This window comes from Leptonotus elevatus, chromosome 9 (assembly GCF_054856555.1).
Source record: "Leptonotus elevatus isolate MCC_2025b chromosome 9, RoL_Lele_1.0, whole genome shotgun sequence".
NCBI classification, from domain to species: domain Eukaryota; kingdom Metazoa; phylum Chordata; class Actinopteri; order Syngnathiformes; family Syngnathidae; genus Leptonotus; species Leptonotus elevatus.
The window spans coordinates 13,861,407-14,137,486 of NC_141247.1; the positions used below are offsets into that span (position 1 = coordinate 13,861,407).

The 276,080-nt window shown below is 40.5% G+C and overlaps 10 protein-coding genes and 2 pseudogenes across 40 annotated transcripts in view; all 12 read right to left on the reverse strand.

Moving 5' to 3' along the window:
• LOC147168452 (protocadherin gamma-A11-like) overlaps positions 1-1,778 on the reverse strand; it is a 284,949-nt gene extending 283,171 nt beyond the window's left edge. For both annotated transcript variants that reach the window (XM_086084344.1, XM_086084323.1), the window contains exon 1: positions 1-1,778. This exon is cut by the window's left edge and continues 738 nt beyond it. In XM_086084344.1, coding sequence (XP_085940470.1) covers positions 1-1,647 — 1,647 coding nt within the window. In that variant the 5' untranslated portion in view covers positions 1,648-1,778.
• A 4,713-nt stretch (positions 1,779-6,491) lies between these two features.
• Positions 6,492-162,799, reverse strand: LOC147168462 (protocadherin alpha-C2-like). Of its 24 annotated transcripts, none has more exons than XM_086085335.1 (4): positions 160,291-162,799; positions 18,787-18,851; positions 15,794-15,879; positions 6,492-9,363 (listed from the first exon to the last, which is right to left on the reverse strand). In XM_086085335.1, the coding sequence occupies exons 1-4, from the start codon at positions 162,628-162,630 to the stop codon at positions 9,059-9,061; spliced, it is 2,796 nt and encodes a 931-aa protein (XP_085941461.1). In that variant the 5' UTR covers positions 162,631-162,799; the 3' UTR covers positions 6,492-9,058. The 24 variants fall into 24 exon arrangements, with proteins under 24 accessions (XP_085941461.1, XP_085941463.1, XP_085941462.1 ...); XM_086085337.1 differs by lacking the exon at positions 160,291-162,799 and adding an exon at positions 145,730-148,182; XM_086085336.1 differs by lacking the exon at positions 160,291-162,799 and adding an exon at positions 141,911-144,392.
• On the reverse strand, positions 130,376-136,742 carry LOC147168463 (protocadherin beta-15-like). Its single transcript, XM_086085338.1, has 2 exons — positions 133,607-136,742; positions 130,376-130,654 (listed from the first exon to the last, which is right to left on the reverse strand). The coding sequence occupies exons 1-2, from the start codon at positions 135,947-135,949 to the stop codon at positions 130,517-130,519; spliced, it is 2,481 nt and encodes an 826-aa protein (XP_085941464.1). The 5' UTR covers positions 135,950-136,742; the 3' UTR covers positions 130,376-130,516.
• On the reverse strand, positions 149,459-155,698 carry LOC147168464 (protocadherin alpha-7-like). Its single transcript, XM_086085494.1, has 4 exons — positions 153,212-155,698; positions 151,683-151,832; positions 149,556-150,332; positions 149,459-149,467 (listed from the first exon to the last, which is right to left on the reverse strand). The coding sequence occupies exons 1-4, from the start codon at positions 155,549-155,551 to the stop codon at positions 149,459-149,461; spliced, it is 3,276 nt and encodes a 1,091-aa protein (XP_085941620.1). The 5' UTR covers positions 155,552-155,698.
• Positions 155,843-159,286, reverse strand: LOC147168465 (protocadherin alpha-7 pseudogene; annotated as a pseudogene).
• An 833-nt stretch (positions 162,800-163,632) lies between the features above and the next one.
• Positions 163,633-166,332, reverse strand: LOC147168466 (protocadherin alpha-7 pseudogene; annotated as a pseudogene).
• Positions 166,333-167,617: 1,285 nt separating this feature from the next.
• On the reverse strand, positions 167,618-173,993 carry LOC147168467 (protocadherin alpha-8-like). Its single transcript, XM_086085562.1, has 3 exons — positions 171,507-173,993; positions 167,690-168,466; positions 167,618-167,629 (listed from the first exon to the last, which is right to left on the reverse strand). Exons 1-3 carry the CDS (start codon positions 173,982-173,984, stop codon positions 167,618-167,620), a joined length of 3,267 nt encoding a protein of 1,088 aa, XP_085941688.1. The 5' UTR covers positions 173,985-173,993.
• Positions 173,994-174,812: 819 nt separating this feature from the next.
• On the reverse strand, positions 174,813-177,834 carry LOC147168468 (protocadherin alpha-8-like). The gene is made up of 2 exons (XM_086085563.1): positions 175,341-177,834; positions 174,813-174,818 (listed from the first exon to the last, which is right to left on the reverse strand). Exons 1-2 carry the CDS (start codon positions 177,696-177,698, stop codon positions 174,813-174,815), a joined length of 2,364 nt encoding a protein of 787 aa, XP_085941689.1. The 5' UTR covers positions 177,699-177,834.
• Positions 177,835-182,409: 4,575 nt separating this feature from the next.
• LOC147168469 (protocadherin alpha-C2-like) lies at positions 182,410-219,647 on the reverse strand. 6 transcript variants are annotated; one of them, XM_086085647.1, is made up of 3 exons: positions 217,079-219,647; positions 185,614-185,650; positions 182,410-184,447 (listed from the first exon to the last, which is right to left on the reverse strand). In XM_086085647.1, exons 1-2 carry the CDS (start codon positions 219,479-219,481, stop codon positions 185,639-185,641), a joined length of 2,415 nt encoding a protein of 804 aa, XP_085941773.1. In that variant the 5' UTR covers positions 219,482-219,647; the 3' UTR covers positions 182,410-184,447; positions 185,614-185,638. The 6 variants fall into 6 exon arrangements, with proteins under 6 accessions (XP_085941773.1, XP_085941770.1, XP_085941775.1 ...); XM_086085644.1 differs by lacking the exon at positions 217,079-219,647 and adding an exon at positions 199,486-202,402; XM_086085649.1 differs by lacking the exon at positions 217,079-219,647 and adding an exon at positions 195,494-197,862.
• On the reverse strand, positions 205,471-208,308 carry LOC147168470 (protocadherin alpha-C2-like). Its single transcript, XM_086085012.1, has one exon. The coding sequence runs from the start codon at positions 208,094-208,096 to the stop codon at positions 205,670-205,672; it is 2,427 nt and encodes an 808-aa protein (XP_085941138.1). The 5' UTR covers positions 208,097-208,308; the 3' UTR covers positions 205,471-205,669.
• Positions 210,736-215,640, reverse strand: LOC147168471 (protocadherin beta-17-like). Its single transcript, XM_086085650.1, has 3 exons — positions 215,267-215,640; positions 212,899-213,764; positions 210,736-210,898 (listed from the first exon to the last, which is right to left on the reverse strand). Exons 2-3 carry the CDS (start codon positions 213,721-213,723, stop codon positions 210,875-210,877), a joined length of 849 nt encoding a protein of 282 aa, XP_085941776.1. The 5' UTR covers positions 213,724-213,764; positions 215,267-215,640; the 3' UTR covers positions 210,736-210,874.
• A 5,398-nt stretch (positions 219,648-225,045) lies between the features above and the next one.
• LOC147168472 (protocadherin alpha-C2) lies at positions 225,046-232,611 on the reverse strand. 2 transcript variants are annotated; one of them, XM_086085919.1, is made up of 4 exons: positions 229,827-232,611; positions 226,306-226,364; positions 226,103-226,230; positions 225,046-225,828 (listed from the first exon to the last, which is right to left on the reverse strand). In XM_086085919.1, exons 1-4 carry the CDS (start codon positions 232,335-232,337, stop codon positions 225,470-225,472), a joined length of 3,057 nt encoding a protein of 1,018 aa, XP_085942045.1. In that variant the 5' UTR covers positions 232,338-232,611; the 3' UTR covers positions 225,046-225,469. The 2 variants fall into 2 exon arrangements, with proteins under 2 accessions (XP_085942045.1, XP_085942044.1); XM_086085918.1 differs by having other exon boundaries at positions 226,082-226,230.
• Between the last annotated feature and the right edge of the window lie 43,469 nt (positions 232,612-276,080).

Below are 276,080 nucleotides of genomic sequence, written 5' to 3' on the forward strand. Positions count from 1 at the left end.
CACGTCCGATATGTACACACTGACGCTCACGTTGCTGCTCAGCGGAGGAGAACCGTTGTCTCTGGCCATCACGTGGACTTGAAAACTCCTCAAGTGTTCATAATCAAACGACCTGACGGCGTGGATCACCCCTGTGTCTCCGTTAACAGACACATAGGAGGACACCGGTGCACCATTCACCTCAGCAGGTAAGAGAGAGTAAATTACTGTGCCATTCTGTCTCCAGTCGGGGTCTCGAGCACTCACTGAGCATAAAGTGGAGCCAGCTTTGTTATTTTCACTCACATATGCGCTGTAGAATTGTTCCTCAAACACAGGTGGGTTGTCGTTGATGTCTCCTACAGACAAGTGAACACTTTTAAAGGAGGACAGAGGAGGAGAGCCCTCGTCAATGGCACTGATTGTAATGTTGTAATCAGACACTAGTTCACGGTCAAGTTGTTCCGTAGTCACCAACGAATAATAATTTTTAATAGAAGGAACTAACGTAAAAGGAACATTGTGTTGAATGGAGCAGAGCACCTGTCCATTTTTCCCAGAGTCTCTGTCTTGCACATTAATGATGCCCACCTCTGTGCCAGGTGGCACATTCTCTGCTACAGGATTAGACAGTGACTTCAAATTAATCACAGGGGCATTGTCATTTACATCAGTAACATCTATTATAACTTTAGTGTACGATGTCAGCCCTAAACCATCTTTAGCTTCTACTCTCATTTCATACAAGTTTTTTTCTTCAAAATCAGTCACACCTGTTACTTTAATTTCTCCTGTCGAGGGATCAATAACAAATACATTAACATTATTGCCAGATACATGTCCAAAATCATAAGTCACATCCCCATTTACTCCCTCGTCTGCATCAGTGGCACTAACCCTAATTACTGTTGTATCTGGAGAAGAGTTTTCAGGTAAACTGGCTTTATAAACGGCCTTGCTGAACACTGGGGCGTTATCATTAGCATCCAGCACCTTAACGTGTATGACTACTGTGCCTGATTTTTGCTGGGAGCCGCCATCTAAAGCTGTGAGGAGCAAATTCATCTCACTTTGCTTTTCTCTGTCAAGCTTTTTTTCTAGAACGAGCTCGACTTTGTTGTTGTCAACTGAAAGAATAAAATTAGCGTTTTTTTGTAAATTATATATTTTAACAGCATTTTGGCCAATATCCGCGTCATGGGCCTCCTCTATCGAAAAACGACTGCCCTTTTCAGCTGACTCTCTAATTTCCATTTCAATTAAATTATTTTTGAAATGCGGCGAGTTATCATTTACATCTTGAATATGGAGACTCACGCGATGTAGCTCGAGGGGATTTTCCAAAACCAGATCCACTTTTACTACGCACGAGGGCTTTTTGTCACAAATAATTTCTCGGTCAATTCTCTCCGCTATTATCAAATCTCCGGTGCTCAGATTCAAATCACAATAACGTCTCCGGGTGTCCTCGAAATCAATCCGGGCTTTCCGTAAAGATAATGTCCTCAAGTCCACTCCGAGATCTTTGGCTATATTTCCAATAGCAAACAAGCGATCCATCTCCTCTGGAAAAGAATAGCTGAGATCTCCATAAACGAGGGGCAGCGTCAAAATGACAGCCGACATGCAGACAATCCGGCCCAGCGCTGAAATTCCTTTGTCTGCCATTGTCGCGGAAAAAAACGCACATTCAGGTCTTCGAAATGTATACACAACCAAGGTGCGTCAGAAGTCGAAATTCAATAGGAATCCTTTATTAATTTCACTAACCAGTCGACGACAACGAACCGCGGCGGAATGAAAGGATTCCTAAAACTGCACCGAAGGAATAGGTGGGGATGAGTGCGATTTGTGTGAGCTCACAGCGACACCACGAGTCGTTTTTCGATCTTTATATCTGCATTTTATTCTTAAGATAATCAATGTCCTGAACATTGATTATATTTTTAATAATATTGGCGAATTGCTCGAATAATTAACACAACATATTTTCTAATTGGATTGAAAATAGCATGTCTAGGGGTAGTTAATAATTCTAAAACAAAATATGCAAATGAAATGTACAATAAAGATTATCATCAACCTTTATTAAAAAATATGGCGATATAAAGAGTTTTACGGCTGCAATTAACACATTCTGCAGGGGGATGATGATATAACGTTTTCATTTAAAGTCATTTGTAATAATTATAATAATAATATTATTATTATTATTATTAATAATAATAATAATAATAATAATAATAATAATAATAATAATAATAATAATAATAATAATAATAATAATAATTTTGTGTTAGGCCTATACATAACAGCATAAAATACTTTGTCTTGGCATTTATTTTTTATTTTTTTAGGCTATATTCTTTACGGGTGAAACTATATAACTAATAATAGGACGTCAGCAGAGGTCGGCTCCAGCACATCACCCGCAAACCTAAAGGGTAAGTAGTACAGAGAATGGCTGAAGTTAGCATTCATTCAGCACCATGGACAGCCCCCGTCAAACTACGTCAGAGGGGACACCCTGAGCATCTTAACCAATAGCACTAACCATAAATATTTGCATATCATCAGCGTTTAAAAATGTAAGTGCTACTCAGAATATGTAGGAAAGATGTTGATGTTTGTTTCCTTTGGTTACAAGTTGTTTCACAAGAACAACCCAGAAAGTGAGGTCAAATTAGCAGCTTGGTCCTTCTTTCTTTCTTTTCGTTGTCTTTTTTTTAACCCAAATGTGCAGATCCAGCAGTTTTAAGAGTCTATTGATAAACACACTGTTAGAGGTAAATGGTAATATGGAAAAGGGGAGAGGTCCACCGCACACAGTTAATGAGACACAATTTATTTACACTAACAACGCGTTTCGCCTATAAGGCTTCATCAGGCTGTTAATGTGGGTGTGGGCTCTGCTACCAGTCTTGTGTGAGCCATTGCTGTAATTAGTGAATAGTGTCAGCTGGAAAAGGTTGAAGTTAGCAGAGCCAATCAACAAGCCAAAAAGTGCCATGCAAAAAACATATACAATGCAATGGTTACAGCCAAATGGAAATATACAATACATAAAAACATTTGTTATTATACTTTTTTCCAGAATTTTTGGTTCCAGACACCACAAGTGGATACTTTTTTCTGTGTTACGAGGGGCTATTTCCTCTCCATTTTAAATGGTAATATAGTTCAATACTTTTTGTAACTGTTCATTCATGCACTCAAAAAAAATAAAGTAAGACTCTTCTTTATTTGCCAAAACTTGCCAAAAATGTCAAAACAACAGTGATTTTAATTAATTTTATTAAGCTTTTCTTCCCTTGGCATGATTACGCACGGCACGTATAGACTATATGTAAAGTAAAAAATAAACTGTCTTTTAAAACCACACATTGAAAGGAAATTTGGAATTTAATGTACAAAATAAACTTGTCACTATGAGTCTTCAATTCGCCGGGAGATTTTTTTTTTCAACTTTTGGCTATATTCCGTGCAATACCTATTTACGCCTGGAACTGACTCAGATTGCATGACTGATGACACGTAGACTAAAGGCAAGCCCCTCCCAACCTCTAGGCACTCAAAGGTTTTTGTGTCCACTCAAGCAGTTCCACGCGCTGTCTATTCGAGGCGCTGCTGTTCCCACTGAATATGAGTTGTGCACACTGTGCAGTGTTCCAGGAGGAGGAGGAGGAGGAGCAGCAGTTATTCCGGCTTTGAGTTCTTCCATAGGCCTGCCTGTGTGCTTCAAAACATTCATCAGCCTGCATACTTTAAGGATATCTGATAAATAATGTTTAAAAATCGATAGGCATCCCCCCCAAATCTATTTGCAAGGTAATTCAGCAGTTTTTTGTTTTGTTTTTGCCTTTAGTGCCTTTTTTCTCCGTTCACATTCACGTTGTTTAAATGTGCTGTGACATTTTGGCCAGGAGATGGCGCCTTCTACTCACGACCCACCATATGGCACCCGCAGCTGCAGCTTACATTTCAGTTTCCTGTCACCAGCTGGCTTGTGCAGAAGGAGGTCGATTGTTTCAGGAAATCTATGTGGAATCTATTCTATTGATCTGTCTGTGATACAAATTCTTACTTGTGCATTTTAGAACAGCTGCTCTTGTACTGTACAGCACCCATTTCACCAAGGTACAGTCACACAAATAATGCAATACTTGTATACGGTCTGATGATCTTTAATGCAGCCTATTGGATGTGATTTAGTATATGGATACTTTGTACAATATATTATTCCCTTAATGACATGCAGAGCAGCTTTCAAATGACATCCACTTTCGACCTCAACATGGACATGCATTGTGCAGTGTATAGTAGATTTAGGTTACCCATTTCCAGTTAAGTGGTAATTGCCTGAAATCAATTAGCCTATTACACAATTGTGAGCATTTGCCTTTTGTATTTAATGACCAGTCCCCCTAAAGGCTCATGATGTCAAAGCTGGTTTAAAGGAAATTAAGTACTGACACAATATATTATGTTCATGCAACCAGTACCTAATGGTTTGCATGCACAGAATAGTTACATATATGTAAAGACAACTATGAGATTATCATGGCACTGAATTGTCATACCATAGCATGCTTTTTTTCCTTCTTTTTCTTCTTCTTTTTTTTCTTGAGAGAAGGCTTTTAATGTGACTCATATGTGTTCCAACAAGCGCATAATATGAGGCAAATTAACGTTTCCATCTTGATCCTGGTTGTTCAATACATACCTCCTTTGTCCTCCACAGCAGATGGATGATGCTAGGGTGAGTCACTGCAGATGATGTCAGTTTCAGATTATATACTTTAGGTCAAATGGATTGACTCATCGCCGCACCTTCCCTCCACTGCGTATGGTTTATTTATTCAATTTGCAAAGACCTTGAAATTACACTCATTGTATTGTTGATGCTCTTGGAGTTATCATTTGCATATAGGCCTATGTTTTGTCTGGTTAACAAAAGCTGTATTTGATTATGTATGTCTTATTTGTCTCTGCAGTTTGGGAATATGAAGAAGATATTTTCAACAGTGCTCCAGAATCTGCCAACATGCCTTCATATTCATTGCAAATTCTAAACACTACAGGCTAATTATCTGCCAACAGTTTCCCTGTTTATTTGTTTGTTTACTCAAATTGGCCAAATTTAGAAAGACTACCCCCCCCCCACACACACACACACACACAAACACACACAAACACAATGCTTATAATAATTGTATTTCAGTTAGTGTGATGTTGCCCTCGCAATAATGCTTTGTATGAAAGCTGTTGTAGTCATGCTATTGCAGAATCACGTCAACACACTAAAGCCTTAACTCTGGAGATTAATTTAAAGTGTTGTCAACTGGTAGGATTGTAAAATTACACAACCTTGGGTTGGTTAGCATCCCGTGTTTACTCCCGCCCCCCATTCCTGTAACTATGAAAATCACGTCTGTTTCATGGAGTGGGTGAAGAAGACAAGGTGATGAAGCATTTCCTTAAGCTCAACATGAACTTTTGAACTTCTCCCGTGCAAATACCATCCATCTCTGAAACAAGACAAAAGATAGACGACTTTAGATGTGCCATGAGCAGCTTTAACACATTGACACAGTACAAATAATTAGCTAAGAATTTATTGCAAAATATTTCGAGGCCAAACCCCCTAAACATGTGCAAAAGAAAAATTTAAGTTAATCTCCCACACAATATGAGTCAAGACTGATAAATCAAGGATCGTGTGAAGGCAGTGACTACATTTTCATTAGTTTTCTATTTTGTAACTATTTGGCTAATTGACATTCTTAGTTATCCTCATTGTTTCTTTCATGATTTTCCAAAAGTCTCTTCCACCTAATCTACAATTACTATTTTCTCTCATGGTACAAACTTTAATGTGTATGAAAAATTAATCAAGACAAATGTAATGTATAAATAATTAGTCCTTTATTAATTTTTTAAAAAAAAATGAGCCCTGCCGATGACATGAATAATTATTCAAAAATAAAAAATAAATGAAATACATAATTCGCTTTGCAGGTGGCATCCTGAAAAACAAGATTGATTATGTAATTTAGACCAAGGCAGATGTGTCCCTTTCATTTTACAGCAGACATATCTTCTGAGATCCAATAAATCTATTTAGCCACTCTGTGTAATTGGTTCTTGTATGTCTGGAAGCTTCCATTCACAAGGGACTGGCGGGACCATGTGCGACCATTGCATTAGACAAAGGACAAATGCAGCAGGCAAGTCAATTAGTTTCCACCTCTGCAGTAAATGTGTGTATGTCGACTAAAATTGGTTTGACACTTTCATAATTGTTTTTAGCTGATATTGTTTTTACACAATCTGTTAAAATACAATTGTTTTGTATCATTTAAAATGACTGATGTTATTGTAATTTCCAGACGCACTGAAATATTAAATGAATTGAGATCTGGGATGCATATTTTTGTTTAAAATATTTATATAGAACTGTGTGTATTTTTAGATACAGCAAGAGTCATCTTCCCAAAGACAACAACTTCAAATTCATTTTTAAGAAAGAAAACTTTATTTGTGAATTATAAACAAAACACATTACCACTGTTTCCATATAGATCAAATAAAAGGCAGAAAGGGAATGGAAGTAAATTAAAGTCACTATTTCACGGTCACAGTTGATGAGATGTAGGCCTACCCGAAAAAAAAGGGGGGGGGGGTAAAACAGATCTTGGCTGGTCCTCATTGGGACCGTCCGCACATTGTCACCAAAGTTCACCACCATACATCGGGAAAGAATGACAGCATGAAAGCTCACTAAATACAAGCATACACTACATATACTTTTTCCAACATTTTTTTGGCTTTTTTTTTTTTTTTGCAAGAATGAAAGGGAAAGTGATAGCTCATCATAGGACATATTTCACTTACAATATTACAGTGTTAGTTAGACCATCATGTCAAAGCTGGACAGAGAGTTTTTTTTCATTAGTTTTGCTTGATTTCAAAGGTAGAAATAAAAATTTGGGGTGGTTGGGGAGGGGGGGGGTTGCATTAAAAACATATATATCACACTATAGCATTACAAATATTGAAAGAGGTTTAGTGGATGCCGTAACACATCTGAGCATGACGATTGTAATACATAGATGTTTGGCATAGACAAGAGAAGTACATACAAATATTTCATGTGTGAGTAATGAAGAGAAAAAAATGACAATACAAAAAAAATAAAATCATTGCTATCTATTTATATATATATTTCTCTATATAGTATGTGTTTCCTTAGAGCAGTACATGCAGCAGCCACTTAATGGAGTGACAGCATACTGAGCCGCAAAACTTCGGGGGAGGTGGTAATGAGTTACAGGCAGGGAAGCGGGACCAACAGACGTATGGAGGCATGTTTTAGCCCCGTCTTATTACCTCATGAGAGGATTGGTGGGAGTATGCAGGGAAGCCCCGGATCCCATTTATTTATTTATTTTTAGCAGATTCAATTACTAGTGTAGAGACAATCAATCAAACACTACATTTAGAGCGTACAAAAAAGATAGTATACTGTATGCGAGTCCATAATCATAAACAATCAATTTACTTGAGCGGGGAGGGCCAGCCCAAGGCACCTGCCTCGCTTCCCGCCCGGTCCTTTGCCCCTGCGACTTACCTCAATCCCACCTGATCCTGTCTCACGACAGCGGCCAGAAACAGGAAGTGAACAGCATGGTGTAGTATTCACATGTTAAAAGCACTGAACCATTTTGCACTTTTAGAGACAAGAGTTCAAGGTGTACGTACGGCACCGCCCCCGCTCTCCCCCCTGATGGGCCACATCCACATTACTCCATGCTGTTGTCAGCACACCACAATGTTCAGAGCAGGCCTTTTTTTTCTTCCAAGATGGGTCTCGAGCAGGGGGTGAGGGGCGGACATGCAAGAATCGGAAGGGGGTGCGGGGACGGGGTGTCTCTTCATGAAATGGCAAAAACATGTACTGTAAATCTCTTCAGAGAATTAAGGAAAGCAGGTTTACTTCATCTTGACAAGTAGAGGCAGTCAGTGGGGTGGGGGGGATGTAGTTTGTGGTAGCATTGGGGGGGGGGGGCACAAGCAGGTGAGAAGTTGAAAAGGTATCAGGTAAGGACTGGTTGCTACCAAACATTCAAAGCAGAAATCTTTCAGCTTTTGCTGCAGCATGGGGACATAAGAAGGGGTGTTATCAAAATCTCTAGATTCTATGAATAATATTCTGCTTGTTTTCTTCAGAGTCCGCCAACTGATAGGCGGACTTGTCCCCTTGGTGATCCTCAGGAGTGTGTGAGGTATCTTGCAATCTCTCCAGCTCGTTGCATCGGGCTCTTGGTCCATTCAAAGCAGTAAGCAAATAGAGAGTGATAGCAAAGGGATGCTCCTTCCGTCCTGAGAGTTGATACCAGGTGACAAAAAGCTTGCGGTGTCTAATTTTCAGCACATTTTCGCTCTCGCTCTGTCTTTTTTTTAAAGCTTTTTCTCAATTTCTGTCAGTGTCCACATGGCAAAGTGTGTGTTAGCATGTTGTGCGAGCATGCATGCATGTGGATTCTTTGAGATCACAGGAAACACTGTTGGTGGTTAAGGACTCTGCAGCAGTTTTGTTGTGACTGTTAGCCTTGGTTTCGGTGACTCTCTCCTGTGCTATTTACAAGTTGTGTGTGTATATGAGTGTGTGTGTTATATGTATATGTCCAGCCCCAAATGTTGCACTTATCTGACTTCTTCTTTTCCTTGGCTGGCGCAGAGCTTGTACAAAGTATTTGTCCTCTCTCACAGAGAATGATTCATCATCGTTGGGGAGGGGGTAATACAGAGGTGCCAACATGCCCAATGGGTTAAACGAAGGTAGACAATTAGGACAGTTGTGATTTTTCTAACGAGTTGACTCGGGCTGTATAGGCACATGGGGGCGTGGATGAAAATCAATCTTTTTATTGTTTATCAAGGCAAGATCAATCATTTACCTCAGTTGGAAACTGAAGGTAAAGGCCAGGTTAAAAACAAACCCAGTGGACTTTGGTTGGTACCTCTGTTTTAGCAACACCCTTTTTTTTTCCTTTGCCAATTTTCACTTCCTGCTTCTTTACTCGTCATCATCTTTTCCTTTATCCTTTTTGTCCTTCTTGTCCTTCTTCTTCTTTTTCTTCTTCTTGGCCTCCTCCTTCTTTCCGAAGGTGATAAAGTCGCTCTTGTCGTCGTCTCCTCCTTGGTTCTGTCTGATGGATATTATGGCGGGGGAGCCAGGGATGATGAACGCCTCTGGGGGAACGTCGCCGGGCTTCAGGTGCTGCGGGGGTGCACCTGGACCCCCGGGACCATAGCGGAAATGCCAGCTGTTGCTGTCAACTCCGGCACCCATTGGGGGCGACACCTCTCCTCCTTCAGCATCTGAAATAAGAAAACAAGCACTTATGTTATTGTGTGCTATTCATTTGTCTCATAAAAAAACAATGTGGTAAGAAAATGCATTTGTCAAATTCAGTGTCACTCAATGGAAAACTTCTGTTTTGCTAAATATGGGCGTGTGTCCCATATACTGCTACATTTTATTTTCCTGCTGAAAAAGTAAATGGCATTTATTCTTATGTTTGAACCTGAGACAAAAACATAGAACATGTTTACTCTTCCATTCCTTTTTCCAAGCTATAGTAAAATAATTTGTGATCAAGCTGACCACAGTGACATCTTAAACACTCTATTTCCATGTTCAATGCTAGTCTAACGTGAGGTGTGGTATAAATCTGCGCAGAGGCAGATGACTAAGTTGTGGCATTTTCTCAGGCCCATTCAAGCAGGTGCAGCATGGTGTCTTTTAAAAGGACGTTTGCACAATTGTGGGCATGAACACAGCCGACTTGTTTCACTGCCAATTGAAGCGGATCCTCTCATTCCCTTTATGTAAATGACGTGCGCAGTGGAGAAAGGCACCGATTGAGTGCTGCATGTTTATAATGAACTGCAAGCATATGTCCATGGGCGGATGATATAAAGTTGGGTATTGGGAGATCACAGATCTGTGAAGTGGGCACTTGAAGACCACCTTTCACCCAGATCAGACTTTTTAATAAATAAATAAATAAATAAATATGTTTTTGTTTTTAACCTTTTGCGCTGCCTACAAATATAGAGCCTTCTGCTTTCGAAGTTAAAGTGCTTGACGACTGAAATGTGTTTCTTTCTATGTGGACATGTTTTTTTTCTGGTTCAATATCACACGTGTTCTCTCTCAAAAGTCAGGTCTGCTTACTGGGCAAAGGGGTGAAAATCTAAATCTGTTCCAAACATGACATGTCCCACACAATCCTAATCTGTCAGAGGCACGCAGAGGCAGAAAAGTCAAAGCAGGCAATTGAGGAGGCAGAAACACTAGTTTATAAAGGTCTAACTCTGCTGCTAATAAATCTTTATTTGGACCCTGCAAGAAGATAAATGACTCTATATTTCTCCTGTAGTAAGGCAGACACTGACAACAAAAGAAAAAATGGAAAAAAAACAGTACTTTGACTGAATTCAGATTGAGAATTTGTTTAGACGTCATCCTTATTTTCATCATTGCCTCAAGGAAGAATACACTTTAAAATCCGAATCAATCGGAGGTCGACCAGCATCCCTGAACGGATTATGTTCCGTGCTGTGGCATCACACTCGCCTCATTCAAAACTAATCCTGACACAGCCTTTGCAGCTTTGATAACTGCTGCAGAGCAAAACTCGTTGCTCCCTTCCTAACCCTCCCCATCCTTTCCCACATGCAGCTGCTCTGACCTTTCATGCAGTCTACCGTGAAAACACAGTAGTTGCTCCCTGTTAGAGATAAAAGTCTTAATCTATCCCATCAGTGTTGACTGTCAGTGTGATTGGGTGGTGTTACCGCTTTCCATCCCTCAGTGATGTGCACATTGAAGATGAGGATAGCCATCTTATTACTCTCTCGCTGCACAAAAAGTGATCACACTGACATCACTGTCTGTGAATGCCCATCTTTCCTTGCATTAATATAGCGGAACTATGCAGGAGAACATCTATGCGACATCCACTGCCACTCAAGATTTTTACAGCCACTTAAATCAGCCAAGCTCTATTTGGCCAAGTCTAGTTAATAATTTCCCCTTGTCGGACTGCTGAACAGAAGCACGCCGCAGCGTTACATAAACTGAGGAGGAAGAATGATGATGAAAATGAAGCAGGATTTTGAGAAGCAGATATGAAACCTAACGCATGAGAAAAGGAAAGGATGAGATCAACTGTCATAAATCAATTTTTATTTTGCTTAACTGCAGTGTCTTGGGATTGTGTAACAGAATATAAATGAGAGACCACACCTTTTTTTTTCCCACAATGGTGCCTGTGGGGACAAAACACAATGACGCTGTCTATAAATATTTATCTGTATTGTGTTTGTATGAATTCTCTTAAATGATCATTTTAATCATTTGCATGTGGTTAATCGTCCGGATTTATTTCTGCCACTGTTCATGTCTCTAATCAGAAATACAGCCAGACACACAACTTTACTGACCTTTTTGACCTAATCTTTACCTATCAATGTACAACCACAAAGGTTTTACAATTTGAAATTCGACACTTTCCAGAAAAAATTGTCTCTAAAGTTGCATAACACTTCAGCGTTCAAACCATAAGGATACATCACATCACACAAATATCTGCCATTTTGTTGCACTTAGTCCAAAAGGAGCAGCAGTTGGAGGAAGAATGAATTTGTTGTGAAAAGTGTGAGTACCAATACTGGGTATCGGTATCGGGCTGATACTGGGCCTTATTTGAAGGTATGGCAGTATCTTGTGGTCGTTTTACAATCAGGAATTAAAGGCCTACATGTCTAACACATTTGACTGTGGCTATTTCTGGCCACTGGATTAATAGTTTCATTTAATATACAGTATGTATTTATTAAAATTAATTTTATTGTGTGTTCTATACAAAATATAAATGTTATGAATAAACTGAAAAATATCATAAAAAATGCTATTAATTTCATGTAATTTTTAAGTAAAAATGTTAGATTGGGATATATAAGACTTTCTTTAAAACTATCTCCCATTGTTTTTTTATTTATTTTATGTATCAAAAGTACTAGGGGTATTGATACTTGGTAACTTTTTAAAAGTTGAGTATTCATATCGCTATCGGTCTGGAAAAAAGTGGTATGGAACATCCCTAGTGATTATTTTATTTATACACTTGTAAGATGTCAACATATTGAATAAAACATTGCCTGTACAGTTAATTAATAATGGTTTTATGATGGCAACAATTTCCACAATTTTCAATGGGAGAATGGTTTCCAAATCACAACACGAGGGTGACTAGCCTCCTAGAACAAATTGTGTTCAACTTTAGAGGTTGTATTTCTATATGTTATCTCCCAGTACTTGATTAATATTTTTTCTATAAAATATTTTTGTCTGCTATGATGTAGAATTAAACATGTGAGTGTGCGAAGGATGATGGGAGAAAGCACAACATGCATGCAGTTCCGCAGTATATTTCCTCCCTAGTGTATGTAGGTCACTCTCCTGCTCTCTTCCTCCCTTTCCACTTCATACCTGCAGTTCTCTCTCTGCAACACACCCATTCTTCTCTTCTTACTCTCTCCAAGTGTATTTCACCTCCCTTTGTCCTTCCACCCTCCTTCAGTATCCTTTAGCCAACACCATATGTTCACACCTCCCTCGATCTGACAGCTCCCGCTCCCTTCTCATTGATAATTGGGGCCCGTGAATGGTTGCTGTGGCAACAACATCCTCCGGTAAAGCAGTGGCACATTGGTAGGAGTCATGGTGACAGGGGCTGATAGAGAATAATGCTGCAAGCTCTCGCTAACCCCACCGCCCGCCCCCCTGCTTTCTTTCACCGTCTGTCCTACACTCACACGGCAACAGCACCGCATTCACCTTCCTGTTTCAATCAGCAATCTTGTCGGTAATTCATCACATTTTGTAGTAATACTGTACAAGTTCATTTTCTCGCTGTCATGGTGTCAAAACCTCCCTGCTATTTCTCCTGCAGAAGGTAGCACAGATTTTTCTGAATCCCTGTGTGCCCTTCTTTAAGAGAGAGAGAGAGAGAGAGAGAGAGAGAGAGAGAGAGAGAGAGAGAGAGAGAGAGAGAGAGAGAGAGAGAAAGAGAGAGAGACAGAGAGAGAGAGAAAGAAAGAGAGAGAGACAGAGAGAGAGAGAGAGACAGCACAACCCTGCTTCTATTAATGTGGATCTTTTAAGCTGGGCGTGGACTGTGCTCCATCTGTCACAGCAGGCGCAGCACAACACGTAGGCAGCCCAAACCCTCTCAAGCCCCCAGACACATGCAACATACTCTAAACACAAAAACCAACAAGACAGGCTGGATATGATCAACATTCATGCATTAATGAATATCAACAAGTAAATCTACATATGATGGAGGATTTAAGGGGTCGTTGGTTTTCGTGTAATCGCACACATGGTTTTAAGTGTACCGCTGGTCTCCACCTGAGGGCTGAAGCTTGCCTTGATAAACAAGACAACTTTGTTAAAAATAGCTCTGCCTATGACTCACGCTGATGTGGCAGGACACTTTAAATCAATATGTCAGTCTCTCTACTACCTGCGATACATTACAGAGTATTCTTTCTGCATACCATATCGCAATATCCTTTTTTTCTCCTTAAGCAAGGTCTGCTTATCAAATCTTTGGACATCCCAAGCCTGAACTTTTTGGTCATCCAATCGTAAGCGTATTTGACCTGAAGCTAAACTGGCTTTCAGGTAAAATTTAAGTCGCTACTCGGGATAACAATGATTAAAAAAAAAAAAAAAAAAACCTCAGGAAGATTCAGTCTAAAGGCAAGTCAAGATGAATATGTGCACAATATGTCCAAAATGGTGTAATATGCAAAATGTTCATATGCAATTCTGGTAAGCTTCTGTTTTGCTGCTTCTGTCTTGGTCCAAGTCACAATCTATTTCTCTACCTTCATGTTTTGAAGTGCAGCCATGCAGAAAAATAAATAAATAAGTGAGCTACTGCATGTGTGAGTATATGTGCAAAGGCTTTTGGGGCGTGGGCAGCATCATTTCTCTCATTGCCTCTTCCATAGCACAACAGAAAACAGGGATTTAAGCACAACACGTTGCCCATATCATCATGACTGCCTTTGTGTTATTATTGTGTCATCAAAATTGGCAGACAAGTTGCACTGGAAACCAAAACTTTTCCCACAATAACACTATATTTGACAATGACTTCAAAGCTAGGATTCTACAAGGTTAGGATTTTTATTAATGAAATCAAGTACGTCAGAAAATACCTTTGTATTACTAATTGCCAGTGTCGGTCGAGTTACTATAAACAACCCAGAACATATTGTCATTTCAAAGTACTGTACCACAATATTACTGTTCCTGAATCCCACTACATCTGCATTACTTTCATGAAAACAACAGATTGTCTTGGCTTCTCATTTTTTGGCCTTCTGACGTTGTAATATCTACAGAAATTAAATCACTGCTTTTTTTTTTGTAGCCGGTATTACCCAAGGTTATGTTCCTAATGTTTTAGAACTGGAAAATGAAACAAATAACTGCAATTGTAGTGCAATGCAGTACGTTTATATGACAGTCTATTCAATTCTAACAAGTCCATTCATATTTACATATTTGTTATTCCAAAGAGCCACCCTCTATGTAAATTTCAATACAGTGCCATCTACATGCTTCACATCCTTCTTGGCCTCCACCTTTATCTACCTCTGCGTTGACTACCCATCGTCACAGGTGAGCTGGAGCCGATCCCAGCTAAAGTTTGGGCAAGAGGTGGGGTACACCATGGACGGGTCTCCAGTCAATTACAGGTCCCCTACAGCTTTCATAACCCCATATTAAACTTCATATATCCATCAACACACCACAATGCTTCAAATGCCTCATGTGGCAGAGACTAATGAGTTGAGGTGAGCCTGCTGTCAAAATACATGTTTGCAGTTTTATAAAGAATTTACACAGAAAGTTTCTATGTAGATTAATATAGACTTTGCCTCCGCTAAGGTTAATTAACCCATTAAGGCCTAAAGCGCCTGGAAAAATATGCCTCTAAAACCTATGGGTGACTTTAGAAACTCCCCCAAAAACCTGAAGTTTTCCTGGAAATTCAACAATATTGTCAATGCCTACTAAATCATTGATATCTTAGCTCCTGAAGCAGATAGAAACATAATTCCAAAATCTTTTCAGAGCTTACACCTGTGGCGTTTACACAAACCTACATTTATTATTATAAAACTTCAATATATATTTTAAAAAAAATCAACAAACAACTGTGTCACATGTGCGGGTATATTTACCTTCAACACTGGAGCGCAGTTTTAAAAACCTCGAGGAATCGAGTGGTAATTATTCGTCGTCCATTCCTTTACAAAGCCGTCAAAACTTTCAACATCCTCATCGTCTACAAACATATTCCTTAACAATATGCCACTGTCGACTGGTTACACTGATTCAAAGTCCACCCCCCGCGCCGTCGTCAATCGCCGTCATTTATTTCATAACTCCTGCGAATCTGCAGCAGCCAAGAATGCTCGAATACAATTCCAAGACATGCTAGTAGGCCTACGTCACCCTCTCGTGTATATTCGGATGCATTTCTTCGGCTAAGAAACGAATAATTGGTCAAAACAAAACAAAATGAGGTATCCGCTCTCCCGGCTTTAAAGGTAGAAGAGCGTTAGAGTTAGAGCGCTCCCGGCTCTAGTGGTAGAGCTGTGGTAATGCGCTTCCGGCTTTAATGGGTTAAGTGAGGATGGGGGGCCGACTGACTCTTACCAGCAGCGCTTGATGCTGTGGGCCAGTTCTGAACCAGAACTCCCTGGGCTCCCTGCATCACAGAGGACTCCTCCATATGGACTGAGCTAGAACAAACACACAAATAAACATGTTCATTAAGTCATTACACAAATGAGACAATATAACACTTCACCAAAAACATGCCTTTGAATATATTATAATTCTGATTTTGATTGACATTACAAGGGACATAATGAACAAGATACAGTATATGTGGTTGAATCTTTGAGACAGAGAGTTCTGTATCACTCTTAAATTTCCAAATTATTTAGTGGCACATGGATTCCGCATACCCTATGCAATTTCACACTTGCTATTTGGGATTTTAGCACCCTCCTCTTGACGAAAGCAAAACAGGACAGAGGAGCAGCTACGGCATGCTTGTGAATCACTTTTAAAAGTGTCCTCAGAATGTGAAACTAATTATATTTTAGTCATTAAGACCCATTTAAAATAAAGCATTTTGACCAAGGATCAGTTTACCTAAATTATAAAACATATTTTACAAATAATGCCAAATAACGAGTTGCAAATGTTGCAAAAGTGCGATGTAGCGATAGCGTATACCAGCATCACACTAATAAATCATTTCAGTCATAAGTCAAGTCAAGACATGAGTTTGACTTGATCGATGATTATCTCACAAACTTGATAACCACAAAAGCACTTCTTTTTTTTTTTTTAAAGCTAAGCATTTTATCATCGTAGATGATAGAATCTAAATGCGAACAGGAAAAAGGTTATTTAATATTATAAATATGAAAGGGATGTTAACACATGGGATTAAATGAAATAGGTCATTGCCATCATGCGGCGATTAGGGTTATCCAAAATCTCAGTGCTTTGGTAATGGAACACAGGAGGAAGTCACTAAAATACATCATAGATAGAATATATTCATCCGATTTATACAAGCAAATCCCAGCTGTAATTATGAGGAGATCTGCTTAATAGTAATGAGACATAATGTATGTGGGCTTCTTGGTCTAAATCTGACCAAATAATTACACTAAGTAAAAAAATGGCTTCAAACATGCAGTATTAGCAACATGCAGTAATGTATGCAAATGGTCTTCGTTTGGGTTGATGGCCTATAGTTTCACAACAGGTTTATAATTTTATTTGGTAATGATTGTGCAACACCTTTGAAGCACACTGGCATTTTCCCGTCTCCTCTCATCTACCAAGGAAATAGCAATAACGTGCTTGAAATGTTAAAATACATCTTATATCTAAAACGTATTGCTAATTCCATCAATCTAAAAAAAGTGATTGGAATATAAAAAGTGGACTTTTATAAGCGTTAAATCAAATCAAATTAACATAACAAAAACGCATGGTTGTAGACCACCACAACGTATCCTAGCAGGTGTCTTCCTGCTATTTACAGTATAATATTACAGTAAACGATGTGTTTGTAGATGTATACGAAAACACATCATCATAATCAATAGGCTCATGCTGAGTGGTAATCTCAAGTAATATTACTGAAGAGCCCCCCCCCAAAAAAAATATATCTAGAAAGTAATTTCAATTATTCTGAGAAAACTGATCTTTATTTACCCAAAACGGTAAATGTTATAAACACATGTATTAATTGTATCCCGTTAAAACCAGTCAGAAGCTCAACAATAATATACAAATTTCATTTTATTATAGAATCTCACTGCTTCAATTAACTCATAACCTGCTTGTAGTAACACAAACACACGAGAAGCTAAACTTTAATGCTCTATTTTTAGAATTGAGTAATCACACTAATCAGATTCATTTTGATTTTGCATTCAAGTGTATTACAAAAACTTTTTTTTCTCCATGACTACTGTTTATTAACCAGTGATTGGTGTTTATTTCATATTTGTATAGTGATTAGAGCTGTCAAAATTAATCGATTAATCAACAAGTAATCGATTATCAAATTAATCAACAACTATTTTAATAATCGAGTAATTGTTTGGAGTCATTTTTTGTTTTTGTTTAAAAATGTCCAAATACCGGTACTCTGATTTCCAGCATATCAACAGCAATTGTTCACTGATTTCAGTAGCCCTTCATGAAAGAAGACTGATTATTTTCTGTGTTTAATCAAAATAAGACATTGGCAAACAACTGTTTTTACTTTTACCTTTCTTTAAAAAAAAATCACTATAAGAATGTGAAGTACGAAATAAACACCAATTAATAAATAGTAATCGGGGGAAAAAATGCTTTTGTAATACATTTCCAATGCAAAATTAAAATGAAACCGATTAGTCGATTAATTGATTGAATAATCAGTTGATTAATCAATTCTAAAAATATTCGATAGTAACAGCACTAATAGTGATTTTAAAAAATGGGGATTGATGTTCTATGTGACCGGTTTGGTCATTGTTTTCCAAAAAACAGATGTTTCTTTAATCAGTGAACAATTACTGTTAACATGCTGAGGTCAGACGATTTGGACAATTTTAAATTTAAAAAATGGTTCCAAACGATTACTCTATTATTAAAATAGTTGTTGATTAATTTGATAATTGATTACGTTCGATTAATTTTCACAGCTCTAGACTTAGCCCATATAAATACAGACTGCATGTCTGGAATCATCTGCCACGTGCCGAGTTGTTTCATTTCTTACTTTGATGATTTTCATTATTCAACCCAAGCTGACTATTACTGAAAATTTACAAAAGTATTCATCAAATATTTGTATTGCACAATGATTAAGGGTGCCACCATGTAGGATTGTTAACAATGGTGCCAGAATGCCAATTGGTCAAAATGGAGATGAATGAATGAAGTTTGCGGTAATATAAATAGTGTGGGGTGTAAAATTGTCTTGGCAAATAATGTTGATGGTGAAGGATTTGGTTATTTTATATGTGACATGCATGCCTCTCAAAATAAGCTTTCCACAAAAACATGATGATTCATGAGTATGGAATAAAAAAAAGAGTCAAACAAAGGATACCAAACGGTTGAGTGCTTACCTCTGCATTACACCACCTGCTCTCAGGGAGGCTGAATATCTCCAGTCGGTATTTGGCACCTTAGGCTGCAAAGAGAGTGAGACGAATTGAGTCTTAAGTACAGAATAAACCTAATACCGCCACATTAATAAGTCATGGCGGGAAGTCAAAACTGCTACTGCGCCGCTGTTGGAAAGAAATGAGTGATGAGCTTCAGGAGAATGCATTCAATTTCGTCTCCTCTATGAATGACCTTTAAAAGCGATTGCAAGATCACATCTGATGACTTTTACATCAGCTCAACATACTTACCATCATTATTCTGCACACAGGTGCTATGTTTGTAGATGATAAAATGCTGAAAAGTGATTTAATGTGGTAGTGCTATCTGAATATTTTGCTCTTTTTTCAAAACAGCCAGTGATTTTCATTCCTCCTCAGTTTGCCGCAACCTCCGCTACACAGGTCATTTCTCTCATCAAGACCACAGATTTCACACGAACACGTCTAACCATGGTAACTGCAGCAAGCTAATTCACAGCTGTACAAAGACATACAAGTGAATTGTCTAAAATACTCCAATTATTCATTATCAATAAATCATACACTAAAATAACACTGTGGTAATGACAGTGTAGAAAAAGGGCTGCTTCGCCAAAATGAAATTCCATTTGATCTATCCGAGTCAGAGTCATCAGATTGAGGACACACATTAATTATGAAGGATTTAGGGCTCATGCGAAAAAGTATCACTGCTCCTACTTGTCAGGGAGAGCGGAAACAACCCAATTTATATTCAAACATAAGATATGCACTTGCTAATGATGCTGCATTAACATTTGAGTCTATGGTGTTATATTTTGTTAGTACAGAAAGTAGTAAGTAGTGTACTGTATTTCTATAGTATTTGGCATAACACTGGCTTATTTGGATAACAGTGATACATCATGGAAAAATACAAATAAAGAGAAGCATTAATTAAATACCTTTAAAAAAAGACTAACAATAATTTTGAGACCAAATTGTCCACAAACAGGATGAAACAGCTTTCCTAAAATGTTTGCCCTGTTGCGGCACGGACATTGCCGAAGCGTGGCTGGTTTGCCAAGCTCCGCAGTGTGTTAAGAGTATTTTGTAACAACACACATACCCTCACAAAAATACAACAGATACAAGCACCATGAATCTAAACATATCTGCAGTCTAATACTCATGTACATGCTTTAAATATTTACACTAAAATGGATGTAAAAGTGGGAATCAAGCAAGTTCCGAGCGGAATATTGATTTTCCATGGCCATTCAACCCTTATTCTGCCTTTTTCCTCTAATCTTCCCTCTCCGGTGAATGAACACTTCTCCCATGGATACAAGCCTCACACCTCTGCCATCAACACACAGCGCATCCAATCACATCTCACCACCGCCTAAGCGGCCTGGAGCCAGCCAATCTGCTTTCAGCACCTATTGGTATCAGTTAATAACAGATCGAGAGCAAACTTGACTGGCATTTAATGAGGAGCGACTGATAACCTTTATTTATTCTATTTGTTGTCTTTTGTGCTCTGCACAGACAACACGAGAAGCTCGGAGGGTGGTATGTGGGTGTAACTGTTTCGGAACATATCGATGCAGACTGCAATATTCCCCACAACATATAAATGACCACTGAATTCCCACTAGAGTTACACACTTGAGCACAATGGCACACAGCCCAGTGAGCTAATAATGCTACTTGTAAAGGGGTCAAAAAAATCTAATTGCTGCTTGTGCACCCCTGTGGCGAGAAAAAGCAATAAACAAAATTATTCCAGATAGAGAGGCAATACCTAATGGAATATATTTCTGCATATAGGCACTAAAAGATCATAAATAATTCAATCAACGTCAAAGAAATGAGCAAACTAGGAACTCAAAATGCAAACTGTGTCCACAGAAATAAGGATGCAGTCCCTCAGACACACAACCCAGAAAAAAGTTCCACGTGTCAACATGCTAATTTACTGCTAACATGAGTCTAAATAGATACATCCATTTTGAAGTTGTTCAATCTGACAATTTACAGTTTTTAGTTTGGAAATATTTGGCTGGCTAACACAATGCTAGCAACACACTAAAGGGAGTTTGAAAACTTGGACACCGGTCCTGAGGGACAAACTAGTTTAGCGCTGGCTAGGATGAGGCTAAAAGCAACGTAGACAGATTTAAAATGGGACCAAAAAGACAAACAAAACATGACTTTGTTCTGCTGTTGGCCAGCATACAGCATGAGATCCTGGAGGTTAAAGTAAGTTATTTTAAAACTGAAAAGGATAACCTCTCCAATACGCTTGAATCAGGTAAGTGAATATGCTTTGTAAACATATGATCAAGATAAAGTACTTAAAGTGCACTCCATTTTGTTTAAATTGATTTTTTTCCATGTTGGACTATGATGTGTTTTTTGGCAAAAGTACACGTAGTAACCCATTCGAGTTGATTCAGTCATTCGTTGCCTAATGTCAATACAAATAGCGAATGTGGCTCTCCAACTACAATTCCTTAAAGCGACTCACAATGACGATTCGCATTTTGATTTGGTTTGAGACACAAAACAACACACACATTGGAGCAGTCACACACCTGAATGGCAGTGGCATCTGGCATGCTGAGACGGCGAACAATTATCTGGCTTTGTCCACTGTGGCTGGTGACATATCCCGAGCCCCAGGTGCCACTGTGAGGTCGTCCCGTATTGTAGAACATAAACGTGTCACTTCCTGAAGTCGCTGTCAGGCACGTTTTATAACAGTACGTTTTGGTCACGGACCCATTACCCCGCACTTCAATGTAATGCGGTTCTACTTTAAGATCTCGGCGTAGGGCCACATTGGCACTTGGCTGGCCTCCGCCCCCACTGGCAGCTGCTGCGCTGTTACCCTCAGGCAGACTCTTCTTGGATACACAACAAGGGCAGCAGGAACCAGGCTGGGTGCAGTAGGCATGGCAACGCACAATAGCCAGCACGCAGACAGTGACCAAGAACACGAAAGTGGTGGCACACAGGGCGATGATAAGGTAGATGGTGACATGGGAAAACATCAAGGGGCTTTCGGGCCTGATGATGCGCTTCGGGTCAGGGGTCAACTTAGGCATGAGTTCCATCACGTGCACGTGGACAGTTGTGGTTGATGAGAGCGGCGGCAGGCCATTATCACGCACAAGAACCGTCAAAGCAAAGGAGGTGGAGTTATCCTCAATGACGCGTCTGGTGGTGCGGATCTCACCAGTGTGCTCGTGCACCTTGAAGAGGTCAAGCTCCATGTTGGGCGGTTGAAAGGTGTACAGTAGCCAAGCGTTCTGCCCTGCGTCCCCATCCCACGCCACCACCTTTGTGACCAACACTCCAGCCTCAGAGTTCTTCAACAGTGTCTCTGTGGTGCGACTCCCATTAGCAGGTGGGTAAACGATCCTTGGCTTGTGGTCGTTCTGATCCATAATGTAAACATACACTGTAGCCACGCGGCTTAGTGGGGGCATGCCATTGTCCTGCGCTTTAACCTGAAAGTGAAACTCTCTCAGCTTTTCAAAGTCAAATGTTCGCAGGGCATAGGCCTCACCCGTGTTGGATCTGACGCTGACGTAGCTTGCCACTGGGATGCCGTGATTGTTGTCATTGAGGACAGTATAGGTGATGCGCGCATTTTCTGCTGCGTCAGCATCCGCGGCTTTGACGGTACACAGCGGCGAACTTGGCGCGTTGTTCTCAGTGATGTAAACAGTATATGACGTCTGTTCAAATCGAGGAGGGTTGTCGTTTACATCGGCGACGTCTACTTTAAAGGTCATTTGAGAGGACAGAGGCGGGGTTCCTCCATCTACGGCACGTATGGTGATGTTGTAGGATGAGATGGTTTCACGGTCCAGGAATGCAGAGGTGACGACTGTATAGTGGGTGCGGGAGGATTTGATTTTAAAGGGGGTTGGAGGTGTGAGCTCCAGCATGACTTGCTTGTTAGGTCCAGAATCTCGGTCGTTTACACTGATCAGAGCAACAACGGTGTTTGCGCGGGCATCCTCACGTACAGGAATGGAAAGAGAAGACAGGACAATCTCGGGGATGTTGTCATTAACGTCTAAAATGTCGACCACGACTTTACAGTGAACTGCCACAGCGGCAGGCCCTTTGTCCATTGCCTGAATGTAAATTTCATACGATTTCGTCTCCTCATAGTCTATATTGTTCATCACCGTTATCTTCCCTGTGTCTGTATCCAAGGCAAACGTCTGCCTGACCCGTTCTGGAGTGTAACTGCTGAATGAGTAAAAAACATCTCCATTGGAGCCCTCATCGAGGTCTGTAGCATTTAACTGAATCACAAGAGTACCCTTTGGGGAGTTTTCATACACTTTGACTTTATACACCGAGCTGTCAAAAACAGGCACATTGTCGTTTGCATCAAGGATGCGTACATTGATTTTGGCTGTGCCACTTCTCTGCGGGGTGCCTCCATCCACCGCTGTTAGGATGAGCTGATCGGATGGCGTCTGTTCACGGTCAAAGGGCTTTCTGAGAATAAGCTCAATGTGCTTGTTATTAGAGAAGGGCTTAACAGAGTCCAGAGTTAGATGTTGGTTGGGGCTGAGGCGGTACTGCTTCACAGAGTTGGAGCCATCATCTGGATCTTGAGCGGCCTCTATGTGGAACTTTGATCCCGTCAGAGCAGATTCGGACACTTCGAGCAGATACTGCGAATGTGGGAACCTCGGTGCGTTATCGTTAACGTCCTGAATGTCCACCTCGATGTTGTGCACTTCCATGGGGTGGTCCAAAATCACCTCAAGGCTGAGTGCACAGGTGTCCCCCACTTTACACAGGGTCTCCCGGTCTATACGGTCACTCACCACCAACTTCCCACTTTTGTGATTAACGGTGAAGTACCTCCGTCCACTCTCAGGTGTCAACCGGATGCGACGGCTGATAAGTTTCCTCAGGTCCAGACTCAAATCTCGGGCAATATCACCCACCTGTGCGCCGTTCTCTAGTTCCTCCGGAATGGAGTAGTGAATCAGCCCCCTCGTACAGCCACCGTATATTAAAATAATTAAACATAATCCGTAACGCGCTGTTGTTGCCATCGCAAGGAGGCAGTACGTGGAGGGAAAAAAAATCTGCCTAAAAATCAGACGCGTGTCTTTCGTCACGCTGAGAGCAAGAAAATAGTCTGCATGACTACGTGCAGAACACCGCCTGCTACCTCGCTGGTGTCCATTCCGCCTTCTTTTCTCCCTGTGTGTCCATGTTTGCGTTGTTATGGTTGAAAATGTTTGCCCTCCGAGCAAGACCGATTTCTCTCCTCTCTCTCCTCCCTCTCCTCCCCGTGCTGTGGTGTTGCTGTGTGGGCAAAGGAAGGGAGGGGGCTCGCTCAAACGATGCAGCTTTCATTCCAGCTCGGATAAAATGAGCTAATAAACAACAAAATATACCTAATCGTCTAAAGAGTTGTTTTTTCAATGACATATCTATCGCTCAAGGTCATTCCGGAGCAGCCAATTCCCATCTGCAGCTGACAAAAATCGTCTCTCTCTCCTCTTTTTTTCATCAGCGCCACCGCCCTTTCCAATGCATGCACCGGGAAACCAATTTATGAGCAAGTCAAGCGAACAGGCTTCTGCTGTTATTCAAACCCAGCATTACTACCTGTATTCATAACCTAGAGGAGTACTTTATGAAATCTGGAAGGCAAGAAAAACAGCATGCTGAAAAGTAAAAAAAAAAACAAAAAAAACATTAAGGTGATAGTAAGCAAACATTTTGTATTTGCTCTCCATTTGTTAACTACCAATTTGCAAGCATTGCCTAATTACACAGTAAAGGGTAGATCATGAAAGTATAGGGAGATCAGGTTCAATTCTGTTATCAACCAGGTGTCTCAAATGAAAATATATTACGTCCAAATTTAACTGTAAATAATGGACCTGGCCACAACATTAGGTACACTTGCACACTTAGAAATACGTTATTTACAAGAGATATATAAAGAAACGTTGCTAACAATATGGTTATATCATGGTTGTAGTTTCCAGAAATGGCAGTAGTTATGAACTGCACTGGATAAAACTGAAATGTTTGTAATATTTTGAACCAACGGTAAATGTCTAAATTTAATTAGTACACGTCTCACATTTAAAATGGAAGTAAAGTCAGTCTTTTTTTATTCTACTCTTGTTGGTTCATTGTGCATTCTTTCCTTTGTATTATTTGTTATTGTTCACTTCAAACTGAAAACAAACTAGAGATAGACGATATGTTTTTTTCAGGTACCGATATCGATTATGAGTAGTGAAGAGCACCGATAACCGATATTTGGAGCTGATATTCATTTTCACTGAAAGGGAAAATATTGGCATCAAAATTTGAAAAAATACAAACTCCAGCTCCTAAATTGATTTACTTTAAAGCATATGTTTATTGAATTTTTTTTAGGGTTTGTAAAATATTGTAGTTTAAAAAAATAATCTTAGTCAATACACATCTTTGTTTTAAAAATCTAACAAAAAGTTCAGGGATCTCCCTGGGACAGTTGCATGTCTTCAAAAGTTAAATACAAGCGTAAGTAAATAGCTACCTATTGTTTTTTTTGTGTGGTTTTTTTTTTTTTTTTACAGTAAATAAATGTTTCCAAAATTTTATTTTATTTTCAAACTAAAACAGAAGGTGCAAAGAGTTCCCAGGCTCAGCAGCATCTCTGCAAATTTAAATAATGAGTTCCCTGAAGTTAACACTTTTTAAAATGTTTCTATTATCGGCCGTATGATTCTTGTCGATGCCGATATTTGTCAAAATGCTGAATATTGGCACCAATAATCGGCCCAGCCGATAATCGGTCTATCCCTAAAACAAAAAAACAAATATACAGTATAGCCTATATAGATCATCTTTCAGTGATTCTAACAGTTGATTTTAAAATTGTTATGCTGTGAATATCCACCTGTCTTGGCACCTGGCCCACAAGGCGTGTACTGTATGTACTATGTGCTGTGCATACTGTTCTCCTTTCCTGATGTAGTGCCACTTTCTCCCACACGCATGCAGACTGCCCACAGCAATAATAACGCCCATCATATGTGAGGGAGAAGACAGTGACTCATTCGGAAGCTGCAAGTGGATGAGTGTATATATGGAGTGACTCCAAGTCAGCAAGGAGGAAGGAGAGGAGGCGGACGAGTAGGAAGAAGTTGTGGCAAATGTGATACTGCAGAGCGTTTGGGGAAGGAATGCAAATAACATGCAGAACAAGTGTGTTTGCTATGCAGTTTCGACTTAATTAGCTGGTTTGTGATATTGCTCATCATTAACACGTGAAAACAATCCAGTGCAGATGTTGTACTTGCAGTTAGGAATACATGATTCACACTTATGCACACATGCACACACACACATACAAAATAAAAAATAAATTAAAAAATGATGATGACATGTCGAATCGGTAAAATTATTGAATGAACAATACTGAGCTCTCTCAAGAAAAAATACAATAAAATAAATACATGATTCCGTGTCTTGGTCAAACCAATAAACGTACAAAAAAAATGCTCTCTGCATTTCATGCCACTGCACATTGGCCATAAAAGTGTTCAACAGTCTCTGATGGCTTTGCACGGACACTCAGTCACGCCATCAGTGACATTTAGCAGATTTTCCCAGTGGGCCGTGTAGAACTGCTTGTTTGGCACACACACAAAAAGGTTTATCTCACACACAAAGCTGGATTTACGCACATTTGCCACCTTTCTTTCCATCACATTTTGGCATGGCATGTTTTTCATCAAACATCATACTTAATTATTACATCTGCCCCATCTTTAATTGAAGGCTACAGAGTGACAGTTAGTTTTCCACCTGGGTGATGCATATCAAGTTATCAACGAGTTTCTTCAAACGACAGATGCCTGATTCGCATCAACAACCACGGAGCTGCACACGCTAATTGCTATTCCTTGAAAAATGCATCTCATCTGACGCAAACTGCAACAACTCTCACCTTATATCACTTTAAGTCATGCGGTTAACACAAAATTCAATCACTTGTGATTCAGCCTTTAAAGGGATGCTTGACTCATTGAGCCATTTTCAGCAGTAAATAATTAATAATAATAATAATAATAATAATATTTTGTCCAGAATTAATTTGATAGCTTCATTATTTTTCATGTACAATTAATACTAGGGGTGGGAACCTCTGGCTACCTCACGATACGATACAAGGCTCACACTAATGATTATCTCTCAATATGACAATCACCTGATTATCGATATATTGGTCAGGTAATAAATCCAAAATAATCTACGATAAAACTAATCAAGACATAAAATGATGTTTTTTCAATGAGAAAATAGTTTATTTTTGTACCTCGAGTACCCCTATCAGTCTGTTTTCCATGTCTCTCTCACCTCACAATCATTATCAGGCTTCATGCAGAGCTTGCTGATTAGCTAATTATTTGAAACACCTGTGTTGGCTGTGGGAGACATGGGAAAAAAATATTTTACTCTCTTCCAAGTATAAAGTTTACTCTGTTTAGACTGGGACCGAATATTGTCTTTTTCAGAGTAAAATTGACTCTACCAAATGTACTGTGTACATTTTTATGATGAAAATAGAAATGATCTCTCACGCTGTCATAATACGAACATCCTCAATCCCCCATCTCATTAATGATGCAGAAAGGCCAATGTATTAAGGACATTTTCATTTTGCAAGACCCAACGTCATTAATACTGCAAGCGGCCATTATAAAAGCCATTCATATCATCTCTTCCGGCATATGGGGTTCTTTCATTTTTAGTGCTCCAATACATTAGAAACAGCTCCATTTGCAAGTGTGATCCAAAACTCTTTACATGTCAGGATATACACAAATTGATAAGACTACTTTCTCTGGCCTCTGTGAGTGATGACCACTGAGAATCATTTTCTCTCCCTCAATATGCACCAGATAATAGTACACAAGCAAGGCACACCTGAACTATCTAATGTGATTAAATACAAGAGCAACAATTCAGCCTTTCAACAAAACAATGTTAATCTTGATTGACTGGCAGGCAAAAGGCAGACAACACTAACCATTTACATGTATTTACAGCATCACTGAGTGGGAAGTAAACACTAACCAAAGTTATATGTAGCAATACACTAAAGGTGCTGGACACAGTGAAAGTGGTCCCTCTGTTGGAATCAACTGGTAGCACAAGTGGTGGACACGTGATCTCTACCCCACTCCCAATCCGCTGGTCTTTTTCATTAAGCCAAAGCTCTCTAAAGCATAATCCCTGCCATGACTAGGAGGGAATTGAAGCCAGAGAGCAAGAACACATACAGCACATCAAGGACAGTCGTTTTCATTCACTTTTCAATGGCAGTGACCCAAAACTGATAATGCCAGCTGTAAGGCAAGAAGATAAGGGACATTTGCTGTGAAAGCAACAACACGCAATGCCAAATGCATCTGATCTCACAATTCACAGCGCATATCCCACATTACACCCACTCGAACCAGCAAAAAACATCCTAGTGTTTACCTTAAAATATCTGAACACGGCTGACATAAATCTTATTCCACATTTTTTTCTGATTACGAGTGTAGAACTACATTATTAGCACCAATAATAATAATAATAATACTGGTATAAGTATTGGCACAAGGCCAATCTCAAAACTAAAGATCAACACATTCATTACATAATTAATTATTTAGTATAAAGCAGTGTGTAACTTGCATAATTTTGTCCCAAATAACACATTTTAAAATTTTCAAATACCAGTCCCATGTTAATCCCTTTACACAGGTGGACAAAGTGTAGAAGAAACATTTCTCTGGTTCATGCTTGTTTGTGCACATCCCTTGTGGACCTTGCTTTCAAAAATAAAGGGCACGGAGAGAGAGAAAACGAAAAAGGGGACAAATCTCTCCTTCTGGGGTTAAACAGTGCCTTCACGATTCATTCTGTGTGCATAAATCAGAGACGCTGAACAAAGCTATCAGGAAATGCAGGCAGGCTTTGGACATTTCCCTTTTTGGATGCCTTGGCTTTTTATCCTCGCCATATGCGACGAGGATGGAAGCTGAGGTTGCGAGCATGACAAAGCTAATCTAATGACAAAAACATCCCGACGCCACTCCCAGGCGGAAAGAGAGCACGTAAGGAGGACATGCTGGGGGAAATGGCAGAGACAAACAAGTGGGGTGATAAATTTACTCTTTTAGCTGTGACCAATTAGAAGATTTTCCCACAAGGCATCTATTGTATGCTTTTTTTCCCCCCTATCTTGTCCTCAGAAGCTATTTTTCTCAAACTGCTCCTGCTGCTTTATTTTTTGCCTCTAAAATCCGCTATTTTCTTGTCCGCTTTTACAGTCTCCAATTAATTAATTTTCTGGTGATTTTGGCATTTCTGCTCATGATGAAACTACACACTTCCATGTCTTTACAATGTCAGCCTGTTTTCATTCGAGCTCGCATCTACTGCACACGCTCAAAAGGACGCCTGAGTGGAGGCGGGTGCATCCAGGCAGCTCCTAGGAAACAGAGGAGTACATCATTTCATTAAGGCTGAGCGCAGTCTCCATGGTAACCACGGACAGCAGCGTCTGCCTGACTTGCACAAAGGACACGCCCTTGTGAGGGAAGAAAAACAGGAAGTGCTACGGATAAGAGAGAGATGACAGACAAAAACATCACAGATGGTTGCTACTTCATTTTACAGATCGCCCCCTCTAAAATTGACACAACTCAAATCAAATATTCACATCAACATGATGCTTTTTGTGCTCAAGTAAAACTACTGCAGTAAGTACAATTGATCAGAGCTACTGCAAACCACTTTGCCTCATGTAAGATAATGTATGGAAGAATGAATAATTGAATACATTCTGCAGCATTGAGTGAGCTAGAAAGCTTTCTTAAGGCGCCACCATTTTCTCATGGACATCAGAATACCCATAACACATTCGCAGATCAACTGTCCAAGCATGATGAAAGTGCATAATGATCTGGGGGGGAAAAAAACAACATCACCTCTCCTCATTCGCCTCAGCCACACAGGCCACACACTTGCCCTGCCCTGCCACAGTGACTGACATTAGGTGTCGTCCGCCCCGCCCAGGCGCAGAGTAGAAGGCTGAGCCCAATTGATAGCGTGGTCGGTGCTGAAGCTGCAGTAGCAGCAGCGGGGAGCGGAAAATTACCTACCCCTCCCCCCAGCCATCTCTACTCATATTCACAGAGAGCTGCGGCGTGCAGAACAGGCACTGAAGCACTTTCATGCAGGGAGAGGGCTCCAGGCATTGTTAGGGAAGCACAACATAGGGAGGGTATATTGGAAAGGAAAAAATAATGCATCAGCCCGCTGCAGCCATCTTTAAATCACAAGATGACCCACTTGTCCACACACACGATGCCTTGGCTGCGTGTAAGCACACAAAGCCTCTGTCAAATCTCCCTCACACAAGCAAGAGAGCTTCGACAGTCACATCGGACCACGCTTGTTTGTGCTGGACCACTCCCTGAAATGAGGTCATGTCGTCTGAGTGACTCACAACATCACAGATTCGCCGCGTCACAGTGCTGGACTGAACTATGTAGTCGTTATTCTATTATAGTAAAGAGAACATTTATAAACTAGAAAAATTCCCGCGGAAATTTTGAATGGGCCTGCTAACTCTTTTCAATGAGCTGAACAGTTTAAACTTTCAACCATTGAAATCGCTCAAGAAATGTGCAAGTTAACCATAATCTACTAAAAGTATTACTGCCCCTTTAAGAAACATGCACATTCACGCACACACATTTGATTTTAACTAACATTTCAATGAGCTGAACAGTTTAAAATTTAAACCATTGAAATCAGTCAAGAAATGTGGAAGTTCACCATAATCAACATCAACTAAAAGTATCTTACTGCCCCTTTACAAAACATGCACATTCACGCACACACATTTGATTTTAAGTAACATTTCAATGAGCTGAACAGTTTAAAATTTAAACCATTGAAATCGGTCAAGAAATGTGGAATCTACCATAATCAACAGTATGTTACTGCCCCTTTAAGAAACATGCACATTCACGCACACACATTTGATTTTAAGTAACATTTCAATGAGCTGAACAGTTTAAACTTTCAACCATTGAAATGGGTCAAGAAATGTGGAAGTTAACCATAATCAACACTATGTTACTGCCCCTTTAAGAAACATGCACATTCACGCACACACATTTGATTTTAAGTAACATTTCAATGAGCTGAACAGTTTAAAATTTAAACCATTGAAATCGGTCAAGAAATGTGGAATCTACCATAATCAACAGTATGTTACTGTCCCTTTAAGAAACATGCACATTCACGCACACACATTTGATTTTAAGTAACATTTCAATGAGCTGAACAGTTTAAAATTCAAACCATTGAAATCGGTCAAGAAATGTGGAATCTACCATAATTAACAGTATCTCGCTGCCCCTTTACAAAACATGCACATTCACGCACACACATTTGATTTTAAGTTGTGAGGAGACGTCACGCACCAACACTCCATTGATTTGTATAGGATTACGCTCACCTCAAACAAAAGCCTCTCGCGACTTAACGGTTGAAGATGCAGATTCCAGAAATGGCTCGTTAGAACGGCAAGGGTTTGGGGAACGCGAGCATGTTCTCAGTTTTTTAATCGGATGAAAAATGACCAAATGAGAGCAGGTTGAAAACTTATGATTGATCGAAAATGAAGAGGGAAAAAACGGCGAAATTTACATGGAGGAGATAGGCGCCAAAGTCCGACTTCTCCTCGCTTAAAGTGAAAATAAAGGTACTAAATGACACCTTAGCCAAATAAAACTTAGTTTTTCAGAAAGCAGAGGCTTGTGGCTACAAAATGTGCGAATTTGATGTCTAGTGAGCAAAGATTGTGGCCATGGTGACGAGTTGAAGTGAAACTTTTGGAAATAGATTTTTTGGTTCCCGTCACTGAAAGCTTAATTGGGTATCAGAGTGGCGATTACACTCACTGTCTTTGAACCCGCACAGGGGGAAGAGCTTTCATTCCTTAATTTTTTTTTTGACACTGAGCTAAAGATGGGAAAAATTCCAACAAAATGAGCTAAAATTCATATCAATCGGTTAACGTATGCGCGCGCAGCGTCTCTTTGAAAAAGGTGCTTGATGTGTGATTTTGTCTTTCCTTTTCCCATTCATTCCTATGGGACTTTTATTTGGGAGTTTTTTGGGAATAGCGTCGCCATGGTAACTGGGAATTCTTAGAAAAATAATGCCGCACCGAGTCAGATCGAGCCGCATCGTTTGATACCTCATTCGTGCCGGTGCGATCTACGGTACGGGCCGCATTCTTGCGGAAAAATCGTGGAAGATGATATAATAATAAACGCAACAATAAACCCTTTTTTCTAGGATAGTAATATGTGCCTGCTTGCTCCGCAAGCAGCAGCTTCGCTGCTGCTTGCTCCGCTTAGCAGGCCCATAATAAAGAAACAACATTACCACAGTGAATAAGAGATATCTTGAGATATGCTGTATGTGCGAAGACTGACTGCAGCAACGCTGCCTGTGCTGTGCAGTGTACACATTAGGAATGCTAATGAATATATATTAGATCATGTTTGCAACACTCCAGGGCTGGTAGCACACATGTCTGCGGCGATGGACATTAATTCCCTGTTAGTTCCCTCAGCTGCTCTCCTCCTCAGAAATCGGCAGTGAAAGAGAGGGGGATGGGAAAGGGGAGCATGCACTAGGAAAGGGAGAGGAAGAAGCTAGGTTTAGGTGAATAATATCTGAATGTTGAGCATCAGGAGAAATGGGGACGCAAGCCGCAGGAGAAAAAAAGGTCAAAGTTCATTAATGATAGAACTCCTAGACCTAACTGCACAACCAAACAAACAAATGTATATTAATTATTTAAATTCAAGGCAAAATACTTATTTTGACATTTCATTTGAGTAAAAAAATGCCTAAAAATGAAATGTTCCCTAAACTGGATATGTTAAAGTAGGGATGGCTCTGCATCCGATAGTAAACTTCAGTATAGTGATGATACTATAATGGATAATTAAAAATGCAAAGTGGCTACATTTGATTCTTATACTGTCAAAATAGACTCACTGGCCACAACATTAGGTACATCTTCACAATCAGATGAATCCAGTCTGAGAGCTGAATAACAAAGGCTATCTTTACAAAAATATAATAATGCTCTTTTTGACTAAAATGTAGGGCCCGACTGATATGCATTTTTGGAGGCCGATGCTGATACCGATTTTTGGAAGAAAAAAATAACGATTGCCGATTAAATGCATCCATGGTGTACACACCTAAAGTGAGTACAGAAGAACGTTGCGCTCGTTTTTTCACACATTGGTAAGAATCTGTGCCTTTGCGTAGTGTTATCTAACCTGTGGGTATGTGTCTCCATAGTATTTGTGTGTGAATATTCGTTATTTGAAGGAAAAACACTCCTGAAGTCAATGCTAACTTTCTGTTAGCATTTGAATAGGATCCTCCCTTCGTTTATAGCATTAGCGTTAGACTAGCAATGTTTTTAAAATGGGCAATAATCGGCCGATTATAATCGGCGGCCGATTACAAGGTCGGGCCCTACTAAGATACATCTGTTAATATTACAAATAATTAATTAGCAGTCAGAACAGTACAATATCACTAGTCTCTGCAAGGTACAGCAAGTCAATTATATATATATTTTTTTGGTACAGCTCAATATAGTTACACAGACAAGTCCTTGCCTAGCGTGTTGCAAACAAAGTCGAAGTAGTAACAACAACAAGAAGAACTCAGGAGCAAAACAGTTCATTTTAGCTAGAGCTCACCTCACACATGCTAACGTTAGCTGGTCAAGAAGTGGAACTACAGTGACACCTCTAGCCACAAGCGGCAGTAGAGAGCCCAATATATTCTGACTCCTAAAAACGAAGATAATATGCCAAATCTGTTTGAGAGCTTTGCTTGCTGGCACAAGTTAGCAACTTTGAAATGTGCAAATGGTAAGTTAATTTCCCTCCAGTTCATCTTTAACCGGCCGCTTGACCTACAGTAAGAAAGGATGCTTTTCAAATGTAAAAAAAGAAAAGAAAAGAAAAATAATTTCCCACATACTTTATGCAGCAACTCCGTTGCCTCTTAACTTCCGTCCTGCTCACACTTCACAAATAACTTAAAACCTAGATGAGCTTTTTTGACTGAGCTATGACTACTGGCGGCCAAATAAGCAACATGGAATGGTTGATGAACTCCGAACAGGTTAGTAACGTTACAAGAGGACTATTCTACATTTAACTTGCAGTGTTGGAGTGTATGCATGCATGCAACTTTTATCTGACTCAGTTTAAATACGGAATGTATGTTATTTATTGAATTATTAAATAACTTTATGCTTATGTGCTCTTTTCAGGAAACTGTCATGAGTTGCTGGCAAATAATCGTACATACAGTGGTGAATAATTGGTGGGCAGGTTAGTAATGCTTTTAGATGCCCAGTGTTCAAGTATATTGTGTATTGAATTTGTTTTCACACTTGCAGAAGTAAAGCACATTTACTCTACCTAACTAGTCCAATGTCAGTGGCATTTTTATGCCAGCTCTTGGTTTTATTGTGTCTAATACATTTATTTATTCTGGTTAGTTTGAAACTAATTTCACAAACAATGTGAATGGACACTGGGCATTGAATTAAAAACACACTAAACTAAAATATTGTTTGTATAAATAATTTTAAATGTGTGCTTTTTTGTACTTACTCATCCTGATATGAGTCACATTTGAGATTTATTTACTATTTTTGTCATCAGATATTTTAAATCCTGAAGTTTTATTACGGCCGATTTACACGTAACCACCCTTAGAATTTGCAAGGATGTTCGCATTCTGCTTGGCGCATTATGGATATTGTATCATACATATTTGTTTGCATAGGCCACAGAAATTGTGTGAACAAAGAACATACTATGCATGAATGATAAAAAAAATGTCTGAGTTATGGCTGCTCAGTGCTTTGGCTGCTGTTTGTTTTACAAAGACATTTAAGGTACTTGTCCTCATATTGTACTTTCATATTTGCACTTAATTGTGTTCCATACGCAAAACACAGTGTTAGGCAGTAGTAGCGCTACCATCTTAACTACATCTCTCAGTAGGGTAATCATATCACTGTTTCCAAACTCAAATAGATTTTCGGTAGAGAAACAGAATTTGTGATAGCAGTAGAGTGGTAGCATTTGCAAATGCTAGATTTTTCCAGGCAGTTTCAACATTTAAATGTATTATCTTCCATTTGATGTCACAGATAACTATCCTCCCGCTTAACCCATGTTAGACGGAGTGTGTGGAGTGGTATGGATTATGGAAACACAACTGATACATCTGCGTACATCTTAAAAAATCTCCATGGTCATACCTGAACTAATTCATGCTGGCTTTTAAGTCCTCACAAAAGACATATATGTTCCGGAGTTAACCAATATAATCAGCACAAATTTAATGGCACACATTTGGTATGTCACAAAGTTACTATAACAATAGCCAGCTATGCTAGTCATTAAGACTCAGCAAACATCAACAGCTAACATAGCAACAGCTAGCAACATGGTGTGCGCATTTGAGTGTGGGAAATTTAGACAAGTGGTAGGTAGAATGAGTGGATAAAAGACGATGTTGAAAAGTATATGTTTGAATTATGCTTCCTAGATATTTTACTTGTGCTGATTACTACCAAAACAAATGCTTGTGGTCTATTTAAAATATTAGTTTGATATATTTGAAATGTTCAACTTAATAGAAAAGGATAACCAAATATGTAATTATAATGCATAATTTTAGGGCTTTTCTTTTTTTCTTTTTTTAAATGTTGATAACAAGCTTCCACTGAAGTAGATATTGATAGTGCAGTATGGTAAGAAGCAAGATTGTCCAAAGATTTTACAGTATTCATAAATACACAAACTGTAAAACTACAGAGAACAAAGTTTTATTTTAAGGCTCAACCCAAATTATGTAGTTTAGTTACTTTTGTAATTTTATTGTATCTTAGTTAGCTACATTTCTCTGGTGAGTATATTTAATGTAGTGAAGCTAAATTTAATGAAGAATAGCTTGTATAGCTTTCCCAACAATGGTAAACCATTTTCAACTGCACCCCAGCTAGTCAAATGAGATGTGAGCCGAGTCTCAGTAAGCACCATGGACAGCGCTTCTATCTCCTCAAAACAGATGCAGGATGGGAAATTCAACTCAACAAGAATATCAAATAATACAGGACATTAGAACTGACCTTCTCTGTATTAGGTAAAGTCTGAGTCCTGTTAAAGGTGTCTCCTCCATTAATACTGATCAGTTCTGCTTCTACAGGTGGAAAGGGCGTGGGAAAAACCACCATGTCACTCTTGAGCGTGTCTGAGCTGAAGCACACGTCGTACTGCTGAGTAGCTTTGGAGTAAGACCAGCTCCCGTCAGGGTGGGTGGTGATCATTGGGGCGCTGTACCTGTCGAAAGGTCCGTCTGTCTGTCTGTGGCATTTGAAGGCCACTAAAGCGATGAGGCTGAGCAGAAAGATGAGCGACACGGCCACAATGGCGATGAGCAGATACAAGTGTAAATCGGAGAAGCTCTCCTCCTTGATGGGCACATTTCTGAACTGAGTGTGGATGTCCGCTGTGCTTTCAAGCACCACCGCATCAATAGACACAGTAGCTGACAGGGAGGCTTCTCCGTTATCACACACCAACACCACCAAGGGGTGACTTTTCAGGTCATTGTCACTCATTCGCCTCTTGGTCCGAATCTCTCCAGTGCTGGTGCCGATCCGGAAAAGGTTGTTGCTGCCTTTGGGCTCAGACAGGTGATAGGAGAGCAGTGCGTTGTAGCCAGAGTCTGCATCTACTGCCCTGATTTTTGCCACAAAGTATCCTGCTTCGGCAGAATAGGGGATGCTCTCACTGTTAACAGAGCCATGTTCAGAATAAGGAGCCAAAATGGTGGGACGGTTGTCATTCTCATCCAGGATAAAAATGTTGACAGTCACGTTGCTGCTGAGTGGAGGAACACCGGAGTCTGTGGCCTGAACTTTGAACTGAAACGTTTTTAATTTCTCATAGTCAAATGATTGCAAAGCCACTATATCACCACTATCCGAGTTGATATTAATATTTGATCTCACTATATCATCTTTACGATTAACATTCATAAGTGAAAAGGATATTTTTGCATTTTCACCCACATCTGGATCCTCTGCACTTAAGGTATAGATAACTGTGCCAGCGGGACTGTTTTCCTTAACAAAAATATGAATTACAGGTTCACCAAAGCGGGGTAGATTGTCATTGATATCAGAAACATGCACAGTTATTACAGTTGTACTGGTCAGCGAAGGAACGCCTTCATCAGATGCAGTAATGGTAATGTTATATTTAGAAGCCTGCTCTCTGTCCAGGGCACCATCTACAACCAATGAATAGTGATTTTTGTATGTGTTTTTTATTTTAAACGGTACAGGCTCAATTATTTGAACATTAACAACGCCGTTTTTATCTGTGTCATTGTCTTTCACCGTTAAGAGTCCCACCATTGTGTCGAGCGGCGCATCCTCCCTCACCACGTCGACTAATGACGTCACTGATATTTTGGGTGGGTTATCATTAATATCGATGATTTCAATGAGTATTTTACAATGCGATGCTCTTGAATTCAAGCCCTTGTCTTTTGCTTGCACTCTAATTTCAACAGCATTGCCCTTTTCGTGATCTAATTCACCGTTTACTGTAATTTCCCCTGTTACTGAATCAATTGCAAATTTGTCAACGTCATTATCGCCGTCATGATTTATAAAAGAATACACAATTTCTCCGTTATGGTCCTCATCTAAATCACGAGCATGCACTGACAGAACACTTGTGCCAGGCGGAGAATTTTCAATCACGCTGGCTTTGTACAACGCGTTGTCGAATATTGGAATATTATCATTAACATCCTGCACATAAATTGTGACTTGCAACGTCCCCGATTTAACAGGTTTTCCTCCATCCAGAGCTGTCAACGTGAACTTAATTACCGACTGTTTCTCGCGATCCAGCGCCTTTTGCAGCACCAATTCCGCAGACATCGATTGCTTACCCACATTCTGCACATCCAACGAAAAATGCTCGTTTTGGCTCAGTTTATAGCTTTTTACGAAATTACTGCCGACATCTGCGTCGAATGCTTTTGGCAAAGTAAATCGTTCTCCAGTAAAAGCAGACTCGGACACGTTCAAAACAAGCTCAGGTTGTCGGAAATACGGGGTGTTGTCGTTTATGTCCACAATTGTAACCTCAAAACGATAAAGATTCAGCGGCGCGTTTGCAATGGCTTCCACTTCCAAAGAGCACTTCTCGTGGCGAGAGCAAAGGTCCTCTCGGTCTATTCTGTCCTTCACCACAAGTATTCCCGTTTTAGCATTCACCTCCAAATACCTGGCATTCGGTCCTGATATTTGCAAACCTCTCAATTCCAAATCCTGGCCATCGAGGTGCAAGTCCTTCGCTAAATTCCCCACAGTGGTTCCAGGGTTTGATTCTTCCGACACGGAATAAACAATTTGTGCAGATGCCACACTCCATACGTGAAACAAAGGGAAGGAAAAATATATCCAAAGCCGAAAAATGTCGTCCACTTTCATTCTTTTCCTGGCTCGTTAGACAGATGCCACCGAAATAATTAATTGCACCGGTAACATTTTAAGACGTCCGAGTCAGAGCACGCCAAGAAGACTTTGTAACGGCGAACAAAGAATCACTAATACTTCTCAATATGGAGAAAAGGGAGGAGCATTTTTGGGGTTACATCTGTGGACCGAGGGGGACATCTTGTGGTCAGAAATTGTCAAGTCAAAACGGCCAACAGACCAAAGCCACATTTATCATTTAAATTAGAGTATCAAAAACCTGTGTAATTTTGCCAACTATACTATTGAAATTATTACTATACAATTATGTTTTAGTTGACCAGCTACTTAGGACACGTTGATCCTCCCTAAATTGTGCATTCTCTTCCCCAATGGTTCTCAACCTTTTTTGAGCAAAAGCACCAATTTTACATTGGAAAAATCTCACGGAATACTTACCAAAAATGTCACAAAAATATGAATACTTGTCTCAATTTACTCACTATTTGACTAACCCAGTATGAAATATAGGTATGTTTAATTGAACACAAAGCTGGTATATAGTCAAGCATGACTTACTCTGTTGTGTGAGTGACATCAGGTGTTTACGAGGGTTGATTGTACCACCAGTTATAAGACAAAACTGGAAACATGTTTAAAATTGTTTTGCCAGACACTGTAAATCACTGGCATAGATAGATGAACACATACAGTATGTGTGATCAAATTGTTCTCTGACAAGCTTAGTGAACATTTTTTCACACCACCCCGATGATCTCTCATGGCACATTAGTGTGCCTTAGCGCCCATATTGGGAATCACTGCTCTCCCAAATATCATAATTTATTATTTCATATCAGTTTGTTGATGAGTTAATACCAAACAAAGACATTATAAGATAGCAGACTGATTTGAAAAAAATATATAAACATTGTAATCTACATATATTGGCTAGACCTTTGTGAGGTTTGTTATCTACATTACCTTCTCAGTGTTAGGCAGGGTCTGAGTCCTGTTAAAGGTGTCTCCTCCATTAATACTGATCAGTTCTGCTTCCATAGGTGGAAAGGGCGTGGGAAAAACCACCATGTCACTTTTGAGTGTGTCTGAGCTGAAGCACACGTCGTACTGCTGAGTAGCTTTGGAGTAAGACCAGCTCCCGTCAGGGTGGGTGGTGATCATTGGGGCGCTGTACCTGTCGAAAGGTCCGTCTGTCTGTCTGTGGCATTTGAAGGCCACTAAAGCGATGAGGCTGAGCAGAAAGATGAGCGACACGGCCACAATGGCGATGAGCAGATACAAGTGTAAATCGGAGAAGCTCTCCTCCTTGATGGGCACATTTCTGAACTGAGTGTGGATGTCAGCTGTGCTTTCAAGCACCACCGCATCAATAGACACAGTAGCTGACAGGGAGACTTCTCCGTTATCACAAACCAACACCACCAAGGGGTGACTTTTCAGGTCATTGTCACTCATTCGCCTCTTGGTCCGAATCTCCCCGGTGCTGGTTCCGATCCGGAAGAGGTTGTAGCTGCCTTTGGGCTCAGACAGGTGATAGGAGAGCAGTGCATTGTAGCCAGAGTCTGCATCTACTGCCCTGATCTTTGCCACAAAGTATCCCGCTTCGGCAGAATAGGGGATGCTCTCACTGTTTAAGGAGCCATGTTCGGAATAGGGAGCCAAAATGGCGGGACTGTTGTCATTTTCATCCAGGATAAAAACATTAACAGTCACGTTGCTGCTGAGTGGAGGAACACCAGAATCTGTGGCCTGAACTTTGAACTGAAACGTCTTCAACTTCTCATAGTCAAAAGATTGCAAACTGACTATATCTCCACTCTCTGAATTAATATTCATCACCGATGTTATTGGAATGTCATTTGCATCTCCCAATAATGCATACGCCACTCTTGCGTTCTCGTTCATATCCGAATCTATTGTGGTTATTCTGTGGATACTGGCTCCCACAGGACTGTTTTCTTTGACGTAAATATTAATAATTGGTTCAGAGAAACTTGGTGCATTATCATTAATATCAGCCACTTGAATGGCAACAACGCTTGTGCTGGCTAGAGGAGGGCTCCCCTCATCATTTGCTACAAGAGTGACATTGTAAAAAGAGTATTCCTCCCTATCAAGTGGGCCATCCACAATTAGAGAATAATAGTTTTTATAATTAGATTTAAGCTTAAAAGGTGCCGAACCACTTAGTTTACATTGAGTGTTGCCGTTTTTTCCTCCGTCTATATCAGTCACTGTCACTAAAGCCACGACACTTCCAATCTCAGCGTCTTCTTTCACAGGGTTCATAAGTGACGTCACTACAATTTCTGGAGCATTGTCGTTCACGTCAAGCACTTCCACCAGTAGCTTTGCATTTGCTCTCCGAGGCAACAAACCTTTATCAGTAGCCTGAACATGAATATCATACGCTGCTTGTGCCTCATAATCCAAATGGCCTTTTACAGTGATCTCACCCGTGTCTGCATCTATTAGGAACACGTCTGCAGGGTCAAAATAGGCACGTTTAACAAAAGCAAATCTTAGCTTCCCATTGTCTCCTTCGTCTAAATCTGTAGCACTTAACTGAATCACTAAAGACCCGGGTGGCGCATTTTCTTTCACACGAGCCTTATACAGTGCTTGACTAAATAAAGGTGTGTTATCATTAAAATCCAAAACATTTACATGCAACAATAACGTGCCAGTTTTGGAAGGCTTACCTCCATCAATGGCTGTAAGTGTTAATTTTATCGTGGCTTGTTTTTCTCTATCTAAGGCTTTTAGCAGCACCAATTCGGCAGATACACTCTGCTCTCCACCGCCCTGCACATCTAGAGAAAAATATTCATTCGTACTCAACTTGTAAGTCTTTACCGAGTTTCCTCCAGCGTCAGCGTCAAGCGCTAGTGGAAGTAAAAAATGCTCGCCTGTAGGTGAGGATTCTGACACGTTAATTGAATGCGACTCCTCCACAAAACGAGGTGCGTTATCATTTAAATCGTCTATCACCACTTCAATTCGATGCAGCGCCATCGGGTTCCTCAGTATGGCCTCTAAATTGAGGGTGCATTTGATCACATTTGGGCACAGCTCCTCGCTGTCTACTCTCTCTGCAACATAAAGCTCCCCCGTTCGAAAATTGGCCTTGAAATATTCCTTATTGTAAGCAGACACGACACTCAGATCCCGAGTTTGCAGGTCCTTCACGTTGATATTTAAATCCTTCGCAAGGTTTCCCACCACTGTTCCTTTGTCCACCTCTTCGGAAATAGAATAGGAAATCTGAGCGGCGCAGCTGTGCCATAAAACGGAAAGAAAGAACCAACAGAGACTTGAATGTTTACGTCCACCACCCATTGCTATTTCCACAGATTCCCACGTAAAAAAACACATTGTTTCATCCACATAACAACGCCCGAGCGTCCAAAAATCCGTCAGCTATCCTCCTCTGAATATCTTTTTCTTATGGGCTGCGCACACAATGCGATCAGCGTGATGACGTTGCACGGAACCGCTGAGATAGGGAGCTCATACAAAGTGGTGGTCTAATGCGACCTCAAGCGTTCAAACTTGGTATTAACATTTCCCTAAAAGAGAATAGGCCTACAGTTGTATTCTGCATCGTTAATAAAGAGAGAGAGAGAGAAAAAAAAATAAAAATAAAGCTGCAACTATCAAATTGTAAAATCAGTTAAATATGATAAACTACCCCCACCCCCACCCAAATTAAAATTGGGTAAATAATGCTTTAGAAATAAAATTGTGAAAATATGGGGAAGTTGATTCTTAAATTGTGAATCATAAAAGACAATGCATTTTAATTTAGTTAAAAAAAACAATCTAATAGGCCTATAGTGAATATTTAAATTGTAAACATGCAAATCAGCAGTGTCACCATGCAGATAGATTTATCACGATAAATAAAGGCAAAATGTGATCAAAAGCACCAAAAAGTTCAACCCAAATAATTTTGTGGAAATGGATAAATCCTTATCCTTGTGGCAAAGCAACCAACTACAAATGAAAAGCCAAACATTGTTGTAAAGTTCCACATAATACAGTATAACAGACACATTATTTAATTAGTAACTGCTATGACAATTTCCATACACTTACAGAGCATGTAATACATTGGAGTAGGCCAACTGCTTTGGGCATGGGGTCAGGTGTTGTTTGAAAATCAAGAAAGCTTTGACACTGCACATTAAAACATAATTCAGCACCAAGGACAGAGCCATGGATCCCTTTCCTTTACAGTTTATCTTTCAGGTCTGTAGCCTATCCCTGCTGACTAAATGCAGATTAAAAAGCAGACTCCACCCATGACTGGTCAGTGAGTATTGGAGTATAAATTGCTCCCATGACAGCTGCACGCGAATGAAAGTAATGTAAACCACACAACTACTATGGCCAAAGACAGGGCCCCAGTTTTCTATTGAAATCAAGACTAAATGAGTAAATTCAACCATTGCTGATGATGCAACTAACCCTGGATGCTATCTAAACATATATAAAAAAATATACAAATTAAAAGCCTACCTTTTCCGTACTAGGTAAAGTCTGAGTCCTGTTAAAGGTGTCTCCTCCATTAATACTGATCAGTTCTGCTTCTACAGGTGGAAAGGGCGTGGGGAAAACCACCATGTCACTCTTGAGTGTGTCTGAGCTGAAGCACACGTCGTACTGCTGAGTAGCTTTGGAGTAAGACCAGCTCCCGTCAGGGTGGGTGGTGATCATTGGGGCGCTGTACCTGTCGAAAGGTCCGGCTGTCTGTCTGTGGCATTTGAAGGCCACTAAAGCGAAGAGGCTGAGCAGAAAGATGAGTGATACGGCCACAATGGCGATGAGCAGATACAAGTGTAAATCGGAGAAGCTCTCCTCCTTGATGGGCACATTTCTGAACTGAGTGTGGATGTCCGCTGTGCTTTCAAGCACCACCACATCAATAGACACAGTAGCTGACAGGGAGGCTTCTCCGTTATCACACACCAACACCACCAAGGGGTGACTTTTCAGGTCATTGTCACTGATTCGCCTCTTGGTCCGAATCTCCCCGGTGCTGGTTCCGATCCGGAAGAGGTTGTTGCTGCCTTTGGGCTCAGACAGGTGATAGGAGAGCAGTGCATTGTAGCCAGAGTCTGAATCTACTGCCCTGATCTTTGCCACAAAGTATCCCGCTTCGGCAGAATAGGGGATGCTCTCACTATTAACGGAGCCGTGTTCGGAATAGGGAGCCAAAATGGCGGGACTGTTGTCATTTTCATCCAAGATAAAAATGTTTACAGTCACGTTGCTACTGAGTGGAGGAACACCAGAGTCTGTGGCCTGAACTTTGAACTGAAACGTCTTTAACTTCTCATAGTCAAAAGATTGCAAACTGACTATATTTCCGCTCTCTGAGTTGATGTTAAGAAGTGACGAAATTGGAATATTTCTTGGATAACTATCTAGCAATGTGTATGACACTTTTGCATTTGCATCCAAATCAGGATCAACTGCATTTATGGAACAAAGAGAATATCCAGTTGGGCTATTTTCTTTGACATACACATTAATAACAGGTTCCATAAAACGAGGTGCATTATCATTAACATCAGAAATATGAACAGTAATAATCCTTCTAGTGGACAGAGGTGGACTTCCTTCATCTGTGGCTATAATGGAGACATTATAAACAGAAATGTTTTCTCTATCTAGTGCTCCATGAACTACTAAAGAGTAATCATTTTTGTAGTTCGATTTGAGCTTAAAGGGAACCGATTCAACTACCTTACAGTTGGTTACACCGTTGTTCCCACCATCCTTATCACTTACTGTAACCAAAGCTACAATTGTCCCCAATTCTGCGTTTTCTTTTACTGGCGTCATCAGTGACGTCACAGTTATTTCAGGGGCATTGTCATTCACATCTAATATCTCTATCAGCAGTTTAGCATGTGCACTACGAGGAACAGTGCCGCGATCAATTGCTTGAATTCTGACTTCATAAGCAGGAGTCTTTTCAAAATCTAATGCACCTTTTAAGGTGATTTCTCCCGTTTCTGCATTTAGATTAAAACTATTTGACGGATCATTGTTACCTCGCTTAACTAAGGAATATGTGATTTTACTGTTCATGCCTTCGTCTAAATCTGTTGCATTTAGTTTAATCACAACCGAGCCCTGCGCGGCATCTTCATTCAAACGCACTTTATAAAGCGACTTGCTAAACGTGGGCACGTTGTCATTAACATCAAGCACATTAACGCGTATTTGCAACGAGCCTGATTTAGGAGGTTTACCCCCGTCGACAGCGGTGAGCGTGAGTGTGATGAGAGATTGTTTCTCTCGATCTAAATATTTATGCAGCACCAATTCTGCAGACACACCGTGGTCCCCTCCGCTCTGCACATCCAGTGTAAAATGTTCATTGTTGCTTAATTTATAGCTGCTCACCGAGTTACTGCCTATGTCTGCGTCCACGGCCACCGGAAGAAGGTATCGCTCTCCCGGTAAAGCTGATTCAAAAATATCCAAAGTGTAAGCATTTTCTATAAAAGCAGGTGAATTATCATTTATATCTAAAATGCTGATTTCAATTCGATGTGCAGTCATTGGATTGTTTAACACAGCTTGAATCCTTAACGAACATTTTGCCACATTTGGACAAAGCTCCTCCCTGTCTATTCTTTCCTTCACAAATAGGTTACCGCTCTGTAAATTCACGCTGAAATACTCTTTACTGTAACTGGAAACTACACGCAGATCTCTGGTGTCCAGCTCCTGCACATTGAGATTTAAATCCTTAGCGACGTTGCCCACCACGAAGCCTTTGTTCGCCTCCTCGTTCATGGAGTAGGACAGTTGCGAAGCAGACGAGCCGTAAATACAAAGAAGCAAAGCAAAGTACATCCAAAAACCGTGTCTTCGTTGACTCATCCTCATCGTCAATGCAGGAAAATCAACGGACTCTCGTCAATCATTTATCCACAGTGAGATCAATTAATCCAAAGCAGCATTTCTGTTGCGAGGTTGCGGTGCGTCTTCCTGCACCTTCTGCGCATGAACTCCCGGCTGATGTCGATTTATTTTTCCCCATGCAGGGCGGAGTAGGACGAATGAATTAACATATTCATATCTACGGTCTCCAGCGACCCCGTGTGGTAAATTTAATTAAGTGTATATTGACAATCACTGTACAAGCAGAATGACCCAAGACCATCAAAATACACTTACAAATTAAAAATAGCATATTTAGGCGTATCAGCTGATATCACTATGAACTATTGAATCATATATTTCACTTAAAATGTTTTTTAGAACATTATATGAAACACAATACCGTTAAAATTATTCATTTCTGCATATGAAATAGTTGCTCCTATATATCAAACAAACCAAATAGTATATGTTTCAATTCTATTAAAAATACTAACGCTACTATTACAATATGTGATAACAAAAATGTAATACTGAACCTGGAGGCAGTGATGGTGTAAATTTTGTCTCTTCTGACTTTCATGTGTGACTGTGACTGAAAGCAAATGGTTGTTTATATGTGCCTTGTGAATGACTAACGACCAGTCCAAGGGGTGGTCCAAATTTTGACCAAAAGCCAGGATAAGGCCCACCTACCCTCAGCTCTAAACTAGATAAACAATATACTAAAAGGACAAATTACTTTATCTGACACATGTCATGAGGAACCCACAAAAGAGCACAAACGGGAAGTTCAGCACCACGGACAGTGGCATTGTAGACTTGTGCAATGTGAAGTAAAGAATAGAAATTCAGCACCCCATAGATGACCAGAGTAGAGCCAAAATTATAGAAAAGGCCTTCAGCTATTTAAACCAACACAACCAGGCATTGAAGAAGCACTACAGTCCATCATAATTTGCAAACTAGCAAAACGTAATGATTCCTCCTTCCATGCGTGGTTATATACATTGTAAGCAAACAGCTTATACAATGAGCATGATAGACATGTTTGAGTTCACCACCACATTCTCACAAAAAAGTTGAACATTAAAAAATACATGTGGACTTGTTGTGCATTCCAAAATGAGCCCAGCAGTCAACTAAATGAACAAAATGTATACACAATTTCAGCCTACCTTTTCAGTGTTAGGTAAAGTCTGAGTCCTGGTAAAGGTGTCTCCTCCATTAATACTGACCAGTTCTGCTTCTACAGGTCGAAAGGGCGTGGGAAAAACCACCATATCACTCTTGAGCGTGTCTGAGCTAAAGCAAACGTCGTACTGCTGAGTAGCTTTGGAGTAAGACCAGCTCCCGTCAGGGTGGGTGGTGATCATTGGGGCGCTGTACCTGTCAAAAGGTCCGTCTGTCTGTCTGTGGCATTTGAAGGCCACTAAAGTGATGAGGCTGAGCAGAAAGATGAGCGACACGGCCACAATGGCGATGAGCAGATACAAGTGTAAATCGGAGAAGCTCTCCTCCTTGATGGGCACATTTCTGAACTGAGTGTGGATGTCAGCTGTGCTTTCAAGCACCATCGCATCAATAGACACAGTAGCTGACAGGGAGGCTTCTCCGTTATCACACACCAACACCACCAAGGGGTGACTTTTCAGGTCATTGTCACTCATTCGCCTCTTGGTCCGAATCTCCCCGGTGCTGGTGCCGATCCGGAAGAGGTTGTTGCTGCCTTTGAGCTCAGACAGGTGATAGGAGAGCAGTGCATTGTAGCCAGAGTCTGCATCTACTGCCCTGATCTTTGCCACAAAGTATCCCGCTTCGGCAGAATAGGGGATGCTCTCACTGTTTACGGAGCCATGTTCGGAATAGGGAGCCAAAATGGCGGGCCTGTTGTCATTCTCATCCAGGATAAAAACATTAACAGTCACGTTGCTGCTGAGCGGAGGAACACCAGAGTCTGTGGCCTGAACTTTGAACTGAAACGTCTTCAACTTCTCATAGTCAAAAGATTGCAAACTTACTATATCTCCGCTCTCTGAGTTGATGTTCAGAAGTGATGAAGTTGGAATATTTATTGGATAGTTATCTAACAATGTGTATGACACTTTTGCATTTGCATCCAAGTCAGAATCAACTGCATTTACGGAACAAAGAGTATATCCAGTTGGGCTATTTTCTTTGACATGCACATTAATATTAGGTTCCATAAAACGAGGTGCATTATCATTAACATCAGAAATATGAACAGTAATAATCCTTCTAGTGGACATAGGTAGACTTCCTTCATCTGTGGCTATAATGGAGACATTATAAACAGAAATGTTTTCTCTGTCTAGTGCTCCATCAACAACTAAAGAGTAATCATTTTTGTAGTTAGATTTCAGCTTAAAGGGAACAGATCCTACTACCTTACAGTTGGTTACACCATTATTCCCACCATCCTTATCACTTACTGTAAGCAAAGCGACAATTGTCCCCAATTCTGCATTTTCTTTTACTGGCATCATCAGTGACGTCACCGTTATCTCAGGGGCATTATCATTCACATCTGTTACCTCTATGAGTAGTTTAGCATTTGCACTACGAGGAACAGGGCCTTGATCCATTGCTTGAATCCTGACTTCATAAGCAGGAGTCTCTTCATAATCTAAAGTACCTTTCACGGTGATTTCTCCCGTTTCTGGATTTAGATTAAAAACGTTTGATGGATCATTGTTGCCTCGTTTATTAAATGAATACACAATTTTACTGTTCATGCCTTCGTCTAAATCCGTTGCATTTAAATTAATCACGACCGAGCCCACCGTGGCATCCTCACTCAAACGCACTTTATAAAGCGACTTGCTAAACGTGGGCACGTTGTCATTGACATCGAGCACATTTACACGTATTTGCAACGAGCCTGATTTAGGTGGTTTGCCCCCGTCGACAGCGGTAAGCGTGAGTGTGATGAGAGATTGTTTCTCTCGATCTAAAGATTTTTGCAGCACTAATTCTGCAGACACACTGTGGTCCCCTCCACTCTGCACATCCAGTGTAAAATGTTCATTGTTGCTCAATTTATAGCTCCTTACCGAGTTACTGCCCATGTCTGCGTCCACAGCCACCGGGAGGAAATACCGCTCTCCCGGTAGAGCTGATTCAGAAATGTCCAAAGTGTAAGCATTTTCTATAAAAGCAGGTGAATTATCATTTATATCTAAAATGCTGATTTCAATTCGATGTGCAGTCATCGGATTGTTTAACACAGCTTGAATCCTTAACGAACATTTTGCCACATTTGGACAAAGCTCCTCCCTGTCTATTCTTTCCTTCACAAATAGGTTACCGCTCTGTATATTCACGCTGAAATACTCTTTACTGTAGCTTGAAACCACACGCAGATCTCTGGTGTCCAGCTCTTGCACGTTGAGATTTAAATCCTTAGCGACGTTGCCCACCACGAAGCCTTTGTTTTCCCCCTCGTTCATGGAGTAGGACAGTTGCGAAGCGGACAAGCCGTAAATACAAAGAAGCGAAGCAAAGTAAATCCATAAATTGGGTCTTTGTTGGTGCATCCTCATCGTCAATGCAGAAAAATAAACGGACTCCCGTCTATCGTTTATCCACAGTGAGATACATTAATCAAAAGCAGCATTTCTGTTGCGAGCTGGTTGCCGTTCGTCTTTGTACGCTTTCTTCGCATGACTCCCGGCTGATGACAATTTCCTTTTTCCCCAAGCAGGGCAGAGTAGGAGGAATGAGGGGCTGAAAAATTAACATATTCGAATCTACGGTCTCCAGCGACCCCGTGTGGTGAATTAAGTAAGTCTATGTTGACACTCTGCAAAAGCAGAATGACCCAAGACCATTACAACTTAAATATTAAAAATAGCATATTTAGGCGTGTCGGCTGATATCACTAGGAACTATTGAATCACATATTTCACTTTAAATGTTTTCAACATTTTTAGAACATTATATACTAAACAATAATGTCAAAAGTAATAATGTCTGCATACAAAATAGTTGCCACCATGAATCAAACAAACAGAATACACTCTAAAAATGGATTGATAAAAAACAAAACACATCTAAATCTAGTAGGTTAAGCCTCATGTTGGCTTGATTAACCAATAGATTGGTCAGACATTGACCATTCCGGGTGGATACAGGCATACCAATTTGTTAGGTTAGCCAAACAACCAATGAAATTGGTGACAATAGAAAGTAAGTCTTGATAGACCACTTGAAAATATATATTAATTGTATCAATTTATTGTATTCTAAATGCATCTAGTAATTATTATAAGTGATTACAATATATTATAATATATAAATAATATAGTGTTAAAAATGAAAATGTGTGTCTAGATAGGTTATACAGATGTGACCAGCTCAGTGGCCTTTTGGTAAAGTATCTTCCCTGAGACTGGGAGGTTGTGGGTTCAATCCCTGGCCGGGTCAGAACAAAGACTATAAAAATGGAATCCATGTGCCTCGCTGCTTGACACTCAGCATTAAGGGTTGGCATTGGAGGGTTGGATCCCAAAAAATATTCCTTGAGCATGGCCCCCACTGCTGCTCAACGCTCCCTCAGCGGATGGGTCAAATGCGATGATCGAATTTCGCCCCACTTAGGTGGGTGTGACAATCAGTGTTACTTTTTTCGGGATTCCTGAAAAACATGTCAGTCTCTAACACAGATTAACCAATATCTTGGTCAGAATTACCAATTTGTATCAGTTGGCCCAATCACCAATATATATTGGTTGAAAACACCTACCATTCAAGAGTGATTGTTTTAACCAAAGGATCTGTCGGACACACAACGTCCAGCAAAATTGGTCAAATTGAACCTTTTCTTGCGGTCAATTTAACCAATCTGTTTTTTGGGTGTAGTATGTTTCAGTTCTGTCAAAAATACTAATGCTACTATGACAATATGCCCAAAAAATTAATACTGAACCTGGAAGGAGTGATGGTGTAAATTTAGTCTCTCCTGACTTTCACACCATGTGTGAATATGACTGAAAGCAAATGGTTGTCTTTTTATATACGTGCCCTATGACTGACTAACAACCAGTCCAAGGGGTGGTCCACATTTCGCCCAAAAGCAAGGATAAGGTCCACCTCCCCTCAGCTCTGAACCAGATAAACATGACATGACATGAGAAACCCACAAAAGAGCACAAACATGAAGTTCAGCACCATGGACAGCTTCATTTTAGAGTTGCTTCTTTCACCACCAAATAGAAAGTGAGTGGCAATGTGAAATTAAAAATGGAATTTCAGCACCACATAGACGACCAAAGTATAGAGCCAAAATTATAGAAAAAGCCTTTAGCTATTTAAACCAACAAAGCCAGAATTATAGAAGCACTACAGTGTATCATAATTTGCAAACGGCATAGGAAAACAATGATTCCTCCATCTATGAGTGGTTGTCATTATTTGCACATTGTAAGCAGACATCTCACAATGTTGTACGTTAGACATATTTGATTTGACCACGACATTCTCACAAAAAGTTGAACATAAAAAAATGAACAAAATGTATGCAAAATGTCAGCCTACCTTTTCAGTGCTAGGTAAAGTCTGAGTCCTGGTAAAGGTGTCTCCTCCATTAATACTGATCAGTTCTGCTTCTACAGGTGGAAAGGGCGTGGGGAAAACCACCATGTCACTCTTGAGTGTGTCTGAGCTGAAGCACACGTCGTACTGCTGAGTAGCTTTGGAGTAAGACCAGCTCCCGTCAGGGTGGGTGGTGATCATTGGGGCACTGTACCTGTCAAAAGGTCCATCTGTCTGTCTGTGGCATTTGAAAGCCACTAAAGTAATGAGGCTGAGCAGAAAGATGAGCGACACGGCCACAATGGCGATGAGCAGATACAAGTGTAAATCGGAGAAGCTCTCCTCCTTGATGGGCACATTTCTGAACTGAGTGTGGATGTCAGCTGTGCTTTCAAGCACCATCGCATCAATAGACACAGTAGCTGACAGGGAGGCTTCTCCGTTATCACACACCAACACCACCAAGGGGTGACTTTTCAGGTCATTGTCACTCATTCGCCTCTTGGTCCGAATCTCCCCGGTGCTGGTTCCGATCCGGAAGAGGTTGTTGCTGCCTTTGGGCTCAGACAGGTGATAGGAGAGCAGTGCATTGTAGCCAGAGTCTGAATCTACTGCCCTGATCTTTGCCACAAAGTATCCCGCTTCGGCAGAATAGGGGATGCTCTCACTATTAACGGAGCCGTGTTCGGAATAGGGAGCCAAAATGGCGGGACTATTGTCATTTTCATCCAAGATAAAAATGTTGACAGTCACGTTGCTACTGAGTGGAGGAACACCAGAGTCTGTGGCCTGAACTTTGAACTGAAACGTCTTTAACTTCTCATAGTCAAAAGATTGCAAACTGACTATATCTCCGCTCTCGGAGTTGATGTTAAGAAGAGACGAAATTGGAATATTTCTTGGGAAATTATCAAGCAATGTGTATGACACTTTTGCATTAGCATCCAAATCGGGATCAACTGCTTTTATGGAGCAAAGAGTATATCCAGTTGGGCTGTTTTCTTTGACATACACATGAATAACAGGTTCCATAAATCGAGGTGCATTATCATTAACATCAGAAATATGAACAGTAATGATCTTTCTTGTAGACAGAGGTGGATTTCCTTCATCCGTTGCTATAATGGAGACATTATAAACAGATTTGCTTTCTCTGTCTAGTGCTCCATCAACTATTAAGGAATAATCATTTTTGTAGCTAGATTTCAACTTAAAGGGAACCGATCCAATTACTTTACAGTTGGTTACCCCATTGTTCCCACCATCTTTATCACTTACTGTAACCAAAGCTACAATTGTCCCCAATTCTGCGTTTTCTTTTACTGACGTCATCAGTGACGTCACCGTTATTTCAGGGGCATTATCATTCACATCAACGATCTCCATCAGCAGTTTAGCATGTGCATTACGAGGAACAGGACCTTGATCTGTTGCTTGAATTCTGACTTCATAAGCAGGAGTCTCTTCATAATCTAAAATACCTTTCACTGTGATTTCTCCCGTTTCTGCATTTAGATTAAAAACATTTGACGGATCATTAATGCCTCGTTTAATTAAGGAATACATAATCTTACTGTTCATTCCTTCGTCTAAATCTGTTGCATTTAATTTAATCACGACTGAGCCCTGTGCTGCGTTTTCACTCACACGCACTTTATAAAGGGACTTGCTAAAAACTGGAGTGTTGTCATTCACATCCATGACCACTACTTTGATCTGCAACGTACCCGATCTGATAGGTTTTCCTCCATCTAAAGCAGTAAGAGTGAGTTCATGAATCGGCTGTTTCTCTCTGTCTAAAGCTTTGTGCAGCACCAGTTCTGCAGACACGCCGTGCTCTCCATCACTCTGCACATCCAGCATAAAGTGTTCATTTGGACTCAATTTGTACGTTTTTACTGTATTGCTTCCTGTGTCTGAATCTACAACTTCTGGTAGGAAATATCTTTCACCAGCTGCCACAGATTCAGATATCTTTAATATGTGTAAATCTTCCTCAAATTTCGGTGAATTGTCGTTCACATCTATAATATTAACGTCAATGCGGTGCACACTCATCGGGTTGCTCAACACTGCCTGTATGTTCACAAAGCAATGCGCCGCGCTGGGACAAAGCTCCTCCCTGTCTATTCTTTCATTAACAAAGAGATTTCCCGTCCGAAGATCTACATCAATATATTTCTTATTGTAGCTTGAAACAATACGCAGGTCCCTGCTGTGCAGCTCTTGCAAATTGAGGTTCAAATCCTTGGCGATATTCCCCACCACCGCGCCTTTGTTCATCTCCTCGGAAATGGAGTAAGAGAATTGCGAAGCAGATCCGTTACAAAAGAGAAACAAGGCAACGATATAAATCCACAAATACTCCTCCGTCTTCATTGTTGGACAATAAAACAGCAATCCTGCTAGTAATGTATATCCACTCTTTGCATATCGGACACCAAAACGAATTTCCAGCGGTAACAACAGTTCTCCTCGCCAAATGAAACAAGAATGACAGTCAAAACGGCAGCCAATAGTGATTTTACATCACCCGTGTGAGGGGCGAATGTGGATGATCATATCTGTGGTTTTAGTGCGACACCGTGTGGTTAATTAGTGTTAAAGCGTTAAAATGTGAAAAATATTTTTGAAACATCAGTTATGTCATATTTAAAACATTATACACCTCAAATATAGAAAAAAACACATACAAATGAAGTATTGTTAAGGGTCAACAGCCTATATTGCAATATTGCTATATGATCCAATCAGAACTATTGTATGGTCCTACTTAGATAAAAATGTACTGTGCATGACCAATATTGTCTAATTTGGAAGTATTACCACTTAAAAATGCATTGTCCCATTATGAAGATTGCAAATGTTATATTTAGAGATCTAAATATGACAATTCAAAACACACTGTCTATCCAACAACCATGAGTGTTCAGAAAGCAGAATTAGTAAGCACAACTGTGAATAATATATACTTTGAAATAAGTTAGGACATCCACTTATTTTCACAGGCTTTACAAAAGAAAGAGTTCTCTTCTAAGTGATACACAAGCAGGCTGGGAACAAACACTACATATCATATTTCATATGCTACTGGACCACAATACCCTGCTAGAATTTATTTAAAGGCAAAAAACACACAACACTTAGTCAACCTATACATATTCCCGTCAACATGAGCATCTGAGAAAGTATCACAAATATCTGGCATTTGAAAAGTGGTGTGTATACTTTTTGTATTAACTTATAGACGTGAATATATGATAAATGTTTAAGCATAGAAATATGTTCAGCCTACCTTCTCCGTATTAGGTAAAGTCTGAGTCCTGGTAAAAGTGTCTCCTCCATTAATACTGATCAGTTCTGCTTCTACAGGTGGAAAGGGCGTGGGAAAAACCACCATGTCACTCTTGAGCGTGTCTGAGCTGAAGCACACGTCGTACTGCTGAGTAGCTTTGGAGTAAGACCAGCTCCCGTCAGGGTGGGTGGTGATCATTGGGGCGCTGTACCTGTCGAAAGGTCCGTCTGTCTGTCTGTGGCATTTGAAGGCCACTAAAGTAATGAGGCTGAGCAGAAAGATGAGCGACACGGCCACAATGGCAATGAGCAGATACAAGTGTAAATCGGAGAAGCTCTCCTCCTTGATGGGCACATTTCTGAACTGAGTGTGGATGTCCGCTGTGCTTTCAAGCACCACCGCATCAATAGACACAGTAGCTGACAGAGAGGCTTCTCCGTTATCACACACCAACACCACCAAGGGGTGACTTTTCAGGTCATTGTCACTCATTCGCCTCTTGGTCCGAATCTCCCCGGTGCTGGTTCCGATCCGGAAGAGGTTGTTGCTGCCTTTGGGCTCAGAGAGGTGATAGGAGAGCAGTGCATTGTAGCCAGAGTCTGCATCTACTGCCCTGATTTTTGCCACAAAGTATCCCGCTTCAGCAGAATAGGGGATGCTCTCACTGTTTACGGAGCCATGTTCGGAATAGGGAGCCAAAATGGCGGGACTGTTGTCATTCTCATCCAGGATAAAAACATTAACAGTCACGTTACTACTGAGTGGAGGAACACCAGCATCTGTGGCCTGAACTTTAAACTGAAACGTCTTCAACTTCTCATAGTCAAAAGACTGCAAACTGATTATATCTCCGCTTTCTGAGTTAATGTTTATCATTGAAGCTGTTTGTGTTGTTTTAAAAGACCTGTCAATCAAGTGATAAGATGCTTTTCCATTTTCTAATGTATCATCATCTGTTGTCGTCAAAGTGTAAATTGTTGTTCCAACTGGACTATTCTCCTTCACGTACATATTAATGACAGGCTCCAGGAATTGAGGTGGATTGTCATTGACATCGGAAACTTGAATGGTGATGACGTGTGTTGTGGACTGAGGTGGAGTTCCTTCATCAGTAGCTGTAAGTGTCACAAGATACTGGTAGGTGTCCTCTCTATCAAGAGGTCCATCAACCAACAACGAGTAATATTTTTTATAGTTAAACTTTAATATGAATGGCACAGATCCAACAATTTTACACTGTGTTTGTCCATTTTGACCTCCATCCTTATCAGTAACCATCACCATGGCAACGGCAGTGCCGATCTCAGCGCCCTCTTTCACGGGACTCATGAGAGATGACACAGTGATTTCCGGTGCGTTGTCATTCACGTCAACGACTTCCACTAAAACTTTGCTGTGCGCCAAGCGAGGAGGAACGCCTTTGTCCCGCACTTGAACACGAATCTCATATGCATGAGTTTCCTCATAATCAATATCACCTTTAACGGTGATTTCTCCTGTATTTTCATTCAGTGCAAAAGTGTCATCAGGGTTAAAACGCCCTCTTTCTGCAAAAGAAAATGTGAGTTGCCCATTAACGCCATCGTCTAAATCAGTAGCAGACAATGTTAACAACACAGTGCCAATATCTGCATTTTCAACAACTTGGACCTTGTACAGAGATTTGCTAAATGAGGGAGAATTGTCATTGACATCAAGGACATTTATTTTTATTTGTGTGGTCCCAGATTTTGGAGGTTTTCCTCCATCGATGGCAATAAGCGTGAGGTCAACCATAGCCTGTTTTTCTCTGTCTAAAGCTTTCTGCAGTGATAATTCAGCAGATACACTGTCACCATTATTTTGCACGTCTAAAACAAAGTATTCATTTTGATGTAATTTATAAGTCTTCACTGAATTTGCGCCTACGTCTGCGTCATGCGCTAGTGGAAGCGGATGTTTTTCCCCAAGAAAATAATTTTCATTCATATCTATTGTTGTAAGGTCTTGATTAAAAACCGGAGAGTTGTCATTAATATCATTAATAACAACCTCAATTTGGTGGAGCCTGCGTGGGTTATTCAATGCGGCTTCTATATTTAAAGAACATTTCAACATGTTCAGACACAGCTCCTCTCGGTCTATTCTCTCGCTAACAAACAACATTCCAGATTCCACATTAACGTCAAAATACCGCTTTTTGTACGCGGAGTTGATCTGCAAACCCGTGGATTGCAGTTGCTGCACACTGAGGTTTAAATCCTTAGCGAGATTTCCCACCGCCGTCCCTTTGTCTACCTCCTCTGAGATGGAGTACGATATTTGAGCCCTCGTCCAGCCGCACAGACAAAGCAGTGTGAAAAATAGACCCCCGATGGTAACCCATTGGTCCCGAGAAGCCATTCTCCTCAAATAGACAACATCAATCCCGTTTTGCCTTTGGTATATCCACAAGAAATGAGGAAAAAAATACAAATGTATATCCAATTGTGTTTCTTTTGCTGCTTACGCCTACCTGGTGCTGCCCGTTGTAACTGTGCTGCCCCAACGCCGAACACTCCCCATTTATGACGTTTTCTATTCAGAGAAGATTCTGTGCAGCAGACGCATTTTTAGCACGGTCTCCTGCGTCACCTTGCGACGATTGTGGTGTAGTGCAAGTTCAATTTGAAATTTTTAAAATGTAATTTCATGAAGAAAACTCAAGGAATGGAAGCACTACAGGCAAACAAACAACGCAGCTTTGCAAAAAGTAGCATAATATAGGATTATATGCTGTCTTCATTGGTTCTAAACTTCTAAAACTATAGTACTCGAGTATCATGCACTTCATAACAACGGAGAGCGACTCAACATTTTTTCAAACCACACTTTCAAGCAGATGTTTAAGAACCAAAACATATACAGTACTCAGATGTCAGCACTTTGTACTTGAGACTTTTTCAGTGAGTTGATTTTACAGCCAATTATCATCATCATCATCATCATCATCATCATCAACATCATCATCAAATTATATACTACAGGTGCATGTCCAAAGGTGATTGAAATTAATAACAATCAACAACAACATAAATAAACCAATTGAACACATCATCAATGTCCACTAGCCTATACAAGATTTGTACTGGATAAAAATATTTAACATTGAATTATTAAACATATTTAGAGCTCCCCATAACTTCACACCTCCTTATATCTGTCACCTCCTTCCCCTTCCACCGTACTCCCCACACTTCTTGCTTGTCTAATAGCAAGGATCTTAATGATCTAAAACTTTTTAACTTCCAAACTCCATCCCAAGATCTGGATCATGTGATCTCTGCCTGCAAAACAGCCTTTTGGACATTTTCTTATCGTAACTGTCACGGAAATGCTTTTCACTTAATTATATTAATTCATTGGTTTCTCTTATTTTAAATCTTTTGTTTTTATATTATTGTGTTGAAAATGTGCAGATAAATTCTTAGTACAAGTGACAAACCACCGCTAATTCAATCACTTTGAATTGAAATGCCCTACCTTTTCAGTGTTTGGTAAAGTTTGAGTCCTGGTAAAGGTGTCTCCTCCGTTAATACTGATCAGTTCTGCTTCCACAGGTGGAAAGGGTGTGGGGAAAACCACCATGTCACTCTTGAGTGTGTCTGAGCTGAAGCACACGTCGTACTGCTGAGTAGCTTTGGAGTAAGACCAGCTCCCGTCAGGGTGGGTGGTGATCATTGGGGCGCTGTACCTGTCGAAAGGTCCGTCTGTCTGTCTGTGGCATTTGAAAGCCACTAAAGTAATGAGGCTGAGCAGAAAGATGAGCGACACGGCCACAATGGCGATGAGCAGATACAAGTGTAAATCAGAGAAGCTCTCCTCCTTGATGGGCACATTTCTGAACTGAGTGTGGATGTCAGCTGTGCTTTCAAGCACCACCGCATCAATAGACACAGTAGCTGACAGGGAGGCTTCTCCGTTATCACACACCAGCACCACCAAGGGGTGACTTTTCAGGTCATTGTCACTCATTCGCCTCTTGGTCCGAATCTCCCCGGTGCTGGTTCCGATCCGGAAGAGGTTGTTGCTTCCTTTGGGTTCAGACAGGTGATAGGAGAGCAGTGCATTGTAGCCAGAGTCTGCATCTACTGCCCTGATTTTTGCCACAAAGTATCCCACTTCAGCAGAATAGGGGATGCTCTCACTGTTTACAGAGCCGTGTTCGGAATAAGGAGCCAAAATGGTGGGACTGTTATCATTCTCATCTAGGATAAAAACATTGACAGTCACATTGCTACTAAGCGGAGGAACACCAGAATCTGTGGCCTGAACTTTAAACTGAAATGTCGTCAACCTCTCATAGTCAAAAGACTGAAGAGCAACTATGTCTCCACTTTCTGAGTTTATATTTATCATTGTAGTGATTGGCATTGAATCAGTGCTGCTTTGCACAAATGAATAAGTCACATGACCGTTTTGATCAATGTCATTATCCGATGCAGTCACTCTATTTATTACTGCTCCAGGTGGACTATTTTCTTTGATATAAACATTCATAAGGGGCTCGGAGAAGTGAGGCTTGTTGTCATTAACATCTGAGATTTTCACATTAATAAAAGTCATACTGGAAAGAGAGGGACTGCCTTCATCACTTGCAATTATGCTGATGTTATACATAGACACACTCTCTCTATCAAGAGGTCCATCCACAACTAAAGAATAATAATTTTTATAATTTGACTCAATTTTAAAAGGCACATCATTAATTATTTTACTGTTAATGTGAGCATTTTTCCCACCATCTTTATCTAAGACTGAAACGAGAGCAACAGCAGTGCCAATTGTTGCATCTTCTTTCACTGTGTGTAACAAAGATGTAACTGAAATTTCAGGGGCATTGTCATTGACATCTAAAACCTCAATCAATAATTTGGCATGTGATGTCTTGGGAAAAATGGCCCCGTCACTAGCTTGTACTCGAATCTCAAAATTGTTCCTCTCTTCAAAATTTAAATTTTTTATGTTGGTAACAGTCCCACTTGCTTTATCTATGGCAAACAAAGCATCCGGTTTCCCTTTTTCTACCGCACTGAAAGAATAAAACACTAGTCCATTTTCTCCTGCATCTAAATCAGTTGCATTTAACGATATTATTGATGTGCCAACCTCAATGTTTTCATATACACTAGCTTTGTACAGATTTTTACTAAATACAGGCGCATTATCATTAATATCCAGTACATTCACAACAATAGTCATTGTTCCAGATTTAGCTGGTGTTCCTCCATCAATAGCAGTCAATGTGAGTGTGATCACGGGCTGTTTTTCATGGTCTAAAAGCTTCTGAAGCACCAAATCTGGTGTCACACTTCCTCCTTTCTGTGCATCAAGAGAGAAATGTTCATTCTGACTCAGCTTGTATGAATTTATTGCATTTTTACCAACGTCTGCGTCATGAGCTGGATGCAGAGGGAACTTTGTGCTCAGTTCTGTGTTTTCTGTAATATTTAACACCTGTGATTTGCTAAAAAATGTTGGATAGTTGTCATTTACATCCAAGATAATAATTTCGAAACGGTACAATTTTAATGGATGATTCATGACGGCTTCTACACTGAGTGAACATTTCGATTCATCTCCACACAGTTTCTCTCGATCTATTCTCTCATTAACATAGAGGACGCCAGTCTTCAGGTTTACCTCGAAATATTTCCTCTTGGTCCCTGCAATGATCTGAAACATGCGAGATTCCAAATCTTGCACATTTAGGTTCAAATCCTTGGCAATATTTCCCACAACGGTCCCCACGTTCACCTCCTCCGCCACCGAGTAGGACAGCTGGCTGCACACGGCTTCCCAGTAACACTCTAGCAGCACGAAAAGTAAATACATCCGCATAGAGCTCCATCTGCCTGACGCACGCATCATTCTATACGTCCAGATGAAGAAATAGTGGAAAAAAAGAAGATTCACTACTTGATATTAAGAAAACAATTGAACAAATTGAATTGATTCGCCCGTGTAAGGATCACCGACACATCAGCCCCTTTCACCGTCTGAGCTTCTTTGTTTCAATGACGAAAAACAGCACTCACATTTGGGAGGAGCCGCGCCGTGAATGAGTGAGCTCAAATGCCACGGTCAACTGTGCTCTCTAGTGGATGTTTGCGTGAACTACAAGTAGTAGTACACAAGGGGGTAAGGCCGAGCTCGAAGATATAATATATTTTTGTGAACTTATAAAATCTAATCAAAAAAGGAACAGTAACTAAGATTAATATTACTCTCTTCAATATGAACGCTAACAATGAATTGAGACAGTTCCAACAATACGATACAGGCCCACATTAATTTGGCTGTGAATCAAGCGATTTATTTACAGCAATGAACGTTATGAGTTAAGAAAATACATTGGAAATAATATATTCCTGCGCTGTTGATCACCCCCTCAAGAGTTTGGACCTGACAATACTTCATGAAAGCAATTTTTAAAAATCAGGGCCATGGACAGCAAGACTCACAGCATGCAGCCAATGCGAAAAATAACATAATGGTTGTAAAATATTGTGTTAAACACTCCATCCATCCATCCATTTTCTTAACCGCTTAGTTCTCACAAGGGTCGTGGGGGGCACTGGAGCCTATCCCAGCTGGCTTTGGGCAGTAGGCGGGGTACACCCTGAACTGGTTGCCAGCCAATCCAGGGCACAGAGAGACAAACAGCCTATGTTAAATACTAAACATCACTATTTCCCTACCTTTACCTGGCAGTGTTCCATAGCGTACAAGTTCAAAAATGCAAACCATGTCTCTCTTTTTCTTTGCAGGAAGCACTATTTATATGTTGTTTTGACCACACAAAACTTTTCAGATGTCACAAATTCCATTTGTAGAAAACGTACTTATATCTAAATCAGCGCATCATCCCATTTGGTGCATTGACTATTCAAAATTTGTATTTTCAAATACAATTAGAATTTAGTGTTTAATACTTATTGATATATGTTTGACATGTAAATAGGTGCATAATATAGCAACATACTACTGGTAAGGCAAAACAGTGGGAACATTCCCATAAATGTATAGCCTACCTTCTCAGTTGTGGGTAAAGTCTGAGTCCTGTTAAAGGTGTCTCCTCCATTAATACTGATCAGTTCTGCTTCTACAGGTGGAAAGGGTGTGGGAAAAACCACCATGTCACTCTTGAGTGTGTCTGAGCTGAAGCACACGTCGTACTGCTGAGTAGCTTTGGAGTAAGACCAGCTCCCGTCAGGGTGGGTGGTGATCATTGGGGCGCTGTACCTGTCGAAATGTCCGTCTGTCTGTCTGTGGCATTTGAAGGCCACTAAAGCGATGAGGCTGAGCAGAAAGATGAGCGACATGGCCACAATGGCGATGAGCAGATACAAGTGTAAATCGGAGAAGCTCTCCTCCTTGATGGGCACATTTCTGAACTGAGTGTGGATGTCAGCTGTGCTTTCAAGCACCACCGCATCAATAGACACAGTAGCTGACAGGGAGGCTTCTCCGTTATCACACACCAACACCACCAAGGGGTGACTTTTCAGGTCATTGTCACTCATTCGCCTCTTGGTCCGAATCTCCCCGGTGCTGGTTCCAATCCGGAAGAGGTTGTTGCTGCCTTTGGGTTCAGACAGGTGATAGGAGAGCAGTGCATTGTAGCCAGAGTCTGCATCTACTGCCCTGATTTTTGCCACAAAGTACCCCGCTTCGGCAGAATAGGGGATGCTCTCGCTGTTAACTGAGCCGTGTTCAGAATAGGGAGCCAAAATGGCGGGACTGTTGTCATTCTCGTCTAGGATAAAAACATTAACAGTCACGTTGCTACTGAGCGGAGGAACACCAGAGTCTGTGGCCTGAACATTAAACTGAAATGTCTTCAACCTCTCATAGTCAAAAGACTGAAGAGCAACTATGTCTCCACTTTCTGAGTTAATGTTTATCATTGTAGTTATTGGCATTGAATCAGTGCTACTTTGTACAAATGAATAAGTCAGATGCCCATTTCGATCAATGTCATCATCCAATGCAGTCACTCTATTTATTACTGTTCCTGGTGGACTATTTTCTTTAATATGAACATTAATAAGGGACTCTGAGAAGTGAGGTTTGTTGTCATTTACATCTGATATGTGGACAGGAATACAAATGGTGCTTGACAGAGATGGAGTGCCTTCATCAGTTGCAGTAATGCTGATATTGTACACAGATACGCTCTCTCTGTCAAGAGTACCACCAACAACCAAAGAATAGGAGTTCTTGTAATTTGACTCAAGTTTGAAAGGCACATCATTAATAATTTTACAAATCACCAAACCATTTTTACCTCCGTCTTTGTCCAACACAGAGACAATTGCAATAGCTGTGCCAATTGTTGCATCTTCTTTCACTGTGTTCAGTAATGATGTAACAGAAATTTCAGGGGAATTGTCATTGAAATCTAAAACTTCTATCAACAATTTGGCATGAGATGTTAGAGGAATAGCTCCTCCATCACTGGCTCGTATTCGTAGTTCAAATGCATTTAATTGTTCAAAGTCAATATTTTCCTTATTTGTTACTGTTCCTGTTTGTTCATCAATAGAGAACACATTTGTTTCTTCCTCTCTTCCTCCTGCATTGAAAGAATAGAATACCCGTCCATTTTTTCCTGCATCTAAATCAGTTGCATTTACGGTTATTATTGATGTGCCAATCTCAATATTCTCATATAAACTAGCTTTGTATAGCGTTTGACTGAATATAGGAGCATTGTCGTTTATATCTAACACATTCACAACAATAGTCATTGTTCCTGATTTAGCTGGTGTTCCTCCATCAATAGCAGTCAACGTGAGTGTGATTACAGGCTGTTTTTCTCGGTCCATAAGCTTCTGAAGAACTAATTCTGGCGTCACACTTTCTCCTTTTTGTACCTCAAGAGAAAAATGTTCATTTTGGCTGAGCTTGTATGAATTTATAGTATTTTTACCAACGTCTGTGTCGTGAGCTGGATGCAGAGGAAATTTAGATCCTACTGCTGTTGTCTCACTTATGTTCAGAACCTCTGCATGACTAGAAAACAATGGGTAATTGTCATTTACATCTAATATTGTTATTTCAATGTGGTATAATTTTAAAGGACTATTAATAACAGCTTCTACGCTGAGTGAACAATTTGCCTGTTTTCTGCACAATTCTTCTCGATCTATTCTCTCATTAACATAGAGGACGCCAGTCTTCAGATTTACCTGGAAATATTTCTTCTTGGTTCCCAAAACGATCTGAAACATGCGTGACTCCAAATCCTGAACATTTAGGCTTAAATCCTTGGCAATATTTCCCACAATGGTCCCAACATTCACCTCCTCCGCCACCGAGTAAGAGAGCTGGCCGCACACGGCTTCCCAGTAACACTTCAGTAGCATGAACAGCAAATATATCCGCACAGAGCTCCATCTGCCCGACGCACGCATCATTCCATGCATCCAAATACAGTAGAAATGGTGCAAAAAATTGACTTGATATGAAAGGAAAATCTAAACAAATTGAACTAATTCTTCCGTGTAACCATCTCCGTCGCGTTAGTCTCTTTCACCGTTTGAGCTTCTTTGTTCCAATGACGAAAAATAGCACGCACATTTGGGAGGAGCCCCGCGTAGTGGATAAGGATGAGTCAATGTCATGGTCCATGGTGTCCTCTAGCGGACGTTTGCATGAACTACAATTTACATCACAAGACTATGATGCATTTCGCCAATAGTAAACTCCATCACATAAACTATAAAATCGCCTTTTAAAAATGCAAAATTTGCAGTCTGATGTGTGATGTTGGTGCAATTTGATTTCCATGCATGTTCCTTTATTCTGGAAATATACCTAAATAGAATTATATTAATGTGACACCAGTTATGTGATGATAACGAACCAATAGACAAGTCACACAAGATGAATGAATGCCTGCATTTGCCCCAATAATATTACCATAACCCCACTCCTCTATACCCAATGTATCCAAGATATGACAAATAGGCAAGGTTAAAAATTCTAAATACACAATGGAATGTATGTATTCCGGAATAAATGCATTCATATTTAAGTCAAACAAAGCGCTAATTCATGAACACACGTAAAAAATAGGTTCAGAACATTGGACAGTGCATTTAACAGTACAAAAGACTGTGTAGCAGCCATTACAAAATAAACCTAATTGTTTTATAATAAGATATATCACCTGTATTTGAGTAAGTACAAACTCTGATATGGAACAATGTTGATGGATAAAATAACCCTCTTTTAGTGCTTAACAGACTCCAATGTCAATTCCTCAACACCATTTTATTGTTACATTTACCTTATCATTGAAACACAACATATACTGTACTTATACTTGCTTGAGACATTATTTACTTACAATTATGGAATCTAAATATGAAATTGTTAAGACATCACAAGTGCTATATGTAGCAAACCCCCAACCTATAACAACAATAGCATTTGTAGTTACCTTAAATCCTCACAAGTTGCTTCTGTAAAGACAATCGGAACTTCAAGAGCACGCATTTGTCGGAACTATTTTCGTCATAACCGCACAATATTGCAACATTCAGCCAAGCAGTAAAAAAAATTAAAATGGATGTACATCCTACCTTCTCAGTATTGGGTAAAGTTTGAGTCCTGGTAAAAGTGTCTCCTCCATTAATACTGATCAGTTCTGCTTCTACAGGTGGAAAGGGCGTGGGAAAAACCACCATGTCACTCTTGAGTGTGTCTGAGCTGAAGCAGACGTCGTACTGCTGAGTAGCTTTTGAGTAAGACCAGCTCCCGTCTGGGTGAGTGGTGATCATTGGGGCGCTGTACCTGTCGAAAGGTCCGTCTGTCTGTCTGTGGCATTTGAAGGCCACTAAAGCGATGAGGCTGAGCAGAAAGATGAGCGACACGGCCACAATGGCGATGAGCAGATACAAGTGTAAATCGGAGAAGCTCTCCTCCTTGATGGGCACATTTCTGAACTGAGTGTGGATGTCAGCTGTGCTTTCAAGCACCATCACATCAATAGACACAGTAGCTGACAGGGAGACTTCTCCGTTATCACACACCAACACCACCAAGGGGTGACTTTTCAGGTCATTGTCACTCATTCGCCTCTTGGTCCGAATATCCCCGGTGCTGGTTCCGATCCGGAAGAGGTTGTTGCTGCCTTTGGGTTCAGACAGGTGATAGGAGAGCAGTGCATTGTAGCCAGAGTCTGCATCTACTGCCCTGATCTTTGCCACAAAGTATCCCACTTCAGCAGAATAGGGGATGCTCTCACTGTTAACAGAGCCATGTTCAGAATAGGGAGCCAAAATGGCGGGACTGTTGTCATTCTCATCCAGGATAAAAACATTGACGGTGACGTTGCTGCTGAGTGGAGGAACACCAGAATCTGTTGCCTGAACTTTAAACTGAAATGTCTTCAACCTCTCATAGTCAAAAGACTGAAGAGCAACTATATCTCCACTTTCCGAGTTAATGATTATCATTGTAGTTATTGGCATTGAATCAGTGCTACTTTGCACAAATGAATAAGTCACATGCCCATTTTGATCAATGTCATCATCCAGTGCAATCACTTTATGAATTACTGCTCCTGGTGGACTATTTTCTTTAATATAAACACTAATGATGGACTCTGAAAAGTGAGGCTTGTTGTCATTAACATCTGAAATGTGCACATTGATAACACTTGTACTGGAAAGAGGTGGAGTTCCTTCATCAGTTGCAAAAATGCTGATATTGTACACAGATACATTTTCTCTGTCAAGAGGACCACCAACAACCAAAGAGTAGGAATTCTTATAATTCGACTCAAGTTTGAAAGGCCCATCATTATTAATTTTACAGTGCACAACTCCATTTTTACCTCCATCTTTGTCCAACACAGCGAAAATTGCAATAGCTGTGTCAATTGCTGCATCTTCTTTCACTGTGTTCAGTAATGATGTAACAGAAATTTCAGGGGAATTGTCATTGACATCTAAAACTTCTATCAGCAATTTGGCATGAGAGGTTAAAGGAGAAGCTCCTCCATCACTGGCTCGTATTCGGAGTTCAAATGCGTTTGTTTTTTCACAGTCAATATTTTCCTTATTTGTTACTATTCCTGTTTGTTCATCAATAGAGAACACATTTGTTTCTTCCTCTCTTCCCCCTGCATTGAAAGAATAGAATACCCGTCCATTTTGTCCTGCATCTAAATCGGTTGCATTTAAAGTGATTATCGATGTGCCAATCTCAATATTTTCATATACACTAGCTTTGTATAGCATTTGACTGAATATCGGAGCATTGTCGTTATTATCTAACACATTCACAACAATAGTCATTGTTCCTGATTTAGCTGGTGTTCCTCCATCAACAGCAGTCAATGTGAGTGTGATCACAGACTGTTTTTCTCGGTCTAAAAGCCTCTGAAGCACTAATTCTGGCGTCACACTTTCTCCCTTTTGCACCTCAAGAGAAAAATGTTCATTTTGGCTGAGCTTGTATGAATTTATAGTATTTTTACCAACGTCTGCATCGTGAGCTGGGTGCAGAGGAAATTTAGATCCTACTGCTGTAGTCTCACTTATGTTCAGAACCTCTGCATGACTAGAAAACAACGGGTAATTGTCATTTACATCGAATATTGTTATTTCAATGCGGTATAGTTTTAAAGGAATATTAATGACAGCTTCTACACTGAGTGAACATTTCGCCTGTTTTCTGCACAATTCTTCTCGATCTATTCTCTCATTAACATAGAGGACGCCAGTCTTGAGATTTACCTCGAAATATTTTCTCTTGGTTCCTGCAACAATCTGAAACATGCGGGACTCCAAATCCTGAACGTTTAGGTTCAAATCCTTGGCAATGTTTCCCACAACAGTCCCCACGTTCACCTCCTCCGCCACCGAGTAAGAGAGCTGGCCGCACACGGCTTCCCAGTAACAATCCAGCAGGACGAAAAACAAATATATCCGCTTTGAGCTCCATCTGCCCGACCCAAGCATCATTCCATACATCCAAATAGGGTACTGTGAAAAGGTAGAAATGGTGCAAAAATTGGCTTGATATGAAGGGAAAATCCCAAAAATTTGAATTAATTCTTCTGTGTAACAATCCCCGTCGCGTAAGTCTCTTTCACCGTCTGAGCTTCTTTGTTACAATGACGAAAAACAGCACGCACATTTGGGAGGAGCCCGGCGCCACGGATAATGATGCGTCAATGTCATGGTCCATGGTGTCCTCTAGTGGACGTTTGCATGAACTACAACTAACATCACAGGGCTATGATGCATATATTGCTATCGAGACCGCTAATAGTAAAGCCCATCACATTAACTATAAAATATATATTTTTTAAATCAACAATTTTACTGCAGTATTTGTGATTTTCCTCTTTTCGTTTATATGATTTTCATACATGCATGTCACTTTTTTCGGGAACTATCTGAATAGAATAATATTAAAGTGACATCAGTATTGTAATGATTAAGAACCGACACAAGATAAACAATGAATGCCAGCATTTACCCCAACAATATTACCCCAAACCCACTCCTCTACACCCCAGTCTATATAAAATATGGTAAATATAGGCAAGGTTACAAAATATAAATATACACAATGGAATGTATGTATTCCGGAATGTTTTAATAAATTCATTCATATTGAATTCTGACAAAGCACTAATTCATGAACAATCATAAAAATGTACTCAGAACCATGGACAGCACATCTCACAATACATACGACTTTGTAGCAGCCATTACAAAATAAACCTAAATATTGTAAGATTATATCACCTGTATTTCAACAAGTGCAAAATCTGACCTGGAACAATGTTGATGGATAAAAAAAAACCCTCTTAGTGCTCAACAGACTCCAACGTCAATTCCTCAATACCACTTTTCATTTACATTGATATAGCCTACTGAAAGAAAATCACCACACTCTTCCTTGCTTGAGACATTATTTCCTAACAATTATGGACAACAAATATGAAATTGTTAAAAAACGCAAATCCCCTATAAATTACAATTATAACACCATGACTTTTTTACTTATATGAATCCTCACAAGTTGCTTTTGTAAAGACCATCGTAACTTCAAGTGGTACATATTTGTCAAACTATTTTCATCATAACTACACAATATAATGACATGCAACCAAGCATTCAGGAAAGTTAGAAGGAATGGATTGCCTACCTTCTCAGTAGTGGGTAAAGTTTGAGTCCTGGTAAAAGTGTCTCCTCCATTAATACTGATCAGTTCTGCTTCTACAGGTGGAAAGGGTGTGGGAAAAACCACCATGTCACTCTTGAGTGTGTCTGAGCTGAAGCACACGTCGTACTGCTGAGTAGCTTTGGAGTAAGACCAGCTCCCGTCAGGGTGGGTGGTGATCATTGGGGCGCTGTACCTGTCGAAAGGTCCGTCTGTCTGTCTGTGGCATTTGAAAGCCACTAAAGTGATGAGGCTGAGCAGAAAGATGAGCGACACGGCCACAATGGCAATGAGCAGATACAAGTGTAAATCGGAGAAGCTCTCCTCCTTGATGGGCACATTTCTGAACTGAGTGTGGATGTCAGCTGTGCTTTCAAGCACCACCGCATCAATAGACACAGTAGCTGACAAGGAGGCTTCTCCGTTATCACACACCAACACCACCAAGGGGTGACTTTTCAGGTCATTGTCACTCATTCGCCTCTTGGTCCGAATCTCCCCGGTGCTGGTTCCGATCCGGAAGAGGTTGTTGCTGCCTTTGGGCTCAGACAGGTGATAGGAGAGCAGTGCATTGTAGCCAGAGTCTGCATCTACTGCCCTGATTTTTGCCACAAAGTATCCCACTTCAGCAGAATAGGGGATGCTCTCGCTGTTAACTGAGCCGTGTTCGGAATAGGGAGCCAAAATGGCGGGACTGTTGTCATTCTCATCCAGGATAAAAACATTAACAGTCACGTTGCTACTGAGCGGAGGAACACCAGAGTCTGTGGCCTGAACTTTGAACTGAAACGTCTTCAACCTCTCATAGTCAAAAGACTGAAGAGCAACTATGTCTCCTCTTTCTGAGTTGATGTTTATCATTGTAGTTATTGGCATTGAATCAGTGCTACTTTGTACAAATGAATAAGTAACTTGCCCATTTTGATCAATGTCATCATCCAATGCAGTCACTCTATTTATTACTGCTCCTGGTGGACTATTTTCTTTGATATAAACATTGATAAGGGACTCTGAGAAGTGAGGCTTGTTGTCGTTAACATCTGAGATGTGCACAGTAATAAAAATTGTGCTGGAAAGAGAGGGTGTGCCTTCATCATTTGCAGTGATGCTGATATTGAAAACAGATAGAGTCTCTCTGTCAAGTGGGCCCCCAACAACCAAAGAATATGAGTTTTTGTAATTTGACTCAAGTTTGAAAGGCACATCATTATTAATTTTACAGTGCACCAAACCATTTTTACCACCATCTTTGTCCAACACAGAAACAATTGCAATAGCTGTTCCAATTGTTGCATCTTCTTTCACTGTGTTCATTAATGATGTAACAGCAATTTCAGGGGCATTGTCATTAACATCTAAAACTTCTATCAGCAATTTGGCATGAGATGTTAATGGAGAAGTGCCTCCATCATTAGCTTGTATTCTGAGTTCAAATGCATTTGTTTTTTCAAAGTCAATGTTTTCCGTATTTGATACTGTCCCCGTTTTTTCATCAATAGAAAACATATTTGTTAGTTTCTCTCTTCCCCCTGCATTGAAAGAATAGAACACTAGTCCATTTTGTCCTTCATCTAAATCGGTTGCATTTAACGTGATTATTGATGTACCAATCTCAATATTCTCATATATGCTAGCTTTATATAGCGTTTGACTGAATATAGGAGCATTGTCGTTATTATCTAACACATTCACAACAATAGTCAGTGTTCCTGATTTAGCTGGTGTTCCTCCATCAATAGCAGTCAACGTGAGTGTGATCACGGGCTGTTTTTCTCGATCTAAAAGTCTCTGAAGCACTAATTCAGATGTCACACTTTCCCCTCTTTGTACCTCAAGAGAAAATTGTTCATTTTGGCTGAGCTTGTATGAATTTATTGTATTTTTACCAACATCTGCGTCGTGAGCTGGGTGCAGAGGAAATTTATATCCTATTGGTGTAGTAGTCTCACTAATGTTAAGCACCTGTAAATGACTAGAAAATACGGGATAATTGTCATTTACATCTAATATTGTAATTTCAATTCGGTATAATTTTAAGGGATTATTAATGATGGCTTCTGCACTGAGTGAACATTTGGCTTCATCTTCGCACAGTTCCTCTCGATCTATTCTCGCATTTACATAGAGCACGCCAGTCTTTAGGTTTACCTCGAAATATTTCCTCTTGGTTCCTGCAACAATCTGAAACATGCGGGACTCCAAATCCTGAACGTTTAGGTTCAAATCCTTGGCAATATTTCCCACAACGGTTCCAACATTCACCTCTTCCGCCACCGAGTAAGAGAGCTGGCCGCACACGGCTTCCCAGTAACATTCCAGCAGCACGAAGAGCAAATACATCCGCACAGAAGTCCATCTGCCCGACGAACGCATCATTTCATACATCCATATAAGATATAAAGGAATAGGCTAAATGATGCAAAAAAATGACTTATATGAAGGATTTGTTTTAAACAAACCGACAAATGGCAACAACCACGATCCAAGTCGTATCAACCTCTTTCACCGTCTGAGCTTCTTTGTTCCAATGACGAAAAACAGCACGCACATTTGGGAGGAGCCCAGCGCAGTGGATGAGGGTGCTGAAATGCCACGGTCTACTGTGTCATCTTGTGGGCATTCACATGAACTACAACCAGCACCACACAGCCTAAAACAAAACCAGTTGACCTATCAAATAAGTCCAATTGAATCTAACATTTCATACAAACTGAAAATATGACCATTGACTAGACAATCAAATTTAATTTTGAGACATATCAGTTGCGTCCATAAATTTTTATTTTATGAGGTGTTGTTGTTTTAGTCATGCACAACTGCTGTATATGTTTAAACTTAGGAAATCCAAATAACTTTTTTCATGTGATAATTCTCAACAGATAAATCACTGAGATGTATTTCTTGAAAATAGATAACATAAAAACATATCAGATAAATTAAAGAAAAAGAGAGAGAGTTTCTACAATATTGTTTTTTCAACTATGTTCCTATAATGTTATGACTAGGTAGAGTTGTTACAATCTTAGCAAGTACTTAAAGAAACTTAAGACATATCCTAAAGCTGTAGATTAATGTATTCCCAATTCTGACAAAACTTCAGAACTGACAAAATTTGATTTTCAGAACCATGGACAGCACATTTCACTCTACACAAGTCTGTAAGTAGCCACTACAAAAATAAACCTGAATACTGCAATGCTACCCAAACAAATGCTTTGATGTAAGATGTTGGCCAACATCTAGTGCTCAACAGAATCCACCATCAAAGGCTCAAGTATTTTTACCATATCATTGTTACACAGCATACATGTCCAACATACTTAAAATAATGTCTTCTGTCCTTTTCTGTGCACAAGACAGTTTCATAAAAGATCATGGACTCCAAATATGAAACTATCATAGAGGTGTTGTGCTATTTTATTTTATTTGACAAACTCACATCGCATTGTTACATTAGAAATTTCCGAAAAAGTTGTTTCCTTCCAAATTAAATAACTAAAACTTTTCATTACAAGATTTTCTCCCATTAAATATGGAGTATTATGCAGATTTTGAGAGCAAGGCAATAGGCATAATATAACCTGAATGAAACTAGGCTATATATGTAAAATTATTAAATAAATAAATTCAGACCATGGACAGGAAGTCCCACGATAGAATAGTTGAGGCAGCTGTTAAGTAAAAAATAAAAAATAAAATAAAAAATAAAAATAATAATAATAAATATATATTGTTTAGAAGAATACTTTGCCTGTGATGTATTTAAGATGTATTTAAACAAGAATTATTTAGGATAAAAATATACCCTCAAGATGTCAACAGACTAAAGTGTTAAATACGTACTCATCTTACCATTGTTCAACAACCTGTACAATATACTGTGAATAAACCACGTCACTTGTTTGCCTTACACCTGAGATAAAATTACATTAAGATCGTTTTGACTCATGAATTGTAATTACCCTACAAAGTGGGATTACAATATGGACTACTTGGTTGTTTTTTCATGTATGGTAAAACAACCAATATGGTCGTATTTGTTGGAGGACTTGTTGGTAATTTCACTACTTATAAATTGTTTTCAAAAGGCCATTCATGTTTGAGCTAAAGGCTACATGTACATGAATAACAGTTAAAACACCACAAGTATTGTATGACAAACCCGGAAAATATATTTTCAGCCTACCTTTTCAGTGTTAGGTAATGTTTGAGTCCTGGTAAATGTGTCTCCTCCATTAATACTGATCAGTTCTGCTTCTACAGGTGGAAAGGGCGTGGGAAAAACCACCATGTCACTCTTGAGTGTGTCTGAGCTGAAGCACACGTCGTACTGCTGAGTAGCTTTGGAGTAAGACCAGCTCCCGTCAGGGTGGGTGGTGATCATTGGGGCGCTGTACCTGTCGAAAGGTCCGTCTGTCTGTCTGTGGCATTTGAAGGCCACTAAAGCGGTGAGGCTGAGCAGAAAGATGAGCGACACGGCCACAATGGCGATGAGCAGATACAAGTGTAAATCGGAGAAGCTCTCCTCCTTGATGGGCACATTTCTGAACTGAGTGTGGATGTCAGATGTGCTTTCAAGCACCACCACATCAATAGACACAGTAGCTGAAAGGGAGGCTTCTCCATTATCACACACCAGCACCACCAAGGGGTGACTTTTCAGGTCATTGTCACTCATTCGCCTCTTGGTCCGAATCTCCCCGGTGCTGGTTCCGATCCGGAAGAGGTTGTTGCTGCCTTTGGGCTCAGACAGGTAATAGGAGAGCAGTGCATTGTAGCCAGAGTCTGCATCTACTGCCCTGATTTTTGCCACAAAGTATCCCGCTTCAGCAGAATAAGGGATGCTCTCACTGTTTACGGAGCCATGTTCAGAATAGGGAGCCAAAATGGCGGGACTGTTGTCATTCTCATCCAGGATAAAAATGTTGACTGTCACGTTCCTGCTGAGTGGAGGAATACCAGAATCTGTGGCCTGAACTTTAAACTGAAATGTCTTTATCTTCTCATAGTCAAAAGACTGCAAACTGACTATATCGCCACTTTGCGAGTTGATGTTAATCATTGTGGTGATTGGTATGGAGTCAGTGTTACTTTGCATAAGTGAATATGTCAAATCCCCATTTTCATTAATGTCGTCATCAAGCGCAGTTACTCTACATATCACTGCTCCTGGTGGACTATTTTCTTTGATGTAAATATTCATGATTGGCTTTGAGAAGTGAGGCGCGTTGTCATTAACGTCTGAAATATCAATATAAACTACACTGGTGCTGGACATAGACGGAGTCCCTTCATCACATGCAACAATAGTGACGTTGTAGTGGGCCTCAGTCTCTCTATCAAGCAGGCCATTTACAGTTAATGAATAATAATTTCTATAATTTGTGTCCAATTTAAATGGAGACTCATTTTCAATTACAACTTTGACAACTCCATTCTTTCCTCCATCTTTGTCCAATACAGATACGAGAGCAATAGCAGTGCCGATGTCAGCATTCTCCTTGACTGTGTTTAGCAGTGACGTCACAATAATCTCAGGAGCATTGTCATTTATGTCTTCTACTTCAACAAGCACTTTACAGTGAGTGGACAATGGTGGATTGCCTCCGTCAGTTGCCTGTGCATGAATTTCTAAGGCAGAATCTTTTTCATAGTCAATCTTTCCTTTGATGAAAATCACACCGGTTTTAGGATTAATTTCAAATAAATCTAAAACATGATCCTGTCCTTTTTTTCTCAAAGAGTATTGTATCTCACTGTTTAATCCAGCGTCCGCGTCTGTTGCATTAAGTGTGATCAAAGTGGTGTATTTTGGTGCATTTTCTGGGATTTTGATTTTGTATAAAGATTTACTAAAAACAGGAGGATTGTCGTTACTATCCAAAACATTAATACTAATTTGTGATGTTCCGGACCTGGGTGGGGTTCCCCCGTCTACTGCCATCAGTGTGAGGTGTATGACAGAGTCGTGCTCGCGGTCTAATGCTTTCTGCAGCACCAACTCTGCAGACACACCCTCGCCCCCTTTGTGGATGTCTAAAGAAAAATATTGGTTTGCACTGAGCTTGTATGTATTAATGCCGTTCTTTCCAACATCCAAATCTGTTGCCTCAATTAACCCAATTTTAAGCCCCGGTAATGTACTTTCTGCAATGTCAAGTAACTGTACAGCCTCCGAAAATACGGGTGAATTGTCGTTTATATCAATTATATTTACCTCCAAGCGATAAAGATTTAATGGATTATTAATCACAGCCTCCACGTTTATTGTACATGTTGGAGCTTTTGCGCACAACTCCTCCCTGTCTATTCTTTCACGGACAAAAAGAACGCCACTCTTTAGATTGGCGTCGAAATATTTTGTCTTAGAATTGCTGACAACCTGAAACACGCGAGATTCTAACGTCTTTACGTCGACGTTGAGATCCCTGGCGATATTTCCCACAGAAGTCCCCGGGTTTACCTCCTCTAAGACGGAATATGAAAGCTGTCCATTGGCCGCTTCATACAAACATTTCAGGAGCAGAACAGCAAAATATATCCAGCAACGTCTAGTTTTGCTTGAGAAATACATCGTCCCATCCGTCCAACAAAGGGAACAATCCAATCCAAACGACGCCAAGCAATGTAAAAAAAAAAATAAAAATAAAAATCCTTGACTCAATTTATTATCATCCAAGTTCTCATTTTTTGTTTAGCAAAATATACATTTGTATTCCTTCTCCACCGCATCTCTTTGTCACAAAGACCAGAGGGACAAAATCAGCTTTCTTTCCCTCTCTCCTTGGGAGGAGTCAGTGTATTCTGACGCGCTCCACAATGTCATGGTCTAGTGGGCCTCCTTGTGGCAAATAAATGTAATTACATTAAATTTAATTCACTCATCACAGTGAAACGTTGCAATATTTGCACAACGAGCTGACCATATGAGGTGGATACTGTGGATACTTGTTTTGCTAAATAAACACACTCAATGTTGAACTGCGTTATTTTTATAAAATAATTGCCAAAGTATATTTTTATTCATTTACAAAGAATGTCATTAAATGACACGAGCCATCATTTTAGCAATGTGATGATATTTAAAACATGTAAATTATGCAAATTTCAAACTACAATAATTTACATTAAATACAGAACCTGTTTAATGATACATCCCGTATCATTAAACAGGATTTGGTCACATGCTACACTAATGTTTCAACCACTAAATAGTTTGAGCTTTTCATCAGCACCATGGATGCAGATACCTTTTAACCATTGAGCAGACCTGTAGAATTGTTATGCAGAAAACCTGTCAACAGCTTTCTGCTCACTTTCCACCAGAAGCATTATAGAAACAGCATGCATTTATACTGTTTGTTCTTACCTTGTCAGTAGTAGGTAAAGTTTGAGTCCTGGTAAATGTATCTCCTCCATTAATACTGATCAGTTCTGCTTCTACAGGTGGAAAGGGCATAGGAAAAACCACCATGTCACTCTTGAGTGTGTCTGAACTGAAGCACACGTCGTACTGCTGAGTAGCTTTGGAGTAAGACCAGCTCCCGTCAGGGTGGGTGGTGATCATTGGGGCGCTGTACCTGTCGAAAGGTCCGTCTGTCTGTCTGTGGCATTTGAAGGCCACTAAAGTAATGAGGCTGAGCAGAAAGATGAGCGACACGGCCACAATGGCGATGAGCAGATACAAGTGTAAATCGGAGAAGCTCTCCTCCTTATTGGGCACATGTCTGAACTGAGTGTGGATGTCCGCTGTGCTTTCAAGCACCACCACATCAATAGACACAGTAGCTGACAGGGAGACTTCTCCGTTATCACACACCAACACCACCAAGGGGTGACTTTTCAGGTCATTGTCACTCATTCGCCTCTTGGTCCGAATCTCCCCGGTGCTGGTTCCGATCCGGAAGAGGTTATTACTGCCTTTGGGCTCAGACAGGTGATAGGAGAGCAGTGCATTGTAGCCAGAGTCTGCATCTACTGCCCTGATTTTTGCCACAAAGTATCCCGCTTCGGCAGAATAGGGGATGCTCTCGCTGTTAACTGAGCCGTGTTCGGAATAGGGAGCCAAAATGGCGGGACTGTTGTCATTCTCATCCAGGATAAAAACATTAACAGTCACGTTGCTGCTGAGCGGAGGAGCACCAGAGTCTGTGGCCTGAACTTTAAACTGAAATGTCTTCAACCTCTCATAGTCAAAAGACTGAAGAGCAACTATAACTCCACTTTCTGAGTTAATGTTTGTCATTGTAGTTATCGGCAATGAATCAGTACTACTTTGCACAAACGAGTAAGTCACTTGTCCATTTCGATCAATGTCATCATCAACTGCTGTCACTTTATGAATCACTGCTCCTGGTGGGCTGTTTTCTTTGATGTAAATATTAATGAAGGATTCTGAGAAGTGTGGAGCGTTGTCATTTATATCAGAAATATGAACATAAACTACACTAGTGCTGGACATAGGTGGAGTGCCTTCATCAATTGCTACTATAGTAATGTTATAGTAGGTCTGAGTCTCTCGGTCTAGTGGGCCATTTACCGTTAATGAATAATAATTTTTATAATTTGTTTCTAATTTAAATGGGGTCCCATTCATAATGGTAACTTGAACGACACCATTCCTTCCTCCGTCCTTATCGAGTACAGACACAAGAGCAATAGCAGTGCCGATCTCCGCATCCTCCTTAACTGTGTTTAGCAGTGACGTCACACTAATCTCGGGAGCATTGTCATTTATGTCCTCCACTTCAAGCAAGACTTTACAGTCAGTAGACATTGGAGGATGACCTTTGTCCGTGGCCTGTGCATGAATCTCAAAAGCAGAATTTTCTTCATAGTCTATCTCTCCTTTGATGAAAATCACACCTGTTTTAGGATTAATTCCAAATAAATCCAAAACATGGTCCTGCCCTTTACGCCTGAGTGAATATTCTATTTCACCATTCAAGCCATCATCTGCATCCGCTGCATTCAGTGTGATGACTGTTTTATTTAGTGGTGAGTTCTCTAAAATTTTCGTTTTATATAAAGAAGTGCTAAACACAGGAGCATTGTCATTGTTGTCTAAAACATTGATCAGAATTTGACATGTGCCAGATTTGGGTGGATTCCCACCGTCCACTGCAGTCACTGTAAGTGTAATTGAATGCTGTTTTTCTCGATCTAAAGGCTTCTGGAGCACAAGCTTAGAAGCCGCACCCTCCCCTTTGTGCGAATCAAGAGAAAAATAATCATTCGGACTAATCTTGTACGCAGTAACACTATTTTTTCCAACGTCGAGATCTGACGCCCCAATGAAACCAAAAGTCCCCCCGGGCAAAGTATTCTCCGCGATATTAAGTGTCTGCAGCCTCTCAATGAAATAAGGCGCATTATCATTTATGTCGGCTATGTTTATTTCCAGTCTATATAGCTTTAAAGGTTTGTTGATAACTGCTTCTACATTGACGGTGCATGCTGCAGCCTGAGCACAGAGCTCCTCTCTGTCTATTCTCTCACTCACATAAAGAGAGCCAGTTTTCACATTCACGTCGAAATATTTCCTCTTTGATCCGCTCAAAATCTGAAACATGCGCTCCTCCAAGTCATGCACGTTTAAGTTTAAATCCGTGGCCACATTTCCCACAAAGGTGCCCACCTTTACCTCCTCCAAAACAGTGTAAGAAAGCTGTCCATATGCCACCGTGCAACAACAATCGAATAGAACAAAGGCCAGATAAATCCTCAATGAGCTGCGCGTCCTCTTCATCAACATATTTGTAGCTATCCGACGTGAATCGACCAAAAACGTCAGCTTCCTCCACGTCCCCACGATGATTGTTAATTGAAGTAAAATAACAAAATATTATTTTAACAGACAACGATGCCGTGGGACGCGCTTACTCTTCCATCCACTCTTCCACCTCACTGTTTTGTGACAAAGCCTGAAAAAACGGAGGCTTTCCCGTCATTTGGGAGGAGTCCGAGGACGTTAAACATGTGATGGTCTCGACTGCCCTCTTGTGTTTCATTAACGCATCTGCAAGGACTACTCAACATGACAACCTCAGCGATTCGAGTTATCTCAATCAATCTGTGTCTGGTATTTGCACATATAAATAAATACAAACATTTAAATCAATTTGAAAACACTGTTCTAAGACAATATCTGAAAAAAGACAGCTGATTAAGAAGTTTAAACATCAAGCGTGATTTAAACTTCGCTTAATAAAACACGAGTCATATGTTTCAGCACCATGGACAGGTGCATGTGCTCTGCAACGAGGAACGAGATAACTGCTCCACCTTTGTTGAGCTAATTAAGGTACCAATTTTGCACTATAGAAAATCTCTGAGCACATTGAGCAAACAAAAATGGGTTAAACAATATGAATACGGAAATAAGTCTCTTGTTGCAATTTACTTTGTGTGAAGTCTGGACCTTTTAATTTAACACAAAGTTGATAGAGTACTCACAGGAAGCCATTACATTTTCTGTTGTATAACTGATAACAGGTTTATACCTTCTGACATCTAATAGAAGATCATTTGATTGTTCTGCCTCTCACTATACATTGTTATTGCTGATAAACAAAGATATACATGCAGTCAGTCTTAGACAAATAGTGGAAATGAAACCAAGCACTTGGCCGGAGCTCAAAAAAATTATGACAAAGTTTCAAATTTAGCAATAATAATGTGGAAACTGATGGATTTTCCTCTTTTTTCCCCTCTCTGCCCATGCTCTAGAATTAAATTACAAAAAAATTATGCAGATTTGTTTCTTACCTTTTCAGTAGTGGGTAAAGTCTGAGTCCTAGTAATGGTATCTCCTCCATTAATACTGATCAGTTCTCCTTCTACAGGTGGAAAGGGCGTGGGGAAAACCACCATGTCACTCTTGAGCGTGTCTGAGCTGAAGCACACGTCGTACTGCTGAGTAGCTTTGGAGTAAGACCAGCTCCCGTCAGGGTGGGTGGTGATCATTGGGGCGCTGTACCTGTCGAAAGGTCCGTCTGTTTGTCTGTGGCATTTGAAGGCCACTAAAGTGATGAGGCTGAGCAGAAAGATGAGCGACACGGCCACAATGGCAATGAGCAGATACAAGTGTAAATCGGAGAAGCTCTCCTCCTTGATGGGCACATTTCTGAACTGAGTGTGGATGTCAGCTGTGCTTTCAAGCACCATCACATCAATAGACACAGTAGCTGACAGGGAGGCTTCTCCGTTATCACACACCAACACCACCAAGGGGTGGCTTTTCAGGTCATTGTCACTCATTCGCCTCTTGGTCCGAATCTCCCCGGTGCTGGTTCCGATCCGGAAGAGGTTGTTGCTGCCTTTGGGTTCAGACAGGTGATAGGAGAGCAGTGCGTTGTAGCCAGAGTCTGCATCTACTGCCCTGATTTTTGCCACAAAGTATCCCGCTTCGGCAGAATAAGGGATGCTCTCACTGTTGACCGAGCCATGCTCGGAATAAGGAGCCAAAATGGCGGGACTGTTGTCATTCTCATCCAGGATAAAAACATTGACAGTCACGTTGCTGCTGAGTGGAGGAACACCGGAATCTGTGGCCTGAACTTTAAACTGAAACGTCTTCAACCTCTCATGGTCAAAAGACTGAAGAGCAACTATATCACCACTTTCTGAGTTAATATTTATCATTGTAGTTATTGGCAATGATTCAGTCCTCCTTTGCACAAATGAATAAATCACATGCCCATTTTGATCAATGTCCTCATCCAGTGCAGTCATTCTATGAATTACTGCTCCTGTTGGGCTGTTTTCTTTAATATAAACATTAATGAGGGACTCTGAGAAGTGAGGCTTGTTATCATTAACATCAGAAATGTGAATGTAAACTACACTGGTGCTGGATAGAGGAGGACTTCCCTTATCTTTGGCGACAATTGTGATGTTGTAGTGTGGTGCATTCTCTCTGTCTAGTGGCCCATCAACTAACAGAGAGTAATAGTTTTTGTAATTTTCTTCCAGTTTAAATGGAACTTTATTTTGAATATTTACATTAACAAAACCGTTCTCGCCACCGTCTTTATCAAAAAGCGACACCAGTGCGACTGCCGTGCCCACAACGGCGTCCTCTGGCATGACACTGTGCAGTGATGTCACTGTGACCTCGGGAGCGTTGTCATTGACATCTAAAACCTCAAGCAGCACTTTGCAATGAGCAGACATGGGAGGGTTGCCTTTATCAGTGGCCTCCACCCTTATCTCGTATGCTCTCTTTTCCTCATAGTCGATGTGACCTTTCACCCTTATTTCACCTGTTTGACCTTCAATTTCAAATACATCCAGCACGTGATCTTGATCTTTGCTTCTTAATAAATACACAATCTCGCTGTTTAAACCCTCGTCAGCATCGGTGGCATTCAATGTCATGATTCTAGTGCCGACTGGTGCATTTTCTTTAAGTGTTGTCTTATAGTGGGATTCACTAAATATTGGGATGTTGTCGTTTATATCTAAAACATTTACTATAATTTGAGAGGTTCCTGATTTGGTTGGGCTTCCCCCGTCTACCGCTGTCAGTGTCAGAGTGATGAGAGGTTGCTTCTCTCGATCTAAAGCTTTCTTCAGCACCAGCTCAGCAGACACGCCGCCGCCTGCTTTATGCACTGCTAAAGAAAAATGCTCATTTGGACTTAATCTATACGTGCTGATGCTGTTTTTACCAACATCTGCATCACTGGCTTCAGACAATGCAAATTTAACCCCTGGCAATGTGCTCTCTGCGATATTTAAATTCTGCATTTTTGTGCTAAACAACGGGACGTTATCGTTAACATCTAAAATGTCTACATTAATGCGATACAGTTTTAAAGGCTTGTTTATTACAGCTTCAACACTGATGGAGCATTTCACCTCCTCTGTGCAGAGCTCCTCTCTGTCTATTCTCTCATTTACATAAAGAGCTCCAGTCTTTAGATTTACCTCAAGGAATTTCTTCTTGGTGGTGGCAACAATCTGAAACAAACGAGATTCCAGGTCCTGTACATTTAAATTTAAATCCTTGGCTATGTTTCCAACGAGAGTGCCGGGGTTTAACTCCTCCGAGATGGAATAAGAAAGTTGTCCAGACGTTGATTCCCAGTAACACTCCAGTAAAAGAAGCCACAAATAAATCCCAAAATAGTTCCATCTGCAAGCCATGTTTATGTCCAAAATGAGCAAAGAATGAATACAAAATAATTTCTTATTTTAGAGTGAGCTGTGTGCTTGTTCCTCCGTTCTCTACCTCTTTATGACAAAGACTGAACAGACATCCCCAGCATCTGAAAACGGGAGGGGCCTCAATGCAATAGAAGAGCGGCTCTTCCACTGATGGATAAAGAGCGACGCTTGGTGGTCAAAGTGAATATGTGCAGGGGGCAGTGAATTTTTCATGATACACAGGCAGTCATTAAAACACACACACCAAGCAAGGAAAGGGAGCTAATCTCTCCTACAAACGAGAAACCTCGAGTTGATTTTAGTGTTTTTTTCTGACTCTCAAAATGAAAAGTAATATATATATATATATATATATATGTATATATATATATATATATATATATATATATATATATATATATATATATATATATATATATATATATATATATATATATATGTCCTCTTGTTTCTATCACAGAGCGGACATTTTTGTTTTCTCATCACTGCATTAGTATTCTGCTCTCTGAGTATCTCTATTAACCTTGCGACTAATGAATTAGTGTAACTGATTGCACACGTGAGGATGCCCCCGGTGCTCTAGTATGTTTTGGTGCTTCTCCACAATTTGTCATCAATTTGCATGAAAGTCCCTCTGCTTGCTAATCCCAGGATTAATACTCAGCTTCATAAACTCCCGTCCTATTTTCCCGCATGTGGAAAACATGATTTCATTTGGAGGAAAATATTAATAATCATCACACACTGATCCACAATATGCATAATTAATACCTCACTATGACTATTATGCACTGACTATTATTCAGAATTGATAGATGACAAGAGTGAAAATATGTTCGAGTGAAGTATTTTTTGTATATATATATGTGCAAAAAAAAAGTCAGCCACCTTTCTCATCAAATGATGTGTGTCAGGATTATCAAAACCAGCTCAGAATCCTGGATTATCTTCCTCATAAAATCGACATCACACATATAATATTACTCAGCACAGCAAAGCCAGAATTTATCTTTTAAAAGCACGTGGCTTATCACAGCTCTGCCCAGCGACCTGCTGACCTCTTGACCTTATTTGCTGTTGATTTCAGTTCAAATCTCTTCTGCTTTCCAAGAAATTATAAACCACACTTCAGTTGTTTCTATGATATGAATTAATGCATTATTTAGACAATGTCAGCAGCTGTAATACTAAACCCAACTTGACAGCAACATTGGGGCTTTTTATTTAATATTTCTAAAGAAACATGTCTTGTAAACTATATTTAGCACTTCGAGAAAGCTGCTGCAGAGCTTTGTCCTCTGATATGAAACAGATCTAATGCAGAAACTAAAAATGCAGGTCACTTTGATTTGCTTTGTCAATTTTACATTAGCAAGTAATGTAAATACACACACTGATAAAGTCACTCTCCCTTAGGAATTACTGAACAATTTACATGACAAATAAAGGTTTAAAAAGACACACACTTGTCTTCCCTTAAGAGTGATTTATTTATATTTAATTGAAGTAGTAGTAAGTGTATTTTAGAGGGGGAGTGAAGGGTTAAAGGTGAGAGAAAGAGGGCAGTGAGTGTGGTGTATTTTTGGTGTGCTTGCTTTATTATTAAAGAGTTAGTGCTGCATATAGAGGAGCTGTTGCTGATCATCTAAGCAAGGCGTGTGTGTGCACTTGTGTGGGGGTGCCATCTGAACATGCTTCAAGCACTCCCCTCCCTTCCTCCATCCCTTCTCTCCCCTTCATGTCTCCATAGTAACGCCATCCCCGGCACAGACATGATGCATGTGTGCACACAGACACACATTACGAGCACGAGCCCATGGGTGTATTTTACTAAATACACTGGAGTTTTTGACCCACTTTTCAATATTCACCAACTCACATTGATGGATTCCGCTCTCGCTGAATGAATCAAACCACATCAGGCTTTGCATGCAAACACAAATGTGCAAACAAAGCATACTCTGGTGTGAACTAGTCTACCAACAGTTGCATCTGGGTTGCTGATGCATCGCTAATGTTGCACTGCTACAGCATATTCACTGTGACACTTCATCTGCAGCAGGCTCTTCTCCTTTTCGACCCCCACACCACCCTGAAGAGAGCCTGACCTTTTCAATCAACCCTGCACAGCCCACAGTGCCCTTGCTGGGCCAAGGCTCTGGAGACAACCCACACGTCCTCCCTGTAAGATGCACACTTGCTTTGTGTGATGCAACACTTCACACTGCAACACTAGTGTGTTAATTTGAGTTAAAGTTCCTTTAACGCCACAATTTTTTTTAACACACGATTAATGACCGCCCCTTACTCGGAAAACCTGTTCTGGGGAAATTCCAGTCGCAGCGCAGCAGACATGTCCATGCCAAAATTTTGCAGTAATACATGTAATAATAATGCATATATTTGTTGACACTGGGGTCATGTTGTACTTTACAATTTTTAAAAAATGTGCATAATTTCACAAATTACTTCATGTGAAAGATTAGATAGCTCTTAATATGAAAATAAAAATGCACTGAGCTTCCACCAACGTCTTACAAATGCAATTATGCCATTTGGCGGCAGAAAAATGACCTCAACACAGATCAATATCACACTCGTTTTTTTACATTACAGTACATTTAATACTTTACATACTTTTTAATTGTAACTACATTTTTGGAATTATTATGAAATGACTACAAGATGCAGACATATTGATACACCCCTTATATATATATATATATATATATATATATATATATATAGCTAGACCCTCTGCACATAAAAATTGACACATGCTACAATATCATGAAGAAGCGGGAAGAAATCCCTCTCAATCATTTATTTCCAAATCTGCACTCCCTTCATTGGTTGGAAAAGTAGGACAGGCAAAAACATGAGCCAGGACATAGCAATATGGAGCTTGCCCATGCACACAAGCATACACATGCACTCGCCACTGAAACAGACACACAAACGCATTGTTCACTCATTTGGAAAGCAATGGCACAATTCCCCCAAGTCGCTTAATTAGTTACTCTGCTGTAAAACAGGCAGGCAAAGCAGCAGGCTATTGTTGATGGTATGTTGCGGACGGCATGTGTAATGAGAGGAGAGCTCTTTTTCTTTCTCTCACTTGTTGTGTCGATTCACTTTGTAAAAAGAAATGCACCATCAGTCCCAAAAAACAGACATGCAATATTACTGTATAAACAGAGGAAAGAAAAAAAACATCCAATTGGCTTGATTGAAGAGATGTGGCAGCCCTGGACTCTCCTGATTGGTTCACAATTGCACCTAGCGACAAAGGCAGCGTCCGATAGATCTGTTTCCACTGGGAGCAGCCATAATTGATTCACTAGCTCCTTTCTTGTTGCCATAGCGACACAGATGCAAGCCTCCATCAGTGCCACTCCCTACTTCCTGCCCCTCCTCTGGACCTTTCTTTGTGAGGAAACAGGCAAAGAATATGATGTTAACTATATTCAAATATATCTATTTGTGTGTATGTTTTATATACCGCACATGCACAGACAATCTTTTATATGCCTAGTGTACCCACACAGAGGAATGAGAGATGCAGCCAGAACTAAACCATTTTTTTCAGAGATTAGGAGTAAATCTGGCTCCATAGTCAATCATGGATAACCTAGATTTGTCAATCAAATGGTTCAGCACAGGCACAGGGTGTGTGGACCAACCATTTATGAGTGGGGAAAAAATGGAACGGCCATCCATGGATCAATACTGACACATAACCTCAATAGTGAAACCAGTGAATACACCACCACTTTCAGAGTGTAGTGACCAGCTAAAAAAATTAGTGGATTGACGCACTGAGGACATTATGTTCTGCTTTTTGCCACAAGAGGGCGCATACCTTCTTTTCTCCCCTTTTCACATGCTCAGTCTGGGCCAAATAAAGCTTTCTGATCACTCTCACACTCAGATGAAAAAGTGTATCAAGGCGCACAGCTGCACAGATACTCTCGCAGCCTTGATGTCTGATTCTCATTCACTGTGTCTCCAGGAAATGAAAATGCTAGGAATGGGACTGTATTAAACAATGCCTGCAAAAGTCATCCAGTGTAATGCTTGAGATATCAAAGAGGGGAAGATGAGGCGATATACAACAGCAGCAGAACAAAATGCCTAATTTAATGCTTATTTTTTCACACTGATATTTTTATTTTCTACATTTCTCACACATTTGACATGTATAAGTGTTGTGTAATATCTATTTTTACCTTCCTATTAGTCATGCTGAACTAACTGTTCGCCCACCAGTAGTGCATGCATGTGAAGAGCAATGGAGGAGCAGACCTGCTGCATGCACTCAGGCTTGGCCCACTTCCTTTAAAAAAATTATGGAGGGAGGGAGTCTGAATAATAGAGGAGAGTGCTGGCCTGTAGAGAGCCTGATGTTGGACGTGCAGGCTGGAATGGTTTTTGTGAGCGTGCTCCACTTTCCACCAGAAAATGACGACAGTATTGTGATGGGGCTGTTGTGATGTGTCATTCATTCATTTTCATGAACTTTCAGGTCAGTCAGTACCAGCTTCCTGTCTCAATAGTATCAAAATGTAAATAGCTACAAGGACAAACAGATTCCCATGTGTGTATTATTTCCGTGTGTGTAATGAAGAAGTACTGCTGTCTTCTTTAAACTACTCTTCGTGGCATCATTAAGTTTATTCCACCTAATCGCATTAGAGGAGTAATGGGAGAGTTATCACTTGACACTCTTTATGGAGGCCTTAATCCATGTAGGACAAACTGGAATATTGAAATTAGTGGTGGAATAGACAGGATAATTTGAAAACACAAGTTTGGGACTAAAAATAAAGAACACCAGTAATATGTGAATTTCTGGTGGGGGGTTTTCTCACTGTTACGTGTGAGGGAGTCCTGGACATATTTTGTTTGTTTGTTTAAAATATAATTGACTTAATAAAGGGCTGTTAAAGAAAGTCAATAGTTTTTTTCTTTTTTTCATACTACTACCACAGGCCTATAATGCATTGCACAAGTATCCTGTATGAATTGTTCCTTTAATCGTGAGAGGACAATGAAAATAAATTACACTGCAAAAAAAAAAAAAAGACAGAGAGCTGCGGGAGCTACTTATCCACACATCATAAATGCATGCACATCAATGGATAAAAAAAAGTCTACACACCCCTGTTCGAATGCCCTGTTCACATCACATTTCATTGTGCAGGTGTACCTAATGCTGTGGCATGCAGGAGCAAACTCGAGCAATTATATAATTTGCAGGCTGCTCTCCAGAGAGCTTTAAATTAGACTCGATAGGTGCATCATCGTTCCAATTAACATGACAGCATTTTTTTGTCGCATACCGCATATTATTCTTTACATGAAAAAAAGGTTAAGTTTGATAAAAAGTGTCTTTAACTATGGAGGTGCAACATTCAACCTATCCATAAAATTCCAAAATATCAAATGTCACATTCAAATCAAAGACAGGACAAGCTAATAATAATATACAACTTTTATTTTAATATTTTTTTATTTTCTTAATTTTTTTGTATGTTATGGTTTTGTTCTAATAATAATCATCATCATCATCATATTTATTATTATTATTATTATTATTATTATTATACTACAACGAATAATTTATGGTTATTCCTGTTTTTAAAAAATCACTTAACATTTATATAAAATATATATATTTATATAAAGCTTAAAAGCTGTAAAATATGAAAAAGACAGAAAGTACTATCAGTCCTTAAGCAGTATTTACAACCGCGCTTCTTCCAAAACGAGGACATGTTGTACAGACAAGAGGCTGCCTCTGACCAGAAATAGCATTAGGGGGCATGATGGATTAAGAGGCGAAATGTGCAAGTAGTCGCTTCATGGGACAATTCTCTATTATGAATTGGACTCAACAACTTCAAACAATAAAGAGCATTTTATAAGGGAAAATAAAATAAAGTGAGTTTGTTGACAGCGATCGTTTGCTTCTGCTTGCATTCATAAAGTCAGACAGGAGGGGGCATATGTGAGTATGAGCTCGATGACAATAATTAAAGAGAAAAAAAAAAATCTGAGTGTGGCTAAATGGATGGGCAGGAGGGTGAGCAAAATAATCCAGTTTGAGGTGAAGACAAGATGGACGTCTAACAAGGCTAGAATAGAGTGTGTCTAGAACAAAACCACTGCAAGCGAGACGTGGGAGTGAGATTGGGAGGAGAGAGTGGGATGTGAGGCAGTAGGACGACCGCATTAACATTTGCCATACACACCCTATCGCATTGTTTTAGTCATACACTGCACCCACTACACAAGATGGCAGTAAACAAGCAACTTCAGTACTAAAATAAATGTAAATATAGGAAGTATGTGCATCATTATCATATTTAATGCTACCTCACAAACATTAAGCTAAAATCAACATGTACCTGCTTTTTTTCCCCCTGACAGATGGTCTACCTAAAAATAAACAGATTTAAAAAAAAAAAAAAAACATCCACATGAGGCAATGAGATGACTCATTCATCATACAGCTGTTCACTGCAGGTTCACACTCACACAAATGACCAGGAGTAGCATTCAGATAATTCTATGGTCACATTACTTCTTGAACTTGAACATCTGATTAAAAGCAGACTATTTATGATCACTGTTGAGTTAAGTGACTTCCTGTACATTCTGGGGGTACTGCAGATTTTATTATGTTTGTTTACTCAATTATTCTGTGCCACTTTTCCATTGCAGATTAGTAATGCTGCTCGGTCAAAACCTTGAACTAGCATTGATCTTAAAAAATAAATAAATAAAAACGCTGATTGACGAGGTTGATGCACATGGGCAAAACATATATGTAGGCCTATTAAATCTATCTATTCCATATTGAAAAACCCTTAAATCAACTAACATTTATTAATTAAATACATATATGCCACATTGAAAAAGCCCTAAATAAACAAAAATGGCCTACATCTATCTAAAAAAAAAAAATCTGTAGCTAGCAAGCTAAACCTTTACATGTGGGAAATTATCCTTTGTAAATAATAATATTCAATCATCCAAACTGCCAGAAAAGGAGGAACTCAAAGAAATCCATCAAATTACCCACGATGCTGTCAAGAACATTATATGGTGTCACATAGAGGACAATGAATGAATCCTTCTCACAGACATGTGATTCCATTGATGCTCAGTCACAAAATATACAACATATGGTCCCTCATCATCAAGAGTATGAGGACATTGTGGTCCTATGCCCACCCCAATTACTCCACAGTGAGCAGTGCAAGGATACTGTGCTAAGAAGGCAATCCTCTTATGAAGGCGCCTGCTGACCGCAGATTTCCCTCACTTTAACATTCACTAAATCAGAAATCACAACACTAAAGGACATACCACCTGTTATTTTTTCCTATCTGGATTGCAAGGCGAAGGTGAAAGCCAGTTGCGCTTTGTTTGCACCAACTCCATTCCCGCTTTATGGCTGACTTGTAGAAAGCCTTACGCTAACCCCACCGTCAGTTCAATCCTCCAGGCATACAGCGGTGACCTAAGCACTGCAGCAGATGTTATGGCTGAAAGAACACTGATGCCAAACAAGAGCAGTGCCGACCATCTGTTCTGATTTGTTAATTCAAAAAAAGACAGTACAATAACTGCAGTAGGCAAAGGAATCAAGCACCTGTAATATTTTGCATTAAGACTACTACTACTAAGAATAATAATAAAAATAATAATAATCATACTTTGGATAATGTATTTATGTTATGCACTTAGAAGTAAAGCAAGCGAGAATGTCCTGGATGTGCGTGAGTCTGCAGTGAGAGTGGCAAGGTCGAAACTATACCACAGACTCATGAGTCAATGAAGTGCGACACAATGAAAGTGAGGGCTTATATAACTACTGGACAAGCGGAGGGGAGAAAGAGTCACACACATGCTGATGTAAAATTACGCATGAAATGTGCAGTTACAGAAAGTGATGTTAAAAAAATGGCACAGATGAATTAAGTATCCTAAAGATACACAATTGGTATCAATATGGAAGAATTTGTTTGACCCATATTACTGACACGCACACGGACAACTTGCATGGAAGCCACACATGGCTATGAACCAGCCTTGTCGTGTTCTGGGACAAATGATGGGAGCAAGAGTAGCTGTGCCAGGGAGCCTTGGCCTCGAGCTGTGAGTGCAGCCCACACTTACTCGCTTTGGCCCACTGACTCTCACTTTGCCTTGGTAACACACAGGGACAGGGGATGGGGGAAAGGCAACAGTACTCTATCTATCTATCTATCTATCTATCTATCTATCTATCTATCTATCTATCTATCTATCTATCTATCTATCATGTGCAAGAGAGATCCTTTGGCATTCTCACTTTTCTTATATAATGACTTCAAGTTGTTTGTTTATTTAGGCCTAAAAAGTATGAACAACTAATTAATAATAACCCATGTGTAAATAAGTGGAACCAAATATTAAGTAAGACCATCTCCTCCTCTACTGATAAAAAACACACATCTCAGAGCACCCTGAGCAGCATCAGCTGCATGTAATTGGTGATTATGAAGGTCAAAGGTCAGTATCACAGTAATCATTGACACTAGTGTCAATTGTCACATTCTGACGTAATCCACTATAGACTTTTGCACTCATTAATTGCACAATGTACTGTAGAAGTCTCTTAATGCAATTGCATATCTTGGAAAGCTCAATTTACTGTATTTCTGAAGTTCAATTCAAAAAGTAGAACTCATATAGATTCATTACACACAAATGGGAACGTTATATGAGTATTTATTTATTTAATTTGATTTGATTTTTTTAAGGTTAGCAATTAGGCCTATAGCTTAATGCTCATGCATATAAACCCAGAATTCACAATAAAGAGATTAAAATATTGAATCTGAATTGAAATGAGTGTGAATATAAGAAATTGTGTATAGTCCATGTGTTTAAAACTTAAACAAAATTTATGTTCAGTACAGAAAAGAAAAACAAAACAAAGGGAAGGCATTTCTAATTTAAGAGATTGTCATACATGTTTTAATAACCAATGTAAAGCAGCCTTATTTATTTAGTTGGTGTTGAAGTATAAAATAAGTTGGACCATGTATTAAAAGACTGCAGACAAATAAATAACTCTAAAACTAAGAGGAATATTTTAAATGTGTATGCTGAGATTGGACGTTGAAACGTTGAAAACAGCAAATAGATTTTTGCTCCTTTTTTTGGGGGGGATAATGCGAACAATGTAAGTTAAGTTTTTCTAGACATTGGCAGAACTATATGTGATGGGGATATACATAATAAGCTCATTCTCAAGTCTATATTCCCTTTCAACATGTACATATACTAGTGATTTGTGTGTAAAAAGAATATTCTAAATAATTTAATAAACCAAAACATTATAACAGGAGTTAAAAAAAAATTCTGATATGATTGAGATGCAGCTTTATAATGACATTCAATGACAGAACACACATTCTGCCTTTATCACTCGATTTTGAGTGACACTGGAGAAGTGCACTGCATCACAGTAGAACAAGCAATATGCTGAATCAGATCGGTGCACAATCTAATTGTCAATAAAGGAGGGAGATTATCTAAGTGAGTGACTTTTAATTACTGAGCAGTGAGCACCACAACACAGGTGGACACTTATTTCTGTCATCATTCTGACGTCATTAAGGTACATGTCAGTATGAGTGGCTGCTTGTCAACGACCTAAAGATAGTTGGTGTTTGTGTTGTGCCGTACTGTGAGTGTAAATTAGATTACCATCACTGCTGTTGCTGACCCCAATGTGAGAGGAGCCGTACGTCCATGCCGGAGCCGTATAAGAGACAATGTGCCCTAGTGACACACAACAGCACATGCAGCATCAAACAGCCACAGCCCTCAAGGCATGATGCACCGCGCCACGCACACACATCAGAAACACACACGTTCAAGAGCGTGTGATGACGTTTTAGGATTCCAGATAAGAAATGGACATGTCCAGGCGAATAGCAGGCTGGCAAACAGGAAAAGAGGTACCCAAGGTCATTCAGATGAAAGCGGGAAAAGGAGGGCATGAGTAGAATCGGTGGGGGGAGGGGAAGGATACAAACATGGAGGATGTGGAAGGAGGAGAGAGTGCAGTAGCAAAGGAGGAAGAGGGGAAATAAAGCAATGTCTGTAAGGAATTGCAATAAAATATAAAAAGCATGTAAACAAGTAAAAAAGTATATCTCTATATAGCTGTCTGCCACCTGACTGATCCTCTGATCCACCCTCTTTATGACACCTGAGGCGCTTTTAATGAGGAAGACTCCCTCAACCACTTGTGAAAGACAACAGACAAGTGCCAGCGCAGTGGAAATGATTTCAGTGCAGACAGTTAGCATGCAAACAACACAATTGCGCACATTTGCCTGCATGGCCAGCCAAGCAGACAGACAAAGCCGCTGAAGCAAACAGCCGTGCCCACAGCCAAAGCAGCGCAATGAAACAAATATATTGATATAATAGCTGCCGTACAGTTGATACTTAACTGTTGACTGTTTTGTAATCTGCTGTAATCGACCGGCCAGCACTCATAACGCTAAATGAACACTCTAGTCAGAACTTAGAATGATATTTAAAGGGGAAGTCAACCCAAACATTTTCTTGAAAATATACAGTATGTTCTATGCAGCCACACTAGTCTAAACACGACATTCTGATTAATATTGCTTTTGTGGAATATAAATTAGGCAGCTTGTTTTTATCCATCTCAGTGTGCGGCCATTTTGCCACTTGCTTTTGGCTAAAAATGACATGACAATGAGGTATATGCCGCCGAGGAGGTGGGACTTCTGACATCCTGGTTTTCACACATCAGCTTTGTTTCCGTTTCCTGTTTGCGACCTGTTGGCTGCGTCCCAGTTCTTGCGGCTTTGCCTCTGTGGCCCTCGGTTGTGTGAGTGTGTCTCTGTTGTCCAAAGCATTTCAGAGAGTTGAGACGCCCTGCGTGCTCCCGCGCATCGGCAGTTGGGGGGCGCAGGGGTGGGGGTGCTGGTGTTGGAACACGGCCATCAGTGGCCGGAAACGACGCTGTTGAGTGAAACCCAGAAGTCGGAAGTCAATGGCATCTACGCCGTTGCTCAGGCTCAGGTAAAGATCGATCACGGTCAGCTTGGAAAAGTCACATGACCAAACTTAAAACAGGTGAGGCGTGATTGGCTGTAACCTGGGAACTATGATGTCATTTTCAGTAGATAGCAATTGGCCAAATGGCCGACCCCGTGTATTTTTCTGCATAATTCATATTCCAAAAATGCAATATTAATCAGAATGCTGTGTTTATATATATATAACTGTAAATAAAAAATGTGGGTTGTCTTCTATTTAAAAACCAAATAATAATAAAGAGAACTAGCTAGAGCAGCACAAGGGTTACCAGGAATGGACCACATGGGTAGCCTACAGGCCTGTTCTAAGAATAGCCTGCCACTGAAGGGGCATTGTGATTTCCTAGGAGCACTATATAAATGATAATTAGAGAATGAGAACATTTGGAGAGATGCATGGGGGAAAAGGTGTGCATATTTATCTGATTTGACTTTAAAATTATTGACATGATCAGGGCTTTCACATAAATATAATGTTTGGTAATTTGATAAAACGTGCTATTTCCGAAGTGTGCAGTTTCAAAAAGTATAACATGCACACCCACAAACAACTTGTAGCTATATGGCCAAAATATTATAATTCAGTGCAACTTTAACCACTGAAGCTTACAGCCACAAATGAATATAACCATATTGCTAAAATAATATATCTGTAGTAGCAAATGAAACAAAATAATACTAAGAATTATTATTATTAATTTTAAAAGTCAGCAGAGTCAGTGCTTGTATTTCATTGCTACAGCTGGTAGTGTAATTGTGATGCATCCACATTATATGCAATAGTTGCCATTTCACAACAAGCTGCACCGACTAATGTCATCACCATGCACTTGCTTGACGCACTCCTTTTTAATCACATCAATATATCTCATCAGGGCATTTGCTGTCTAGGCGCAGCTTAGCACTGCTGCACTGCGTAACACGTGGCGCGTCCTTGCACATGCACACACGTGCAAAATATGCATCCATGCAGCCATTAACACACAGAGTAAGGCAAATTGGTCAAAAAAATGCAGTGAGTCTCAACCTGTCTCTGCTAATGTCATAAAACTGAATTGACCCTCCTCCTTTCTGCTTCCAACGCAAACGTGCTCAGTGTGACTCTCCTGCTTGTGGATCAAAATATAGACAACTCCGATTCATATAAATGGGGAAACATTTCAGGCGTGGTTTTTGTAGCATGTCGGAATTTTAAGGCTGACCTACTTCTTAGCTTGAAACGATTATCTCTATAGCATAAAACAGCTAATTATGAGCTCAAGCATCTCTGCCTATATTGTTTATTTATCTTCACCATCTGCTGCCTAATCTAAGGTGGTGATTGTATTGACATAATCGCGTTCTTTGGAAATAAAACCATTTTCATGATGGTGAGTCGCCTATGGAGGCATCCACCACCCATCCCCCATCCTCCTCCTTCTCCTCCTCCTCATGCTCCTACAGCGCCTGCTGCTCCTCTCCACCCCCTCCCTTGCCTTATTCCTCTGCTGTTACTAAGACTGTTGAGCTTTTGCTAGTCGACTCCGATAGGTGCATCTCCTTGTGCGTTGCTATGGGCAACACACAATATTCCACACAGAATGAGTCCAGAAGCAGAGCATGCAGATTGCCACATTTGATAAAACATGACCTATTTAGCCGGTTGCAAAAAGGGAAACGTGGTCATTGTACGATTTATACATTTTTACTATATAGTGTAGTGGTTTACAAATCCAAAGCACTATAAGCCAAAAAGTGTTAAAGAAATGAAAATTGTAATGAATGAACATCCAAGCTGATGTTCAAAAGAACAATCCCCATTTGACTCGGCGTGACTTGTGAGTCACAGCACGCCAGCTGCAGGCTCTCTCCCTCTTGTCTTGTCTCACTTCCAGACATTCATGCTACATTGAATCAGCTCAACTGCATTAGCATGCGCACACTCATGTAAAAGTCCATATTACTATTTCAAAAGGTTGACAGTTTGTGAGCACACGGTATTAAAAACAGTCACTTAAGGCATTTGTTGTGTTTAGCTTGAGAAGACACACATAAGCGAATTAACAGCACACAGAAACTGACCTTAAACATTAGCATGAAGGTGAAAGTTTCCCTGCTACATCATTATGTTACAAAACCAACAGCACAACCACTTCCTGGGACTCAATTCACATATATCACAATAAATTTGAACGGTTTTGGTAAAAGGGACAGCTGATATATACTGCATAGACACCCGTTCCACAACTTGGGGGATTTATAGCACAATCTAAAATAAAATAAAATAATCCATCCATCCATTTTCTTGACTGCTTAGTCCTCACAAGGGTAGCGGGGGCACTGGAGCCTATCCCAGCTGACTTCGGGCAATAGGTGGGGTACACCCTGAACTGGTTGCCATCCATCCAATCATTCCAGGGCACACACAGACGAACAACCATTCACACTCACAATCACACCTAGGGACAATTTAGAGTGTTCAATTAACTTGCCATGCATGTCTTTGGACGCTACCAGCGCACGGGTGCAGAAGAAAGTTTGTGCGTATGTGAGGACAACCAAACTCACGCAGTAGGTGCTGTAATACGGTAACAGCGGCCAGGGGCAACTACGTGACTGTGATCGGGAATTTAATGAAATAAAATAAAATAAAATAAAGTTTACCTAAAACTAATTTCTATTTCTTTACATGACATGCTGTTAAACTTAAATCGTACGTTATTCTCCAGAAGTGTGTCTCCTGTCTCACAGCTTTCACAGATTCCCACAACTATAGTTTAGAACTTTGGTCCTCAAAACTTTTACACCAAGTACCACTTCAAAATCGACAGTACATATCTCGATGTACCACTATAATGATGACCAACATTAAAATACAGCAAGTAGTATGGGTCAACATGTTGATTAAAAAAAATTATAAAAATAAAACAAAGATGAATAACAAACAAAGATCAAAAAATAAATATAAACAAGGCAGTGGTTTTATTCCTAAAAAATATACCTGCAATATTATAAGCAAGTGTAACATTATGCACAGTTTGAAAATAAAATACAGGAAAATAAAAACTGTACTTAAATAATGATTCAATTAAAATGTATATGAAAGTTAAAAAGTTAAAAATGTACTTTATTGTATTACATTTTTAAAATGTGCCTTGTTTTAAATTCAATGATTATTTTGCAAATAGATTGTTGTAGACATTTGGAAGTTTAATGCGAAGATTTAGAGCACTGCTTGGTTATCAGTATCACAATGCTGATATATCCCCACACCCTAAAAAAGATGAACTAAAATGATGAAGAGATAAAAAGTCACATTGCCTTCCTTGTTCACTTACCTATTAGCCTCCTTGGGCCTCACAAATTCCCTTAATGACACAAAAAAGTGCTAGCACACTATATGCATTGTCATCTAGATTTTTCAAGAAGAAAAAATACAACACCATATTTACACTCTCCAGAGACATGTAAGGCCAATAAGTCATAACAAAGACAAAGGCATAGTTTTAAAAAGAGACAATCTGCATATTGGGGAATTTTAGCTTGAGAATGTTTCAGCACCACGGACAAAGACAGTCTGAATTCCCTCTTTTGAATGTTTTAGTATTTTCAAACATCTGCCATAACACTGACTACAGAATATGTGAACCAAACACAGGGAAAATAAACTCCTGAGTTTTTTGTCTTACCTCCCCAGAAGTGTTTCTCCTGTCAGGAAGCACCAGAGTGTTGGCATGGCTGCCCGGGACTATGGTGGACCCGATACTCATCCTGGGTCCAACTAGCATGTAGCGTCTGTCTCCCGATCTGTACTGGATGCTGTGACACAGTGTGCCATCATAATTAGTGTCTTGTAGATATTTGGAAGTGTACTCTGTGGATTTGGAGCACTGCATGGCGATCAGCACGATGATGCTGATGACAAAAAGGAGCGAGACCGAGCCCAAAGTGATGATGAGATAAAAAGTCACATTGTCCTCCTCATTGTCCACTTTTGCTGCACTTTTGACATCGGAAGCTGCAAAAGCCTCTTTGGGCTCCACAAGTTTGACCGTCACAGTAGCTGTTGCCGAGAGCGAAACGTTGCCGTTGTCTTTGACCAGTATGAGCAGTCCATGCTCAGCCTCGTCTGTCTCCGTCAAGGAGCGAAGTGTTCGGATCTGGCCCGTATAGCGGTCCAAAGAAAACAGACTGTGGTGGGTGACTTGCTGCAGAGAAAACAGCAACCAGCCGTTATATCCGATATCGGCGTCATAGGCTCGGACTTTAGTCACCAAGTCTCCTGCTTTCATATTGCGGGGAATCTCCTCCACGCCTTCAGCCGAACCGTTGGAGCTGACTGGATACAGGATGACTGGAGCGTTGTCGTTCTGATCCAGAATGAACACATTCACCGTAACGTTGCTGCTCAGTGGAGGACTTCCACCATCGGTGGCCATGACTTGAAACTGGAAACTTTTCAGTGTCTCAAAGTCAAAACTTTTTAGTGCTGAAATATGTCCATTTTCTGAATTAATGCTCAGAAATGATGTCATTGTTTTGTGTTTATCCCCATTTCTCACAATGTCAAACGATATGGCAGCATTATCCCCCTCATCACTATCATGAGCGCTGACTGCAAACAAAAAGGCCCCTGCTATATTATTCTCGTTGATATAGAAAGCATACAGATCCCTTGAAAACTTTGGACTGTTATCATTTATATCTGACACAGTCACAATTATTGTTTTCTGAGAGGACAACGGTGGTTCACCAGCATCCTTTGCAACTATTGTCACATCATACTTGGACTGATGCTCTCGGTCCAGATGCGATTTGGTGATTAGAGAAAACATGTTCTCTTGTAAAGAGGGTGTTAGCATGAAAGGTATGTCACCCCTGACATGACATGTGACCTTTCCACTGACACCCGAGTCCTTATCATTTACACTTATCAAGGCCACTGTGGTCCCAGGTTTTGAGTCCTCTGCAATGGCACTTGAAAATGATGTTACTTCAATTTCAGGTGTGTTATCATTTAAGTCCACTATAGTTATTATAACACTTTTCTCTGTTTCTAGTGGTACTAATCCTTTATCAGATGCTTTAATGTCAATTTCATATTTGTCCTTTGCTTCAAAATCTATTAATCCTTTAACTACAATTTCTCCAGTAACAGCATCAACATCAAAAACCTTGCGTAATTTACTATTAACATTATTACCAAAAGAATACACCACCTCGCCATTGAGACCGTCATCTAAATCTGTTGCGTTTACTTGCAAGATGGTTGTGCCTATTGCCGCATTTTCCTTAAGCACTGCAGAATACGAATCGGAGGTAAAAACGGGCATGTTGTCATTTACATCCAAAACGTTAATAATAATTTCAGTGGTTCCTGATCTCGCGGGCTTCCCGCCATCAATTGCTGTCAGCAGCAGTTTGTGACTCCCCGCATTTTCTTTGTCCAGCGCCTTATGCAAATACAAAACGGGGATTTTGCCGTCTTCCCCTCGATCTTTAACCTCCAAACGAAAATGCTCGTTTTGACTGATTGTGTACGAGTGAACTGAATACGCGTCGCTGTCTGGGTCATGGGCGCTCTGCAGCTGAAAGCGCGCACCAGGCAAAGCAGATTCCGAAATCTCCAAAAGCGTGTCGTTGTCGGGGAAGGTGGGAGTGTGGTCGTTTAAATCCAAAATCTCGACGGCGACGTAATGCACTTCCAATGGGTTCTCAACAACGATCTTAATGTTGGCAACGCACGGGCTGATTCGCTCACAGACCTCCTCTCTGTCTATTTTCCGCTTCACCAGCAACATGCCGTTTTTTAATATAAATAGAGGTTCAAGCGGCCCGGAAACGACACGGAATCCTCGGGCGTTCAGTCCACTCACATCCAAACCCAAATCTTTTGCAACATTCCCAACAAGGGCGTCATCCATCCCTTCTTCGGGGATAGAGTACCGCAGCTGCGCCATGCTGAAATTAAACGTGAGATCCAAACAAAAGATGACAACCAGCAAGCGCGGCATCCATGACGCGCGTCCCCGTGGAGACATACTGGACCGGTTAAAAGTTCAAATGGGAGTCCATGTGGAGGTAAAAAATGGATAAACTGGGGGTCAAGCAAATAGCTTAAATCCAACACGCAATGCTGACAATGAACAAACCGGGGTTGAATAAACGCCCCGGACTACAAGCGCACAATGACGCGCAAGCGCAGTAACCCAGACCACTGAGTGTTATGGTGAGACTTTTTTTTTTAAAGAAAACCTCACAAGCAGTGACACCAAGCGATTAGAACTCGCAATGCATATACTCACATTTGACAGAAAAGTGTGCAAAATGTTACATAAAATAACTGAGGCATTTTTAAAACAGCTGTTGCAGACATCCACCCATCCATTGTCTTAACCGCTTGTCCTCACAAGGGTAGCGGGGTGGTTGCAGACAGTCGATGTTAAAGCAACTGCTGTTTATGTTAAAGCTTAAAAATTGAACAAATGCAGTCAAAGAGCGCGTTTAACATACGTGGACAAAAAACAAACAGCAAAAGTCAAGCATTAAATCTCCAATCATTCACAAACAGACAGGTGACATATGCTAATTAGTAGTAATCCGTCACCAAGACCACCATACACGGTTTATCAAAAACGTACAAAAAGATAAACCAAAGCGAAAAAAACCACGCTCCATTACTAAAATAAGATTAGAGTAAGAACTGCGAAAAAAAATGTTTTTCAGATTTCAAATGAAATATGAAGTTCATTATTCAAATTGTAGCCTAATTGTGAGGTTGGCCTATTGATTGTTATTAGCATTGTTATTGTTGTTGTTTAAAAAATAACAATACTAATTTATCAATTATGTTGTTGTGGGTGTACTAACAAAATTATAATTATTGTAAAGGATTTTCAATATAACTTTTTTCCAGACGGATACCAGTACGAGTAGGCCTACTCAACTGTTGAATAGTCACCAACACTGACACCATAAAATCCGGACTTGTTGAAAAACAAAAAAAAACAAAAAAAACAATGACAGATAATTTTAAAGAAACACCTACAAATCCAATATGGCGTTATTTCCTTAACATTGCCTGGAATTAAGGGCACTTTTCTATTCTTCAAAATTCTTGATCGCAAACCGGCCACATGAGGCTGTCGCGAGAAACAATACCTTGAAATGAGGTCTAGCATTGGGACTCGCCCATCCCTAATTATTCTTTTTAAGAGTCAAAAACATCAACATTCGTGAGATCATTAATTTAAAAGAGTTACAAATTCAGAGGACGCTGGAAGTATAAATAAGTCAATTTGTGTCTTACCTCCCCAGAAATGTGTCTCCTGTCAGGGAGCACCAGAGTGTTGGCGTGGCTGCCCGGTACAATGGTGGACCCGATACTCATCCTGGGTCCAACTAACATGTAGCGTTTGTCTCCCGATCTATACTGGATGCTGTGACACAGTGTGCCATCATAATTAGTGTCTTGTAGATATTTGGAAGTGTACTCTGTGGATTTGGAGCACTGCATGGCGATCAGCACGATGATGCTGATGACAAAAAGGAGCGAGACCGAGCCCAAAGTGATGATGAGATAAAAAGTCACATTGTCCTCCTCATTGTCCACTTTTGCTGCACTTTTGACATCGGAAGCTGCAAAAGCCTCTTTGGGCTCCACAAGTTTGACCGTCACAGTAGCTGTTGCCGAGAGCGAAACGTTGCCGTTGTCTTTGACCAGTATGAGCAGTCCATGCTCAGCCTCGTCTGTCTCCGTCAAGGAGCGAAGTGTTCTGATCTGGCCCGTATAGCGGTCCAAAGAAAACAGACTGTGGTGGGTGACTTGCTGCAGAGAAAACAGCAACCAGCCGTTATATCCGATATCGGCGTCATAGGCTCGGACTTTAGTCACCAAGTCTCCTGCTTTCATATTGCGGGGAATCTCCTCCACGCCTTCAGCCGAACCGTTGGAGCTGACTGGATACAGGATGACTGGAGCGTTGTCGTTCTGATCCAGAATGAACACGTTCACCGTCACGTTGCTGCTCAGTGGAGGACTTCCACCATCGGTGGCAACCACTTGGAACTGGAAACTTTTCAGCGTCTCAAAGTCAAAACTTTTTAATGCCATAATACTTCCTGTCTCAGCGTTAATGTTCAAAAATATACCAATGCTGTCACTGCTGTTCCTATGGATGTGATATGAGATTTGTGCATTTTCACCCTCATCAAGATCAGATGCCCTGACTGAAAATACAGGTGCAGACAGCACATTGTTTTCACTGACATAAAAAGTATATGGCTTGTGTGAAAACTGCGGTCTGTTGTCATTGACGTCTGAAACAACAACACTGATCGTCTTTTCAGATGACAGCAACGGCTCACCACCATCCTTTGAAAATATTGTGATTAGATAAAAATACTTTTTTTCTCTGTCCAAATGTGACTTAGTCACAACTGCATACATATTATCTTGCATGGAAGGTGAAATAGCAAAAGGGATATCTTCATTTATAGAGCAAGAAACTTTACCATTTACACCCGAATCAAAATCACGAACACTTATTAGAGCAACTGTTGTTCCAATTCTTGAATCCTCTGGGATTGATTTTGAAAATGACGTCACATCAATCTCAGGGGGATTATCGTTCACATCTATGACCTTTATTATTACACTTTTGTCAGTGGACAAAGGGAATGTGCCTTTATCTGAAGCTTGGATGTCAAGTTCATAGCTTTGACATTTTTCAAAATCGATTTGACCTGCCACTTTAATTTCCCCAGTCTTCGGATTAATATTAAACAGTTCTTGCAAATGCAAGTCCCCATCTTTACCAAACAAGTAAATAATTTCACCGTTTTCCCCTTCATCTAAATCTGTCGCATTGACCTGCACAACTAACGTACCAGCAGCTGCGTTTTCATTTAAAATAGCCGAATAAACATCTTTCATGAAAACTGGTGCGTTATCATTAAAATCAAGCACATTGACAACAATTTCTATTGTTCCAGACCTCGCTGGCCGGCCACCGTCTACAGCGGTGAGCACAAGCCGATGCTCCCTTGCAGCCTCCCTGTCCAGCTGCTTCTGCAGAATCAGAAAGGGCATCTTACGATCCTCACCCCTTTCCTTCACCTCCACACGAAAGTGGTCATTGTTACTCAGTTTGTATTGCTGCACTGAAAACTGGCCACCATCTGCGTCCCTGGCGGGCTGGAGCTGGAACCTCGCCCCTGGTAATGTGGACTCGAGTATCTCCAGTCTTTTTTGTTTCTCTGGAAACACTGGAGCATGATCATTGACGTCTATCACCTCTATGGCCACATAATGAATTTCCAACGGGTTCTCCAGCACTGTTTTTAGGTTGATCACACACGCGTTACCTCTCTCGCACACCTCTTCCCTGTCCACTTTTCTGCTCACGTACAGGACGCCGTCGTCTGCATTCACGTGGAAAAGAGGTTCTGCCCCACTGCCGACAATGCGGTAATCTCGAGCTTTGAGCGCACCCTTGTCCAGTCCCAAATCCTGAGCGACGTTTCCCACAACACTGCCCGCTTTCACCTCCTCCGAGATGGAGTACTTGATCTGAGCCGAAGCTCTGCACCAAAACGTCACCAAAGCCAGCACGAAAGCTGCAAACCTCCCGCGCGTTGTCCACACGGGCCGTATGATTCGTTCCATTATGTGAAAAATCATAAATAAAATGCAATTTGCGGAAAGGATAATGACGCCTGGGCGAGTCCGGCTCATATACATGTGCGGACAAAGAACGTTCCACGCAATCGCAAAACACGCGCGGCGGCGTCACCGCGACGATGACGCAATGCGAGGTCTATATTTGAAACAATACCGACACCAAGAGATCCACGGTGTTGTTGCAACGTCAAACGCAAAAGGATAACAAAAATGTACAGTTAAATATTTTTTAAACGCCGCGGTTAGCCGATATGAATGGGACAAAAATTATTTGAGCGCCACAATCATCTTATTAAAATACAATAAAGCGAAGCTGTTCGTTTCAGATTAATCAAGGTTACAACAAAGTTTTAAATTATTATCAAATGTTTGCTCGTGGAACTAAAAGCACTTTATATTTAGTTTAGACCTAGAAGTGAACTGCTTTTCACTTATTTCATCTTAACCATAGTATAAAATAATAATTTTATAACAATAATATTTTCACAAGGAAGCCATTATTGATTGTTTTGGGGGGTTAATGTAGCCTAACGAAATGTAAGGCAATGCCATTTCATGTAACACAATTTTTTATATAATTTTGGGATCCACTAAATTGACTATTTTGTGAATTTAATATAGGCGATCTAAAACAATTCAATGTAATTTCATTTGAATTTCATTTAATCAAAAGGGAGATAACAGTTTTTTTAATGTAATGGTAGCTGCATTTAACTTTAAAGGGTGATTGAAAATAATTTGGTGTGAATAAAGTAAATAATTAAATTTTAAATATACACAAAGCAATTCTGTTTTTGAACAATTGTTAGTTGTACTCACATATAACACACTTATAGGCTATTTTTCTGTTCTTAGACTGTGAAGTATACCTCCTTTGATTTTTTTTTTTATCTGAATTTATCATGACAACGGTGTTACTATTATTTTGCTAATTTGTTTATAAGATATTCCATAAATATCTTAAATCAATTTATGAGATTATTAATTATTTGGTGTGGAATTAATATTACCTTTTATGTAAATATCAGCACTTGATACATTTTAAATCAAGCAATTTATGGTTTGAAGGGTTGACTCACATATATATATATATATATATAGTCCCACATTTGTAATATAATGTGATAGGTCAGTGACTCTTACCTCCCCCGAAGTGTGTCTCCTGTCAGGCAGCACCAGAGTGTTGGCGTGGCTGCCCGGGACAATGGTGGACCCGATACTCATCCTGGGTCCAACTAACATGTAGCGTTTGTCTCCCGATCTGTACTGGATGCTGTGACACAGTGTGCCATCATAATTAGTCTCTTGTAGATATTTGGAAGTGTACTCTGTGGATTTGGAGCACTGCATGGCGATCAGCACGATGATGCTGATGACAAAAAGGAGCGAGACCGAGCCCAAAGTGATGATGAGATAAAAAGTCACATTGTCCTCCTCATTGTCCACTTTTGCTGCACTTTTGACATCGGAAGCTGCAAAAGCCTCTTTGGGCTCCACAAGTTTGACCGTCACAGTAGCTGTTGCCGAGAGCGAAACGTTGCCGTTGTCTTTGACCAGTATGAGCAGTCCATGCTCAGCCTCGTCTGTCTCCGTCAAGGAGCGAAGTGTTCGGATCTGGCCCGTATAGCGGTCCAAAGAAAACAGACTGTGGTGGGTGACTTGCTGCAGAGAAAACAGCAACCAGCCGTTATATCCGATATCGGCGTCATAGGCTCGGACTTTAGTCACCAAGTCTCCTGCTTTCATATTGCGGGGAATCTCCTCCACACCTTCAGCCGAACCGTTGGAGCTGACTGGATACAGGATGACTGGAGCGTTGTCGTTCTGATCCAGAATGAACACGTTCACCGTAACGTTGCTGCTCAGTGGAGGACTTCCACCATCGGTGGCAACCACTTGGAACTGGAAACTTTTCAGCGTCTCAAAGTCAAAACTTTTTAGTGCTGAAATGTGTCCATTTTCACTATTTATACTTAAAAATGAAGATAACTTATTATGATATTTTCCATCTCTGAGAATATGATATGAAATCACAGCATTTTCATTGTCATCGCGGTCAAACGCTTTGACAGAAAAGATGGAGGCTCCTGCATTGTTGCCCTCTGCAACATAGAAAGTATAAGGACTGGATGAAAACTCTGGACCGTTATCATTCACATCTGAAATGAAAACACTGATTGTCTTTTCCGATGAGAGTGCAGGTTGACCAGCGTCTCTTGCAATTACTGATATATCATATGTGGATATTTTCTCTCTGTCCAGAAGGGATTTGGTAACTAAAGAAAACATTTTGTCTTCTAACGATGACGACAAAGAAAAAGGAACATCCTCTCTAATTGAACAAATCACTTTCCCGTTAATACCAGAATCCAAGTCATTTACACTGATTATTGCGACTGTAGTCCCAGGTTTGGAATCTTCAGGAATGGAACTAGAAAATGACATCACTTCAATCTGAGGTGCATTGTCATTGACATCAACTATTTTGATGATGACACTTTTTTCTGTTGTTAGATGCACAAAACCTTTATCTGATGCTTGAACTTCAATTTCGAACATGTCATTTCCCTCATAGTCTATAGGGCCTTTCACAACAAGTTCACCTGTTGTTTCTACAATATCAAAAAAATTAAGAATATTTTGATTCATGTTATTGCTGAAAGAATAAACAATTTCTCCATTTGGTCCTTCATCTAAATCAGTTGCATTCACTTGTATAACAGTTGTCCCAATTGGAGCATTTTCATCAAGCATTGCCGAATAAACATCTGTGAAGAATATAGGTGCATTATCATTAATGTCTAGTACATTTATTAAAATATTAATTTCACCTGTTTTTGGAGGTTTTCCTCCATCCAGTGCAGTTAACACTAATGAAAGATGCCCTGTTGTCTCCCTGTCTAAGGAATTTTTGACAACCAATACAGGAATTTTGCTATATTTTCCTTTATCTTTAATTTCCAAACGAAAATAATTATTTTCACTAAGTTTATATTGCTGAACAGAAAACTGTCCACTGTCTCCATCCACAGAAGCTTTCAGCTGAAATTTTGCACCAGGCTGAACTGACTCTGGAATATCTAGCTTTGTTTCCTCCTCAGAAAAACTGGGAGAATGATCATTTACATCCAGCACCTCAACTCCAACATAATGGACCTCCAGTGGATTTTCTAGCACGGTTTTTAGGTTGATCAAACACGTACTGCTTTGTGGACACTCCTTTTCCCTGTCGATTTTCCTGCTGACATAAAGGAGGCCGTCGGTCTGACTCACGTGAAAAAGAGGCTCCGCAGTACTGGAAACAATCCGATACTTGCGCTCTTTCAGCGCATTTCTATCCAATCCGAGATCTTTTGCAGCATTCCCAACCACAGTTCCACCATCGACTTCCTCGTAAATGGAGTATCTCAATTGCGCCGAAGTCACGCTGCACAAAAGCACTATAGCCACGCACCCCAGCAAACAGCGTCTCACCCACCGATGCGCTCCTCTTTGTTCCATGGTGATACGAAACATAGTCACTGGTCCATTCTCAGAAAATCAACCTGACTTGTGAAAATAACATACAAATGTATAGTGATGAAAATATTCCACCGCTAAGCCATCTGCTTTAGAAATAAGAACAGCGAGACAATTGACACCGAATAAGCAGACATGGCGATCATGCCAGCGCGAATGATATCAAGAGGTGGTGGATAGGAACAGCTCACTCTAAGAAATCACGTGATTATTCAATGCATATGTGTCCTTACACTGACACCTATAGACCAAAATTCTAATCACAAAATAGGCGCGGAAGAAAAAAGCGTCCTTTTCAATCATATTACATCAAATTCGTCCAAATGGCTTTATTCTAACTATACGGAAACTGAGAAGCATCAAAGACGCTCTAATTTTAATAGCCGACATTACACTCGTGTAGGCCTATACAATGTATTTACTTGATGACTTCCTCCCTCCATGATACAGAAAACTGAGAGCTGGCAAAACGAATTGACATTTATTGTTGGAGATCTGTGATAAGAAAAGTTACAAAACTATATCCCCAATCATAATTCACATATGAGGCATACAGTATAGCCATAATAAATCAGCCTTTTAACTAATAATTGCTTTTAATTATTCTATGATAATACCATGTTCCTGATAAGAGCCAGTTTTCACAAGAAGCAGGGCCTACTTGAACATGTTTCAGAACCATAGACAACGGCAGCAAAAATTCTGCAACCCAAAATACAACCTGTTTAGGATAATTCCTTACTGCATTTTATTTTATAACAGAGAAAACAAAATAGTCCTTTGTAAGACAATTACAATAGCCGGTCTTGTTAAATTTTAATTTAAAAAACAACAGCAGCAGCAACAACAACAACAACAACAACATAATTTCCCTACATTAAATATATACACTGTAATTAAATGACAATTTGTTGTGGAATTTTGCAATGGAAAAAAAATGTCTAAAGAGATGAATAATAATACTACATGTCATAAAATCATTAAAGATAATAATCGAATGTTCTACATGCATACATTTAATTGCAATGAGCATTTTTTTTTGGGGGGGGGGTGGTGTATCAACTGCCTAGAAGTGTCTCTCCATTCAGGGAGTACCGGAGTAAGAATATTGGAGAAGCTGATTAAAAATTATATATAGGCCTAGCCTATAATACTTAATACAAAACGGTTTTATTTTAAGGAGATATCTTGACAGCTTTTCCTATCCTATTAAATATACCTAATGATGTGTTAAGTTCATATTAAAAGTTTTTGAGGGAGACCCATCATCCTCTGGACAAGAATAAATATGTCAACAAACTTCTGCAAATAAATGAGTCACAGTCCAAGTCAGTATTTCTTTTTCATACAGAATCACTAAGCACTTGCAGGACTTCAGCACCACAGACAGCACCAAAGCTTCAGAGCTGAACTGAAACACCAACCTAATCAAACATACAGTAACATTCCACCAGAACTTCAACATGATAACCACAACTGCCACAACTTTCGCAGCGTTAGAATATGTGTCAAATTGGTTACAGTTTATTTAAGCAACGTTTGAATTTGAACGTGGCATATATTCTCATATTTTTAATATAATGTGATAGGTCAATGACTCTTACCTCCCTCGAGCTGTGTCTCCTGTCAGGGAGCACCAGAGTGTTGGTGTGGCTGCCCGGGATGATGGTGGACCCGACACTCATCCTGGGTCCAACTAACATATAGCGTTTGTCTCCTGATCTGTACTGGATGCTGTGGCACAGTGTGCCATCATAATTAGTTTCTTGTAGATATTTGGAAGTGTACTCTGTGGATTTTGAGCACTGCATGGCGATCAGCACAATGATGCTGATGACAAAAAGGAGCGAGACCGAGCCCAAAGTGATGATGAGATAAAAAGTCACATTGTCCTCCTCATTGTCCACTTTTGCTGCACTTTTGACATCGGAAGCTGCAAAAGCCTCTTTGGGCTCCACAAGTTTGACCGTCACAGTAGCTGTTGCCGAGAGCGAAACGTTGCCGTTGTCTTTGACCAGTATGAGCAGTCCATGCTCAGCCTCGTCTGTCTCCGTCAAGGAGCGAAGTGTTCGGATCTGGCCCGTATAGCGGTCCAAAGAAAACAGACTGTGGTGGGTGACTTGCTGCAGAGAAAACAGCAACCAGCCGTTATATCCGATATCGGCGTCATAGGCTCGGACTTTAGTCACCAAGTCTCCTGCTTTCATATTGCGGGGAATCTCCTCCACGCCTTCAGCCGAACCGTTGGAGCTGACTGGATACAGGATGACTGGAGCGTTGTCGTTCTGATCCAGAATGAACACATTCACTGTCACGTTGCTGCTCAGTGGAGGACTTCCACCATCGGTGGCCATCACTTGGAACTGGAAACTTTTCAGCGTCTCAAAGTCAAAACTTTTTAGTGCTGATATTTGTCCATTTTCACTATTTATACTTAGAAATGAAGATAACTTATTTTCGTCTTTTCCATCTCTGAGAATATGATATAAAATCACAGCATTTTCATTTTCATCGCAATCAAACGCTTTCACAGAAAAGATGGAGGCTCCTGCATTGTTGCCCTCTGCAATATAGAAAGTATAAGGACTGGATGAAAACTCTGGACTGTTATCATTCACATCCGAAATGAAAACACTGATTGTTTTTTCAGATGAGAGTCCAGGTTGACCAGCGTCTCTTGCAACTACTGATATATCATATTTGGGCCTTTTCTCTCTGTCCAGAATTGATTTAGTAACTAAAGAATACATTTTGTCTTGTAACGATGGTGACAAAGAAAAAGGAACATCTTCACTTATGGAGCAAATCACTTTCCCATTGAGGCCAGAGTCCAAGTCATTTACACTGATTATTGCAACTGTAGTCCCAATTCTGGAGTCTTCAGGAATGGAACTTGAAAATGACGTCACTTCAATCTCAGGTGCATTGTCATTAACGTCAACTATCTTGATGATGACACTTTTTTCTGTTGTTAGAGGCACAGCACCTTTATCTGATGCTTGAATTTCAATTTCAAACATATCATTGTCTTCATAGTCTAAAGGGCCTTTCACAACAATTTCACCTGTTGTATCTGTGATATCAAATAAATCCATAATATTTTGATTCATACTATTGCTGAAAGAATAAACGACATCTCCATTTGGACCTTCATCTAAATCAGTTGCATTCACTTGAATGACAGTTGTCCCTATTGCTGCATTTTCCAGGAGCATTGCAGAATAAACATCTTTAGGGAATATAGGTGCATTATCATTAATGTCTAACACATTAATTAAAATATTCATGTCACCTGTTTTGGGAGGTTTTCCTCCATCCAAAGCAGTTAACACTAACGAAAGATGCCTTGTTGTCTCCCGGTCTAAATATTTTTTAACAACCAATATGGGAATTTTTCCATCTTTTCCTTTGTCTTTAACTTCCAAACGAAAATAATTATTCTCACTGAGTTTATATTGCTGAACAGAAAACTGACCAATGTCTCCATCCTGAGACGCTTTCATCTGAAATCTTGCTCCAAGCAACACTGACTCTGGAATATCTAGTTTGGTTTCTTCCTCTCGAAAAAAAGGAGAATGGTCATTTACATCCAGGACCTCAACTCCAACATAATGGACCTCCAGCGGATTTTCTAGCACGGTTTTAAGGTTGATCAAACACGTACTACTTTGTGGACACTCCTTTTCCCTGTCGATCTTCCTGCTGACATAAAGGAGGCCGTCGGTCTGACTCACATGAAAAAGAGGCTCAGCAGTACCAGAAACAATCCGATACTTGCGCTCTTTCAGCGTATTTCTATCCAATCCGAGATCTTTTGCGGCATTTCCAATCACAGTTCCACCATCGACTTCCTCGGAGATGGAGTATCTTAATTGCGCCGAAGTCACGCTGCACAAAAGCACCGCAGCCACGCAACCCAGTAAACAACGTCTCACCCATCCATGCACTCCTCTTTGTTCCATGGTGATACGAAAAACCATCACTGGTCCATTATCAAAAAATCCGCCCAACTTGTGAAAATAAAATACAAATGTGTAGTGAAAATATTACACCGCTAAGCCATCTGCTTTAGAAATAAAAACAGCGAGACAATTGACACCGAATAAGCAGACATGGCAATCATGCAAGCGCGAATGATATGAAGAGGTGGATAGGAACAGCTCACTATTATGAAGTCACGTGATCATCCAACGTGTAGGGCCAACGTGTCCTTACACTGACATCTAGAGACCAAAATTATAATTAAAAAATAGGTGAAGAAGATAAGAGCAACCTTTTCAAGCATACAAATGACAACAAATCCGTGCAAATACCGGTTTTATTCTCTACTATACGGAAACTGAGATGCATAAAAAACGCCCTTGATTTTAATAGCCGACAAAATACAAGTCCCTCTCACATTACACTCGTGTAGGCCTATATAACCTATTCACTTAATTACTTCCTCCCTTCATAATACAGAAAAATGAAAGGTGGCAAAACAAACCGACATTTATCGTCGGAGATTTGTGTGTAAGAAACGTTACAAAACCATATCCCCACTCATAATTCACATATGAGGCGAATATAAAGCATAGTCATAATAAATCAGTCTTTTAACGATTAATTCATATGAATTATTCTGCGATACCGCCATGTTTCTGAAAAGAGACAACGTTTTTACAAGAATCACAGCATACTTGAGGATGTTTCAGAACCACAGAAAACAGCAGCAGAAATTCTGCAGCCAAGCATGCAACCTGTTTTGGATGATTCCTTACTGCATTTAATTTTTTTTAACAGAGAAAACCAAATAGTGCTTTGTCAGACAATTTCAATAGCCAGTCTTGTTTAATGCTAATTAAAAAACAACAACAACAACAACAACGGCAACAACAACAACACAATTCCCCTACATTAAATATACACTGTAAATCAATGACAATAATGTTGTGGAATGTTGCAATGGAAAAAATGTCTAAAGAGATGAATAATAATACTACATGTCATAAAACCATTAAAGACAATAATCTAATGTTTTACATGCATGCAATTAATTGTTGAGATGGATTTGTTTGCTAATTTTGAGCATTTGGGCGAAATTTGTATAATCTGCCTAGAAGTGTCTCTCCATTCAGGGAGTACCAGATTAGGCATAGTGGGGTAGCTGACTAAACATTATATATAGGCCTAGCCTATAATACTTAAAACAAACCTCTTCACTGATATAACCTTTCTAAATCAGGAGCTGCAACCATAACTGTTTTTTTAAGGAGACATCTGACAGCTTTTCTGCTAGATCCTAAATGTACTTAAAATGTGTATGTTATTTCGTATTGAAAGCTTTGAGGGAGGCCCATCATCCTCTGGACAAGAATACACGTGTCAACCAACTACTGAAATTAAATGAGTCACAGTCCAAGTCAGTATTTCTCTTTTCATACAGAATCACTGAGCACTGGCAAGACTTCAGAACCACAGACAGCACCAAACTCTCTGAGAGCTGAACTGAAACACCAAGTCAAACAACACCATAACTTCAATATGATAACCACAACTGTCACGACTTTCACAGTGTTCGGCTATGTGTCAAATTGGTTACAGTTCATTTAAGCAACGTTTTCTCACATGTGTAATATAATGTGATAGGTAAGTGACTCTTATGATCTGTGAATCGTTCTAAATCAGGAGCTGCAAGTAAAAGGAGACACCTTGACAGCTTTTCTGCTGTATCCTATTATATTAAATGTACATAATATGTGTATGTTAATGTGATAGGTCAGTGACTCTTACCTCAGTGTGTCTCCTGTCAGGGAGAACCAGAGTGTTGGCATGGCTGCCCGGGACTATGGTGGACCCGATACTCATCCTGGGTCCAACTAACATGTAGCGTTTGTCTCCTGATCTGTACTGGATGCTGTGACACAGTGTGCCATCATAATTAGTCTCTTGTAGATATTTGGAAGTGTACTCTGTGGATTTGGAGCACTGCATGGCGATCAGCACGATGATGCTGATGACAAAAAGGAGCGAGACCGAGCCCAAAGTGATGATGAGATAAAAAGTCACATTGTCCTCCTCATTGTCCACTTTTGCTGCACTTTTGACATCGGAAGCTGCAAAAGCCTCTTTGGGCTCCACAAGTTTGACAGTCACAGTAGCTGTTGCCGAAAGCGAAACATTGCCGTTGTCTTTGACCAGTATGAACAGTCCATGCTCAGCCTCGTCTGTCTCCGTCAAGGAGCGAAGTGTTCGGATCTGGCCCGTATAGCGGTCCAAAGAAAACAGACTGTGGTGGGTGACTTGCTGCAGAGAAAACAGCAACCAGCCGTTATATCCGATATCGGCGTCATAGGCTCGGACTTTAGTCACCAAGTCTCCTGCTTTCATATTGCGGGGAATCTCCTCCACGCCTTCAGCCGAACCGTTGGAGCTGACTGGATACAGGATGACTGGAGCGTTGTCGTTCTGATCCAGAATGAACACGTTCACCGTAACATTGCTGCTTAGTGGAGGACTTCCACCATCGGTGGCAACCACTTGGAACTGGAAACTTTTCAGCGTCTCAAAGTCAAAACTTTTTAGTGCTGAGATCTGTCCATTTTCACTATTTATACTTAAAAATGAAGACAATTTATTTTCATCTTTTCCATCTCTGGGAATATGATATGAAATCACAGCATTGTCATGGTCATCGCGATCAAAAGCTTTGACAGAAAAGATGGAGGCTCCTGCATTGTTGCCCTCGGCAACATAGAAAGTATAAGGACTCAATGAAAACTCTGGACTGTTATCGTTCACATCTGAAATGAAAACACTGATTGTCTTTTCAGATGAGAGTGCAGGTCGACCAGAGTCTCTTGCAATTACTGATATATCATATTTGGACTTTCTCTCTCTATCCAGAGGTGATTTGGTCACTAAAGAATACATTTTGTCTTGTAAAGATAGCAACAAAGCAAAAGGAACATTCTCACCTATGGAGCAAATTATTTTCCCATTGAGGCCAGAATCCAAATCATTCACACTAATTAAAGCGACTGTTGTCCCAATTCTGGAATCTTCTGGAATAGAGCTCGAAAATGACGTCACTTCAATTTCAGGTGCATTGTCATTAACATCAACTATCTTGATGATTACACTTTTTTCTGTTGTTAGAGGCACAGCACCTTTATCTGAAGCTTGAATTTCAATGTCAAAAATGTCATTCTTCTCATAGTCCATTAGGCCATTCACAACGATCTCACCTGTATTTACATTAATGTCAAATAGGTTCATTATAATTTTATTATTGTTACTCAAAGAATAAATGACTTCGCCATTTGGGCCTTCATCTAAATCAGTTGCATTCACTTGTATAACAATTGTTCCTATTGGAACATTTTCATTGAGCATCACAGAATAAACATCTTTGGAGAAAACAGGTGCATTGTCATTAACATCTAATACATTTATTGAAATATTAATTTCACCTGTTTTTGGAGGTTTTCCTCCATCCAGTGCAGTTAACACTAATAAATGATATGTTGATGTCTCCCTGTCTAGAGACTTTTTAACAACTAAGACAGGAATTTTGCCATCTTTACCTTTATCTTTAACTTCCAAACGAAAATAATCATTGTCACTAAGTTTATATTGCTGAACAGAAAATTGACCACTGTCTCCATCCTGAGCAGCTGATAGCTGAAATCTTGCTCCAGGTAACACAGACTCATAAATTTCGAGCTTTGTTTTTTTTTCTGGGTAACTGGGAGAATGGTCGTTTACATCCAGCACGTCCACTGCAACATAATGGACCTCCAGCGGGTTTTCTAGCACGGTTTTAAGGTTGATCAAACACGTACTACTTTGTGGACACTCCGTTTCCCTGTCGATCTTCCTGCTGACATAAAGGAGGCCGTCGGTCTGACTCACATGAAAAAGAGGCTCCGTAGTACTAGAAACAATCCGATACTTGCGCTCTTTCAGTGTATTTCTATCCAATCCGAGATCTTTTGCGGCATTCCCAACCACAGTTCCACCATCGACTTCCTCGAAGATGGAGTATCTTAATTGCGCGGAAGTCACGCTGCACAAAAGCACCCCAGCCACGCACCCCAGCAAATAGCGTCCCACCCATTGCTGCGCTCCTCTTTGTTCCATGGTGATACGAAAAAACATCACTGGTCCATTGTCAGAAAATCAGCCTGACTTGTGAAAATAACATACAAATGTATAGTGATGAAAATATTCCACCGCTAAGCCATCAGCTTTAGAAATAAAAACAGCGAGACAATTGACACCGAATAAGCAGACATGGCGATCCTGCCAGCGCGAATGATATCAAGAGGTGGTGGATAGGAACAGCTCACTCTATGAAATCACGTGATTATTCAATGCATATGTGTCCTTACACTGACACCTAGAGATCAAAATTCTAACTACAAAATAGGCAGGGAAGAAAAGAGCGTCCTTTTCAAGCATACAAATTACATCAAATTCGTGCAAATGCTGACTTTATTCTCCGCTATACGGAAACTGAAATGCATTAAAGACGTCTTTGATTTTAATAGCTGACAAAATACAAGTCAATCTCACATTACACTCGTGTAATTTATTTACTTGATAACTTCGTCCCTCCATGATACAGAAAAACTGAAAGCGAGCAAAACAAACCGACATTTATTGTTGGAGATCTGTGATAAGAAAAGTTACAAAACCATATCTTCATTCACAATTCACATATGAGGCGAATGAATATACAGCATAGTCATAATACACCAGTCTTTTAACTATAAATTGCTATTGATTATTCGATGATATTGCCATGTTTCTGATAAGAGCCACAGTTTTCACAAGAAGCAGCGCCTACGTGAACATGTTTCAGACCCATAGACAGCAGCAGAATAAATTCTGCGGCCAAACACAAAACCTGTTTTTGATATTTCCCCACTGTAGCCCGTTTTATTTTTTAACAGAGAAAACCAAATACTGCTTTGTCAAACTATTTCAAATTAACTTGTCTTGTTTAAAAATAATTAAACAAAAACAAAAACAACATAATTTCCCGACATTATACATATCACTGTAATTAAATGGCATTTATGTTGTGAAATTTTGCAATGGAAAAATGCCTAAAGAGATGAATAATGATACTATATGTCATAAAATAACAAAGTTGTCATTAAAAACAATAATAAAATGTTTTGCATGCAAAATTATGCAATAATTTGTAGTGAAGGATTTGTTTGGTAATTTTGAGCATTTAGGGGGGCAATTATATCTTAACTGCCGAGAAGTATCTGTCCTGTCAGGGAGTACCAGCATAGGCATATTGGGCTATAGCTGATTAATATATATATATAAAGCCTATTAATACTTAAAACAAATCTCCTACACTGATATGACATTTGAATCGTTCTAAATCAGGAGCTGCAAGCAAAACTGTTTTATTTAAAAAAAAAATTAAGGAGACACCTTGACAGCTTTTCTGCTGTATCCTATGATATTAAATGTACCTAATATGTGTATGTTAAGTTTATATCGAAAGTGTTGAGGGAGGTGCATCATCCTCTGGACGATAAGAAAGAACATGTCAACCAACTACAGTGCAAATAAATGAGTCACAGTCCAAGTCAGTATTTCTCTTTTCATACAGAATCACTGACCACTGGCAGGACTTCAGAACCACAGACAGCACCAAACTCTGAGAGCTTAACTGAAACCCTAACCTATAGCCAAACGCACAGTAAAATTGCAAAACAACTTCAACATGAACTGTCACAACTCGCAGTGTTAGAATATGTGTCAAATTGGTTACAGTTCAATTAAGCAACATTTGTATTTGAACGTGGCATATATTCTCACATAATTTAATAGGTCACTCACTCTTACCTCCCCCGAGGTGTGTCTCCTGTCAGGGAGCACCAGAGTGTTGGCGTGGCTGCCGGGGACGATGGTGGACCCGATACTCATCCTGGGTCCAACTAACATATAGCGTTTGTCTCCTGATCTGTACTGGATGCTGTGACACAGTGTGCCATCATAATTAGTGTCTTGTAGATATTTGGAAGTGTACTCTGTGGATTTTGAGCACTGCATGGCGATCAGCACGATGATGCTGATGACAAAAAGGAGCGAGACCGAGCCCAAAGTGATGATGAGATAAAAAGTCACATTGTCCTCCTCATTGTCCATTTTTGCTGCACTTTTGACATCGGAAGCTGCAAAAGCCTCTTTGGGCTCCACAAGTTTGACAGTCACAGTAGCTGTTGCCGAGAGCGAAACGTTGCCGTTGTCTTTGACCAGTATGAGCAGTCCATGCTCAGCCTCGTCTGTCTCCGTCAAGGAGCGAAGTGTTCGGATCTGGCCCGTATAGCGGTCCAAAGAAAACAGACTGTGGTGGGTGACTTGCTGCAGAGAAAACAGCAACCAGCCGTTATATCCGATATCGGCATCATAGGCTCGGACTTTAGTCACCAAGTCTCCTGCTTTCATATTGCGGGGAATCTCTTCCACGCCTTCAGCCGAACCGTTGGAGCTGACTGGATACAGGATGACTGGAGCGTTGTCGTTCTGATCCAGAATGAACACGTTCACTGTCACGTTGCTGCTCAGTGGAGGACTTCCCCCATCGGTGGCCACCACTTGGAACTGAAAACTTTTCAGTGTCTCAAAGTCAAAACTTTTTAACGCTATTACTTCCCCAGTCTCTGGGTTGATGTTTATAAATGACAACAATTTAATGTCTGCACTTGCCTCTCTGATTATCTGATAAGACATGAGAGCATTGTCATTATCATCCTTATCAGAAGCTTTTACAGAAAAAACCGAGGATCCTGGGGGGTTGTTTTCAGTGATATAAAATATATAAGGGTTTGATGAAAATTCGGGACTGTTGTCATTGACATCTGACACGACAACAGTAATGGTCTTTTCAGTTGAAAACACCGGCTCGTTTGTATCTTTTGCAGTGATGGTGACCTCATATTGAGAAATGTGTTCCCTATCCAATTGGGACTTTGTGACTACAGAGTACATGTTTTGCTGTAAAGATGGCGATAAAGTAAAAGGAACATCTTGTTTGATGGCACAAAGCACTTTGCCATTAATTCCAGAATCTAAGTCACTGACGCTAATCAGAGCCACTGTGGTTCCTATTTTTGCATCTTCCTGAATGGAGTTAGAAAATGACGTCACTTCTATTTCGGGGGCGTTATCATTAACATCAATGATAGTTATCAATACACTCTTATCAGCTGTCAAAGGAGCTATCCCTTTATCAGATGCATGTATATCAATTTCATAGCTTTTACTGTCCTCAAAATCAAGGTGGCCTATCACTTTAATTTCACCTGTGCTTGAGTCTATACTGAAAAGATCAATCACTTTTAAATCCACCTCCTTACCGAATGAATAGACTATTTCACTATTTGCACCCTGGTCTAAATCAGTTGCATTCACCTGAATCACAACGGTGCCCACTGGCACATTTTCATTCAGTGAGGCAGAATAAACCTCCTTGTCAAACACAGGTGAGTTATCGTTCACATCGAGGACATCTACAAGTATTTCTATGGAGCCTGACTTGGGGGGCTTCCCCCCGTCTACTGCTGTGAGACGGAGACGGTGTCTCCCCGCTGTCTCTCTGTCCAACTGCTTGAACAGGACTAAAAATGGAACTTTACGGTCCTCGCCTCGATCCTTCACCTCAACACGAAAATATTCATTTTGACTGAGTTTATATTGCTGAATGGAAAAATGGCCAACATCGGGGTCTCGGGCCGCTTGGAGTTGGAACCGAGCACCTGGCAAAGCCGACTCAGATATTTCAATCTTTTTTTCTTTTTCTAGAAAAACAGGCGCGTGGTCGTTAATATCTAAAATTTCCACCGCAACGTAGTGCACCTCGAGTGGATGTTCCAGCACTGTTTTCAGATTGATCACACACGGGCTGATGCGCTCACACGCCTCCTCTCTGTCAACCCTCCTTGCCACATACAAGATGCCGTCGTCCAGGTTCATCTCCACAATGGGCTCAGTTGTGCCGGCCACAATGCGGTATCCTCGCCCTTTAAGCGCGCCTTTATCCAGCCCCAAATCCTTCGCTATGTTCCCGACCACAGTTCCTTCTTGAACCTCCTCTGATATGGAATATCTGAGCTGTGCACATGCTTCATTGCACAAAATAAGCACTAAAGACAACCACCAGCGCCGCTCCCTCCTACCTCCGCGTCGCCTTTGTTCCATGCCGTGTAGATGGCAAACAAGTATCCGTTCGATATACAATGTCCTGGAAAAGACGAGTGTGTACTGGTGCTGAACGAGCCACAAAAATAGCTGTTACATTTAAAAATAAATAAATATGAATATTAGAATAAAGGAAGGATTCTCTAATCACGGCACTATACCGTGCAGGAAGCGTTTGAGAAATAACACGAACGAGATGGTCGGGTCTGAAATAAGACAGTGACGTAAAGTAGTGCTTGACGCAGAGTTATAGCCTATTAGCCTATACTGACCCCTAGTGTCGAATAAACGTAACATACCGTCCCAACATACATAAGCAATTATGACAGGCTCAAATTCAATTATTTCCACAGACGTACGCAAATCACGTCCGTTCAAAGTCACACACAGATAGATAGAGATACATGTTGTTGTTTTTTGTTGTTTTTTAAGAACAATGTTCTCTGAAACTAAAATAAATCAATAAAAAGTTAGAAACCATACTCATGTCCTACCCTGATGGTAGCATAAATACACAAATGTACCCACAAGTAAGTTTAATAGGCCGACAAGGACATAACAATAGTCTGTTCTTTATTGCGAATTTGCTTTTTGCTTTTTTTGTTGTTTGAAATGACTTTTCAGGACCATGGAGAGCAGCTATATGAAATGCCAATTTTCATTCACTCATCGATAAACCTATTTATTGCACCTCATGACGTACAGTATAATGCACAGTATACAACAAGAACTATATATAGCCAAAAAAGTTCAAAACTACATGCTGATGGAAATAAGGTTGTTGAGGAATTAGAATTATGCCACTGCCTAACCATGTTCATTTCAGCAACACACATCCACAAGTCTGCAAGGAGCATAAATTGATTTTGAATGTATAGTATGAATGAAACAATGCCATTAAAAACATTTCTGTTGAAAAAGCCTTACCTCCCCAGAGGTTTGTCTCCTGTCAGGGAGCACAAGCGTGTTGGCGTGGCTGCCTGGAACAATGGTGGACCCGATACTCATCCTGGGTCCAACTAACATGTAGCGTTTGTCTCCTGATCTGTACTGGATGCTGTGACACAGTGTGCCATCATAATTAGTGTCTTGTAGATATTTGGAAGTGTACTCTGTGGATTTGGAGCACTGCATGGCGATCAGCACGATGATGCTGATGACAAAAAGGAGTGAGACCGAGCCCAAAGTGATGATGAGATAAAAAGTCACATTGTCCTCCTCATTGTCTACTTTTGCTGCACTTTTGACATCGGAAGCTGCAAAAGCCTCTTTGGGCTCCACAAGTTTGACCGTCACAGTAGCTGTTGCCGAGAGCGAAACGTTGCCGTTGTCTTTGACCAGTATGAGCAGTCCATGCTCAGCCTCGTCTGTCTCCGTCAAGGAGCGAAGTGTTCGGATCTGGCCCGTATAGCGGTCCAAAGAAAACAGACTGTGGTGGGTGACTTGCTGCAGAGAAAACAGCAACCAGCCGTTATATCCGATATCGGCGTCATAGGCTCGGACTTTAGTCACCAAGTCTCCTGCTTTCATATTGCGGGGAATCTCCTCCACGCCTTGAGCCGAACCGTTGGAGCTGACTGGATACAGGATGACTGGAGCATTGTCGTTCTCATCCAGAATGAACACGTTCACCGTAACATTGCTGCTTAGTGGAGGACTTCCACCATCGGTGGCCACCACTTGGAATTGGAAACTTTTCAGCTTCTCAAAGTCAAAACTTTTTAGTGCTGATATTTGTCCACTTTCACTATTTATACTCAAAAATGAAGATAATTTATTTTCGTCCTTTACATCTCTTAGAATATGATATGAAATCACTGCATTCTCATTGTCATCGCGATCAAAAGCTTTGACAGAAAATATGGAGGCTCCTGCATTGTTGCCCTCGGCAACATAGAAAGTATAAGGACTCAATGAAAACTCTGGACTGTTATCGTTCACATCTGAAATGAAAACACTGATTGTCTTTTCAGATGAGAGTGCAGGTTGACCAGCGTCACTTGCAATTACTGATATATCATATGTGGACCTTTTTTCTCTGTCCAAAGGTAATTTGGTCACTAAAGAATACATTTTGTCTTGTAAAGATGGCGACAAAGCAAAAGGAACATCATCACCTATGGAGCAAATAATTTTCCCATTGAGGCCAGAGTCCAAGTCATTGACACTGATTAGGGCAACTGTCGTTCCAGTTCTGGAATCTTCTGGAATAGAGCTCGAAAATGACGTCACTTCAATTTCAGGTGCATTGTCATTTACGTCAACTATTTTGATTATGACACTTTTTTCTGTTGTTAGCGAAACAGCACCTTTATCTGATGCTTGAATTTCAATTTCAAACATTTCTTTCTTCTCATAGTCTAAATGGCCTTTGACGACTATCTTGCCAGTTGTTTCTGTGATATCAAATAAATCCATAATATTCTGATTCATACTCTTGCCAAATGAATAAACGACATCTCCATTTGGTCCGTCATCTAAATCAGTTGCATTCACTTGAATGACAGTTGTCCCTATTGCTGCATTTTCAATGAGCATTACAGAATAAACATCTTTAGGGAATATAGGTGCATTATCATTAATGTCTAACACATTAACTAAAATATTCATGTCACCTGTTTTGGGAGGTTTTCCTCCATCCAAAGCAGTCAACACTAATAAAATATGTCCTGTTATCTCCCTGTCTAAAGATTTTTTAACAACTAATATGGGAATTTTACCATCATTTCCTTTATCTTTAACTTCCAAACGAAAATAATTGTTCTCACTGAGTTTATATTGCTGAACAGAAAACTGACCACTATCTCCATCCTGAGACGCTTTCATCTGAAATCTTGCTCCAGGCAACACTGTCTCTGGAATATCTAGTTTTGTTTCCTCCTCAGAAAAACTGGGAGAATGATCATTTACATCCAGCACCTCAACTCCAACATAATGAACCTCCAGCGGGTTTTCCAGCACGGTTTTGAGGTTGATCAAACACGTATTGCTTTGTGGACACTCCTTTTCCCTGTCGATTTTCTTGCTGACATAAAGGAGGCCGTCGGTCTGACTCACATGAAAAAGATGCTCCGCAGTACTGGAAGCAATCCGATACTTGCGCTCTTTCAGCGTATTTCTATCCAATCCGAGATCTTTTGCAGTATTTCCAACCACAGTTCCACCATCGACTTCCTCGAAGACGGAGTATCTCAATTGAGCCGAAGTCACGCTGCACAAAAGCACCGCAGCCACGCAGCCCAGCAAACAGCGTCTCACCCTTCGATGCGCTCCTCTTTGTTCCATGGTGATACGAAAAACCATCACTGGTCCATTATTATAATCAGATGCACTTGTGAAAATAAAGAACAGATGGGTCGTGCCCCCCCTCCCCAAAAAAATATTCTGCTAAACCAACTGCTTTAGAAACGACAACTCCGGGACAATTGATACCGAATAGGCAGACACGGGGATCACATCAGCCAGCGCGAACGTTGTCAAGAGGTGCTGGGCAGAACAGCCGTTTACTATGTGAAGTCACATGATCAATGTAAGCGTACGTGTCCTTACACTGACACCTGTCGACGCAATGCCACACTGCAGAACAGAAATGGAGGCCACATTTTTATTTATTTTAAAGCGACAACAAATGTTTCAGTTACAGACCATCGATGCAAATAATTGTTTTATTCTGCAGTGTACTCACGTGACCACAAGCCTCCCTAAAATTGTCAGTTCCCTCTTCCGTCCCATTTGTATGTATTCTTCAATCATTTCGCGTGACTATGTTTATCTGATTTATTGCTTTATTGTTGCGATAGTCTACATTCTTAAAAGTTATCTGTGTTTGTTCATAACTTAAACAATGTTGATGAATCAATATTAGGGACTGGCTGGGCTTATAGTTACAAAATAAATGCATTATATGCCAGGCACATTAACAAATATTTATACTCATACCCTTGTGAGGACAAAGCTGTTAAGAAAATAGACGGATGGATAGGTATTAAATGTAACCAATAATTGTAGACAATAATGTGCAATCCCTATTCAGCTGTCACTGATAAGCATGCATGACAGATTAAATATGTTATAGCATATATATATTACTTAAAAAAAAAACCTGCACTGATGTAATCTTTGAATAATTCAAAATCATGCACTGTGCAAAACTTTTTTTTGTTTTTTTTGCCTTGTCTTGCCTAATGGGACATGATTTTGAAAACTATTCTGCTGGAAACCCTTACCTTGTAAATATACGTAATGATGTGTCTGCTACCAAAAGTCTTAATTCCCATTTTCATGTAAAATATATCTTCTGGACACTAATGATGATGTGAATCAAATACATTGTAAATAAGTAAGTCCCGTCCAAGTCAATATTGCTATTTTCAGACAAGTGGATAGAATTAGAATCACTGAGCACTGGCAGGACTTCAGCACAGACAGCACCAAACCCACTCAGAGCTGAACTGAAACACCAACCTAGTCAAACAAACAGTAAAATTCCACCAGAACTTCAACATGAAAACCACAACTGTCACAACTTTCGCAGCGTTAGAATATGTGTCAAATTGGTTACAGCTCATTTAAGCAATGTTTGCATTTGAATGTGGCATCTAGTCCGACATTTGTAATATAATGTCATAGGTCAGTGACTCTTACCTCCCCGGAAGTGTGTCTCCTGTCAGGCAGCACCAGAGTGTTGGCGTGGCTGCCCGGGACAATGGTGGACCCGATACTCATCCTGGGTCCAACTAACATGTAACGTTTGTCTCCTGATCTGTACTGGATGCTGTGGCACAGTGTGCCATCATAATTAGTGTCTTGTAGATATTTGGAAGTGTACTCTGTGGATTTGGAGCACTGCATGGCGATCAGCACGATGATGCTGATGACAAAAAGGAGCGAGACCGAGCCCAAAGTGATGATGAGGTAAAAAGTCACATTGTCCTCCTCATTGTCCACTTTTGCTGCACTTTTGACATCGGAAGCTGCAAAAGCCTCTTTGGGCTCCACAAGTTTGACAGTCACAGTAGCTGTTGCCGAGAGCGAAACGTTGCCGTTGTCTTTGACCAGTATGAGCAGTCCATGCTCAGCCTCGTCTGTCTCCGTCAAGGAGCGAAGTGTTCGGATCTGGCCCGTATAGCGGTCCAAAGAAAACAGACTGTGGTGGGTGACTTGCTGCAGAGAAAACAGCAACCAGCCGTTATATCCGATATCGGCGTCATAGGCTCGGACTTTAGTCACCAAGTCTCCTGCTTTCATATTGCGGGGAATCTCCTCCACGCCTTCAGCCGAACCGTTGGAGCTGACTGGATACAGGATGACTGGAGCGTTGTCGTTCTGATCCAGAATGAACACATTCACTGTCACGTTGCTGCTCAGTGGAGGACTTCCACCGTCTGTGGCCATCACTTGGAACTGGAAACTTTTCAACGTCTCAAAGTCAAAACTTTTTAGAGCTGAAACTTCTCCGGTTTCACTATTAACATTCAAAAAGGAGGTCAGTAAATGCTCACTGCCTTTCCCTCTTAATATGTGATACTCAATCACAGCATTGCTACCCTCGTCAGAGTCATGGGCTGTCACAGATAAAATTGAATTTCCAGGAGTGTTATTTTCATTAATGTAAAATATATATTTACTACGGGAGAATTCTGGACTGTTATCATTTACATCAGACACAACAATTTGTATGGTTTTGTCTGAGGATAAAGATGGCTCTCCTGCATCCTTAGCTAAAATTGTGACACTAAAATGTGACTGCTGTTCTCTATCTAAAAGTTGTTTTGTAACCAGAGAATACATATTATTCTGTAAAGATGGAGACAGCATGAAAGGGACATTTGGACTAGTATGACACATAACTTTCCCATTTAGACCAGAATCTGAATCTTTCACACTTATTAAAGCGACGGTGGTCCCTGGTTTTGCATCTTCTGGCAACGCGTTGGAAAATGACGTTACTTCAATGTCGGGGGCGTTGTCATTCACGTCAACGATGTGGATGATGACACTTTTGTCTGTAGACAGTGACGCCACTGCTTTATCGGACGCCTGTATGTCTATCTCATACCTGTTGCACTCTTCAAAATCTATCGGCCCCGCCACAGTGATCACCCCAGTCACGTGATTTAAATTAAAACGAGCTCTCGTGCGGGAATCCACGTCATTTCCAAAAGAATAAACAACTTCACCATTTGAGCCGTCATCTAAATCAGTCGCGTTCACTCGCACCACTGTCGTCTCGAGAGGAGAATTCTCTTTTAAATAAACAGTGTATGACTCTTGAGTAAAAACTGGGGGGTTATCATTGACGTCAGACACCTCCACTATTATTGTCATGTTGCCAGATAGTGGAGGTTTCCCCCCATCGGTGGCTGTTAAAAATAACACGTGAATCTTGACGGATTCTCTGTCCAGGGACTTTTGGAGAACCAAACTGGGCGTTTTACGATCCTCGCCTCGATCTTTGACCTCTAAACGGAAGTGCTCGTTGGGGCTCAGCTTGTAGTGCTGGACGGACAGCGCCCCCGTGTCTGCGTCGCGCGCAGCCTGCAGCTGAAACCTCGCCCCCGGGAGCGCAGATTCAGAGATTTCTAATGTCTTTTCCCTTTCCGGGAAGCTCGGTGCGTGGTCGTTTACGTCCACGACCTCCACCGCCACATAATGCACCTCGAGTGGGTTTTCCAGGACAGTTTTTAAATCGATCACACAAACCTTGCTGCGGTCACACACTTCCTCTCTGTCGATGTTGCCGTGCACATACAAGATGCCGTCGTCCTGATTCACTCGAAAAGGGGGCACCGCAGTGCCGTGCACAATGCGGTAGCCTCTGTCTTTCAGCGTGGCCCTGTCCAGACCCAAATCCTTTGCGATATTCCCAACAGCGGTACCTTCCTTTACTTCCTCTGAGATGGAATACCTCATTTGTCCTGACACCCGGCTGAAAATCAGCAGCATCATGCAGGAAGCCCACATTATCTGATGTCCTCTTTGTTCCATCACTGCACAGGAAAATGCGCTCCACGACAAATAGCCTATACGCGTTTAAATAACAATACAGTTATCTGAAACTCGTCTCATCGGCAGCGCTGTAAACGAAAATAAGGCATTATGAGCTCCACTGTGTTGTGAATATGTTAGTCCAGAGAGGAAAAAAGGTTTGGTCAATTGTAGTGTGAGGCGAATGGGATGCGCCGTGTGATTTTTGTTTTCAGTGACGTCACTATATGTACAACCTTTCGTTTTCCGCGGCGTTATACTGGCACCAAGTGATGTCCAATAGCACAGCATTTGTAGGCCTATTAGTAATTTGTTTTGGCCGTAAATAAATTATCCCTATTGCTACTTATAAATGATAAGATAAATATCAAATTTTAATAATGTTTTAAATATAATAATAATAATAATAATAATAATAATAAAAATAATCCATTCATCTCATAACCGTTTATTCATCACAAGGGTCGCTGAATAATAATAATAATAATAATAATAATAAAATAAAAATAATAATAATTTATTTTGCACAATAAAATCTTGTACTATTTTAAAATGTGCAAAACAAGCTATATTTGTGCTACGGAAATAATGAAGGTGCATGCATGGGGGAAGTATGGCTCAGTGGTAGAGTGGTCGTCTCCCAACCATGTGGTTGTTGAAGTGTCCTTGAGTAAGACAACGAACCTACAATTTGCTCCCATTGACTTGGCAGTGCTCTGCATGGCAGCCGTCAACCACTGGTGTATGAATGTGTGTGAATGCGTGAATGTGAGGCAGTGTAAAGCACTTTGGGCACCATATGATGTAGATAGAACGCTATATAAAAAGCAGTCCATTTATCATTTAAATGTAAAAAAAAACTCTAAATAACTGTCACTTGCATTGTTTAAAGTGTCTCACAACATAAAATATTGTACTCTAGACAAAATGTTCAACAACAATGAGCAAACCAATTCAAACCTTTGCTTAACCAAAGGAACCAGAATTTTCACAAAATCTACCAATCATAGATTGCATCAATTCACCCCATTTTAACTCCGAGTCCTCATACAACCAAGTTTAATTGCATGGATGTGACGCATGCTGCTTTGGAAATCATTAATTAATCAACTAACTTATCTTACCTCCAAAGTGTGTTTCCTGTCAGGGAGCACCAGAGTGTTGGCGTGGCTGCCCGGGACAATGGTGGACCCGATACTCATCCTGGGTCCAACTAACATGTAGCGTTTGTCTCCTGATCTGTACTGGATGCTGTGACACAGTGTGCCATCATAATTAGTGTCTTGTAGATATTTGGAAGTGTACTCTGTGGATTTGGAGCACTGCATGGCGATCAGCACGATGATGCTGATGACAAAAAGGAGCGAGACCGAGCCCAAAGTGATGATGAGATAAAAAGTCACATTGTCCTCCTCATTGTCCACTTTTGCTGCACTTTTGACATCGGAAGCTGCAAAAGCCTCTTTGGGCTCCACAAGTTTGACCGTCACAGTAACTGTTGCCGAGAGCGAAACGTTGCCGTTGTCTTTGACCAGTATGAGCAGTCCATGCTCAGCCTCGTCTGTCTCCGTCAAGGAGCGAAGTGTTCGGATCTGGCCCGTATAGCGGTCCAAAGAAAACAGACTGTGGTGGGTGACTTGCTGCAGAGAAAACAGCAACCAGCCGTTATATCCGATATCGGCGTCATAGGCTCGGACTTTAGTCACCAAGTCTCCTGCTTTCATATTGCGGGGAATCTCCTCCATGCCTTCAGCTGAACCGTTGGAGCTGACTGGATACAGGATGACTGGAGCATTGTCGTTCTGATCCAGAATGAACACGTTCACCGTCACGTTACTGCTCAGTGGAGGACTTCCACCGTCGGTGGCCACCACTTGGAACTGGAAACTTTTCAGTGTCTCAAAGTCAAAACTTTTTAGTGCCAGAATTTCTCCCGTCTCAGAATTAATATTAAGAAATGATGTGTGCCCATTTTCCTTTCCTATGTTCCTCAAAATGTGATAAGAAATATGCGCATTTTCACCTTCGTCACGATCAGACGCTTTTACAGAAAATACAGAATCCCCTGGTTTATTATTTTCACTAACGTAGAACATGTAAGGGCTCAATAAAAATACTGGGCTGTTATCGTTTGTATCTGATACAAAAACACTGATAATCTGCTTGGAGGTTAGAGCTGGTTCACCCGAGTCTTTGGCAATTATTGTTATATCGTATGTCTGCTTCTGCTCCCTGTCAAGCTGGGACTTTGTAACAACAGCAAACATGTTGTCCTGGATAGATGCAGTTAACATAAAAGGAGACTCTTCAGAAACATGACATATTATTTTGCCGTTATGGCCCGAGTCTAAATCTGTAACACTGATGAGAGCTACTTTTGTCCCAGGGCGCGAGTCCTCGGAAACTGCACGAGACAAAGACGTAACTTCTATCTCCGGACGATTATCATTTGTGTCAATAATTTTAATAATTACACTTTTATCAGTTTTGAATGGAATCATTCCTTTATCTGATGCCTGGATGTCAATATCATAACTGTCTTGCTCCTCAAAATCAACATTCCCCTTAACAATAATCTCCCCAGTGACGGAATCAATGTTAAATAATTGTCTAATTTTATCCTTGACGTCACTTCCAAACGAATAAACAACTTCCCCATTGGAGCCAGAATCAGAGTCTGTTGCATTAACTTGAATGACGGTCGTGCCCACCGGGGCGTTCTCTTGCAGCATTGCAGAATAAGTCTCTTTAGTGAACACCGGCATGTTGTCATTCACGTCCAAAACCTCGATGAGGATTTCAACAGAGCCTGTTTTTGGGGGCGTACCCCCATCAATGGCTGTCAGCACCAGCTTGTGATTGCGTTTGTTCTCTCTGTCAAGCTGCCTCTGCAACTGCAAAATGGGTGTTTTGCCGTCTCGCCCTCGATCTTTCACTTCCAAGCGGAAGTGGTCGTTTTGGCTGATTTTGTACTGTTGCACCGAGTTTATACCGCCGTCCGGGTCAAATGCATTTTGCAGCTGATATTTAGCACCTGGCAAAGCGGACTCGAATATGTCCAGCTTTTTTGTCTTTTCCGGGAACGTGGGGGCGTGGTCGTTTAAATCTATTATTTCCACTGTGATATAATGCACCTCCAGCGGGTTGTCGAGTACGATTTTAAGATTAATTAAACACGCGTTGCTCTCCTTACACACCTCCTCACGGTCAATTTTACGGTTCGCGTAAAGGGCCCCGTCGTTGTCATTTACCTTAAAGAGACGTTCACTCGAGCTGGACATAATGCGGAAGCCCCTCTGCTTAATTGAAGCCAGGTCTATTGCTAAATCCTTCGCAACATTCCCAACAAAAGTCCCCTCATTGAGTTCCTCGGATATGGAATATCTGAGCTGTGCGGAAGCAAAACGGACGCATAAAAACAACGCCAAGATGCCGAACAACGGCCGGCGCTCCCGTCCTCTTTGTTCCATGTTGTGCAGCCAAAATAGTAATCCAAGCATGTCCAAAATGTCCCCGTTTTTTTGCTAGATTATTTTCGTCATTACAGACAGAATAAGAATGGCCACATCACAGCTCCCTGTCCTACATTTAAAATTCAAAAGAATGTAGAACGAACATGACAAGATCACCGTGGGTTAGTCCAATTGTGTCAGCTGAATTCTCACCACCAGACTGAATATTGGATGGGCGGACTCTGCCTGTTTCAACGTTAAATATACCTTATATGGTCACATACTGCCACCACGTGGATATGACATTGAATTTACATTTTAATTGCAGACAAATGCTCGCAGTAGGCATATTGAGCTCCACAAATATATGTAGCCCCTTAAAAACAAAATAGACCGCTATCAAACCATTGTAAAGTGAAGCAATAGCCTACCAAGCCAGCAGGACTTTGTATTTTGGTGAACGAAACATACTTTACATACAACTTTGCATAACGTATTCAAAAACAATTGCTTGTTCACTCATTGCTCATGGTGATTTATAAGTGTATAGATATGCCACAACAATTCACAATAATGCAGGTTATGTACAAGAGAGACAGACCCACTACACTTTTACTATCACAGCAACACCAGACCTTATTAATGATTATATAAAACATGTTTAATATTTCCAAACAAATTCAACAAATATATAAACCAAACATTCTGATCCACTAGCACTTAAACATAAACACTGCATCATTTTTTAGTAAACAAACACACGATCAAAACCATTAAAACGCTTGATGTATATTACTGAATTATTTTGAGGTAAATGCTTGTCTCTGTAGGTTTCTCGACAGACTTGTTGAAACAAGAGCAGGAGTTTTCAGCACCATGGACAGCAACATTGCAGTTCCAACCAGCAGGGATGACTTCATCCTCCCTTCACCCATAAAAGGTATATGAAAACCCATTAATGCTAATGCTAGAATGAATAAAAGTGTTTTTTTTTTGTGTTTTTTTACTGTATTTCAAATCACACCAATGCAAACGTTTTCTAAACTTTTTGAGTATTTTATTAGTATATATTGTAAATAATGTGTGAGATTTTGCGTTGGAAGATATCATATGGCCAAGGTAAGTTTATGCAATAGTCATTGAGCATGTGCATAAATGTTCATAAAATTTCAGTGTATAGTTTACTTGTTTTCACTATATTTCTATAATATCTGCTGTTGCGTAAACAAGTGATAAGTTGATCGAATGTGAAAAAGCATCCTCAAACTAATAAATTTTGACATAGAGCCACATCAATTCAAAAGCTTCCTTACCTCCCCCGCAGTGTGTCTCCTGTCAGGGAGCACCAGAGTGTTGGTGTGGCTGCCCGGGATGATGGTGGACCCGACACTCATCCTGGGTCCAACTAACATATAGCGTTTGTCTCCTGATCTGTACTGGATGCTGTGGCACAGTGTGCCATCATAATTAGTTTCTTGTAGATATTTGGAAGTGTACTCTGTGGATTTTGAGCACTGCATGGCGATCAGCACAATGATGCTGATGACAAAAAGGAGCGAGACCGAGCCCAAAGTGATGATGAGATAAAAAGTCACATTGTCCTCCTCATTGTCCACTTTTGCTGCACTTTTGACATCGGAAGCTGCAAAAGCCTCTTTGGGCTCCACAAGTTTGACCGTCACAGTAGCTGTTGCCGAGAGCGAAACGTTGCCGTTGTCTTTGACCAGTATGAGCAGTCCATGCTCAGCCTCGTCTGTCTCCGTCAAGGAGCGAAGTGTTCGGATCTGGCCCGTATAGCGGTCCAAAGAAAACAGACTGTGGTGGGTGACTTGCTGCAGAGAAAACAGCAACCAGCCGTTATATCCGATATCGGCGTCATAGGCTCGGACTTTAGTCACCAAGTCTCCTGCTTTCATATTGCGGGGAATCTCCTCCACGCCTTCAGCCGAACCGTTGGAGCTGACTGGATACAGGATGACTGGAGCGTTGTCGTTCTGATCCAGAATGAACACGTTCACCGTCACGTTGCTGCTCAGCGGAGGACTTCCACCATCGGTGGCAACCACTTGGAACTGGAAACTTTTCAGCATCTCAAAATCAAAACTCTTTAGTGCTGATATTTGTCCATTATCTGAATTGATATTTAAACTGTGTAAATACATGTGTTCTCTTTCTCTTCCATCTCTTAATATGTGATATGAAATTTGGGCATTGTCACCTTCATCGTGGTCAAATGCACTCACAGAAAACACTGATTGGCCTGGAGGATTGTTCTCAGTAACGTAAAACGTGTAAGGGCTCGAGGAAAACTTTGGATTGTTGTCATTCACATCTGACACAACAATAGTTATTCTTCTTTCAGACGACAAAGATGGCACACCTGCATCTTTTGCAACTACCATAATCTCATATGTGGACTGCTGTTCTCTATCCAATGCCGATTTTGTGACTATAGAATACACGTTATCTTGAGTTGAAGGTGATAACATAAAAGGAACATTTTCACTGAGAGAACAAATAACTTTCCCATTCAGGCCAGAATCTTTATCAAGAACGCTTATTAATGCTACAGTGGTTCCTAGTCTTGCATCTTCTGCTATTGCTCTGGAAAATGACGTCACCTCTATCTGTGGAATGTTGTCATTTAAATCAACTATTTTTACAAGGACACTTTTTTCTGTCTGTAAAGGAGCGGATCCTTTATCAGAAGCCTGTATGTCAATTTCATAGCTATCCTCTAGTTCGGAATCAATCAGAGCTTGTACAGTAATTACACCACTATGGGGATCGACACGGAACAGTTCACGTATCCTGCTATTTACGTTATTACCTAATGTATATATTACCTCACTATTGGTACCCTCATCAACATCAGTGGCATTCACTTGTATAACAGTTGTGCCAATTGGAGCATTTTCATTAAGATGCACTGAATAATTTTCTTCAGTGAAAACAGGCATATTATCATTAACATCTAAAACATGCACCCATATTGCAGCACTTCCAGATCGACTCGGTTTTCCTCCATCAATAGCTGACAAGAGCAATTTGTGTTTGCTTTTTGTTTCTCTGTCGAGTGACTTGAACAGCACTAAAATTGGTATTTTACTATCCTTTCCTCGTTCCTTCACTTCCAAACGAAAATGCTCATTAGCACTGAGTTTATACTCCTGGATGGAAAAGGGCCCGACGTCGGGGTCGTGTGCAGCTTGCAGCTGGAGGCGCAAACCCGGCAGAGCAGACTCTGAAATTTCCAGACGCGACGCGTTCACGGAGAAGCTCGGAGAGTGGTCGTTAATGTCCAGCACCTCCACGCTCACGTAGTGGATTTCCAGTGGGTTTTCCAACAAGGTTTTGAGCTGGATTACACACACGCTGCTGCGCTCGCACACACTCTCCCTGTCAATGACTCGATCCACATACAGTAGACCGTCGCCATGGTTGACGCTAAAAAACGGCTCTGATGAGCCCTCCGCGATGCGGTATCCTCTTTCTGTAAGCGTGGTTTTGTCGAGTCCCAAATCCTTTGCTATGTTCCCCACAACGGTTCCTTCTTTCACCTCTTCCGCGATGGAATACCGGATCTGTGCGCAAACCCTGCTCCACGACAAAATAAACGCAGCAATGAGCGCAAACAGGCGCCTTTGTCCTCCCGATGCGTCGCGTCCTTTACACTTCATCATGATGGGGCAGTAATATGTTAACCGTGGGGACTAAAATATACATTAACCAAATGGCATTATAGCCTATTCTATTTTTTTAAATTTGCAAAATACCGTACTCACTAGTCACCGTGTGCGCCCAGAATGCGCCGCAAGCACTGTTGTGTAAAAACTCCACCCGACAAAGGGGAGGATAATTTTTGACAAAGAGAATCCATGTCGGCGCACATTTGTGCTCACATACTGACACCAAGTGACCACCTCCAGGAAGTGAGATCAATTAATTTCAAAGACGATCTACATTAAACACGCACGAGATGTAATCCGCCAATGAAGGGGATTGCAATATCTCGATTCATTAAAAAAAAGAAAAAAAGAAATAAAACGTTGCATAATCACACCATTCAGCACCACATTGCACATAATGTTCAGCTGCTAAATATTCCATCTGAATTTGGTCCGCCAGCTATAAACCAATAATGATTACAGTGTTTTATTTATAGTCTATTAAAGGCATACTGTGGTAACCTATGCACATTGTTTAATATTTGAATAAATCATTTTTGAATGTTGATCTGTTCTAGATGAGTGACAAGCAGGTTGTTTGCGAGCGATAAGTGAGTCTCGGCAGGCCTCGGGCATCAAGTAAAATAATGCGTCAATTACTTTTTATTTTATCGTGAAGAGAAACAACGGGAAACGTATAGCGTATCTTGAGTTAGCTGTGAACACGTGGCAGACGTTCCTATAAGGGTTTGCTGATATTTGGAGACGAGCGAGAGCGTAAATATAACAAGGCTTATTTTGCATATCAAAACTTTGACATTGTGCTGTTTTTATATTTTGTGCACTTATTATATCCCCTCATCCCCTGCTTGAGCTCAATGCATAGGCTATGTATGAAATGTAGAATTTTGTGGCTTTATTTTATATTTTTGACTTTTGCACATACTGATGCATTTTTTTTAAGGAAATCTGTCCTAAAAATAGATGATTGCTTGGTGAGGCCTGACCCCATCATAAGAGTGGCTCCTGTTGGAAGGCATGACTGTTGGGAACTATAAGATAAACTGTGCTCATGTATTTCAGTATTTCCTCACTCAAAAAATGGATTGGTTTAAAAAGAAAACTACAAATCTAGTTGGTAAAGCTCATATTGGTTTGATTAACCAAGAGATTGGTTAGATATTGACCATTCCGGGTGGTTACGGGCAACAGCAACTATGCAAAGTTATTTTCAAAACAATATGCAAACTCCAAATTCCTCACCAATGTCAATTGGTAATCAACATGTTAAAACACTCAGAAGAATTAAGGTACACATCACTTATTGTAAACAATCACCGCAGGGGGGGGGGAAATGTCTTACCTCCCCAGAAGTGTGTCTCCTGTCAGGGAGCACCAGAGTGTTGGCGTGGCTGCCCGGGACAATGGTGGACCCGATACTCATCCTGGGTCCAACTAACATGTAGCGTTTGTCTCCTGATCTGTACTGGATGCTGTGACACAGTGTGCCATCATAATTAGTGTCTTGTAGATATTTGGAAGTGTACTCTGTGGATTTGGAGCACTGCATGGCGATCAGCACGATGATGCTAATGACAAAAAGGAGTGAGACCGAGCCCAAAGTGATGATAAGATAAAAAGTCACATTGTCCTCCTCATTATCCACTTTTGCTGCACTTTTGACATCGGAAGCTGCAAAAGCCTCTTTGGGCTCCACAAGTTTGACAGTCACAGTAGCTGTTGCCGAGAGCGAAACGTTGCCGTTGTCTTTGACCAGTATGAGCAGTCCATGCTCAGCCTCGTCTGTCTCCGTCAAGGAGCGAAGTGTTCGGATCTGGCCCGTATAGCGGTCCAAAGAAAACAGACTGTGGTGGGTGACTTGCTGCAGAGAAAACAGCAACCAGCCGTTATATCCGATATCGGCGTCATAGGCTCGGACTTTAGTCACCAAGTCTCCTGCTTTCATATTGCGGGGAATCTCCTCCACGCCTTCAGCCGAACCGTTGGAGCTGACTGGATACAGGATGACTGGAGCGTTGTCGTTCTGATCCAGAATGAACACGTTCACCGTAACGTTGCTGCTCAGTGGAGGACTTCCACCGTCGGTGGCAACCACTTGGAAATTGAAGCTTTTCAGTGTCTCAAAGTCAAAACGTTTTAGTGCTGAGATCTGACCATTTTCAGAATTTATATTTAAAAAAGATGTTACGTCATTTTCAATCCCTGCTCTAATGATATTGTAAGAAATAGCTGCATTTTCATTCACATCGTTATCTGTTGCACTAACAGAAAATACTGACTGTCCAGCAATATTATTTTCTGAAAGGTAAAAACTAAGTGGATACTGGTGGAAATGTGGTTTATTATCATTCACATCTGATATTTGAATATTTAAAGTTTGAAAAGTTGACAAGGGAGGCTCACCACAGTCTGTGGCCGTTATGGTTATCTTGTAGTTTGATACTTCCTCCCTGTCTAAATATTCCTTCGTGACTACTGAGTAAATGTTTTCTTTGTAGGAAGGTTTTAGTTCAAATGGGACATCACTGGAAATCTGTGAAATAATTTTACCATTCACACCAGAGTCCTTATCGGTCACACTAATGAGGGAAATAACTGTACCTAGTTTAGAATCTTCAGACACTTTACTTGACAGCGATGTGACTTCAATTTCAGGAGGGTTATCATTCACATCTTTTATTTTTACAATAACTCGACACCTCCCTGTTAAAGGAGGTTGCCCTTTATCAGATGCTTGAATATCAAGTTTATGAATTTCAGAGTCCTCAAAATCAACAGGACCTTTCAACTTAATAAGTCCACTTGACTTGTCTAGCTCAAAAATGTCATGAGCTTTATTTGAAGATTTGCCGAGGCTATATTCGATTTCACCATTTGTCCCTTCATCGGGATCTGTGGCATTTACCCTTGTGACACTTACACCAACTAAAACATTTTCTTTTATTTCCACAGTATAAGTATCTCGACTAAAAGTTGGACGGTTATCATTACTGTCAAGAACAATAATTGTCACATTAAGTGTGCTTGATCTCTGTGGCTTCCCTCCATCGATTGCAGTAACAAATAGCACATGCTTTCTATTCTGTTCCCTGTCTAATGGCCTTTTCAACACTAGAAATGGTATTTTCTCCTCGTCATTTTGGCTTATATCCAGTTCAAAATGTTCATTGGCCGTTAAAGTGTATGTGCGCACAGAGTTCATTCCAGCATCTGGATCACGGGCTGCTTGAAGCTGGAAACGCGTCCCAGGAGACGAATGTTCGGCTATTTCAAATACCTGCTCTTTGTCACCAAAATTCGGGGAGTGATCGTTTACGTCAGTAACCTCCACGATGACGTGATGCATTTCCAGTGGGTTTTCAACCAGAATTTTTAGCTCCATGACGCACGCGCCGCTGCCTTCACAAAGCGCCTCTCTATCAATTTTCCTACGGACCTCCAACGCACCATTTTCCGGCCTGACGTGGAAAAACGTCTCTTTCGATCCAGACACCACACGAAACTGTCGATCCACTAGAGAAGATTTATCCAGGCCAAGATCCTTGGCGACATTTCCAACCAACGTGCCCTCTTTCACCTCCTCCGGAACGGAGTAACGAAGTTCAGCCCAAGCTCGTTCTCCCAAATATAAATGCAGAGATAAAACAAAAAACAGCCAGCGGCTGCAGCCTTTATCGTTCCACATCGTTCAAATAAACCATAAAAATATTAGGCTATTCCTCTCTTCTGATATGAATAATTTGTTGTCCCTTTCACAGCAGTGTAAACATCCCTAGTGTAAAGCACAAGCAGACCCTCCCTCCTGGTTCGCATGTCTGTTCTAAATGGTGAGCTGTATCAAACAAAGGATGTTCCAAGGGTGGGACTGCGTCCATTTTGCCCTTGCTGATAGTACAGTGACACCAAGCGGGAGGGAATATTACTAGCATAATTCATATAACGGCGCAACCTGTTTAAAATGTTAATTTACAGCCACCAATCAAATCCCGTGAAAACGAAGCGCATGTATTTATTGTAACAGACTGCATATGCTACACAGTAATCGTGGACAAAGTGTTTTTCCTTTATAGTCGTGGCACAAATTATTCTGCATCCTTCCTCTGGTTGTAATGCGCAGTTTAGAATTAGAATTGCATGACTACATTTCTGAACTTTCGAGAATAGCGTCAACGTGATAGGCGTCATGTTTGGGTTCTGTTTTTCCTTGTTTGTCTCCCTTGGTCTTGTAAAGTGTAATCCTGCCCTTCCTCGTGTCAACCAATCAGTGTCCTCAGCCACTTGTGTCTTGCCCCAGGTGTGTCTTGTTGTGTCATTAGTGTGTGTGTTTGTGTGTGCATTTAGGCTCCTGTCTCCCCTCTGTCTGCGTCAATTCATTGTCGTTTTCCTCCCGTCATACTGCCAGTTATTAGCCTTGTTGTCCTCCCCACGTTTTGTTTCACTTGCCATTTGGAGTTCGCTTTTGTTTTGTATAATTAAGTTCCTTTTTTTTTAATATACATCACCACTGCCTCATTTGCCCTGCTTCCCTACGTTTGGGTCCGCAACCACCACTACCCCCTGATAGTAGGCTAACTATTAACGTTTTATTTTTGCTTTATTTATGATGGATGATTTTTTCTAATTTTACTGCAAAGTGTTTAACTATATCTTAATTGTCATTATTATTATTATTATTATTATTATTATTAATAGGAGTAGTAGTGGTGGTGGTATTATTGACAATAATAATAATAATAATATTAAATTGTATTTTATTATAATCCTACATTCCAGTTTATTTGCAAAATTATTAAATATTGCATTGCCTATATTTAATATTTTAGCCACTCATTGTTTCTTATATTGCTTGTAAGGTCATTATTTGTCAGCAGGGGGAGTGTGAACCTCTTACATAAACGTGAAAGTATTTTCCATGGCCAGCAGAAGTTATTTCTACTTTTTAAAAATCTAAATTGCGTAATTCATTTGCTCAATTAAGTAAGCGAGTAAACGCCTCTTTCAAAAGGTCACCATGCCACATGAATTGACCCTTGACCAAAAATTGATGAATAATGTAATATGGTGAGAAATTATCGTGTTCAAGATTTAAGTAGGTAGAGAATGCAACCAATTTCAGCTAAATTGTATGATTCACTGCATGGCAATGAACTAAAAATAATTAGGCGTTTCAATTCACCAACAATAGCAAGAGGCAACATGTTTGATGTAAATGTAATGTTGTAAGAGCTGAAGTTGTAAATTACTAAATTAGACAAAATATGCACCCTTAGGAAATATCATTACATGTGCAAAAATGGTTTTGAAGTTGACACAAATGACCAGCATGAGCCCAGAAAAAACAAACATAACAGTATAGCATCTAAAAGCCACACAAGTAGATGTCAAAGTTCTTCTTACCTCCCCGGAAGCGTGTCTCCTGTCAGGGAGCACCAGAGTGTTGGCGTGGCTACCTGGGACGATAGTGGACCCGATACTCATCCTGGGTCCAACTAACATGTAGCGTTTGTCTCCTGATCTGTACTGGATGCTGTGACACAGTGTGCCATCATAATTAGTGTCTTGTAGATATTTGGAAGTGTACTCTGTGGATTTGGAGCACTGCATGGCGATCAGCACGATGATGCTGATGACAAAAAGGAGCGAGACCGAGCCCAAAGTGATGATGAGATAAAAAGTCACATTGTCCTCCTCATTGTCCACTTTTGCTGCACTTTTGATATCGGAAGCTGCAAAAGCCTCTTTGGGCTCCACAAGTTTGACAGTCACAGTAGCTGTTGCCGAGAGCGAAACGTTGCCGTTGTCTTTGACCAGTATGAGCAGTCCATGCTCAGCCTCGTCTGTCTCCGTCAAGGAGCGAAGTGTTCGGATCTGGCCCGTATAGCGGTCCAAAGAAAACAGACTGTGGTGGGTGACTTGCTGCAGAGAAAACAGCAACCAGCCGTTATATCCGATATCGGCGTCATAGGCTCGGACTTTAGTCACCAAGTCTCCTGCTTTCATATTGCGGGGAATCTCTTCCACGCCTTCAGCCGAACCGTTGGAGCTGACTGGATACAGGATGACTGGAGCGTTGTCGTTCTGATCCAGAATGAACACGTTCACCGTAACGTTGCTGCTCAGTGGAGGACTTCCACCGTCGGTGGCAACCACTTGGAACTGGAAACTTTTCAGCGTCTCAAAGTCAAAACTTTTTAGCGCTGATATTTGTCCATTTTCAGAATTAATGTTTAGGAAAGATGCAATTTCATTTGTTTTTGCCCTTCTAGATATTTGATATGAAATTGCTGCATTTTCATCCACATCTTTGTCTGTTGCAGTCACAGCAAATAGAGAAGTTCCCGCAATGTTCTCTAAAAGATAAAATTCGAGCGGGTTTTGTTCAAAATGTGGACTGTTGTCATTTACGTCAGCCACTTGGATGCTCAGAGTTTTAAATGCAGATAAAGGAGGCTGACCACAATCAGTAGCTTTAATTATTAATTCATAATGTGCCACTTCCTCTCTATCCAAAAATGTTTTGGTCACAACCGAGTAGGTGTTCTCCTTGTAAGACGGCTTTAATACAAATGGTACATTATTTGTTATTTGGGAAATAATTTTAGCATTCATGCCTGAATCTTTATCTGTGACACTAATGAGGGAAATCACTGTACCAGGTTTAGAATCTTCAGACACTTTATTTGACAGTGACGTCACTTCTATTTGTGGAGTATTATCATTAACATCTTTAATTTTTATTATAATTCTACTCTCACCTGTCAGTGGAGGTGTCGCTTTATCTGATGCATCAACATCCAGCTCATAAACGTCATTGTCTTCAAAATCTATTTTTCCTTTTACACAAATTTCTCCAGTTACTTTGTCCAATTCAAAGATATCATATACTTTTCTACTTAAAGTTTTAGAAAAAATGTATTCAATTTCTCCATTAATTCCTTCATCTGGATCTGTTGCATTCATTTTAAATACGGACGTGCCAATATCAATATTTTCTGCTATTGTAATTTCATAAATTTCCTGGCTAAAAATGGGTCTATTGTCATTGATGTCAAGAACAATAATGGACACGTTTAGAGTGCCTGACAGTGGAGGTTTACCTCCATCCACCGCTGTGACCAGCAATAAATGTTTGTCCTTCTGCTCCCGGTCCAGAGATTTCTTCAGCACCAAAAACGGAACCTTCCCGGCATCACTTTGGCGGATATTTACCTCAAAATGCTCATTTTGCGTCAACGTGTACGTGCGGATGGAGTTGGCGCCCGCGTCTAGATCCCGGGCCGTGTGCAATTGAAATCTCCTCCCTGGCAAAGTGTGCTCAGCTATTTCGAACGTCTGCTCGGCTTCGGGAAAGCTCGGATAATGGTCGTTCACATCCGCGATTTCCACCAGCACGTAGTGAATTTCAAGTGGGTTTTCCACAAGGATTTTCAGCTCCACGAGACACGCAGCACCACCCTGGCACAGCGCCTCTCTGTCAATATGTTTGTGCACGTACAGAGCCCCATTGTTCTGATTTACTTCAAAAATAGCCTCCTTGGACCCGGATACGACGCGGAAGCGTCGATCGGTCAAGCTGTTGACGTCTAGCCCGAGATCCTTGGCGATGTTTCCCACCACGGTTCCATCTTGAACCTCCTCAGGAACAGAATACCTTATCTGAGCCCAAACATGCTCTCCAGACAAAACCAGCAGAGCCAGATAAAAGCCAAAACAGAGGTGTCCAGATTTCCAGATGTTTGTACTGTTCCCCATTATGATCCAAAAGAGAACATAACCCTGTTAGTGGACCAGACACGTTGAGAAGAGCAAAATGACTGGCCGAACGCACTGCAGTATTTGATCCGCTCTGCTTTCTTTGCTTGGTTCAGACAAAAGACAAGTGAGAGGAGTGCCTCAGCTAGCGGTCTCATTATGTCATAGTGACACCAAGAGGTAGCAAGCATGAACTGCTTTTAGTAGGCTGTTATCAGTGTATTTTAACAAATAGGCTATTTCTTTATCACACACTCAAACAGTTGGGTCAAACATAATCCAACTATGGGTCAAAAATGGACCGATCTTCTACTTGGGTCAATTTGACCCACTTTGAGTCAAGAAATAGGTCTTTTAGTGTAAAACAATTCAAAATCCTCGTCAGATCCTTTACTTGGGTCGAAAAAGTGGGTCATTTTGTATAAAACAACACAGCAAATTGGGTCAAATTGACCAAATAAAGAGGATTGTCCATTTTTGAACCATAATTGGGTTACTTTTGACCCAACTGTTTTTAGAGTGCACGGCACCGTTTTCTGTAATGGACCGAACCCCAACTACCTCCATATTCTCCAAATAATAAAAGCTGCAACTATGCGTTCATTTAATTAAATGAGGCCATGTTTCTTACTAACAAAAATGCTTCAAAGAATCAGAGAAACTGACAAGAACCATAAAAATACCAAACATTATTTTTGCGAAACTGCAATATGCAGTTTATGGCACAACAGGCACACAGAAATACTGACTCATTATGCTTCAAATTATGCACAAACAATTATTTTTGGTCACTAAAATGATGATATTGAGAAGCACCTGCAGTATGCCACTCACTATAAACACAAGAAAGTTACACCATTTCAACTACAGTATAATACCACAGATACAGCACTACATTATGCACATTGTCTTGCCGGGTAAATTAAGCAAATTAAATTGACAGGTAGATATAGATATGTTTTGTAATTCCTAACTTTAAACAAAGAAAGAAGAATTGAACTGTCAAAGCCACAACGTTACTGATAACCAAACATTTGGGACCGATAAAGTCAAAAGTCAGACCATTAATTTCTTGTCAGTGATTACTTTACTTTACTTTATGCACACAAAATACTGCAGCATCCGTATCATTTCAAATTTTACGCACGCAATGATTGTTATATTCCAGGATCAATAAAATAATAATATATAAAAAAGAAACATGTGCAATAAACTACTCACTCACTACATTACTAATACAGACAATAAATTACACTCATTTGTACTGCAATAAAGTATAATGCAATGGATTTCTTAAAGAAACTCAACAAAACTGGCCTTAAACGGTGAACATACTCGTTTTGTATTATAATTATTGCATCCACTGCTAACAAGTTATTGCACTACTGGTCACTTTATTTTTTTGTTTGATGACTCTTTGAATCATTTGCACAGCTTTCACTGTTTGGTACTACAGCACTAATGGTATATCTTTACTCTATGTAAAGATTATCTGCACTTACTTAGTACTGTATAATCAAAATAATATTTTTGTTATAGTTACTTGTTAATGTAATAATAGTATTTATCAAACTACCAGAGACAGATTCCTAATAATTCAGATTTTGACATTGTTCTCGTCTTGTGAGGCACATTTAGCATTGAACTAAATTGACTTGCAGGTATAACTGTAGGTGTGCTTTGAAATATGGAGTTCATGTTAAAAAAAAGGAGTAAAATTGTCAAAGCAATAACTCTAATGAGATCAAAGTGTCAAAGCAATAACTCTAATGAGATCAAAGCCGGTTCAATGGTTTTAGGAAAGTTGGGGTCAAATGTCAGAGCACCAAACAGCAATTAAAAGCTAACTGAAAGCACATACAAGAAACATCAGCGACAGAAAAAAAAATCTTACCTCCCCGGAAGTGTGTCTCCTGTCAGGGAGCACCAGAGTGTTGGCGTGGCTGCCTGGGACTATGGTGGACCCGATACTCATCCTGGGTCCAACTAACATGTAGCGTTTGTCTCCTGATCTGTACTGGATGCTGTGACACAGTGTGCCATCATAATTAGTGTCTTGTAGATATTTGGAAGTGTACTCTGTGGATTTGGAGCACTGCATGGCGATCAGCACGATGATGCTGATGACAAAAAGGAGCGAGACCGAGCCCAAAGTGATGATGAGGTAAAAAGTCACATTGTCCTCCTCATTGTCCACTTTTGCTGCACTTTTGACATCGGAAGCTGCAAAAGCCTCTTTGGGCTCCACAAGTTTGACAGTCACAGTAGCTGTTGCCGAGAGCGAAACGTTGCCGTTGTCTTTGACCAGTATGAGCAGTCCATGCTCAGCCTCGTCTGTCTCCGTCAAGGAGCGAAGTGTTCGGATCTGGCCCGTATAGCGGTCCAAAGAAAACAGACTGTGGTGGGTGACTTGCTGCAGAGAAAACAGCAACCAGCCGTTATATCCGATATCGGCGTCATAGGCTCGGACTTTAGTCACCAAGTCTCCTGCTTTCATATTGCGGGGAATCTCCTCCACGCCTTCAGCCGAACCGTTGGAGCTGACTGGATACAGGATGACTGGTGCGTTGTCGTTCTGATCCAGAATGAACACGTTCACCGTAACATTGCTGCTCAATGGAGGACTTCCACCGTCGGTGGCAACCACTTGGAACTGGAAACTTTTCAGCGTCTCAAAGTCAAAACTTTTTAGTGCTGATATTTGTCCATTTTCAGAATTGACATTCAGGAAAGATGTGATGTCAGTATGACCGCCCTGTCTGACAATATAATATGACACTGCAGCATTGTCGTCTAAGTCTTTATCAAAAGCATTGACTGAAAAAAACGACGCACCAGGTTCATTATTTTCTGTCAGATATAATTCTAAAGGATTTTGTGGGAATTCTGGGATGTTATCATTCACATCTTTTACTTGGATGCTTACAGTTTTGAATGTGGAAAGAGCAGGTTCACCACAGTCAGTAGCTGTGATTGAAATGTCATAACTTGATTTTATTTCTCTGTCCAAAGTATCTTTTGTCACTAAGGAATACATATTTTCCTTAAATGATGGCTTTAATTCAAACGGTACATTTTCTGTTAGACTGCAGATAACTTTCCCATTCAGGCCCGAATCAATATCAGTGATACTGATGAGAGCAATCACAGTCCCGCGTTTCGCATCTTCTGGGACCATGTTAGTAATGGATGTCACTTCGATCTCAGGTTTGTTATCATTCACATCTTGAATTTTTATGATGACTCTGCAATCTGTTGTCATGGGAGGCTGACCTTTGTCGGAGGCCTGCACATCCAATTTAAAAACATTATAAGTCTCAAAGTCAGTTTGCCCATTAACTCGAATTTCTCCCAATTTTTTGTCCAGACTGAAAAGATGCACCACCTCTGGATTCATGTCCCCCCCAAATTCATATTCCACCTCCCCATTCGCTCCCTCATCCAGATCAGTAGCTTGCACTTTTATGACAGAGGTGCCTAATGCAGAATTTTCTTGCAAATCTACAGAATAAACCTCTTTCGAGAAAATGGGTCTGTTATCATTACTATCTAGAACCCGTATGGTCACATTTATGTTTCCAGATTTTGATGGTGTCCCTCCATCTACAGCAGACAAAATCAGGCTATGATTTTTTTTCTGCTCCCTGTCTAGCTGCCTTTGCAACACTAAGAAGGGGATTTTATCTTCACCCCTTTCCCGAATTTCAAGTTGAAAATGGTCGTTCTGACTCAGTTTATAACGCTGGATTGAATTAATTCCAACATCTGGGTCTTTTGCGCCTGGTAATTGAAACCGTGCACCGGACAAAATATGTTCTGCTATTTCTATTATTTTCCCCTTTTCTGTAAAGCTCGGTGAGTGGTCGTTGGCATCTATCACTTCTACGGAGACATAATGAATCTCCAGCGGGTTCTCAACAACAATTTTGAGATCCATCACACATACAGCATTCCTGTCGCACAGCTGCTCGCGATCGAGGCGTTTATGCACCAACAGAAGCCCATTGTTCGGGTTTACCTCAAACAGCGCGTCCTGTGCGCCGGACACAATGCGAAACCTCCTGCTCGTTAAAGTGCCGACGTCCAGGCCCAAATCCTTTGCAACATTTCCAACAGCAGATCCAACCTTAACCTCTTCTGGAACCGAATATTTCAGCTGGGCTGAAACCAGCTCCCCGTAACAAAGCAGGAGGGGAAAAAACACAGGGCGCGTCCAATACATATTTATCCGTCTTCTTCCTTATCCGTGTAAGTAACAATTTAAAACACCATAACTGGATAGCAATGAATATTTTCTATACTGTGGTAAGAAATAAAGAAACACGCTCTGACGGCGGAAGCTCTTCGAGAACCCGAGCGATTGTGTTCTTTGTAGTCCAGCAATGACGCTCCTTTACTGTCAAATACAATTTTTTAATGCGCCATCCACGTTTAAACACTGACACCTAGTGGAGAATCAAGCTTGGTGTTATATCGGTGTGGTACTGTGCTGAAGAAAGCTGATGAAAGCAGTTGGATTGGGAGCAGGTGTTTAATGGTCACCTGAAGACTTGGGGTGGGGAGTGTAGTTTGAATGTGTGACCGCTAATTTCCCATCAGTCTATTTCCTACATTTTGCTTGCACATTAAGGACTACACAAGGCTACTGTTTGTGTTTTAAGTCCTCACTTAAAAAAGAGTATTCGAGCAACATGTTTTTCCTCATGTTTTAAGACCGTATTGTTAAACTTGCTGCTGGCTACTTGTGTGCACTACAACAATTGGGGGAAAGGCAATAGCTCGCAGCAGCATATTGGCAAAAAAAAAAAAAGAACTCTGAAGTAGTTATTTTTTGGAACAGTGAACAGTTACAAAATATGTTGAATTATGAAATACGAACTGAAAGTGCATATTCAAATTTGTTAACTGACCTTTGAACTATAGTTAGTGTCGAAAATGAACTTTCCCAGCACTCCTGGATTCACTGGCCAGTGGCCACTGAAATGTTCAGCACCATGGACAGCGCCAGGTCTTGAAACGACTGACTCAATACGGCATTGTCACAACTAGTTTGACTAACAAAGGAACATCTTCTTTAAGTCCAAAATAACCAGTCGAATATGTTTATTTGGCAATGTTAAAATGTGTCTGATTAGTATGGTTACATTTGTGTTATTTGTTTATGGGTTAATGTCCATTACATAAAAATAAAAAAAAAACATTTAGTTTTGTGTGTATGTTTTCTGAATCAGCGATTCTCAACTGGTGGCTCATGAATCCATTTTTTATGAGTCGAAGAGAGTTACAAAAAAAAAAAGGGAAAAATAATAATAATATACAACAGTACAATTGTTTTCTGATTATTGCAGTAAAATATAGAGGCGTCACAAGTTCCAACATGTAACATATTAGGTAAGTGCCAGTCAGAAAAATGAATTGAAAAAAATATAGTGAAGCTCAACATTTGGATCGCGGGCGTCAGAGCGAGCAATTCTGCTGATGTAGTCAAGTTCATTTTAAACTGTGTTTAAAAAATATTATATACTACACATGTATTTTAAGAGTTTATTTTTAAACCAAAAACTTCAATAAAATTGGATTGTAACCTTACAACAACAGGAAGATGCGAGCACCAGGGTGACAACAGTTGAGAACCACCTTTCTAAATTTAGCTAAGCATTTGTGTTTTGGTGTGAGTTTTTCAGTAACAATTAAAATGCAGGTTTTGTCTTACCTCCCCCGAAGCGTGTCTCCTGTCAGGGAGCACCAGAGTGTTGGCGTGGCTGCCTGGGACTATGGTGGACCCGATACTCATCCTGGGTCCAACTAACATGTAGCGTTTGTCTCCTGATCTGTACTGGATGCTGTGACACAGTGTGCCATCATAATTAGTCTCTTGTAGATATTTGGAAGTGTACTCTGTGGATTTGGAGCACTGCATGGCGATCAGCACAATGATGCTGATGACAAAAAGGAGTGAGACCGAGCCCAAAGTGATGATGAGGTAAAAAGTCACATTGTCCTCCTCATTGTCCATTTTTGCTGGACTTTTGACATCGGAAGCTGCAAAAGCCTCTTTGGGCTCCACAAGTTTGACCGTCACAGTAGCTGTTGCCGAGAGCGAAACGTTGCCGTTGTCTTTGACCAGTATGAGCAGTCCATGCTCAGCCTCGTCTGTCTCCGTCAAGGAGCGAAGTGTTCGGATCTGGCCCGTATAGCGGTCCAAAGAAAACAGACTGTGGTGGGTGACTTGCTGCAGAGAAAACAGCAACCAGCCGTTATATCCGATATCGGCGTCATAGGCTCGGACTTTAGTCACCAAGTCTCCTGCTTTCATATTGCGGGGAATCTCCTCCACGCCTTCAGCCGAACCGTTGGAGCTGACTGGATACAGGATGACTGGAGCGTTGTCGTTCTGATCCAGAATGAACACGTTCACCGTCACGTTGCTGCTCAGTGGAGGACTTCCACCGTCGGTGGCCACCACTTGGAACTGGAAACTTTTCAGCGTCTCAAAGTCAAAACTCTTTAAAGCTGATATTTGTCCATTTTCAGCATTTATATTTAGGAAAGACATGATGTCATTGAGCCGTCCCTCTCTCACAATATGATATGAAATAGCTGCATTCTCATTTATATCTTTGTCTGTTGCACTGACATAGAAAATTGAATTCCCAGCCACATTGTTCTCTGGTAAATAAAACTCAAGGGGGTTCTGTTCAAAGTGTGGGCTGTTGTCGTTCACATCTGATATCTGAATATTGAGAGATTTGACAGCTGATAAAGGAGGCTCTCCACAGTCGGTGGCTTTTATTGTGATTTCATAATGAGACACTTCCTCTCTGTCCAAATAGTCTTTAGTCACCACTGAAAATATGTTTTCTTTGTAGGATGGTTTTAATTCGAAAGGGACAGCATTTGTTATTGTGGAAATAATTTTGCCATTAACACCCGAGTCTTTATCTTTCACACTAATAAGGGAAATAACTGTACCAGGTTTTAAGTCTTCGGGAACTATATTAGACAGTGACGTCACTTCTATTTCTGGAACATTATCATTTATGTCTCGTATCTTTATAATGACTCTACACTCCCCTGTCAGGGGTGGTGTTCCTCTGTCTGATGCTTCAATGTCTAGTTTATATACGTCATTTTCTTCAAAGTCAACTTTTCCCTTTACTCTAATTATACCTGTCGATTTTTCCACTTCAAAAACACTGTAAACATTTTTCTTCAATGTCTTTGCAAGCCTGTATTCAATTTCCCCGTTAATGCCTTCATCTGGGTCTGTACCGTTTATTTTAAATATTAAGGTACCAATCGGAATATTTTCTGCTATTGTGATTTGGTAATTATCCTGACTGAACACGGGTCTGTTGTCATTAATATCAAGTACAACAATGGACACATTAAGAGAGCCTGAACGGGGAGGTTTCCCTCCATCCACCGCTGTGACCAGCAACGAGTGTTTTGTCTTTTGTTCCCTGTCCAGAATTTTTTTCAGCACCAAAAATGGAATTTTATCCTCATCGCTCTGGCGGACATCTACTTCAAAATGCTCATTTGACGTCAACCTGTATGCGCGGATGGAATTCATCCCTGCGTCCGGATCATGCGCTGCATGCAGCTGGAATCTCTTCCCAGGCAACGTGTGCTCCGCTATTTCAAACGTTTGCTCTTTCTCAATAAAAACGGGGGAGTGGTCGTTCACATCTGTGATTTCTATAACGACATAATGTATTTCCAACGGGCTTTCCACGATCACTTTGAGCTCGAAGAGGCAGGCGCCGCTGCCCTGACAGGAGTCATCTCTGTCTATTCTCTTGCTCACGTACAACACCCCATTGTGCTGGTTTACCTCAAAAAAAGCCTCATTTGATTCGGAAACCACTCGGAACCGTCGATCAACCAGAGAGCTGATATCAAGGCCCAGATCCTTTGCAATATTCCCCACGGCAGTTCCATCTTTAACCTCCTCGGGAATGGAGTAGCGAATTTCCGACAGAGCCCTTTTTCCCAGCAGCAGAAACAAAGCAAAATGAAAAAGGACATGGGCCGCCATCTCCCCACAACAGCAACATGCAGCTACACAAAATCGTAGAGGTGGTTGTTTAAATCCAAGTCATTTTTGTAACATTTTTTTACGCTGCTCCAACACGATGTACACATCACGGACGACCTCAGTCTAAATGCTGACTGAGATTTTGTCAAGCTCAAACAAAAGATGTAGGTAATCATGGGGAGGGGCCGTTATGTCCATGATTTTTAATGTTACACTGACACCAAGAGGAAAAACAAAGCCGTTGACAATTTCGTTTAGAAAAAAAAATATAACAAATAGCCTACAAATAGTCCTAAATTGTCCAATGAAAACAAATATATCCTATTTCAAACACCCGACCCAGTAGGCCTAAGTCAGTAATTATATTCAATGAGAGCTTAAAACAACATGATGAAGTTCAAATAGAGCAACACGCCACATTTTAATACTGTGATAATAAATTACGTGCCCCTGCACAATATGCCTTACTCAATTGCGCACTGACTACATTTAGCCGCCACTGTGGTGAGTCAAGTCAATCGGGAGAAGTTATTTGATTAAAACAATAGAGGAAAATTTCACAATGCATAGATTTAAAAAAAGTAATAACAAAACGGATATGTTGCAGATCAGTTTTGGACGGTCAGAAAAAAATTTCTGGTCGAAGTTTAGAACAGCAACGCATGTCCCAAAACTTCAAATTGACTTCTAATCTCAGCAAAATATATTGGAAAGAAAGAATATTATTGTTATTATTATTATTATTATTATTATTATTATTACTATTAGTGATAGTAGTAGTAGAAGTAGAAGGACAAGAAGAAGAAGAAGAAGAAAAAAATTGTATGTCATTATGTTGCATTTATGTCTTTACAAAAACAATAGTGAACTATTGATGTTCAAAACAATTGAGCACTTGAGCTTTCAGTTATTAAAACAAATATTTAAAAACATGAAATTAATGAGTAAAATCAATTTTCAGTAAGTCTGACTGAAGAATAACGGAATCTCGCTCAGGGCAAACAATAAGGAGGAGGGCTTAAGTGTGATTTGCATTAAGATACAACAAACCATTCATCACCAATGAAATGTCAAAACAAAAACAAACAAAAAACAACAAAAAAACATCTTCCATTCACTCAACAATATGCCATTTTGTCTCACTTCCGTCTCAAAACCATCTCTGTATTCAAGAAACATTGCTCATAATAGAACTTGAGCCTTGGCCATGAAGCAATTTACACTATAGAGCAGCAAAACAGCTTGAGCGAGGAACATGTTCACAAGCAACAATTCTGCAACATAAATAGCAATGAAGACCTGTTGTTCTCATCTACTACAAGCAACCAGCATCTATTTATGACAATATGAGTTATTATAATTTGCTATCACTTTCATGGAAAGATTGCAACATTGTTTCTCTTAGATAGCCTGAACAAACAGATCAAGGATCAAATATAAACAAATTCTTTCTCGTCACAACAGTTGTAAAAAACATAGGAAACAGCTTTTGCCTTACCTCCCCGGAAGTGTGTCTCCTGTCAGGGAGCACCAGAGTGTTGGCGTGGCTACCCGAGACGATAGTGGACCCGATACTCCTCCTGGGTCCAACTAGCATGTAGCGTTTGTCTCCTGATCTGTACTGGATGCTGTGACACAGTGTGCCATCATAATTAGTGTCTTGTAGATATTTGGAGGTGTACTCTGTGGATTTGGAGCACTGCATGGCGATCAGCACGATGATGCTGATGACAAAAAGGAGCGAGACCGAGCCCAAAGTGATGATGAGATAAAAAGTCACATTGTCCTCCTCATTGTCCACTTTTGCTGCACTTTTGACATCGGAAGCTGCAAAAGCCTCTTTGGGCTCCACAAGTTTGACAGTCACAGTAGCTGTTGCCGAGAGTGAAACGTTGCCGTTGTCTTTGACCAGTATGAGCAGTCCATGCTCAGCCTCGTCTGTCTCCGTCAAGGAGCGAAGTGTTCGGATCTGGCCCGTATAGCGGTCCAAAGAAAACAGACTGTGGTGGGTGACTTGCTGCAGAGAAAACAGCAACCAGCCGTTATATCCGATATCGGCGTCATAGGCTCGGACTTTAGTCACCAAGTCTCCTGCTTTCATATTTCGGGGAATCTCTTCCATGCCTTCAGCTGAACCGTTGGAGCTGACTGGATACAGGATGACTGGAGCGTTGTCGTTCTGATCCAGAATGAACACGTTCACCGTCACGTTGCTACTCAGTGGAGGACTTCCACCATCGGTGGCCACTACTTGGAACTGGAAACTTTTCAGTGTCTCAAAGTCAAAACTTTTTAGTGCCGAAATTTCACCATTCTCAGGGTTGATGTTTAAAAATGTTGACATTTTAACTTGGCTTCCTTCTCCTCTGTTAATGTGATACGTCAGAGCTGCATTTTCATTTAAGTCTTTATCGAATGCAGTGACAGAAAAGATGGACTTCCCTGGCACATTATTTTCCAGCAAATAAAGTTGGATTGGATTGTGCAGGAAGGTTGGGATATTATCATTAACATCTGACACGTCCACATGGAGAATTTTAAAAGTGGACAAAGGAGGTTGACCACAGTCTGTAGCTGTGAGTGTGATGTCATAATCCGCCACTAATTCTCGATCCAGTCTGTCTTTCAGAACCAGAGAGTACATGTTGTCTTGAAATGAAGGTTTTAACTCAAATGGGACATTTTGTGACAGACTACATATGACTTTGCCGTTCATTCCAACATCTTTGTCAGTAATGCTTATTAGAGAAATGACAGTACCAGGTTTGGAGTCTTCTGGTATAGTTTTTGACAGAGATGTCACACCTATTTCGGGTTGGTTGTCATTTTCATCACCTATTTTTATGATCACTCGGCAATCGCTACTCATCGGAGGTTGCCCTTTATCTGTGGCATGAATATCCAATTTGTAAACATCTACCTTCTCAAAATCAATTTGGCCCTTCACCCTAATTTCACCAGTGGTTTTATCTAAATAAAAAATGTCATAGATATCGGAGTCAAGTTTGCCGCCGAAATAATATTCAACTTCTCCATTCAGTGCATCGTCCAGGTCAGTTGCTTCCACCTTGATAATGCTTGTTCCCATTTTCACATTTTCAGGCAAATTTGTGGAATATACTTCTTGTATGAATTGTGGTGCATTGTCATTAGAGTCAAGAACTGCAACTGTGATATTAAGACTTCCAGATCTTGCTGGATTTCCACCATCAACTGCAGTAAGAACAAGACTGTGCTCAATATCTTTTTCTCGATCCAGAGATTTTTGTAATACTAAAAAGGGTATTTTATCATCTCCTCTCTCTCTAATTTGAATGTTGAAGTATTCGTTTAGGTTTAATTTGTATACGCGCACCATATTACCAATAACATCTGGATCATGTGCACTTGGTAATTGGAAGCGTTTTCCAGCAGGCATAGACTCAGATATTTCTAAAATGAATTCTTCCTCTTCAAAAGTAGGTGAATTGTCATTGATATCTAAAATTTCTACACCAACATGATGAATTTCCATAGGATTTTCAGCAACTAATTTTAGATTAACTAAACATGGTGAGACACGCTCACATATCTCCTCTCTGTTGACGTTTTTACGGACAAAGAGGACGCCATTATTAACATTTACCTCAAACTGAGCCCCCTCATTGCCCGAAACAATCCGAAAATGTCTCTGCACCAACGTGCTGATGTCCAATCCCAGATCCTTGGCGACATTCCCCACCACGGTTCCCAATTTGACTTCCTCTGCGATGGAATATTTGATCTGTGCTGCGATCTGCTCCAGACAAACCAACATGATGCAGAAAAAGAAACCTCGCCTTTGTCCTCCTGCTTCCATCCTCCCAGCTTGGATCAGAGCATCCAAATCCAAATTCCACCAAAAAATGAAACAACCAAAATGGAAAAATTGTTTTTCTTTTAAGTATCCAAAAATACAAGGCAATACAGGACTGAAAAAAGAGCAACATCCGTCTCTTTTGACGGTATTGTCTCCTCTGATGACTTAAAAAAAATGATTCCAGAAGGGGCAGGACGCCTGATGTAAAACACTGTATACTAATAAGACACTGCCACCTAGTGGTTATATTTCAATATGTGCATGGAGAATATTCACTATGAAATGTGCATCAACGTGGTTTTGATTTGTTGTCACGTGGTTGTTGTAGTTCTCGTCCTACAAAATATACCTTCTTTGCTTTCATATATGTTAATGACAAAACTCATCAATGCTTCTGTGCTGTGATTAATTTGATAAATACGTTTTGGCTGCCAAACAATAAATATAATTCTCCATAAACTCCTCCTTTATTAAAATTTCACTAAATACAAACCTAAATCCCTCAAGACAATATATGCAACTCAAATCCTAACACTATAGGCAAGTGAAATATAATAAAAGAGTCATCAAATAATATGTATCTAACATTGACAAAATGCCCAATTGACTGCATGGCGTCCACCAGGTCAACCTCATAATCACTTCAGTGTTCAGAATCTTTCAGAGCCCTGAACAGTGGTGAAATTGTTCAAGTCAGAGGTAAGCAGTTAAGTAAGTAAAAGAATAGGTAATTTTATATAAGTACTATTTATCATGAGAATATTTATTGTGTTTTTGCCATCTTTGCTTTCTGTTGGTTAGTCAAACCACAATCTCACCCCCCTCCAATATGGTTATGTTTTGGTCCAGCTATGATGTTGTTAATGTTTAACTTTTTTCTAGTTGTCATTGTTGTTTTGTGGCTTGAGTTGTAGATTTGCACTCTCTCGTTTTGTTTATAGTTGTTGACTCAATTCGGATCCAACATTCACGACTTTAAAGAACCCACAACACACAGCAGTTCCATCAATCCACAAAATGTTGAATGAATTTACCGGTACCTAAGATATACAGCAGAACAGCTATGCATATATTAAAACACTAAACTACACCCCAGAATTCAGCAACACAGACAGAAGTGGATTTACTGCTTTACTGAACTATTGAGTTCAAAACAAACTGTCAGCTCAAAAACAATTCCGTGAATTTGACATGACATTTTGGCTTTGACCCCAAAAGCAGATAAAATCACAGTAGCACACCGAAGTCTTACAGGGTTAACATGTCTATTGTAAAACTTTACCATGGTAAAAAAGGCAAAACAATGTTCTTCTTACCTCCCCGGAAGTGTGTCTCCTGTCAGGGAGCACCAGAGTGTTGGCGTGGCTACCCGAGACGATAGTGGACCCGATACTCATCCTGGGTCCAACTAACATGTAGCGTTTGTCTCCTGATCTGTACTGGATGCTGTGACACAGTGTGCCATCATAATTAGTGTCTTGTAGATATTTGGAAGTGTACTCTGTGGATTTGGAGCACTGCATGGCGATCAGCACGATGATGCTGATGACAAAAAGGAGCGAGACCGAGCCCAAAGTGATGATGAGATAAAAAGTCACATTGTCCTCCTCATTGTCCACTTTTGCTGCACTTTTGACATCGGAAGCTGCAAAAGCCTCTTTGGGCTCCACAAGTTTGACAGTCACAGTAGCTGTTGCCGAGAGCGAAACGTTGCCGTTGTCTTTGACCAGTATGAGCAGTCCATGCTCAGCCTCGTCTGTCTCCGTCAAGGAGCGAAGTGTTCGGATCTGGCCCGTATAGCGGTCCAAAGAAAACAGACTGTGGTGGGTGACTTGCTGCAGAGAAAACAGCAACCAGCCGTTATATCCGATATCGGCGTCATAGGCTCGGACTTTAGTCACCAAGTCTCCTGCTTTCATATTGCGGGGAATCTCTTCCATGCCTTCAGCCGAACCGTTGGAGCTGACTGGATACAGGATGACTGGAGCGTTGTCGTTCTGATCCAGAATGAACACGTTCACCGTCACGTTGCTACTCAGTGGAGGACTTCCACCATCGGTGGCCACCACTTGGAACTGGAAACTTTTCAGCGTCTCAAAGTCAAAACGTTTTAGTGCCGAAATTTCACCATTCTCAGGGTTGATGTTTAAAAATGTTGACATTTTAACTTGGCTTCCTTCTCCTCTGTGAATGTGATACGTCAGAGCTGCATTTTCATTTAAGTCTTTATCGAATGCAGTGACAGAAAAGATGGACTTTCCTAGCACATTATTTTCCAGCAAATAAAGTTGGATTGGATTGTGCAGGAAGGTTGGAATATTATCATTAACATCAGTTACGTCAACATGGAGAATTTTAAAAGTGGACAAAGGAGGTTGACCACAGTCTGTAGCTGTGATTGTGATGTCATAATCCGCCATTAACTCTCGATCCAGTCTGTCTTTCAGAACCAGTGAGTGCATGTTATCTTGAAATGAAGGTTTTAACTCGAATGGGACATTTTGTGACAGACTACATATGACTTTGCCGTTCAATCCGACATCTTTGTCGGTGATGCTTATAAGAGAAATGACTGCCCCGGGTTTGGAGTCTTCCGCTACTGTTTTTGACAGAGAGGTCACGTCAATTTCGGGTTGATTGTCATTTTCATCAACAACTTTTATGATCACCCTGCAGTCGGTACTCATTGGAGGTTGCCCCTTGTCTGTGGCATGGACGTCCAATTTGTAAACATCAACCTTCTCAAAATCAATTTGGCCCCTAACTGTTATTTCACCAGTGTTTTTATCCAAACTAAATGTTTCATATAGTTTAGATTCAAGTTCTCCACCAAAATGGTATTCAACTTCTCCATTTAATCTTTCATCTAGGTCAGTTGCTTCAACCTTGATAACAATTGTGCCCAATTTCACATTTTCAGATAAAGTAACGGAATGCACTTCTTGCTTAAAAATTGGGTGGTTATCGTTAGAGTCAAGCACTATAACTGTGACATTAAGACTTCCAGATCTTGCTGGATTTCCACCATCAACTGCAGTGAGAACAAGTCTGTGCTCAGTATCTTGTTCTCGATCAAGTGACTTTTGTAATACTAAGAAGGGTATCTTATCATCTCCTCTCTCCCGAATTTGTAGATTAAAAAATTCATTCATGCTTAATTTGTATGCACGCACTGTATTAACGACAACATCTGGGTCATGTGCGCTGGGTAATTGGAAGCGTTTTCCAGGAAGTGTAGACTCTGAGATTTCTAAAATTTTCTCTAAATCTTGAAAAGTGGGTGAATTGTCATTAATATCTAAAATTTCTACAACAACATGATGAATTTCCATAGGATTCTCAACGACAAATTTTAGATTAACTAAACATGGTGAGACACCCTCGCATATCTCCTCTCTGTTGATGCTTTTACGCACAAAGAGGACGCCATTAATCGCATTTACCTCAAATTGAGCCCCCTCATTGCCTGAAACAATCCGAAAATGTCTCTCCACCAACGTGCTGATGTCCAATCCCAGATCCTTGGCAACATTCCCCACCATGGTTCCCAATTTGACTTCCTCTGCCATGGAATATTTGATCTGTGCTGCAATCTGCTCCAGACAAACAGACATGATGAAGAGAAAGAGACCTCGCCTTTGTCCTCCTGCTCCCATCCTCCCAGCTTGGATCAGAGTATCCAAATCCAAATTCCACCAACAAATGAAACCACCAAAATGGAAAAAAATAAATAAAATTTAAAGTATCCAAAAATACAAGGCAATACAGGACTGAAAAAAGAGCAACATCCGTCTCTTTTGACGGTATCGTCTCCTCTGATGACTTAAACAAAATGATTCCAGAAGGGGCAGGACGCCTGATGTAAAACACTGTATACTGATAAGACACTGCCACCTAGTGGTTCTATTCCATCATGTGCATGGAGAATATTCACTATAAAATGTGCATCAACGTGGGTTTTGAGTTGCAGTCACGTAGTTGTTGTAGTTCTCGTCCTACAAAATATACCTTATTTGCTTTCATATATGTTAATGACAAAACTCATCAATGCTTCTGTGCTGTGATTAATTTGATAAATATGTTTTACAATAAATAAAATCATCCACCATCTTCCTCCTTTATTAAAATTTCACTAAACCCAAACCTAAATCCCTCAAGACAATGTATATAACTAAAATCCAAACACTATAGGCAAGTGAAATATAATAAAAGAGTCGTCAAATAATATGTATCTAACATTGACAAAATGCCCAATTGACTGCATGGCGTCCACCAGGTCAACCTCATAATCACATCAGTGTTCAGAATCTTTCAGAGCCCTGAACAGTGGTGAAATTGTTCAAGTCAGAGGTAAGCAGTTAAGTAAGTAAAAGAATAGGTAATTTTATATAAGTACTATTTATCATGAGAATATTTATTGTGTTTTTGCCATCTTTGCTTTCTGTTGGTTAGTCAAGCCACAATCTCACCCCCCTCCAATATGGTGATGTTTTGGTCCAGCCATGATGTTGTTAATGTTGAACTTTTTTTTCTAGTTGTCATTGTTGTTTTGGGGCTTGAGTTGTAGTTTTGCACTCTCTCGTTTTGTTTATAGTTGTTGACTCAATTCGGATCCAACATTCAGCACAGCAGTTCCATCTATCCACATAATGTTTTAATACATTAAAACACTAAACTACACCCCAGAATTCAGCACCACAGACAGAAGTGGATTTACTGCTTTACTGAACTATTAAGTTTAAAACAAACTGTCAGTCCAAAAACAATTCCGTGAATTTGACATGACATTTTGGCTTTGACCCCAAAAGCAGATAAAATCACAGTAGCACACCGAAGTCTTACAGGGTTAACATGTCTATTGTAAAACTTTACCATGGTAAAAAAGGCAAAACAATGTTCTTCTTACCTCCCCGGAAGTGTGTCTCCTGTCAGGGAGCACCAGAGTGTTGGCGTGGCTACCCGAGACGATAGTGGACCCGATACTCATCCTGGGTCCAACTAACATATAGCGTTTGTCTCCTGATCTGTACTGGATGCTGTGACACAGTGTGCCATCATAATTAGTCTCTTGTAGATATTTGGAAGTGTACTCTGTGGATTTGGAGCACTGCATGGCGATCAGCACGATGATGCTAATGACAAAAAGGAGCGAGACCGAGCCCAAAGTGATGATGAGATAAAAAGTCACATTGTCCTCCTCATTGTCCACTTTTGCTGCACTTTTGACATCGGAAGCTGCAAAAGCCTCTTTGGGCTCCACAAGTTTGACAGTCACAGTAGCTGTTGCCGAGAGCGAAACGTTGCCGTTGTCTTTGACCAGTATGAGCAGTCCATGCTCAGCCTCGTCTGTCTCCGTCAAGGAGCGAAGTGTTCGGATCTGGCCCGTATAGCGGTCCAAAGAAAACAGACTGTGGTGGGTGACTTGCTGCAGAGAAAACAGCAACCAGCCGTTATATCCGATATCGGCGTCATAGGCTCGGACTTTAGTCACCAAGTCTCCTGCTTTCATATTGCGGGGAATCTCTTCCATGCCTTCAGCCGAACCGTTGGAGCTGACTGGATACAGGATGACTGGAGCGTTGTCGTTCTGATCCAGAATGAACACGTTCACCGTAACGTTGCTGCTCAATGGAGGACTTCCACCATCGGTGGCCACAACTTGGAACTGAAAACTTTTCAGTGTCTCAAAGTCAAAACTTTTTAGTGCTGAAATTTCACCATTCTCAGGGTTGATGTTTAAAAATGTTGACATTTTAACTTGGCTTCCTTCTCCTCTGTTAATGTGATACGTCAGAGCTGCATTTTCATTTAAGTCTTTATCAAATGCAGTGACAGAAAAGATGGACTTCCCTGGCACATTATTTTCCAGCAAATAAAGTTGGATTGGATTGTGCAGGAAGGTTGGAATATTATCATTAACGTCTGACACGTCCACGTGGAGAATTTTAAAAGTGGACAAAGGAGGTTGACCACAGTCTGTAGCTGTGATTGTGATGTCATAATCCGCCACTAATTCTCGATCCAGTCTGTTTTTCAGAACCAGCGAGTACATGTTGTCTTGAAATGAAGGTTTTAATTCGAATGGGACATTTTGTGAAAGACTACATATGACTTTGCCATTCAAGCCAACATCTTGGTCGGTGATGCTTATAAGAGAAATTACAGTCCCGGGTTTGGAGTCTTCTGGTACAGTTTTGGACAGAGATGTCACGTCAATTTGGGGTTGGTTGTCATTTTCATCAACTACTTTTATGATCACCCTGCAATCAGTACTCGTAGGAGGTTGTCCTTTGTCTGTGGCGTGAACGTCCAATTTGTAAACATCAACCTTCTCAAAATCGATCTGTCCCTTCACACTTATTTCACCAGTGGTTTTATCTAAATTAAACATTTCATAAATTTCCGAGTCAAATTCTCCACCAAAATAATATTCAACTTCCCCATTCAAGCCTTCGTCCAGGTCAGTTGCTTCCACCTTGATAACACATTTGCCCACTTTCACATTTTCAGATACATTTACTGAGTATACCTCTTGCATAAATGTGGGATTATTATCATTTGAGTCAAGAACTATAACTGTGACATTAAGGCTTCCATATCTTGCTGGATTTCCACTGTCAAACGAAGTCAGAACCAATCTATGCTCAGTCTGTTTTTCTCTGTCTAGAGACTTTTGTAGTATTAAAAAGGGTACCTTATCATCTCCTCGCTCTCGAATCTGGATATTAAAATATTGGTTTGGGTTTATTTTGTACGAACGCACCGTATTAAAGCCAACATCTGGATCATGTGCACTTGGTAATTGGAAGCGTTTTCCAGGCTGTGTAGACTCATATATTTCAAAAACTTTTTCTTCCTCTTGAAATGTGGGTGAATTGTCATTAATATCTATAATTTCTACACCAACATGATGAATTTCCATAGGATTCTCAGCAACTAATTTCAGATTAACGAAACATGTCGACATGCCCTCACATATCTCCTCTCTGTTGATGCTTTTACTGACATAGAGGACCCCATTGTTCACATTTACCTCAAACTGAGCCCCCTCATTGCCCGAAACAATCCGAAAATGTCTCTCCACCAATGTGCTGATTTCCAATCCCAGATCCTTGGCAACATTCCCCACCACGGTCCCCACTTTGACTTCCTCAGCGATGGAATATTTGATCTGTGCTGCGATCTGCTCCAGACAAACCAGTATGATGCAGAAAAAAAGACCTCGCCTTTGTCCTTCTGCTTCCATCCTCCCAGCTTGGATTAGATCATTGAAATCCAAATTCCACCCAAAAAATGAAACCTCCAAAATGACAAAATTGTTATCTCAGAAGAATACAAATATATATATAAGGCAATACTGGGCTGAAACGACCACAGCATCCGTCTCTGTTGAAGGTACCGTCTCCTCTGATGACTTGAACAAAATGATTCCAGAAGGGGCAGGACGCCTTAAACTCAACACTGAAAACTTATAAGACACTGCCACCTAGTGTTTTGTTTTTATTATGTGCATTGAGAATATTAACGTGACCATAAAATGTGCATCAGCATGATTTTTGACTTGGTGTCTGGTAGTTTCTGTAGTACTAGCCCTGCTAAATACACTCCATTTCCTTTTATACACAATGTTTATGACATAATTTGTCAAAGGTTTATGTGCTACTGTTAATTTAACAAATATATTCTGGTTGCCATATTGGAAATATATTTCCTCCACAACATTCTTACCTTAGGCAATGAATGAGTCGTTCATCTCACTAAATCCAAACGTTAAACCCCCCAATTCCCTCTGTCAAAACACTAACTTGAATCCAAACACTTTTCGTTTTGCACTGTGTTTTTTTTCATAGTTGCTGACTCTATTTGGATCCAACAGTCATGTCTTTAAACACAAGACACAGCAGCCCAATTATTACACAGAGATCAATGCAACAGCATTGAGAGATTAAATACAATTACATTGGCTTTATGCATACATTGCATCCTATGTTACAAAAACTCAAATAAAATAATAAAAAAGAAACAGAAATAAAAAAAAATGGTTGACCTCCCGCCACAGATGTAGCATTGATGCTTTGGAATTGCTCTTATCAATGTAAACCTTAATTGTAAGCAAACATCATAACAACAAATAGATTAATGAAGAAATCATTGCGGACCTTAAATGTCACCAACCTACTCCCCAGAATTCCGCACCACAGAAAGAAGTAAATTCACTGTTTTCCTCAACTATTAAGTGCAAAACAAACTGTCAGTTCAAAACAATTCAGTGATTTTGGAATGATATTTTGCTTTTACCAGAAAAGCAGATCAAATTCCAACAAAAAGTATTCAGAGAGCCAATGTTTACTGTAACGATTTACCATGTGCAATACAAAAAAAAGGTTCTTCTTACCTCCCCGGAAGTATGTCTTCTGTCGGGGAGCACCAGAGTGTTGGCGTGGCTGCCCGGGACGATGGTGGACCCGATACTCATCCTGGGTCCAACTAACATGTAGCGTTTGTCTCCCGATCTGTACTGGATGCTGTGACACAGTGTGCCATCATAATTAGTGTCTTGTAGATATTTGGAAGTGTACTCTGTGGATTTGGAGCACTGCATGGCGATCAGCACGATGATGCTGATGACAAAAAGGAGCGAGACCGAGCCCAAAGTGATGATGAGATAAAAAGTCACATTGTCCTCCTCATTGTCCACTTTTGCTGCACTTTTGACATCGGAAGCTGCAAAAGCCTCTTTGGGCTCCACAAGTTTGACAGTCACAGTAGCTGTTGCCGAGAGCGAAACGTTGCCATTGTCTTTGACCAGTATGAGCAGTCCATGCTCAGCCTCGTCTGTCTCCGTCAAGGAGCGAAGTGTTCGGATCTGGCCCGTATAGCGGTCCAAAGAAAACAGACTGTGGTGGGTGACTTGCTGCAGAGAAAACAGCAACCAGCCGTTATATCCGATATCGGCGTCATAGGCTCGGACTTTAGTCACCAAGTCTCCTGCTTTCATATTGCGGGGAATCTCCTCCACGCCTTCAGCCGAACCGTTGGAGCTGACTGGATACAGGATGACTGGAGCGTTGTCATTCTGATCCAGAATGAACACGTTCACCGTCACGTTGCTACTCAGCGGAGGACTTCCACCATCGGTGGCAACCACTTGGAACTGGAAACTTTTCAGCGTCTCAAAGTCAAAACTTTTTAGTGCCGAAATGTCACCATTCTCAGGGTTGATGTTTAAAAATGTTGACATTTTAACTTGGCTTCCTTCTCCTCTGTTAATGTGATACGTCAGAGCTGCATTTTCATTTAAGTCTTTATCGAATGCAGTGACAGAAAAGATGGACTTTCCTGGCACATTATTTTCCAGCAAATAAAGTTGGATTGGATTGTGCAAAAAGGTTGGAATATTATCATTAACGTCTGACACGTCCACGTGGATAATTTTAAAAGTGGACAAAGGAAGTTGACCACAGTCTGTAGCTGTGATTGTGATGTCATAATCCGCCACTAATTCTCGATCCAGTCTGTCTTTCAGAACCAGCGAGTACATGTTGTCTTGAAATGAAGGTTTTAATTCGAATGGGACATTTTGTGAAAGACTACATACGACTTTGCCATTCAAGCCAACATCTTTGTCAGTGATGCTTATAAGAGAAATTACAGTCCCAGGTTTGGAGTCTTCTGGTACAGTTTTGGACAGAGATGTCACCTCTATTTCAGGTTGGTTGTCATTTTCATCAACTATTTTTATAATCACTCTACAATCAGTACTCATTGGAGGGTGTCCATGGTCTGTGGCGTGGACGTCCAATTTGTAAACATCAACCTTCTCAAAATCAATTTGGCCCTTAATTTTTATTTCACCAGTGTTTTTATCCAAATTAAAGATTTCATATATTTTAGACTCAAGTTGTCCTCCAAAATAATATTCAAGTTCGCTGTTTAATCCATCATCCAGATCTGTTGCTTCCACACGAATAATGCTTGTGTCAGGTTTCACATTTTCAGATAAAGTTACAGAATAGACATCTTGTGTAAATGTCGGATGGTTATCATTTGAATCCAGCACTATAACTGTGATATTAAGACTTCCTGATAATGGAGGATTTCCACCATCAACTGCAGTAAGAACAAGTCTGTGTTTGGCGTGTTTTTCTCGGTCTAGAGGCTTTTGTAAAACTAAAAATGGCACTTTATCTTCACCTCTTTCTCTAATTTGTGCGCTAAAAAAATCATTTGAATTCAATTTATACACTCGCACAGTATTAGTGACAACATCTGGATCATGTGCATTTGGTAACTGAAAGCTTCTAACTGGAAGAGTGGACTCAGATATTTCTAAAATGAATTCTTCCTCTTGAAAAGTAGGTGAATTGTCATTAATATCTAAAATTTCTACTCCAACATGATGGATTTCCATCGGATTCTCAGCAACTAATTTCAGATTAACTAAACATGTTGACATGCCCTCACATATCTCCTCTCTGTTGATGCTTTTACGCACAAAGAGGACGCCATTATTCACATTTACCTCAAACTGAGCCCCTTCATTGCCTGAAACAATCCGAAAATGTCTCTCCACCAACGTACTGATGTCCAATCCCAGATCCTTGGCGACATTCCCTACCACGGTCCCCACTTTGCCTTCCTCCATGATGGAATATTTGATTTGTGCTGCGATCTGCTCCAGACAAACCAACGTGATGCAGAGAAAGAGACCTCGCCTTTGTCCTCCTGCTCCCATCCTCCCAGCTTGGATTAGAGCATTGAAATACAAATTCCACCAAAAAATGAAACCTCCAAAATGACAAAATGATTTGTCTTAAAAGTATCCAAAAATCTAAGGCAATAAAAAACTGAAAATACAGCAACATCCGTCTCTTTTGACGGTACAGTCTCCTCTGATGACTTGAACAAAACGATTCCAAAAGGGGAAGGACGCCTCATGCTCATCACTGTATACTGATAAGACACTGCCACCTAGTGGTTACATTTCATTATATACATGGAGAATATCATTCATCCATTTTCTTAACCGCTAATTCTCCACAAGGGTCGCGAGGGCGCTGGAGCCTATCCCAGCTGGCTTCAGGCATGAGGCGGTTTACACCCTGGACTGATTGCCAGCCAATCCAGGGCACACACAGACAAACAACCATTCACACTCACAATCACACATAAACATGACTAAGATGTGCACAAGCATGATTTTGACTTTCACGTATTTTTTGTAGTTCTAGTCCTGCTAAATACACTTTATTTCCTTTCATACACAATGTATATGACAAAATTTGTCAAGGCTTGTGTGCTGCAGTTCATTTAACAAATATATTCCGGTTGGAAATATTAACTCCACAACATTTCTATTTTAAGAGATCTATGAGTCCTTTCATCTCACTAAATCCATAACTTTATGTTCATACCTGTTGACTCTATTTGGATCCAACAGTTACTACTTTAAACAGCAGTCCAATCTTTACACACAGAGTTAAGAGTTCAATGCAACAGCAAAGAGAGATTAAACACAACAGCATTGGTCATGTGCAGAAACTGTACTTATTACAAATAAACAGAGTAAAAGAAAAAAACCTCCTGACACAGATATGGAATTGGTGCAATAAATTATTGTACGATGCTGAAAGCTTGTGAATTGTTCTTAGCAATTTGAACTCTAATCGTAAGCAAACATCATAGCAGCAAATAGCCAAATAAAGAGAAATCATTGCGGACTTTAAATGTCATCAATCTACTCAACAGAATTCAGCACCACAGACAGAAGTGTTTTCCTCAACTTTTAAGCGCAAAGCAAACGGTCAGTTCAAAACAATTCAGTGAATTTGACATGACAACATTGTTAAATAAGCAGATCAAATTACAGGTACACAACAAACTCTTTCAGGGTGCACATGTCTATTGTAAAAATGTACCACACTAAAACAAAAAAGAAAAACAATTCTTCTTACCTCCCCAGAGGTGTGTCTCCTGTCAGGGAGCACCAGAGTGTTGGCGTGGCTGCCCGGAACGATGGTGGACCCGATACTCATCCTGGGTCCAACTAACATGTAGCGTTTGTCTCCCGATCTGTACTGGATGCTGTGACACAGTGTGCCATCATAATTAGTGTCTTGTAGATATTTGGAAGTGTACTCTGTGGATTTGGAGCACTGCATGGCGATCAGCACGATGATGCTGATGACAAAAAGGAGCGAGACCGAGCCCAAAGTGATGATGAGATAAAAAGTCACATTGTCCTCCTCATTGTCCACTTTTGCTGCACTTTTGACATCGGAAGCTGCAAAAGCCTCCTTGGGCTCCACAAGTTTGACCGTCACAGTAGCTGTTGCCGAGAGCGAAACGTTGCCGTTGTCTTTGACCAGTATGAGCAGTCCATGCTCAGCCTCGTCTGTCTCCGTCAAGGAGCGAAGTGTTCGGATCTGGCCCGTATAGCGGTCCAAAGAAAACAGACTGTGGTGGGTGACTTGCTGCAGAGAAAACAGCAACCAGCCGTTATATCCGATATCGGCGTCATAGGCTCGGACTTTAGTCACCAAGTCTCCTGCTTTCATATTGCGGGGAATCTCCTCCACGCCTTCAGCCGAACCGTTGGAGCTGACTGGATACAGGATGACTGGAGCGTTGTCGTTCTGATCCAGAATGAACACGTTCACTGTCACGTTGCTGCTCAGTGGAGGACTTCCACCATCGGTGGCAACCACTTGGAACTGGAAACTTTTCAATGTCTCAAAGTCAAAACTTTTTAGTGCCGAAATCTCACCATTCTCAGGGTTGATGTTTAAAAATGTTGACATTTTAACTTGGCTTCCTTCTCCTCTGTTAATGTGATACGTCAGAGCTGCATTTTCATTTAAGTCTTTATCGAATGCAGTGACAGAAAAGATGGACTTCCCTGGCACATTATTTTCCAGCAAATAAAGTTGGATTGGATTGTGCAAAAAGGTTGGAATATTATCATTAACGTCTGATACGTCCACGTGGAGAATTTTAAAAGTGGACAAAGGAGGTTGACCACAGTCTGTAGCTGTGATTGTGATGTCATAATCCGCCACTAATTCTCGATCCAGTCTGTCTTTCAGAACCAGCGAGTACATGTTGTCTTGAAATGAAGGTTTTAACACAAAAGGGACATTTTGTGAAAGACTACATATGACTTTGCCGTTCAATCCAACATCTTTGTCAGTAATGCTAATTAGAGAAATGACAGTACCAGGTTTGGAGTCTTCTGGTATAGTTTTTGATAGAGATGTCACACCTATTTTGGGTTGGTTGTCATTTTCATCAACTATTTTTATAATCACCCTACAATCAGTACTCGTAGGAGGTTGTCCTTTGTCTGTGGCGTGAACGTCCAATTTGTAAACATCAACCTTCTCAAAATCGATGTGTCCCTTCACACTTATTTCACCAGTGGTTTTATCTAAATTAAACATTTCATAAATTTCAGAGTCAAGTTCACCACCAAAATAATATTCAACTTCCCCATTTGCTCCTTCGTCCAGATCAGTTGAGTCTACCTTGATAACTCTTGTTCCTATTTTTACATTTTCGGACAAATTCGCAGTATATACTTCTTGCGTAAATGTGGGAGCATTATCATTTGAGTCAAGCACTATAACTGTGACATTAAGACTTCCAGATCTTGCTGGATTTCCACCATCAACTGCAGTAAGAACAAGTCTGTGCTCTGCATCTTTTTCTCGGTCCAGAGACTTTTGTAATACTAAGAAGGGTATCTTATCATCTCCCCTCTCTCTAATTTGAATATTAAAATATTCATTCAGATTTAATTTGTATGCACGCACTGTATTAACAACGACATCTGGATCATGTGCGCTGGGTAATTGGAAGCGTTTTCCAGCAGGCATAGACTCAGATATTTCTAAAATTTTCTCTACCTCCTGAAAAGTGGGTGAATTGTCATTAACATCTAAAATTTCTACTCCGACATGATGAATTTCCATCGGATTCTCAGCTACTAATTTCAGATTAACTAAACATGGTGAGATGCCCTCACATATCTCTTCTCTGTTGATGCTTTTACGGACAAAGAGGACACCATTGTTCACATTTACCTCAAACTGAGCCCCCTCATTGCCTGAAACAATCCGAAAATGTCTCTCCACCAACGTGCTGTCGTCCAATCCCAGATCCTTGGCAACATTCCCCACCACGGTCCCCACTTTGACTTCCTCAGCGATGGAATATTTGATCTGTGCTGCGATCTGCTCCAGACAAACCAACGTGATGCAGAGAAAGAGACCTTGCCTTTGTCCTCCTGCTCCCATCCTCTCAGTTTGGATTAGAGCATTGAAATCCAAATTCCACCCAAAAAAGTTAAACCTCTAAAATGACAATCTGATATATCTTAAAATTTGCCCAAAAAATGTAAGGCAATACAGGACTCAGACGACAGAAGCATCCGTCTCTGTTGAAGGTACCGTCTCATCTGATGACTTGAACAAAACGCTTCCAGAAGGGGCAGGACGCCTAATGCGCAACACTGTATACTTATAAGACACTGCCACCTAGTGGTTCTATTTTATTACATGCAAGGAGAATAATAACATGACTATAAAGTGTGCAACTGAGTGATTTTGAGTTGTTGTTTTTGTAGTTCTTGTCGTGCAAAATATAATTTATTTGTCTCCATTCACAATGTTAATGACAAAACACATCAAGGCCTGTGTGCTATATTTAATTTGACAAATATATTTTGGCTTCCACACAAGAAATATAGTCCACCATACTTGTCCTCCCTTATTTAAAAGCAGATACATGAGTCTTTATTAGTGAGTATAATTAAAACAATATATACAATTCAAATCCGTTCACTATAGTTAAATGATAAATAAAATAGTTATCACATATGCACCTAATATTGACAAAACGCCCATTGGACATTATGCTGTTATCTTCCACCAGGTCAACACTATCGTCAGTATAGTGTCCAGATTCTTTCAGGATCACGGAGAGTGTTAATATTGAAAGTGTTACGGTTGGAAGTAGTCGGCCGGGGAAGTACAGAGTACTAGATACTAAATTGATTATGAGAATGTTTCTTGTGTTCTTGCAGTCTTTGCTCTGTGTTGGTAAGTCAGGCAACTAGCCCCAATCTGGCTATGTTATTGTCCAGCCCTGATGATCTTGAATGTTGAACTTGTTTGTAGTTGTCATTGAAACTATGGATGGCTTAAGTTATAGATTTACACTCTCTTATTTTGTTCATAATTGTTGACTCTATTTGGATCCAACAGTCAATACTTTAAAAACAAAACACATCAGCCCAATCAGTGCACACAATGAGCAATACAACTGCATTGAAAGATTTAACACAACAGCATTGGATGTATATGCAAACAACAATATTTAAAAAAAAAAAGTAAACGTTTACCTAAACAGATGTGGCAGTGCTGCAATGAACTATTGTAAGATGCTGAAAGCTTGGAAATTGTTCCCATCAATGTGAACCTTGATAGTAAGAAAATATCATGACAGCAAAGAGTTAAGAAAATAAATCATTGTGGACCTTAAGTGCAACCTATACTCCCCAAAATGCAGCACCACAGACCGAAGTGTATTCATTTTCCATAACTACAAAGTCTAAATTAAACAAACTGTCAGTTCAAGACAAAGACATTATTCAGTAAATGTTAACATGACAACATTGTTGCTGTTACCAGACACTAAAGTGTAATGCCGATCAGATTGCAGCTTCACAGTAAAGTCTTCAGAGTGCACATGTCAATTGAAAGCATTTATTAAGAGTTTAAAAAAGTTCTTCTTACCTCCCCGGAAGTGTGTCTCCTGTCAGGGAGCACCAGAGTGTTGGCGTGGCTGCCCGGGACGATGGTGGACCCGATACTCATCCTGGGTCCAACTAACATGTAACGTTTGTCTCCTGATCTGTACTGGATGCTGTGACACAGTGTGCCATCATAATTAGTCTCTTGTAGATATTTGGAAGTGTACTCTGTGGATTTGGAACACTGCATGGCGATCAGCACGATGATGCTGATGACAAAAAGGAGCGAGACCGAGCCCAAAGTGATGATGAGATAAAAAGTCACATTGTCCTCCTCATTGTCCACTTTTGCTGCACTTTTGACATCGGAAGCTGCAAAAGCCTCTTTGGGCTCCACAAGTTTGACAGTCACAGTAGCTGTTGCCGAGAGCGAAACGTTGCCATTGTCTTTGACCAGTATGAGCAGTCCATGCTCAGCCTCGTCTGTCTCCGTCAAGGAGCGAAGTGTTCGGATCTGGCCCGTATAGCGGTCCAAAGAAAACAGACTGTGGTGGGTGACTTGCTGCAGAGAAAACAGCAACCAGCCGTTATATCCGATATCGGCGTCATAGGCTCGGACTTTAGTCACCAAGTCTCCTGCTTTCATATTGCGGGGAATCTCCTCCACGCCTTCAGCCGAACCGTTGGAGCTGACTGGATACAGGATGACTGGAGCGTTGTCGTTCTCATCCAGAATGAACACGTTCACTGTCACGTTGCTGCTCAGCGGAGGACTTCCACCGTCGGTGGCCACCACTTGGAACTGGAAACTTTTCAGCGTCTCAAAGTCAAAACGTTTTAGTGCTGATATTTCACCATTCTCAGGGTTAATGTTTAAAAATGTTGACATTTTAACTTGGCTTCCTTCACCTCTGTTAATGTGATACGTCAATGCTGCATTTTCATTTAAGTCTTTATCGAATGCAGTGACAGAAAAGATGGACTTTCCTGGCACATTATTTTCCAGCAAATAAAGTTGGATTGGATTGTGCAAAAAGGTTGGAATATTATCATTAACGTCTGACACGTCCACATGGATAATTTTAAAAGTGGACAAAGGAGGTTGACCACAGTCTGTAGCTGTGATTGTGATGTCATAATCCGCCACTAATTCTCGATCCAGTCTGTCTTTCAGAACCAGCGAGTACATGTTATCTTGAAATGAAGGTTTTAATTCGAATGGGACATTTTGTGACAGACTACATACGACTTTGCCATTCAAGCCAACATCTTTGTCAGTGATGCTTATAAGAGAAATTACAGTCCCGGGTTTTGAATCCTCTGCTACCATTTTTGAAAGAGATGTCACGTCTATTTTGGGTTGGTTGTCATTTTCATCAACTATTTTTATGATCACCCTGCAAAATGTGCTCATTGGAGGGTGTCCTTTGTCTGTGGCATGGACGTCCAATTTGTAAATGTCGACCTTCTCAAAATCAATTTGGCTCTTTACCCTTATTTCACCAGTGATTTTATCCAAACTGAACATTTCATAGATTTTGGAATCAAGTTGTCCACCAAAGTAATATTCAATTTCACTGTTTAATCCATCATCCAGATCTGTTGCTTCCACCTGAATGATGCTTGTGTCAGGTTTAATATTTTCAGATAAAGTTACAGAATAGATGTCTTGAGTAAATGTTGGATGGTTATCATTTGAATCCAGCACTATAACTGTGATATTAAGACTTCCTGATAATGGTGGATTCCCACCGTCAACTGCCGTAAGAACAAGTCTATGTTTGGCGTGCTTTTCTCGGTCCAGAGACTTTTGTAAAACTAAAAATGGCACCTTGTCCTCACCTATTTCTCTGATTTGTGCACTAAAATATTCATTTGTATTTAATTTATACGCACGCACCGTATTAGTGACAACATCTGGGTCATGTGCATTTGGTAACTGAAAGTGTCTACCTGGAAGAGTGGACTCAGGTATTTCTAAAATGAATTCTTCCTCTTGGAAAGTAGGGGAATTGTCATTAATATCTACAATTTCTACACCAACATGATGAATTTCCATTGGATTCTCTGCTACTAATTTCAGATTAACTAAACATGGTGAGATGCCCTCACATATCTCCTCTCTGTTGATGCTTTTACGCAAAAAGAGGATGCCATTGTTAACATTTACCTCAAACTGAGCCCCTTCATTGCCTGAAACAATCCGAAAATGTCTCTCCACCAACGTACTGATGTCCAATCCCAGATCCTTGGCGACATTCCCCACCACAGTCCCCACTTTGACTTCCTCTGCGATTGAATATTTGATTTGTGCTGCAATCTGCTCCAGACAAACCAGTATAATGCAGAAAAAGAGACCTCGCCTTTGTCCTCCTGCTCCCATCCTCCCAGCTTGGATTAGAGCGTTGAAATCCAATTTCCACCAAAAAATGAAACCTCCAAAATGACAAAATTATTTATCTTAAAAGTATCCAAAAATCTAAGGCAATAAAGGACTTAAAATACAGCAACATCCGTCTCTTTTGACGGTACAGTCTCCTCTGATGACTTGAACAAAACGATTCCAAAAGGGGCAGGACGCCTAATTCTCAACACTTGATATGACACTGCCACCTAGTGGTTATATTTCATTATGTGCATGGAGGATATTAATGTGCTTCAGCATGATTTTGCTGACACATAGTTCTTGTACTTCATGTCCTAAAAAATATACTTTATTTCCCCTCATACGCTATGTATATGACACATCACATCAAGGTGTGTGGGCTGTAGTTAATTTAATAAAAAATATTGCCATAAAATAAATACATTATGATCCTCCACAAAATGTATCTTTTAAGCGATCCATGAGTCATTTATCTCACGAATCCCTCAATTCCTGCTATCAAAAGAACATATATAATTTAAATCCAAACTCAATAGTCATAACAACAATCAAATAATAATCACATATCTACTGTATATGTATCTAATATTAACAAAATGCCCATTGTACAATAAACTGTATTTAGGTCAACATCATTGTCACATTGGTGATCAGAATCTTTCAGAGCCATGCACAGTGGTGAAATTGTTAACGTCAGATGTAGGCAAGTAAATTAATAGGCAATTTTATGTAAGTATATTTATCATTAGAAGGTTTCTTGTGTTCTTGCCATATTTGCTTTTTGTTGCTTAGTCAGCCCCCGCAATATGGTTATGTTATTATCCAGCCCTAATGGTGTTTAATGTTGAACTTTTTCTTGCTGTTATTCTTGTTTTATTTGACTTGAGTTGTAGTTTTGCACGCTCGTATTTTGTTCATACTTGTTGGCTCAATTCACACCCAACTGTCATGACTTTAAACACGACACACAACAATAGCCTTAATTAATCCGCATAATGATCAATGTAAATACATTTAAAAAATCATCACAACAGCATTGCATATATGCACCGTAGGCTACATGAAAAAAATGTATAATAATCTTTTACCTCCCTCTACAGATGTGACATTGCTGCAATGAACTATTGTAAAATGCTGAAAGCTTGGAAACTGTTACAATCAGCGTGAAACTTAATCGTAAGCTAAACATCTTAGCAGCAATGTGTTTGATGAAGAAATCATTGTGGACCTTAAATGTCATGAAACTTCTCCCCAGAATTCAGCACCACAAACAGAAGTGGATTTACTGTTTTACTCAACTATTAAATGTAAAAGTCAGCTCAATACAATTCAGTCAATTTGACATGACAACATTGTTGCTTTTACCAAAACAAGCTTATCAAATTGCAGCTACACAAAAGTCTTTAGTTTACATGTCTATTGTAAAAATGTACTGGAGTAAAAAAAAAAAAAAGGAAAAAAAGGTTCTTCTTACCTCCCCCGAGGTGTGTCTCCTGTCAGGGAGCACCAGAGTGTTGGCGTGGCTGCCGGGGACGATGGTGGACCCGATACTCATCCTGGGTCCAACTAACATATAACGTTTGTCTCCTGATCTGTACTGGATGCTGTGACACAGTGTGCCATCATAATTAGTGTCTTGTAGATATTTGGAAGTGTACTCTGTGGATTTGGAGCACTGCATGGCGATCAGCACGATGATGCTGATGACAAAAAGGAGCGAGACCGAGCCCAAAGTGATGATGAGATAAAAAGTCACATTGTCCTCCTCATTGTCCACTTTTGCTGCATTTTTGACATCGGAAGCTGCAAAAGCCTCTTTGGGCTCCACAAGTTTGACAGTCACAGTAGCTGTTGCCGAGAGCGAAACGTTGCCGTTGTCTTTGACCAGTATGAGCAGTCCATGCTCAGCCTCGTCTGTCTCCGTCAAGGAGCGAAGTGTTCGGATCTGGCCCGTATAGCGGTCCAAAGAAAACAGACTGTGGTGGGTGACTTGCTGCAGAGAAAACAGCAACCAGCCGTTATATCCGATATCGGCGTCATAGGCTCGGACTTTAGTCACCAAGTCTCCTGCTTTCATATTGCGGGGAATCTCCTCCACGCCTTCAGCCGAACCGTTGGAGCTGACTGGATACAGGATGACTGGAGCGTTGTCGTTCTGATCCAGAATGAACACGTTCACCGTCACGTTGCTGCTCAGTGGAGGACTTCCACCGTCGGTGGCCACCACTTGGAACTGGAAACTTTTCAGCGTCTCAAAGTCAAAACTTTTTAGTGCTGAAATTTCACCATTCTCAGGGTTGATGTTTAAAAATGTTGACATTTTAACTTGGCTTCCTTCTCCTCTGTGAATGTGATACGTCAGAGCTGCATTTTCATTTAAGTCTTTATCGAATGCAGTGACAGAAAAGATGGACTTTCCTGGCACATTATTTTCCAGCAAATAAAGTTGGATTGGATTGTGCAAAAAGGTTGGAATATTATCATTAACATCTGACACGTCCACGTGGAGAATTTTAAAAGTTGACAGAGGAGGTTGACCACAGTCTGTAGCTATGATTGTGATGTCATAATCCGCCACTAATTCTCGATCCAGTCTGTCTTTCAGAACCAGCGAGTACATGTTGTCTTGAAATGAAGGTTTTAACTCAAATGGGACATTTTGTGAAAGACTACATATGACTTTGCCGTTCAATCCAACATCTTTGTCAGTAATGCTAATTAGAGAAATGACAGTACCAGGTTTGGAGTCTTCTGGTACAGTTTTTGACAGAGATGTCACGTCAATTTCAGGTTGGTTGTCATTTTCATCAACTATTTTTATAATCACCCTACAGTCGGTAGTCATTGGAGGGTGTCCTTTGTCTGTGGCGTGGACATCCAATTTGTAAACATCAAACTTCTCAAAATCAATTTGGCCCTTTACTCTTATTTCACCAGTGTTTTTATCCAAACTGAACATTTCATAGATTATGGAATCAAGTTGTCCACCAAAGTAATATTCAATTTCACTGTTTAATCCGTCATCCAAATCAGTTGCTTCCACCTGAATGATGCTTGTGTCAGGCTTCACATTTTCAGATAAATTTAGGGAATATAGGTTTTGCGTAAATGTGGGCTGGTTGTCGTTAGAATCAAGCACTTTAATGGTGACGTTCAAACCTCCAGATCTTGATGGATTCCCACCGTCGACTGCAGTCAGAACAAGTCTGTGCTCAGAGTGTTTCTCTCGGTCCAAAGACTTTTGTAAAACCAAAAATGGCACTTTATCCTCACCTATTTCTCTGATTTGTGCGCTAAAATATTCATTTGTATTTATTTTATATGCACGCACTGTGTTAGGAACAACATCTGGGTCGTATGCATTTGGTAACTGAAAGCGTCTGCCTGGAAGAGTGGACTCATATATTTCAAAAAATTGCTCTTTATCTTGAAAAGTGGGTGAATTGTCATTGATGTCTATAATTTCTACACCAACATGATGAATTTCCATCGGATTCTCAGCTACTAATTTCAGATTAACTAAACATGGTGAGATGCCCTCACATATTTCTTCTCTGTTGATGCTCTTGCGCAAAAAGAGAACACCATTATTCACATTTACCTCAAACTGAGCCCCTTCATTGCCAGAAACAATCCGAAAATGTCTCTCCACCAACATGCTGATGTCCAATCCCAGATCCTTGGCGACATTCCCCACCACGGTCCCCACTTTGACTTCCTCTGCGATTGAATATTTGATCTGTGCTGCGATCTGCTCCAGACAAACCAACGTGATGCAGAGAAAGAGACCTCGCCTTTGTCCTCCTGCTCCCATCCTCCCAGTTTGGATTAGAGCATTGAAATCCAAACTCCACCAAAAAATAAAACCTCCAACATGAAATAATTTGTTTGTCTTAAAAGTAGGCTGTGCCCCCAAAAATAAGGTGATACAGGACAGAAAAGACCGCAACATCCGTCTCTGTTGAATGTACCGTCTCATCTGATGACTTGAACAAAACGATTCCAGAAGTGGCAGGACGCCTAATTCTCAACACTTGATATGACACTGCCACCTAGTGGATTAATTTCATTATGTGCATGGAGGATATTTATGTGCTTCAGCATAATTTTTCTGACACGTAGTTGTTGTACTTTATGTCCTACACAATATACTTTATTTCCCTTTATACGCTATGTATATGACACATCACATCAAGGTGTGTGGGCTGTAATTAATTTAATAAAAAAATATTGCCATAAAAGAAATACATTATCATCCTCCACAAAATGTATTTTTTAAGCGATCCATGAGTCTTTTATCTCACAAATCCCTCGATTCCTACTATCAAAAGAACATATATAATTTAAATCCAAACTCAATAGTCATAACAACAATCAAATAATCATCACATATCTACTGTATATGTATCTAATATTAACAAAATGCCCATTGTACAATAAACTGTATTTTCAACTAGGTCAAAATCATTGTCACATTGGTGATCAGAATTTTTCAGAGCCATGCACAGTGGTGAAATTGTTAACGTCAGATGTAGGCAAGTAAATTAATAGGCAATTTTATGTAAGTATATTTATCATTAGAAGGTTTCTTGTGTTCTTGCCATCTTTGCTTTTTGTTGCTTAGTCAGCCCCCACAATATGGTTATGTTATTATCCAGCCCTAATGGTCTTTAATGTTGAACTTTTTCTTGCTGTTATTCTTGTTTTGTTTGGCTTGAGTTGTAGTTTTGCACTCTCTCGTAATTTGTTCATACTTGTTGGCTTAATTCAGACCCAACTGTCACGACTTTAAACACGACACACAACAATAGCCTTAATTAATCCGCATAATGATCAATGTAAATACATTAAAAAATTCATCACAACAGTATTGCATATATGCACCGTAGGCTACATGAAAAAAATGTATAATAATCTTTTACCTCCCTCTACAGATGTGACATTGCTGCAATGAACTATTGTAAAATGCTGAAAGCTTGGAAACTGTTACAATCAGCGTGAAACTTAATCGTAAGCTAAACATCTTAGCAGCAATGTGTTTGATGAAGAAATCATTGTGGACCTTAAATGTCATGAAACTTCTCCCCAGAATTCAGCACCACAAACAGAAGTGGATTTACTGTTTTACTCAACTATTAAATGTAAAAGTCAGCTCAATACAATTCAGTCAATTTGACATGACAACATTGTTGCTTTGACCAAAACAAGCTTATCAAATTGCAGCTACACAAAAGTCTTTAGTTTACATGTCTATTGTAAAAATGTACTGGAGTAAAAAAAAAAAAAAGGAAAAAAAGGTTCTTCTTACCTCCCCCGAGGTGTGTCTCCTGTCAGGGAGCACCAGAGTGTTGGCGTGGCTGCCGGGGACGATGGTGGACCCGATACTCATCCTGGGTCCAACTAACATATAACGTTTGTCTCCTGATCTGTACTGGATGCTGTGACACAGTGTGCCATCATAATTAGTGTCTTGTAGATATTTGGAAGTGTACTCTGTGGATTTGGAGCACTGCATGGCGATCAGCACGATGATGCTGATGACAAAAAGGAGCGAGACCGAGCCCAAAGTGATGATGAGATAAAAAGTCACATTGTCCTCCTCATTGTCCACTTTTGCTGCATTTTTGACATCGGAAGCTGCAAAAGCCTCTTTGGGCTCCACAAGTTTGACAGTCACAGTAGCTGTTGCCGAGAGCGAAACGTTGCCGTTGTCTTTGACCAGTATGAGCAGTCCATGCTCAGCCTCGTCTGTCTCCGTCAAGGAGCGAAGTGTTCGGATCTGGCCCGTATAGCGGTCCAAAGAAAACAGACTGTGGTGGGTGACTTGCTGCAGAGAAAACAGCAACCAGCCGTTATATCCGATATCGGCGTCATAGGCTCGGACTTTAGTCACCAAGTCTCCTGCTTTCATATTGCGGGGAATCTCCTCCACGCCTTCAGCCGAACCGTTGGAGCTGACTGGATACAGGATGACTGGAGCGTTGTCGTTCTGATCCAGAATGAACACGTTCACCGTCACGTTGCTGCTCAGTGGAGGACTTCCACCGTCGGTGGCCACCACTTGGAACTGGAAACTTTTCAGCGTCTCAAAGTCAAAACTTTTTAGTGCTGAAATTGTGCCTGTGACCTCATTAATACTCAAAAATGATGTCACACTGTCACTTTTCTGTTTAAGCGAATATGTCACAGCTGCATTTTTTTCCCCATCGGAATCTGCGGCGCTCACAGAAAACAAGGACACTCCGGCTTTGTTGTTTTCCAGCACATAAAAAGTATAAGGGCTCTCACTGAATAAAGGTCTATTATCATTAACATCCAGTACATCTACATTTATGACCTTAGTAGAGGACATAGAGGGCGTCCCTAAATCTTTAGCTGTTATTGTGATATCATACAAATGCTCCCTCTCTTTGTCTAAATAGTGTTTAGTGACAAGAGAATATGATTGTCCATCTGGGGACGACTTGAGGGCAAAAGGCAAGTCCTCCGGTAAGCTACAGACCACCTGACCATTCACACCTGAGTCCATATCATTAACGCCCACCAGCGCCACCACTGTACCTAGAGGCGCATCCTCTACTATGCGACCCAGCAATGAGGTGATGTCTATTTTGGGTCGGTTATCGTTCACATCTTCCACTCGGACTACCACGTTGCATTGTGTGGACAGCGACACTGCGCCTTTGTCCACAGCAAGTATCTTGAGCTCATAGACTTGTCTCTCTTCAAAATCGAGCTCTCCTTTCACTGATAGTTCCCCGCTTTTTTTGTTCAAATCGAACGGCATGCTGGTGAGTCCTCTTAATTTGTTCCGTAGAGAATATTCAATCTCACCGTTCAGTCCCTCGTCTGAGTCTGACGCATTCACTGTCAGCAGATATGTCCCCACTGGTGCGTTCTCCTTCACGGTAATGGAGTATTTGAGACGGTCACACACTGGCGCGTTATCATTTACGTCAGATATAATAACCGTGATGTTAATAGTACCTGTTTTAGGTGGTTTGCCCCCATCTGCAGCTGTCAATATTAAGTGGTGCTCTGCTGCATTTTCTCTATCTAAAGGCCGCTGTAGCACAAGAAAAGGCACCTTCCCCTCCTCGCCAAAGTCTTCTGTTTCCAGTTGAAAAAAACTGTTGTGGTTCAGCTTGTACATCTGGACCGAATTCAAACCAACATCCAAGTCTTGGGCTCCTTCCACTTGCAGTTTGGACCCAACTACGGCGGATTCCAGCACCTCTAAAGTGCAATTATCATCAAGGAATTTGGGCGAGTTATCATTCACATCCAGTACCTCGACAAAGACTTGATGCATCTCTAGGGGGTTTTCCACAATCACTTTGAGATTAGTGATGCACGGCAGGTTGTTACCGCACAGGTCCTCCCGGTCTAATCGCTGGTGGACAGACAGGACACCATCTTTTTGATTTACCTTAAACTGCTCCTGCTTTGTTCCTGACACCACACGGAGATTTCTATCCAGCAACCGCCCGACTTCCAGCCCAAGGTCCTTGGCTACATTTCCAATCACTGTTCCTGGTTTTACTTCCTCCTGCATTGAATATCTTATTTGAGCAGAGATTCCTTCTGGATGGAAAATAATCAGCAGTGGCAAACACAAAGAAATCCATGCTATCGGCCATTGTCCTCCCATGCCACATCTTGCCATCGCTAAACAGGGACGATTTCTAACCACAGCTATTAAACATTTCTTGTAGTCTATATATCCAGTGTTAACGGATCATAAACAAATATACAGAAGAGTAATCTTTTTCATGGAGCGATCGGTGTTGCTTGTCCGCCTCTGTCCGTCGACGGTGAATGTAGAACTGAGAAAAATGACACTCCTCACAGCCACTCCCATTATACAGTCTAACAGCGCGGCCTACTGTCAATAGCCTGATGCTGCAATCTGCTAAAAAGTCATGTGTCGTGATCGCTTTTTGTGCATGGCAGGTCTTTGTTTTTCTCATGACAGCTGATGGGACACACCTGGGCTCAATTAGTTCATCAACCTTGTCAATAAGAAGCTGGTCTGCACCCAGGATGGTGCCAGAGAATTCCATTTCATCCGTACACAGTATATCTTCCAGTGTTACTAGTTTTGCATTATGTCTGATGCTACCGCAACGTTGTTGTAACCTGTTTTTCCCTGGACCTTTGTTTTTTGCTATAGTTTTCTTCATGAAGATTCTCCAGCCAGCCAGCCCTCTCTCTGCCTAATTGCCTGCCTCTTGAGTATTTTAGTTTTTTTCTTGCCAGACCTCAGCAAATAATCTCTATTAATCATTTTTTTCCCACTTGTCGCCATCTCTGCATTCCGGGGTCCAACCCAGACAAACCGTAACAAATGTATTAAACTATTTTGGCTTGCATAACACTGTTTAGGCCAGGTTTTAATTATGCAAAAATTAAGCCATGGCAGTAAAAAACTATTTTTTTTTTTCAAATCACATTTCGACTCTATAACTATCCATTTCATTTTAACTCACACAGCTATTTTATGAACTTAATAATACCCTTCCTTTGAATAAACATTTATTCATGAATCAGACAACAAACACCTAAAAAATAACAATTCAATCTAATAGAATGTGCATTAAGTTTACTTAACAGGGTGATTTTGAATCATCCAATTTATTACTCCTCATAAAAAAACATACCTCAGAAGATGTAAGCCTTAAAAAAAAGTTATATATACGATTAGTTTCATAGTAGTTATGAATACAGTACTTGAATTAGTTTCATATAGCCTAACGTGATATTAATGCGAAAAAATACAGTTTAAGATCCTTAACCTTCAGAAAAAAAATAAGGCAGACAGAAAATTTACACTCACCTCACTTTACTCCTTTAAATTCCCTCTTGAAAGCTTGATGTGACATCCGGAATGGTTTTGTTGTTGACTTTAGAGGACAAAAACACCACAGACTAACAGAGTGGAATGTGGTCTTGGAGATGATATGACATGATAGAAATGAAAACCGTTGTTGCCATATTTACATATTTATATTCAGATATACTTTATCAAATCTAACCAAGGTGCACACTTGTTAATTTACCACTGCAAATATGTGTATTTTGAACTGAAAATCACATTGAGTACATAATTTAAAGGGACATCTGAGCTAAAAAATAAAAAAATAAAAAAGTTTTAAAAAATGTAGGACTACTGAGACCACAATTTATAATAGGTTGGCAAGATTAATATATGGCATACACTAAAGAATGTTCCAAATATTTAGAAATGGATTATCCCGTATTTATTAATACTATTATAAAAAATATTATTTTACCAACACATTTCCAATACACCTGCAACCTTAGTAAGGATAAGCAGTTGGAAAATGGATGGATGGATGGATGGATGGATGGATGGATGGATGGATTTTTTTCCTACTAAGAAATGATTGGTCTCTCATACACCGAGGAACACAATATTACAACATCTCTTGGCATAGAACAATTTATTCAGTTCTATACCACTGCAAATTACAGTGCAACCCCAATGGCAAAGTATAATGTATACTTTATTCATTGTCACATATCAATTATCATCATTAGAACGATGTGTCTGTCTGCATTCAACCAACCCTGATGAAGCCGACAGGTAACAATACAATAAAATACAATAAAATACAATAAAATACAATAAAATACAATAAAATACAATAAAATACAATTTAAAAAAAATATATTATGCTGACAATTTTAATTAACAACAGGCATTATTTCAAGTATATTTCAATTCAATTTAGTTGTTTTAGGTTAATAAAAAAAAAATGCATTTAAAATTTTGGAAATAAAAAACCTAGATATACAGTGCAAAATATTTATTCAAAAACTTATGAAAGAAAATGTTTTATAATTAAAGACTTAAAAAACATGACAGAAAAAATGATTTTCCCTAGGAGTATTCCAGTCAGCCTTAAAAAAAAGCTTTATTTAAAAATGTCACCCAGGGATAAAACATCATTATAAACAAACATCCCACTGGCCGTGCCATAACTTGGTAAGTAAAACAGTTTTTAAAAAAAATCTATATCCTGTGCTAATTTTGGCATTAAGAAAACATTACCAAAAATGAGAAGAATGCATTTGTGTGCAAAAATAAATTAAAAAAATGTGTTGCACCTTTACGGAGAAGCTTGCAATTTTCAAAAATAAAAATCATGTTTTATTTTATTTGTCAAAACAGTTCTTATGACTTGACAGGAGTAAATGAAAAATATAATCTGAGGGGAAAAAAATCAGTGGTCTCTGGTTGCATATCTGATTTTGGCCGACTTTGGTACCACAGAAAAGCACCTTATGAAATGTTTGTGTAACACTCAAGTTTACCGGTTTTAAGTTTTATTTTTTGCCAGGGGTGTGCCCATGATTAGCAAGAGCATAACAAATGATTGGCAATTCAATTCATAAATCATACCTGCCACTGATTGGTTGTTTTCCTCAGGTGCAGTGGTTTTGAGCCACAATATGATGCCAAAGATGGCTGTTTTTGTTTTGTTTTTCACAGATCATATCATGTAATTTTTGTCAAATCATAATGACAGTTTTAACAACTCTGGCTTCTTATATATATATATATATATATATATATATATATATATATATATATATATATATATATATATATATATATATATATATATATATATATATACTGTATATACAGTACAGGCCAAAAAAATGGGCACACCTTCTCATTCAATATATGCTTTATTTTCATGACTATGTACATTGTAGATTCTCACTGAAGGCATCAAAACAATGACGACAACTATGACAACTATCGAACATATTTGGAGTTATGTACTTTAAAAAAAGGTGAAAATAATAAAATAAATACATAAATACATTTCCACCCTCTGATTACTTTTTTGCACATTCTTGGCATTCTCTCGATGAGCTTCAAAAGGTAGTCACCTGAAAGAGTTTTCCAACAGTCTTTAAGGAGTTCCCAGATGTAAGAATGCCAATATTATGGAAAAAAGTAACCAGAGCAAAAAATGGCTATTTTGAAAAATATATAATATTAAACTGGTTTCATGTTATTTCACCTTTTTTTTTTGTTCAGAACATAACTCCAGATCAGTTCATACATAGTTGTGATGCCTTCAGTGAGAATCTACAAAGTAACCAGCCATGAGAATAAAGCAAATGCATTGAATAAGAAAGTGTGTCCAAACTTTTGGCCCATACTGTATGTATATAATAATTCCAAAATCACACTTTCAATAATTTAGATTAGCCTTGAAATTCCGGGACCAGAGAAGGCATAGAGTACTGTACATGATTATTATTTCTGTGCTCCATCCAGTCCCTCCCATCATCGTCCTGATGCAGAGTGGACAACAGCGACCTCTTCTGGCTAGTTTCCGCATATGCAGTCTTTGTTACATTCTCTAAAAACAATGCTGCCACAATAATTGTTGAATTGGCCGTACAGTATTGTATCATTGTAGCTCAATCAAAATCATATATTTTATATAATATATAATAAATTTCAGAAAAACAAACCAAAAATCCAATCGTCGCACCCTCTCCATGATAGCGTCATACTTCTGGATGTAGGCCAAATCAAGGTGCGCATGCTCAAGCGCTGCCGCATATTGAAGCCTGAAACCCCTCCCCTCCCTCCCTTCCTGCACACTGCACCAATTCGACCACACAATATCATTGCAACTGATTTCCATTAACACTCAAGGGAAAGGATGCTGGGTCGTCTGTACGCGCGTGGGTGCGTGCGCGTGCGTGAGCATTGTGTGGATGCTGGAATATTAGATGACGGGCTACGTCAGAGCACCAGGCACAACGCCCTTCAGGAGGCGGACAGCTGGTAGCCATGGCAACGTAGCTCCTTTCCGCAGGTCGCTGCTGAGGAAGGAGATGGGGGAGGGAAGCAGTGAATGCTGCAACCAAAGCAAATCATCATGTTCACCGATTCCCTTGAACGTTGACGGTGGTTTCATATCAATTCTTACATACTGACTTGTATATCTCTCATTAGTAATTTTAGATGAAACAATGGTCTGTATAGCATCCCAACTAAGTGAGACTGTCAGTACAGTAATTTGACATTGATAGACTAGGTCACTGGACCAGAGTACTGTATAGGATAATTTAATTAGAATTATGCAATTTAATTGATTTACATGGTAACATAATAACAGAGCCTAAGTGTGTCAGTGAGCTCATCTCCCTGGAGACCAGGCAGGAGGCACACTGCAGACTGTATTGCACCTTTGGACCAATTAGCTGCATGGCCAGGCCTAACAATGAAGTGATGTAAGCATTAACTGACAAAAATGTGTCTGTTGATCATGTGCATCATGCTATATGCACAAATAATTTTAAATAGAGCGACAAAGCAAACGTTTTATTAGTTCCCATTTTGTATTTATTCAATCTGTCATACAATAAAATCACATTACACACACGACCATGTTTCACTGTTACCACTGTACAATGCACTTATTTTATGTATTTGCCTGTAAAACATCACAACTTTAAACATATATGATGTGCTAAAGTGTTTGACTGCACAATATTGATTTCATATTGACTGTATATACTGTTAAGTTGATGTGATTGGCACTGAAAAGATGACGATGACAGCATTATTGAAGCCACATTAAGGTCTATCAGCTCAAATGTGTTTCATCTCATATTGTTTTCTGAGTGTTTATGAATGGCTGCTTCGGCTAAAGTCTTTCGCATAATTGTTTGCACTCTTCAATATAGACATTTATCTTCAGTAAAGAAATGGGGGAAAGGCCTTTTAAAAACCTAAATGTACATATTTTACCAAGAAATGCCTCACAAGAATTACAAAGCATGACTATACTGTGTGTGTAGTTGTGGTACCTTAAGTTCTCAGTTGTCAATAACACCTTAGCACAGCTTTCATTGGGTGACCAATACATGATTGCTGTACTGTAAACATTTTATATTGTACCACACACATTGTTACACAACTTTAGAACACTGTTGATATTAAGGGACATAAACAAAAAAGGTAGAAAATATGATATACATTTTGTGTGATATCTACAATACAAGGAGAATCTTACGGCCCTTAGTTGAGTAATTCATGTTCAAGCACATTTGTGTTTATTGAAGAAGAAGGAAAACGCATGACACTGTACACAATTATCCTTTTCCTCTTCTATACTCTTTGCCGCACTTCTAGCTGATACGGACAAGGAGCTGAACACTACCCAAAATTATGAAGGTGATTCCATGCAAAACAAAAACCCACAAGTGATAGCAGGTAAACACTGACAAAAAAACTCACTTTTCTGTGTTTGCTAACCTAACAACTCAAATTGTTAACATGACATTGTTTTGTAGTAAAGGTTAGGCACCGCATTACAGTTACCATTGGAATGTACAGGAGTTGAATGTACTTTTTTTCTATAGTTGACCAGCATTTCAAAGCAGCTTGGACTTGGGGCATGTTTTTGGAATGTTTTTTTTCTTTCTTTCTTAATGGCCAATATTTTAAAGTGGAAGTCAACCTTAAACATTTCTTGACAATAATATGTTATATGTGACTCATATGCCATTAATGCAATATTAACCAAAATATCATACTTAGACTAGCGGGGCTGCATAGAACATATTGTCAAAAGAAAATATTGGGGGGTTGACTTCCCCTTTAAGTTATCAAAATCAATCAGCTAGTGCATTGTTTCTTGTACAGAATATCACTAAATTCTCATTAAGTCACATGAATCATTCAGCTTATTCATTCATAACTGTGGTGGGCATTGCTTTAGTCATTTACAAAACCTAAAAACACTATTTGTATATTTAAAAAAAAATCGAATTGCATTCCTACAAACCGCCTGTTGTTGCTTTTTTTTTTTTTAACATCTATTATACTGTGCCGTTTCCACTGCCATTAATGCAGAAAATGAGAACAAAGTGGATCAAAATGTAAAATACTGTACACATAATGGGTGGTCCTTTTAAAGAGGCAATATAGTCTCATGCAGGCAATTTCACTCACATTGTCCCCTTGTTTTGGCTTCTTGGACTATTCACACCCAGTCTGTTTCTTGGCAAATAACATCTCTTGTGACATTTTTGGAATGAAGTGTGGTTGAAGCCATGCGGTCATACCGTGCACACTGAAGAGTTTATCAAAAAGGCTTATATTGGCTTTTCATGTGCTTATAGAATACATATAGAGGGGATCGTAAGAAGCGGTGGGGGTTATTCCTCATGTACACCGCAGCATTCAGTCGTATGTCAAATAAATGAGGAACCAGGGTGAGCATGACGGGTGTGAGAATGATGTCAATTCCGGGTTATCTCTTCTCCTCTGGAGCTCTCCCGTCACAATTGGTCCGATATGCGGCTGGGGGGTTCTGGCCTTCATGTGGATCGAGTGCTGCTGGTTGTGAATGCCTGTCAATGAGAGAATATATTTCAAAACCGGGACATATATGTGACTGGTCAAAGTGACATGCATTCTGAGACAGTAAGATGAGGAGGATGCAGGCTGAAGACAGAAAGGGTTTGACAGATCCTTGAATGTACACACAATTATTGAACACACCATGCTTGGGAAAGATGAGGAGTGTGGTTGCTAGGTAACTGGGCTCATTTTGAAAATTCCCTACACAAAAAATAGGTCACACATAAAAAGTGTCAAAATGTTTTAGTCTGAAACAGTCAAGGTCCAATTACAGACATTTAATAATAGGAAATATTAGTTCGAAATGATTTGTAATTGAAGCTATGGAGAATAAAAATACACTAACATTATTTTGTAACAATTTTGAATTTTAAAGCATAGTAAAGTCAACATGTACATTGAAAAAATATAAATGCAACACTGTAATGTACACAAAAGGCCTATTTCTCTCAAATAATAAATATAAATCATAGACTCAAAACTAATATACTCAAAAATCTGTCTAAATCTGTTAGTGAGCACTTCTCTTCAGCAGAGAGATGCTGATTAGACAGCAAAATTATTATGCAGGTGTGCAAAATAATAAGCCACTCTAAAATGTGCAGGTTGACTGTATTTTGTGAGGCAATTTGCCTGATGCGGTGCAACACATTTATTGCACTTGTGCCTTATGTTACCAACAATAAAAGGTGACACTAAAATACATGAGCAGCAAAGTGTTGCATTTATAGTTGTGTTCAATATAGTTGAATGAGTACAAGTCAACAGGTGCATTTAAAGACTGGCTGCAGTTGACCAAATTGTGTCAATCTTGACAACAAATTATCAGGCAAGCCACCACTGCATGTGGTTATTGTGGCCAAGATTAGCATTGTTTTACAAAACACTTTCTGATTGAATATAAACATGGAAACCCAATTGTTGTTGCTGGTATTATTTTTTCCAGGCATGCATTTGGTTTGCTCAATGGATGTGATTCATGTGATTAACTGCAGGCAAAAAGTGGTCATGAAGAGATGAACAATATGACTTTGGGGCGTAAGAGAAAACAGGAAATTTGAAACACCAACTGAGAAGAGTGCCAACCAAAAAATGGAAACAAAAAAAATTATTAAAGAGTGAATCCGTTGAGAGAGAGAGTGAGACTCCTGCATACCTCCAAGCTGCTGAGTGGACCTCCCTCATTTAGGGTACTTAAGAGAGTGGGAAGAAAAAGAAAGGGTGAGGTCAGGTTATTACAGGGCTCATAAAAACTATTCATTAATGTATCCTGTGATGAGTGCTTTGATGCAGACGATATGAAGAAAGTTGCCAGAATACGCAGCTGCGGCCCTGAACGTTAGATACACATGTAAAATTAAAAACAAAAATACATGTTAAAATGTCAAATCATTGTTTCTAGTAGCGCTTATACTTACCTGGATAGAAATAGATAGAAGGTAGTCATACATGAGAAAAAGTCGCCAAAGCCGTTTGAATGAATTTGCTTTAGTGAAGTTTAGTTTTGGTCTAATTTTGTTTAGTTTGGAGGGGGCTGCTTTGTAAAACTCAGAAAATACATTATTCATAGAATTTTGCATCATTCTTATACATTGATCTGATACCTGGATCCAAAAACACCATGTCCACTATAGTAATAATAGCTTGGATTAATGACCCTCATAGTTCTAACAACAACAGCAAATAAAACTAAATTTCAAGGATGTTGTCCAGGGTATTTCATGTATTTTTTTTTGTTACGGCATATTACAAAAAATTAGATACACAAGCACACACTTCATCCACTCACACAGAGAAAATAAAAAAATATTCCAAACAATTATAAATAGTTTGCATGGACCAACACAACATACGATAAGTGGAAATATATAATATGTTTGTAAATAGTCCACAAATGGGGCACCACAAAAAGTAAAACATGAAAAAGATGTATTTAATTATTCTCCTAGTGTCCAGCCTGCACATTGACATAGTTTAAAATGTTTAATTAAATTGGTACATTTTGCATAATTGAGAAAATTCTGCACTGTGACCCAACTCTGGATATACTCTTCACTCAGTAGCACATTTTTACCTGCAAGGTGGAGGGAGCAGAGTCGCTGGTTTGTGACACACCTGTGCTCCTGGGAAGGCTGGACACGATGTACCTGGAGCTCTTTGGCATGGGCTGCCTCACCACCAGCTTTCCTTTCCTGGTCTCTGCCAGAAACAGACTGTACCAGTAGGCATCGTTGGACACCAAAGTGGAATCCGCGATGGTGGAGTTCCTCTCGCTGATCACACTGTTCCTGCAGGGAGGACCCGCTTTGCTGGGCTTGACCTTCTGACACTTGAGCACGATGGTGACCAAGATGGTGATCAGCAGCAGGAAGGACACCGAGCCCAGACCGATGACCAAATACAGGTTGAGGTCCGAGAAGATGTCGTATTCCAGAGGCACCTCCGTCATGTCCGAGTAGGCCTTCACGGCCGTTTCCACCGTGGACAGCTTGATGGTGACTGTAGCAGACAGAGCGGGCTCCCCGTTGTCCTTGGCAACCACAACCAGCCTCTGGTGGCGCGAGTCTTTGTAACTGAACATCCTCATGGTGCGGATCTCTCCGTTGTACTGGTCCAGACTGAACAAAGAGGCGTCGGTCACCTGCAGGAACTGGTAGGTGACGCGAGAGTTGTGCACGGAATCCACGTCCAAGGCGATCACCTTGGCCACCAGAGAGCCTTTATCTGTGGATCTGGGGATCTTCTCCTCTACCACGGAGCCGTGCGCTCGCCACGGAGAGACGATAACTGGGGCGTTGTCGTTCTGATCCACGATGATGATGTGGACGGTCACGTTGCTGCTGAGCGGAGGAGAACCCGAGTCTCGGGCCTCGATGTGGAACAGAAATTCCTTTTCCATCTCATGGTCAAACGTTTTCAGTGCGTAAAGGTTCCCGTTCTCTGGATTGATGGAGAACAGCATGGACATGGAGGTGTTGGCGATCTCCTTCTCTAGGATGAAGTAAACTAGGTACTGGTTCTCGTGGAGGTCAGGGTCAAATGCGCTGAGGGAACTGAGCAAGGCGCCTGGAGCGTTATTCTCCATCACACGTATGGTATAAAAGGACTGAGGAAAGTGTGGGATGTTGTCGTTCACATCCAGCAGTTCTAAAGTCATAGTTTCATTGTCACTTAAAGGAGGGGAGCCTCTGTCCGTGACAGTGAAGGTGATGTCATATTCTCCAACTTTCTCACGGTCTAATGGCTCTGAAATGACTAACTTGTAATAGTTATCAGAGGACTCCTTTAGTTTAAAAGGCATATTATGTGGAATGTGAAGATCCACCATGCCATTGTCACCTGAGTCCTTGTCACTCACACTGACAACTGCTATAACTGTGTCAACAGGAATGTTTTCTTTAATTGGACTTTGAAACGACTTGATAGAAATTTCTGGGTGGTTGTCATTCATATCTGTCACCTGTATAGTTACTTTACACTGACCTGATAAGGAGTTTATCCCCTTATCACTAGCGATGACTTCCATTTCATACATTTTCAAATCCTCATAATTAATAATCTCCTTCACTCTGATTTCACCATTTTTTTGATTTAAACTAAACACATTCTGTGTTTTTTCTGATGTGTATAAACTATAAGAATAAAACACATCAGAATTAGAGCCTGCATCTAAATCAGTGGCATTTAATTGAATCACCAGACTGCCAATAGGGGAGTTCTCCGTCACTTCCACTAAGTATTTGTCTTTGTCAAAGGATGGGGCGTTGTCATTGACATCCAGGACTCGAACAATGATGCTGGCCGTGCCCGTGCGCGTGGGAACGCCACCGTCCACGGCAGTGAGGATGAGATGATGAACAGCCTGCTGCTCTCTGTCCAGCACCTTTGTTAGAATCAAATCTGCAAATTTGGAGCCATCCCTCCCCGTTTGAATTTCGATGTTAAAATGTTGGCTGGAACTCAGGTGGTAGTTTTGCACCGAATTGTCTCCAACATCCGGGTCCACTGCATTATTCAGCGAGAATCTCTCTCCAACCGGGCTCGACTCGGATATGTCCAAATGCATGGTGCCTCGTCGAAAATGAGGAGCGTTGTCATTAACATCCGTGATTTCCACTTCAATGTTAAACATACGTATGGGATTTTCAATTGTTGCGTCCAATTTCAGAGAGCAATACGTCATTGTTTTGGACAGTAATTCCCTATCAATTCTCTCCAAAATAAATAGCTCTCCCGTGTCTTTGTTGATATCCAGGTATTTTTTATTTGCCACCACATCGATGCGCATTTTCCTCCTGCTCAGCGTCCTCACGTCTAAGCCTAAATCGGACGCCAAATTAGCAACCACTGAACCTTCCTCCATCTCTTCAGGAATGGAGTAGTGGGTGACAGACGACACCTTGCCCACCAATGTGCAGAAAAAGAGAAACATGACAAGTGGGCGCGACTCGACTAACTTACAGAAGACGTGCGTCATGTTGAGGATAAATCCTTTAAACGAACCAGAAGGTGGAAGAGTTGCTGTCCTATTTAACGAATAAGCACAATGAGGACGTTAATACAACCCTCTTTTTTCGCCTTTTGTCCAATGTGACGTCACTTCTGGAACGTCTGTCTCGTCCTCCTCCAATGAGAATTCGCGAGACTGATGACCTCATCAAGTGTGAGATTTTGTGGACAGCAGCGACAAAATTCGTTTCTTAAGAGTCCTTACAACATTTCAAAAACAACAGATATTCCGACGTTTAATTATAAAAGCCCACTGAGACTTTGATTACTATAGTTCACAAGGAAACAGGAACAAATGTTTTCAGACCCACGCCGTTATATCTTACGTTAATTTAATGAATAAACTTCAGCAAAGTGAGTTTTTCATTCAATCAAAATGAAATAAGGTAATGATAACATTTACAAGTCGTTTTAAAATGCATGTTTGTTAGTATTCAATTATCACACTTTATAGTAAACTTTAAAGTATACTTGATAATTTTTTGTGTTTGGGTAATATAAAAAAAAAAAAACTAATGTGAGATGTGTCCTATAATAGTGCAGGTTATTAAAATATATTTTTTTAAAGTAATACTTCTTCAGAACAAACTCATACGTTTTGTTTTTTAATCTACAGCAAACTTTGAGGTATGAGTGGGCTTACAGGTACAAAACTAAGGGACATTCACACTAATTTCCATTATAGCCTACTATTAAGTTTGCTTATCTGTGTATCTCTCATTCATCCATTTATTTGTAAAACCAACACTCCAGGATAAGGTCATTTAAGTTTAATTCCCACTTGTGTGCTAATACTTCCCCTATTAGCCTTTATAGCTGAGATGCAAACTAACTTGAATATACAAGTGCATCAGATGTGTCAAATGAAAAGTGTTCCGGTGTACTACCTCATACGTGTTTAAAATAGTCTTCATTCAAATGGAAGGCTTCAAAGTACAATCAAAAGAGCAAGAGAAAATTTTGTAAGCCAACTATAGTAACAAGCAGAAAAGTACATATCATTAAACTATTTGTGCATTTGGTACTTTTATGTAAATGTGATATCATGTAACGGCAGCAAAAGCATTTTGAATTATTTGTCATTTTAAAAAGAATTCCCCAAAAAGTACAAATAAATAAAACTCCATTGTGTGAGTGACAAAGTAAGCTGGGTGCCAAAACCAAACCACACACATTCCACTGTGTTTTCTGAGACTTAGTTTGTAGTTTGTTTTGTTTTGCAACAATGCAAAAAAAAAAAAAGCAACACCACCATTATTGACAGTATGTAAAAGTCTCATTAATTTGTCTTTTGTTCATGTTTTAAAACTTTTGAGCACTACTATCTGTCAAAAGGGTAAAGTTTGGTGGAGGACCCAGTTGCAGGAAAGCAGGGCAAGGAGGCAGAGGTGATGGACAAAAAAGGAATTTAATTATTCAAAACAAAAGCGAACTCCAAATGGCAGTAAAACAAAACAACAAGGCAAAAACGGGCAGCATGAACCGACCCACACAGAGGGGAGACAGCAGACTAAATACACAGACACTAATGACACAACAAGACACACCTGGGGCAAGACACAAGTGGCTGAGGGCACTGATTGGATCACACGAGGAAGGGCAGGATCACACTTAACAAGACCAAGGATGACACACAAGGAAAACAGAATCCAAACATGACACTATCCAAGCGTAAAACAATTGCTGTTTATACTCCAGAAGAGTGATTACCAAACAGGTTTCCGCTGAAAACTAAACCACTTAATTTGTATCAAAAATATTATCTATTTGTTCCTAATATCTTTGTTAATTTACGTTAGCGTACAGCGACAGTCAAAAAAATTAAAGGCTCCTCCACTAAATGGAGAAGGTACAAAACTAGTGTAGCCACCTGTTGACCATTAAACAAAATGTGTCATGGCTTCGTGTAAGTATATCAGCTTTGAGTTGCCCAGGCTTCCCACACACTGAAGATCACTTTTAGCTTAGATTTCATACTTCTTGTGATGTTTTTGTTAGTTGGATTGACATTTTTCGAACGGATTCTTTGGCTCAATAAAGTTTGAGGAAAACTGCTGTACAATAGCTGACGATTTTTCAAATCAAATATGTAGATTTAAAAAAGCTTTGAAAAATTCTGAGCGAACTTTATCTTTAATGCTTACCATACTAATTGGAACTACTATCAGAAGACTGTATATTTTAGGTTGAACAATTTAGTGGATGCCAGAAAGCTGTGGAGCCTTTCTCTGCCAGACACAGAAGAATGTCAAGATGATTCCTGTTCTTATGCTTGCTTGATCTCCCCCACATTGTGGTGACTCTGCCTTATGTGACCACACTATTTTCACTGGATTCAACTAGTATGTGTGCCAAGAGTGCTATAGAAAGGCCAAACCAAGTATAAAGGTCAAAGCAATATAACGGCTGAGCACAATACCTATCTGATTAGGTGTGTTAAATTGAACTAATTTAACATCTTATTTAAAATTATTGTCACCTTTATGTGAAAAAAATCTTAATTTAAAATGTACCACCTAATTAATTATTCCTAAACTATATATATATATTTATGTATTTTTTTTTTATGTCATTAATCAATACATACAAAATGTTGCTCCATTCCATAATAGTTATATTATATTATTCTAAGAGAGAACATTGGCAGAAAAACAGAATATCTCAGGGTTATGTAATTTACTGTAAATTTGATTTTAATTGATGGGTGCTGTATTTGGTTTTAGGTTAATAGCGTCAAAGTTATAATTAAAATAATAGCAAATCACAGCAAACATGGTGCCGTTTTGATCACATAAGTGAACTCGACGTATCCCGGTAATTACTGAGGCTATCAGAACATTGTAGATATTTGACAAATGTGTCAATATACCTGAAGAGTCGAAGGAGCAGAGCCGCTAGTCTCCGACATGCCTGTGCTCCTGGGAAGGCTGGACACAATGTACCTGGAGCCCTTTGGCATGGGCTGCCTGACCACAAACTTTCCTTTCCTGGTCTCTGCCAGAAACAGACTGTACCAGTAGGCATCGTTGGACACCAGAGTGGAATCTGCGATGGTGGAGTTCCTCTCGCTGATCACACTGTTCCTGCAGGGAGGAGCCGTTTTGCTGGGCTTGACCTTCTGACACTTGAGCACGATGGTGACCAAGATGGTGATGAGCAGCAGGAAGGACACCGAGCCCAGACCGATGACCAAATACAGGTTGAGGTCCGAGAAGATGTCGTATTCCAGAGGCACCTCCGTCATGTCCGAGTAGGCCTTCACGGCCGTTTCCACCGTGGACAGCTTGATGGTGACTGTAGCAGACAGAGCGGGCTCCCCGTTGTCCTTGGCAACCACAACCAGCCTCTGGTGGCGCGAGTCTTTGTAACTGAACATCCTCATGGTGCGGATCTCTCCGTTGTACTGGTCCAGACTGAACAATGAGGCGTCGGTCACCTGTAAGAACTGGTAGGTGACGCGAGAGTTGTGCACGGAATCCACGTCCAAGGCGATCACCTTGGCCACCAGGGAGCCTTTATCTGTGGATCTGGGAATCTTCTCCTCTACCACGGAGCCGTGCGCTCGCCACGGAGAGACGATAACTGGAGCATTGTCGTTCTGATCCACAATGATGATGTGGACGGTCACGTTGCTGCTGAGCGGAGGAGAACCCGAGTCTCGGGCCTCGATGTGGAACAGAAATTCCTTCTCCATCTCATAGTCAAACGTTTTCAGTGCGTAAAGGTTTCCGTTCTCTGGATTGATGGAGAATAGCATGGACATGGAGGTGTTGGCGATCTCCTTCTCCAGGATAAAATAAACTAGGTACTGGTTCTCGTGGAGGTCAGGGTCAAACGCACTGAGGGAACTGAGCAAGGCGCCTGGAGCGTTATTCTCCATCACACGTATGGTATAAAAGGACTGAGGGAAGTGTGGGACGTTGTCGTTCACATCCAGCAGTTCTAAAGTCATAGTTTCATTGTCACTTAAAGGAGGGGAGCCTCTGTCCGTGACAGTGAAGGTGATCTCATATTCTCCAACTTTCTCACGGTCTAATGGCTCTGAAATGACTAACTTGTAATAGTTATCAGAGGACTCCTTCAGTTTAAAAGGCATATTATGTGGAATGTGAAGATCCACCATGCCATTGTCACCTGAGTCCTTGTCACTCACACTGACAACTGCTATGACTGTGTCAACAGGTATGTTTTCTTTAATTGGACTCTGAAACGACTTGATAGAAATTTCTGGGTGGTTGTCATTCATATCTGTCACCTGTATAGTTACTTTACACTGGCCTGATAAAGAGTTTATCCCCTTATCACTAGCGATTACTTCCATTTCATAAAATTTCAAATCCTCATAATTAATCATCTCCTTCACTCTGATTTCACCATTTTTTTTATTTAAACTAAACACATTCTGTGTTCTTTCTGATGTGTATAAACTATAAGAATAAAACACATCAGAATTAGAGCCTTCATCTAAATCAGTGGCATTTAATTGAATCACCAGACTGCCAATAGGGGAGTTCTCTGTCACTTCCACTAAGTATTTGTCTTTGTCAAAGGATGGGGCGTTGTCATTGACATCCAGGACTCGAACAATGATGCTGGCCGTGCCCGTGCGCGTGGGAACGCCACCGTCCACGGCAGTGAGGATGAGATGATGAACAGCCTGCTGCTCTCTGTTTAGCACCTTTGTTAGAATCAAATCTGCAAATTTTGTACCGTCTCTCCCTGTCTGAATTTCGATGTTAAAATATTGGCTGGAGCTCAGGTGGTAATTTTGCACAGAATTGACTCCAACATCCGGGTCCACTGCATTATTCAGGGAAAATCTCTCGCCAACCGGGCTCGACTCCGATATGTCTAAATGCATGGTGCCTCGTCGAAAATGAGGAGCGTTGTCATTAATATCCGTGATTTCCACTTCGATGTTAAACATCCTAATTGGATTCTCAATTGCTGCGTCTAATTTAAGGAAACAAGACGTGGTCGTTTTTAAAGGGCACAGCAACTCTCTGTCTATTCTCTCCAGAACAAAAAGCTCTCCCGTGTCCTTGTTGATCTCAAGGTATTTTTTATTTGCGACAACATCGATGCGCATCTTCCTCTTGGTCAGCGTCCTTGAGTCTAAACCCAAATCCGATGCCAGATTAGCAACTACAGAGCCTTCCTCCATTTCCTCCGGTACAGAATAATGAGTGACGGTCCACACGGTGTTCATCGTGGCACAAAGAAAAAGGAATACGCCAACATACCTTTCCCACGAAAGCAAAGAGGACGCATGAGCCATATTTGATAGGGGAACAAAAATCCTTCGTTTAAAATAATTAAATGTGACGTTAGGCTACACATCCGTCTCTTCTGAGTCAGAGAAAAATATTTTTTCATAAATCAGATCCGTCTTCCGTTAACTGCAGAGAATAATACGCCCCCCTTACCGTGCACCAATAGAATACGTTTTCAGAAATGACTTCAGCACTGAGAAAGTTTTTGTTGGAGAACAGCGACCTGAATCGCCCTTTGTGAACATTTGCATCAATATTTTTTTTAAAGTTCAAAACGTTAGTTTTACTGTATTTGTGCGAAACATTTCTTTCTTTCTTTTTAACGAAAAAGTTGCGCTTAATTAAAGTCATTTTTATTTGATCTCTCATCGTGACACGCAAGGCGCCTCAGTTTGGGCATGTGGTTCTACATGTTTTTAATGATCTTATTATTAAATCCAATAATACGGCATTTTATCCGTTCAAATTATCAATAGGCTACTTCTCGTTTTGTGTACATTCTGTTTCGTGTTGAATAACTTATAGGCCTACCTGCGGCTGCTTGATGCGTATTCAATTTGTTTGACAAAATAATAAAGTGAAAGTCTACTTTACCGCGAGATTGGATTTCTTTAGGACCTAGCGGAAATATGTTTCAGTATCATGGGCCGCCCGTTGCACGGAGCGTGAGTCCATGCATGGTTAACCATCTGCATATGTTGGACAGCAAAAAAACCTTCACAATGGTCATCAAGACGTCAATGTAGATAAATAAAACTTACGGGTGATCATTCTATTCCACAAAATGGATCAAAACACATTATTTCATCTCCCTTACGCAATGTGCAATTGGTTTTCTTTTTTTTTATCAATTATTTGGGAGAGCGGGATCTGCAAAGAATACATTTTCAATATTAGCCTCTGTCAAGATTACTCTTGATTTAATTCCCAAGAGTAAACTTTAAGTTTCAGCTTCCATAATATTTGTTGATCCTGAATATGTACATTGTGGATTGTGGATAGTCTATAACTGCATGGATAACCTAATTCCTGTACTGCTTATATAGTTAGCATTTTAATGAGCAGAGCTTGATTAAATTGGTCATATTGAATCATTATAATTATTATTGATTATAAACGTTATTGGGGGAGGGGGGAGATGCTGTAGCGCCTTAGAATTATGAATTTAAAAAATATATAATATAAATAGGGAGTCAGTCATAGTTTATGATATAGGCTAAGACAAGTTATTTTTTCATTTGCTCATCTTCATACCTGCAAGGTGGAAGGAGCAGAGCCGCTAGTCTCCGACACGCCTGTGCTCCTGGGAAGGCTGGACACAATGTACCTGGAGCCCTTTGGCATGGGCTGCCTGACCACAAACTTTCCTTTCCTGGTCTCTGCCAGAAACAGACTGTACCAGTAGGCATCGTTGGACACCAGAGTGGAATCCGCGATGGTGGAGTTCCTCTCGCTGATCACACTGTTCCTGCAGGGAGGACCCGCTTTGCTGGGCTTGACCTTCTGACACTTGAGCACGATGGTGACCAAGATGGTGATGAGCAAGAGGAAGGACACCGAGCCCAGACCGATCACCAAATACAGGTTGAGGTCCGAGAAGATGTCGTATTCCAGAGGCACCTCCGTCATGTCCGAGTAGGCCTTCACGGCCGTTTCCACTGTGGACAGCTTGATGGTGACTGTAGCAGACAGAGCGGGCTCCCCGTTGTCCTTGGCAACCACAACCAGCCTCTGGTGGCGCGAGTCTTTGTAACTGAACATCCTCATGGTGCGGATCTCTCCGTTGTACTGGTCCAGACTGAACAATGAGGCGTCGGTCACCTGTAAAAACTGGTAGGTGACGCGAGAGTTGTGCACGGAATCCACGTCCAAGGCGATCACCTTGGCCACCAGGGAGCCTTTATCTGTGGATCTGGGAATCTTCTCCTCTACCACGGAGCCGTGCGCTCTCCACGGAGAGACGATAACTGGTGCGTTGTCGTTCTGATCCACGATGATGATGTGGACGGTCACGTTGCTGCTGAGCGGAGGAGAACCCGAGTCTCGGGCCTCGATGTGGAACAAAAATTCCTTCTCCATCTCATAGTCAAAAGTTTTGAGTGCGTAAAGGTTTCCGTTCTCTGGATTGATGGAGAACAGCATGGACATGGAGGTGTTGGCGATCTCCTTCTCCAGGATAAAGTAAACTAGGTACTGGTTCTCGTGGAGGTCAGGGTCAAACGCACTGAGAGAACTGAGCAAGGCGCCTGGAGCGTTATTCTCCATCACACGTATGGTATAAAAGGACTGAGGAAAGTGTGGGACGTTGTCGTTCACATCCAGCAGTTGCAACGTCATCGTTTCATTGTCACTTAATGGAGGGGAGCCTCTGTCCGTGACAGTGAAGGTGATCTCATATTCTGGAACCTTCTCACGGTCTAATGGCTCCGAAATGACTAACTTATAAAAGTTATCGGAGGACTCCCTTAGTTTAAAAGGCATATTGTGTGGAATGTGAAGATCCACCACGCCATTGTCACCAGAGTCCTTATCACTCACACTGACAACTGCTATCACTGTGTCGACTTCAATATTTTCACTGACTGGACTATGAAAAGATTTAATTGATATTTCTGGGTGGTTGTCATTCATGTCCTCAACATTAATTTTTATTGTACATTGTCCTGATAAATGATTGACTCCTTTGTCTGCTGCTATAACTTCCATATCATAAATCCTAAAATCTTCATAATTCAACATTCCTTTAACAGTAATCTCACCAGTAGAAGGATTCAAATGAAAAGTTTCTTGCGTTTTCTCTGGTGTATATAAACTATATGAATATATTAAATCAGAATTTGAGCCCTCATCCAAGTCAGTAGCATTTAAATCAATAACAAGGCTTCCAATGGGGGAATTTTCCATTATTTTAACATTGTAACTAGACTTATCAAACAGAGGGGCGTTGTCATTGTTGTCTATAACATGAACAATAATACTCGCTGTGCCAGAACGTGGAGGTGTACCGCCATCTACTGCCGTTAATCTCAAATTGTGCACAGCCTGCTGCTCTCGGTCTAAACCTTTATTCAATATCAAATCTGCGAGTTTTGTTCCCTCCCTCCCCATCTGAACCTCAATAATAAAATGCTCACTTTCACTCAGATGATATGTTTTTACTGTATTAGTGCCAACATCCGGATCGACTGCATTGCTGAGTGAGAATCTCTCTCCTTTTGGCGTTGATTCGGATATGTCCAAATGAATGGCGTCTCTCCTAAATTGAGGAGCGTTGTCGTTCACGTCCAATATTTCGACTTCAATGTTGAAAATTCGTAATGGATTCTCCAGGATCACCTCAAGTCTCAGATAACAAGAGCCTAGAGACCTAGTTGTGCAAATATGTTCTCTGTCAATCTTCTCAACAATATACAGCTCCCCTGTGTCTTTGTTCACGTCCAAATATTTTTTGTTTGAAATAATATCTAGGCGCATCTTCCTCTGATTCAGTGTTTTGACATCCAATCCCAGATCGGTAGCAAGGTTGGCAACAACGGATCCTTCCTTCATTTCTTCAGGTATGGAATAATGAGTAACAGATGTGGATATTTGATTAATGAAAGAGAGAACAGCAATAACGAACAGCACATACCTTTGCAGTGCAGGCTGCATAACTACAACGAAACCCATTGTCATGCGCGTTCACTGCACCTCAGTATACGTCCAAAAAAATAATCCAACACACGTCTTTGCAAATGTATTCCAGATAATACTAGGCAGAATGACCGCACTGACCAAGGCTCATTTCAGCTCTGCCAAGTCGTCCAGTTTATTAAGAACCGCCCTATGACGAGTTTCACTGATGATGACGTCATTGGCTCTCGTTAAAATATTTTAAAACAGCGCCACCATACTATTGTTTCTAATATATCTGATCACGATTCACGCTGAACTATTGTGCATGGATTTTTTCTGTATAAATATAAAAAACTAATGACCTATTTGTATTTGTTCAGCATTATTGTTGTTTATTATTTTATATTAAATGTTTTCCTCTGTTATGTTCCACTTTGATTTATGTGCATCACTTCGTTTTAGATGCAACCGCCTTTAAAGTGCTCCATAAACAAAACTTGTTTGAGCTGAGACTTGAGTAATATAAAAAAATATATAAATATTTGCCGCTAGGGGAAGCTGTGATACTACACATTCCTATAGCGTGATGTGCCCTTGAATAAGGGACTATATTCGCCTCAGTCCTGCGAATACAGTTTGGGGTGTCACCCATGCTGTTATTTGTTGGCATATACAGTCTTGTATTTTAATATGGAAGTCAATAATCAAGTGTGAACACTTTTTGGAAAATACACACACACACACAAACAAAAAACTAATCTTGACTTGCTATTTTAAGCCAGCATGTTAAAGCCCCACAACAAAACAAAGTAAACATTCTATTGACCAAACGTGCTTGAACAAATTCTAGGTTTGTTCACCAATGTCATCATTTACTAGAAACAATAGTTAAAGATGAAGTCACATCATTGACATGTCTCACAAATAAACCTGCTGCTACGTGTCTGAAGTACAATCACAACACATCAACTTTCATACTTTGTATTTCAAGTGCAATTATATTAAACTACTCTATATAACTGTATGTATGTTATATTGTTACAAGCAGAGCTGATCGTTGGCAGGCTTACTCAGCCTCAATCCCCCACTTTCCACCACAACCCTCACTTGAAGCACATTTCTGTAGTGACTTATGCACGCTATTGATGTGTTGCTGTGCATCAGGCAACAGATAAAGTGAAAATACTTTCATTTCAAACATTGAAAAATTCAAATGTCATTTACTCTAAAATTGATACATTATTAAAACTAACACAACAAATTACATAACTGTTTTAGTTTAAAAATGTTATTTCATGCAATGGAAAAACTGTATATAATCAAAACTTTAAGAGGATTTCTGTATTTTTTTATATAACTAATTGCATTTGAGAAGATTACATCTTAATTACAAACTTTTGTTGCATTGTAACCATTAACCAGTGTAATTTCAGAATTAAATACTGCTCAGATGAAAGAGAGACTCCACAAGATGTAAGTATTTAGAGTAAAATAATAAATAAATTACAAAAACAAAGAATGAACTAAACCTTTTAACTGTCCCATTAATAAGCTGGCATGGTGAAACTCTAAATATATATAATTTTAAGGAAGTATTCCACTGATTAAATGTATACGCAATTCACTCATACCTGCAAAGTGGAAGGAGCAGAGCCGCTAGTCTCTGACATGCCTGTGCTCCTGGGAAGGCTGGACACGATGTACCTGGAGCCCTTTGGCATGGGCTGCCTGACCACAAACTTTCCTTTCCTGGTCTCTGCCAGAAACAGACTGTACCAGTAGGCATCGTTGGACACCAGAGTGGAATCTGCGATGGTGGAGTTCCTCTCGCTGATCACACTGTTCCTGCAGGGAGGACCCGCTTTGCTGGGCTTGACCTTCTGACACTTGAGCACGATGGTGACCAAGATGGTGATGAGCAGCAGGAAGGACACCGAGCCCAGACCGATGACCAAATACAGGTTGAGGTCCGAGAAGATGTCGTATTCCAGAGGCACCTCCGTCATGTCCGAGTAGGCCTTCACGGCCGTTTCCACCGTGGACAGCTTGATGGTGACTGTAGCAGACAGAGCGGGCTCCCCGTTGTCCTTGGCAACCACAACCAGCCTCTGGTGGCGCGAGTCTTTGTAACTGAACATCCTCATGGTGCGGATCTCTCCGTTGTACTGGTCCAGACTGAACAAAGATACGTCAGTCACCTGCAGGAACTGGTAGGTGATGCGAGAGTTGTGCACGGAATCCACGTCCAAGGCGATCACCTTGGCCACCAGAGAGCCTTTATCTGTGGATCTGGGGATCTTCTCCTCTACCACGGAGCCGTGCGCTCGCCACGGAGAGACGATAACTGGGGCGTTGTCGTTCTGATCCACGATGATGATGTGGACGGTCACGTTGCTGCTGAGCGGAGGAGAACCCGAGTCTCGGGCCTCGATGTGGAACAGAAATTCCTTTTCCATCTCATGGTCAAACGTTTTCAGTGCGTAAAGATTCCCGTTCTCTGGATTGATGGAGAACAGCATGGACATGGAGGTGTTAGCAATCTCCTTCTCCAGGATGAAGTAAACTAGGTACTGGTTCTCGTGGAGGTCAGGGTCAAACGCGCTGAGAGAACTGAGCAAGGCGCCTGGAGCGTTATTCTCCATCACACGTATGGTATAAAAGGACTGAGGAAAGTGTGGGACGTTGTCGTTCACATCCAGCAGCTGCAACGTCATCGTTTCATTGTCACTTAAAGGAGGGGAGCCTCTGTCCGTGACAGTGAAGGTAATCTCATATTCTGGAACCTTCTCACGGTCTAATGGCTCAGAAATGACTAACTTATAAAAGTTATCGGAGGACTCCCTCAGTTTAAAAGGCATATTATGTGGAATGTGAAGATCCACCACGCCATTGTCACCCGAGTCCTTATCACTCACACTGACCACTGCTATCACTGTGTCAACATCAATATTTTCACTGACTGGACTTTGGAAAGATTTAATTGATATTTCTGGATGGTTGTCATTCATGTCCTCAACATTAATTTTTATGGTACATTGTCCTGATAAATGATTGACTCCTTTGTCTGCTGCTATAACTTCCATATCATAAATCCTAAAATCTTCATAATTCAACATTCCTTTAATAGTAATCTCACCAGTAAAAGGATTCAAATTAAAAATTTCTTGTGTTTTCTCTGGTGTATATAAACTATAAGAATACGTTAAATCCGAATTTGATCCTTCATCCAAGTCAGTAGCATTTAAATCAATAACAAGGCTTCCAATTGGGGAATTTTCTATTATTTTAACACTGTAAATAGATTTATCAAACAGAGGGGCGTTGTCATTCGTGTCTAATACCTGAACAATAATTCTGGCATTCCCAGATCTTGGAGGCTTACCGCCATCTACTGCCGTTAGTATTAAATTGTGCACAGCCTGCCGCTCTCGGTCCAATGCTTTCTTTAGGATTAATTCGGCAAATCTTGACCCATCTCTTCCTGCCTGAACCTCAATATTAAAATGTTCACTTTCACTCAGATGATATGTTTTAACTGTATGACTGCCAACATCCGGATCAACTGCATTGCTGAGAGAGAATCTCTCTCCTTGCGGTGTAGATTCGGATATATCCAAATGAATGGCGTCCCTCCTAAATTGAGGGGCGTTGTCGTTGATGTCTATTATTTCCACCTCAATATTAAATATTCGAACAGGATTTTCTAAAGTCACCTCAAGTCTCAGATAACAAGATGCTGACGATTTAGTGGGGCAATTCTCCCTGTCAATCTTCTCAACAATATACAGCTCCCCGTTGTCTTTGTTCACGTCCAGGTATTTTTTGTTTGCAATAATGTCCAGGCGCATCTTCCTCTGATTCAGTGTTTTAACATCCAATCCCAAATCGGTTGCAAGGTTGGCAACAACGGATCCTTCCTTCATTTCCTCGGGTATAGAATAATGGGTAACGGATGTGTATATTTGATTAACAAAAGAGAGAACAAAAACGAATTGCACGTACCTTTGCCATGCAGGCTGCGTAACTACAACGGACCTCATTGTTCTCATTAGCGCTCACTTGCCTCTCATCATACGTCCAAATGCGCGTTTTTCCAGTCCAATTTCGACGCACAATTTTTTTTGTTCAAAACGCGTCTTCGCAAATGTATGCCAGTTAATAGGCCTACTCAAGAATGACCGCATTGGCGGAGGCTCGTTTCAGCACTGCCAAATCCTGTTTATTTAAGAACCGCCCTATGACGAGATCTATGAGGGTGATGCGAATGGGCTCTCATTTAAATATTACAACAAACAGCGCCACCAAACTATACTTTTTTATACAGTACAGGCCAAAAGTTTGGACACACTTTCTTGTTCAATCCATTTGCTTTATTCTCACTATGTATGAACTGATGTCGAGTTGTCTACTTAACATATTTTTTTTTAAATTAGATTTAGATTATAGATTATTCAAAATAGCCATCCTTTGTTCTGGTTACCTTTTTCTGCATAGCCTACGCTTGGCATTATTACCTCTGAGAACTCCTAAAAAACTGTTGGAAAACCCTTTCAGGGATTTCCTTTTGAAGGTCATTGAAAGAATGCCAAGAATGTGCAAAAAAAGGAATCAGCAAAAAAAGGTGGCTTTTTATTTATGTATATATTTTATGATGTTCACCTTTTTTTGTTAAGTACATAACTCCACGTGTTCATTAGTTGTCATAGTTGTCGAGTTATGATGTCTTCAGTGAGAATCTACAATGCACGTAGTCATGAAAATAAAGCAATATATTGAATGGGAAGGTGTGTCCAAACTTTTGGCTTGTACTGTATATGACTTATCACGATAAATTATCTGAAGCGTATTTGTTTCTGTATAAATTGATTAAAGGCTCATATAAAAAATAAAATTCCCACTCGTGTACGTTCCACAGTGGTAGCGTGGTTATTAATGTGACCTATGACCCAAACTGGCACACAGATATATGTAAATGACTAAATGTCACTGATGTGCCCTTGAGCAAGGCACTAAACTCCGCCATATTTTCCTTAGGTCAGCCGCCAGAGAATAGGCCTACTAGCATTGGGGTTACACTTGAGTGCTATGATTAGTTTAATGTGAACGTCAATGATTAAGTGTGCATTCAGAAAAGTCAAGAACCAGGTTAAAATCATGATAAATTCGTTTGAAAAAGAAATAGTGTATGATAGCAATTTTTTGGGAGTGGTAATTTATGCAAAATGATGCTGGAAGCCTCTTAATGTGAATAGCAAAACGTAAAAAATCATAGCTATTCCTGATTGTTGTATACAGCCATACAAAATTTAAGAGTGGGGAGATTATGGGGTAAAACATAAATAAAATACAATAACACTCACCCTATATATTTATGGTACAAAGCATAGCTAATGAATAAAACTACAAAGAACCAACAGTAAATACTCTCAATTATTATGACTAAGAGGAACTAAAATAGCACAGATAACATACAAAGTAAACAACAATTTACTTTGTCACAGTACTCGGAATCTATTTGAAATCAGAGAGTTGTTATGATCTGGTAGAAAAAGGTGTTTCAAAAAAGACAAGTGCAAATATTAATTAATTAAATATTAATATTAAACAAAGATGTGTCACGATGAGATTTGTTAATGTATGGAATAATTATGAAACTGGCAAGAAAATATGAGGTTCACTTGCTTTGTTCAAAAATATTTTTAAAAGTAAAGTATTGAGGAAAAATGTAGGCTATACATCAAGAACAGAAGGAATTGTGAAAATGTAACATTTGGCCTTTTCTTCTTTTTTTTAGCTTAACTGTTAGGAAGAAATTGTGTCTTCTTTTAGTTTGCCTTTTATCATGTATTACAATAATTTGTTTAAAAAAAATATTTGAATATTCATTTCTGTTGGGGTTTTGAATGTTGTATTGTTAAAGTGCTGTTTTTGTTTTTTTGTTTTTTATTCAATATACATATGTATATATTATGTAAGGGTTTATATGTTGATCTTTAAAAGAACATTATTGTACATATATGCGTGTTGGGCTGTCATTTGGATACATTATGAGTAGCCTATGAAAACCTACTGTAGCTGCAATATTGACGTTTTGCACGTGATGTCACAGCCCTCATGGGAACGCACCCTCCGGAACGAAGGATGGCAAAAGAGCCACTTGCCTGTATTGTAACCATTGAATCTTGTACAGCGTAAAGTTCTTTATTTAATCAATTATCTTATAAAATGGTCATCTCTTGCTGTGCGGTCGTTTGTACAGACAGACAAAGGAGTAAACCAAATGTTGCTTTTTATCACATACCTACTAATGAAGACAAACGACGTCGATTGATAGCAGCAATCAACAGAAAGGACTGGCAGCCCACAAAGTATTCACGGATTTGAAGCGATAATTTTTTGTGAGGTTAGTAGATAAATGTTCAGACATTTTACTAGTAAACGTACACTCTAACAAAGATTGTAACAGAGATGTCGAATTGCGTGTTTCAAATCACATTAACGAGCCAGATAGTTAGCGTCCACTCCAACTGCACGAACACACAGCTTAGTTTTCAAATGCACCTTCTTCAAAACTATTAAGTGCTTTTGACTGTTTAATAACGGGGGATTTTGTCTTTGTGCTTGGAATTTTTCACTCTGGATCCAGAGTCATATTCATGAAATTACCGCATAGCTTGCCACTACGATTCCATGCTAGTAAACGTAGTAACATGACATCATTACAGCATTTCAATATAGAACGGACTATGTAAAAATAAGTCAGTTAGCATGATAAACAAGTTTTAGCTTTGCATTACGAGATATATTGTCCCCCAGTGTGAGCGTAGCATCTTGTCCCAGAGACTCAGCCAGCGACAAGCTTTTGAATCAACCCCGGTGTAAGGAAAAAAGATGGCATGGACTACATAATGATATAGGTCGTGCGCTGTGAATTCCGGCAAAATCGGCGATTTGATTAACTTGGTAAAAACAGCAGGTAACAGAAGGTAAGGGGTTGTTTTCAAACTAGCGATCTCCAATTTAAGTAAATATCGTGCTCTATGAGTCCCAACTAAATGTGCAACTTCGACAGGCGAACTTTAATTGAAGTAGTTGATTCCATGGCTCTAGGGGCAATAATAACTTTTAATTTGTAGAATAACAGTCGCTGAGTCACTAAGTCGCTCCGGGTCACGTCCACTTCCATTCAACAATCATATTCTTCCGCCGTCCGTCATAGGGGAGTCACGTGATGACCTGACGTCGGTGCAAATGGTCAATACTGTAAGTCAAGACTAGAAAGAGAATAAAAGGTATGGCAAGCCAAGTGTTTTACTTCTTCTTCATCCTTTTTTAACTGTGCAGATGGACTGAATTTATTCAATCTGCCTTTCTTTTTTCTCCTTTCCGGCCTTCTTTCTTTTCAGCCTTCTTTCCTTCCTTCTTGCTTTCTGTCTTGAATGCTTTCTTTCTTTCTATCTTTCTTTCTATATTTCTATATTTCTATATTTCTATATTTCTATATTTCTATATTTCTATATTTCTATATTTCTATATTTCTATATTTCTATATTTCTATATGTATTTATGTATTTGTTTATGTATTTATTTATGTATTTATTTATGTATGTATTTATGTATTTCAAATCTGTCTTTTCTGTGTATATTCTTATGTTCAAAGAAAGCAGCCATTTAAATCATCAGTCATGTAAATGACAATGAGGTCAAAACCTTGAAAAGTTGTGTTGCTAAGGTAGCATGCATGGTGACACTATAAACTAAGTAATCCCGATTTCATTTTAAGTATTCCACCGACCAAACATATACGCAATTCACTCATACCTGCAAAGTGGAAGGAGCAGAGCCGCTAGTCTCTGACATGCCTGTGCTCCTGGGAAGGCTGGACACGATGTACCTGGAGCCCTTTGGCATGGGCTGCCTAACCACAAACTTTCCTTTCCTGGTCTCTGCCAGAAACAGACTGTACCAGTAGGCATCGTTGGACACCAGAGTGGAATCTGCGATGGTGGAGTTCCTCTCGCTGATCACACTGTTCCTGCAAGGAGGACCCGCTTTGCTGGGCTTGACCTTCTGACACTTGAGCACGATGGTGACCAAGATGGTGATGAGCAGCAGGAAGGACACCGAGCCCAGACCGATGACCAAATACAGGTTGAGGTCCGAGAAGATGTCGTATTCCAGAGGCACCTCCGTCATGTCCGAGTAGGCCTTCACGGCCGTTTCCACCGTGGACAGCTTGATGGTGACTGTAGCAGACAGAGCGGGCTCCCCGTTGTCCTTGGCAACCACAACCAGCCTCTGGTGGCGCGAGTCTTTGTAACTGAACATCCTCATGGTGCGGATCTCTCCGTTGTACTGGTCCAGACTGAACAAAGAGGCGTCGGTCACCTGCAGGAACTGGTAGGTGACGCGAGAGTTGTGCACGGAATCCACGTCCAAAGCGATCACCTTGGCCACCAGAGAGCCTTTATCTGTGGATCTGGGGATCTTCTCCTCTACCACGGAGCCGTGCGCTCGCCACGGAGAGACGATAACTGGGGCGTTGTCGTTCTGATCCACGATGATGATGTGGACGGTCACGTTGCTGCTGAGCGGAGGAGAACCCGAGTCTCGGGCCTCGATGTGGAACAGAAATTCCTTTTCCATCTCATGGTCAAACGTTTTCAGTGCGTAAAGGTTTCCGTTCTCTGGATTGATGGAGAACAGCATGGACATGGAGGTGTTGGCGATCTCCTTCTCTAGGATGAAGTAAACTAGGTACTGGTTCTCGTGGAGGTCAGGGTCAAACGCATTGAGGGAACTGAGCAAGGCACCTGGAGCGTTATTCTCCATCACACGTATGGTATAAAAGGACTGAGGGAAGTGTGGGACGTTGTCGTTCACATCCAGCAGTTGCAACGTCATCGTTTCATTGTCACTTAAAGGAGGGGAGCCTCTGTCCGTGACAGTGAAGGTGATCTCATATTCTGGAACCTTCTCACGGTCTAATGGCTCCGAAACGACTAACTTATAAAAGTTATCGGAGGACTCCCTCAGTTTAAAAGGCATATTATGTGGAATGTGAAGATCCACCACGCCATTGTCACCCGAGTCCTTATCACTCACACTGACCACTGCTATCACTGTGTCAACATCAATATTTTCACTTACTGGACTTTGGAAAGATTTAATTGATATTTCTGGATGGTTGTCATTCATGTCTTCAATTTGAATTTTTATTGTACATTGTCCTGATAAACTATTGACTCCTTTGTCTGCTGCTATAACTTCCATATCATAAATCCTAAAATCTTCATAATTCAACATTCCTTTAACAGTAATCTCACCAGTAGAAGGATTCAAATGAAAAGTTTCTTGCGTTTTCTCTGGTGTATATAAACTATATGAATATATTAAATCAGAATTTGAGCCCTCATCCAAGTCAGTAGCATTTAAATTAATAACAAGGCTTCCAATAGGAGAATTTTCCAATATTTTGACATTGTATACAGATTCATCAAACCAAGGGGTGTTATCATTGTTGTCTAAAACATGAACAATAATACTCGCTGTGCCAGAACGTGGAGGTGTACCGCCATCTACAGCCGTTAGTATTAAATTGTGCACAGCCTGCACCTCTCGGTCTAAAACCTTATTCAGTATCAAATCGGCAATTTTCCTTCCTTCCCTTCCTGTCTGAACCTCAATGATAAAATGATCACTTTCACTGAGATGATATGTTTTTACTGTATTGCTCCCAACATCAGGATCGACTGCGTTGCTGAGTGAGAATCTCTCTCCTTTTGGCGTGGATTCAGATATATCCAAGTGAAAGGCGTCTCTCCTAAATTGAGGGGCGTTGTCGTTCATGTCCATTATTTCAACCTCGATGTTAAAAATTCTTAACGGGTTTTCCAGGATCATCTCTAGTCCGAGATAACAAGAACCTGGCGATTTTGTTGGGCAAATATGTTCCCTGTCAATCTTCTCAACAATATACAGCTCCCCGGTGTCTTTGTTCACGTCCAAATATTTCTTGTTTGAAATAATGTCCAGGCGCATGTTTCTGTGGTTCAGTGTTTTAACATCCAATCCCAGATCGGTAGCAAGGTTGGCAACAACTGAGCTCTCTTTCATTTCCTCAGGAATGGAATAATGGGTCACGGAGGGGGATATTTGTTTAACGGAACAAAGAAGGATAACAAATACGCACAACGCGTACCTTTGCCGTGGCTGCGTAACGGACCTCATTGTTCTCTGCATGTGCGCTCACTGCGCCGTTCGTCCAAATGCGTGATGTGTACGGTCCAAATTCGGCGCACAAATTAATCCAAAACGCGTATTTGCAAATGTATTCCAGTTAATAGCCTACTCGACAGAATAAATGACCGCGTTGGCGGAGGTTAATTTCAGCACTGCCGAAGAAATCCATTTATTTCAGAACCGCCCTATATGACGACAGTCTAAGATGACGATGCGGATGGGATCTCATTTAAACATTATAGCAAACAGCGCCACCATACTATAGTTTAACCAGCACACGGACTTGTTGGAGAGCTGAACTATTCTAAATCTATTTGTTTCCATAAAATTTGATCAAACGCTCGTAAATTCAATGAGGTGCCCTTGAGCAAGGCAGTAAACTCCCCCATATTTTCCTTAGGCCAGAGAATACTATTTGCATTGGGGTTTCACTCATATTGAATGCTGACTGTTATGATTAGTTTAATGTGGAGGACACTGATCAAGTGTGCATTCAGACAGATGTAAAACCAGGTCAAAATCATAATAAATTCCTTTGAAAATGAAAGAGTGTATGATAACAATTATCTTAGAATTATTATTGATTTAAAACTATGCTGAAAGTCACATATTAAGTTAAAAGCACAATGTAATAATAAAAATAGATATTCCTGATTTAAAAAATAATAATAACACTTGCTGTACCTGTCATACATGATTTACAAGTGTGGAGATATGGGTTAACATCTACAACAACAACAACACTCACCCTATTTTAAGCTATCACAAACATTCAATAATATCAAACTAATAAGAACCAACCTATACAGTATTTATCTACTTATTCTCAAATGTTGTGACTTATAGTAGGATTAAAATAGCGCAGATAATGTACGAAGTTCACAATATAGTATTTACTTTGCCTTATCGAAGCTGTTTGAAATCAGGAGTTGTAATATGATGTAAAGGAGAATAGGTTTTGATTTTTTTTAAATAGTTTTTTTTTAAGAAAATTAAGTGCAAATATAAAACAAATGTGTGTCTCTGTCAGAGTCATTAATGTATTAAATAATCTTAAAACTGACTTGAAAATGTGTGCTTCACTTGCATTAATCAAAAAAAAATATTTGTTTATACGTGAAGTATTGACAAAATAATGTATAGGCCTATCAGTAAATTAAGAAATTGTGAAAATATAATATTTGTCTCGCCCCCCCCCCTTTATTTTTTATTAGTTGTATTTTATTTTTAGCTTAATAGCTGCAATGAAATCGTGTTTAGGGTTTTGTGTTGTTGTGTTTTTACTATTATTAAGTTTTTTTCTTTTCTTTAGGATATTTGAAATTGAACTTTCGTTGGGGCCTTGAAAATGTTCTTGCTAAAATGCAGTTTTTTTTTTTATTCTTTACAAATATTTATATATGCATGGCAAGCAATGGCTTAAGTTTTATAAAAACATTATTGTACACATGTACCGTATATGTGGGTTTGGCGTTTATATGAGTTATAAATAAACAACCTGTATTCTATCAAAATACTAAAAGTCAAAACTAGTAAGAAGGGAAAAAAATAAAAGGTAGAACGAGTGAAGTTATTTTACGTCATCATCATCATTTTTTAACAGGGATGACATTTATTCTTGCTTCCTTTTTTTTAGCCTTCTTTTCTTTCTTTCTTTCTTTCTTTCTTTCTTTCTTTCTTTCTTTCTTTCTTTCTTTCTTTCTTTCTTTCTTTCTCTCTTTCATTCATTCATTTTAAAGCTGTCTTTTCTGTTTATATGTGTATGTTTAAACAACACAGTCATTCAAATAATCAATCATGTAAATGACAATAATAAGGTTAAAATCATGAAAAGTCACACTAATAAACCAGCATGGTGACACAATAAACCAAGTAATCCTGATTTAATTTTAAGTAAGTATTCCACTAACCAAACGTATACGCAATTCACTCATACCTGCAGAGTGGAAGGAGCAGAGCCGCTAGTCTCCGACATGCCTGTGCTCCTGGGAAGGCTGGACACGATGTACCTGGAACCTTTTGGCATGGGCTGCCTGACCACAAACTTTCCTTTCCTGGTCTCTGCCAGAAACAGACTGTACCAGTAGGCATCGTTGGACACCAGAGTGGAATCTGCGATGGTGGAGTTCCTCTCGCTGATCACACTGTTTCTGCAGGTAGGAGCCGCTTTGCTGGGCTTAACCTTCTGACACTTGAGCACGATGGTGACCAAGATGGTGATGAGCAGCAGGAAGGACACCGAGCCCAGACCGATGACCAAATACAGGTTGAGGTCCGAGAAGATGTCGTATTCCAGAGGCACCTCCGTCATGTCCGAGTAGGCCTTCACGGCCGTTTCCACCGTGGACAGCTTGATGGTGACTGTAGCAGACAGAGCGGGCTCCCCGTTGTCCTTGGCAACCACAACCAGCCTCTGGTGGCGCGAGTCTTTGTAACTGAACATCCTCATGGTGCGGATCTCTCCGTTGTACTGGTCCAGACTGAACAAAGAGGCGTCGGTCACCTGCAGGAACTGGTAGGTGACGCGAGAGTTGTGCACGGAATCCACGTCCAAGGCGATCACCTTGGCCACCAGAGAGCCTTTATCTGTGGATCTGGGGATCTTCTCCTCTACCACGGAGCCGTGCGCTCGCCACGGAGAGACGATAACTGGAGCATTGTCGTTCTGATCCACGATGATGATGTGGACGGTCACGTTGCTGCTGAGCGGAGGAGAACCCGAGTCTCGGGCCTCGATGTGGAACAGAAATTCCTTCTCCATCTCATGGTCAAATGTTTTCAGTGCGTAAAGGTTCCCGTTCTCTGGATTGATGGAGAACAGCATGGACATGGAGGTGTTAGCGATCTCCTTCTCCAGGATGAAATAAACTAGGTACTGGTTCTCGTGGAGGTCAGGGTCAAACGCACTGAGAGAACTGAGCAAGGCGCCTGGAGCGTTATTCTCCATCACACGTATAGTATAAAAGGACTGAGGGAAGTGTGGGATGTTGTCGTTCACATCCAGCAGCTGCAACGTCATCGTTTCATTGTCACTTAAAGGAGGGGAGCCTCTGTCCGTGACAGTGAAGGTGATCTCATATTCTGGAACCTTCTCACGGTCTAATGGCTCTGAAATTACTAACTTATAAAAGTTATCGGAGGACTCCCTCAGTTTAAAAGGCATATTGTGTGGAATGTGAAGATCCACCACGCCATTGTCACCCGAGTCCTTATCACTCACACTGACAACTGCTATTACTGTGTCAACATCAATATTCTCACTTACTGGACTAAGAAAAGATTTAATTGATATTTCTGGATGGTTGTCATTCATGTCCATAATTTGAATTGTTATTGTACATTGTCCTGATAAACTACTAACTCCTTTGTCTGCTGCTATAACTTCCATATCATAAATCCTAAAATCTTCATAATTCAGCATTCCTTTAACAGTAATCTCACCAGTAGAAGGATTCAAATGAAAGGTTTCTTGTGTCTTCTCTGGTGTATATAAACTATATGAATATGTTAAATCAGAATTGGAGCCCTCATCCAAGTCAGTAGCATTTAAATCAATAACAAGGCTTCCAATGGGGGAATTTTCCATTATTTTAACACTGTAAACAGATTTATCAAACAGAGGGGCATTATCATTTGTGTCTAATACTTGGACAATAATTCTGGCAGTCCCAGAACGCGGAGGTTTACCACCATCGACTGCTGTTAGCATTAAATTGTGCACAGCCTGCTTCTCTCGGTCTAATGTCTCTTTCAATATTAATTCAGCAAATTTGGACCCATCTCTTCCAGTCTGAACTTCAATGCCAAAATGGTCACTTTCACTCAGATGATATGTTTTTACGGTATTACTTCCAACATCAGGATCGACTGCATTGCTGAGAGAGAATCTCTCTCCTTTGGGAGTATATTCAGATATGTCTAAATTTATTGCATCCCTCCTAAATTGAGGGGCGTTGTCGTTAATATCCATTATTTCCACCTCAATGTTAAAAATTCGCACAGGATTTTCTAAAATGACCTCCAGTTTAAGATAACAAGAAGCTGATGATTTAGACGGGCAAAGGATTTCTCTGTCAATTTTCTCCACAATATATAGTTGACCAGTTTCTTTTCTCACGTCCAGATATCTCTTATTTGCAATTATATCCAGCCGCATCTTCCTCTTGTTTAGCGTTTTAACATCCAAGCTCAGATCGTTGGCAATGTTGGCAACTACTGATCCTTCCTTCATTTCTTCAGGAATGGAATAATGTGTGACTGAAGCTGATGCACGGTGAACAAAGGAAAGTAGCACAAAGAGCAGCACGTACCTCTTAAAAGAACGCATCAGTAAAACGCACCCCATTGTTGTGTGCGAGTCCATCTTTCAGCTCGGACAAAAATATTTGTACTCCAGATAATTTAATTCCTCTAACGGTCTTGATCTCCAATAATATCCTATGAATTTCACCCTGACAAGCTGCGTGAAGGTAATTGCTTTTATCCTATTCAGATGGGCGATATCAGTCTGAACAACTGTGCGGGTTTTTCCTGTCTGCCCCGATTGCAATGCATCACTGTAATGGCGTCATGGGCCAATTTACTTGTCAAACACCGCCCCCTTCTGGTTTCTGACCACTGAACATGGAAGAAAAGTGAGATTTATGGTGTTTTACTGTATTTTGAATGACAGTTGTTGAGAATGCGCTGAAATTACACAATGTTATATATTTTTATGGTTTGTTGTCACTTACTTGAAAACTGCAGTCGGAAATACATTTTCACTTTGTAAATATGTAAGCTTTTAAGTAAATTATTCATACCTGCAAGGTGGAAGGAGCAGAGCCGCTAGTCTCCGACACGCCTGTGCTCCTGGGAAGGCTGGACACGATGTACCTGGAGCCCTTTGGCATGGGCTGCCTGACCACAAACTTTCCTTTCCTGGTCTCTGCCAGAAACAGACTGTACCAGTAGGCATCGTTGGACACCAGAGTGGAATCCGCGATGGTGGAGTTCCTCTCGCTGATCACACTGTTTCTGCAGGTAGGAGCCGCTTTGCTGGGCTTAACTTTCTGACACTTGAGCACGATGGTGACCAAGACGGTGATGAGCAGCAGGAAGGACACCGAGCCCAGACCGATGACCAAATACAGGTTGAGGTCCGAGAAGATGTCGTATTCCAGAGGCACCTCCGTCATGTCCGAGTAGGCCTTCACGGCCGTTTCCACCGTGGACAGCTTGATGGTGACTGTAGCAGACAGAGCGGGCTCCCCGTTGTCCTTGGCAACCACAACCAGCCTCTGGTGGCGCGAGTCTTTGTAACTGAACATCCTCATGGTGCGGATCTCTCCGTTGTACTGGTCCATACTGAACAAAGAGGCGTCGGTCACTTGCAGGAACTGGTAGGTGATGCGAGAGTTGTGCACGGAATCCACGTCCAAAGCGATCACCTTGGCCACCAGAGAGCCTTTATCTGTGGATCTGGGGATCTTCTCCTCTACCACGGAGCCGTGCGCTCGCCACGGAGAGACGATAACTGGGGCGTTGTCGTTCTGATCCACGATGATGATGTGGACGGTCACGTTGCTGCTGAGCGGAGGAGAACCCGAGTCTCGGGCCTCGATGTGGAACAAAAAATCCTTCTCCATCTCATAGTCAAAAGTTTTCAGTGCGTAAAGGTTCCCATTCTCTGGATTGATGGAGAACAGCATGGACATGGAGGTGTTAGCGATCTCCTTCTCCAGGATGAAGTAAACTAGGTACTGGTTCTCATGGAGGTCAGGGTCAAACGCATTGAGGGAACTGAGCAAGGCACCTGGAGCGTTATTCTCCATCACACGTATGGTATAAAAGGACTGAGGAAAGTGTGGAACGTTGTCGTTCACATCCAGCAGCTGCAACGTCATCGTTTCATTGTCACTTAAAGGAGGGGAGCCTCTGTCCGTGACAGTGAAGGTGATCTCATATTCTGGAACCTTCTCACGGTCTAATGGCTCCGAAACAACTAACTTATAAAAGTTATCGGAGGACTCCCTTAGTTTAAAAGGCATATTATGTGGAATGTGAAGATCCACCACGCCATTGTCACCCGAGTCCTTATCACTCACACTGACCACTGCTATTACTGTGTCAACATCAATATTCTCACTTACTGGACTATGAAACGATTTAATAGATATTTCTGGATGGTTGTCATTCATGTCCATAATTTGAATTTTTATTGTACATTGTCCTGATAAACTATTGACTCCTTTGTCTGCTGCTATAACTTCCATATCATAAATCCTAAAATCTTCATAATTCAACATTCCTTTAACAGTAATCTCACCAGTAGAAGGATTCAAATGAAAAGTTTCTTGTGCTTTCTCTGGTGTATATAAACTATATGAATATGTTAAATCCGAATTTGAGCCCTCATCTAAATCAGTAGCATTTAAATCAATAACAAGGCTTCCAATAGGAGAATTTTCCAATATTTTAACATTGTATGTTGATTTACCAAACAAAGGTGCGTTGTCGTTTGTGTCTAAAACATGAACAATAATACTGACAGTGCCAGAACGTGGAGGTTTACCGCCATCTACTGCCGTTAGTATTAAATTGTGCATTGCCTGCTCCTCTCGGTCTAATGTCTTTTTTAATATCAAATCTGCGAATTTGGATCCATCTCTGCCCGTCTGAACCTCAATATTAAAATGCTCACTTTCACTCAAATGATATGTGCTCACTGAATTGCTCCCTACATCCGGATCGACTGCGTTGCTTAAAGAGAATCTCTCCCCTGCTGAGGTGGACTCGGACAAATCCAAATGAATGGCGTCTCGTCTGAACTGCGGGGCGTTGTCATTCATGTCCAGTATTTCTATCTCAATGTTAAAAATCCGCAGTGGATTTTCCAGTGTAACCTCCAGTTTGAGATAGCAGGATGATGATTTAGTGTTACAAATATGCTCCCTGTCAATTTTATCCAGAATAAACAATTCACCAGTCTCTTTGTTCACATCCAGATATTTTTTGTTAGCGATGATGTCGACACGCATTTTTCTTCTAATCAGACTTGCAACGTCCAAGCTGAGATCGTTTGCAAGGTTGGCAACAACGGATCCTTCTTTAAGCTCCTCGGGGATGGAATAATGAGTCACGGAAGCCAAAATGTGAGCAGTGTACAGCAACACAATGAGGTGCACGTACCTTTTGTCTGGCCTCATTGTCTCGTAGAAGCCCATCACTTCCGATTCACACGCTACTAAAGGTGACTAAATAGGTTTGCTGTCACTCTTCAAGCTGTTACTCCAAATACAGCAACAATTGCTTTAATCCGACACGGGACAAAATAAACGCGTGGCCCTTTCGCGTGTAGATTTCAGCACCACGGAGCTGTCCCTGTCCTCCCCTTCGCACTTTTGGGATGGAACAATCGCCCTCTGTCTTTGTATTTAGAAATGGATGGCTCCTAACAACAAGGCTGGACAGCGCCACCCTCTGTCTTTATAGACCATGTACTGTATAACACGGTTATAATCATTACTGTAATGTGTTCCATTAATTAAACAGGTTACGCTTTCATCAGATGATGATGATGATGGTAATGATAATTATTAGGGATGTTCAATACCACTTTTTTTTTCCAGACTGATACCAGCACAAATAGCCTATACTCAACTCTTGAGTAGTCAACTATTACTATAAACCCCCACCCCCACCCAACCCCTCAAAAAAACGATGACAGATAATTTTTAAAAAGGAACTATACTGTATCACAATGCAGCCCTATATTTTTTCCTTAAAATTGCATGAAATTAATGGCAAGTTTCTATTCTTGTAATTTGTAATATCTAGTTCTGTTTCGTCTCATCGCTTATGTTAAGTTCAAGTTTTTAGTCCTGTCTTTTTTGTTGTTGTGCTGGCTTTATTTTGTAGTTATTGTTCCCTTTTGTGTCAGTAGCTTTACTTCCTGTCCTTGTTTCCTCCTTAGCCCGAATGTCTCCACCTGTAACCCCCCCCCCCCCCCCCCTTGTATAAATAGTCTAAGTTTAGCCCTGTCTGTTGTCAGTTTGTCTTGTTTCTTGCCACTTCCTGGGCGAGACCGTCATCGCAAGCGTTACATTGTTTCATGTCGTGTATCTGTGCTTTTTATTAATGTTGCTAAAGTCAGTTTTTGCCTCCAGCCTTTTGCTGTGAATTTATGTTGCTTCTTAGTCTTTTTCCAGTTTTGTTGTGATCCTGAGTTGTTACTTTTCCTGCAATGTTTTGGAGTCCAGGCTCGCTGTGAAATGTTGTTGATACTTTCAAAACACTATTGACTCTTGAATGAATCAGTAGTTTTGTGACTTGTGAATCGAGCTTTTGGGTCCTGTGTTGTATCCATGTCAAGTTCCTGATCATAAAATGCCCACAAGTGGGCTGCTGCAAGTACCGCTACCTTGAAATAAGGTCATGGTGATGATTAATTTATTAGTGTTACTGTTATTGTTGTATCATATTATCATCATAATATTTGTTATTATTACTATTGATTTTTTCCCCTTTTAAACATATTACAACAGATTTCACTAATCACATCCATTGCAACATCAACAACATCTGAAAGAAGGGTTTACTGTACCACTATCAGGGTTACAGGGGAGCTGGAGCATATATCCCAGTTGACATGCAGCTGACTACACCCTGGAATAGTCAGCAGTGAAACTAAAGAGCACATACTCGTATACAGTAGCGAGAGACAACCATTCACACTCACAGCCATCATTGATGGGTAACATGAACCCATGCCTGTACGGAAGTCAGGAGAATCTCCCACTGTGCAGTGAACAACTAGTAGTAGTAGGTCTAGTGTTGTGGTTGCTAGTGGTAGTGTTATATTTCTTCATTTGAAAGAAGTAGAAATTCCGTATATGGATTTTAAAAAAAAATATATATATATATATATATATATAGTTTTTCTACCCATTAAAGATTGTTGATACATTTAAGCAGCATGTAAAAAGATGGAAATTATTTTACCTGCAGAGTGGAGGGGGCGGAGTCGCTGGTCTCCGACATGCCTGTGCTCCTGGGAATGCTGGACACGATGTACCTGGAGCCCTTTGGCATGGGCTGCCTGACCACAAACTTTCCTTTCCTGGTCTCTGCCAGAAACAGACTGTACCAGTAGGCATCATTGGACACCAGAGTGGAATCCGCGATGGTGGAGTTCCTCTCGCTGATCACACTGTTCCTGCAGGTAGGAGCCGCTTTGCTGGGCTTGACCTTCTGACACTTTATCACGATGGTGACCAAGACGGTGATGAGCAGCAGGAAGGACACCGAGCCCAGACCGATGACCAAATACAGGTTGAGGTCCGAGAAGATGTCGTATTCCAGAGGCACCTCCGTCATGTCCGAGTAGGCCTTCATGGCCGTTTCCACCGTGGACAGCTTGATGGTGACTGTAGCAGACAGAGCGGGCTCCCCGTTGTCCTTGGCAACCACAACAAGCCTCTGGTGGCGCGAGTCTTTGTAACTGAACATCCTCATGGTGCGGATCTCTCCGTTGTACTGGTCCAGACTAAATAAGGAGGCGTCGGTCACCTGCAGGAACTGGTAGGTGATGCGAGAGTTGTGCACGGAATCCACGTCCAAGGCGATCACCTTGGCCACCAGAGAGCCTTTATCTGTGGATCTGGGGATCTTCTCCTCTACCACGGAGCCGTGCGCTCGCCACGGAGAGACGATAACTGGGGCATTGTCGTTCTGATCCACGATGATGATGTGGACGGTCACGTTGCTGCTGAGCGGAGGAGAACCCGAGTCTCGGGCCTCGATGTGGAACAAAAATTCCTTCTCCATCTCATAGTCAAACGTTTTCAGTGCGTAAAGGTTTCCGTTCTCTGGATTGATGGAGAACAGCATGGACATGGAGGTGTTGGCGATCTCCTTCTCTAGGATGAAGTAAACTAGGTACTGGTTCTCGTGGAGGTCAGGGTCAAACGCGCTGAGAGAACTGAGCAAGGCGCCTGGCGCGTTATTCTCCATCACACGTATGGTATAAAAGGACTGAGGGAAATGTGGTGCGTTGTCATTTACATCCAGCAGCTGCACAGTAATTGTTTCATTATCAGATAATGGTGGCCTTCCTGAATCTCTTGCAACGAGTGTGATGTCATAATCAGGCACTGATTCACGATCTAAAGGTTGGGACACAATGAGCTTGTAATGCATTGGTCTGTCTGATGACTTGTTTAAAACAAAGGGGATTGAGTCATGAATAAATAAATTCACTTTGCCATTATCACCGGTGTCTCTATCACTGATGGTCACCAGGGCGATGACAGTTCCGACAAGCACGTCCTCGTTGAGTGTGTTTTTAACAGACTGCAGGGTGATTTCGGGGTAATTGTCATTCATGTCTGTCACGTGGACGACCACTTTACACTGGCCCAGGAGCGGGTACAGGCCGTTGTCCCTCGCCTCAATGTGCATCTCATAAAATTTCATGTCTTCATAGTCGATGGTCCCTTTCACTGTTATCTCGCCGGTGTTGGGGTTCATTAAAAACACATCTTGAGTTTTTTCTGACGTGTAAAGCGTGAATGAGTACACAAGATCTGAATTTGGCCCGTCGTCGAGATCTGTAGCATTTAGCTTTATTACTGTCGTTCCGATCGGGGAATTTTCTGTCATGTTCACTGTATAAATCTGCTTGTCAAATCGAGGCGGGTTGTCGTTGGTATCCTGCACTCTCACAATAATATTAGCTGTGCCGGAGTGCACTGGATTACCACCGTCTACTGCTGTTAGTATTAAATTATGGACTGCAATCTCCTCCCGGTCCAAAGACCGGGTCAAAACTAAATCTACATATTGTGATCCATCAGTACCAGTCTGGATTTCGATGGTAAAATGTTGAGTGGGGCTGAGTCTGTAGGTTTTAATTGTATTAACACCGACATCAGGATCTACTGCATTGGGGAGGGAGAATCTCTCCCCCGGTGTTGCAGATTCAGACACATCCAATTCGACTTTATCTCGTCTAAAATGTGGCGCGTTGTCATTTATATCAGTTATTTCAAGCTCAATATTAAATATGCGTAATGGACTTTCTATAATAACATCAAGCTTGAGAAGGCAAGAGACTGTTTTGGAGGGGCAAAGATATTCTCTGTCCATTGTCTCCACGATGAGGAGCTCCCCCGTCTTCTTATTGAAATCCAGATATTTTTTGTGGTGAAAAATATCAAGCTTTACCTCTCTTTGTGACAAGCTTCCAGGCTCCAGTCCCAGATCAGCCGCAAGGTTGGCCACCACAGAACCCCTCTCCATCTCCTCGGGGATGGAGTAACGAGTTACAGACAAAGCAGCCGGCCATGCTGCAAACAATACAAAGATCCTCGTCCAAAAATCCATCCTTTGTCCCACATAACACATGACTGGCGTCTGTGGGGGGGAAGCAAATCACCGTTTATATTTCTAAATAAATAAATAAAAAATACTCAAGGCATAGCTCAGAGCAGCGCAACCGTTTAAATTAAGAAACATCATATACAAAAGAAAGCCGTCTCCACCCTCCACCCTTTACAACGGGTGTGCGGAGTTTAGATATATATGGATCAGATGACTTGTGCTGCAAATTAGAGGGTAACGGCGACACCATGTGGCCAAAAAGGTATACTGTAGCCTTACAAATGACTGCATAGATGGACAGTTCTACATTCCCAATCAATTTCACAGTTGTAAATCTATTTACTGCCAAAATTAAACATATCTGCTACTCATTGGACCAAATCAAATGTCTCCTCTGGGGATCAATAAAAAAATATATTGAATGGGTTATTGGTGTGTTTTCGGCCACGTGAAAAAACTTCATAAAATAAATCATAATGACATATTTTCGTAAATTGGTATTTCTAATGTCTGAATTTATGTATTTGTTTGTTTGTTTATTTAGGGGGTGTTAAAAATGTAACATATACAACTACTACTTTTTTTCTTGTTTTTCAAAGGACCAGAGCTGTGATGCTTTTTTATTCAAAACACTTCAAGTGTGTCATATTGTTACATGTTGGTTTTGTTAGCAACTATTAATGATTATCCAATTTGTCAGCTTCTGCTGGCATATTCCAACAACTTTATTTTAAGCGTAAGCAGTGTAATTGAGGTGACAATCCACTGTGAGTTAGTACTCATGTTACAGATTGAGGAAAGATGCTTAAAAAAATTAAACAACCTTGAAAAACCTAAGGCCACATATTGAAAGTCGAATTTTATAACTGATAATGTTGGAACCAATGTTATAAATTGTGACCACTTTGAAAATCTAACTCTATACTTTGATACCCAACTTTGAAAGTCCCTACTTTAAACTTGTAAATCAGGGTTTCAAAGTAGGCTCACAGTGATTGTAACATTATTAGTTACAACCTCAGGTTGCAAAGTGAGGTTAGGGTTCCGAAGTAGGGTCTCAAACTGTGTAAGGTTGGAGATTCAAAGTAGGGCTTCAAAGTAGGGTTAGGGTTTCAAAGCGTTGTTAAGCTTTCAAAGTAGGGTTTCAGTGTCGGGTTAGGGCTACAAAGTAGGGTTTCAAATTGTTTGGTATGTCTTTGTTGTTGTTATTGTTTGTTTTTGCTTGAAAAGGAGATGCTCTACTTAAAAACCCTACTTTCAAACCATTGGCCTACTTGTCAATGAAATAGACCTGTTGACAAAACTATATTGTCACTGTTTAAAAAAAAAAAAACTTAATTATTTCCCATTAAGACGACACTATATTGCAGAATGCAATCTGCAGGTAACGTTTGCTGTTTTGCCATTAAATACTTATATTATTGGCTTATACCTTTAATGGTGCTGGATGCTTGAGGTAATGTTCGACTCAAAGGCAAGAGGCCTCAATAGTGCAACCCACGTAATATTTAATGAGGAAAGAAACAACTTGTGAAGCTAATTGGACTTTTAATTTGGTATCACCTCATACTGGCTCTCCGAAATTTTGAATTTTATGAGTCAAGACTTCTGTTTTGCACAGTTTGCTTTGTATTGTATAAGTTAGGCTACTAAGTCCACTGATCACTGATATGCAGTAACTGAAAATGGCGTACTGTAGTAAACGTGCACCATTTATTTACTTATGTAAGTAAAAGATTTATAAAGATTTGTAAAAGATTAATTAATTTTTCAAACACATTTTTTTTATTTGCAGGAATAAGTATTTATTTGTTTAACATGCATTTTGACAAAACGGTATATATATTTTTCCTCGCAAACAGTGGCATCTATCAATATAGCAATATATCAACTACAATTTCATTGTCTGATGTTGGAAAGTATTTTTTCCCTTTTAACCATTTCTGTGTGCTTTTGGATGTGTACTTGGGGTCTTTGTCTTGCTAATAGACCCATGACCTTCGACTCAAACCAAATTTTCTAACACTTGGTAGGACATGTCCCCCTAGAATGTGTTGATAATTCTCAGATTTCATGATTCCTGTGATAAGATCAAGGCCTCCACATGCAGCAAAGAAGCCCCACAGAATGATGGATCCTCCCACCATGCTTAACTGTAGGGAGGGTGTTCTTTTCATTGGAAGCTTCATTGTGCTCTTTGTAAACAAACTGTTGGCGTGCGTTGCTGAAAAGCTCTATATTTGTTTCATCCGTCCACAGAACATTTTCCCAAAAGAATTGTGGTTTATCCAGGTACTTCTTGGCAAAGGTTAGCCATTCTTTTTCATATCTGTCTCGAGAATGGTCTTCAACAATGAAGCCCTATTTTTGGTTCACTGTGCGGCGTATGGTACTTCTTGAAACCATGATCCCAGACTGTTCCAGTTTGGCTTTCAGGTCTTTGGATGTTTAATGTGGTGTTTTTTCCACCATTCGCATTAACCATCGAAGACTTCTGTCATCAATTTCTCTCTTCCCCCAACATCCATGGAGGTTCTTGACAGTTCCATGCTCGTCAAAACTTTTTAACAACATTACGCATTGCTAAAGCAGGGCTACCAAAATCTTTGGAGATGGCTCTATACCATTTTTTTAGGTCTTGTGTTTGTGAATAATCAGACTGCTGATGTCCACAGACAGCTCCTTTGTTTTCACTATTTTGACAAGGAAAGGGGAATAACAGGAGGCTTTTTAAAACGTCAAAGTGATCATTAATTTGGTAAATCATGTCAATTGGGCACAGACAATTAAGAACAAGGAATTCTCATTTATGATTTACCAAAGGTGAGTCATTGTTTATGTTTTTTTTTAATCATTTGGTCTTTTGGATGAAATACAAATTGATCCTTTTTTTCAGAATATATTCCACATTATGTTGTTTACCTTCATGGGTGCCAATAATGGTGAGCAGGACTGTATTTATTTAATGAGAAGATTATTCTACACGGGTCACTTAAGGTGTAGTAATATACCTGGCCCGACTTCTGTGCAGGTATGTGAGTTCATTTCTGACACAGTGATGGTGTGAATGTGAGTGTGAATGGTTATTTGTCTCCATCTGTTCATGACCACAAACTGCCTGTATCTGGGCAAGGGGTAGCTCAATTTTATTAGTGATCATAGAGTTCATAGCCAACCTTTGCCTGGTCTCTCATATAGCACCTGTTTGCCCGAGGTGACCCTACATACTGTAAAGTCCTTGACAAATTAGCTCCTATAAGAATGCTGGACACACACCAAAACCAACCTTGAAGTATTTGGCAATATTTCCAAAAGGAAGATGCAAGCACAAAACTGCTCATCATGCAAAGAACATCAAACCTAGTGAAGCCTTTTTTCCAGTTGAAAATTTTAGCCTTTAGACAAGGTGTAATTAAGCTCCTGCTAGAAAGCAAATAAAGGATATCAGGAAAAGCCATCTTGAACATCTGAACTGTATTTGGGCTTAATCAGAGGCACGTTTTAATTGGTGGCAGGTGTGAATGGAGTTAAGCATGGGTTGTAATTGGTTAATTCTGATCACAGTAAAATGTCCATTAGACCTATATGTTGTTGTTTTTTGTATATCCTCCCTTGTATGTCCTCCATCAAAAACATGAAGACAAAAAGTTAATTGCATAGTACAGGTCAAAGGTCATACTGATGGTATAGAGAAATGTTGGTATTCTGTAAGAACATTGTTAAAGGTTCTGTTTTTGTTTTTTCATCACAAAACTTGGAATTTGAACAGGGGTGTGTAGACTTTTTATATCCACTCTATGCAAATTAATTTGTATATTTTTTAGATACATGTGACGTAGATATAAAACCATGTTTTAATTAATTGTCTTTTTATTTTATTTTTTACAAATTTGTATCTAACTTTTTCCAGTTAGCCTAAAATATACATATACCTTATTGTAATATGCATTTCAATTTATATTACAAAAGCTGATTTAGCTAAATCAAATCTGGATTACAGGAACTAAGCTTTGATTTGATGATGTTTAACTGACACTGGTAAAATGCGTGACATTTTTTAGATTTGAACAAATAATACAGTACATTAATAAACTCTCTCATTGACCTTTCTCTTATAATCAGCATTTATTTTAATTTACATAATTGCAGCTAATCAATATCCTCGTTTCTCTGAGAAGTGTGACTGTTGTACAGTAATTCGAGAATCTTACTCAACGACGCCATCTGCTGTATATACTGTGCATTTTTTTAAATGTATTTATGCTGTAGTGCTTTGTGTACATACATCATGTACATTTTTCATTTTTTTGAAAATGTGTGTACTGTAATGCACTGTAAAACTTGCACTCCTCAATTTAATTTTTAATATATTGTAGCACTTTGCTACAGACTTTAATGTACAGTGAGTTTTTACTTGTATCATGCATTCCACTAGGAAACACTGTCTGTCAAATATGCTGCATTTTACTACATTTCTGCTTTATTGCTAATTGTAAATACTAATAAGTCTGATATTGTTTCCCTTTTCTCTCTCTATGCGTGTGACAGAAGAAGCTCGTCACTTGGCCTCACTTGCTCTTTATTGAACGTTGAACAAATTCGCCCTCTGGTGGATGAGTGGAGGCACAGCGTGTGTCAAGAAGAAAACCACCACTGGTCAGAAGTTCAGCACCACAGCAACGGAAAGCTTTCTTGACCAACGGGATGATCAGGGAAGTACAAACAAGTGTCTCGGACGTATATTTAGCAATGAATGTATTTTATATTTGCTTGCTTTGCTTTTCATGACTATATAAAGATGTGGATATTTTTGCACCACAAGCAGAATAACAAATGCTAATGAAAAAGTTATTCTTGCAACATAAACTGTTTTTGAGCTCCATTTATTTCACATCCTCCTATCTGACCTATAAAGGATGGCCCTTTTGTATCACCTTACCCCAGAGAAGGTGTCCCTGCTCCTTCCACGGTTCTCTATGGACCCCCTTTTCCTTATTAACGAGATTATTCTCAGTCTGCGCCAACCAACGACCTAATTAAACCTTCTTTGTTCCTGGCCAGTAGCCATCTGTAATCTGCTGAACAATTTCCCAGAGAATTAACAAGTAAAAGGGCACGCAGAAAGAAGAGAAAGATGCTGTGGGCCCCCGAGCTCCCATCCAGGTGTGGCATTTGAAGCAGTCGACTCACTCCCACGACACTCGTACTTGTGTGGCCGTGCTCTTAATTAAAGTGATATTTTCCAGAGAGGACTTTTTGTTTGTTCAGTAAATGAACCCCCACCGTCCTCTGCGGGCAAATGGAAATGCAAGCTCTCCAATTAGCATATGTTAGCATTTTACTGTGTTTATTCATCTAGGTGGAAAACGGCTTAGCAAGGCGAAAAGATTGTAGGAGCTGTACCCTTTTCACCCTGAAAATAATTGACTCGAGTAAATTAAACCTTGCTGAACAAAACTTAAATATGCGTAGTGCATACTGATTTGCCCACTTAAGTCGCCCATTTGGTTTATAGACATTTGAGGAAGACATGTAATGCAAAAAATACTTTATTTCCATTAATGTATTTACAGTACATGTATGGGGAGTGTTCCACGTCTCTTTTTTTTTTTGCCTCAGCATAATGTTTTTCACATTAGCAGATGAACATATTTATAAAAAAAAAACACACACACACACACTTTCTATATTTTTAAAACCCAACAATATGATTTCATACTTAAAGATGTGCAAAACAATTGCTTACTGATGCTTATCATATCATTTGGAAGTCACATCTGCACCTCCTGTTTGATTGTCTAAAAATTAATAGCAATAATAATAATCATAAAAAATACATTGAGACATGTTGTCACATAAATAACCACGAAAATCTGCTCCCCTCCAGCAGTCATTATTTTGATCCCATATTAAGCCACTCACAAGCCGCCTAGTCATTAATTTATGTAACAAATGATCTTCATCTCAGGTGATCCATCATTCAAATCATCCACGCAGTCAGTCAGCGGCATGTCAGTCATTGTACAGATCGTTATTGATCATGGCAGCCTCCCCCTGGGGGGACATCTGGAGGCGGCGCTTCTTGCCGAAGGTAGAGAAGGAGTTATGGACGTCCAAGTCGCTTCGCTGAGCCACGGGCCTCAGGGTGCAGAAGCCTGATGGCGTCCCGGGAATGTACACGTTGTGATGGTAGTCAGGCGGCGGGTGCGGGTGCGGGTGCGGGTGCGGGTGCGGGTGTGGGTGTGGGTGTGGGTGTGGGTGTGGGTGAGGGTGAGAGGGGTTTGTAGGCTGCTGCTGTTGGGGGGGAGGTGTGCACCGAGGAGTCCAGGGCCGGGAGGTAACACCGCTGGGTGATGGAGACATTTTATAGTCTGCAGTAGAAGATATGTGGTAAGGAATTATAAAGCGATTGTTCAGTTCAGTGTTCATTTGCATAATATAAGGGAGCTTAATGCACACACTCACATTCTAATGAGATAATAAGATAATAATGCTCAATTCAGCTTGAGAAATTCATTCAACTTTCCTCAATGTGAAAGTGCATGGCAAAATATTACAACCAGCTTTCATCTGTTAGGGGTTCCTAATATTCTGACTGTGTTCAATAATGAGTTTTTTCCTCACATTCAGTTTGGCTTGTCGTACCCTTTGGGACTCTCATGTGAGTGCCCCAGGTCCAGTACTGTCCGGGAGCCATGGACGTGACGTAGTTTTCCGGGTCTGCGTGCATGGCTTTACGCATCAGCGTGCCATCCATGTTGATGGAGTTGTAACTGCAAAAGAAGATGGAAATCCATTTGATATCTCACTTGGAACCATCTGAAGTTTTTTTTTGTCAAACATGTTACCTTTTGATGGAAGAATTCTGATTCTTGGTCAGAGTCCAATCTGTGTTTGGCTGCTTCAACTGCAAAAAGAAATACGATAAGTAAGCTCTCAACTGTGAAGTCCATTTACATTTACATTAAAGCTGTCAAACTTTTTTTTTTAAATCAGAATAGTCACATTTTAGAAACTTGATTAATCATGATTAATCACTTAATTAAACATTTTTGCCTGCCAAATTTGAAGAGCACCTGTTATTAACATTTCTATAATTATTTATACATTTAATGTTATGAGGATGTCTTCGACATTTTTTGATCCACTGCACGTTCTCATCCTCCTCGTTTTCTAATCAGGTAATTATTTACATTATTTAAAATGGAAAAATAAATTACCCCAATATTTTGACGAGAACAAATATTATGGATGTCATACGCAAAAAAAAAAATTGCTTTACTTTAATGTATGTAGGCCTAGTTGTATGTTTATTGTGCAAACCCAACCTGTGCTACCGTAAACATAACCATGTGCTGTCAAGATAAAGGAGCATCTGCTGTCAAAATTAATAGTGTGATTAATCTGTGTTAATACATGATTAATGCGATATTTTTTTTTAGATTAATCAATGAATTAACGCTTTAACTTTCACAGCCTTAATTTGCATACAACTATATATCACTTTCAACAGGATAAACAGTATAGTAAATTGAAAGAAGGCCGAATGCTGCCCTCTTGTGGGTGACTGGTAGAACGAAAAGGCATTATTTTGCTATCAACTATCCGCCTGTCACACAGTTTAGCTTGTATTGTCTATTCACTGAGGGAGGGGTGAAAAATGACAACTGAGTGCTATTTATGCTTCTAAAAAAGAGACAGAGTTCCATTTTAAAACTGTTTCCACCATATGACCAATAACCGGTACAACATGGGGATTTGCCTGTGTTAAATTCACCAATCACATTCAGATTAATGTTAATTGGAAGTCAGCAGATCTCTTTAAAGAATGTTTTTGCACAATGTTTGGATGAAGCTTCTGTCTTGAAACCGGACATCGTAATTCAGGCATATGAAGAAGACGTTAGATTGGTGACGAGCCACTACTTTTCAGAAATTTCTGCAACTTCTTCAGCCTCCCTAACTAGTTTTTGGCTCATCTTTTCAACGCTTGGGAAGGGACGTCCAGTTCTTGATAATTTCACAGACACCTCTGATGCTTAGGAACCTCTACGCTGACCATATATAGCAGTGGTGTCAAACATATGGCCCTTGGGCCAGAAATGGCCCGTCAGAGGGACCAATCTGGCCCGCGAAGACAGAATACAGTACGCGTTTCACTAAAATGAACTGATGTTGCTAACTTTTCCACTGGATGGCGCACTGATGACCATTTAAATGACCGAAATTTGGCTGTTACAGTACTCAAGATTTGGTGCAAAAATTTTGCATTCATTTTGTTCAGAAATTTCAGATTACTCTGCAGTAAGATAACGCATGGACATGTTTTCAGAATGTGCTTGTAATTATTGCACACAAAAAAACAGGAAATAGTTTGACCCGTTGTTATTTATAACTTATTGGTACATGGACATACTGGTATGGCCCACTTGAGATCAAATTTGGGTGAAAGTGGCCCATGCATTAGAATGAGTTTGACACCCCTGATATATAGCTTGGATGACAGACTTCTATAAGTAAAAAAATGTCAGGAAAAGTATAGTAGAAGATCAGAATTTAAATTTGTGGTTAATGAGAGGCACTTAAAATGCTGTGCTGACTCCTAATTAAACATGAGTTTGAATGTGATTGGTTCATTCGGAACACAGCCCGACCCCCAGTTAGATTAGGGTGTGCACACTTTTGCAACCACATTATTTAATGTATTTATTTATTTATTTGCTTTCAATAGAGTAGTACAGGATAGGTGCCATTAATAATGTAAAAAGTTTTGGTCTTATTTGTTTATAGCACAGCTAGCATTTGAACAGGGGTGTGTAGACTTTTATAACCACTATAGCTGCTCTATTAATTCACTTAAAGTCACTATAACGCAGAAATGTGACACAAAAGCATACTAATATAATAATTATTATTAATAGAATCTGTATTCTAAGTGTTGCTCTTGCCAAGCAGACTAGAAAACCAATTAGAGTCCCAATGGGATGAAACAGAGCACGATTGAAATCATCAAAGGGAAAGCTGGCCGAGGAGAAAATGAAGAAAATGATCATTGTTTTTCTTCTTTCTGCATGTGTGCACTTTACATGAATATGCGACTGAGCAAGGTTTTTCATTACGCAGAGCCTTGAACAGTCACTTGAGGTCGTCAAAACTCATGCACGCCATCCATCTGCCTTCGCTTCGCTCCGCGCATGCAGGCCTCCGTCGTGAGCGCGCCTCATCGCGTCACTTGTCATTGGATGGTGTCCTCCCGACCTCTCTCTCTCATTGCGTGCCAGTGTGTGTGTGAACGTTAGCCTCGATGAATGAATTAGGGAGCCAATTAATGATTAAAGAGGGAAACACTCTCCTCAAGGATCTGCATAACAACCCCCCTGTGACCTCATCGACCTCACCCCGCCTCTTCCTGTGGCCAAAAGTAGTGTGTCCGTGACCGAAATGACATTTGTCAGTCTGCCTGGTGGAGTCTGGTGTCACGCGTGACACACACACACACGGTCTACTGCCCCGTCTGCTGGAATTAGAAAACACTACATCCTGCCTCCTTTAATTCCCTCTCTCCTTGCCCAACCGCTTCCCCTCCAACCACACGCTTCTCCTCTCCCTCCCTCTTGCTGATAAATATGACTTCACATCTTAGTCTCTCCTTGCACCCAGAGGACATCGCAGGGACCCATCTACAGGCGGGCCACGTCTCAGTCCAGTCATGTCCTTGCCCCCCTCCCCGTGTCCTCTCCAAAAACCAGGACATTTGCCATTTTTCATCAATAATGGACAGCCCTCCCATCACGAATACGCCACATTGTGTTGAGTATAATGGTGCTGTCCATGGCGCCCTTGAGGGATGGCCAGAGGGGAGATTTGTCCTATATAAATTGTTAGACGTCGACGCCTTGCCTGCACCAAAATGGGCCGAACCATGGACAAATGAATCTAAACTCTCATTCACCTTGTCCATTACCCTTGACTTGTTGTTCAGACTCTGTTGTGCAGGGAGCATTTTAGTCTGCCCAACTCCCTCCTCCCTCATAGAGCAGTGGCGCTGATGGAGGAGGCATTAAGAATGATTTATATTTTTTTCAGCAAATTAATCATGATTTCCTTGCCCTCGGCCTATTTGCAAATGTCGACTTGCTTCCACATTTCACTTAATTCTCAGACAATATAGTCACATAATAATGCTCCGTGGTGCATTAACGTGTCAATTAAAAGCTAATCAGGCATCTTGTCTCATTTCATTTCCACTGTACAATGATTAGTAGCTAAAGTGTTGCGATTAATACATAATGAAAGTGATGACTTTGTGGTTTCACCTTTAAACGTGTTTTTTATTTTTATTTTATTTATTTTTTTTGTATAGGCCTACCTCATTGGGGGTGGTCGCTCCGTTGTTGACAGACGCGCCCCATGAGTGCTCCGCGCTCTTCGCCTCGTTGTTGCGCGGCTTGCTGGCCGGGCTGCACGGCTTCAAAAACATGAAGTCACTTTTGGACGATTCTGGTGTCAAGCACACTTTATAACAATAAGGCTGAGTCAGGCTGGTGCTTCCGTTCACCTCCATGCAGTTGGTAGGCACCTTATTAGCCGTGGAGGAAATCTGCAGGTTGAGATTGGATTTTTTGAACACCTCCGGGGGAGGGTCGGGCTGGAAGCCGCTGCAGCAGCAGCAGGCGAAGGGGGGCAGATTGTAGCCACTCAGGGTCTCCCTGTCCTTGTAGCACTTGACCGTAGCCAGGACGATGATAGCCACGAGGAAGATGAAAGATATGGTGCTGAGTGACACGATTAAGTAGAGGGCGAGGTTCGAGGGGGGCTGAGGGCTGAGTGTGAGGTCTCCATAGTCGGATAAAGACTCGGGGACGCTGTCCACCACCGTGAGGACAACGGAGACGGTGGCGGAGAGAGGAGGCTGCCCGTTGTCCTTCACCAGTATTACCAGTCTGTGTCTGGACGCGTCTTTCTCCACCAGTCGGCGAATGCTCCTGATTTCCCCCGTGTACAGCGCCACGCTGAACAAGCCGGGATCTGTCGCCTGTATCACCTGATAGGACAGCCGCGAGTTTTGCCCCGCGTCCGCGTCCAGCGCTGTCACTTTGGTGACCAGATAACCAGCATCCACGAAGCGGGGCACCACCTCCGTGGCGACGGTGCCGTTTTTAGGCAACGGGGACACAATGATAGGCGCGTTATCATTCTGATCCAGAACAAAAACATTCACTGTCACGTTGTTGGCCAGGGGTGGGAAGCCTGCGTCTTGGGCTTGCACAAGAATGTGAAAGTTTCGAAGTTGCTCATAATCAAAGGAGCGCAGTGCGTAAATGTTGCCGTTGTCCGAGTTAATGGACACATACGTGGACACGGGCATGCCCTGGATTTGACCCTCGAGAATAGAATAAGACAGATAGGCGTTCTGGCTGGAATCGGGGTCGAAGGCAGACACGGTGCAAATGGAAGCGCCCGGGGCGTTATTCTCGGTCACATAGACAGTATATGACGGCTGTGAAAACCGTGGGGGGTTGTCATTAATGTCAGACACTTTCACCAGGATGGTTTTCCTCGTGTAAAGCGACGGGGAGCCCAAATCGCGGGCAGTGAGTGTGATATTGTACTCGGACACCACCTCCCTGTCCAAAACATCACTTGTCACAAGCGTGTAGTAGTTTTTAAAAGAGGAGTGCAGCTGAAAAGGGATGTTATTAGGGATTTGACAGTCCACGTTCCCGTTCTCACCTGAGTCCCGGTCCATGACGCTGATAACGGCTATGACAGTGCCCGGTGGTGCGTCCTCCTGCACTGGCGTGGACACGGACGTGAGGATGACTTCGGGGGTGTTGTCATTCACGTCCACGATGTCGACCAGGACTTTGCTGTGCACGGCCACGGCCGAGGGTCCCCTATCCCTCGCTTGCACGTACAGCTCGTACACGTTAGCTTTCTCGTAGTCCACGACGCCCTTTACGCGGATCTCCCCCGTGTACGGATCCACGCTGAACAACTCGCGCACTTTGAGAGGCGCGTGTCCGCTAAAGGCGTAGGTCACCTCCCCGTTGGAGCCCTCGTCCAAATCGGTGGCGTTCAGTTTCAGCACCAACGTCCCCCTCGGCGCGTTTTCCACTAGTCTAGCCCGGTACACGGAACGATCGAACACGGGGACGTTGTCGTTCGCGTCGAGTACCGTAATGGTGATTAAAGCGGTTCCGGAGCGTTCCGGCGAACCCCCGTCAAAGGCTGTCAGAATCATCTCGTGCTTTGTCTGCCGCTCCCGGTCCAAGGGGTTGTCCAGCACCAGCTCGGCAAACTTGCTCCCGTCGTTGCGCGTCTGGATGTTGAGGATGAAGTGTTCGTTTGTGCCCAACTGGTAGGAGCGCAGAGAATTAGTGCCCACGTCCAAGTCTTGCGCGCTCTCTAACGGGAAGCAGGAGCCCGGCGCAGCCGATTCCGTGATGTCGATGTTAAATTCGCTCCAAGGGAAACTGGGGGAGTTGTCATTCACGTCTAAAATCTCCACTTCCACCCTGTAGAGCTCTAAAGGGTTTTCAATGACAACTTGTAGATGTAAAAAACAGTTGGGGCTGCGCTCGCAAAGCTCCTCTCTGTCTATTTTCTCGTTCACAAACAAAATCCCGTTCTCCAAGTTCACTTCTAAATATTGCTTCTTGGCTCCGGAAACGATTCGGAAGCGGCGCGCGGACAACTTGGCCACATCCAAACCCAGGTCCTCCGCGATGTTGCCCACGAAGGCTCCGTGCTCCAGCTCCTCGGGGATGGAGTAGCGAATTTGAGCCAGCACCAAGTCCACCACGCAGGCACACAAAAGTAGAGAGACGACGAGCCCGGTCACCGGCACCCAGCTGCATCTGGAAAGCCTTTGATCCATTTTACAAGCCTTGCGTAAAAGTCACCTTAGCCGGACATCATAGAAAATAAGCATTATGCACTGTTAAAAAAAAAAAAAATCAGCAACAATCCAACGTGGTCATATGTAACTTTGTATCATATTTACAAGTGACTAAATTGATTGCATGCGGAAATTTAGACCACCTGTCTCTCCTTCCACTGTGCTCCACGCGCGACACGGGAGGTGAGTGAACTGAAAAGGCTCGCACTTTGATTTTCCACTGTATTAGACACCCAGAGGAGCCGGCTGGGAGATGTGTGAGAGCGCGCGTGTGTGTGCGCGCGCGAAAGAGAGAGAAAGAGAGAGAAAGAGGGAGCGTGCGCAAGAGAGAAAGAAAGTGGTGTGTGTGTGTGTGTGTTGGGGGTGGGGAGGGGGGGGGGGCGCTTGGAGCTCCTCAGAGCTCCGTATTGGCGGACGCAGAGTATACGACTCTAATTACTGTCGACGTTTAACCATTTCCCACCCTCGTGTCACTTCCTCTGGCCTATTAAAGAGACGAGAAGGCGTAAATTTGACACCAGACGTCAGAGCCAGATTTGGATTAAGGAGGGCAAATTGTGTGGTGGGTGTCGTGGTGTGTTTTTCAGGCAACATTTACGAGAAGAGGATTGTCGAAGGATAACCCTCAAAGATCCAATTCCTCATATACTGTATCACATAATTCCTTCTACACTATCATTAATCACCCCCACTCCTTAACCCACTAAAAGATTATTAAGGATATTGCCCTTTAATCACAATTATGTCTACACGTCTGAGCTTCTTTTTGGTCATAATGAAAGTGACAGTGAGGAGGAGGTATAATACACCACGTATTACAAATGCGCATTACAAGACTTTAATTCACATAAACAGGATGGACATGTATCAACATAATCAACATAAAAGCCATGCCACAAAGCCTTAATCATTTTTGTCCCTAATCAGGTATTATTGTTTGGATTAAATAATTCATAGGTGACGTGTTTACAGTTTGGATGTGATGTTAATGTTGTTCAAATAAACTGTTGTGAGTACACATTTACAGGGATTATTTTGTTGTATAATGCTGGTCAGTTGAAGAAGCGCTGAAGCACAGAGAGCAAGTGAGGGGCAAAGCAAAAGGACGCCTTTGTGGATCAACACAGACACGAGTGGCATCCTAATGTAAATGCGTGGTCGTCTTAAAATCTCTTCAAGTCTCTTCTCGGAATTGACGAGGCGCAGGCTGGGCCCTGCGGGCATCTCGGAGCTCGTTAGCAACTAAAAGGAAGAGGAGATGAGGGCAGGAAATAATAATTTGTTCTTGGAGCAGATAAGTAGATGTAATAGTCTGTTGGCATAAAAGTGTTAAACAGAATGACTTTGGTTGCTTTCAAACAAACGACAACAGAAGATATCCTGGAACTATTTGCCTGCAGCCCTCACACCCTCCCTTTTACGAAAATCACCAATCCCCAGGTTTAAATAAGCAGAAAACACAATCTGCTTGCAGACTTAACCTCAAGCAGATGGTTAAGCTTCTCCAGAAATGATTACATTTCTGGAAAAAGAGGAACTGCAGAGCGCCGGGGAAAGCACCAGTTCCATTGCTTTGCCTTCTATTTTAATTAACGGAGTGAAGGATTAGTGTGTATAGCTATCCGGGATCAACCGTTCTCCGACGGAAGAATACAAATGTTTTGTGATAAATAATCCCGAAGCCCTGCGACCGGCGCTCCCCTGGTGCCGCGTACATTAACATGCATTACACGGAGCATTAAGCTGGTTTCACCCGCCCCTATCGCCTCGCAAAGCCCCCCATTGTGACACAGACAGACTAGTATTACTGACGGGCACCTTGAACTCTACGCCGGAAGTAATGTCACGCTCTTATCAGGTGGCCAAACACAATAGCATCATGCCTCAAACTATTTTAAATTGACACTGCATGAACTTTATCTGTGAGGAATGAGGTTGGTATTGCAGTTCTGTACAGTAAGTTACTTTTTACAGACTTGTTTATTTGTCTGACAAGTGCGCAAACGGGAGTCACTAGTTATCCTATGGCTCCCTCCAGCGGCGTGCATCGGAAATTGCATGCACGTGAAGCGCGAATACTGCAGGCCTACTTAAAACCGTCTGATTCTCTGATAACTTGAAATAATATACACTATCTATTCTATTTATCTATCTATCTATCTATCTATCTATCTATCTATCTATCTATCTATCTATCTATCTATCTATCTATCTATCTATCTATCTATCTATCTATCTATCTATCTATCTATCTATCTATCTATCTATCCATCCGACTCATTCACTGACAAATACACACTAATTTGAATATTTTTTTTAAAAATAGATTGTGGGAGATTGTGTTAAAACTCTCAACTGCAAATGATATCAGTAAACTCGCCTTTGTCATTTATTGTCCACAGAGCAATGCCTTTTCTATCTGTAATCTAAGACTGCCATCTCCTGGCAAAAAGGGGCATACCAGCTTCTTAGTCGATGACGTCATGCCATATTTCATTCTACTAAATATCCTCAAAATAAAAGCATAGATCTTCATTCTAGAAGTAGTGCTGGTCAAGCATGCCATGTGATTTGGATGTCAAATTTCAACAACAAATGCGATGGATCAGGGGGACATTGGCAACATTAAGTATAATGAGGCTCCAAGTCAATTGCTGTATATATAAAAAATGCTTTAAAACAACAATGAGCAGTTTTACCTGCCAGGGCATGAAAAAAAAATGTGCATACATTTTTAAACCAGTACCTTTTTAGACAGTCAGCCCCCCCCCCCACCCCCGTACACCCCGTTTTGTTAGATTTCATTGTGTTCTGTATAAAATAATCTGCATACATAAATGTATTTATGTTTTATATTGTGCATTTGTTCTCACCCTAAGAAATGGAGTTGAACCTCGTGTTGAATTGACCCTGAAAAATCAATAATGGAAAAAGATTGGTGATTTTGCACACCTTTGCACTTTTGCCCTATGATATATGCTCCAACAAAATTTCTCCATTTGCATAAATGGTGTTATTATGACAAAGGAAATAACGTTTGCATTCTATTCTATTAACTTTTTATATATTTTTTATTATTTTAGTTATTTATTATTATTATTATTTATTTATAATTCTAACCTTGACCTTCCCATGAAATTTTGACTTTTTTGCGATGACACAAACAATACGCTAGAGGGAGCTAAACACCAACGAAAGAAAGTCTGGGGCCGTCACTCGTAGCACATGGTTGATCTTCACATATGGTTAACAGACATACTATCTTGTCAGTGTTTTTGCATAGCACATAAAAGACTGTGGGTGTCATCAGAGACTAAGTTGATGACCTTGGCAGACATGACTTTTATGAGAAAGAGGGGATGACTTGCAAATCAATCCTCCCTGCAGTTTCTTAATAAACATCTGAAATCTGTCTTAATCTGGAGAGAAAAGAACATGCTTTGCCCATATGCGTCGTGAAGGCAAAGAAAGAAGACACGCAGAAAACAAGAGTGAAGAGAAGGTTGTGAAGGAGCCAGTAGCAGAGCAAGTAGCGGAGTGATAGGAAAATGAAGGAAAGGAGAGGGAGAAAAGAGGGGAAATGGGGAGAATGGAGGGTTTGGTCCACATGCACCTCAGCTGTGTAAACTGAAGGTCTCCGCCGCTTCTCGGATTCCCTCGAAGAAGGGGGATATTAATAGGAGGCTGGCAGTGGCAGAATGGACCCTTGCTCTGTCACACCCACTAATATTATTATTATTATACTTTATATGCGCAAAAATGGAAAATGTCAGCAACCCGAGAGGCCTACAGAGGCAGTGTGTGCATGTAGTGTGTATCGCTGCTGTCTGCCATATGTGAGTGCGCGCTTGTCTGTCGCTGAGCTGGCATAACACTTCTGGGCAAAAGAAAAGAGGCGCACGATGGAATTGGGAGAAAGAGGAGACAAACAGGAAGAAGTTGGCAGGTTCGCAGGGGCGTACGATCCGCCGCACTTATTGGATCTGTCAGAGAGCGAGAACAGCACGAGGGGGGAGGAGGAGGTAGAGCAGCTAGACAGACAGCGCATATTCCAGCTCCAGATTATAAAATTCCCGCAAATTGCAGACGTGTTGAAACAGACTGCGCACACATACACGCATGCACACACGGAAATATACACAAGTTTCTCCTCCATCGGGCAACAGATGCAAAAGCCGGGCACACATGCAGAAAGCTAAACAGTGGGATAGACATAACACTCGTGCACGCGCATGCACACGCACTCTGGCGAGAGGAGCACATTCCAGAGGAAACAGGTGGGAGTGGTGATGGCAATCTATCAGGATGACTTTGATCCTCCTCATTGGCTGCGTCATAACCAGATCAGGATGTTCCCCACTTCAGCACAATCTGCACACATAAATGTAATAACAACTGCACAAAGCATTCAAATGTAAGTCAGTAAGAAAAAAAAAATTTGGGTGACCCAGCACATATTTGAACATGCGTTCCTGAGTTATGCAATGATGACTGTTGACCCCTGGTGTGACTTCCAAGGCAGGGATTGAAGACGCCTGCTGTGTCTTTTGGAGAGAATTACCCCATGGGGGCATTATTGGGAGAATGTCTACAATAGCTGGGTTCAGGGTAATAATATCATCCATCTCGCTAAACATTTTCTACTTCTTATCCTGCGCACGGTCACAAGAAATAAGGAGCCACTCCACATTTACATTTGGTTCTCAAACTTTTTATTACCTCAAAAATACTTAGCTATCTAAATGACCATAATGACCAACAATAAAGAACAAGCTCAAGTGTCCATTTAAAAATGAGGCAGAGGTTTTAATCCTTAAAAAACAAGATTATTGTAGGCCACGCCGTGACAAAAATGATGTCGTTTGAAGATTCACACTGTACTTAAATATAGGAGGGTTAAAAAAAACTGGCATAATGATTCAATTAAACTGTCTTGCACAGATGTATATTTTTTAAATGTACCTACATGTTTATGTCATGTAAAAAGTTAAACACAACTGAACGGTACTTGGGGAGTGATTATGTTGCATGCCACTAGAGGGAGCCCTCATACCACTTGTGGTACAGGTACTCATATTTTGAGAATCACTGATTTAGAGGTACTGTCAGTAAACCTGAAATATTGTAGATCAGGGATTGGCAACCACAGTGGCTTCCAGATTAATAAAAATAAAAAAAAGAAAGAAAAGAAAAAAGAAAAAAAGTTTAGATTTTTTTTTTAACAAAACCCAAACAATTCTTCCAAAAAGTAAATAAACAACAACTGGGGAAAATCCAAAATATGAAAAAATATTGGGAAAAAATCCATGAATATGTACCAAACTGCAAATATGCCGCGGTCAACTGTAGTTTTGAGTTGTAATATCATCAACCACCACTAGATGGCAAACTACAACATTAATAGGCCTTAATTTTCTGCTGATTTGAATGAAATGCGGGACAATTAGAGTACAGTACCTCAATAATATTGACATTTTGAGTGACTTGGGTGACAAAATGGGGTTTTCAGCAGTTTTGGCCTTTCTTGAATGGTAATTTTTATGTGAAAGCCTTTTGCACTGACAGTATGTGGTTATTTTGTTGTTTGCTGTAAACACTTTGTTGGTAGTATAGATCTTTTATACATGCATAAAAAAAAATCAAAAATGGCATATTAAGAGCTCATATTTTGCACATATATGCACATATTTTGTCCATACAGTATATAAAAAAGCATTTGGCTAGGAAGAGTGCGGTTTTAGCCCCCAAAATCCCCACCCCCCACTACAACCCCAGTAGCACTGATGAAAAATACTCCCCCAACACCCAACCCCCCCCCCAAACCCCCCCGCCCCCCCGCCCCATTCCCATCCCTGCTGAAGATGTTTTTTAACTGCAGAAACCCCACACAAGAACAAGGAGGTTTTCATACATCCGACCATTTTCTATACTACTTACCCTCACTGATTGACTTCCAAACACTTCCAATGTTTACGTGTGTTTCTACAGAAACTAATGTAAAGTGAATTTATTTGCTGCGTAATTATGTGTGTCCTCAGGGCAACTTAAACTTTTGGTCACGTGAGACGAAATTATTCATTACAATGTTTCATCATCAGAAGGAAAAGAAAATAGCACAGTGTCATAATATGAGCCAAAAGTGAATGAGTGTGTGTGTGTGTGTATGTTTAGTGTGAGTGCCAAGGTGGAGAACCCCTGCCTTGGGGGCCACAACACACTTGAGTGACACGTAACATGAACATGAATGTGCCTGTGTAACCCCCCACTCATCAACTCCTCCTCGCTCATCGCGGCCTTCTTTCTCCTCTTTACTTGCCCTCAACCAATTCCCTCCATCTGTTTGGTGTTTATTAATGACTCTGCACCTAATTACCTCCTTTAAAGTCCCAAAAGTCATGAATGGGGTTGTGCCCATGAGCAGGTTTTCAAATAAACACATTGGTCAGCTCACAGAATGTGTGCGGAGGCCAAAACATGAGCAAGAAGAGAGGGGGGAGTAAATTGTGACGGAAACCATCAAATTATTCATTTCCCTCCTTTTTTATGTTTTCCTTGTGCTGACTGTACACCCCTCCCTCTCCCAAGTCTCCCTCTTCCTCTCTCACTCTTTCCCTCTCACACATTCCACTCAGTTTTACATATCTGTGACCCCTTACCCACAATACTATACCTCACCACTCAGAAAAAAAATCGCCACTCTTTTTCCCTTTCTCTCCTCACCTCCTCACTACCTGACATTGTGGCCCCGTGCCCAATGAGTCACACCTCTGCTAAAATCATCAGAGATGGCGAAAGGAGAGAAAGAGGGGGGTTGGGGGGGGGGCGGCAAAAAAAGAAAGAACGCGTCAAGAGAAAGAGAAAAAGCAGGAGGGTATGACAGAGGGAGAGAAAATATAGAAAATAAAAATGGGAAGAGGGGAAACATTGAGAGGGTGAGAGAAAGAGAGAGAGTGTGTGTGTGTGCGCGTGGGTGTGTGTGTGTGTCTGTGTGTGAGCGCCTCGGGGGAGTGAAAGGAGCATAGAGTACGTTTAACTTTTTGACTCCAGTAGTCAGCGTGTGCTTGTCAGCAACAGTTAGCCTGTTGACAACAACACTTTCCACACGTTGCTTGGGTGCCACATACGCACACGCGCACACTTTCAAGGCAGGGGTACACGAACATTAAAACATAATGACGTGCATAAGCCCACCTGCAGATTCAGTACACGCACGTACACGCACGCGCGCAGCAATCAGGCACGCAAACAAATCCGAGTCGAAAGTGCGGCTGCACTCCTGCCTCTCCTCACATCAGCCTCCCCCACCCTCGCTTGCCGTTGCTCCTGGATACCGTGAAAACACTCCCGGGAGTTGGGCAAGCCCGGGAGTCACGAGAGGACGTACGTGTTTTGTAGAGCTGAAAAACAACAACAACAAAAACATATAAGATGATGAATGACAGAATTTCACCTCTCCAACTTCAAAGGTGGAATGATAGTTGGCCTCCTATTTGTTTCAATTTTGCTCTGGACAATTTCCCAATAGTGCAGAGTGCATATAGAAATGATGGTTTCCACGCAGGGTCAAACCATCAGCATAATTTCACCTTGATTTGTCATACAGGTGCAAGTAATGTTTTAAGAAGCCTTATGTCATAATAATAAGCTGCAGCTGTTAATAGGTGACATATTGTGCAGTTTCATTTCATGCAAAATATTTAACTGATTTTACTTGTTCTCTATATCAAATCAATTTTCCCCATTAAAATGAAGTGAAATGCAGTTAATCCGTTCCAGCCCTCACAAGGCACTCAATAAAGAAAAAAAACATCCCTCCAACCATTTTCTATACTGCTTACCCCAATTTTGACTTAGGCCAGCCCTCGCATGGTCGCAACCCCCTCTGTAAATAAGAAGTATTTTCTTTTGTCATGTCATCCACAAGATTTCGTGAAATAAAATGCACATATCCAGAATCTTGCTCAACACACTCAAAATGCAAGCAGGTTCAAGCATGGCTTTGATGATCTTATTATACTAGATAATGACATTTGAATTGCATTTGCTTTGCTTTTAGTGTAGCTTACTTCTATTACTTCTATTATACTAGTTGACATTGACAGCAAGTACCAAACACTCTACTCCAAAGACAGATTTGACTCCTTAGACATGACTTCTAAATTGTGGGCTCATGTGTGTAAAACAAAATTTCAAAAAGATAAAATTAAATAATGTTTTAATAGTACCACATTGGCTCGAAAAGACGCTGACCCATCGGAGATCTGCTTTGTATGCCAGATGGCCAATCCAGCCTTACATGTGTTTGCATTTTGTGTGTGTGATTGTTTCTGCCACAAGTATCTCATATTAAAATTTAGCTGTACAACAATGCAAAAAAATTGTCTTGTTTAAAAAACTTGTAAGTTGGGGCACTCTTTTGTCAAGGTACAACTATACACAACTGAAAACTGTTTCTGGGTTTTTCCATTTTCATCTCTCATCACATTCTTCATCTCTCAAAACTGCTTCTCCATTTTGGATTGACTAAAAAAAAAAAGTGAAGAAAAACAAAACAAGCTCACGCAGAGTGAATCCCTTGATGTTTGCTGAACTGAGGTTGTACTGTATGTGATATGTTGACATCTTGGCTGACGTCAGAAATGGACGTGGTCCATCGTTTTGAATGATTGAGACTGAAAATACAAAGAAAAGCACCTCAGCCGCGATCATAATGAGGACACAGAAAATACATCGCTAAAATGGATCTTTAATGGTTTCTCTTCCCTTCCAATAACACCTTATCCTTGAACTTTTGACCTCTTGACGGTGCAACCTGTCGCTCCAGACCAGTGGTGAATTTGTCGCGTGTGCCCCGAAATCATGATTGTCCATCAGGTGTTTTTTGTAACAATCCTCAGGTCCAAATGGAAGGTGTTGGTTTTAGATTTTGCATGGAGGGATTTGTTGCGATTTGAGGGAAACCGAAAGTCTACAGCCCAAGACTCTTTAGTAGCTCACAGCTTTGATGGGGTCAATCCTCACCGAAGCTTCGGGCTTAGGAAGCGAAACAGTCGTCTGCCCACAGCGCTCATGTTTTAAAAGCCATACCAGCCAGCCACAAAGCTCCCTTTTGCCCTTTGTACAGATCTCACCAGACAAAACCTTGGACGTCATCCACGGCAGAGCACATTCCCAAACTATTTCTTTTTTCTTTTTTAAACAAGTGTGGGATGGGGTCGAACAACAATTACGGTAAAATGTGACTAATATGTCACAGACATGGTGCTTGGTGTTTTTTTCTGACCTCCTCTGTTTTTTCCCCTCCTTTTTCCATCCATCATCTTCTCTCTTCTTGAAAATTCTTCACTTCAAACCCCCGTAATTGCAAACAAAAGCGCTGACTCCTCTCCAGCTGAAAGAATGATAATGATGGAGAGTAGCGAGCGTGCGCGCGTGTTCGTGTTCGTGTGCACGTCTTCATCAAAGTGCCGATGTCGTTGATGGGTGTCGAGAGAATGTACGGAGGACAGAGCAGGAACGCAATCTGGGCATTAAGCCTCACGGTGAACCGAGAGTGTGTGTTGATCGCAACAATGCAACACACAGCTGCCCTCCCGAGTTGTTCCTGCACGCCGCCGGGGCGAGTGCGAGGTCCACTTAAGAGTGTGTGTTTCTGCAGTATCCAAGCTGCGTGTATGCATGGTTGCGAGGTAGAGCGAGTGTACGGCCTGGTTGTGTTTGGAGCGCGCCCAGGCCAGAGGAGCTCAAAGCACTGAATGTCATCATCAGAGCTGTCGGGGAGCCAAGCAGTAATCACACCCAGATCACCTACACGCTTACGCCAACTTACAGCACCAGTCACCCCAGAGCGTGTGTGTGTGTGTATGTGAAAAAGAGTCTGATTGAGAGAGAAAATGAAAGACAAGATGTATATGTGCATGCAGCAACTATGCAACGTGAGTGTGTGCGTACGTGCGTGCTGCGTGTGCGCATGCAGACGTTACATGCGGTCATAGTGTGAGTAGTGAGTGAGTGAAATGTGTGCACTGGAGAAGAGGGTTTATTTTTTTCTCTCCTCCTCCTCCCCTCGCTTCATGTCATATCCCACCCCTCTATTTTCCATTTTTACATGCAGCTCCAGATGTGAAGGCAGCAAAATATTAAATTACAGAAATGGGCTTGTTTTTGCACTTTGGTCATATCAAAAACAAGCCAGCAGCCTCTGCGCTCTCCTGATGTGACATAGTCTACACAACTTGAGCATTTGATACCATATGTGGACATTACAGGGCAGGTGATTGCCTCTTTATGGGCAATTTCATGTACTTGCTTTAGTTTGAAAGGTTGCCTGTTTCACTCACTCAATTTTGTGTATGAACTTTCAGGGTTTATTTCACATATATGTATTAATTTTTACGTCACTTCGACTTTAAGGCGTCCGTGCCTTGTCCGTGGCACCTTCTTTTTCATTAATTTCCCACAGTTATCGCGCCATTTTAAAGTTATTTAAAGTTGTGTTGTTACCTCAGCAACGGACATCCATCGAGCAGGCAGGCTCGCCATCAGACGCGTCACATTTCCGTGTTTGTAGCCTCGCAATGAATGTCCGTGCGCAAACACGAAATATTGGTTACAGCTCTTCCGGGTCGCGCTAATATATCTATATTTTTTTTAAATAACTGTACAAAGTATTTTAATGTAAATATTGACTTTAATGGTGAAATCCGACTTAAGTCGAAATTTGGGTTACATCGCCAGCGTAGGAACGGAACTCCACCGAAATTCGAGGACTCCTCCACATTTTTTTGGAGGGGGAGTAATATTCTGAGAAAAAACTCGTAAATTTACGCAAAAGAAACTCGCAAATTTACGACATTATAAAGTGGCAAATTCGCGAGAAAAAAACTCAGAAATTTATGAGAAAGAAACTCACAGGTTGCTAAAAAACAACAACTCAGAAACTTGTGAGAAATACACGTTGCGTAGCTATACAGTAGTCTGGACGAGGTGCTGGCTTTTGTCCACCAGGAGCTAACGTGAGGATTCGTGGAACACTCTTTATAAAATGAAAAGAGACAGATTTCTTCTTAAACTTTACACGCCATACACGACAGCTAGAGTGACAACACTTCCTGATACCCTATCAGATGACAAGCACTAACCAATCAGAAACAGATTTGACGCATTAACTTACATACTTGTACAAAAACATACCAACATGTATGAATGTGTAAATAATAATTCCTGAAACATAAATGTACAAGTAAATATATATTTTAACAAATTAATTTAAATACTTGATTCTCAGGGTGTGAACCTTTGCGAAGTGAGGCGTCTTCGTCGCTGGCAGTACCCAACGCTTCAAAGTGTGATGATATGGTTAATCTCTGCAAAAAAAATTACCGTACTGTCCTTATTTGAAAATGACCGAAAAGTATTGGCACAAGCATCCGAGTACACTACGTGTATTTCTTGCAAGTTTCTGAGTTTTTTTCTTGCAAATCTGCAAGTTTATTTCTCGTAAATTTGTGAATTTTTTCTCTGTTACCCCCCCCCCCCCCCATTAAAAAAAAAAATATATATAAGCGATGCACCATATGCAGACTAACTGGGGCCTATAATGATACCTTTAGGCTACTGCTGAGGGTCTAGATGGTACAGCAAGAAAATTATTTGTCAATGCTCATATTCCTACCTGTGAGGCACTACAAAGACATTTGGTATGTGGCCCTAATACGCCGTCGTACTTTACAGACACTACTTATTGTGACTTCAAAAAAATAAGTCGCAATGTTGACAAAAAGAGTGGGGGTTGAGTCATGGGAGGAGTCCATTTTGAATTGTTTGTTTACAAACGGTCAAAACTTAAGACCCCACCTTTAAAATAATAATATCTCCATATCATAAAAAAATAATAAATCCGCTCTAAAAACGAAGTGAATTTAAAAAACAAAGGTAAAAAAGAAATAACTAACTGTAATGAAAAACCCCAAACTAGTATAACCCTGTTCTGGTCAATTCATTATTTTTAAATATAAAGCAACATTTATTTTGAACCACCAGATCTGTGCTTGCTTTCTGCACAGCTGGAATCCGGGCGCTCTTGCGTAAGTGCTGCTGTAAGGCCGCTCTTGGCTGGAATCAGGAAATCTATTGTCACAGAGGCAACAGAACCTAACATTAAGTTTTCATTGAACATAAAAATGAATCTCATTTCAATTAGTTTATTATTAGTTTCCATTGTATTACGTGCAAGTCAAACACAAAAATAAAATATCAAATAGTTGTGCCGCTTAAAGTTTAATGATGTTGTAAACTCAAATGGCCTTATGAGTGTTGTTGTTGTAAATGCTGAACAACCGTCATGTTTCTCTTTTATTACCTCCACCAAATGTGAAAGCGCAAAGGCAAGAGGTATTGCTGTGATTGCCGTTTGATAGTTTGCAGGATTACACAAACTGTACACTAACGCCAACTGAATATTGTGGAGGGGAAGCTCATGCACCAAGCAAAAAAATAAATAAAATAATTGGTGTGACTCTGGACAGGCCATAAGCTCTCAATTGTGAGTTCAACATTTTCCATTTAGAGTCATTGTGGGATATTGCCCCCATTCTTAACTCATTCACTGCAAACCATTATCAAAGTGGAGTTTCCCAATTAACCAACTGTTTATAGCATTTTGAATGATCTTCAAGACAGAATATGAATATTAAAAAGTTTTAAAGTGAGGGGTCAACAAAGAAGCATTTTGATGTCTTACGTCAGTGGATTAACAAAGACAATGATTTTCCACTGTCGTTAACTGTAAATAACCTTGTGCTGTTGTAAACCATTCTGCTAAATAACATGACCGAACATCCAATGTTGTAATGTGGAACAGTTGGAGTTGCTTGGCATCTAAAGAGGATATTTATGTTTAGTGGATAATTATAACTTTCGCTGTGTTTTACTAATGTTGGAAACATTCTGGAATGTAAGAGTGGCATAAAACAGGTTTTGTCCCTTTTCATTTTGTTGTTGTTAACATGTTAATGTCAGTCTTAGATGTAAGTACCAGTGAAGGGCATGCGGACTGATTCATATGTCTGATTACCTCAGCAGAGTATTCTCAGCTGCACAGATGAGACAACTTTAGGGCAGCGTGACAAACTTGTGACAACCGTATATATACTGCACTCTGGAACCAGACTCTTCATTTTAGTGTCATCTGCACACACCAGATTCCACTTGGTCGAGCAAATAAAGGCTACAACAACAGCAGTAATCAAAATATGATAAAATGTCACTTAATAGAGAACAGACCTCTGCCAAGGCTGAACTACTGACAAAATGCGGCACACTTTATTTTGACTTTGATTTTCCATCTTTGTTGATTGGTTACATCATAGCTAATAGAGAATGATGTCATCTGATGACATGTATGAATGGATGATTGATGCCTATTTGATTATGAGGCAGACTGCTCCTCTGATACATTTATGGATCCACAACATTATCCGGATCACAGTAACATAGAACCCAGTAACATTTACCAACCATCCACCAAAACAGCTCCATACACAACCTCCATCTTGATTCTTGGCAGAGGTAACATTAGTAGTAATTCACACAGTATGATTTACAACTGCTGGTTGGGAATTCGAATGATCTGTTCAATGAAGGTGATGCATCATTGTGATATGTGATGGACAATGAGAGAACATCATGGGAATTACCCAAGCAATCTTGTTCTATTGCAACGTAATTAGGGATTATCCAGGACAAGCCCAGGCCAGCCCCAACTGTTGTAGGAATTTTATCAAAAAGAATGTTTTTGCACCTTCACATGCACTATATATATTTATATATTAGGGGTATCAAAATTAGTGCGTTAATTTAAAGTTCCTTTAATACAACTAATTCTTTTAACACACGATTGATAACCGCCCCTTACTTGGAAAGCCTGTACTGGGGGAATTCCAGTCATAACACAGCAGACATGTCCACGTCAAAATTTAGCAGTAATTAACTTAATAATAATGCATATATTTGTGGAGATTGGGGTCAAGTTGTATTTTACAATTTTAAAAATGTGCAGAATTTCACAAGTTACTTCATATGAAAGATTAGATAGCTTTTAATATGAAAAGAAAAATGCAGAGATGTCCCTAACGTCTTACAAATGCAATTATGCCATCTACTGGCAGAAAAAATGGCCTAAACACAAATCGATATCACACTAGTTTTAGACAGTACAGTGCATATTTTTAATTTTATATAAATTTTATAGTTTATAGTTTTTCCCACTTTTATGTTACTTAACATTTCATTGTACATTTTATTGTATTGTCGACTGGCTTTCGGTTCAAAGAAAGAAATTCAATTCACCCTCGCTGCAGTTAAAAAACATCAAGGTGCCTTTTTCATGCTTCATCCTTTAACATTCGCAAACATTAGCATGTTCCAGCATCCCCCAAATCTATCTTTGTGTCTCACTACACTGCACATTGTGTTCTGGGAGTCCTTACACACCTTCTCAGAAAAAAAGGAACCCTTAGGGATGCACACATTTCACGGACTGAGTGTCGACAAGCTGACACCAGTTTAGCATCCCAGCAGAGTTAGCACACTGTCAAATGCCCTGCAATGAGCCCTTCCAATGGGAACGGATAAGTGTCACATGTACTGTATGATGATATGATATACAGTATATGTGTGAGAGAGAGAGAGAGAGAGAGAGAGAGAGAGAGAGAGAGAGAGAGAGAGAGAGAGAGAGAGAGAGAGAGAGAGAGAGAGAGAGAGAGAGAGAGAGAGAGAGAGAGAGAGAGAGAGAGAGAGAGAGAGAGAGAGAGAGAGAGAGAGAGGGCTACCCTGCTCAGGGCATTGGCTGAATTGTTTCCACATGTGTCTTATAACGCAGCAGAGTTCTGGGCGGGTTTGGAGGACAAGAAGAGAGGAGCGGGGGCTGCCATAGTTGATGCTGAAGGGAAAAGGTGGGGGGTGGTGGGGGGCGTCGGGTTTCATAGCACCGTGTTGCACATCTGTTCCCGCAACTGAAAACACGCAGCACACACGATTGGCCACACATCGATAAACCACAATGTGTGTACAAACAGTTGCAAACATGGTTCACACAGGACTTCGATTTGGATTGATGCTATGCGAGGGCCGCTAATTGTGTTCCGATTTTTAACGACGCTCGGTTTCATCATTCAAAACACAGATATACACACACAGCTGTCCCGAATGTTGCGGGTACACTGCCGTTACATTGGCGCAACACGTGGAAGGAAAATCTGAATCTCGCTAATCATTCCCTTATTCCTCTCAGAGAAGGAAGACGATAGCAAAAACGGTGACCTGCAGCAGGTGTTGAAGTGTGAGCACGCAGGAGATAACGTGAGCGCCAAAGCTGAAAGGGTGGAGGAGGAAGAGATAAAAGCAGGTGAGAGGTGAACGGACACCAGAGAATTTGTGGGAGAGAATGAGTAAGAGACTTCTGAGTGTGATGGGATAAACGGGGGCATGCCAGCTCCATAAATGTTTAATTGCCAGCAGGTTTATTCATGTTGAGAGCGAGCAAGCGAGAGAGCTCAAAATGTGTCTTAAACTCTAATTTACACAACAAACAGAGGCGAGAAAAGAGAGGACAAAATGAAAGAGAAGAAAGGGCCCAAAAATGCTAATTGGCTACAGTTGGGCATGTCTGGCCTGAGAAGAAAGAGGAAGAAAGAGAGGACATAGAATTAAGTAGAGGGAGCGAGAGATGAGAAAGAACGCCTCCCCGGGGCAGATGGATGGCAACACTTTGTGCAGTGCCACAAACTTTACTATTATGGAGGCTTTTGTTCGCCAAGTTGAATGAGAAAAAAAGAGGGGGGGAAAAACGATGTGCTGACATTTGCTCTGAATGACTATACTACAGTTGAAAGGCACGCCCACAGTTGAGTAAAAACATCAACACTTATGGAAATATAATGAGAAGAAATGTGTGACTTGACCTTAAACTTACCTTTAACACTCTATGTAAATCCTCAAAGGCAAGTATGTTGCTACTGCATCTGTTTTCTGGAAAACTATGCATAAAACAAAGTGAAATACACGTTGTGTAGTCTATTTAAAACAAACACCACTTCATGGACTGACAGAATGCCGCCATCTTAATGATCACAAACACTACAAAACTAGTTGTGATGATGCAGTGTTATAACCTTATAACAAAAAGTTCCAGAAATACATGCTGGCAGGCAATATAACGGTACTCACATATTCTGTATCCGCTACAAAAAAATGAGTAATATTACAGCATTTTGAGCGGTTGTGGCTGTCTTTGTGTATACTATATGTATGCACATATTATACTGCCCCTGGTGGACAAGGTGTGCACACCATATCGAGCGTCACAATGAATGCAAGAAATCGTCATGCACAAAAATTGTTATTTACATTTAATTAAGTTATTCCTGCATGTTTTTAATGTTACAAATGTTTTTGTTGCTCTTTAATGGGGTGCTGGAACAGTTTAAAGGCATTTCCATTCATTTAAACGGGGGAACATGATAGAAAATACAACTGTTGAGTTCTGATTGTGGTCCTGGAACAAATTAAACTCATAAGTCAAGGCACCACTGACATGTACATTAATTTTAAATGGAAGAAGACAGTTTTTCAAAGGTTTGAACAAAAATTTATAATGCAACATTTTTTATTGTGATGACATAACACAATTAGAGTAGTACATCCCACAATCATCAAAATCGGAATCAAAGTCATTGTCAGTCAGTAAGCTACACTAGTATTCCAATATAACAATCAACTATTTTTTTAGCGCTGTCGTATCAACCAATGACAGCTGTGCAAATGATGCGGAGAGTCATCTAACAAAGAAAACGTGACCGATAGTTTGGTAATTTCAATACAATGACAGTTGAGCAGATGATGCAGTAGTTGTGATACAACCGTGAATGTGCAATTGATGGCAAGACGGAAGAGGTTGTTGGAATGTCTGCTGATTTGTGTGTGCAAAATAGAAAGGAGTTAGAAGAGGTGGTGACCAGGATGTGGAGGGTCCAACAGCATTTTGCTTGCCGCACCTTAACATGCTTGAATTTTAATTTTGTAGGGAATCGTATAAAAAAGTTTGAACTAATTTAAAACTGAACTGGACTTTCATTTCCCCCCAAAAACATTGCAATGTAGCAAAATTCTGAGTCATGCCTTAACGCACTGTGCAAACATGGCAGAGAATTTGTTAATGAGGACTAAACGTTATACTGCAAGCCTGAAAAAATACACTTTATAGTATATTCCGAATGCTAAACGGCAGTGAAATCCCCACACGACTGTATAATTTTAAGGAGCTAGCACTAAACAACTGGTCAGACATTTTGAGTGTGAGAGTCGGTCCTGATCTTGTTTTTATGCGTATACTTACAGTATATGTCAAGTCCTTACTAGGTGCTAGTTACCACAAATTTAATTCACTTTGAACCTAACAGGCTACCTTTAGTTCCCTATCCTATTGCAGAACCCTCTTTGGCTTCACACGTTGTTCTTTCGCTCAACTCAGGATTTTGCATAAGTATTTTTGTCTATGTCTGCAACTTAGTGCCACTTGAGCCTTGTGACTAAATTGTGGAAAGTTATGCCTTTTATGTCTTGAATAAAAGTCGTTCTATTCTACCTTGTCATAACTCTGTCTGCTCCATAAACTACCTTTTTTTCAACTCTAAAAAGGAAAACCTTGTAACATAAATCATGTGATGTGAGAGTACGTGACCATCATATTGGATGAGAGACGTTGGCCTGCGCAGTTGCAGTCGTATTTACACCGAAGCACTATTTCTCCTTCTGTCGACTTTGAAATGAGTCAGATTGGACTTTCCCAGCTGTGCTGAGGTTTGGCATTGTTTGCTCTACTGGTGCACTTACATTGGAATTTTTATCTCTTGAGAGTCTGTCTTTTATTGAAATAACACGTAACTGTAACTAATGCCCAATGGGCTCACAAGTCTGCTAAGCCCTGTTTCCACCATGCACTGCACTTTGGTATGTCATGCATTTTTTTCCTGGGTTTTTTCATTGTCAAAGGATGTGAAGAGAACTAAAACAACTGATCTATAAGTGAGTTTTTGGCACCACTGTAGGTAACGTGAGGAGATGGAGACACTGCGTCTTTCATAGAATGGTCAGTAAAGAATTTTCATTTGTATCCATCATTGCCTTTTGTCGTGTAGTCATTCGGTTGGTTGGTTAAACTGTTTCACAGCTGTTGTGACGTTGCACTATTTATATGTACATACTGTTTGATCCAACCAGCCAGCCATTCATTTCATCTACTCTGTCAAGGTCACAACCAGTGAACTTAGTAGTCGACGGGAATACTGGGGCATTGAGGGTGAAGACCAATCCCACAACCAGCTGTGCCAAAGTCAACTATTTGAACCACTACAATACCACTGACCCCTATTTACATAGCCGGATGGTTTCCCATTTCAAGCCATATCATGGCAAATTGAACTGCAGCCACGGTTCACTTGGTGATCTGGTTTCTGTCAATTGTGCAAAAAACATGTACATCTTGCTCAAGATCTTGCTCAAGGCAACAGGCCAGAAATTAACCTTGCATGTTTTTATTTGCGGGGTAAACTGAGAATACCCAAACACGCACCAGGAGAACACGCAAACTCCACAGAGAAAAGCCTCAATGTCATGTATTCAGAGTCAAACTGGGAACGTTTTGCCAAACATTAAAATCCCTGTAAAGTGAAAATAAATATTTTTCTACACTTGACACACCACAATGAAGAGTGTTGTTAACAACTCTGCAAAATTTACATGAATAAAAAAATGGCCAAGTATGTAAAATGAGGCTTCAATATTGTGAAAAATCAATCCCTTCTCTCCGCTCTCAAATGTTGAGTGTGTCCACAAAATTCAGTAAAAACACACCCAATCAAATATCACTGTGACCTGGAAAAATTGAAGCTATCATCTTTCGTATAACTACAATTTTCCTAGGGCTGGGTTTAAAAAAAATCCAATAATCGATATCAAATAGATTTTTCTTTTCAAGGCCGATATCGAGTCAAAAAACAATGAATCAATTATTTTATATATCTATTTTTCCCATAAATTCTTAAGAAAATAGAATGGTGAAGGCCAATTTTTTTGTATCTTACTGTTTTCTTTAAATTTACTGTTCTCGTGAATTCAAAATAATTTCCTTAAATACCTGGCTTATTGCACTTGAAGACAATTCAGAATATTTTTAATTTATATTTACAATTACTGAAATAGAATATGAAATTTGATAAATATGATATTTTCATCTCGTCCTTGCTGATGTCAATGTTTGTGTAACACTTAAGTGATTATAACACGTGTTACTTTCATTCAACTAAATCATTTGACCAGTTACTGCCGCCGCAAAAAATACTTTGGAATTTAATATTTGATGAGTTTTCATCATGTCCTTGACATTTAAGAAGAATTGATGTGCCATAATGAATCAATATCGGATTGAATTGAATCAGGAACAAAAATCTAAATCGAATTGAACTGAACTCTTGTGAATCAAAATCGAATCAATTGAGAAAATAAGAATCGATACCCAAGCCTTGTTATTCTACACCGTGACAACGAGGCGCTCTAAAGCTTTTGTAAAGCTACTGTAATGTATTTAGAAACAAATCTATTAATTCATTTTGCAGGGCAAAAGGTATATTATAACTTGGACTCATCACCACCAGTCAGTCAAACTGTCTGTCATTCACCTTTATGAATCGCCGGCAATTGATACCACGCTAGCTGCGCGCACATGAACCACTACAGAACCACCGAGCTGTTTCTCTATGCATCTATTTCATTTGCCTTTCTTCATCTTGTATCATTGAGACCGTTGAAACGCCGCCATGAAAATGTGATACTGACTCAGTTGGATAGAGAAAGGTCAGTGTTTGTTGGCTTGGAGCAGTCTTTGGCACCGGCTACATGAGGACATGTGCAACAGCAGCAAGCACAAAGTCGAGATGGGACATTCTTTCAAATTCTCTCCCCCTGTCTTTCCCTGTGTAAGTCAGACCTACAGTATGTCTCCAGGCTGATGTAGCATCTGTGCTTTGTTAGACATATTACTGTTGCACAAGAATCTGGGGCAAGGGACAACAACACTTTCTAAATAGCATGTTTATTGAAGTTAAAAGTGCAGTAAATTGTAGAGTGTCGAGCTTGAGAACTCGTCACAGATTCATCATGGAAACAAAGCAGCGTTGGAAAGGAAAATAAACTCAAACGGGCCACCAGTGGAGCGACCACCGTTGATGCTTACCTGACTGCTTACCTGATTGCGTTTGGACTCTGGCCAGAACCTGGTCATGAAAAGCGGGTCAGCGGGTGCTGTTCTGAGGAAGATCCGTTTAGAGTCTTCTCCGTGTGTGTTTTGGGGTTTAGCATAGTTAAGTCAGTCTCCGATTTACAAGCATTTAAGGATCCGTGCTGTTTCATTTTTCATTTAGTCGCAGCCCAAGGCCATGTCCCGGATCACGCCGCCTCGCTCGCCTCGCCGCTCCCCTCCTTTTTGTCTGGTCTGGTCTGGTCTGAGGAGATGAGGACCTGCTGGTGACCCCGCAGCCTGCACAACACACACACATGCACACACATTCTTGTAACTTTCTATATGCACCATCAGACGTGCACACCCGCCAAGAAGACACAGACAGACAGACAGGCAGACAGAACCCACACATGCACACAGCATGCGGAACAAGCCATCTAATTCCATTAATACAAAAAAGAAAATCTCCACAGACAGACAGGTATGAGTATGACTCGGCAGCCACAACAAACACAAAGGCAGACGTCACATGCTCAGCGGGGCACGGTTACATGTTTCCAAGCACGCTACACACGCAGGGTGATAACCATTTACACGCTTGTGTCATATAATTATAGGATTTTTAAAGATTTTGGGGTGGTCGACAGCCATGTGTCCCACGAGACTAGATCCACTCCTGCACTGAACAGCGACCATGGCCTAACCCTAACCCTTGTCCACATTCAGAACCAAAGCAAAAGCTGACCATTTTTAAAACTGTTACTTGAGGATCATTAATGTGTCTTCATAAATCAAATCTTGACACAGAGGAGAAAGTGGAAGAAAATGTTTGCTTCAAAAATATAATTAACTTTATTCAACTCAGTGTTTTGAAGAGAAATTTTAATTTTACAATTTTAGTCATAAAGAGTTTATTTTTATCTTTATATTTAGAAAAGCTCCACATTATATAAACCAATTTATTTTTATTTATAGTAGTAAATGTGTGTTATTTATTCATTTATTTTTGGGACAAATTAGTACTAATAGATATGGCACCTATTTGTCAAAATTTTAGTAAATGTGGTACTTATTTATTCAAGTATTTATTTTTGACAAATTAGTAATAAATATGGCACTTATTTTTTGACAAATTAGTAGTAAATGTGGCACTATTTATATATATATATATATATATATATAGACAAATTTGTAAATGTGGTTATTATTACTGCTATTATTTTACAAATTAGAAGGGCAAAGTAAATGTGGCACTTATTTTTTTGGCACCCTCCTTTTTCACTCTGCCAAACTTTTTTTTTGTAACTAGTCTTGCAGGCCCCTTCATGTCGTGAGCCGCTAAAAAATGGACGCCTGGCCACAAATGGCCCGCAGACCGTAGTTTGGACTCGACCTGGTTTCGATGCTTCACCACCACGTTTGAACCTTGTCACACGGAAACAGAAATGTACGCAGAGTAGACACACGCAAACACACACCTGTGGTTTGGGGCCACAAAACAGAGAAGTCTTTGGTCTTTGAGCTGTCTTTCCCACTTAAAGTGAGTTCAGCTTGTGAAGAGGAGCCGACACCAAACACACACACACTGTGATGAGTACACTGCTGGAGCAGAAGACCTGACGAAGCTGAATTCCCCCTGATCCCCTTTCCTATTTTCCATCTGCCTCAGCGAAGGAGAACCTGCACCGGGGAGAACTAATGCCCACCGTGCACATGTCACACTTTCACAGTTCAAACTGCGACAAGCAGTTGAAACACACACGCACTTAACCACTACATTTTCACTTCACTCAGGTTTGTAATTTTTCATTTTTTTGTACCCTTCTGTCTTCACTTCTAGAGCCAGACTTGAAGTCTTATCTCCTTTTGAACACACGCACCCTCCCTCAGTCCCCCCTCCATCCTTTTGTCATGTCTGTGGTGCCATGTGGTTGACCAGCAGCCAGTCAGAGACAAGTGCAGCGAGCGTGCGGCCAGGCTTGCCTGCCTCTCCACCTAAATTACATGGGACAGTCGCAATTACCCTGTGGCCAACCAAAGCATTTCCTGGGTTATAGTGCTATAGTGACGCGTGCACCCCCTCCCCCCCTCCGCACCCCTACACACCCTCCCTTTTCCTTCTTTTGCTGTGGTTACAGGGGGTGTCATTAGACGCTTGTTTTACTGTAACCCCAAGAACGTAGCCGCCGGCCGCATCCACGCCACAGGAAGTGCCACTGTAACGTTCCAATAACTCGGATGCATGACAAATGGGAGCGTTTGGGCTAACAGTCTCGTAGTAAATTCCAGCCCGGTCCGGAGGGAGATGCGAAGGCAGCGTAGCAGGGAAAAGGAGAAATTCTAGACAAGCTGCTGTGACTTCTGGGAGACAGATAAGCATTAGCTGTAACATTTTATTGGGTTTTAAGGACGTTTTGGACTAAGCAAGGTGTAAAGTGCAGATGTGGATAAAATAGCTGATTTATGGTGACAAATCTATTTTGAACTGTTGGGAATATTAGTTTACTGTAAAACTTTCACGTACAACAAATCTAAATCTGAGAGAAATATTTGGAAGACAAAGTAGACTTGACAAAAATAAAAAAAAATCTGCATTTATGAGCTGACTTAAGCACAACATTGACATTATATTTTATCCAGCATTTTCATTTAATAAGCCCCTAAACGTCTTCTCCACTAACATTTTTACATTTTCTCCTGCTTTATGTGACAGCTGTGCAAACTTCTGGCCTTCGTGTTTTTGCAAATATGCAATAATTTTGATGATAATGTCACAGCGGGGTGTCTACTGCATTGAAGCGTTCCAACAGTAAAATATCTTTCTGTCAGCACTGAGTGTGACACAAGGCAGACACTCTGCAAAGAAAAAGGGAAAAACATGGGCCCAATTTCCATGTTCTTTCTAACTAAAAGTGGGAGGAGAGAACATGAAATAACTGAGTGGACTTTATATAAAAAAGTAGGAGAAGTATAACTAGAGTTTGAGTGACATTATGAGAGCCATGGATGAAGAGATGCGCTCTGGTATCACCTGTCGTCACTCTCACTCATGCCCATCAATCACTTGGGAGCGCCACACGTGCACGCACGGTGTGTGATGGTAACAAGCGTCCATGTGTGCAATCAATTTGTTTGCATCATTTCAAAGTGTGTTTATGCACACGTGCGGTTGAACAAATGAATATTCGCTCTGTTAGCATTGATGTGCGCCACATGCTTGTGGGCCAGTCCACCAAATTGGTGCCATTTGTTTGTTGCAACACTCTCAAAACAAAGTTACATTTCTGTCTTTTTTCAAATTTTATAATACATATTGAAGCACTCAAAATGTGCATTGGCCCATCTCGGGCAACTTATTTTTCATGTCATTGTTTTATTTTACTTTGACTGTTTATTTGAAAAACATGACTGAAAGTAACAAGCCTGTTTTTTTTTGTTAGCAAATAACTAGGCAAAGGCAGGAAATACAACCACATAGCACATTACAGTGACTCAATAAACAATAAAAACATAATGCAGGTAACATGATTGAGCTGAGATGTTAACCTCCCCTCAGCCAAAGTTGTAATATCATCAATATACAGAAAAGCAAATGGATGAACTTATAAGATCCGAATAATGCAGTCACCTGCAACATTCTAAAGCAGTTAGGTCAAAAGCAACCCAATATGGATAAAAAATTGGACAGACCCACTAACTTAGGTCAATTTTACTCAGCTTTGGCTTGCTTTGCAAAAAAAAACATCACAGAAAGTTGCATCAAATTTTAAAGGGTGCAGTTTGACCCAACTTTCTGTGTCCATTTTTTTTAATTTGTTTTTTATAGAACAACCCAAGTTTTTTCAGAAAGTCGGGTCAAATTGACTCAAGTGGTGGATCGGCTTCTTTTTGACCCAAATTGTTTTTGTTGTTGTGGTTTTTTTTAACCAAAATGTTCTTAGAGCAACTTAATGAATATTATAATTTTGTGTGTGTGTGTGTGTTAAGCATAGTACTAAGTTGAGTGAGAACCCAGGAACATGAATAAAGTGTGAATTTAAACTACTGTTATAATTAAATAAGCAATCTGTATATATTTTTATTTCTGAAGAATTTTAAATATTCCATGGCAAATTGTAATTTTAGGAAGCAGGGACATGCAGTAAATGCTATTTTTCCAGTTTTCAAGGTAGTTAAATTAATCTTTGAAATTGTATTAATTACATTTGCAGGCGGGTCAATGAGCAGGACACTTTGCTTTATAAGAAATACTTCAAAGTAAATTACATTGTATTAGGATGGATGAGTACCAATACGGTATCGGTTGTGGGCCTACATGCAGTATCGGCAGCCCTCTTGTGGCCATTTTACGATCGATAGAAAATTGTCATTAATTTCATGGCATTTCAAGGAAAAATGTTTAATGGGATATAACTGTATTAGGTTTTTCTTTAAAATTACCTGTCGTTTTTTTTTTGTTTTTTTTGGGGGGGGGGTCTTATGTAATCACAAGTACTAGTGGTAATGGTACTTAGTATCAGTATCTGTGACTACTCAAGAGTTGAGTATTCGTACCAGTATTGCTCTCTAATAGCTGCAACAAGCCTGTGGTTTACCACCTGATGCACACAAGCGTACACACCAGTGTATGAATATACACAAACACAAACCTTTAACCACATGCCTCTCTTGCTGTTATTCTTCTTCTGATAGAATAAAGCTGAAAAATGAGCATTAATTACTTGAACTTTCGAGCCTGCAGCCTCCTAACACTGGAGGGGGGGGGGGGGGTGGAAAACAATTGCAAGAGTAGGACAGCAAAAGGTAGGAAGATGAAGACGAGAGTCAGAGAGCGGCTGCTTGAGAGGGAATGAGAGTTTGTCAAGTAGCAAGTTGTGGTTTGGTCCACTGCTGCATTTGGTTTTGGTTTATGTGGCTTGGGAAGAAATGAGCAAGGAAACAAACCTGGTGAAGAGGGAAAAAGTAGATGAGTTCACTCAGAACACTTGAGATCATGTTAAAGTGCTTCATAAACTTATCTTCCAAGGGATTTTGTCAATGTTGAGGTTGTGTAAGCATCTCATGAGATGAATTAAGGTTCACCGCAAGTATTTGAAATATTCCCAGCCATATTTATGTTTGTCCATGTCTGCTTGACGGAGCGAGCGCTCTGCCCTGCCCAGCCCGATTCTGGCCCGGGCTGCCGCAACTTGCTTCAGTAGCAGAGTGTCTTTCCAGCCAGTCGGACCACACTGGGTCCAGTTCCAACAAACTTATTTACATTTAGGGGAAAATGTGCTTTTTCAAATATGCCCTACAAGACCCTTTTAGCCAATGAAATATTTTGCCGCATGTAAACAGGACAAATTGTCAAGCTAACTTTGACGTGATTCCTCTGGATGTGGTGGATTACGCTCTGATTCGAGCCCAGGTTGTTCCAGTTTATCCAACAAAACAGGCCTCTCTTCAACAAGATGTTTATTTGAACCCGCTTGGGAAAAGCCAGGTGTTGCCAGTGTACACAGGACTAATGTGGTTTGAGGGAGTTTACCTCTGAGTGCAGGTGCTTGTAGGAGTGTGCCGCAGTGTTCACAAGATAAGACCTGGCAATGGAGAAGAGTGTATGCAATGACCTTTGACCTTTAACGCATAACATGCTTCCAAAGTGACCAGTGATCTACTATAATTCAGTTCATTGCGCAGCTTTATTTAACATTTTCCTTTTTTGTTTTTAGAATTAAAACTTTTTTTGTATCATTGCCCCAATAATGTTATTTGATGTCTGGATGAACGATTTCATGATAAATCCAAATATCTTGTTTTTGTTGAGCACAAATCTACAGAATGGGTGTCAAATATATGGCCCGTGAGGATAGAACACAAACTGCAGTTTTTCATTCAAATTAATTGTTGTTGCTCATTTTGTTCACTGGATCGTGCACTGACGATGACATTTTTAAATTTGGCTGTAACTCAGGTTTTGCAAAAATGTTGCAGTCATTTTTGTTAAGAAATTTCAGATTACTGTGCGATACAATAAAATTTAATGGGAACATTTTCATTATGTACATTTAAACTGATAAATAAATATCTTGACCTGTTAATCACTTGAAAGTAAATTTGGGCGAACTTGTAATTGTTTTATTTATTTATTTATTTATTCATTCATTCAATTATAGTTGGTTATACTAGATTTTATTTGCATGATAGTGCATCAATCTCAATGTACAGTCTTGTTTATAAAATGTGCTATAGAAATAAAGTGGATTGGATCATTTAGAAAATAATACGCTGTGCAAATATACAACTTTTTTTTTGCCTCTTTCATAGCAACATTAGCGTGATGAGCCTAGTGAAGAAGGGAATGGCTTTTGTCCTCCTGAGTAACCTGCCTGATGCCAGCAGTCAGAAGACGAAACAAGACGTGATCTAACAGTGATTCAGCAAAACAACTTCATCACACTACACCCACATTATATGGCTGGTGTGAACAATGCACGCTGGCTATTCATGGCCACATATGAAGAGGCGTATGGAGGACACTCCCAAAATTAAAAAAACTAATTATTGAGGCAATGGGAAGATGTGGGTTGAAAAAAAAACATAACCACCACCCAGCCATAGGAAGACATCAGACAGCAGGGCCAAAGTTGGCGGATGAGGTATGAGGTGAGCAGACAAAAGTCATCAGATGGAATTTCCAGTGCACCAATACTTTGAAAAAAAAACGATCTTGTTAAGTTGTATTTTATTTTATTTTTGCTTAGTCATCAGTTTACAGTAGTTGCACTACAGATACAGCTGTGCAGTCTGATATCAAAGGTAAACAGTGTCTTGCAAAACTGAGTGAACCCTTCACATTGTAGTAAATATTTTCTTATACCTTTTCATGGGACAACAGTTAAGAAATAATTTGCTGCAGTGTAAAGTCAAGTACTGCAATGTAAAGTACTAGTCAGTGGACTACTTTTATAACAGTATCAATTTACTGTCCACTTAAAATAACTCTTCACATAGATCTCTAATTTTATAGACAGCACATCTGTGCCTTGGCACAAATGCCAGCAGTTCCTGATTTTCACATTAGAGCAAGGCTTTTGGCAGAACCATCTCCGCTAAGTTAAAAAGCAGAAAGTTGAACTAAACCTTACGCCTGCTCAGACCATGTCTAACACCGGCACAGAGTAGAAAGCTGGTCTAACGTGGTATATTTCATTTATAACTATGTCAACAGTAGGCATCAAACCCTCAGAATCATTGTATTATTATTTTTTTTAAAACATCACACTGGGGAGCACATGAATGATCATTTCCAAGTGCCCACTTCACAGTAGATATATTTCAGCCATGTCGACTCAATTGAGCGACGAGTGCAAGGAATGAAAAAAGCCGCTTTGATCGGCCATGATTGAAAGACCACTCCCAGTACGACGCAGGCTTTTGAAGATCCGCTGGCCTGCGCGTGTTTATGTAATTACCAACATCAGTTCTAACACACCTCTCTGCAGGATTTAGCCGGTCGCAAAAATCAAGCACATACCTAAAACGCTGATTACAAAAGTGAGGACAGCACCAAAGTGAAAATATCCAAATTGGAATTCTCATTGGAGCAATATCATCAAATAAATTGATTTGAAAAGATAGAACAAATAAGTAAATCGGGACCCATCGTGTAAATGTATGTGTAGTCAATAAAAGGGTCAAATAGAGTAAACTTACAAAAACAAAGAACCAGATTGACTGAGTGAATGACATGAAAAGTTGCCACAGTTACCTGCTTTCCATTCATCTCTTGTTCAGTCTTCATCTCCTTTTAGTACCTCGCTGCTCCTCCCTCGTGCCCCGCTAATCGAATCCAGAGCATCGTGATCGCATGGAAAAAAACAAGTGCACACATTTTCCTGTTAACTATAATTGAAACACACACACACACAGGGGGTATGAGGTAGGACGAGAAGCCGAAGGGAGGGAAAAAAATGGAATAAACTGTTTATTCAAAGACAGCGCTGCACCCCTTTTGTTGTGGTGGGAACCTGTCTTTTATTAGTAGCCTGAAAAGCCTTCAAAGGCTGGGAAGACAGAAGACATGCCAGCAAAATAGTGAATACAAGGCAGCGGATGGAGGGATGAGGAAAAGAGCTTGGGAAATGGGGCAGGGTGAAAGATTTAAAGAAAGGTGATAAAGGTGGGAAAGAAAGAGGTAAACGAAAAAGTAGTGGGGAAAAAGGTCTCTGAGGCGCAATGAGGACCTCTTAGATTTGTCTGTCTTGGCAGTGAGAGTACTGTAAAGGGAAGGTCTTAACGAGGTGAAAAGTGGACAAATCTAATCCTAGGGTACGTTTTCATTTTGTAAAAAGAGCCTTTTTGAGCAGTTCCATTTAGAGCAGTCTAAAGGGTGTGTGTGTGGTGAGATGTGGCGTGGGCGAGGGGGCTGGACCCCAGAGAATTTTTTATTTTGCTTTACTAGAATAAAGTGTAATTGCACATGCATTACAGTAGGTGGCATATTAGCTAGTGCACTTATAACAATTTAAAAGACAAATTATACCATTAATAGTCACAGCGGAGAGTTGGTGGGGCATTAATTATTTTCTTCTTCTTGGGGGGGTGCAGCACAGGATATTTGAGAAGCACTGATTTAGAGACAATTGTGTTTAATCCCATTTACACAGACCACTAAAAATGACTTGAAATGTCGGAAATTGAGTGACAAAAGTAAACTAGATTTAAGACTCGCAAAAACCAGGTCTAAGTGGTGATGCAGATGGTGTAATGCCGTTCCCCGTTCTGCTGCGTTGGGCTGGGGGCGCGGGCCGTGTTGGGGTGGGGGGCGCTCCGGGCTCCTGGGTTTGCTCTCCAGCCAATAGCCCCCGTGGGGCCCGGGGATACCTACCAAAATTCAAACACAATCTGCTTCTTCCTCTGGTCGCTGAATCGGTGGAGGCTGATGTCTGTGGATCTCACTCTGCTTCATCTATCCTTCCTTCCTTTCTTTAGTATTTCCTTTGGTGTCTGGAGGTCTCTCAAATTTGTTGGAATTTATATGCTTCTGGGGTTGGTGAAAGATTCTGGTTTGTAACCCTGTGTGTAGTAGGTGGTGTCTGGTCGGTGCTAGATTTCACTTTTCCCTCTTTTCTTTGACCACTCCTCGGGTCTCCTGACAACTTCACGATTCTATTGGGATTCTGAAGTATTCGGTTTAGGTGAAGGGTATGTGATTTTTAATAGGTTTCAGGTGAATTAATGAGCACAAACATACGCACACGCATATACTCTTGCACAAAAAAAATAAAATAAAAAATAAATAAAAGTGAGCAATGATGATGACATGTTGAATCGGTAAGATTACCGAATGGACAATACTGAGCTCTCTCAAAAGAAAAAAAAGAGAAGAAAAAAAATCACATTTAAAATCAACCGCAAAGGCTCATGCATTAAATTAATTAAAGACTCAAATGAAGGACATTTTCGCTATAATTTAGTTTTTGTTAGTTTTGTAAATGTGAAATGTAGTTTCAGTTAGTTTTCATTTAAAAAAAATTGTTAAAATGTTTTAATTTTAGTTTTAGTTTTTTCGTTAACTAAAATAACCTAGGTTGGCACAGCCCATTTGGCCCACCCATGGGGACCGAATGTGTGAGGGTCAATCTCCAGGTGTGTGAGTCGCCGACAATAGTTTGTTCATAAATGTCCAGTTCATCCGCGTTGTCCAGTGTGTGGTGGGCCTTAAAAGTGTGCAAGCATGTGTCGTATGCATGGCGCTCGAAGTTGGTGTACGCATGGGCGATTTGGGGGAGGAAAAATTTCATTGCCTAACTTTATCGCGCGATGTCTTTCTCAAGCAAACTGTTAGTGCTGGGTATCCATCTCACATTCGATATATTTGTCTCCTTCTGTACAGTATGTATCAGTGTCCACAAAACATGCTGATGTTAAGAGCTGTGTGCGCTCAATGCATTCAACCCATTCTCGAGTTGTGAGCGTGTGCGTATGCGCACGCTTGCGCACGCTGACTCACTCTGGAAGGCAAATCAAAGTGCTCTGCTTTCAATAAGAGTCACAATCAGCAAAGTGGCAGCAAGAAATGACATCACCGCAGCTGGGTCCCCAGCTGGAACACAGAAAGGACTTTGGCACGTGTGTGCGTGCGTGCGTGTAGATGTATTTGTGTAATAGTGTCAAAGAACCAGCGAATGCACAGTTTATTTGTAATATGCATATTTGATGCCATTCGTAAACCCCGTGGCAGGGTAACACGGTCCCCTCCTAATGTACAACTTTTCCTCGCAAGCATCTGGAGGTGTGTGTTGGTGTGCATGTAAATGTGTGCACCGTGGCGGAGAGCACAAGTGAGATTTCCAACCTCAGTCATCCCGTCAGTCTCTTTGCACATTCTGTGCCTTGTTTCTATTGGAGCAGACAGTGCTGCGGTGAGAAAAACAACAAGAATTTCATCTGTCACTGATTAAGTCCATTAATGTGTTGGTGTCTGATGTCTTTCGCACTCCTTCCATACACACCGACGCGCAGCTGCACTCACAAACAGACACGACATACACCCATGCTCCCACCCCACCGCACCACGTCGCTACCAAGACGACGACAGACACGGACACACCACAGAATCATCCATCGTTAGGTGTGTGTGCGCACGCGCACGTGCAAGCTTGTATTGGGTGTGAATGGATTTTCACACGCTAAGTCATGCAAGCCGGAAAATACTGATCATAAACTGCCGACAAACACCAGCAACCGACGGGCCTCCGACAAGCCAACACAAACACGCAGACAAACACACAACGTGCCACTGCATACACAAGCTGGCGATGCGGTTTACTCACACACACACACACAAGCGCAAACTGCCGCTTTCGAGTGCGCGCATGCATCACCCGGCCGCTGAAAACACACACTGCTACCGAGTAAACCACGCAAGAAGACGCAAGCGTCTGATGTTGTCACTGTGGTATGCAACACTCCACCAGTGTCATTTTAGGAGCCGACCTCACTGATTTGATTATGTGCAAGCGTGCGATTGGTGCTTTAGCGCAAATGTTGTTAGCTGGGAAACTGCTCAGGTGATACATTTCCAAACTTGGAATATACTCATCTAAACATTCTGGAAATGTGTGAGCCAGCGTCCTATTGTTCTCACTAGGGAGATTAGTCACATAGGCGGCCATTTTCTTCACTGTAATTCATTTCCATCCTTAGATGTAATATAATATTACAGTATAATGACATGTTTTCCTTGCTCATGTTTACTCCAGCTTGCTTTGTTCATCTTTTGTTGTTTCTTTAATTCTTTCCATCCACTCATCCTTCCTCAGCATCTCTTTCAAAAGATGACGATGGCAGTGATGATGACCATAGAGCTCGAAATATTTGTACTTTTTGAAGTATCCGATGTGGGAAAAAAATCCCCACTAATTTTTTTCAGGTTTCTGAAAACTTTCCATTGTAAAATGAGCAGAGGAAAGTTTGAAATAGGTGACAACATTGAATGAAACAATGGTATATACTGTATTTAAATTGAAGTTTTTGGTAATTTATACAAACTGTAATGTTAAAAAAGAAGAAAAGTACCAATTTGCTTTGTCATAAGCGCATACAGTGTAGCCAAGCAAACACACATCCATTCATCTATTTTCTGTGAAATGTGGAAGTGTCCAACATTTTCAAATGACAAGCAGCAAGACTATAAAGGATGTTTGAAAATGTACATTTACATACTGGGCTTCCAATAAGATCGATTTATTCTAAACTCAATGTTTCACTGTTTTGAGGAACAAAGAGCATTGCTTTGATGTCTAAAACATTGAGCACTGTATTACGTTTAACTAAAGTTACAAGTGGCTAACGACAACAACACCGTTGTTTTTCTGACTAATTTAAAGGGCCATTTTTTATCTATTATTGTTATTTTTATTATTGTATGTATGTATTTATTTATTTATTTTTGTCAGTCTACTCCTGCTTCGAGCTGATCACTCATCAATCAGGTGATTCATCAAAAGGTCAATCAAGTACTTCTTGGTGGCAAGAGACAGATATCGCTAATGGCACCACAATTGAGAAACTGTGACATCTCATTTGACAAAGGTAGAGTGATTAAAAAAATGGGATAAATGGGTAGAGACGATGGTCTTAGCCAATGTCGCTACCACCGTAGTTTGAATGTGTAATGTGTCAGATGTTACATAAAGTTTACTGCTTCAAAGTGAGACAGCATTTCAACAGGTAAATTGAATGAAAATATTAAATCTCTACCAAATGGTGACCGGTGATTGTGGACTACTGATTTATAGTCTTCTATTAGGCTAAAATATATGTTTTTGTACTGTGGGAAGATGCCGGAATACCCGAAGAAATGGGGACAACTTAGAAACTCCAGAACAGGGCATATTGTTCTCATAATATTTTTTCAATTACCAACTAAAATGAAATATTTTTCATGTGAAAGCCTCGTGAGAATAGATTTCACTATAATGTGTATGCGGCAAGTGCAAGCTATAAATCTGTTGCATTCCAACTGATCGTACTGAAGTTACTATGTTATGCAACTGACATCTTGACTCATTTACATGTATTTTTGTGATCACTTGCATGTGTGTATTTGTGATTTAATTGGAGCTTCACTCTAAGATTCTGCAACTATCAAAAACCTGTTGTCTAGTCTTTTCAAGAAACATTGGAAGCACTTGTGCTCAAGTGATGACTGTCAAGCTATACAATAAAGATATCTGAAATGCAGCTGCTGTATTTTTTTCATGACAGTATATGTTAGGTTGAACGACTAAAAGTTTCTTGTAGTCGACTAATGTGGTGAAAGTCGAATTAAAGTCGATGAATTGATGACGTCATTGATACTTTTTTCAGCACAGTATGCACTGATTTACTGACACCCTTTTACATATTGCGATTGATAGCCAATTCTTTCAAATTATATCTAAAAAGCGCAATGACAAAAATCTCTTAATTCTTCGAAATTCTATCCATCCATCCATTTTTCAAATCACTTATTCATCACAAGGGTCGCACGTCCACAATTCTAAATGTTGTTTTTTACTTAAGTTTGTTTCCTGCTTGTATTGTGAATGTGTTGGACAAGATTCGTATACAGTATACGTGCATTTTATTTAATTAAACCATGATGGTGCATGGTTTGATAAGCAATCACTACTCTCAGCCATGTTTACTTGCTATGCTGTGAAAGTAGTGATTTTGGTTGATGTTGACTGTAATAATCAAACCTTCTTTTCTAAAGACACGTTAATTTAGAGTTTGCATTTTGGTAAATTCTTTAAATATGCAGTTAACATAAATGAATTGTGTCAGAGTATCAATGGATCTAAGAATACAGTGTCCATATGAAAACGGTAGCAAAGTTACAGGTATCAAAAGTTTCCTTTAAGATGCGGGGCGTCCGGGGGGTGGCCAGACAGTGACCTGGCCACCATGTAGCTCCACCCCTGGTATGTTGTGAAACGGAACATCGTAGACAGGGAAAAAATGACCATGTCTCTATTTTTATCTATATCATTGTCTATTCCTGTCTGTTTTATTGTATTTGAGGATAGACTTGCATTTTTTTGGTGCTTTTTTTTTTACCGGAGTTACCGGTCTCTTTTTTTGGTCCAATATGTCCACGTGCTAATAGTATAGTACGGCCATATGTCATACTGCCACAAACACTACAACAGTGCTGTAAAGCCACACAGGTGTCAAAATATGTAATACTGCATCAAAAGTTTAATCGGTGGCTACAAGCCAGAGCCCAAACAGCAGAGGCTTCACATTGGAAGAATCAGCCTCCAAGTATGACGGAGGTACGTCAGCTCAGGGGTGAGATCGCTCAACCTTTTTTTTTCTAACCATTATTTATTCAGGAAGGAATCTATGTTTCTCTACAAAGGCACCTCAGTGGCGGCATGAAGGAAAGTGGGACTGAACCCATGACCTCCCGTCACCAGCTTGTTTATGCTCAAATTTATGCCCACTTTTCTTCAAATTCATAATTCATGAGGATGTGCACTGTTGAATCATAGATATTTACATAGTCAAACAGAATTGAATCACAGCTACGGGAGGAATGCCAACAGCAAAGACCTGAGGAAGCAGAGCAGCGATGAGGAACGGCTACCAGCAACTCACATTGTGATGTGCACTGTGAACCATATACATCACACAGCATGGCCCATAAAAAGCCCACATGCTTGCAACGATGCAAAAGGTCAGAGAAGCACGCACAGACGCTGCTCACATGTCTGAATTCCACGTTGTAACCCTCACAGAGGAATTTGGAGTTTGGAGCTCTCATTTGCAACTCTTCTCTCTCCTGACTTTCTTCCTGTCCTGTCATATTCCGCGGATCCATCACACGCCTTATTTCCACCACAGGAAATGTACCCAAGGCCCTGCCACTCTGCCACAAGTCTGACGCCCCGATACAACACAACAATTTGAATCCAGAATCCTGTCATATGCTATAATTCGGCACTTTCCAGAACACTTTGCTTACCATCCAACTGCCACGTCTCGCACATTACTGTCAATCATTTCATCTGCACCAGACCTGTGGGTGAGCCAGCCAAGGTGTCATCCATAACACGAGCCCAAAGATTTTTGCAGGCCTCACCAGGACATGAATGACTTAGGCAGAGGAGAGTGCCAAGATGCATGCAGGTTCGAAATGAAGAGGGTGAAAAGAGGGCGTGAGAAAAAACAAAAGAAAGAAGAGAACATAAAGACATTATAAAGGGAATTCAGATATTGGTTCCTGAATACCATATACATGCTTGATGATAATCCCTGAAAACATAAAAACACCGACAGCTATGCAATACTAAATGATGTATAAACTGTACAGCGTTTAACTGTTTTTCACCATTTCTGCGTTCCTGATTTTGTGTGGGGCGTGGATGAAACGGATGGCCATTGACAGTCTTGGACGAACATCATGAGTCCGCCCTTAGGTCATTAATTTATTTTTAATTAGTTTCAGAGTAGGTTTGTTACTTCTTTTTTTAATACTTCACTTTTGTTAGTTTTAGTATTAGTTTTAGTTATTTTTAAGATATGGAGAATTTGTTGAGTGCAAGATTAAAAAACAAAAAAATGTCAATGGGTATTGTGTAAACTGATCAACTATAATTCTCAAACAAATTCAAATGAACTCCTTAAGCCCATGTATGGTATTAATTGATGAAAACAAAGGACATGTTCACTATAATTAGACTAGGGAACAATTCGATTGTTATGCTGATTAAAATTAAAATTGGCATGCTGATTCCAAAATGGCTGTAAAAACAATTCTTGCACGCCATTTATTTATTTTTTTAATCAACAGCTTACCCTCAGCAAGATTCCACTGTAGAAAGACTGTAGTAAAAATAGCTGATTACAATTTGACTTATCTACAGCTACGTGGTAACTTGTTTGTGCAGACACAATTGGGACAGTGCGGTCAGAGGTGTGTGCAGCTCCCAAAAAGTCATGACTAATATCTGAAAACAGAAAGGTACCATAGTAGGAATTAAAAGGTAGTGGAAGCCATATATTTTCTAAAAACATGATAGTGTTAAAAACAATGCCTGTTTCTTTCATTTCTTTTTTTTTTTTTTTTTACGAAAATGGGGAACTATAGTTCAAGAACTTGACATGACTGTGATCAGTTTCGGATTCCGCACCCAAATATTAGTTTTAAAAAGCTGTCAGACTACAACAAAAGTTGTGTTCCCCAGCGTTAGTTTTGTTCGTCTTAGGTTTAGTTAATTTTAGAAATGTAAGACACAGTTTGAGTAAGTATTTGGGTGTTTTTTTTTAAGCATTTAATTAATATTTTCCACATTTTAGTTTTAGTTATTTTGTGAGTTTTCCTTAACTAACCTTGGTCATGATTCACTTAATACACTCACTTTATATACTTCCTCTTTTTTTTATCGTTCGATTTTGACTTGGTAGTTAACAACATCCTTATCTGTAGCGTGTCAAATTTAGAAGATAACTTTTTGCACTAAATAAATAAAAGGTTGCATCATGATGGGAGAAGGTGTCATGTGTTGTGTGACAAAGCCAAACTGAAGATGACATAACGGTGTGGTCTCATTTGATTTATTCTTTTATTTTAGTTGTGGGGGTCAGAACTGAAATGTAAGGTCGGGGCAAACCGTGTTTACCACATCGAGTAGGGCCACAGAGGGCTAGGCTGAGTCTGCATGGGTAGCAGGGGGCTACCCTGCAGGCCTCTCCATATGGAAAGTGTTAGACTAGCAATTTCTAATGAAATGCAGGCTGACGTCAGGCAGGCACCCACCCATTGTTTTGCTGCTTAATTTGTTATAATATTTGTCTTACAAATGAGGATTCAACCAGGGCAGAGGAAGAAAGGGGACTGCAGCAATGACCTGTACTGAAAAAGGTCCAAATTACATTAGCGTAAAGGTAGACTAAAATGCTTACGAGAGCCCAAGGAGACCCTGTGAAAGGTTCTAAGTGGGCGGTAGAGTGGCCAGAAAACTAACGTGCGTGGGTGCACTTCTGTAAGGACTTGGTGTTAATTGCTCATGGAAGTTGTTTTTTTTGCACTTCTTTGGGAATTGCACCACTGAGCCTGCAGTAGACTGACTGTTTTATGGATTCTTCTCAACTCATGCAAGTGTTATTTTTCTATGACTTTCTCTGTGACTTCCTCTCCTCCTTCAAGCGTGTTTGTTCATTTTACAGCATAGTATACAGAGCGGTATACCTAAAAAAGTCATTTTTAATAGAGTGTGCCGTAAATGACTACCACACAGCAAGTCGAGGAGGAGATGCTGAGGAAGGATCCGTGAATGGAAAGAATGAAAGAAGCATCAAAAGATGAGCAAAGGTAGACGAGGAAAGCACAAGAAACAACAGGAGAGATTAATGGCAGGGGGTGCGTAGCCTCTTGCTCTCCCACTCTGACATGTCAACTCTAAGGTGCTTTATTGGCGTGAGTAATGATGGGAGTTGCTGCCAGGGTAATTACATAGCACATTAAAGTTTTTTTTTTTTTTTATAAACATTACAGTTCCTCCTTTGCCCAGTGGCAAGGCTAAAGGGCAGCAAGAAGAGGAAAAACTGAATGGGATGTGGTTAAAGAGAGCTTGAGAGTGGAACAATAAAGCAGACAGAGATGAGGGAGGAAAAGAAAAATTACCGGTAAGGGGAAAGAAATATTAATGGCAGTGAAGAGATGCAAGTATTATTAAAGGTAAAGAGAAGATGGAAATAAAGAGAGTGGAGATTGGAATCACTGAGTAACTCACAATAACATCTAATTTCAGAAGAAAAAAAACATAATTTTCAAAATGAGTTTATTTTTTATTCAACAAGTAAAAAAATAAAATTAACAAGTGAACGGTATATATGCTGCTTTGAAGAGCCCCTTTTTCTTCTATCGCCCAGTTCTTTAGACCCCACAATTAGATTTGGCAGAAGCATTTTTTTAATTGAATTACTAATTATTCAATGAAAAATAGTTAATAAAAAAAAGTTTCCTCCTGTAAACATCATTAAGCATATAATTTATACATGTATTTAAGGCAAGTTGTAAAATGTCTGAAGTCCTCTTGTTTATGATTAACAAATTTAAAACATCACAAATCATGCTGTTTATACTAAGTACTGTCTCAAATGTTCTCCTATTTCGATACTGTTAATGTATAGAATCGTATGTCGAGAAACGTTTCTTGGGAGGCGCAATATGGCGGTCTCACGACTTCAAAAGTCTTGGCCTATCGGTTATTCAGTCATACATTCAGATCAGTGGAATGTGCGAGCGCATGAATAATGTATCCACTGTGAAGCATCTTTGAGTGTCCAAAAAAGCAATATATAAATCTGCTAATTAATAATAATAATAATAATAATAGTAATAATAAAAATAATAATAAATCAATGTGGTTATTCAAAAAAGTTCAACCTTGGTTTCATTGGACATGAACAAAAACTCCCAAACACATGGGAAAACATGTTAATTGTCAGTTATTAGAAGGTGTACAAACGTATGCAACCACATTTTATCCAGGGATGCTCAATACTACTTTTTTTAGATCGATACCAGTACGAGTACTCAACTGTTCAGTAGTCACAGACACCGATACCAAGTACCGATAGACTTTTGATACATAAAGCTTCCCCCCAAAAAAACAATGACAGACCATTTTAAAGACCAATATATCCAACATAGCATTTTGTATTTAAAATGCATGAAATGAATGCCAATTGTCTATTTTTATAATTACTCATATCTAGATTGTAAAACAGGCACAAGAGGGACGATACTTGCAACTAGTATCCAAATACAGTACTAGTATTGGCTGCTGTCGCAATATGATGCAATACAGCCAACATAAATTAATAAACAAATTATTACAAAACACATTTGTTGGCACTTTGACAAGTAGTTATGAAGACACTTGACTATGAAAAGTAGCAAAAACATGTTGTTTTGAGTGTTTGAAGAAAATATTTTTCATTGGACAGTGGCCGGATTGATTTTGATTGCTGGTGTATTGATTCTGTATCATAATATTAGACATCTCAATATGAATATCTTGTCCCATCCCAGAAACAGCGAGAGGAGTAGGGACGAAAACTAGAAAATTCAGATGATTGCATTGCTGAATATTTAAACATAAAACTGAGGTTAAAAAAAGACAAAAACAAGTGGTGATGTCCAACACAGCACAGCTGCATGAAGGGCGTTGATTAATTCTGAAAAACACAAACGCAATCCAGGAACACACACACGCACACACACAAACACTGCTGAGCACACACCCTTGTTGAACCACTCGGCATACGCTCATGTCAGTTAACACAATAGCAGCACACGCCACGCAGCTGAACATTGCATATTTATACACAATCTCATTGGTCAAAAACAATTAAGCAGTACATCATTCGAGAGTGTGCAATCCAACGGCTGCTAATCAAGGTCAGACAGCACACATACGCTTTTGTTCCACTCAAATCTTCATTGTGCTTTATATTTATTGTCAATTTGGATCATAAATATTATGATCCAGCAAGAAGGTTCTGGGGTTAAAATCTCGGTCTGGATTGCTCTGTGTGGAGTTAGCACACCAGAAGTTGCAAGTATATGTAATAAAGAAACAATATCTGCCCAGGTTTTTATCCAAAGACTTATTTTGAATACCATGCACGCATGTACAAACCCTCTTAAAACTAGAGATAGCCAATATCATTCAAATATCTCTGATCAACCCCGAATAAATTTCAGCTGTTCTAATAGGATTTTCCTGACATTTGTTTTGCTTTCCAGCAGAAGCCTTCAGGTTTAATCATTTATCTATCTCATTTCATTTCTTCAGATTACAAAAACCTGACATTTGAACAAGTGTATGTACACTTTTTATGTACACTCACCGTTACTTGATGAAATAAACAAAGCTCACCAGGTGTGACAGTTTGAATATGTTGGGACCCTTTACAATGCAAATGTTGACCATGAGCCAAGGTGGATTGTTATTTTGAAAAATACCGCTTCATCATGCTGACTTCTCCAGCGTTAATTTCAGATCAGGTCAGTGTCGTAAACTTTGCTTCTCTAATGTTTCAGCAGATGCTTTGTATGAACTATAAATCTGATCATATTAAAAGTATTACTGTCTCAACTGAAAGAGAACACGACTAAAAAAGCATTGTTGTGATGGCAGGTGTAACCTGATGAATGAGACTTATTGGGAACATTTCAATTTGCAAAACCAGCGCTTGACACGGAAAAGAAAGCTAACATGAAAAATCTCCCAAACACGTCAAATCAAAGTTACTCCCGTGGCTGGAGTTGGGCTATGTATAGCGATAACAGCTGTAATGGATCCTGGGACAGAGCGCCGAGCAAACGGTATTAATCAGATTCCTCTTGCTACGGCAGAGAAAAAAGTTGGCTGTACACCACCAACTTGGCAGCTAATAAAAAATAATCTTTTGCCTTTCTCTTTATTTCAACCGCACCTCTTTATCACACAAGCGTCTCTCTGCTAATTACTGTAACTCCTGCAATCTGTTAGCTGCAGCTGCGTCATCTCACACACGCAAACAAGTGGCTAGCAGGTTCTCGTTTCAAAGCACGCCATATTGTACTCATTCCTCCACTTCTTCGCATTGGGGCCCCAATTTCAAAGGGCCTATATAAGTGTCTCATACATTTACACATTGGGGAACGGTTTAAACTTGGCCTGCGATTAACAGAGCAGCAATATCAATCCCAGAAAGCAATATAGGGCTAACATCTCAAAATGCCGCTTTCCTCCCCATCAAAACACATATAGGCCATATATCGTAGTATATCATAGGCCAGGCTAATTGGACCGAATCCTCTGCAGTCATTCTGGATGATGGATGACCCGTCATCAAATTATTTGATGAACCACATCTTATCCAAACTTGACTCCCTCTGAACTCATCTGAGGGAATTAATTAGCCACCAGCTTGCACCCTAAAGTCCAGCACACCTCACTCCTTCGCTGTCACGACCTTGGGGTCAAGCCAGAATGCCCTCATATAATGAGAGTGTCGTTTGGGGAAGAGCTTGACTGTGATAAAGAAAGGGCACACACACAATGCACCCAGGCCCTTTGTCTGGGTGCTAACGGTATTGGCGAGCGCTGATCGATGTTAATTGCGAGACAGAATGGCCGTATTGACCAGGATCCCTGGATGAACAAGCCTGCAGACCCGTTGAGAAAAGCGCCACATACAGAAAGAGTATGTTTGCAGTTTATCTCTCTCTCTCTCTCTCATTCACTTTAATGGGACCAGAGAGCAACACAAAGGGATAAAGTCCATCAATGCCAAGTCTATTGAGCACAACGGAGTGTTATCATCCAAAAAATAAAATAATAATAATAATTTTAGAACTTATAAATGTGTGTGTGTGTGTGTGTGTGTGTGTGTGTGTGTGTGTGTGTGTGTGTGTGTGTGTGTGTGTGTGTGTGTGTGTGTGTGTGTGTGTGGGGGGGTGTGTGTGTGTGTGTGGGTGTGTGTGTGTGTGTGTGTGTGTGTGTGTTTCAGGAGGCTGAGGCAGGAGCAAAAAGGATGGCAAATGACAACTGGACTTCCTTAGATGTTATCCTGTGTGTGAATACATGTTGGTGTGTGCGTGTGACTTAACCAAAGATCGATAGGCAGTCGCTGCAGAGGCAAAGACATGAGCAATCAATAATCAGGCTGCAAACAGAGGCAGGCAGAGAGAGAGCAGATAAAATGGCGGGGCAGATTAAATGGCCTGATAAAGAGGATGGAAAATAAAAGAGAGTGAGTGATGTGACAGAGGAGGAAGCAGAAAAAGGAAAAGCAGCATAGATTGTAATCTGTCTTTTGTCGCAATTTTAGATTTATTTTGGGGATTAGGTGTGTAGAAAGTTATTAATGTCCAAAGCCAATATCTACTTCATTGGCAGCATTTATTTAGTGCTTGCTGCTGAAACGTTGAACTGTAAAATAATGCTTTTAAACTAAAAAGAGAGCTGAATTTTCATTTCGACCAAATTGTGCTAAATTCTGCAATATGCAGTGTGCATCTGAAAAGAATGAGGCAGAAGAGGGCAATTAAATCCCATACAAACATAACAAGAATCTCAGCTAAGTTTTGATTAAATCAGCAAGCGTAAACAGCAAGCCAAATAAGTGATCTCAACTTAACAAATTGATCGCTATATTTAATGGATTTTTTGTTGAACACTAGCGACATATCTAGCAAATTTTCTCTCCGGTCGACAAGCTCATCTAATCATATTTTGCTTATATTTTTATTACCAACTTGTGCTTTAAGTTTGTCTTATACCCCTGAATTTGAACTCTATTTGCGTGGATGGTGTAAATCTTGCACTGTGCATAGCGTAACTCTACAACGGGGCAGGTTAAACCCGGTATTGGTAATGTCACAGACGAATATACAGGCCAGCAGATTTGTGAGGGGGATATCCGCGTTACTCTGGGAGTGATCCCAGCCGACTTCAGTCATGGCAAATCAAAGCGGCTCCCTCTCGTTCCCTTTAAATGATCAGCGATCTACCCTGCACTGGCACTTTGATCAACGACAATCTGTTGCGTCATCTTGGCACAGGCCAGCGACCCTTGAGCTGCCAGAGAAATCACCTGCTGGCATTTGTGCCCAGCAGCAGATGCGCTGTCTGCGTAAATAAAGCCCGGTGTGTTTTTCTGGCTATGGAAGGAAAGCATAACAGGGTAAATTTCTTTGTGCTTATAAAAAGACAGTTGTCTGCTTCACTTCATGACAGCTATCGTGATTTGGCCTAAATATCCCACATTGGAAATGCAAGGTAGTTAAGGGTTAACTGCTACAGACTGTAATATAACCAGCTGAACTAAATTGTAGCACTTGTTGGAAATCAATCTTCTAATCTAATCAATCAAGTCTACTTCTGCAACAAAGTAATTAGTATAATTTCATCATTTTTCTTGAACCCTTCCATCTGGCCTTAACCGTTCCAGACGGACTCATACCTCGTCACCACAATGCGGTTCAAATCCTTCTCCACAACATTTACGCTCATGTCGCTCGCAGCGGTGTGGTGAACAGGCGAGAAAGCACCCAAACACAGGTGCAAAGACACAGAGCGAGCCAGTGGTAGGAAAGGAGGCCAGAGGCTTTTTTGTGGAGCATGACTGGAAAGGCATTCAACCACAGCACCCCAGTGCCCGTCCCAGCTGAAGCCTGTCCTCTTGCACAAACCAGCGTGCATGTGTGTATGATTTAAAAGTACAATGATGAAAAGAATAAGCCTTCGCTTTGAGCCAAGATAACTGTCCCTTGTGTGTGAGGCTAACCCTCCCTCCCACCATGCACTCTCTCATTCTAGTGTGTGTGTGTGCGTGTGCGTGTGCGTGTGTGTGGGTGGGTGTCATTGAAAGGTATGGCAGGAGTGTTGTGTTGGCTTGGCTTACTGTCTGCGGTTGTGCAGCGGTGAGAGGGAGTTTTTTTCGGGGGAGCGCAGAGCGGGCGTTTCTGAAGAAATCCCTGAAAAATGTTCCTTTTGGATCCATGTCCTTGCTTACATACCGCCCTCCCGACTGTCTTTCATTGTCCGTTTCATTTCCCCTCTTAAGGTTTCACTTAAAACTTAAGAAAAAGGGAGTCATAATGCATCACTTGAGCGCACATTGATGCGGTGGGGAGAGCGGCTGGGGGGTTGGGGGGGGGGGTGTCAACCGGGGGGACCGTGGCGTATGCGCGCAATGAGGGCCAAGCAGTTGATTTTAAAACAGATGTTTACTCACTGTTAAAGACTGTCCTTCAGTCCAATTTTCCACTTTGTTTAGGTCAAGAGAAATTGTTGTAGTCATTCACTCAGCCAACCATCCATCCACCATATGAATTCATTCATATAGTCATCAATTCACCCACCCAACTTATGTTAACCAAGGCCAAACAG

Coding starts and splice junctions, on each gene's coding strand:
- LOC147168462 (XM_086085312.1), bottom strand. CDS start 23,882: ATGGCAACAACAGCGCGTTACGGATTATGTTTAATTATTTTAATATAC. Junction 18,852..21,386: donor CAGATGCCACTGCCATTCAG/GTGTGTGACTGC, acceptor CTCTCTTTGCAG/CCTAAGGTGCCAAATACCGA. Junction 15,880..18,786: donor GCAGGTGGTGTAATGCAGAG/GTAAGCACTCAA, acceptor TGTTTGTTCTAG/CTCAGTCCATATGGAGGAGT.
- LOC147168463 (XM_086085338.1), bottom strand. CDS start 135,949: ATGTGGAACGATAAAGGCTGCAGCCGCTGGCTGTTTTTTGTTTTATCT. Junction 130,655..133,606: donor GGAGACACACTTCTGGGGAG/GTAAGACATTTC, acceptor GATGCTGAAAAG/TTTCCAGTTCCAAGTGGTTG.
- LOC147168464 (XM_086085494.1), bottom strand. CDS start 155,551: ATGGGAGCAGGAGGACAAAGGCGAGGTCTCTTTCTCTTCATCATGTCT. Junction 151,833..153,211: donor GGAGACACACTTCCGGGGAG/GTAAGAAGAACA, acceptor TGTCTGGAGCAG/ATCGCAGCACAGATCAAATA. Junction 150,333..151,682: donor ATGAGGGGGCTCAGTTTGAG/GTAAATGTTAAT, acceptor TTTGACTTTGAG/ACACTGAAAAGTTTCCAGTT.
- LOC147168467 (XM_086085562.1), bottom strand. CDS start 173,984: ATGTTGCGGTCTTTTCTGTCCTGTATCACCTTATTTTTGGGGGCACAG. Junction 168,467..171,506: donor GGAGACACACCTCGGGGGAG/GTAAGAAGAACC, acceptor TTTGACTTTGAG/ACGCTGAAAAGTTTCCAGTT.
- LOC147168468 (XM_086085563.1), bottom strand. CDS start 177,698: ATGGCAAGATGTGGCATGGGAGGACAATGGCCGATAGCATGGATTTCT.
- LOC147168469 (XM_086085644.1), bottom strand. CDS start 201,903: ATGAGAACAATGAGGTCCGTTGTAGTTACGCAGCCTGCATGGCAAAGG.
- LOC147168470 (XM_086085012.1), bottom strand. CDS start 208,096: ATGCAGAGAACAATGAGGTCCGTTACGCAGCCACGGCAAAGGTACGCG.
- LOC147168471 (XM_086085650.1), bottom strand. CDS start 213,723: ATGGAGAAGGATTTTTTGTTCCACATCGAGGCCCGAGACTCGGGTTCT. Junction 210,899..212,898: donor CTGCTCCTTCCACCTTGCAG/GTATGAATAATT, acceptor CCATCAATCCAG/AGAACGGGAACCTTTACGCA.
- LOC147168472 (XM_086085918.1), bottom strand. CDS start 232,337: ATGGATCAAAGGCTTTCCAGATGCAGCTGGGTGCCGGTGACCGGGCTC. Junction 226,365..229,826: donor GAGCGACCACCCCCAATGAG/GTAGGCCTATAC, acceptor TTCTTTTTGCAG/TTGAAGCAGCCAAACACAGA. Junction 225,829..226,081: donor TACGACAAGCCAAACTGAAT/GTGAGGAAAAAA, acceptor CTTCTACTGCAG/ACTATAAAATGTCTCCATCA.